Source organism: Oncorhynchus clarkii, chromosome 4 (assembly GCF_045791955.1).
Source record: "Oncorhynchus clarkii lewisi isolate Uvic-CL-2024 chromosome 4, UVic_Ocla_1.0, whole genome shotgun sequence".
In the NCBI taxonomy this organism is placed as follows: domain Eukaryota; kingdom Metazoa; phylum Chordata; class Actinopteri; order Salmoniformes; family Salmonidae; genus Oncorhynchus; species Oncorhynchus clarkii.
In genome coordinates this window covers 23,822,616-24,031,460 of record NC_092150.1, presented here as the reverse complement: position 1 = coordinate 24,031,460, position 208,845 = coordinate 23,822,616, and the positions used below count along the sequence as shown (strand labels likewise).

The following is a 208,845-nucleotide window of genomic DNA, read 5'->3' as shown; positions in this document are numbered from 1 at the left end:
CATGCTACCTATACAAACCTATTAATCTAATTTTCAGGGCAAAATGGGGCCAAGAGGGCCAAAAGGGGTACCAGGAGTCAATGGAGCACCAGTAAGGACACATTTGAGCATGATATTGTAGGTATTGAGCCACATGTCAACTCCCCTTTCTAATCTCTCTGTCTGTCATTAGGGCCAATCAGGTCAGCTAGGCCACTCGGCCCTCAGGTGAGAATTCAACTTATTGAATTGAAAGCTGAATTGACCCCACCCCTGATATTTACATCCAGATATACAGTGGGGAGAACAAGTATTTGATACACTGCCAATTTTGCAGGTTTTCCTACTTACAAAGCATGTAGAGGTCTGTCATTTTTATCATAGGTACACTTCAACTGTGAGAGACGGAATCTAATACAAAAATCCAGAAAATCACATTGTATGATTTTTAAGTAATTCATTTGCATTTTATTGCATGACTTAAGTATTTGATACATCAGAAAAGCAGAACTTAATATTTGGTACAGAAACCGTTGTTTGCAATTACAGAGATCATACGTTTCCTGTAGTTCTTGACCAGGTTTGCACACACTGCAGCAGGGATTTTGGCCCACTCCTCCATACAGACCTTCTCCAGATCCTTCAGGTTTCGGGGCTGTCGCTGGGCAATACGGACTTTCAGCTCCCTCCAAAGATTTTCTATTGGGTTCAGGTCTGGAGACTGGCTAGGCCACTCCAGGACCTTGAGATGCTTCTTACGGAGCCACTCCTTAGTTGCCCTGGCTGTGTGTTTCGGGTCGTTGTCATGCTGGAAGACCCAGCCACGACCCACCTTCAATGCTCTTACTGAGGGAAGGAGGTTGTTGGCCAAGATCTCGCGATACATGGCCACATCCATCCTCCCCTCAATACGGTGCAGTCGTCCTGTACCATTTGCAGAAAAGCATCACCAAAGAATGATGTTTCCACCTCCATACTTCACGGTTGGGATGGTGTCCTTGGGGGTTGTACTCATCCTTCTTCTTCCTCCAAACACGGCGAGTGGAGTTTAGACTAAAAAGCTATATTTTTGTCTCATCAGACCACATGACCTTCTCCCATTCCTCCTCTGGATCATCCAGATGGTCATTGGCAAACTTCAGACGGGCCTGGACATGCGCTGGCTTGAGCAGGGGGACCTTGCGTGCGCTGCAGGATTTTAATCTATGACGGCGTAGTGTGTTACTAATGGTTTTCTTTGAGACTGTGGTCACAGCTCTCTTCAGGTCATTGACCAGGTCCTGCCGTGTAGTTCTGGGCTGATCCCTCACCTTCCTCGTGATCATTGATGCCCCATGAGGTGAGATCTTGCATGGAGCCCCAGACCGGGGGTGATTGATCGTCATCTTGAACTTCTTCCATTTTCTAATAATTGCGCCAACAGTTGTTGCCTTCTCACCAAGCTGCTTGCCTATTGTCCTGTAGCCCATCCCAGCCTTGTGCAGGTCTACAATTTTATCCCTGATGTCCTTACACAGCTTTCTGGTCTTGGCCATTGTGGAGAGGTTGGAGTCTGTTTGATTGAGTGTGTGGACAGGTGTCTTTTATACAGGTAACGAGTTCAAACAGGTGCAGTTAATACAGGTAATGAGTGGAGAACAGGAGGGCTTCTTAAAGAAAAACTAAAAGGTCTGTGAGAGCCGGAATTCTTACTGGTTGGTAGGTGATCAAATACTTATGTCATGCAATAAAATGCAAATTATTTACTTAAAAATCATACAATGTGATTTTCTGGATTTTTTTATTAGATTCCGTCTCTCACAGTTGAAGTGTACCTATGATTAAAAAATTACAGACCTCTACATGCTTTGTAAGTAGGGAAAACCTGCAAAATCATCAGTGTATCAAATACTTGTTCTCCCCACTGTACAATGTATATGTACTTTTTCACAACTAATATTTTTGTTTTTTATTCCAGGGAGAGCCAGGTCCTGAAGGGATTGTTGGATTCCCTGGCATTCATGGACGACAGGCAGGATCATATAGTTTTTTCTCACTCTCATTGATTTGATCATGCTACATTTAGTCACAAGAGAATATGCCCATACATCTGTGTCAGTGATCATAGGCCATCTGAAAACCATTGTAGAAGATCAAGTCCCATTTATTCTCCAGATTTACCTCACAATGAATGTAGAGGATCAATAGGTTTTGGATGTGTCTACAGGGAAAAACAGGTGCAGATGGGTCTGCAGATCCAAAAGGGGATTGCGTAAGTATCAATTAATGCTGAAGAATGTATTTTTAAAAGCAATTGTCATTCATATTTTCATAAATTGTGCTTGTATTCTACATGAGTCAATATTACGCAATCCTTCATGTTTTTAAATAGAAGGACGCAGGTGATGAGGGGGATATTGGAGAACCAGGACTCCCTGGGCTTAATGTAAGCACACACTAAATGTACAAGTAAGATGTGAGTATTGATAATAATGTATTTTATTAAACCAATTATGCTGTAAAAGTAATTCATAAACTTGGCCTCTGTGTAACGATTTTTGTTGGTGGAAGAAGGAGTAGACCAAAGCGCAGCGTGGTACGTGTTCATGATGCCTTTAATAAACTGAACACTGAATACAACCGAACAAGATAATAAAGGAAAACCGAAACAGTCCCTCCCGTATGGTGAAAACACTGAAACGGAAAATAATCACCCACAACTCAAAATGGGAAAACAGGCTACCTAAGTATGGCTCTCAATCAGAGACAACGGTAGACAGCTGCCTCTGATTGAGAACCATACCAGGCCAAACACATAGAAAAAGAAAACCTAGACCTACAACATAGAATACCCACCCACATCACACCCTGACCAAACTAAAAATAGAAACCTACAAAGCAATCTACGGTCAGGGCATGACACTGTTTTTCCCCCTCTTATATCAGGGACCAAATGGCAACCCAGGAAAAACTAGACCTGCAGGTGACCCAGTAAGATTACATAAAGCCATTTCTATATTTTCTATTGAGTTGATATCTAAGTCTTAAGTATAAGTAATCATGTCAACACTTGTCAAACTATACTTAATAAAAATATAAACGCAACATGTAAAGTGTTGGTCCCACGTTTCGTTAGCTAAAATAAAAGATCCCAGAAATGTCCTATATGCACAAAAAGCTTATTTCTCAAAAATGTTGTGCACAAATTTGTTTACATCCCTGTAAGTGAGCATTTCTCTTTTGCCAAGATAATCTATCCAGCTGACAGGTGTTATATATCAAGAAGCTGATTAAACAGCATGATTATTACACAGGTGCACCTTGTGCTGGGGACAATAAAAGGCAACTCTAAAATGTGCAGTTTTGTCACACAACACAATGCCATAGATGTCTCAAGTTTTGAGGTGCAATTGGCATGCTGACTGCAGGAATGTCCAGCGAATCAAATCAAATCAAATTGTATTTGTCACATACACATGGTTAGCAGATGTTAATGCGAGTGTTGCGAAATGCTTGTGCTTCTAATTCCAAACAATGCAGTAATAACCAACGAGTAATCTAACCTAACAATTCCACAACTACTACCTTATACACACAAGTGTAAAGGGATAAAGTATATGTACATAAAGATATATGAATGAGTGATGGTACAGAACGGCATAGGCAAGATGCAGTAGATGGTATTGAGTACAAAATATACATATGAGATGAGTAATGTAGGGTATGTAAACATAAAAGTGGCATAGTTTAAAGTGGCTAGTGATACATGTATTACATAAAGATGGCAAGATGCAGTAGATGATAGAGTACAGTATATACATATGAGATGAGTAATGTAGGGTATGTAAACATTATATTAAGTGGCATTGTTTAAAGTGGCCAGTGATACATTTTTTACATCAATTTCCATCAATTTCCATTATTAAAGTGAGCTGGAGTTGAGTCAGTATGTTGGCAGCAGCCACTCAATGTTAGTGGTAGCTGTTTAACAGTCTGATGGCCTTGAGATAGAAGCTGTTTTTCAGTCTCTCGGTCCCTGCTTTGATGCACCTGTACTGACCTCGCTTTCTGGATGATAGCGGGTGAACAGGCAGTGGCTCGGGTGGTTGTTGTCCTTGATGATCTTTATGGCCTTCCTGTGACATCGGGTGGTGTAGGTGTCCTGGAGGGCAGGTAGTTTGCCCCCGGTGATGCATTGTGCTGACCTCACTACCCTCTGGAGAGCCTTACGGTTGTGGGCGGAGCAGTTGCCGTACCAGGCGGTGATACAGCCCAACAGGATGCTCTCGATTGTGCATCTGTAGAAGTTTGTGAGTGCTTTTGGTGACAAGCCAAATTTCTTCAGCCTCCTGAGGTTGAAGAGGCACTGCTGCGCCTTCTTCACAACGCTGTCTGTGTGGGTGGACCAATTCAGTTTGTCTGTGATGTGTACGCCGAGGAACTTAAAACTTACTACCCTCTCCACTACTGTCCCGTCGATGTGGATAGGGGGGTGCTCCCTCTGCTGTTTCCTGAAGTCCACAATCATCTCTTTTGTTTTGTTGACGTTGAGTGTGAGGTTACTTTACTGACACCACACTCCGAGGGACCTCACCTCCTCCCTGTAGGCCATCTCGTCGTTGTTGGTAATCAAGCCTACCACTGTAGTGTCGTCCTCAAACTTGATGATTGAGTTGGAGGCGTGCATGGCCACGCAGTCATGGGTGAACAAGGAGTACAGGAGAGGGCTCAGAACGCACCCTTGTGGGGCCCCAGTGTTGAGGATCAGCGGGGTGGAGATGTTGTTACCTACCCTCACCACCTGGGGGCGGCCCGTCAGGAAGTCCAGTACCCAGTTGCACAAGGCAGGGTCGAGACCCAGGGTCTCGAGCTTGATGACGAGTTTGGAGGGTACTATGGTGTTAAATGCTGAGCTGTAGTTGATGAACAGCATTCTCACATAGGTATTCCTCTTGTCCAGATGGGTTAGGGCAGTATGCAGTGTGATTGCGATTGCGTCGTCTGTGGACCTATTGGGGTGTTAAGCAAATTGGAGTGGGTCTAGGGTGTCAGGTAGGGTGGAGGTGATATGGTCCTTGACTATTCTCTCAAAGCACTTCATGATGACGGAAGTGAGTGCTACGGGGCGGTAGTCGTTTAGCTTAGTTACCATAGCTTTCTTGGGAACAGGAACAATGGTGGCCCTCTTGAAGCATGCGGGAACAGCAGACTGGGATAAGGATTGATTGAATATGTCCGTAAACACACCAGCCAGCTGGTCTGTGCATGCTCTGACGACGTGGCTGGGGATGCCGTCTGGGCCTGCAGCCTTGCGAGGGTTAACACGTTTAAATGTTTTACTCACGTCGGCTGCAGTGAAGAAGAGTCCGCAGGTTTTGGTAACGGGCCGTGTCAGTGACACTGTATTGTCCTCAAAGCAAGCAAAGAAGTTATTTAGTCTGTCTGGGAGCAAGACATCCTGGTCCGCGACGGGGCTGGTTTTCTTTTTGTAATCCGTGATTGACTGTAGACCCTGCCACATACCTCTTGTGTCTGAGCCGTTGAATTGCAATTCTACTTTGTCTCTATACTGACGCTTAGCTTGTTTGATTGCCTTGCGGAGGGAATATCTACACTGTTTGTATTCGGTCATGTTTCCGGTCACCTTGCCCTGGTTAAAAGCAGTGGTTTGCACTTTCAGTTTCGAGCGAATGCTGCCATCAATCCACGGTTTCTGGTTTGGGAATGTTTTAATAGTTGCTGTGGGTACGACATTGCCGATGCACTTTCTAATGAACTCGCTCACCGAATCAGCGTATTCGTCAATGTTGTTGTTGGACGCAATGTGGAACATATCCCAATCCACGTGATCGAAGCAGTCTTGAAGCGTGGAATCAGATTGGTCGGACCAACGTTGGACAGACCTGAGCGCGGGAGCTTCTTGTTTTAGTTTCTGTCTGTAGGCTGGAAGCAACCAAATGGAGTCGTGGGCAGCTTTTCCAGAAGGAGGGCGGGGCAGGGCCTTATATGCGTCGCGGAAGTTAGAATAACAATGATCCAGGGTTTTACCAGCCCTTGTTGCGCAATCGATATGCTGATAGAATTTAGGGAGTCTTGTTTTCAGATTAGCCTTGTTAAAATCCCCAGCTACAATGAATGCAGCCTCAGGATATGTGGTTTCCAGTTTACAAAGAGTCAAATAAAGTTTGTTCAGGGCCATCGATGTGTCTGCTTGGGGGGGAATATATACGTCTGTGATTATAATCGAAGAGAATTCCCTTGGTAGATAATGCGGTCGACATTTGATTGTGAGGAATTCTAAGTCAGGTGAACAGAAGGACTTGAGTTCCTGTATGTTGTTATGATCACACCACGTCTTGTTAATCATAAGGCATACCCCCCCGCCCCTCTTCTTACCAGAAAGATGCTTGTTTCTGTCGGCGCAATGCGTGAAGAAACCAGCTGGCTGCACCGACTCCGATAGCGTCTCTCGAGTGAGCCAAGTTTCCGTGAAGCAAAGAACGTTACAGTCTCTGATGTCTCTCTGGAAGGCAACCCTTGATCGGATTTCATCAACCTTGTTGTCAAGAGACTGGACATTGGCGAGTAGTATGGTAGGGAGTGGTGTGCGGTGTGCCCGTCTCCGGAGCCTGACCAGAAGACCGCTTTGTTTGCCCCTTTTATGGCAACGTTGTTTAGATTCGCCGGCTGGGATCCGATCCATTGTCCTGGGTGGAAGGCAAAACACAGGATCTACCTTGGGAAAGTCATATTCCTGGTCGTAATGATGGTGAGTTGACGTTGCTCTTATATTCAGTAGTTCCTCCCGACTGTATGTAATGAAACCTAAGATTACCTGGGGTACCAATGTAAGAAATACTGAAAACCTAAAAAAAAAAAAATTACATCTGAAAACCTAAAAAAAATACTGCATCGTTTCCTAGGAACTTGAAGCGAGGCGGCCATCTCTGTCGGTGCCGGAAGCAGAGCTGTTGCCAGAGAATTTTATGTTAATTTCTCTAATTTGGCGGTACCCCTAACTGGCTTCACAACCGCAGATCACGTGTAACCACAGCAGCCCAGGACCCCCACATCTGGCTTCTTCACCTGTGGAATCGTCTGAGACTAGCCACCCGGAAGGGACAGCTGATGAAACTGTGGGTTTGCGCAACCGAAGAATTTCTGCACAAGCTGTCAGAAGCCGTCTCAGGGAAGTCATCTGCGTGCTTGTCGTCCTCACCAGGGTCTTAATCTGACTGCAGTTCGGAGTCGTAACCAACTTCAGTGGGAAAATGCTCACCTTCTATGGCCACTGGCAAACTGGAGATGTGTGCTCTTTTCTGATCCACGCCCCTACCTTTTTTAAGGTATATTTGACCAACAGATGCATATCTGTATTCCCAGTCATGTGAAATCCATATATTAGGACCTAATGAAATTATTTCAATTGACAGATTTACTTAAATGAACTGTTAGTCAGTAAAATCTTTGAAATTGTTGCATGTTACGTTTATAATTTTGTTCAATGTACACTATAAGGACATGTACCTTTGTCTCACAAAGTAACAATTCCATGATACTTCATTAGCCGTTTCATCCTGACACTGAACCTTTACTAACTCTGATAAAGTTCTGGCCAGGTTTTCTAACTAATTCATATTCCCGTCCATATCAAACCATCAGTTAACCTGTAGCTGTTTGCGTGTCTGTCCATATTTACCTTCCTCCTCTAGGGGATCAAAGTATATAAGAGCGGTGACAAGGGTGACCAGGGATTTAAAGGGGACCAGGTGAGTGGACATTAGGCACATGGCTAACATTACTACATGTATTAGTTGCTTCATTTTATGTGACCCCACTCTCCTGTCAGACATGACAGTTCTGTTTATTTGCTTGCACCTGCATTTTACCTCCTTCCATCCCCTCACTGTGTATTCATTTACTTGTCCTCTCTGATGGGCAGGGAGGACCTGTGCCTCCAGGTAAAGGAGGCTTTAAAGGCAGAGGAGGGGCATCAGGGCTGCTGGGTAATGTTGGACCAGTGGGCACCCCTGGATTTCCTGGAACCAGAGTAAGTGGAACCTCTTTGATCTGGTTATACTGTAATGGGATGGGATGAAATATTATTACACCTGTTCAGATCACCATATCCTGATATAATGGTAATTTACCCATCTGTTTTAGGGTTATGATGGAATAATTGGGGAGAATGGTAAGCAAGGAAAAGATGGGCCAAAGGTGAGAGCAGTCTGGAAGTGAAGCTAGCATACTTTAGCATACTTTACCTTGTATCCTTTGTCGGGGAAATGTTCCTGTATTTACCAAATCATGAGAGCAAACCACACACAAGTCAGAGTTAGTTATCACAAAGTCCATCTTTAATTATATGAGCTCCATCACAACCCTCAGATCAATTCAGTGTCTATAAATGAATTCTCTGAGAGTCCCTTACACATTGCAACTGAGATCCTTTATAGCAAAGACACACATAGCCAGACAGCATTGGCATAATTTATCGTTCAGCTTTGTCTCCTAAACTATGTTATTTTATCAAACTCAGAACCTAAACAAATCCTCCATATCAACAGGCATATATCAAATCCATCCTATCTTGACAAGATCACAGAGACACAATGACTGGCACACAGACATTGTGGAGCCAAGAGATACACGCTTGACCTCTCCCCTCTCTCCGGCCCAAATAACTTAGTCTTGACAGAGAACAGATACTGCAACCCCGCCACAGTATTATACAAACACATTCGGATGAGAAGTAACTTACAAACATATGATGAATATAAAACATCTTACCTATGTTACCAACTAATTCTGATTATTCCCCAACACCTTGTATCCAGATTGACTCTTGTATATTCATTATCTGTCTTTGCAGGGTGATAGAGGTCCTACCGGTGGACAAAGCGTTGATAGACCTAGAGGCGATAAAGTACTGAAAATTGTTTGCGCTTACTTTTGACATTCATTTGTGGAGTCATTTTGCATATCGTACTTGTTTAGAATTGTTGTGTGAGACGTACTGATGTTTTTTGGGGGCAGGGGGGTTTCACAGGGTGGAGATGGTCGAGGGGGATTTTCTGGTTTGCCAGGCCCTTTTGTAAGTGGAAATAGTCTGTTTAATTTGATGGATCATTCTTATCTGACTGTGGCTCAATGTGTCTGCCTTGTCTACAGGGAGAGATTGGGAAATCAGGAAAGAGAGGAGTTGAAGGAGACCTGGTATTAAGGTTCCTGTGTAACTACTCTTCGTATTCTGTCTATACAGCTTCCTGCCATTGTCTCAGTATAATTTTTTTTTAAATCACCATCAATCCTATTTTTGGTGAAGAATTGACCTGATATTACAATTGAGATATCCAGACCTCCAGTTGTTTTCCAGTCAGTATGTTTGAGGTATTGTATTTTCATCTGACCCTTGGATTTGAATCACACAGGGGAGGCCAGGAATTCCAGGACTCACTGGACTGAAAGGGCTGAAGGTGAAACTTTTACTTCAGGGTGCAGTCTTGCCACACTTGCACATGCTGATATTACCACTAGAGGGCCAGAATTCAAGTGAAAACTCGAGAAAAATGGAATGGAATGGAACATGTCTTTCTTCACTTAGGGACTTCAACGCCATCTTGGGGGTAGGGGAATGGATGGAACACATGGACCCCATTGTATCCCATTGTCCTGTGCCAGAGATGGTCCTGTCTATAATATACTCAGAGGTGTCACACACATACTGTATGTGGTTTGACCATGATCCCTGTCCTCTAGGGACCCATTGGAGGAACTGCATCTGACGGGAATTCCGGATCTACCAGACTACGGGTAATATTTTACAGTTCAGATGTTTCTTTTGCTGTTATATGCCTTTTCAGGCTCTTTGGCACTCCTAACGCTTATACTTCCCACTGGGCACAGACATCAATTCAACATTCCATGTTTCAGTGTAATTTAATTGAAATTAAGTGGAAACAACATTGATTCAATTAGTGTGTGCCTAGTGGCTTGTGATATACAGTGCATTTGGAAAGTATTCAGACCCCTTGACTTTTTCCACATTTTCTTATGTTACAGCCTTATTCTCAAATGGATTAAATAGTTGTTTTTCCTCATTAATCTACACACAACACCCCATAATGACAAAGCAAAAACAGTTTATTTTTTCTTTTTACAAATGTATTAAATATATGTGTATTGGAAATATCACATTTTCATAAGTATAAGTATTCAGACCCTTTACTTTACTTTGTTGAAGCATCTTTGGCAGTGATTACAGCCTTGAGTCTTCTTGGGTATGACACTCCAAGTTTGGCATATTATTTGGGGAGAAACTCCAATTCTTCTTTGCAGATCTTCTCAAGCTCTGTCAGGTTGGATGTGGAGCATCGCTGCACAGCTATTTCCGATTGGGTTCATGTCCAGGCTCTGGCTGGGCCACTCAAGGACATTCAGAGACTTGTCCCAAAGCCACTCCTGCGTTGTCTTGGCTGTGTGCTTAGGGTCATGGTCCTGTTGAAAGGTGAACCTAAGCCCCAGTCTGAGGTCCTGAGCACTCTGGAGCAGGCTTTCATCAAGGATCTCTCTGTACTTTGCTCCGTTCATCTTTCACTCGATCCTGACTAGTCTCCCCGCCATCCATAGGGATGGTGCCAGGTGTCCTCCAGACGTGATGCTTGGCATTCAGGCCAAAGAGTTCAATCTTGGTTTCATCAGACCAGAGAATCTTTGCTTCTCATGGTCTGAGAGTCCTTTAGGTGCCTTTTGGCAAACTCCAAGCGGGCTGTCATGTGCCTTTTACTGAGGAGAGGCTTTCATCTGGCCACTCTACCATAAAGGCCTGATTGATGGAGTGCTGCAGAGATGGTTGTCTTTCTGGAAGGTTCTCCCATCTCCACAGAGAAACTCTGGAGCTCTGTCAGAGTGACCATCGGGTTCTTGGTCACCTCCCTGACCAAGGCCCTTCTCCCGCGATTGCTCAGTTTGGCCGGGCGGCTAGCTCTAGGAAGAGTCTTGGTGGTTCCAAACTTCTTCCATTTAAGAATGATGGAGGCCACTGTGTTCTTGGGGACCTTCAATGGTGCAGAAATGTTTTAGTACCCTTCCCCAGCTCTGTGCCTCGACACAATCCTGTCTCGGAGCTCTACGGACAACTCCTTTGACCTCATGGCTTGGTTTTTGCTCTGACATTCACTGTCAATTGCGGGACCTTTCCAAATGATGTGCAATCGATTGAATTTACCACAGGTGGACTCCAAGGATGATTAATGGAAAAAGGATGCACTTGAGATCAATTTTGAGGCTCATAGCAAAGGGTCTGAATACTTATGTAAATAAAGTATTTTTTAATTTATTTTTTAAACATTAGCAAAAAAAATGTAATCCATTTTAGAATAAGGCTGTAACATAACAAAATCTGGAAAAGGGGAAGGGGTCTGACTACTTTCCATATGCACTGTACTTAAATCCATATTCAACACTTGCTGATGATTACATGTCTTAGGGATTGGTGGGGAAAACTGGAGCAACAGGGATTCAAGGTCCAGTTGGGAAGAGTGTGAGTATTGTTCTGTTCTTTGCTACACACTAATATTCAGTAGTTTCTAAAATTATAAAATGGAACATATTGACTACGCATGGTGTACTTATTTTTCAACAGGGGGATTCTGGAAGTAGAGGAATCACTGGCAACCAGGAAAGCCAGGAGTCAAGGTAAGTCAAGAGGCAAACCGGTGAGTTTGATCAGTTCTTTCTTTCAATGCTTGCTGTACACTCTACCAAACCCTTTTCCCCCACCACTATTTAAGCGAATAGTTAATGGTTACATTTGAACTTTTATTATGTGCCACATTTTGGGACCGGATGGACCAGTTGGAAGATCTGGAAAGCCAGCAAGTATCCCTATAGGCCACATTGACTATGACACCCAATTACAGCTGCATGATCCTATCACGGAGATTGCAATAAACCATGTTGTGATGATGATCCTATTGATGGGACGTTGTTTATTCTATCTTTTGTTTGGGTTGTTATCACAGGGACTTGCTGGTTTGGATGGATTGTTGGGGGTTGAAGGAAACGAAGGAGATAATGTAAGCATTGTCTGGTGCCCAAGTAAAATCTTTATTCATTTGTCAACCAGTTGCCCCCAGAAATAAAACGGCACATATTATCTAAACGATCTTCCTTTGATTTGATTCGTCTCCAGGGTGATATTGGTTACAGAGGCACCCCTGAGAGGCCTGGTATGCCAGGGAAGATGGTGAGTGAAATACAGACCTAATCATAGTGTTTTGGAGACAATATAAGTATACAGTATGTTGGAATTTGATGCATCCTTACTCTAATGATTCATGTTACAGGGTCAAATTGGACGAACTGGATTGAGTGGTGGTCATGGAGCACCAGGGTCAGAGCTATTTGGCCAAAACTCTTTATTTTGCCATGGTTTACATTCAGAACCTTCCACCAATGTTTTGTCAAGGGTAATCATGGATCTAAAGGAAAACAAGCACCTGCAGGGACAATGGGGCAAAGGGTAAACCAATACATTTGAAACCTTTACATTCATGGTTGATTGTAAATCCCTGTCTATGTTCTCAGGCATTTTTCATATGCTTGATAACCAAGCTCTCTAGTATTGCTATTTTGCGTAGGGTATTCCAGGGCTTGGAGGAGAGAAGGGGACATTTGGCCAGCATGGCTCAAAGGTGCTGTATAGGTCTCAATATTCAATAACACCTATGTTATAGAGTAAAAGAACAGTATTCGTTTTCTATGGTGCCATATCATCGCTCCTTTATATCTGTTCTCCTCTCAGGGTCAGAGGCCTTCAGGGACATATTGGACCACGTGGAGTTAAAGTATGCTGGAATAAAGTTGAAAATCAATCAACAACACCTCACATTTAGGCAGCAGATTATAATTCTGTCTTCTTTTATTTAGGGGAATCCAGGACTGCAAGGGAATAAAGGGCGGTTCAAAAGGCATACAGGTTAGCTTGTGGTATCTCTTTTCTATATTAGTTGTTTTAATGGAATCATATCCTGATACATTTTGATAACAGTATCAGAACAATATTTCTTATTAGTTTATGTCAATGCATTGGTAATTTATAGGGAGACATTGGTCCGCGCAGTCCACCTGGGAAAAAGGGCTTCCCTGGTCAACCTGTATGTATTTTGTCAATATTTCACAAACCTTTTCAGTTTTTTCCAGTAAGTTTGCTACAATTATGACATTTTGAAGTCTTGTTTGGTCAATGTTTGTTTGTTTTATTTTTCAGGATCTGTTTGTAAAGAGAGTAATTAACCATTTGGCATTCTAATGTCTATTGTTGGGTATATTTCCATGGTTTCCATCTAAATCTATCATGCTCTTTGCAGGGATACAAGGTATGCCTGGAGCTAAGGGAGTGAGAGGTCAGTGTGGACTACCAGTAAGGAGGCTTATTGTGTCTTTTGATCCAAATTAGAAACAGTAACTGAATCATTTAGAATGCAGTGTACAGTATATAATGGATCTATGTAAATGCAAGGCCCCATTTATGTTACAGGGGAAATCAGGTCTTCCTGGCCGTCCAATAAATAGGCGACCTGAATCCCTTGGAAAAAAGAATACTATTTTAAAAAGTTGGTGCCCGATTTATTGTAATCTAGACCTGTTTATTTTACTGTAAGACTGAGGAATCGTACTCTGCAGTCCACACAAAATACTTCCTCAAAACTATTGCATAACCTGCACTCCATGTCTCAAGTTATTAGTAAAACCTCCTAAAGTGAGTGTTTTTGGATGGCCATTTTCCCAGCAAAACCGGACCATGACCAGGAGAACGCTTGACTCATTCCCTGACCATCACTCAAGCAGCTCCTTCAGCTGGCCTCAGGGCACCAAAGACAGCCCTGCAACCACCTGCAACAAGCTGGGGCTGATTCATCCACACCTGCAGGATGGTGAGTAGAGCTCAGCAGGTAGCAGTTAGACTGGCCACTGAGCTGATGTAGGCAACAGATCTAGTGAAGCCAACAGCTCATCCTTTTTAGAGCTAGAGAGTAATTTGTCCAATAATGTGTTAGTTTTACAAAGGTGTGATCTTTCCAGGAAACGTTTACGTGACCCTAACCAGGGCTGCCTGTTTGATGCCCTGCAAGTGTACCTGTAACTTAACTGTAGGAGGGATGACCTGTATACCTCCTGTGTTGTCACAAGTAAGTAGCTTGTCCTGAAATCGTACAACTTTGCGTATCTCTTGAGCAGAATATTGAAGGCTAGCTAGCTATTATGGCTAACATAATTTCTCACAAACAGTACAATTCAAAAGTTTGGACACACCTACTCATTCAAGGGTTTTTCTTTATTTTTACTATTTTCTACATTGTAGAATAATAGTGAAGACATCAAATCTATGAAATAATACATATGGAATCATGTAGTAACCAAAAAAAGTGATAGAGTGCTGCATCAGATGACGCACCCAACCTCAACCCAATTGAGATGGTTTGGGATGAGTTGGACCGCAGAGTGAAGGAAAAGCAGCCAAAAAGCTGGTTGAGAATGCCAAGAGTGTGCAAAGCTGTCATCTAAGCAAAGGGTGGCTACTTTAAAGAATCTCAAATACAAAATATACTGTATTTTGATTTGTTTAACACAGTTTTGGTTACTATATGATACATGTGTTATTTCATCATTTTGATGTATTCACTATTATTCTACAATGTAGAAAATAGTCAAATAAAGACAAACCCTGGGATGAGTAGAGCTGTGTTTGAATACCCATACTAACATACTATATACTATTAGTTAATTTTAGTATACTGTAAACAAATAGTATCCTTTCAGTTGAGAGTACTAGCTCTTCTCCGATCTACCGGAAGTTGATGCTGTTGCTATGCAACCTCTTGCAAGCTAGTTAGCATAACAAATTACTAGTTAGACATTTGACTACTTCGGGTGTGTTCTTAAATTCAATCTGGAGTGCTCTAAATTCAGAGTGTACTGGACGCTTGGGCCGAGGAGTAGGGTGTTCTGACTTTACAACGGCAGTCAAGCACCCAAGTTAACATTGGCTAGCTTGCTAGCTACTTCCAGACATAAATGAGAGTGACCACTTTACTCGCCCTACCAGAGCTGGTTAGGTTGTTTTCATGTTATCCAGAGCGTTGGTGACTAACTGTGCTGTTGGCAACAATTAAATTACTTTTTTTTTGCCGACGTTTACTGACACCGGCCATAATCAACCGGTGTTGAGTGCTCGTAAATGAATTATTATGCTGTTCATATAAATCATTTATTATAACTTACCGGTTTCTTGCAGTTATTTATTCTGGGAAAAGGTAGTGATTTTGGGCGGTAAATCTCGGTAACCGGTTTCCCGCCATTCAACCGTAATACACACCGAGTACATTTGCTGCTTTATGTTAACTACAAGACAAGTAATTCGACATAATCATTGTAATTCACCGCCTGGCCAGTTGATGTCAGTCAAGACTTATAAAAAAGACTACAGGGCCACAGTACAGTGTGTGAGACCAATGTTGTGTACTGTAATTACAGCCTGGTATTTTCTGCTTTTTTTCCCATGTCTGTCACTCAGGTGGAGGTACGAGTATAGGGGAGCACAGAGATCCATAGAGGGGACTTGGAGCTGTTGCCCCTCAGGGACGTTAGTGCAGAGGGAAGGGGAGATCACTGGGACACAGACCTCAGAGCTGTCCTGGGACCTTTGTGCTTTTTGTAGCCTCCATTTATCCAGAGAGAAGAAGCAAGCACTGCCCAGTGTATGGGGCAAGATCATTTGGCTGCAATTCCTCATCAGGACAAAAGAATGTTGTCTCATCATGTTGTCTGTTCGCTGTAGCGCTTATGTATAATTGCGATAATAACTAGCTGTACTGTATGATGAAATATGTATTTTGGAGAGATTGATATAATGTGTATTTTATAAAGAAAAATATATAGCTGTTGTGTTGTTTGTATCTCCTGCATATCGATTCTTTTTTTAAATTCATTTCTCAGTGATGTACTGTGTGTGCTAATATATGCTTCATATTTGATTAATGTGGATGTTTTAAGAATGTAATGTACTCATTTGTATTTTATTGTTTAAGCGTTTGTAAATATGTCTTTGCTAATATTTTATCTCTTGTTTTTTATTCTTGCAAACAAATACCAGAAAACTTGATGACCTCCCATATCTGGATGGTCTAAACTTGTTGTACATTGATATGTCACTTCAGCTTACTTTACAATCACTTTCTTTATCACACATTTTATGGTTTACAGCTATAATGCAATAAACAGCAGTACACCCTGTTGTCACAAATGGAATGAACCGAAATACAGTTGAAATCCACAAATTTCTTCTTAACTATACAAAGTATAGTTTTGGCAAGTCAGTTAGGACATCTACTTTGTGCATGACACAAGTAATTTTTCCAACAATTGTTTACAGATTATTTCACTTATCATTCAGTGTATCACAATTCCAGTGGGTCAGAAGTTTACATACACTAAGTTGACTGTGCCTTAGACAGCTTGGAAAATTACAGAAAATTATGTCATGGCTTTAGAAGCTTCTGATATGCTAATTGACATCATTTGAGTCAATTGGTGGTGTACCTGTGGATGTAATTCAAGGCCTACCTTCAAACTCAGTGCCTCTTTGCTTGAGATCATGGGAAAATCAAAAGAAATCAGCCAAGACCTCAGAAAAAAATTGTAGACCTCCACAAGTCTGGTTCATCCTTGGGAGCAATTTCCAAACGCCTGAAGGTACCACGTTCATCTGTACAACCAATAGTACGCAAGTATAAACACCGTGGGACCACACAGCCGTCATACCGGTCAGGAAGGAAACGCATTCTGTCTCCTAGAGATGAACGTGCTTTGGTGTGAAAAGTGCAAATCAATCCCAGAATAACAGAAAAGGACCTTGTGAAGATACTGGAGGAAACAGGTACAAAAGTATCTATATCCACAGTAAACCGAGTTCTATATCAACATAACCTGAAAGGCCACTCAGCAAGGAAGAAGCCACTGCTTCAAAAACGCCATAAAAAAGCCAGACTACGGTTTGCAACTGCACATGGGGACAAAGATCGTACTTTTTGGAGAAATGTCCTCTGGTCTGATGAAACAAAAATAGAACCTTTTGGCCATAATGACCATTGTTATGTTTGGAGGAAAAAGGGGGAGGCTTGCAATCCGAAAAACACCATCCCAACCGTGAAGCACGGGGGTGGCAGTATCATGTTGTTGGGGTGCTTCACAAAATAGATGGCATCATGAGGATTGAAAATGATGTGGGTATATTGAAGTAACATCTCAAGACATCAGTCAGGAAGTTAAAGCTTGGTCGCAAATGGGTCTTACAAATGGACAATGACCCCAAGCATACTTCCAAAGTTGTGACAAAATGGCTTAAGTACAACAAAGTCTAGGTATTGAAGTGGCCATCAGAATGCCCTGACCTCAATCCTATAGAACATTTGTGGGCAGAACTGAAAAAGCGTGTGCGAGCAAGGAGGCCTACAAACCTGACTCAGTTAAACCAGCTTTGTCTGGAGGAATGGGCCAAAATTCAACCAACTTATTGACCCAAGTTAAACAACTTAAAATCCAATACTACTAAATACTAATTGAGTGTATGTAAACTTCTGACTTCAACTGTAAATGCAATTAATTATAATATGAATGGCTTTTGTAGGATGATGGAAAACTGTTGTAGCAGGAAATAGCAGTATTTATTACAGAATGTGATTTGCAAGATAAACCCATGCTGGGTAGAATTGTTCCTAACTGCTGTTCATGCAGAGCATGTGCAGTAGGTTTATACACGTTCATGCATTGAGGACTAATCATTATGTGTAGAATATTTTCTCATCCTCTCCTGCTAGCATGCCTTTAGACCATATAGCTATGGCTTTAGACCTATCTATGCCAGGGCACTATTAGAAATCATCTAATATTTTGTCTGTGTAGCAATAACTGTTATAGTCTCCAGCCAAAAGCATAAAAACAGAAGTTAATCCCACACAGAATGTATTTATATCACAGCGAGTAAACCTAATCCAACGCTGGAATTACACAGATCCTCATGGTTTATATTGTCATTCATTTCAAAAATAGTTTCCTGAATATAATTTATAATCACCTCCACATAGATGGCCTATGGTTGCAATCATATTCCCTCAATGACCCATGAACTTCGTCCCTAATGGCACCACATTCACTTTATAGTGCACTACTTTTGACCAGAGCCCTATTGGCCTGTAACAATGTCAAATACATTTCTGTAACCTACCACTACAGCACTTGCACATGCATGCAAAATAAAGGTTTTAATAGAGGCCTAATTGTCTTCTCTTCTGCAGCAACAATTGAGCAGTTATTGCCCATGCTTGCACAATAAAATTCTAATTGAGATGATTCAACTTAAATAGTGTACAAGGACTGTTGTCAATGTTCTCACAAGCTCTAACCTAACTTTGATTATATTTGGCCTATGAAGGACTGTGTCCATGTGTACTCTGAGGTTTCTTACATGGACAGCTTGTCACAGAATGTAAAATGTAATTTCCCAAGTTGCTCTAACCATGTAGACCAATTGAATTCACCACACTTTAGCGTATGATGCCATTATACTGGTCTGGAGAGGGAAACAAATAGGCCTATTGACTATTCATGATTAATGATTCAATTAGGTTCCAATCCACTCCAGTGCATTTGGAAAGTATTCAGACCCCTCCCCTTTTCCACATGTTGTTAAGTTACAGTCTTATTCTAAAATGGATTAAATAAAAATAATCATCAATCTACACACAATACCCCATAATGACAAAGTGAAAACAGGTTTTTAGAATTTTTGCAGAAAAAAAAGAAATACCTTATTTACATAAGTATTCAGTCCCTTTGCTATGAGACTTGAAATTGAGCCCAGGTGCATCCTGTTTCCATTGATCATCCTTGAGATGTTTCTACAACTTGATTGGAGTCCACCTGTGGTAAATTCAATTGATTGGACATGATTTGGAAAGGCACACGCGTATCTTTATAAAGTTGACGGTGAATGTCAGAGCAAAAACCAAGCCATGAGGTCGAAGGAATTGTGCGTAGATCTCCAAAACAGGATTGTGGCGAGGCACAGATCTGGGGAAGGGTACCAAAACATTTCTGCAGCATTGAAGGTCCCCAAGAACACAGTGGCCTCCATAATTCTTAAATGGAAGAAGTTTGGAACCACCAAGACTTCCCACAGCTGGCCGCCCTGTCAAACTGAGCAATCGTTGGGAGAAGGGCCTTGGTCAGGGTGGTGACCAAGAACCCGATGGTCACTGAATGAGCTTCAGAGTTCCTCTGTGGAGATGGGAGAACCTTCCAGAAGGAAAACAATCTCTGCAGAAGGAAAACTGAAGGAAAACAGTCTCTGCAGCATTCCAGGCCTTTATGGTAGAGTGGTCAGACGGAAGCCACTCCTCAGTAGAAGGTTCATGACAGCCCGCTTGGAGTTTGCCAAAAGGCACCGAAAGGACTCTCAGACCATGAGAAACAAGAATCTCTGGTCTGATGAAACCAAGATTTAATTTGTTTGGCCTGAATGCCAAGCGTCACGTCTGGAGGAAACCTGGCACGATCCCTACGGTGAAGCATGGTGGTGGCAGCATCATGCCGTGGGAATGTTTTTCAGTGGCAGGGACTGCGAGGCTAGTCAGGATCGAGGGAAAGATGAATGGAGCAAAGTACAGAGAGATCTTTGATGAAAACCTGCTCCTGAGTGATCAGGACCTCAGACTGGGGTGAAGGTTCACCTTCCAACAGGACAACAACCCTAAGCACAAAGCAGGAGTGTTTTCGGGACAAGTCTCTGAATGTCCTTGAGTGGCCCAGCCAGAGCCCGGACTTGAACCCGATCGAACATCTCTGGAGAGACCTGAAAATAGCTATGCAGCAACGCTCCCCATCCAACCTGACAAAGCTTGAGAGGATCTGTGGAGAAGAATGGGAGAAACTCCCCAAATACAGGTGTGCCAAGCTTGTAGCATCATACCCAATAAGACTTGATGCTGTAATCGCTGCCAAAGATGCTCAACAAAGTAAAGAGTCTGAATACTTATGTAAATATGATCTGTTTTTTTTAAATAAAAAATGCAAACATTTTTTAAAAAACCATAATTTCCTGGTTAACTTCGCAACTTAGTCCTGAAGTAATTTGGGATTCATATTACTCACCGACACTGGTAGACTTTGGAACTGAATGAATATGAACGTCTGACCCATAATTTATTGCTTTGCTTTAATCACATTTTCTCAATTTATTTCAGGGAAAATGGAGGTGGAGCAACACATCAGCAAAAATCTCCAACTGAAGAGGAAAACAGAGGTCGGATTGCTATAAAACAGAGAATGTGTTCTATTGGTTCTGAGCAAGTGATTAGATGCTGATGTCGCATCCTCCTAACAATGTTGTCTGTTCTCACATCTCACCTGTCATTGATTGAGTCCCAATGATTCAACAAGGTTCTCTTTGTTCTGTCACTGTGTGTGGATGTGCCTACTATACTCAAAAAACAGTGTTGTGCCATGGCTCTGCACTGCCAAATCCCTACTGGACTGACTAAATCTCCCTTAAGCCTATATGATTTGTAATCTTGTCATTTTAAACCCTGGCAAACTGCTTTGCCTTGATTGTCTGTTTTCATATCTGGTTATTTGTGCATTATAAAAAGAGCATATAACTAACAGAGTGAGCCAAAGTGATGTAAAGGCAATACTCATCTGCATCTCTCTTCCACGTTGTAGGAGTCAACCTAAGTGACTGAGTGGCCAAATGAAAGGTTCACAGTGAATCGAGAAGTGCAAACTGAAGAGAAAAAGCCACTTAAAACATGTTTTGCTTTATGTATTGTTGAACAGTGTAATTGGCTGAACTATGACTCGTCTTATTCACGTCTTATCGCGTCATAATAGTCATGGGTGAAATGAACACATGTCCTATCTGTACTGTACACAACAAATCAAAGCAAAAACTCTAATCCTGAGAGCTCCCTTATTTGCACACAATGTAAGAGAATGAGGGCTGTTTGTTTAGTATAAAGGTCACCTGACATCTACCCTCGTCAGCTGTTACTGTGCAAACATAAAATAGACAGAACAATCGCCACGGTCTTTCTGGGCATGAGGTCATCAATTAAAACATTTTTGTTGTTGTTGAAGGGTCATTGTCTCCAGCTATAAAAATGTTGGTTACCTTAGTATCTGACTTAATGTGTCTAATATCATATTGATTTAAATCATGACTTATTTTTAATTCACAACCATCCTTTTCATTTCACTGGAGCCTGCTCCTGTCCCTGCTGTCTTCTTCCCTCCTCTGTCCGATAAGGAGAAAAGTAAGCTCAGGTACTGAGCCTCTCACTGCTCCCCCTGCCCCCCTTTTCCTTCCACCCTTCTCCATCCTGATCTGCTCTTTTACTATGTCAGAGATCGACATGACATGTGTGCCATGGTCCTGTGTGTGTTCAACTCTATCCTGCCAGGATAACTTCCGTCAACACATCCTCACTCACAGCCAGCCTGTCCCATCGGTATGACACTCTTCCTGCATCTTCATTATATTGTGTATTGCAGTGGTTCCAAACTGTGGGGTGTGCGAGGGGTCAGCAGGCGGGGTGCCCCCCCCCCCCCCCCCCCCCCCCCCCCCCCCCCCCCCCCCAAAGAAAATGTTGAAATACACTACCGTTCAAAGGTTTGGGGTCACTTAGAAATGTCCTTGTTTTTGAAAGAAAAGCAAAAAAAAATGTCCATTAAAATAACATCAAATTGATCAGAAATACAGTGTAGATATTGTTGTAAATGACTATTGTAGCTGGAAACAGCTGATTTCCCATGGAATATCTACATAGGCGTACAGAGGCCCATTATCAGCAACCATCACTCCTTGTGTTCCAAAGCCACGTTGTGTTAGCTAATCCAAGTTAATAATTTTAAAAGGCTAATTGATCATTAGAAAACCCTTTTGCAATTATGTTAGCACAGCTGAAAACTGTTGTCCTGATTAAAGAAGCAATAAAACTGGCCTCCTTTAGACTAGTTGAGTATCTGGAGCATCAGCATTTGTCAGTTCGATTACAGGCTCAAAATGGCCAGAAACAAAAAACTTTCTTCTGAAACTCGTCAGTCTATTCTTGTTCTGACAATTGAGGGCTATTCCATGCTGGAAATTGCCAAGAAACTGAAGATCTATGTAACGGTTCTCGTTGGGAGAAGGAGACCAAGGCGCAGCGTTGTAGGCGTTCATCGTATTTTTATTGATGACACCAAGTAAAATAACAAAGACAAAAAACAAAAGTGCACAGTTCTGTCAGGAAAAAAACACTAAACAGAAAACAAGATCCCACAAAACCCAAAAGGAAAATGACAACTATATGATCCCCAATCAGACAACGATAGACAGCTGCCTCTGATTGGGAACCACACACGACAAAAAACAAAGAAATAGAAAACATAGACTTTCCCACCCTGACCTAACCAAACATAGAGAATAATAAGGATCTCTAAGGTCAGGGCGGACTCCGGCCGCAAACCTGAACCCTATAGGGGAGGGTCCGGGTGGGCATCTACTCTCGGTGGAGGGTGCGGGACGGGAGACCCCGCTCCACTTGAGGCTCCCCCACTTCGGTGGCGCCTCTGGTGCAGGGATCGTCGCAGAGACCGCCGGACCGTAGATCTTCGCTGCAGGCTCTTGACTGGGGACCTTCGCTGCAGGCTCCGGACTGGGGGCAGTCGCTGGAGGCTTCGTGCCATGGATCATCGCTGCAGGCTTCGTGCCATGGATCATCAATGCAGGCTTCGTGCCATGGATCATCGCTGCAGGCTCCGGGCCATGGATCATCACTGGAGGCTTCGTGCCATGGATCATCACTGGAGGCTTCGTGCCATGGATCATCACTGGAGGCTTCGTGCCATGGATCATCGCTGGAGGCTTTGTGCCATGGATCATCGCTGGAGGCTTCATACATGGAGCCGGAACAGGTCTCACCGGACTGAGGAGACGTACTGGAAGCCTGGTACGTGGAGCTGCCACAACGCGTCCTGGCTGGATACCCACTTTAGCTCTGTGAGTGTGGAGAGCTGGCACAGGATGCACTGGGCTATGAAGGCGCACTATAGGCATAGTGCGTAGAGCCGGCTCAGGATATGCTGGGCCGTGACAACGCGTCCTGGCTGAGCACGGCAAGTGCGGGGAGCTGGCACAGGCCGCACTGGGTTGTGCTGGCGAACTGGGGATACCGTGCATAGAGCTGGCGCAGGATATCCTAGGTCGAAGAGACGCACCGGAGACCAGGAGCGCTGAGCCGGCACAATCCGTCCTGGCTGAATGCCCACTCTAGCACGGCAACTGCAGGGAGCTGGCACAGAGCGCACCGGGCATCACCGCATAACACAGTGCCTGACCGGTCACACGCTCCCCACGGTAAGCACAGGGAGTTAGCTCAGGTCTAAACCCTGACTCCGCCAATCTCCCCGTGTTCTCCCCCCCAAACATTTTTTTGGAGCTGCCTCTCGGGCTTCCGTTGTTGTTCTAACTCCTCGTATTGTCGCATTTCCGCTCTCGCTGCCTCCAAAAAACAAAGAAATAGAAAACATAGACTTTCCCACCCGAGTCAAGGATGTTGTTCCCCAATGCTGGAAGGGGGGCCTGGGTGACAAAGTTTGGGAACCCCTGGGGTACTGCATCATTCAAATGGACAATTATATTAGCTACCTCCATATTGCTAGAGCAATAGTTTAAGGAAGGAAGGAAGGAAGGAAATCATAAGTCATCTCTGTGCGTTTTCCTTTCTCTATAAGTTCTGGTTATCTTCTAAGCCTTCCTGCACTACTGGCTAAACGTATTTTCTGGTATGCTACGGTTTGCTGTCGAGATGTTTTACAAGGTACACTGGCAGACACCTTTCCTGGATCATATTACTCATTTACTCCATCACTGACCAGATCTGCAGGACACTAGTGCCAGTGCTCACTACACTGCCTCAATGACACCTCAGCAGACATGGATGGACAGAATTATCTGAATTTGGATACTTTACATAGTTTAGCTGGCCATCTTCTTTACTGTTCTTTTTTATACAGATTTTGCTTCACAGGATTGGTGGAACTCGACACCCTTTGACAATTACTACCACACCTGGAACGTGGTGGTTAATGACTGGCTGTATTACTATGTATATTGTGAATTTGAGTGAGGGTGAGTGTTGCGTTATTGTTGCACTTAGCATTAATGTTACTCTGTTTTTACAATATTTAGGAAATATCCCTCCCATTGTTTTGTAACTCTAACCTTAAACAAGTTAACCAGTTGACCAACTTTGATAAACTGAAATTGATCAAATTTTTCTCCACGCCGATTCTTAGGATTCTTTCCCCACTCCACCTCCTGACAGATGTCGAAGAAGACATTTCTGGCTGCAAGCATGTTTTTGGTCTTCACTGTGTCTGCAGAAGTGCATGAGTACATCCTGGCTATCTGCTTCGTCTTTTTCTACCCAGTCCTCTTCTGCCTCTTCATGTGCTTTCGGAAGTAAGGCACCTTCATTACAATATACCTGGCACAATATAACAAGGTTTTTCTCCGGTTGTAGCATATTTTTCACTCCATCTTAACCGCTCTCTCATAATTTTCTTTACTGTGCTGTTCTCCCCCTTTTCAACTTCTGTCTGTGATGTTCAACTTCGTTCTTCATGATCAGAGAAAAGGCCCAATTTGGACCGTGATCATGTGGACTGCTCTGTTCCTCGGTCAGGGGGTCACCATCTTCCTCTACTCCCAGGAGTGGTATGTACAGCGCTACTGCCCCCTTCAGTAGGAAAACATCACTGCAATATTGGAAAATATAAAATGTAGCCTCGTATTTTAATTTACTTTATACTTGAGTAAAGGCTCTTATCTAGGGTGACTTAGATGAGCAAGTATGGTTAAGTGTCTTGCTCAATGGCACATCGACAGATTTTTCACCGAATTAACCTTTCGGTTACTGGGGCAATGCTCTTAACCGCTAGGCTAGCTGGCACCCTTTATAGTTTTATCATTCCTTTTAGCTGGGGGAAATGACTATACTCTTTCATTTCAAATGCACTTTCAAGGCCAATATGGTAAATCGTGAAATGGCAGCTTTGCCTAAAAGTTTACCTCTTTTCAAACATGCAGTAGTATATTTAGCAAATAATCTAGTTAGAGAATGTTTGTGAATGTTTTATGTTCAGTCTCTGTATTTTCTGTCTACTGGTCCCCAGGGTGTTTTCAATCATGTTGAGGGATTATTCAACAAAATGTAGCTTTGTTTGCAATGTTATTACTGGTAGGACTACTATGAATGTTACTGTGAATGAATGTTTTGTCAGATGTGAAGCCTTATGGACATGATCAGATTAATTTAATGCTAAGAAAGAATGCATATTTATTCAAAAGCAATATTTAAAGTGATTCTATACAAATCAGTAATTCATTCCACACCTGAGCTTGAATTGGTGGAAACTGTTGTTGCAGCTGGATGTTACAATCTACCGTAAAGGCCTGATTGGTGGAATGCTGCAGAGATTGCTGTCCTTCTGGAAGGTTCTCCCATTTCCACAGAGGAACTCTGAAGCTCTGTCAGAGTGAACATCGGGTTCTTGGTCACCTCCCTGACCAAGGCCTTTTTCCCCTGATTGCTCAGTTTGGCCGGGCAGTCAGCTCCAGGAAGAGTCTTCGTGGTTCCAAACTTCTTCCATTTAAGAATGATGGAGCTGTTGTGTTCTTGGAGACCTTCAATGCTCAGATATTTGTTGGTACCCTTCCCCAGATCTGTGCCTCACCACAATCCTGTCTCGGAGCTCCACGGACAATTCCTTCGACCTCATGGCTTGGTTTTTGCTTTGACAGGCACTGTCAAAGTGGGACTGTGGGACCTTATATAGATAGGTGTGTGCCTTTCCAAATCATATCCAAAAAATATAAAAAATTACATGTCCAATCAATTTAATTTATCACAGGTGGACTCCAATCAAGTTGAAGAAACATTTCAAGAATGATCATTGGAAACAGTATGCACCTGAGCTCAATTTCGAGTCTCATAGCAAAGGATCTTAATACTTATGTAAATAAGGTATTTCTGTTTTTATTTTTAATACTTTTGCAAAAATGTATTAAAAAAAACGGTTTTGCTTTGTCATTATGGGGTATTGTGTGCAGATTGATGACGAAATTGTTTTATTTCGTTAATTTTAGAATAAGGCTGTAACGTAAAAAAAGAGGAAAAAGTCACGGAGTACGAACACTACGAATCAACTGTTTATTTTTCTCTCGGGCATTTAAGATTTTTGGAGATTTACATTTGTAATCTCATCCAGCAGATGGCGCTGAAATGTAAAATGTCAAAATTCCCACACTGACAATACATTGTCAATTGATAATCCCAAATGATCCATAATTTTCCATTTTACTCAGTAGATAAGTAATTATTTAAACTGAACCACTTACAATTGTGTGTTATCTGAGGAAAATGTACATTGATATGTATCATATTGAGAGATTTTATTGCAAGGCTACTTCAGCCTGGCTGTAATTTCAATTGGGGGACATTTCTGTGCTGTTTACTACAAATTACTATTTGTTTTACTATTTCAGTGTTTTAACATTTATTTGAGACAACCTTTGAGCTTCTCGTGATGTCTTCTGATAATTTAGAACATTATTTTTTGTTTTACTCCAGAGTGAAACTTTTGTTCAGATATCTATATTTTTTTTAACATTCCTCTATTTTTCTTGAGATCAATTTATGGAGTTATGGTGTTTAAAACATTTCTGTGAAAATGGGTGTTCTGAGATATGCTTGATGTTATTACCATTACAGTGCATTAGGTATTGTTTGTCAGGTGGTGCCCGCTTCAAAACTAAGCTATGAATCTTTGAGAAAGAGTCTATTGTTGGTCTTTGTCACAAAATCCTGGGTTAGAATTGTGACTTCTGTATTTTTCATTTCAAAAGTTTATGAAGCATAAACTGTGTCATTGTCAGGGGTGATGGCATAAACACAGTAAGAATATTGTCTGTCGCTGCCAAAAGAAAATAGCCATTGGCTGTCTTTTTAAATGTGTTTTTGTGGGATAAATAGCTATAACACAAATAACAGTAGATCAATGTTATGACAATATTTCAATACTTTATGTTAAACGTTGAACAATATACATTTCGTTTTTCCACAGGTCTTATTTCACACATACATTCACACATTATTATATGAACAATGCAATCATGCTGGGTGCCATGGTAATAGTTGGTCCAGGGAATCTCATTCTCCAATAGGGTGGAGGATCAATGATGTATATAATCATTGGTTGGTCCTCGGGCTGTCCGTCATCTAGTGGCTCTGAGGTCCTTGTAACGCTGGGGACTTGTAATGGATCAATGTGACCTGGGGAGTGTGGTGAAATCCTCTTCCTAAATAGTAAACTCTATTCTGCGGTAAAGATGGCGGCTGCAGAAGGGGCGCGCAGTGCCTGGAGCACGGCGAAACAACCCTGAAGGGTCCATATTTCGCAGAAACTCGGACGTGGGGGACTGAACATTCCTGCTTCGAGATCCCACGTACCGTTGGCAGAGAGTTTCAGTGACTTTTGCTTTATTGTTTGAGACAAGGTGGGTGGGTTTCACCGATACTAGCTATCGAGCTAACGTTAGCGAGATAAGCTAGCTAGCTAGGACGTCGGGTGGATAAAAGGGTGTCGAGGAAGACTATTCGGAACAGGCCGCTCCACAGTTGGGGGATGTGAACCAGGAGTGTGCAGGATTGGCTAGCTTCGTCCCGAACTTCTTTACACCGAACTGCGGGGATGGGACAACAGGTAGGCCGCGTCGGTGAGGGGGCTTCAACAGGACTCCAACCGCCACCACCGCAACAACACCCGGGCAAGGGGAACAGGGGAAGTGCAGGGAGGAGACCCCGGGAAGTCAGCAGTACCGGAACGGCACCAGGCAGGGTTGCTGCCGTTAACATGCCGGACCCAGCAATTAATATATTCACCCAGCATTCAGGTAGGAAAAGACACATAGTATTATTTTATCAACTGGTATGTCAAGTAATAACGGCAGCTAGTTAGTCAAACTGATTTATTTAGCGGGTGTTTGCTAGCTAGTTAGCTAATGTGCTAACTAGTTCACTGCTAGTCAACTCGGTGCCTGACTACGACATCGTAGCGGAAATACAATAACTTGCTATCATCAGTGACAGCTCTCTAGGTGTACCGTTAGTCAGCTTGTGTTTGCTAGTTTTCTTGATTTCTAGGTAAGTGTAGCTAGTCAGCGCTACTACGAACGTGGATTGTGTTTCGTTATTCTGAGACAACAGAGAGGGATGGGGGGGGGGGGGGGGGGGGGGAGAGACACACGTTTCGGTACTGCACAGCTGCAGGGAACAAAAAGGACCGTTCACGTCTATGGCGACCTGGACTCCGAGTCCGAGATGCTTGTTAAACGATGATCTCTGCCACCCGGGATGCAGTGGCAATTCCACTCCATTATGGCAGCCACAACAATGCCACATTTCAGCCTGGAGTGATTTTCAAGTATGGTCTTTTACAACATAGCCCACTCAACAGAAAATTGGTGTGCAAAGTAACTTTGAATTATGTTTGTGGAACAAACTATAATCCAACATATTCCTTGAGGATACTCTATTTCATAGATTGTAATTAAGGTACTAAAAGACTCACTGTGCTCAACCTTGTGATGTAGTAGTAGTGCCCCAGTGGCAAACTCACATTGGTGTTCAAGGAGGGTCAAACTGGATTGATATACAGTACCAGTCAAAAGTTTGGACATACTGATTCTAGCGTCTTGATTAATTTGTACTATTTTCTACATTGGAGAACAATAGTGAAGGCATCAAAACTATGAAATAACACACATGGAATCATGTAAATCCAAATATATTTTAGATTATTCAAAGTAGCCACCATTTGCCTTGACAGCTTTGCACACTCTTGGCATTCTCTAAACCAGCTTCACCTGGAATGCTTTTCCAACAGTCTTGAAGGAGTTTCCACATATGCAGAGCATTTGTTGGCTGCTTTTCCTTCACTCAGCGGTCTAACTCATCCCAAAACATCTCAATAGGATTGAGGTCAGGTGATTGTGGAGGCCAGGTCATCTGATGCAGCACTCCGTCACTCTCCTTGGGCAAATAGCCCTTACACAGCCTGAAGGTGTGTTGGGTCATTGTCCTGTTGAAAAACAAATGATAGTCCCACTAAGCGCAAACCAGATGGGATGGTGTTTCGCTTTGCAGCAATTCAACCATGAAGGCCAGATTCACGCAGTCTCCTCTGAACAGTTCATGTTGAGATGTGCCTGTTAATTGAACTCTGAAGCATTTATTTGGGCAGGGGTAATGGGCACACCTGTTAACTAAAATGCATTCCAGGTGACTACCTCATGAAGCTGGTTGAGAGAATGCCAAGAGTGTGCAAAGCTGTCATCAAGGCAAAGGGTGGCAACTTTGAAGATTCTCAAATATGAAATATATTTTGATTTGTTTAATACTTTTTTTGGTGACTACATGATTCCATATGTTATTTCGTAGTTTTGATTTCTTCACTATTATTCTACAATGTAGAAAATATAAAGATAAAACCTGTGAATTAATAGGTGTCAACTTTTGACTGGTACTGTACGTACAGTCATTATGCCTCTATCTAGGCCTGCAATGTGTCAATGGCACTCAGGATTTAGTCAAGGCTATCAGTAAGGATCTTCATATGGTGAAACTATTATTACATTTAGTCAGCGAAGTCCTGCTTTGAGCTACTGTAGAAGTAATTGCCGTTATGTATATGTTATCGAGTTCTGTAAGACCATTTAGGGATGCATTGTTACAGAAGTTGAAAATGTTATTATTCTGTGTCTGACGAAGATACTGTATATCCATCTACAATTGCAACAACTATCCAGTTTCTACTGCTTCCGTTGAGCTTTGCTTTACCCAAGGGAAGGTCAGTCAGTCTTGCATGGAATCAGATGTGATGGGAATGGCGAGAGTGTAAGGCTCGTCTAGTAGTTGTTTTTTCAGCTCTCTGCACAGGGGCAAAGCGAGACCTGTCACATCTCCACAATGAACCTCTTCAACTGGAAACGCAAACCTGCAAAGTGCACACTGTCTGTACTTTCAAATGTCCAAGTGTCCTTTTTTATAACTGGATGCATAGCCAAGTGTTGAAAGGCTATTACCTTGTAAACCCTCACAATATAATGGATGTATGAAAGCATTTGTCTGTGCAACTCTCTCCTTGACCGAGCAGGAGCAATTCTAATTTAAGCCTAGGCTATATGATGCAGTTCTATCCTTGTAGTGCTACTGTTGGGTAAAAGTATTGTCTTGTGAAACCATTGGGCCATGGGAGTAAAGTCAGCACTATCTGTCGAACATGGTTTTGTCTATTCATAGGATTTGATCCCTTCACATCTGGCTGAGTTATGTCACCATGGCTGATTCTAAGGAAGTTATTATTTTGCAACAAAGCCCATTTCCTCCTTTTCTTTAGTCCACAAGATGATTTGGCGGTTCTTCCTGGGTAATTCCATGGTGATGCTTAGACTCCAGATTTGATTTTACTTTAAAATGTAAGACAAACTGTCTTTCTGTGCTGTCATTATGTTAGCAATCTTTGCATTTCCACTGTTCTTCTAGTAAATTACCACAGAAAACAAACACATTAAGTACTCCTTGTGCATAGAGTTGTAAAGTTTAACTTTGTATTAATTCTGCATCATTCTGGTATTGTGGAATTGCCCTCCTTTTATCCATTTTGGGGTTGTTGTTGTTGAACAGTTAGTCCTTTGTATGGTTTGTCAGTTGTAAAAGGCCTAGGCCAATTGTTTCCCCAAATGAAAGTACAATGACATCATGTTCCGTTTGATACCGTGGCTACTTGAGATGGATGCCTCAATCTGTGACCCTTTTGAGGTTTGTGTGTAGTACACGTACATGTATTTTTGCCTGAAGGAAGTGATTCACTGTGGGGATGGACACAAGTTCTTCTGAATCAATGGCCTCTGCATCTCCCGTTCCCCCACAGGCAAGTTGACTCAGCTTGTCCCTGTTGGCCCACAATGCCATTTTGGTATTTCTTTATTATTTATTCATTGTCTCCGGCCCTTACAAGAAGTTTTTTTGCAGCGTTATGAAAACCAAAGCCTATGTTGCAATTTGAAGCTGAAGGTAATGGTATCTTTGTGATAGGGCAATATGAAGCTCAAGAAGGCTTTCATTCCCCCTAACCACATGACTTTAGAGTGCTCACTCAGCGTAATGCTCTTCTGATCAAGTGAACTTTTATGGCACTTGTGTGGAATATGGCCTCTTATTTGGCTTTGCTTTGGGCTCTCGCTCTTTTGCAGAATTCACAGAAGTGGTGATTTGGCTATCAAGCCCATAAACCGTTCAGCAGGTCCAGGTCGAGAGCAGGTTTCATATACTTGATTAGCAAATGGGCCACATGTACAGTGCATTTGTGAAGTATTCAGACCTCTTGACCTTTTCCACATTTTATTACTTCCAGCCTTATTCTAAAATGTATTTAGTTGTTTTTTTCCCCCTCATCAATCTACACACAATACCCCGTAATGACAAAGCGAAAACAGGTTTTTAGAATTAAGTATTCAGACCCTTTGCTATGAGACTTGAAATTGATCTCAGGTGCATCCTGTTTCCATTGATCATGCTACAACTTGATTGGAGTCCACCTGTGGTAAATTCAATTGATTGGACATGATTTGGAAAGGCACACGCCTGTCTATGTAAGGTCCCACAGTTGACAGTGCACGTCAGTGCAAAAACCAAGCCATGAGGTCGAAGGAATTGCCTGTTGAGCTCCGAGACAGGATTGTGTTGAGGCACAGATCTAGGGAATGGTACCAAAACATTTCTGCAGCATTGAAGATCCCCAAGAACACAGTGACCTCCATCATTCCTAAATGGAAGATGTTTGGAACCGCCAAGACCCTTCCTAGAGCTGGCCGCCCAGCCAAACTGCGCATTCGGGGGAGAAGAGCCTTGGTCAGGGAGGTGACCAAGAACCCGATGATCACTCTGACAGAGCGCCAGAGTTCCTCTGTGGAGACGGGAGAACCTTCCAGAAGGGCAACCATCTCTGCATCACTCTACCAATCAGGCCTTTATGGTAGAGTGGCCAGACTGAAGCCACTCCTCACTAAAAAGCACATGACAGCCCGCTTGGAGTTTGCTAAAGGGCACCTAAAGGACTCTCGGACCATGAGAAACAACATTTTGTGGTCTGATGAAACCAAGATTGAACTCTTTGTTTTTGGCCTGAATACCAAGCGTCACTTCTGGATGAAACCTGGCACCATCCCTACGGTGAAGCATGGTGGTGGCAGCCGCATGCTGTGGGGATGTTTTTCAGAGGCAGGGACTGGGAGACTAGTCAGGATCGAGGGAAGATGAACAGAGCAAAGTACAAAGATCCTTGATGAAAACCTTCTCCAGAGCGCTCAGGACCTCAGACCGTGGGCGAAGGGTCACCTTCCAACAGGACAGCGACCCCAGGCACACAGCCAAGACAAAGCAGGAGTGGCTTCGAGACAAGTCTCTGAATGTACTTGAGTGGCCCAGCCAGAGCCCAGACTTGAATCCGATTGAACATCTCTGGAGAAGCCTGGAAATAGCTGTGCAGTGACACTCCCGATCCAGAGCTACAGAGGATCTGCAGAGAATAGGAGAAACTCCCCAAATACAGGTATGCCAAGCTTGTAGCATCATACCCAAGAAGACTCGACGCTGTAATCGCTGCCAAAGGTGCTTCAACAAAGTACAGAGTCAAGGGTCTGAATAGTTTTGTAAAAGTAATATTTCAGCCCAAAAAAATTATACATTTGCAAATTCCAAAAACCTGTTTTTGCTTTGTCATTACTGGGTATTGTGTGTAGATTGGCAATTCAATCCATTTGTAAATAAAGCTGTAATTGTAACAAAACGTGGAGAAAGCCAAGGGGTCTGAATACTTTGCGAATGCACTGTATTTAACATTTAAGCTGATTTGCATTAGGGATCAAATTGGATTAGTCAAATCCACTTTTCTATATCTGCAAAGGCCCCAACAACCCAAATAAGTCACACCGTACTGAAAATAGAGTTTTGGAGGCGCCTGTGAGATTTTAACAAATTTAAACTTAATAATGTATCTTGTTGACTTTCAGTTTAATAATGAACTAGGTATCCCCTTTCCCCTTTATTTAACTAGGCAAGTTAAGAACAAATTCGCATTTTCAATGATGGCCTAGGAACAGTTGGTTAAGTGTTTTGTTCAGGGGCAGAACGACAGATTTTGACCATGTCAGCTCGGGGGTTCAATCTTGCAACCTTTCGGTTACTAGTCCAACGCTCTAACCACTAGGCTATCCGCCTCCCCCTTTATCCACCCCCTACCTTGCATGTCACCCAGAGTTGCATCCTTCAGCCACTAGAAGGAGCTCGGTCTCATAATTTTCAGTCATATAGATGCAGGGCAGTTGTGTTAATTTGCATGTTTAAGAGGGTGTGTATGCTTTTGCATTCAATAAAGCATTTTTATTATGGCAGTGGGGTGTGTGTGAATATTCTGGATTGGTTGCTTCATGAATTATTCATCCATCCTCTCTCTCTCCATGTGCTTGACTGGTGAAAGCACAAGGCTGGAGACAAAAGGCAGCATTTTAATCCTGGTTATTTTTGACTGCATTAACAATGCCCAGACCCTGTCCTTCCCAGTATATCTCATTCTGCTCTCATTAAACACAGGATTAAGCAAAGGAAAGAAAGTGATTTGAGTCGACTCATTGCTGCTGCGGTTGCAGATACTGACGAAACCTCCCACGTGCGCTCTGATACTCACACACCTACCGGTATATCATGTTACTGAGTTTGTTTACACTACAGAATGGCAAGTTATTTACTGTCTCTTCACTCGCTTGTGAAACTTAGAAAAGATTCAGATATAACATGCTGTACAGGGTGGGAAATTAACTTTTTGGTCCATTAGCCACTGGGACAGGTAGATACAAAAATCTACCAGCCACTCAGATTTTTTACCAGCCAAAATATGTTTTTGCCATTATTACACCATAAATCACAAGTAACTGATGAGCATGCCTTGTAATATTTCTAAGACAAAAAATTTATTACTAGTAAGAAGTAATTTAGCATATTGCTCAATGCTTTCATTTTTGTCACTGAAGTCTTTTAACCATGTTTAAAATAAATTATTTGAAACTAAAGTGAAACAGTTCTACAACTTGAACGTCAAGAATCAACAAAGTGCCTGCCCTGCCACAAAATGCTGAGTGATACGGCTTATTTATTATTATTAGTTCAGGACTCTAACGCTGACATTTTTTACAAGGAGTACATAAGTTATTTAGTAGCACACAAATACATTTAGGAGCACAATTCCATTTTTTGAGTCTTGTCATGATAAGAAAGGACAGTAAATTACTAAGGTTTTTGGACTGTTCTATGCTCAGTCGAGCACAATTTACCCCCAAATATTTGAGTCATTAGGTGAAACAAAAATGTTCAGCTGCCCCTTTAAGAGGTGGGCCATTACTGTAGTAACAGAACTCCTTGTATGTCAGAGATGGTCATCTCTGTCTGCGCTACCAGCAGACCGTTGCAGTAAACTCTTAACTAATATTGAAAAACAACCTAGCATGTGAACAAAACTATTTAACTAGCCAAGAAACATGAGGACAAAGTTGTACTTTGGTAGCCTTTCTGGTCAATTCGACCAACTTCTACATTTTGGCCTTTGGATAGTGTTTTGGGTCGGGCCGCGGGTGCAACACCACTGCTTATAGCTAACTAAGTTAAGTATAACTAAAAATAAATGTAATATGTGTCAAATTATATCCAGCTCAGGGCCACAGCAATGCATTTGGTTTGCTAAGTGGCTAGATGTCAAGATCATTCTTCTTGGTTACAGCAGAGACATTCAATCTCCTCCTGAATCAAGTTCACTGTTGCTTAAATTGTTTTGTGGGTCAAAACCCGCTTGGACGGTATGAAAATACCACCCAACCTTACCGCCAATGCCCAAATCTACCCGCATTTGGTGTTTGTTCAAGTGTTAATTTCCCACCCTGATTGCTGTATGAATGTAATGAGGGTACTTTTGGTTTTCCATATGGGGGACTGGTCTATTGGACTGCTGTTTAGTGTTGATTGGGTTTCAGGACTTGGCCTGTGTTGTGGCTGACTGCTCTGTCAGTGCTTATCAAGAGATCCAGGCATATGACTTGGACCCTTCTACCTCAGCAACTCTTGAGTCTTTCCACCGTCACACTCATCCAAGACTCTGTTCTCTCTGTGTCCAAAGCTCAGCTCAAATACTTCATCTTCATTCCCTCTACTTGTCTGCTTTATCTTTCTCTCTCTCGTTCTCTCTCTTTGTATCATCTTAGTGGAGTTGAAATTGAGCACTGCTTTTTCCCAGTATAATCCTCTCTGTCTTCCCTCTTCTTCCCCTCCGGTTTAATCACACACCAGAGTCAGCATTAATCTGGCACTTCGTGGCGCTGCCAGGGTCGTCTCTATGCTCTGTGTTGAGCAGCGGGGGTGAGACCAAGGAGCTCAGCCACAGAGAGGGCCCATTTCTCTCTCAATGGACTGCGATCATTTGCCCCATTCAAAGAGAATGTTGTGAGTCACAGAGGGGCTAACTCAGATGCTATCAAAAGCCTTTTTGATACTGTGCCTTGTCCTTGCGCTGGGCAGATTGGGTGGCCAAACCCTGCATATGGAAGCAATGGGAATGTAATCTCAGCGAGCTCTGTGTACCGTCACAGGAAGTCGGTGTAATCCTCCACAGCCAGGCCTGAATCCTCATGGTCATTCCAGCAGTCGCTCAGTTAACCTCTCTGGCATATGTGGGACGCTAGCGTCTCACCCCGCCAACAGCCAGTGAAAGTGCAGGGCGCCAAATTCAAAACAACAAAAATCTCATAATTAAAATTCCTCAAGCATACAAGTATTTTACACCATTTTAAAGATAAAATTCTCATTAATCCAGCCACAGTGTCTGATTTCAGAAATGCTTTACAGCGAAAGCACCATAAACGATTGATAGGTCACCACCAAGTCACAGAAAAACACAGCCATTTTTTCCCGCCAAAGAGAGGAGTCACAAAAAGCACAAATATAGATAGAATCACTCATCTTTGATCTTCATTAGATGACACTCATAGGACTTCATGTTACACAATACATGTATGTTTTGTTCGATAGTGCATATTTATATAAAAAAAATCTCTTTACATTGGCGCGTTACGTTCAGTAGTTCTAAAACATGCGATGATTGTGCAGAGCGCCACATCTATTTACAGAAATACTCATTATAAATGTTGATAAATACAACTGTTATACATGGAATTAGAGATATACTTCTCCTTAATGCAACCGCTGTCAGATTTCAAAAAAACTTTACGGAAAAGCATAATCTGAGAACAGCACTCGGAGCCCAATCCAGCCAAAGAAATATCCGCCATGTTGGAGTCAACAGAAGTTAGAAATAACACTATAAATATTCACTTGCCTTTGATCTTCATCAGAAGGCACTCACAGGAATCCCAGTTCGACAATAAATTACTGATTTGTTACATAAATTATGGACTTGATGGCCAAATAGCCACTTGTTGTTAGCGTGTTCAGCCCAGTAATCTATCTTCATGAGCCGCGAGCACTTCGTCCAGACAAACCTGAAGTTCACTTACAGGTCGTAGAAACTTGTGAAACGATGTATGGAATCAATCTTTAGGATGTTTTTAACATAAATCATCAATAAGGTTCCAACCGGAGCATTCCTATTTCTGAAGAAAAGCACTGGAACGAGAGCTAACTCTGTCGGGAGCGCGCGTCACGAGCCTGAGACACTCTGCCAGACCACTGACTCATTCAGCTCCCATTCCCCCCTCCTTTATAGCAGAAGCCTGAAACAAGTTTCTAAAGACGGTTGACATCTAGTGTAAGCCGTAGGAAGTGCAACTAGACTCCATAGACATTGTGTATTTGGTAGGCCAAGCTTTGAAAAACTACAAACCTCAGATTTCCCACTTCCTGGTTGGATTTTTCTCAGGTTTTTGCTGTAAAGCATAATTTCAAAATCTGAGATGACAGGGTGATTAACAAAAGGCTAAGCTGTGTTTCGCTATATTTCACTTGTGATATGAATATGAATTTTTTTCTAGTAATATTATTTGAGTGTTGTGCTATGCTATTCAGCGTTGCTTATGACAAATATACCGGATCCGGGATGGGTGGTTCTAAGAGGTTTAACTGCCTTGTTCAGGGGCAGAACGACAGATTTTTACCTTGTCAGCTCAGGGATTCAATCTTGCAACCTTACAGTTAATTAGTCCAACGCTCTAACCACCTGCCTCACGAGGAGCCCGCCTGTTACGCGAATGCAGAAAGAAGCCAAGGTAAGTTGCTAGCTAGCATGAAACTTAATCGATCATAATCACTAGTTATAATTACACATGGTTGATAATATTACTAGTTTATCTAGGGTGTCCTGCGTTGCATATAATCGATGCGGTGTGCATTCGCGAAAAAGGACTGTCGTTGCTCCAATGTGTACCTAACCATAAACACCAATGCCTTTCTTAAAATCAATACACAGAAGTATATCTTTTTTAAACTGCATATTTATCTAAAGGAAATCCAGGTTAGCAGGCAATATTAACCAGGTGATATTGTTTCACTTCTCTTGTGTTCATTGCACGCAGTGTCAGTGTATATGCAACAGTTTGAGCCGCCTGGCTTATTGCGAATTAATTTGCCAGAATTTTACGTAATAATGACATAACATTGAATGTTGTGGAATGTAACAAGAATATTTAGACTTAGGGATGCCACCCGTTAGATAAAATACCGAACGGTTCCGTATTTCACTGAAATAATAAACGTTTTGTTTTCGAAATGATAGTTTCCGGATTCGATCATATTAATGACCAAAGGCTCGTATTTCTGTGTGTTATTATGTTATAATTAAGTCTGATTTGATAGAGCAGTCTGACTGAGCAGCAGCAGGCCTGTAATCATTCATTCAAACAGCACTTTCATGCGTTTTGCCAGCAGCTCTTCGCAAGCACAGCGCTGTTTATGACTTCAAGCCTATCAGCCAAATGGCTGGTGTAACCAATGTGAAATGGTTAGCTGGGTGTGTGCATATACTATTTCAAACGTCACTCGCTTTTAGATTTGGGGTAGTTATTCCCCTTGCGCTGCAAGGGCCGTGGCTTTTGTGGAGCGATGGGTAACGATGCTTCGGGTGTGGCTGTTGTCGATGTGTTCCTGGTTCGATTCCAGGTAGGGGAGAGGAGGGGGACGGAAGCTATACTGTTACACTGGCAATACTATAGTGCCTATAAGAACATCCAATAGTTAAAGGTATATGAAATACAAATGGTATAGAGAAATAGTATAAATACTAACTACAACCTAAAACCTCTTACCTTGGAATATTGAAGTCTCGTGTTAAAAGGAACCACCAACTTTCATATGTTCTCATGTTCTGAGCAAGAAACTTAAACGTTAGCTTTTTTACATGGCACACATTTTTACATGGCACATATTACTTTCTTCTCCAACACTTTGTTTTTGCATTATTTAAACCAAATTGAACATGTTTCATTATTTATTTGAGGCTAAATTGATTTGATGTATTATATTAACTTAAAGTAAGTATTCATTCAGTATTGTTGTAATTGTCATTATTACAAATACATTTTAAAAATCGTCCGACTAATCGGTATCGGCTTTATTTGTCCTCCAGTTATCGGTATCGGCGTTGAAAAATCATAATCGGTCGACCTCTAGAAGGTACCACGTTCATCTGTACAAACAATAGTACGCAAGTATCAACACCATGGGACCACGCAGCCGTCATACCGCTTAGGAAGGAGACGCGTTCTGTCTCCTAGAGATGAACGTACTTTGGTGCAAATCAATACCAGAACAATAGCAAAGGACCTTGTGAAGATGCTGGAGGAAATTTTGTACTGGTTTTCTATATCCACAATAAAACAAGTAATAACCTGAATGGTCGCTCAACAAGGAAGAAGCCACTTCTCCAAAACCGCCATAAAAAAGCCAGACTACGGTTTGCGACTGCACATGGGGACAAAGATCGTACTTTTTGGAGAAATGTCCTCTGGTCTGATGAAACAAAAATAGAACCTTCTGGCCATAATGACCATTGTTATGTTTGGAGGAAAAAGAGGAAGGCTTGCAAGCCGAAAAACACCATCCCAACCGTGAAGCACGGGGGTGGCAGCATCATGTTGTGGGGGTGCTTTGCTGCAGGAGGGACTCGTGCACTTCACAAACTAGATGGCATCATGAGGCAGAAAATGATGTGGATATATTGAAGCAACATCTCAAGACATCAGTCAGGAAGTTAAAGCTTGGTCATAAATGGGTCTTCCAAATGGGCAATAATGACCCCAAGCTAACATCCAAAGTTGTGGCAAAATGGCTTAAGGACAACAAAGTCAAGTTATTGGAGTGGCCATCACAAAGCCCTGACCTCAATCCCATAGAAGATTTGTGGGCAGAACTGAAAAAGCATGTGCGAGCAAGGAGGTCTACATACCTGACTCGGTTACACCAGCTCTGTCGGGTGAATTTTGGCCCATTCCTCCTAACTTATTTTGGGAGGCTTGTGGAAGGCTACCTGAAACGTTTGACCCAAGTTAACCAATTTAAGGCAATGCCACCAAATACTAATTGAGTGTATGTAAACTTCTGACCCACTGGGAATGTGAATAAAGAAATAAAAAGCTGAAATAAATCATTCTCTCTACTATTATTCTGATATTTCACATTCTTAAAATAGAGTGGTGATCCTAACTGACCTATTATGGGGAGTTTTTACTAGGATTAAATGTCAGGAATTGTGAAAAACCGAGTTTAAATGTATTTGGCTAAGGTGTATGTAAACCTCCGACATCAACTGTATATCTCTTTTTGTGCCACAGCTCCACCAGATTGAAATAGGTTATTTGATAACATTTGGCTCCATTAAATATATTTAGTCAATGTCTTGTTTCCTCTCGTCTCTCCCATAGCTTTTTTTTGTGTCTTGTGGGGTGCTGTGATCCAGGAAAAAACTGACTGGGATAGTTTCTCAGGAACAATGATCCTCCCCCTGCAGTAATGCTGTTGAACGTTGATTATACAGGAAGAAGATCCGAAATAGAGGTCCTTTATAAAATCTGTTGAATTTATTTGCCTGATTCCATTTTCTCTTTAGTTTTTCCAGATTTCTGTTTTTCAAAAATTCAAGTTTTCATTCTCAATCACAGGGGCGGCAGGGTAGCCTAGTGGTTAGTGTTGGACTAGCAAGTTCAAACCCCCGAGCTGACAAGGTACAAATCTATTGTTCTGCCTCTGAACAGGCAGTTAACCCACTGTTCCTAGGCTGTCATTTTAAAATAAGAATTTGTTCTTAACTGACTTGCCTAGTTAAATAAAGGTAAAAAACTAATATATATATATATATATATATATAACACAGAAAAACAACGAAATTGGATGTTCTATATAAGTCCAAAACGATGCTTAAACCACTTGACCTAGCACCACATCAGAGTCACCTTATGAAGGTCCTGTTGAGCAGCTGATTTTTGACAATGTGGTGTGTTCGTACAGGGCTGCAGCAAAAGCCTGCACACCCAGTAGCTCTTCTGGACTCTCTTGGCGGATGGTCGGCCACCCTGCAACATTATTTACAACCAAGTACTTTTTATGTCTTCATAAAATAATCGACTCATTCAATGACCCAGGGATCATATGGCTAAGGTGGGCGAGGTAGGTAACTAACATGTTTTAAGGTTGAAATGTTCAGGGGAGATCTTGACAGCATTGGAGTGACTTGTCAATTAAGCTAAGAATATTTTTGAACTTGGTCAGAATTAAATTGTCAGTGTTGAATAGAGGAGTCCCAGCCAATTTTGACCGCTTGAGACACTTTTACAACCAGCACATGCACCATTGGTATCAACTGCGCACCCACAATTTTGAATTTTGTCTTGCTGCTTTTTGTTTTATGTTGCTCTGTCTGCATGATATGTCTTGCGATTGCTATGTCTTGCTTGTTCTATGCTGCTATTGTCTATATTGTAATTGTTTTTAATAACCTGCCCAGGGACTGCGGTTGAAAATTAGCCGGCTGGCTAAAACCGGCACTTTTACTGAAACGTTGATTAATGTGCACTGTCCCTGTAAAAATAAAAATAAACTCAAATAAATAAACTCAAACAACTGCATGTCAGCAGTTAATATGATGGTTGTGGTTATATTTTCACAACAAATGGCCACTGGATTGATGTAAATAATCGTATTATTCTGCCAGGTTTGGCATGAGCTACTTTGTAGTTAACATATTTATTGAGAAGGTTTTTGGAAAGCCTTTTCTTCTCCACCAGAAGCAGGTTATCATTAGCATCATCGCTAACGGCTACACAAAGTGTAGACATACGCATGCACCGCACCACACACACAGAGGGGCATTCCTGTGCCGTTTCAGAAGGTTGAAGGAAAATCCAAATCGCCAATGCATTTTGTTCATGTCATATGACAACTTGGGCAAATGAATGCCTTTTTCTAATAAGTTCAATACATTTAATGTTTAATTCCATTTAAATGCCATCTGAGTTTTGTGATTCCTTCTGCGTTTTACCGCAACACAGATTTTATTGGGCCCTAAGAATATCACCCCATCCGATTGGGCAATACCCTCCCCAACCCTACGCTCTCTGTCTGGCTGTCCTAAGCTGGGCTTCTCCTGGGATCCGCTGGATCTTGTCCTTGTGGTGGATGATGCCAATCATACCACACCCATCTGCTGCGTCACACAGCCTAGCACAACGCAACTGTAGACTACTGCCAGGCCCAGACACATACTTCAGTTTCTACAAAGTGACTGGACCAATGAGCGTCACACATGACATAATAGGGGTGCTCTTCAAGTTTTTGCGTTGAACAAAACAAGAGCAGGCACATGCCAAATGTTTTGACTTGCTTAATAATTTGCCACTTTTCATTGTTTGATTTGGACATAACACTAACTTAACATTGTGCAAGATTTCATTTAGTCTGTTGCGTTCTGATTTTGTTTACTATGGATCAGACTCAAACATCAATAGGAATGTCAGTCTGGGTATAGAATCATTTTCAGCCTCACTCAACTATCAAGTGCATCCGAAATGTTTAAAGGAAAGGTGAGGCATAGCAGAAGGCCTTCCTGTAGTCAAGTGCTTCCAATCTCCAGTCATCTGGTACCCCCAACGGCGCACATTTTTTTTGTTTTTGTTGTAGCCCCTGCCAAATTAACCTGATACAACTCATTCATCAGGTGGGCTTGTCCAGGGCTACAACAGAAATGTGTACTTTGGGGGGTACACAGGGACTGAAGTTGGGTAAACACTGCTCTAGTCCACTATAGAGAATTATGTAGACCACCACTTACTGTGTTGTGAGCAAGCCTGGGAGGATGCACTTACTCCACATTAACCAATTAAAGGGCTGTGGTGGGCAGGCGGAGGGCTAGAGGCCCATTATTAAAATGTCTGATTTACAGGGCATTGCCCAGTCTGTAATTTGTGCATGCTTAGTGGAGCATGGCTAGATGAACGATACATGGCGTTTCCCAGCACCCTGGCGTCTCATTATTTGCTCACTGACATTTATGGGACCAGGATGTAGATGGGCAGGGGGGTTGAGGAGTCCTGCCAGTAAGGCCTATTGGCGCCATTAAGGTGCTGACCAGACCGTAAGGGCTTTGGTGCTGTCCTCTTCCATTATGGTTTGCACAACCACTACCACAACTATAGCTACTCGGAGCTGTCTGGATCAAGCTTCAGCTGTTCATCCTTATCTGCCTGATTTGGGGAAAGTTGTTAATCAATTATGTCAATCTTGAGTGTATTTTTCCTGAATGTGTAGGGAAATTAAATAGTTGGGTAATCAGTGTTTAAGGAAAGTTTCATCATTACTTGCCCAGGGCAAGTGTTTTTGTTTTGGGGGACGAATAGATTAGCGATTTAAGTTGTCCGAATGGACAAGTAAAGAAGAAGAAAAACACGCAAAAAAACACGCTTACTACCGAGTTCCAAACTGCCTCTGGAAGCGACGTCGGAACAATAACTTTTAGTCTGGAGCTTCATGAAATGGGTTTCCATGGCCGAACAGCCGCACGCATACAAGCCTAAGTTCACCATGCGCAATGCCAAGCGTCGGCTGGAGTGGTGTAAAGCTTGCCGATATTGTACTCTGTAGCAGTGGAAACGCGTTCTCTGGAATCACGCTTCACCATCTGCCAGTCAGAATGACGACACTTTCTCCTGGCATCAGCCAAACCCAGATAACTGCCCGACTATGTAGTGCAAACTGTAAAGTTTGGTGGAGGAGGATTAATGCTCTGAGGCTGTTTTTCATGGTTCGGGCTTGGCCCTTTGGCTGAATGGAATCAAGTCTCCACAGCAATGTTCCAACATCTAGTGGAAAGCCATCCCAAAAGAGTGGAGGCTGTTATAGCTGTAAAGGAGGGACCAACTCCATATTAATGGCCATGATTTTGAAATTATATGTTCAACGAGCAGGTGTCCACATACTTTTGGTAATGTGGTATTTTGAATTGGCTATCTCTCAAGTTAACCATTTTGCTATTATTAGCATGTACGATGTCCTAAAATAACTTTCCACCGTCACTCGTGTATAAACGCAAATGACCAACACACCGTAGTTGATATGGGTGCAGAGTTGATGAAACCAATGGAGCATACTCCGGTTGTAAAACCATCTCTCGAGTGCTCAAAATTGGCTAGAATTCTGGCCATGTAATTCTGACAGTAACATTTTTTTCTTAGAATAGCCTAATTGACAAGTAACTCCGATGTTGTCAAGCTGTCCCCTGAACACTGAATATTTTGTCTTGCAAATAAATGAACATCTTTGGTCCATGGTTCATTTAATGAGGGAATTATTTGGTTGTGATTAATGTTGCAGGACAGCCAACCCTCCTCCCAGAGAGTCCAGGAGAGCTACTGGGTGTGCAAGGTTTTGCTCCAGCCCTACTCAAACACACACCATTGTAGAAGAAAAAATCAGCTGCTCAATAGGACCTTGATAAGCTGACTGTGTTTGAGCAGGGTTGGATAAACAGCCTGCACACCCAGTAACTTTCCAGATGGAGGGTTGACAGACCACGTGTTTATATTGTAGCCTATCAGTGCAGTATTTTACTTTGTGGAGTGTTAAGGGCCTTAGTCAAGGCCACAATGGCAGGAGATATAATGCATGGGTTCAGAGACCAGCAGCCTTCCATTGTCAATACCAGGTTATTTTGCAAAGTGGTTCCAATTTTCAGCTACCTTTTTTTGGCCTATGTTGTAAGACAATTTTGTATTTTTGAGCTTTTGGACAAGTGAAAAATCAGCCTTACTTGGCTAAAAAAGTTGATGTCAAGCCCTGATAGAATTGTCTCTCGCTTTGTTCTATACTTTAATGTCGCCCCATGTGTTATTTTGGCAGTGCTGTTGAACAATGTGACTCAACTAGAGATCGACTGATTATGATTTTTCAACGCCGATACCGATTTATTGGAGGACCAAAAAAAAGCCGATACATTTTAAAAATTATCTCGATTTTAATTGGTATTTGTAATAATGACAATTACAACAATACTAAATGAATACTTATTTGAACTTAATATAATACATCAATAGAATCAATTTAATTTCAATGTTCAATTTGGTTGAAATAATGCAAAAACAAAGTGTTGGAGAAGAAAGTAAAAGTGCAATATGTGCCATGTAAGAAAGCTAACGTCTAAGTTCCTTGCTCAGAACATGAGAATATATGAAAGCTGGTGGTTCCTTTAAACATGAGTCAATATTCCCAGGTAAGAAGTTTTAGGTTGTAGTTATTATAGGAATTATAGGACTATTTATCTCTACTATTTGTATTTCATATACCTTTTACTATTGGATGTTCTTATTAGAGGTCGAACGATTATGATTTTAAACACCGATACCGATTTATTGGAGGACCAAAAAAGCCGATACCGATTTAATCGGCCGATTTAAAAAAAACAAATTTTAAAAAAAATAATAATAATAATAATTAAAAATAATAATAATAGTAATAAAAAGAAAAATATATATATTTTTACAATTACAACAATACTGAATGAACACTGATTTTAACTTAATATAAAACATCATTTAAAATCAATTTAGCCTCATATAAATAATGAAACATGTTTAATTTGGTTTAAATAATGCAAAAACAAATTGTTGGAGAAGAAAGTAATATGTGCCATGTAAAAAAGCTCCTTGCTCAGAACATGAGAACATATGAAAGCTGGTGGTTCCTTTTAACACAAGTCTTCAATATTCCAAGGTAAGAGGTTTTAGATTGTAGTTAATATAGTATTTATACCATTTCTCTATACCATTTGTATTTCATATACCTTTGACTATTGGATGTTCTTATAGGCACTATAGTATTGCCAGTGCACCAATGTGTACCTAACCATAAACATCAATACCTTTCTTAAAATCAGTACACAGAAGTATATATTTTTTTAAAACCGGCATATTTAGTTAAATTAAATCCAGGTTAGCGGGCAATATTAAACTAGGGAAATTGTGTCACTTCTCTTGCATTCATTGCATGCAGAGTCAGGGTATATGCAACAGTTCGGGCCACGGGGCTCCATGCAAACTAATTTGCAAGAATTTTACGTAATTATGGCATGACATTGAAGGTTGTGCAATGTAACACAAATATTTAGACTTATGGATGCCACCCGTTAGATAAAATACCGAATGGTTCTGTATTTCACTGAAAGAATAAATGTTTTGTTTTCGGAATGATAGTTTCCGCATTCGGCCATATTAATGACCTAAGGCTTGTATTTCTTTGTGTTATTATGTTATAATTAAGTCTGATTTAATAGAGCAGTCCGACTGAGTGGTGGTAGGCAGCAGCAGGCTCGTAAGCATTCATTCAAACAGCACTTTCGTGCGTTTGCCAGCTTCGCTGTGCTTTAAGCATTGAGCTGTTTATGACTTCAAGCCTATCAACTCCCAATATTAGACTGGTGTAACTATTGTGAAATGGCTAGCTAGTTAGCGGGGTGCGCGCTGATAGCGTTACAATCGGTGACGTCACTCGCTCTGAGACCTTGAAGTACTTGTTCCCCTTGCTCTGCAAGGGCCGCGGCTTTTGTGGTGCAATGGGTAACTATGCTTCGAGGGTGGTTGTTGTCGATGTGTCCCTGGTTTGAGCCCAGGTAGGGGCAAGGAGAGGGACGGAAGCTTTACTGTTACACTGGCAATACTATAGTGCCTTTAAGAACATCCAATAGTCCAAGGTATATGAAATACAAATGGTATAGAGAAAAATAGTCCTATAATAACTACAACCTAAAACTTACCTGGGAATATTGAATGCTCATGTTAAAAGGAACCACCAGCTTTCATATTTTCTCATGTTCTGAGCAAGGAACTTAAACGTTAGCTTTTTTTACATGGCACATATTGCACTTTTACTTCTCGCATTATTTAAACCAAATTGAACATGTTTCATTATTTATTTGAGGCTAAATTGATTTTGATTTATTGTATTAAGTTGAAATAAGTGTTCATTCAGTATTGTTGTAATTGTCATTCTTACAAATAAATAAATCGGCCGATTTAATCGGGTTTGGCTTTTTTTGGTCCTCCAATAATCTGTATCGCCGTTGAAAAATTATAGTCGGTCGACCTCTAGTATACTTAGGGTCGTTCACCTGGTGGATGGTTAACCTTTGTCCCAGTCTGAGGTCCTGAGTGCTCTAGAGCAGGTTTTCATCAAGGATCTCTCTGTACTTTGCTCCATTCATCTTTCTCTTTATCCTGACTATTTTACCAGTCCTTACTGCTGAAAAACATCACCGCGGGATGTGGCTGCCACCATGCTTCACCGTGACCGGGTTCCTCCAGATGTGACACTTGGCATTCAGGCCAGAGTTCAATCTTGGTTTCATCAGACCAGACGGTCTTGTTTCTTATGGTCTTAGTTGATCACCTACAGACTCTATCTCAACATTTTGACTATGGGGTATTGAGTGTAGATTGATGAGGGAAAACATTTAATGTAATCAATTTTAGAACAAGGCTGTAATGTAACAAAATATGGCTAAAGTCAAGGGATCTGAATACTTTCCGAATGCACTTCATTTGTAGCATTGTGGTGATTTCAATCTATCTCTTTTGCAGAGATGAGCACAGCAGGGCTGCCGGCGAAGGTGTGGCGAGCTGACATTTGACCCAAAAGCTTTGAAAAGTGGGACACAGTACTTTTAAGACTTTTTCACCTCATTATGTTTTTGACAGGATTTAGTTTATCCTCCCTAGGACCAGGAGTAAAAAAAAATAAAAAAAATAACATGTGACCTGATTACGTTTGATCTGGTCCCATTGTAGCCCATATAAAAAAAATAATTCTGCAGTTTAATTTATTACTATGTCATACCAGGAGTTTTACCTGGTTAGGTTGTCCAGGGAACCCCCCCCCACAATTTCTTTTGTTTGAACAACTATCTCAGCATTTTGACATGCGTAGTTTGACTGATACATCTAGAAATGTATTTGCATATCTAAAAAATTGAGATAGTAGCCCTATTGACTTTTTTTATGAAAAAAATAAAATACTGTGACTGGAATGGGCTTCCATAGTTAGAAGCTGCCGCCTGCACTGAGCCTGTCACAATTTCAGAATGTAACTGCAATTTCAAGTCAACAGCCTAACTTGATTAAAAACAAGTCTCAAATATAAGGAAAATATCTACATTTTAGCTGTTTTCAAAAACATTGCTCTACTATTACCATTTATACTGTAGTAGTTTTGAGCTCAACGAGACGAGCGCTACCTCAGACACTCACCCGAGTCGTGATAGTTTAGAAAGTTTACACAACAGTATGGTCTCGAATTGATACCTCTTGAGAACCTCTCGAACATATCCCTTTGCTATCGTCAATGTGAAAACGGACTAATGCTCACTTTGCCTGGAGAGGTAACAAATTAAGGATGATGGTCCACTTTTTCCTAATCGAACAAACTGCTCGAGATGGACTCCCCACACTTGTGATGTGAATGGTGACATTGTGTGTCTCCTCATTAACAACAACAAATGGCTCCTGCCAACTCTGCCACAGCCTCTTCACTAGACTCCTTCATGGGGATCTCTGTCTGTACCACTGCCCTCTACAGATTTGAGTTGAAGTGGCAATGTCCACTGCAGTCCATGGCTGTTCAGCTAAAGGTCCGTCAGCCAGTTCTGACCCACTGTCCTCTGGCGAAAGACCTGTCTGTGTGTTCATCCCTCATTCATTTGTCTTGTGTTGTATACCTCTCATCAGTGACATTGTCTCAACTCGGTCGTGCTGCGTAATATTGCATGTGGTTTAGGTGCTGTCAGTCGTGTCTCGTTGTAATAGGCTAATTGTATTACACTGACTGAGGCCTGGTCATGTTTTGTGTTAGGTTAGGTAGTGTGACAGGGCACAGTGAAAGGATTCACATGTGGTCCTGTACAGGGATTGGGAGGGTGCAGAGGTAGCTGGTTCAGCTGCCACATGCCTGGACAGATCATACTAACAGCTGCGGGAGCGGCTGGTGCGGGATAGGGTGACCAGGGGGAGTCAGTCTTTCTCAATATGTCCATTGAGCTGAAGCAGGGCTGGATGGGCACCACTGTCTCAGCTGTCTGGGGCTGTCATGGCCAATTCCCAGAGTCCCTGCCCCCAGTCCTCAGCCGTTTTACGCACCAAAGGCACTCACCCATACTGGCACTCTGACAGGCACACGATGTACCTCATGCATGACATGCCAACTGGTGTGGATCAATCTGAAGATGTCCACCGCTTCACTGAGGAATAGTCAATAGTTGTAAAATGAGACCTGAGGCTTATGACTTGCCAAACAGTGGTTGTTGTTGGTGATTCATATTTCAGATCAGCTATTTATTTTCTATCATTCTAGTGTTGAATGAGTTTATTCAATGATTTGTGAATAAGAGTTTAGATCAATTAATCTTATCCTTAGTTGATATAGAAAATTGATTGAAATTGAATTAATACATAGACATTTGGCCATTATCTGACTGCAACTGTTTAACACTTCATTAGTTGAATTTCAAATGATCTCCAGCTCTCAGTAGAAAAGAGGATTGAGGCTGACTGTGTAAAAGTATTGCGGCCTGTACTGTGCACTCTGTAGTGTATGATAAAGTGTGATGTGCTGCAGCAGTGTTGTTCTGACATGAGGCCATCGAGGCCTTGTAGCAGTTGCAGTGCCCTCTTGCCCTCCCTTCATCCCCCCTCATCCTCAGTCTGTTCAGCCTCTCCCTGGAGGCTATGAGTGGGTCTCCGCACGTGGCACAGGGGCCCTCTCCCATAGGACCACGAGAACGGCCATCTGCTGTGGACCTCATGACTGCCCCTACCCCGCGCTTTGTTCTGTTCTTAAAGAGACCTCCACCACAACTCACTTCCCCAGTGAGCTCAGCTTTCCTCTGTCTGACAAACACAGCAAGCCCCCCTCTGTGGGATTGTGCCACGGAGAACCATGATCATGGATTTACTTCCTTGTACCAGCCCTGGAAAGTTTGACTTCTGAAAGCCACATCAAAAGCTGAGAGTGGAAGCCTCTGGGTTGAAAAGCAAACCCAGCCCAGCGGGAACCTATTAGTAGTGCTTCAGACACCCTAATTCACTCAGGGTGAATAAATCAAATGTGTGGGGGGTCTCAGTGACTCCCTCACTCACTCACTGCCTCTGTGGAGAAGTTATACCGAGAGGGAACTGGTCAGACGTCTGTGTTGTACTGGGAACGAAGTGGAACATGTACTGGGAGCTGTGGCTGAGCCAGTTGACGGCGACTGACCTGCAGCATATGCTGGTGGGGAACAAAGGTGAGAGGACATGACGCCTAGATGGGGCAGGGTCACACCTGACATTGTGGCCACTTTTGTCCTCAGGAGATGTCTTGACGGATTTAATATACTGCTTCCATGTGGTGTACTGTGTATGGACAGAGTTTGCTTGCTGAATATTTTGAATGGCGCACTGCATACTTGAGTAGTTCTATTGTTTTAGAATGGTGCTCTGTGTACTTTAGTTCAGTGTGCTTCCTGTTTTACTCCCTATTTCACACATTCCACTCATTAGGTTGGATTTGGAGATCTGGGCCATTTTTCAACTATTTGGTTCAGATGCATGACTTCATAGTTGTTGAGGCCAAGCAGGAATTCAACTTCGTCTTGCACAGTGTGTACCCTGACTTATCAGACCCTATTGTTTTTTATGTCTGTGTAGAACGTCATGGTTAAAAGGAAGTGTAATAGGAAGTAATGATGCCCTTCAGTAAATTATTTACTGGTAACCATTAGCTACTGACCACCAGACTCCCACTGATGGTTCTAGTCACTTATTGTACATGTATAACTTGGGTGTAGCCAGCCAGTCATTCTTTTGTTTTATAGGCTACATGAACGAGTAAAATTTTCACCATACATGAAAAAGTAATCTTCCGGCAAGTAGATTGCTCTCTCCATGCCCACTTTCAACTTTCTTTCATCTTCTCCCCTCTCCTCCACTGCCTTTATTTCACTCTTATCCCTCTCTCCCTGGCAGTCGGTAAGCCCCATTCAGCAGCTGCCCAGACATGTTGTGGAGGTTGTTGGCAGCTGTTGAGGAGCCCTGTGAGCGAGTGAGGCTCAGGCATGTTGTGTGGGTGGAGGCCTGCAGTATCTTTCCGACCACGCCGACAGACAGCCCCTCCCCGCAGCTCCTACACTCTTTATATACAGGCAGGGGGAAAAAAGCCAAGTAGAAAGTTCATGTTGGACCTAGTCCTCACATCTCAGATTAGTGTGTGTGGAAAGTGAAGTGAGCAGAGTGGACAGGCAGAGTATGTATTTGAGGACCCTTCAACCCAGCAGCAGTTTTGAGGAAGAGTGGGTTAGGCTGACAGGCCGGCCCTATACTGGGGCAAAGGATGTGGACGGGCCTAGACTCTCAGGTAGCTACTCTTTCAACCGGGCTCTTTGTCTATTTAGGTAGGCTCATGCTGCCTATTCACTGGACAGTTACTGATATTATGTTGGCACTGGTAAATGGCTATTTCAAATATGATTTGAGCCGATTGTTAAAGGAACAGAAGAACAGACTGTGGCAAAACATAAGTGGGCGATAGGAAAGGGATGCTGATTTTGGGGTCTCTAAAAGGCAGACTGCATTTGTTATGTAAATTTGTGTACATATGTATGTGTTACGCATATCTGTGGATATGTTTAATCATGATTTATAGTTTTTAGGCAGCTTGACCTCTCTGATCCACTCACAAACCTCTTTCTTTATCCATCTCTCCCTGTCCTCTCCCTCTTTCCAGAGGCCCTCCACCGGCCCTTCAGCCTGGACTCGGCAGCATTGACGGAGGCGGTACGCTGGAGCTCCAAGGAGAACCTGCTGGGTGCTGCCGAGAGCGATCCCAACCTCTTTGTTGCACTTTATGACTTTGTTGCCAGTGGCGACAACACGCTGAGCATCACGAAAGGTATGTACTCTGAAAGAGCTTTTTATCAATAGGCTTTCCAAACAGATCATCACAAACCACTCCTTTATCTAAAGATGACTCACTCCCAGAGATATGGGGCAGTTCTTACTGAAGAGATTTCCTCAATGTATGGTACCATTTTACCATTCAGTGAACTATTTTTTTAGTTTATTCCAATTCCTTTGTTCTACTTTCTCGTATTTGATCCGTGTCCCTGCTGATCATACTGGGTAACAAGCTTAAAATATGTGAGTGAGAGCGGGACTTTTTAAATGAACTAATATAAAATCCTATCTTAAGTCGATGTCTGCCTCCTCAAGTCACCCCAAGGCTGCTGCCTAAGATGAGGCTAATGCTTAGACTGTGAGTCACTGAGTGCCCAATGGAGAGGCGGGCAGGCCAGCCCTCCCACACCCTTGTTTGACTCCAGTGCACTTTTAATGTGGAATCCTTTCAACTGTAATAATAACAGGTGGATAAACCCAGCAGTGGGTGATCAGAGGGTCTCAGATGAATGCCATGCCTCAGACCAGTAATGTCCGCCACGAGCCGCCTGACATTCACCATTTCCACCCGGAGCCAGCTCTCTGGCTGCCCACGGTGTGTCGCAGAGGAAACTGTGTAGTGTGACTGTTTTGGCCGGCCCAATGTTGTTTTTCTGACTCCGCGGCTATCCAGTGTCAATAGAGCCTGTAGCTATGGCCTCTGTGGCACCAGAGGGTATTGAGTCTGCAGCACGCTCGGCTTAGCCCATGATGTACAGAGGGCGAGCGAGTAGGAGAAAGGGAATAAGTGGAAGAAAGCTTGGCGCAGTCCCATCTCCAGGCCGTGCCATAACATCTCACTGTCATTATCCTCTCATTGGGAGCAGCTTTGAATGGCTGCAGGGAGCTGCCGGACAGCCAGGGCGTGTTTCAATTCCACAGCCACACAGCTCCTCTACAGTACAGTGCTGCAGTCTCTCTGTCTCTCTGCAAGAGGCACTCCCTCCCATCTCCACTGCTGACCTCATAAGAGGCAGACAACGCAGCAGACCAAGTTGCTACATGCCCTGCCCTACCTCTTGGCACCGCAGTAAATGATGCATCAACGGGGGCTATTTAAAGCCTATGGAGGAGTCAAAAGCGCCAAGTTTCAATCGGTGCTAATGTCCTGAAGTGGCTCAAAAAAAAGATGTTTAAAGATGTAATTTTACCTGACTCTCTCTCTCCCTGTCCCTCTCTGCCCAGGTGAGAAGCTAAGGGTGCTCGGTTACAACCAGAATGGGGAGTGGAGCGAGGTGCGCTCGAAGAACGGCCAGGGCTGGGTGCCAAGCAACTACATTACACCTGTCAACAGCCTGGAGAAGCACAGCTGGTACCACGGGCCTGTGTCACGCAGTGCAGCAGAGTACCTGCTCAGTAGCCTCATCAACGGTAGCTTCCTGGTCCGGGAGAGCGAGAGCAGCCCAGGACAGCTGTCCATCTCCCTGCGCTACGAGGGAAGAGTCTACCACTACCGCATCAACACTGCTTCAGATGGCAAGGTAGCTAGGGGTCTGGGACCTACAGAGGGGCTGTCTTGCTTCTCTCCAACTTCTCTCTCTGTCCTCTCGTCTTCCGTCTCTTCATTTTTGTTGTGAAACTGCTCCGTTCATGCTAATGTCTCTGCTCTGTCTTTTTATTAGCCGTCTCTAGTTCCTCCCCACGGTGCTGCTGTTTCAGTCTGTACACATGTATAACCCTAACCCTCTGTCTGTCCCAAGGTGTACGTCACGGCAGAGAGCCGCTTTAGCACCCTGGCCGAGTTGGTGCACCACCACTCCACCGTGGCCGACGGCCTGGTCACCACACTCCACTACCCGGCCCCCAAGTGCAACAAGCCCACCGTCTACGGCGTGTCGCCCATCCACGACAAGTGGGAGATGGAGCGCACTGACATCACCATGAAGCACAAACTGGGTGGAGGGCAGTACGGAGAGGTGTACGTGGGAGTCTGGAAGAAATACAACCTCACCGTCGCAGTTAAAACACTGAAGGTTTGTCTATTCTATAGATTGGTGGTATGATTTGGATGTCGCCTGTAAGATCCCTTCATCTAGTGTCTCGATTTCACAAAATAGAAACAATCTATGGGATCATGGAATATGAAGGAGGCATGGTATTTAGTGGTAGTTGGTCACCACCTGATGGTGGAATGTTGTATTACACCAAAATTAAACTCAATGGCGGCAATGACTACTGTTGGAGAAATGTTTAATCACAGTTTAACTTGTTTTGTTCACCTTGGTTTCCTGGTACTAAGATATTGAATAAATCCAGTGAATATTGACCTTTTTGATTGTTTGTCTTCCAGGAGGACACCATGGAGGTGGATGAGTTCCTGAAAGAGGCAGCAGTCATGAAGGAGGTGAAACATCCCAACCTGGTGCAGCTGCTAGGTCAGTGCTGCTCACAGTACAGCTCCACTTAGTAACAGCACAAGGCATTTCTATCAGCTGTTGGGTTTCTTGGCTCTTGAGGCGTAATTACGTCTAACCTCTGTTGGCTTGCGTCTGTCCAGGTGTGTGTACTTTGGAGCCTCCCTTCTACATCGTGACAGAGTACATGCCCCATGGCAACCTGCTGGACTACCTAAGGGAGTGTGACCGGGAAGAGGTGAACGCAGTGGTGCTGCTCTACATGGCCACGCAGATCTCCTCTGCCATGGAGTACCTAGAGAAGAAGAACTTCATCCACCGGGACCTGGCGGCCAGGAACTGTCTGGTGGGGGAGAACAGCGTGGTGAAGGTGGCTGACTTTGGGCTGAGCAGGCTGATGACTGGGGACACGTACACAGCCCACGCCGGAGCCAAGTTCCCCATCAAGTGGACCGCCCCGGAAAGCCTGGCCTACAACACCTTCTCTATCAAGTCTGATGTGTGGGGTGAGTCAGAACCAGATTTTCAAGCACTCTCCTTTTCACCTTTACATGTACTAAATCAGTCAACATCAGTGTGAGCGTTCTTCTCATCCTATGACGGTCTCTCATCGCTCAGCTTTCGGTGTGCTGCTGTGGGAGATAGCGACGTACGGTATGTCTCCGTACCCAGGGATAGACCTGTCTCAGGTATACGACCTGCTGGAGAAGGGCTACCGCATGGAGCAGCCAGAGGGCTGTCCACCTAAAGTCCACGAGCTGATGAGGGCCTGTGAGTGAGAACTGCACTGAGTACACACAATGTCCCACCAACACACACTACCACTATCATCCATTCACTTATAGCTATGTAACCTATATTGACCTTTTTATTTTATTTTGAAATCAGGCTGGCAATGGAGTCCGTTGGACCGACCTTCATTTGCCGAGACCCACCAGACCTTTGAGACAATGTTCCACGATTCCAGCATCTCCGAAGGTACTTGTACGACATAGTCACATTACTACCCTTAACCTCTCTGGGCTATTCGGGACGCTAGCGTCCCACCCCCGCCAACAGCCAGTGAAAGTGCAGGGTGCCAAATTCAAAACAACAAAAATCTCATAATTAAAAATCCTCAAGCATACAAGTATTATACACCATTTTAAAGATACAATTATTGGTAATCCAGCCACAGTGTGATTTCAAAAAGGCTTTCCTGCGAAAGCACCATCAATTATTTTTAGGTCACCAAGTCACAGAAAAACACAGCCATTTTTCCAGCCAAAGAGAGGAGTCACAAAAAGCAGAAATATAGATTAAATTTATCACTAACCTTTGATCTTCATCAGATGACACTCATAGGACTTCATGTTACACAATACATGTATGTTTGGTTCGATAAAGTGCATATTTATATCCAAAAATCTAATTTTACATTGGTGTGTTATGTTCAGTAGTTCCAAAACATGCAGTGATTTTGCAGAGAGCCACATCAATTTACAGAAATACTCATCATAAACATTGATAAAAGATACAACTATTATACATGGAACTTTAGATCTCCTTAATGCAACCGCTGTGTCAGATTTCAAAAAAACTTTGCGGAAAAAGCATACCATGCAATAAAGATACTGGCTCAATCCCTTCTCATTCGCCCCAGTCTTCACAGTAGAAGCATCAAACAAGGTTCTAAAGACTGTTGACATCTAGTGGAAGCCTTAGGAAGTGCAACATGACCAATATCCCACTGTATCGTCGATAGGCTATGAGTTGAAAACCTACAAACCTCAGATTTCCCACTTCCTGGTTGGATTTTTCTCAGGTTTTTGCTATATAGGTTCTGTTATACTCACAGACATCATTCAAACCGTTTTAGAAACTTCAGTGTTTTCTATCCAAATATACTAATTATATGCATATTCTAGCTTTTATGGCTAAGTAGCAGGCAGTTTACTCTGGGCAACCTATTCATCCAAGCCACTCAATACTGCCCCCCAGTCACCAAGAAGTTAAGGCTTAAATAAGGCATTTAGCTCTGCTGCCCGACTCCATTCAATCCTGTCAGTTGTGGCACTAGAGAGCATACATTTGTGGATATTAGAGCGGGAATGGCTCTTAATGGTGCGTTAACATATCTGTAGGGCCTTTTCATAGTGGTACAGCAGGCCTGGTGCCTCAAGGAGAGATGGAAGATGATATCTGAGTGAGGAAAGGGCATGCTGAGGTGAGGAGTACAGGGAGAATTCAGGGCTTTCAGAGAAGCACTATAAACTCTAAGCATTGGTTTCTGCAGTTATTCCAGTAAATGCAGTACTACCATTTCTAGCAAGGGAATCAATGTGTATAACGATCTTATGTAAAGGTTCACTTAATTAAGCATTCCTTTCCTCTCCCGTGGCTCTCTCTTTCTCTGCAGAGGTAGCAGAGGAGCTGTGTAAGACTGCCGCCTCTGGCCATGCCCTGTCACCACACCCCTTCAGCCACGACATGCCACTGCTGCCCTCGAAATCGCGCACTCTCAAGATGCACGTGGAGAACAAGGAGAACATCGAGGGGGGTTTGGATGGCAGGCAGGAGCCCAGCACACACGGCCCCTCAGGTACCCGCCTTGCCCGCCTCCATGCCCGCAGGCTGAGGAGAATGGCTGCTGTGTACCTGGCAGACTGAACATCACTGGATCACCTTACCCATCCCCTAAACGCACCATCTTATCTCCGTGTCATTACACAATCACAACACACCTCTAGCGTCATATATAGAGCTTTCCCTCATAATTTATAAAGAATTACTGTAATGTCACTTATCTAGCCTCATGGATAATATGCAGTGGGGACTGTTGCCATATCCAACCACAACACTTAAAGGTCCAATGCAAATCATTTCTGGGTAAAAAGTAAGTACCTTACTGTGAAAAAAATGGTCAAAAGAATACAAAAATAGCTTCTTAGCAAAGAGCAATTTCTTAAGCAACAATTTTGTTAGGATTGTCTGGGAGTGGTCTGAGTGGGGAGGGGAAAACTAGCTGTTATTGTCAGAGTATTATTCAGCACTCAGTGTGGAAATTTATATAAATCACAGCTATATCATGTTTTTGACTGCACTGGGCCTTTAAAGCGTTGCCTTTGGCCAAATACCAGATGCAGGGTTTAGATGAAATGCATTCTCAATCCTCTCCCATATATAATTCACTATTGGAGGATCTGCATGACATTATAAACCACATCTCCATCAAATCTTCATCCCTGACATGATTAGACAAGGCTGGGTTGTACTCCTCTGTGTTCATGTTTGTCACTTATCTTTCATTTATATTATAATGATTGAGGGTATTGAATTCTAATCCTCTCCCTGTTGCATCCTTCACACACAACTCACATATAACACCTACAACTCTAACAATCACCAAGAATGACTGCATATGTACCAATACCTGAATTAAAATTGGCTGACCCACAAGTTATTTGTATGGTTTTTGAAATGTTGTCTGTCTTGTTTTATGTGCAATCAAGTGACAATAAAGTGTTTTATTGCATGTTGTGTTCATGTTGAAAAACCTAATGCAATCTATGTTCCCGTCAGTCCTTATACTCTCACTCCTTTCTCACACCATTTAATCCTCCCCATGATACTTCTCCACTACCAGTATGATTGATCAGTGAACACACAAAAGCAAACACTGCATAGTTTCAAGTTGTATTACTCGTATGTATGGGATACACATGGTATACACCGTCCAATGAAATGCTTAATTGCAGATTTCCTTCTCGACAATGCGTCCCTAAGATAAGTCTGGGATGAGGAAGCTTGAGTGGTGGTGACACACGGGAGGTGACTTCCTGTCATGCTGACAACACTGCGTGGCTCACTGTGGCGCTCATCTATTACACGTATAGAGCAACTTGACATCCCTAGTACAACAAGGTGGCACCACAAAGTTATTGAAGCAGGAATGGCTCTGAAGAGAGAATATGCCTGTTGTCAAAGCAAATGGCCGCCAGCCTATGAGATTCGCCGGTTGGCGCTAATGCAGATTGATGTTGAATAATGGTGTTATTATTGTTGATAAGAGACCACAGCTCTGGTACCTATTTTTAATTCCATATCCTCTGTTCTCTGCAGGTCTGGCAGCCACTCTGCTGGCAGGGGATGGCCGGTCAGGCAGCTCTCCTGCTCTGCCTCGGAAACAGAGGGACAAATCCCCCAGCAGCCTATTGGAGGACTCCCAGGAGACCATGTTCACACGGGACCGCAAGGCTGGCTTCTTCAGCTCCTTCATGAAGAAGAAGTCTCCTTCATCCCAGCTGCAGCAGAGCCTGCCCATGCCGCCCAAGAGGAGCAGCTCGTTCCGAGAGATGGAGACCCAGCCTCACAAGAAGTACGAGCCCACGGTTGGCTTCAGCGCCCCTCCTCCTCCCCTTCCCCAGGCGGACGGCCTGGGCTTCTCACCGTCCCATGGAGAGGGGAACCACGTCCAGTCACGCTGCTGTGGGGCCGCTTTTGGACAAAAGTCCTCTGCCAACCACACCTCTGGGGTCCCACCCTTGCAGGTGGGCAGTAGTAGTAGTAGCAGCAGCTGGGCAGGCTTGGCAGGTTTCTTCACCCCTCGCCTCATCAAAAAGACCTTAGGGCTACGGACTGGCAAGTCCACTGGGACCGAAGAGGGGGGTGGGGGGACCAAACCATTCCCCAGGTCCAACTCCACCTCCTCCATGACTGCAGGGCTTCCTGACCTGGAGAGGATGGCTCTGACTTTACCCAGAAACCGCAGTAAACCTCCTCTAGAGCGCACTGCCTCCACCACCTCGCAGCCTGAGAACGGGGCAGCACACACCTCTGAGACCCTTCTTCGTAAGATGGATGAGGGCACAGCTCAGATCAGGGACCGGCCTAAAGCCAAGCTGCTTCCCCGAGGGGTGGGGGGGTGCTCTGGGGGGTTGAGGGCACCTGGGGTTGGGAGTGAGGCTGATTTGGATTGTCACTCTGGGGCTCTACGGTGTAGGGAGGGTCAGGAGGCAGGAGGACAGGACCGACAGGGATGGACGTCCCCCTCCAAAACAGTGGGATCAGGCCCGTCGGCGGCTCCACACAACCACAAGGTTCCCGTGCTGATCTCGCCTACACTCAAGCATAGCCCAGCCGATGTGCACCTGGTGGGGATGGACTCTCAGGGGAACCGCTTCAAACTGCTATCGGAGCACCAGGCGGACCGGGACCGACCACGACTGGTCAAACCCAAATGTGCTCCCCCTCCCCCTCCAACACTGCGCCTCATTGGGCACTCCTACAGCGGGGATGGGGAGGAGCAGGTCGTAGGGACTGTGGAGGTCAACGGTGATGGGGTGAAAAGGCCGGGACGAGCAAGGGAAGTGGGACCCGGGAGACCATCAGTGCCACCACCACAAGTGCCTCCACCAACCTCCTTTTCCTCTGCCAACAACACTAACACTACTCCCACTAAGATGGCCAACGGCGCCACAAGCACTGCTTCTTCCACAGCCCCCTCTGGTGGCTCTAAGCCTCTGCGTCGGACTCGACAGCAGGCTGAGAGGGTTCAACCGGAGAAGATCAGTAAGGAGGCTTTGCTGGAGTGTGCTGAGTGCCTGAGAGGTGCCCTCCACAGCAGCCCTGAGCCCTCCTCCAGCAGCCAGGTCTTAGATGCTGGCCACCAGCTGCTAGACTACTGCTCAGGCTACGTGGACTGCATCCCACAGATGCGGAACAAGTTTGCCTTCCGGGAGGCCGTGGGCAAATTAGAGCTGAGTCTGCAGGAGCTTCGGGCATCGTCCTCCTCTGGAATTGGAGGGGCATTTAGTGGCCCAGGACCTAGCCCTGCTCTGGACAACTTACACATCTGCATCAAAGAAATTAGTGATGTGGTTCAGAGGTAGCCATCGGACCTGTCAAACATTTCTTTGTATTCCTTTTTTTATGTTTCTGGTTGTATTAACATTTTGGGGACAGAGAACAATCTCAGAAGTACCTCAGAAAATCACTAAATTGGATCTCTTATTGTTTACAGTTGACTCTTTCTCAAAAATGCCAGGGGAGAACACTGTTCTAACCTTTGTACATTAACATTGTTGATACCAAACTAGATATGGTTCAATGTACACCAAGTAACTGTTTTGCCCCAAGTTCAAACTTTTCCAACTGGTTTTAAGGCCTTTCTTTTAATCGAATGTGGAGTATATCAGCTATGTATTCAGTCCCAGAGTGTTGGTAAAGAACAGTCAGTTTGCGTGTGTCATAGTCATCATAGCCAAGAAAAAGTGGAGAATAATTATGGCTGAGTTACTATCTTTGATTTATGATCCTGGCAACTAAGAGTTCCTGTGACGGGAAGTCACTGTTCAAAACTATTGTCACCTGGAAAATGAAAGTGTGTTCCACTTAATCAGGTCTACCCTCTGCCATTTGATTTGGTTTGAGTATTTCAGGAAAATGCTCACTTAAAATCGGAATGGAAAATGTAAGCATTTTAATATTTATGTCCAAATTCCCTTGCACATGTATTTAAATGTTCGGAGCTAATGAGAAGTGAGGAAAGCGCAAGGTAACACATGGGAAGGTGGTTTGGGGCAGTATTCCCTGTGGCCCTTTCCCTCAGTGCCTATAGATTGTTAAATAATTGAAAATCTGTGAACACAGCCACTCCCTGACAAAATACTAATCTCAACGCAAACTGCGTTATGTCTCCAGAAAATGAGTGATTTATTTGTACATTTTTTGGTTTTAACTTTAGAATGTCTTTATGTATGAACTTGAATTTAAATTAATTATTGTTTTTTATGAAAAGCACAGACCTATTTTAAAAACGTTATATCCAGGAAACGGTCACTTTTGCTTGGATAAGTATTTGACTATGAAAAGAAACATTCGTAGGAAGTTTATTGCAGGACTGAGGCCCCCAACCCCATCTGAACATCTGCAAATTAGGTGTTTAATCTGTCAAAGTTCTCTGGTCATTTCAATACCAACATCGGTGTTCTGTTTTCGATGAGCATAAATGAGTGAAGATTACTAATATCCCTTTTTAGATGCTTTTTGATCATCTCTAAGCAAACATTTCCATTTCATATTGTTGAAGTCATTTCATCCTGTTTGTTGTATTGTGCAGAAATAGCAAGTATCACCCGTGCCTGCAATCCTTTCTCTATAATAATTTGGCTAATGAATCAAGCAATCAAAACAAAAAAAGCTTGTTTATAATAGTGTCCCTCGACTGAAAATTCCCCTAATGCCCACTTGAGATGTTGGAACCCTTGGTGTACACTGGATAAAGCCTATGAAGTAGTAGACATTGATTGCTATATTGCATTTCGTCTTAGTATAAACTCTAATAGTACCGTTTATGACACCCAATATTTTTCACAGTTCATTCCATGTCTGTTTTGGGGTACACCACCTATTTAATCCAGCAGATGAGCTTCAGTGTCTCTCTGTTCATTCAAAGGTCGTCTTGACTAATAGGATGTCATGAAACTAATTGTTTCTTTACACTGTGAGGTTCCAAATTAAATAATGAGGTATTTGTTTTTATTTTCTTGCTACTGGATACAGCAGTGTTTTTCCAATTATTCATGGTGCCTTTTGTGAAATATATTGTATGTATTGTGCACTACTAAGTCAAGAAATGGATATACAGAGATGTGTAATTGTAAATATCTTGTGCTTTGGTCTTCAGATGACACATTTCGCCATGAGATTGTGGCCAAGTATAAATATAACTACAACATACATTTATATTACTGGGAGTAAATTTAAGACTCAAACTTGAAAATAAAATGTGCAATTTGTCTCCTATATTATAATAGATGGACTGATGGTCAAATACAGCTTGTTCTTGGTCTGATTGATAGTGGTCCATACTTGTGATCCCACATAATTCTGTCTCTGACAGTTGCACAAAAAGTGTTTCATTTCCAACAAACTACACAAACATGAGTCTCTCTGGTGCACTTCCCCAAAGCTGCTCTGTAGTATTAAGGATCTGAACTATTAAACTCTCTGCATCCTCCACTTGCTGTCTGTGAAATTCTTAATGACTGATTACCAATTTGGCCTTCCATTATTTTGCCTTTCACCCTTGCTTATTTATGCTTCAATCATCTTTGTTCTGCTTTACTGCCAAACTGTACTAGAAACGAGTATCCCATAGACTTGTGATTATCTCTAATTTATTGTTGGATTAAGAGTGTAATGAACAAGGCTTGTCACGCTAGGAAAATTAGTTTGCAATGATTGCAATTTTGCAAAAAAAATATTTCATTTTGTTTTAAATGCTCTTCAATTAATTTCTGCCCAGTTTGTCTTTATGATCAAGCTGTATGTCCTTTATTTATTGTTGCTGTATTTATTTTGTAAATAATGTTTTGGATCCTGCAACTTTTCTGTTTGATCTGGACAGTGCTGAAGAAATTGTATTTGCACATCGTATACCAAAGGCCACTTCCTCTTCAGTTATATGAGTGCAATGAGAATGGAATACACTTCATTTTGAAAATGTGAATTTAACAGGGATAAAAATGGCAGAGGTTAATATTAACTTTTTGTTTTTGATTTAAAGCTCACATAGTATATAACTGTGAAGTTCTCCCTAGCAGTGTTAAATTTGATGTAAATAAAACGTTGAACATTTCTAAGGTCCATTTATCTTTTTGATTTGGGGAAATTCTAAAGATAAATCAAGAGCGCAACCTCAAGTCACCAGCTCAAACCTTGCCTTGTGTTAATCAGATTAAATAAATCGAATTGACCTGTGATTCCTTTACTGTAAATAGAATGTAATTGATGGGAGGAAAATAATGATATTGATTGAAACACGATGATAGCCTAGGGGCAGTTGCATAATTTTGTGATGTGATACAAACCTTTCTTAATTTAAGACACATCCTGACCCAGGCATTAGATTACATCACATCTGCTCCTGGAACTGTCATCTGAAATGTTTTAATGCAACCTTCATCCTTTACATTTTTTATTTAATTTAACCTTTATTTGATTAGGCAAGTCAGTTAAGAACAAATTCTTATTTATAATGACAGCCTACATATCTTTCTAATTTTGCTTCAATAAACAGTGTATTATGCTATCACTAATCATCTTACTGGAGGAAGGGTGTCTGTTTTGAGTATTTAAACATGGCCATTTAACTCAAAGGCATACAACGGATGTGTTCTGAACCGGGATACTACATGCTAAATACTTGCAAACTGTGAGTATGAACTTTATACTAATCTTAAATATTTCAAATATACTACTGTATTTGGTATAGTTAAAAAAAAAAAAATGTAAACTCTGTTAGCCCCACCCATTTTGCGAACGTGTTCTTCTGGAATATAAAATAAAATCTGGAAAGATTTTAAGATGATGAACAGATACTGATCAAATTTTCCAGCAACTGTATTATGACATCTTGTTTCTTCAAGCATGCTACCCCATATACTTAATGCTAGGGGCCCACGAGGCCATGCACATACTCATTATATGGTACTTACTAAATAGTATGAGAGCTCTGCCATTTTGAACATGTCCAATGTATTTGAAATCATAAGTGCACTGCAACCTGGCATAATGGCCCAAAAGAAGAGATAGGCCTATAGTGTCATAACCATGTGCACCTATGGAACAACAAATGAGAAAGCAAAAGTATAACTTCAAATGTTTGACAATCTGTCAGCTGTTAAGGATGCTGTCAAATCTTGCTATCCCGTGACGTATTTTTTCTCCATGCTGACTCCTCCCCTAGAATCTTGGCCAATTGTAAAGATGGCGTCCATCATGGAGGGACCGCTGAGCAAATGGACTAACGTCATGAAAGGTTGGCAGTATCGCTGGTTTGTTTTGGACTACAATGCGGGTTTACTGTCATACTACACGGTGCGTATTTTATTGTACTTCATAATGAATAAGCCGATAACCTCCCGGGTCCGTATTATTATTTGCTAAAGCCTGTCAAAACCGAGTAGGGACAGCGGCCTCCCTGTTGGTGCTTTCAAGACAACTGGGAACTCGGGGGGGGGGCGAGGTCAAATCATGACGTCCGTGATCTTCAGGTCGGAACTGTAGAAAGATGCCCGAGTTTTCGACTTGGAATTCCGAGTTCGGTGACGGTTCAAAACCATTTTTCTCATTCGGAACTCTTTTTTTCCAGAGGTTCCAGTTGTCTAGAACGCACTGAATTCGGAGTTTTCCGAGTTCCCAGTTGTTTTGAACGCGTGATGTGTGCCGGGAGTTGGGAATCTCAGCTGTCAGAAAAGGGCGAGGACTTTGCGGACATATCCGTTATTGACCAATCCTATCCATGCTGGAGGAGAAACTAGCAAATGAAATGCCAGCATTTTCTATACTTCCTGGAATGATGCGGCTGTGTTCTTTCCTCGTTGTTTCTCTTCAAAATGTTCTATCTATCTAGGTAGCTGTCTTTTTCATGTCCATGTTCTGCTGTCAGTTAGCGCTGTAGATTTTTTTCGAGACATTTAAAGCAACGTAGCAGGAACAATTATAACCTTGTCTCCTTCCTTTGCTGACATGGTTATCTAGCTAACAAACGTTAGTCAGTTCATTGAGTTAACGTTAACTAGCTAGTCAAGTGAACGCATTTTTTCCCCCTGCTTAGTCTGCCTGTGTAACAATAATGTATAGTAGACTTCACCGTTTTGGTTTGCTGTCACCAGAGGAAAATAGTTAAAGTTTACAGACATAGAATCACGTTTTATTGGTCGCATACACACATTTTACTGATATTATTGCAGATGCAGTGAAATGCGTGTTTTTAGCTCCCAACAGTGCAGTAATATTGAAAAATACAAAACAATACACAAATCCCCAAAATCAATAAATATCAGAGTAAACAATGCCATATGTTATACAGTGCCATATGTTATATCAGTCAAAGTTTGGACACACCTACTAATTCCATGGTTTTTCTTTATTGTTACTATTTTCTACATTGTAGAATAATAGTGAAGACATCGAAACTATGAAATAACACATATGGAATCATGTAGTAACCCAAAAAGTGTTAAACAAATCTAAATATATTTGAGATTCTTCAAAGTAGCCACTCTTTGCCTTGATGACAGCTTTGCACACTCTTGGCATTCTCTCAACCAGCTTCATGAGGGAGTCACCAGGAATTCATTTCAATTAACAGGTGTGCCTTGTTAATTTGTGTAATTTCTTTCCTTCTTAATGCATTTGAGCCAATCAGTTGTGTTGTGACAAGGTAGGGGGGGAATGAAGGTCAGTAATCTGGAAAATTTCAAGTGCAGTTGCAAAAACCATCAAGCGCTATGATGAAACTGGCTCTCATGAGGACCGCCACAGGAATGGAAGACCCAGAGGATACGTTCATTATCGTTACCAGTTTCAGAAATTGCAGCCCAAATAAATGCTTCAGAGTACAAGTAACCGACACATCTCAACATCAACTGTTCAGAGGAGACTGAGTGAATCTGGCCTTCATGGTCGAATTGCTGCAAAGAAACCACTACTAAAGGACACCAATAAGAAGAGACTTGCTAGGACCAAGAAACACGAGCAATGTACATTAGACCGATGGAATTCTGTCCTTTTGGTCTGATGAGTCCAAATTTAAAGATTTTTAGTTCCAACTGTTGTGTCTTAACCAGCATGTCTTCCACAGCATTCTGCAGTTATACGCCGTCCCATCTGGTTTGGGCTTAGTGGGACTATCATTTGTTTTTCAACAGGACAATGACCCAACTCACCTCCAGGCTGCGTAAGGGCCATTCGACCAAGAAGAAGAGTGATGGAGTGCTGCATCAGATGACCTGGCCTCCACAATCACCCGACCTCAACCTAATTGAGAAGGTTTGGGAGGAGTTGGACCGCAGAGTGAAGGAAAAGCAGCCAACAAGTGCTCAGGAACTCCTTCAAGACTGTTGGAAAAGCATTCCAGGTGAAGCTGGTTGAGAGAATGCCAAGAGTGTGCAAAGCTGTCATCGAGGCAAAGGGTGGCTACTTTGAAGAATCTCAAAGATAAAATATATTTGGATTTGTTTAACACTTTTTTGGTTACTACATGATTCCTTATGTGTTATTTCATAGTTATGTCTTCACTATTATTCTACAATGTGGAAAATAGTACAAATGAAGAAAAACCCTTGAATGAGAAGCTGTGTCCAAACATTTGACTGGTACAGTATATAGACAGTATATGAATAGAAAAGTGTGTGCAGCAGTAGTTATATAGTATGTGGGTAAAACCGTATGTAAACATTTATTGAAGTGACCAGTGTTGAATGGTTAGCAGTCTCTAAAGTGCAGAGTAGAGTACCGGGTGGTAGTCGGCTAGTAACATTGCCACCCCTCTTGTTGTTGTTGTTTTTTTTAGCTACCTTGTATCATTGATTGCACCCTTCATAAAGCTACATAGCCCATCGAAGTTGGCGCTATTATTTATTTTTCCTTGGTGACAACCTAAAGCCATTTTGTTCTACTATTTTCAACAGCCTGACCCTGCCACTTTGATGGGTAAACCTAAGGGATGGGACAGGAGAAATGTCGCCACTGTCAAATTAATAGAGGATCCATACCAGAGGCACGTTGGTTGGAAATTGTGGGCAGGTGATTATTTGCGCTGTGAGTTTCCTGCTGATGGTGGGCTCCCGCCTATCTATGTCACAATGGAACGCCAGACTATCGCTCCTCAACGTCTGTAGACTATGATTCATGCTTTAGGCATTATAACTAAGTCAATAATCTTTGGTCATACACACTCAATGGCCAGTTTGTTATGTACACTACCCTGTTCATAAAAATGGTTAGCTCCTACAGACAGCGAGTCACATGGCCATGTCTTGCTATATAAAGCAGGCATCGAGGCATTCAGTTGCTGCTCGATTAAACAGTAGAATGAGCAAAACGAGTGACCTAAGCGTCTTTGAACGTGGTACCGTCGTTGGTGCCAGGCGCACCGGTTGCAGTATCTCAGAAACGGCTGGCCTCCTGGGCTTTTCAGGCACGACATTGTCTAGGGCTCACCAAGAATGGTGCAACAAACAAAAAGCATCCAGTCAGCAGCAGTGCTGTGGGCGAAAACAGCTTGTTGATGAAAGAAGAAGAATAGCAAGAATCGTGCACGCTAATAGGTGGAGCACAAACAGGAACATAACGGTGCAGTACAATGCACAACTCGTCAGTCCTTGTCACGGATGGGCTATTGCAGCAGAGGTCCACACTGCTTTCCACTTCTATAAGCTAAAATCAAGAAGAAGCGGCTCCAGTGGGCACGCAATCACCAGCATTGGACAATTGAAGAGTGGAAAAATGTTGTCTGGTCCTACGAATCCTGGTTCCTGTTGCATCATGCTGATTGATGGCAGTCAGGATTTGTAGTAAGCAGCATGAGTCCATAGCCCCATCCTGCCTTGTGTCAACGGTACAGGCTGGTGGAGTAATGGTGTGGAGAATGTTTTCCTGGCACGTTAGGTCCCTTGATACTAATTTAAGCAATGTTTCCATGCCCCAAAGAAGAATGCAGGCTGTTCTTTAAGCAAAGGGGGGTCCGACCCAGTACTAGATGGGTGTAGCTAATAAACTGGCCATTAGGTGTGTGTATACGACCATTGAACAGAAGGAAAATCATGAAAATAATATGCTCCACTGTGTCACATCAAACTATCTCACAGGTAGCCACAAATATGCCCCTTTTACAGTCATTCACAAAGACGGGAAGGTTTCACGATACAGATAAATCCAGTATCCCAATCGCATGAAAGTCTAACTACAGGTAACTGCCAAAATAAAGGAAACACAAACATTGCGTCTTGAAGGTTGAGTAAGTAAGAATTTTGTCCACAAATGTACCCACATTTCTATTAGGCCTATATGTAAATAGTTTATAATTAGTCAATGCCATAATGTAGTTATTTTGTTAAATACTTCTCCTTATTAGTTGAAATATGTTTTTTTCCAAAGCTATATTTAGCTGTTGCGCTAGCTGTTCTGTTGGAACAGATTCTCAAATCATGGGGATTTGTCGCGCTATACAGACGATGCAGGTGTTGCTAGGCAACCCCCTGACTTGCCGGGGCAAGCCTGCGCCCTCTGTGGCAAAAGCCAGTGTGAGAAACGGGCTAAAAAAGGTTTGTGCTTTGAAACAAAATAAATACTGCACTCTGACCTACAAAACTTATTTGCTAGGTTCTTGATCGTGTTGTTAGACAAAGCAAGGAAAGAGAACTTCAAAACATGATGTAGTTTTATCTGAATTTGCAGCCGTTGTTAGTAAATAATGAATCTGCTAGCTTCTGATGTGACTGGGCCACAACATGCCACCAGAACAGCTTCAATGCGCCTTGGTTTAGATTCTACAAATGCCTGAAACTATTGGAGGGATGCGACACCATTCTTCCACGATAAATTCCATAATTTGGTAATAGACTGTTCCCTCTACTACCGCACGGCAAGCGGTACCGACGCACCAAGACTGGAACCAACAAGACTCTGAACAGCTTCTACCTCCAAGCCATAAGAAAATAGTTATACCGGGAAGCTTTTGGTTAACTATTTAACTACCTGCATTGACCCTTTTTGCTCTAACTCTTTTGACTGATCACATACGCTGCTGGTACCCAATGTATATAGCCAAGTTATCTTCATTTTTATTTATTTTTTACCTTTATTTAACTAGGCAAGTCAGTTAAGAACAAATTCTTATTTTCAATGACGACCTAGGAACAGTGGGTTAACTGCCTGTTCAGGGGCAGAACGACAGTTCATTGTGTTTATTTTTCGTGTTATTTTCTATTTTTTTTTTTTTTTCTGCATTGTCGGGAAGGGCAGTAAGTAAGCGTTTCACCGTTAGGCTACACCTGTTGTTTATGAAGCATGGGACATACAATTTTATTTCGATTTTTGTTGATGGTGGTGGAAAACGTTCTCAGGCGCCGCTCCAGAATCTCCCATAAGTGTTTAATTGGGTTGAGATCTGGTGACTGAGGGGCATACACACACACCCTATAAACCCCATGTGTTCCTTTGAGACCCCTCTTTCAAATTCACCGAAATCTCTTCTAGTCATGGTTGACTAAATAATGGGCAACTGGCCATTTTTATGAACTGAAAATAAATGTAAATGCAACATGCAACAATTTCAAAGACTTTCCTGAGTTACAGTAACATCTATAAAATGCAATTGTGTTTGTTGTCCATAGTTTATGCCTGCCCATACCATAACCCCACTGACACCACGGTGCACTCTGTTTGCAACATTGACATCAGCAAACTGCTCGCCCACATAACAGTGGTGAGGCCGGTTGGACGTATTTCCAAGTTCTCTAAAATGACGTTGGAGTCGGCTTATGGTAGGGAAATTAACGTTCAATTCTCTGGCAACGGCTCTGGTGGACATTCCTGCAGTCAGCATGCCAATTGCACACTCCCTCAACTTGAGACATCTGTGGCAGTGTTGTGTGACAACTGCACATTTTAGTGGCATTTTATTGTCCCCCGCACAAGGTGCACCTGTGTAATGATCGTGCTGCTTAAACAGCTTCTTGATATGCCACACCTGTCAGGTGGATGGATTGTCTTGGCAAAGGAGAAATGCACACTTATAGGGATGTTAACATGTGTGTGTGCGCACAGAATTTGAGAGAAATAAGCTTTCTGTGCGTATAGAACATTTCTGGGATCTTTTATTTTAGCTCATGAAACATGGGACCACACTTTACATGTTGTATTTATATTTTTGTTCAGTGTTCATGACCCTAAGCATGATGGGATGTTTTAATTTCTTAACTCAGGAACCACAATTGTGTGGAAGCGCCTGCTTTCAATATATTTTATCCTTCATAATGAAGTGTTTTCTTTATTTTGGGAGTTAGCTGTATCTGCTGGTACTAAACAAATTCAATGTGACCCTACACTGAACAACAGTAGTAGGGGCACTTTTGGTTACAGTGTATGTAATTTATAGCCGGAGTGCCAGTCTTTGTGCTATCATGTCAACTCATCAATCATTGTTATACCAAACATTTGGCTTGACAATGGACTTGGCAAGAGCACAAACAGATCTGGGACCAGTCTCAAACTGCGGCTGTGTCATACTTGCAGATGAGATGCTATACTAGAGCACTCACAACTGCCTTGCAGGGATTTTTACCAGAGAATCTTAGCTTGCTATCTACATGTATGATGTTCCAGGAACTTTTCACTGGTGAACTTGATAATGAGTAAACTTAGAGTGGAAATGTGTGTGAACGGAGTTTGCTGGGGGGGGGGGTGTGTGTGTGATTGAAACCTATTTTGTTCTTGTTCATTTTCAGTCCAAGGACAAGATGATGCGTGGCTCTAGAAGAGGATGTGTGCGTCTCCGGGTAAGGAACTGGTTTGGGTTGTTGATCATGCTCATTAGCCTATGTGCTAAGAGGGACAATTTTCACCTGCTGAACAAGTAGATATTTTCCTATCTAGCCTAATACTGTTCTGTTGTAGTTCTTTGGCTATACAATACAAGGCTATTTAATATCAGCACTTTCCAGAAGTTTGTGAAACTATTGCCACTAGATGGCAGCATTTGATTTATTAGTTATACCTGCAATAGACACTAACAAAATATGATTTTTTGTTTCCTAAAATGGATCCTAGCTGGCCCATTGACTTGCCCTTTGTTTTTTCTATCCTCAAGGAACTAACTATACATAATTTAGTAGCATAGCATTCAGAGATCTACTTTGAACTTCAGCTCAAACAGAGGTTTTACTTTTTAAACAAATAGTTTTATATATTGGAATGTCTTGGGGGAAACAACCTGTTTGGTATATTTTTTTTAATCAAGACTAGATGAAGTAGGATTTGAATTCTTTATTCTAATACTTTTATGAGTAGAGGTGAGAATTGGGCAAACATACCATCTTGAATTCAGTACCCACAATTGAAAAACACATACGTTTTGAATAGCCCATTTTTTAGGGTAAGAGTACAACGTGTGAGTATCGTCATGTGCGTAGTTGTCTTTGTTTTGTTTTTTGAACTTAAGTTTTGGCAATCATTTGTGAAGGACAACTCACTGTCAGAATTTGTTTATTTTTGCCAAGAGACAATGTTCACATTTCACATTTATGCAAAAATACCTTTCATAGACATCACACACTCTGCTGCAATTCACAGCTTTGAGAAAACAACAGTTGGATAGATTCTCAAGCTTGTGAAATTGATACCCCTCTTTCTTGTTGGTTGGTCAGATGATCAATAATGGAATTGTGAAAACAATATTTCTCATGACTTTCATCTGTTTTGTGCTGATTTTGAAGGTATTTGAGCATTCTCATGTTAGTGTTGTCATGTAAAGCGAACATATCTTACTCTCAGCAGCATTTTCCTAGATTCATATATGTGTACAAAGTCTGACTTTACGTAGAGTGTTGTGTTTTGTAATGTCTCTACTATTAAAAAGTGTCAAGCATAAAATTATTGACTTGCAGGCATAACCTGGTTGAATATGGAATTGTGCTATACATTGATTGATTACTAGCCCAGTTGAGTATATTTCCTCCTAGTACAAGCTTTAGACAGTTGGGACAGTACAGTGGATTTACTTATGACGTGATGGAATTTTCTTCTTGTCCTCAGAAACACACAAGGGCTAAACGCACACCACATGTATAAACACCTAGGTTACATTATTTCTAGCCTAATTACACTCATGGCTAGTTGAACGCGCGTTCCTCATTTTGTACCAGTGCCTTTGTCTCTCTGTGTGAAGCCAGCTGCCAGGGCATTGTCTTTTAATGAGTCATCATATACTGTAGTGGTTCTCTGTGATAATGGACGCCTACACCTCACCCTCGGTACATGGAAAGTCTTAATGCATCTTTATGGGTAATTATATCAGAAATGTTTTACTTAATTTAATGAAAATATAAGCATATGCCCTTTTTTTCCCCCAAGGTTGGTTTTGACAAGCAAGCAGGTTTGAGATATACTGTTGCTAGGTGCCATGCCACAAACAGTTCTGCAGAGATTTTATTTCCTTCCATGCAGCTGGTCCCCAATGTCTGTCTGTTCGATACCTGTTCCTGCATCTCTCCCTCCACCCAGGCACCCCCTCCTCTTTCCCTCATTCTCCCATGCCTCGGTGGGTTTTTGATAGTGAGCAGGAGAGGGGGATGGTGACGTCTCACTGCCTCCTCTTCCTTTTTGGTTTCCCAGGGAGCTGTAATAGGAATCGATGACGAGGACGACAGCACATTCACCATCACTGTGGACCAGAAGACTTTCCATTTTCAAGGTGAGTCTCTTGTTTTTTTTTCTCCTCCCCTCTCCCTCACCTCCCACTCTGCTGACTCCCATGTTGTTTGGAGTAAATCTGTCAATGCTGCATACGGCCGTCCGCTCGCGTGTAGGCTCTCTTTGTAGCTTGTTTTTTTTTTTCTCTCTCTCTCTCTCTCTCTCATACGCTCTTTCCTGCCTTTTTTAAAAGGAGGATTATTATATCGGTGCGTCGTCTCTGTGGAACCTTCCTCTTTCATCAGCAGCATCTGGCAGCTTTGCAAAGTAGAAGTGAAATGGGTAGGGGCTAAAGCAAGATTTATTCCACACCAAGATTCTTCTGTAATGAAAAGAAGCGAAGGAGGCTCTTTTTTTAGGAAGATTACTTGCATTTTTTACCGCCTCTGGGAATAAAACGAATACCGCTGAGCTAAAAGCCGAGCTATCTGCACTGCCGCTCCCCACCCTGAACACCGCCACTTCACAGAGACAGGACTGGCCCCTCTCCCAGACACCCCTCACCCCACCCCTTTTCCCCGGACAGCAGCTACACCGTCCGTCCACCAAGCGGACCTCTCTCCTCCAGGTCTCTAACCTCCTCCACCTTGTCACAACCCCATCCTCACGCCCTCCCCCCCACCCACCCACAGCCACCACTACCGCCACCAGCACGTTATCCATGGGGGGCCCACCTCCACCTCCTCCATGCCATCTCCCATTGCTATGTTCCGAAACTGTATGCTGTGGTTCTACAAAAGGAAGGGTAAGGAGATGTATGCATGCTGGCCTCGGTTAGCAGGCCGAAGAGCATGATTCAGTGAAGCAGCGGTAGTAGCCGTTTCCTACGTATTTGTGTTGGTGGTTTTGTAGCTTACCGTTTTCTTTGAAATACTGTGTTTTCTATAGCGGTTGTTTAACGTGGAAGACGTTTCATGAACTTTTAGAAAATATGTTTAAAAGGCTTGATGGTTTAAAGAAACAGTATTATGGAAGATTGTTTCTTAGAGGTGCATTGTCAGGTCATCTGTTTATTAAGACTGTCGGCTGAGGTCATAATTCTATGATATTGTTATGTCTGATTCAATTTGAAATTCATATGTCAAGTTGTTTGAGTTCTAATTCCTATTTCTATGGTCATAACTAAGCCAGTTTTCATTTTGTCTTTTGGTCTACTATTATGCGCATCTCCAAATGTCATCTGAGTTCACCCTTTAAAAAATGCATCCTTGAAAGAATTTTGGATTCCTAGCTCTGGGGAGTGAAATAAGGATGCTCCTCCAGATGATGCCTCCAAGTTGAAAAGCTATTCTACGATTACGTGGAGAAGATGGGAACTTCACGGCCATTTCACAACCCAAGCCTATGGGAATTATTTTCTATCACAAGGAAATACTCATTTCCACTTGAAAAGGACACAAAGGATATATGCGCTACTCCTCCAGATGTTTCCTGTTGGAGATGCGTTACTCGGGATCCAGCTGATGTTACACACGTTTGTTCTGGTGTGGTGCTGCGGCAGGCAGGCGGGCTGTGTCAGAAGAGGAAGAGGACTGGAGCGGAGCATGGGTGAGGTATGGGGCGGCCACAGATGACGGCTGCAGAGAGAGAGGCTCTGTATTTCTATTTCGAGGATCATCCATAATTCATCAGGCTCTTTTTCTGGCGGAGCATCAGATCCCTTCAACTCCCACTTTACACAGCACACCCTGGTGTGCTAAAGAGCTCTTTACCCGGCCCCCATACAGACAAAAATGTTTAGCCTGGGAAACTGCTGAATGCAATGGCCAAGCCCATGACGAGCAGGTTGCCTGTTGTAGAGAGGAGGTCTAGTGGTTCTGCGCAGTATATGGATTATAGACCTGTGTACATGCAAAGTGATGTATGACCAGGTATTTAGCTTATCTTGGGGGATAGCTGACCTGTATGTGACCTGGGGGGATGACTCCGGTAAATGTGTGTTAGAAAGGGTCTGTGACTAGAATGGAGCTGTGATGCCTTGTCATCTTACCTGTTCTGCAAGGGGCTCCTACCTCAGCACAGTGACCGCACAGAGCAGTCTGCTTCAGCATAGTCTGTAGCTAGGAAATAACATTTACTCTGTTTCCTCCCTAAAAATAACATGCCGTCATTGGCACATACAGAGATTTACTCCAAACGCCTCTCTCTCAATCATCATACTACTTTATGGTGTTTACCAAACACTGCTGTGCATCATACCATCTACATTCCATTCATTCAGCCAAATAGGGGAGGCAGAAGAAGAGGTGAACAATATATGATTCACATCCTTTGGAGGAAGGCAGCAGAGCAGTTTTGATTGGTGTGTTTTAGGAATGTGATAATGCGTAACCAGAGAGGAAATGGAATAATCTGCTTGTTAGGCACTAGCAGTGTGTCTGTCAGACTGCTGTCACCTTGCTGAAGACTCTCCAGTCTCTCCACCGCCCCCCGCCTCTTTATCTCTCTGGGCCTGGCTGTCAGTAATAAGCCGTGCTCTGGAGAATGCCCTCTTTGTGCACTAATGGCCCAGGAGTTAATAATAATACACTTTGCTTTCATCCAGAGGAGCCACCTACCTTCTGGGGGAGAGGGGAAGCATTAGGTCCTAATTGGGTTGTGAGTGTGTGCCCTGTCATGGCCTGTTTGGGCTCTGTGTTGAACTCTGGGGGACTGCACAAGTTTATGACTTGCCTAGGCTTCAAGCCACCATTATTATTCATGTAAAACAGTCACACCAAGAGTTCATATTATATAAATGAAGAAAATTGGAACCACTAGACGTGCTGTACAGAACCATTTGTTTAATTGGTCTCCAAGTTCTGTAAGTGTTCAATATCTTCTACTGTTGTTCATTTTCTGTTGCTATCACTTCATCAGCAATGTCTGTAGCCTATATCATGCTCAAGACTGACCCCAGTAATGATGGTTGGTGTTATGACAGACTTTGCATTCCCTCTGCTGGCTAGGAGTGGCCATGTTTGTCATGCACAGTAAATATCACACAGGGATGGTACAGTGTTTGCTTGCAAGTCACAGATAGGTGTAGAACTGACCAAACAGTGCACCCTCACTGTCACACAAAGGGCTTTAGGTAGAAGGGAGATTCTTCATTAGCTCTTTACATGCCATGCAACCAGGTATAAAGTAGTGCTCTTTCAATCTAATAATCAAGCAAGCATCTTTGTTTTCTCTCTTCTTTTTTTTGTTGGACACTGATGTGACACCAACATACAGTATTTCACACAATTTTTCTTACAATACAGGATGTTTGTTTTGCGCCATTCTCACGGCAGATTGACCCTATTGCTATTATGGGGTAGACGCGCATCTATAGAAAGGTTTTGTAAAGCAAAGTGCGCCTCAATTAAATTAGCACAGACATTGAGGTGAGAGGGTGTTGAGGCAACGGGGTGAGGGCCTGGCATGAGCCCTGGCTGCTTCTAATGTCTTTAAAAGCTTTGGGCTTTCATCCTGAGCTCCTATCCATCAATCATCTGGGTACACTGTATTTTACATCTCCTCTATTAAACTTCCCCAGGCCACCAGTCACCTGTGATGAAATATTGGATTGCCCATTATGATTGTTGTTTTTGTCCTTTAAAAAATAATATTGTATTCCATGTTTTCGCAATGCTGTTTGCTTAATTGCGATCAGAAAACGAACAATTCTCAAATGTTTATGTTGATAACGTTTCTTTGTTTATGAAATGCAGCAAACATTTATGAAAATGTGTCAATGTTCCCTTTCAGATTTTGGACTGTTTAACTTTAACTCGATAGGCATATTTAGATGGATTAACCCACAGACCCATAACGTCTCCCTCAAGCTCCTGTTCAATTCCCACAGCCATCAATCAGAATAATAGGATGACTCAGAAAAATTAATGAAAACATTAGTAGCCTCAACTAGTCTAAAGAAGGCCAGTTTTATTGCTTCTTTAATCAGAACAACCGTTTTCATCTGTGCTAACATAATTGCAAAAGGGTTTTCTAATGATCAATTAGTCTTTTTAAAATGATAAACCTGGATTAGCTAACACATGCCGTTGAAACGCCTATGTAGATATTCCATAAAAAATCTGCCGTTTCTTCTATCTACAATGGTCATTTATAATATTAACAATGTCTACACTCTATTTCTAATCAATTTGATGTTATTTTAATGGACAAAAACATGTGCTTTTCTTTAAAAAAAAACAAGGTCATTTCTAAGACCCCAAACTTTTGAACCGTAGTGTATACATGTTGTTCAATCATTGCACCCACACTGCTCGCGGGTGTCTGCATAGCTGGGCGCTAAAATATAACTTATTTCTATTTGTGACGCTCAACGTGCTGCAAGTTCTGTGAACTGATGTCCACACTCCAGTCAGTTGTACTAATGCACCGTGAAGTTGGTTGCCAACCACCATATAAAGTCCAAAGAAGAAAAAGAAGCCTGAAGGAAGAGAGATGACGAGAAACAAATTTGGTTTACCGTTTTATCTGTGGATTAATTGGAGGAGTAGAGGACCTTGTGCATTTCAGGTCAAATAACAACCCAATGTTTATATCCCAGAACAAATTAGCTAGCAACAGCAAGCTAGCTATCTAAATTTCTATAAATGTTTAATGTTTTTCAACCTGTCCCCAAATAAATACAGTTGGTTCAGAGTTTGTTGTGATATTTCAACCTGTGTGTCCTGATCTCATCTGGTGTGGGGGGACAAAATCAACTTGCGTGTGATGGTGCGTGCGGTCTGGTCAGCATGTGAGGCGGCATTGGCCCGCACTCTTATGCCTCATGTCCAGCTGCATCAAACTTTTTGCGTTCTGGGGGAAGTCAATACAATTGGTGCATTGAATGACTTCTGGATGCCGCGCAAGGCTGAGGTGTGTACCGCATGCTTTCAATATTTCCAACTGGTGTGTTGCTTTACCGTGCTGTGGTACGAAGGAAAGTACACACACACACAGACTCCAACTGGCTAGGTTTTTTTGAAGAGCAAAATAATCCACTTGTTAAATAAAGGTTTTTTTAAAACTAGGTTTAACTATGCAAGTCAGTTAAGAACAAATTCTTATTTACAATGACGGCCTACCAGGGAACAGTGGGTTAACTGCCTTGTTCAGGGGCAGAACGACAGATATCAGTGCGGGGATTTGATCTAACAACCTTTCGGTTACTGGCACAATGCTTTAACCACTAGGCTACCTGCCGCCCCCAAACTAGTTTTAACAAGTGGATTACTTTTGCTCTTCACACGCAGTTGCTTAGTAGCCCAGGCCCACTTCTGACCAGAAGCCTGTGACTTCACTGACTTGTCTGATAATCAATCAATCAATGTGATTTTGTTTCACTGAATCTCTGTCTGTGTAGGCTATTTGGGTAATTGGTTTCTGGCTGGGCAAATAAGTGGAGGTGGCATAGCTAATCGTTGTTTACTCATCTATCACCGATCAGAAACGTTAACCATGCAATAATGTAGCCTAAATGAAGTGTAGGACTATTATGTTGCCCCATCACGTATAGCCTACTCCAAAAGTCCAGAGGTTGTGAAATATGAACACCAGACCTGTATTTCAAATAGGATCGGTATTATTATGAAAGTCCACTCAATCTAATGCCTGCTCCCTAACGAAGTGGAGAGAGGGTCAAAAAGAGATTAAACGTGGATGGGCTTGGGCTATGTTTCAAAATATCACTGTAATCGGGGTAGGTGTGTCTTGTCGGTTTTAATTAACAAAATAATGAACTATTGATTTCATTAATTTGGACGAAACATAAATAAACTCAAAATATGCCATTCAATTGTTTTTGAAGTTACGTTTAATTAGTCTTATGTTTATTAGGACCTGCCTAAACAAATTAATAATGGATTTATTTTGATGGTGTATATTCAATGGTTTATTAAAATTGACGCCCAACCACATCTGCACACCACCACTACCACTCGTCACCAGCAAGGCGAATGCAGGCAAGAATGTGTTAAAAATGCAAAAATACTGAGTATAGAGGTTCCATGGACTCTGGGCTCGTAAGTGTAAATATTAGAGGCTTTATTTGCTCTGTTTATTTGCTATGAGGGTGCAGCCGTGCCTGGCAACAGGCTGTGTGTCTCGTCAGAAGACCTGCCTTCCTACGCTCTTGCCCAGCGACTCACCAGAAGGGTTGCAAGAACCCCCCCAGCAACTGCATGGCACAGCACAATGAGCACATAGCTAACTAGTTGGGCAAGATGTGCACAGATGAGGTGCTCTAGTCCTTGTTGTAGCTACTAGGTTATGCACTCTGTTGCTGTTGTAATAATTCCCATCTGTACTATGGCTGATCTGGTGTGTTTTGTGCGCTTTCCCTCTCAGCTCGAGATGCAGACGAACGGGAGAAGTGGATCCATGCCTTAGAGGGGACTATTCTCCGCCACACCCTTCAACTGCGGGTAAGTCACTCACTCACTGATCTGTTCAGACTAGCTTCACACTAGTGATACTGGCTGTACTAGTGCTTTGCCCCTGAGTTCAGCTTGAGAGGAAAGAGGTTTTGCTCAACATATTTACATGGGAATAACTTTGGCTGTTGTGTATAGTTTTTCATTTTTATTGTGTGTGTGTGTGTGTGTGTGTTTTAACCTTCAAAGAAAGACCATAATGTAGTATTTCTTAAATCTGCTTTTTTGATTACTTAAGACCACAGGAAATGATAGAGGAACTGTTGAGAACATTAGGCAATAGCAGTTCATGTTTAACCTTTTGAAGCGTATTTGTGGAGGTCTTTTGGATGCAGGAAGTTGGTATACAGAATGAATATAATGTCTCTGTCAGCCTCATCTAAGCTAGTAGCACTGGGACACCGCTGACAGGCTCAGGCATTCTGGTCTAGAGGTCGACCGATTAATCGGAATGGCCGATTTAATTAGGGCCATTTCAAGTTTTCATAACAATCGGAAATCGGTATTTTGGGGCGCCGATTTGCATTTTTTTATTTTTTTATTTTTTTTTATACCTTTATTTAATCTTTATTTAACTAGGCAAGTCAGTTAAGAACACATTCTTATTTTCAATGACGGCCTAGTGGGTTAACTGCCTTGTTCAGGGGCAGAACGACAGATTTTCACCTTGTCAGCTCGGGGGTTCAATCTTGCAACCTTACAGTTAACTAGTCCAACGCAATAACGACCTGCCTCTCTCTCGTTGCACTCCACAAGGAGACTGCCTGTTACGTGAATGCCGTAAGCCAAGGTAAGTTGCTAGCTAGCATTAAACTTATCTTATAAAAAACAATCACAATCACAATAATAAACAGTCACAATCACAATAATCACCTAGTTAACTACACATGGTTGATGATATTACTAGATATTATCTAGCGTGTCCTGCGTTGCATAAAATCTGACTGAGCATACTTCTGCCTACCATCGCTCAGTCAGATACTTAAGTACTGAGCGGTGGTAGGCAGAAGCAGGCGCGTAAACATTCATTCACATTCGCACGAAAGTGCTGTTTGCCAGCAGCATTTCGTTGTGCGTCAAGCATTGCGCTGTTTGACTTCAAGCCTATCAACTCCCAAGATTAGGCTTGTGTAACCGATGTGAAATGGCTAGCTAGTTAGTCACTCGCTCTGAGCCTTCTAGTAGTTGTTTCCCTTTCTTTGCATGGGTAACGCTGCTTCGATGGTGGCTGTCGTTGTGTTGCTGGTTCGAGCCCAGGGAGGAGCGAGGAGAGGGACTGTTACACTGGCAATACTAAAGTGCCTAAAAGAACATCCGATAGTCAAGGGCCTCCCGGGTGGCGCAGTGGTTAAGGGCGCTGTACTGCTGCGCCAACTGTGCCACCAGAGACTCTGGGTTCGCGCCCAGGCTCTGCCGCAACCGGGAGGTCCGTGGGGCGACGCACAATTGGCCTAGCGTCGTCCGGGTTAGGCACCAGCGACTCCTGTGGTGGGCCGTGCAGTGCACGCTAACCAAGGTTGCACGGTGTTTCCTCCGACACATTGGTGCGGCTGGCTTCCGGGTTGGATGCGCGCTGTGTTAAGAAGCAGTGCAGCTTGGTATCGGTATCGGCTTTTTTGTTCCTCCAATAATCTATTGGCGTTGAAAAATCATAATCGGTCGATTATCCTTCTATTATTCTTATTATTCTTATTATTATTATTATTATTATCCTTCTACTATTATTATATATATTACTCTATTCTGGTCCTCATCAGACCAGCAATTTTTTTTAGACCTTTATTTAATCTTTAAGGTTAAGGAGTCATCTGAGAATAGAAGGAATTAGTGCAATCTCTTTTTGATCTCGTCTCCTTAGCTCCTTCTGTGCAGTGTGCACTGCCACCTTCCCATTTACACACACACACCAGGCACCTGCCACTCACAACAACAAAGATGAGGTCACATCTTCCTCTCTGACAAGCCGTTTTAACTCTCTATATTTGCATATGAGGTTTGGTCCAACAGAATCAGTCATGGACACCGAAACACATTGAGACATTATTTTACATGTAATAGAAGAGAAGTTAACCTTGTCTCAACTCCTCATAGCGCACAGAGCAGACTACTAAAACAGAGATATTAAGGAACATTGAGTATGTTTACATGTACACTAATAATTCGATGTTAAACTGATTATGGCAGTAGGCAGAGTTATTCTGATTATCTTAATCAGCCCAAGGTCATCATCAAAGTAAGCAAATGCCAATTAAAACACCTGGTTTTCTCAACAATCTTTTGAGTTATTAGGGCATGTAAACATTTGCTAGCACAAGCAGCGCAAGCTTCCTTTTGCGCGAGTGAAGTGAGTTCAGGAAAATCTTAACCATTTCTAATATTAATACTTTTTCACATATAATCTGTATGTCCAAACTTTTAATCAAATAGGTTTCACAAAAATAACATGGTCGCTGTGGTATAACTTTTATTTCGATTTTCTGCATTTATCAGTCCCATCGGGTAACCAGATTTCAGATGTCTCCATGTAACAGGATTATTAAGGAAATTGGTCTTCTTGCAAAGCATGTAACCGTTGAAATCAAACTATTTTAATCTATTCACAGTAATCATATTATTGTGTGCACTCATTGATTCTGGAAAATTAATGCTCAGTTTGTGGTGTGCGGTATTGCGTTACGTTGTACCGCTAGCAGCATTTTAGCCAAAGACTGGCTGTCTAGTCTGTTTTATAAATGTACAATAAGCATAAAACACTATGTAAGGAATTGGTAACTCGTTCTCATTCTGAGAAATAAGGTAGATCACTTGATTTCATCATCTGAACAAAGTGGACAGGCTAGCATGCTGTTCAAACAGTTGGAGATGGGCAGAAGGGTGTGTTCATCTGTTCTACCTTGTTAGCTAGCAAATAGATCCAAGTTGGCTAAATTTTAAATATAAAGATTAGCTGGCTACTCACTAGCACATAGGCCGGTGCGTGAGAGATTGTTTATGAGGTCTGTATTCATTTTCTATAATACCTGCTACAAGAAGTTTGTCATTATTAGTGAATGTGCATTATGCATAGTTCTGATTTTAAATTTGTAACAAAAAGGCATTTTCATAGGCCACCCTGAATGTATTAGATTATTGCTGACTGTTTTAAATGCAGTGTATTTGACCTTTAATTGTACAACAAAGCTTATTTGGAGAAAACATAGAAAAAATTGAGATAGGATTTTTAGGCCATATCTCCCAGCCCAAAAGCGTGTCTGTCCCTGTGTGGTTAGGTGCACCAGGAGCGTAGTTGGGCTGTTGGTTGGTGATGGGCAAGCCATAAAGAGAGTGCTGTGTATTAGTCGCTCTATGAACTGCCAATTTCCAGCTATTAATTTAGTCTGTGCTTTTTGATTGGCTCATAAATATACTTTCTCTCACCTCCCTTCATTCTACCATAAGTTGTTTATTTATGTTCTGTTCCGCTTTCCTTTTCTAACCCACTCCTCTCGTCCCCGCCCCCTGTGTAAAAAAAATAATAATACAAAAAACGTTGCTGACTGGGTGTATCTGCCTGCTTGCAGACACTGTGGAAGCATGCAGTCATAGTGACATCATTTGACCTGGAACCAATCAGAGCCCTGCTTACTCTCAGCCAGACTTCTGCCTTCAGCTTTATCCAACCAGGGCAGCTGTTGTTGCTTGTCACATAGGCTTGTGCTGCCTTTCTTTTTTTTTTTGTAAGAACGTCTGTACTTCCTGTAAGAGAGAGAAGGATCCTGGATGAACTTTTCCTGTGTATGCTGCTGCTCAGCTGATGTAGAACATACCAGACAGGTTTGGTGTGGTTTCTGCTGGCAGTCAGGAAGAGTGGAGAGCACAAGAACAGCCGTGTGTTTGAGTAGCGGAGGAGAGAGGGGCTTTGGGGTCAGCTTTGGCCTATGCAGTCTGACGAGGCATGTCCCTCACAGCTCGGTGTCCTGTGAGTACCACATTGGGGGGAAACGGTTGGTGGCTGTGCGATGATGCAGTCCTTAACTGGGGCATGCTGTGTGGAAAGCAAAATGGGTGGGTTTCCAGTGTCTGGTAGGTTTCCAGTCTCTGGTGGGTTTCCAGTGTCTGGTGTGTTTCCAGTGTCTGGTGGGTGTGGGCAGGTATTGTCTGGTTAGAGGAAGCCACAGATTTAGTGAACATGGCAAAGCTGCAGTCTCTAGCCTACATGACTGTCCTCTGGGTTTATAAGATGCTCTTGTCAAGCAGAAAGATCCCCTCCATCATTGTAATATGAACTTGTGTAGAAATAACAGAAATAACGAGCAAGAGCGATTCTCTTTTTCCCTGGTTTGTTTTTTAGTGCCAAAGGCTTTGTCCCTTGTGATTGAGGTCATTGTCATTGATAGTATTTTATCGAACCTAAAGTACAACAGACCCACTCAAGTGTTTGATATATAAATACTGTATGGTAAAGTTCCCTGTGAAATATGAGCTGGAATGGTTTTTGATCACTTGGAGTGGTTTTTGATCAATATTAATTGTAATATTGAAAGGTCAAAATGCTGTGGTTAAGAATTAGTTTCTAGGTCTTTTTGAGGAAGTTGCTACGCATTTCATTTCTGTATTTTGGCCTTGTTGTGTTCCAGAAAAAAATGGGGGTCATGTTAAAAGTAACTGCATAAAGTTACTATGAAACCAAGGTAAATAAGGGGAAGCAGGTAGCCTAGTGGTTAGAGCGTTGGGCCAGTAAGCTGACAATGTACAAATCTGTCCTTCTGCCCCTGAAAAAGGCAGCTACTTACTTACTGACTTTATTGTCCCCATGGGGACATTTTGTTGCAGTGTCATGTACACATTTAAAGTGACATTTAAATACAAAACAAAATTCACAATACAACTTTCATAACAGTTACATACCAATAAAACATTTTAAATAATAAAATAAAAATAATAAAGACAAGCCTGCTGGCCTTACTGAGTCGATAGGAACATTAGCCTGAGCTATTTAGGAGGGATATCACACCTGGCACAAATTATTGTCTAGTTCTGTTTTCCCTGCTGAGGGGTGTCCTATACCTGCGCCCAGAGAGGAGTATTTCAAAGTCCGGGTAGCTTGGGTCTGAAATGATTTTGTGAGCTTTGTGGAGTGCCCTGACCTTAAAGATCTCATCCAGGCCTGTCTGTTTGACTCCAAGTACCTTGCTTGCTGTGGTGATCCTTCTCAGCATATTTCTCTGGCTGACAGTGGCATTGCCAAACCAACAAACAATACAAAAAGTTAATAATATCAATGAAGGATTTGTAAAAACAGAGTCAGTATAGTACAGTCTACATTAAAAGATCCCAGCTTTTTGAGAAAGTACAGTCTCTGTTGACTTTTTGTAGATCTGGTCTGTAACATTTACTCCACTGAAGCTTATTGTCCAAGAGGACACCCAGGTATTTGTATTTCTCTACAATCTCTATATTCTGACCTCTGATAGATGTTGCAGAGGTATGTGTTGTACACTTCCTGAAGTCTAACCCACTGTTCCCCGGTAGCCCGTCATTGTAAATAAGAATATCTTCTTAACTGACTTGCCTAGTTAAATATATATATATATTTTTTTAAAGTAATTTTTCTCAGTTACACACCATGATCAGTTAGTGCCTTTTTGCTTGGTAGGGCAGGTCAGTCGGGCATCTGGTCAGTCGGGCATCTGGTCAGTCGGGCATCTGGTCACCTGTTCAGCAAATAATTACTACCACCTAATGGATATTATGCAAGGAAATGATCTCTGTCAGTCTGTGGTTAATGATGGGAACCTAAGGGCTTGAAAGGTGATTGACACTCGGCCAGACTCCCCAACCTCCTCTTGCACATACTCAAACACATACTCCGAGTCATGTAGATAGGCTAGTATTCTCTCTAAAACGTTTACAACTTAATTCCATTTGCCATGGGTTTCTTGATGCAATTATGCTGATGCCATAAAATGTGTTCAACTAAGTAGGCAGGCAGGCAGGCAGGCAAAGTATTTTTTAAACAATGCTAGTTGAACTATTCCTATCACTCCACTTACAGTACAATGCTGGAAGCTTCTCCCAAACTGTTGCTGTTTTTGTGCTGCTACAACCTGTTTTTTTTCAAAGCCCCACTTGGGAATTTAAGTACTTTTTTTTTCATCCGCCTACAAGCTTTCAAAGTATAGGCAATGGCAGAGTAAAATTCTTAGTCCAAAATAGGTTACCAGATGGGAGCAGAAAACTGTCATAAAGTTAGACTAAGAATGTTCTGCTGTTTTTTTCTTTTCTATTTTAGGAGGCAGAGACAGGATTTGTTCCAAGTGTCCAAGACTTCGATAAGAAACTTGCAGAGGCTGACGCATACCTACAAATTCTAATTGATCAGTTAAAGGTGAGGCTTCTCCACATTTGGGTGACTATGTATGACCGTGACTCTAATAAAACCTTGTGATCTATGAATGTTTTTTTAATTCGGCTCCTGATTTGCATGTATCCTCTTCAGCTCAGATTGATTGCATCTCCACTCTCTTCCAGCTCTTCGATGAGAAAATCAAAGATGGCAATGAAGAGTCATGCAGAGTGAGTGACGTCTCTGTTTCATCTCTTGTCAACAGAACGATGCCTGATAATTAATGACTCAAATATAATATTTTATAACACTTTATTTTAATAAACCATTTATAAGGCATTTATAAATTGTGTTCACCATTGATGAAGCATTACTCCCACATTAATCAACCATTTACTAATCATTAGCAATCTTTTTTCAGTCCCTAATCTAAATTGTGTGCTATTTATACTTTCTAAATGTTTTGAGTGACCAGTGTAATTTCTCACAAGAAGATGGGCATGCCATTTATGCAGTACCTGGTAAAAGAATAAGCACACAACTGAGCATGTTTAAGAAAATGTATATAAAATACATGTGAATAACTAGTTTACTAACATTTACAAATGTGGGAGTAATGAGTTAATTAATAGTGAGCAAACAGGTTGTAAATGCCTTAGCTGTGATTCACTTCCTTATTGAGATCCTGAGTTTTGTTTTTGGTCAGTTTGTAACATTTAAACTCTGTAGCTTATTTAATATGGTGAGGACAATGACCTATTATGTAGTGATTAATATAGAACACAGCTATAGATGGAATGTCATCATTGCTCGTCCTGTCTAATTCCATGGTTGTGGAAGAGTTTGAACAAAGCTGGTTTCCGTGTTGGTTTCACTTTGCCGATCTTTCTCAATCCATGGTTTACCTAACTTTCAGTCATGATTTCCAAGTCTCGTCAGGTGGTGAAACAGCCATTTGTAAATGTGATTCTCCCCCTTTTTTTTGTCTAGAAAATTGAACATTTGAAGGAAACTACATGTGTAAGTAAAACCCCATTTGTAAATGTCCTTATTTTCAGAATCATCTCCTGTTGGAGGTTGAGTGCTGTGTTTTATTGTCTGATGTTTTTCATTTCAGAGTATGGTAGAGTCCATCAAGCACTGTATTGTATTGCTGCAGATTGCCAAGGTAAAAAGGGTTCATTCCTTTGACTGTTGCACAGGGGTAGGCAATATTTTTGGCTTGAGGGCCACATCAGGATTTCAAAGTTCAGCGGAAGGCTGCAGAGATTTTTTTTGTAACTGATTTGTTCGTTAAGAGCGAGCCAAGAAAAGGGCAGTTATTTGAAAACGTATAGATCCTTTATAATTTCAACATACTTTCTAACTAGTTTTAGATGTTCAAGAGTGGCCTGGAGTGTTTTTTATTTTATTTAACCCAAATGAAAAAACACTAAAACCCGCGGGCCAGATCAAATGAGCAACCAACCGGCAAGCCGTATGTTGCCCACCCCTGGTGTTGGGACTCTCATTGCATTACTGTCATGTCATTGTTGTGAGAACATCACGGTGCACTGCTTGTTTTAGCCATGCCAGTAGTTTTCCACTTGACTACAGCTTAGGTTGTAGTTTATTGTGGGCAGTTTGCTACATTCCATTAGGTTCCATTTTGAGATTTTGGAGAGGTGATCCTCTCACACTCGATCATCCTTGAGCTCATAATGCTTTTCTTGTGTTATGTTGGCATGAAGAATGCTGACTTTCTAAATGACTTAACTGGTTTCTTGAAAGAGAAGCTCTTAACAAACTCATATCATCATTACATACAAACAATTGAGCCATCATAAGTAACGTTTTCTTTTCAAAATTTTAAGGATCAAAGTAACGAACAGCAACACGCAAACGGACTGATAGTAAGTGTTGACGTTCTCTGTCCATAAGAAAAATCTAGATCAACCAAACCTCTATTCTTCTTTTCCACTTAATTCACTCTGAACTATAGAAAAGAAGACAAATCAGATCTGGAACAATGCATGCCATTTGATAAATGGCTTTATCTGGTATATTGCTCTTTCCTTTGCCACTCCCCTTTTCCAGCTGAATGTCCTTAGCTTTTCTGTTGCTGATAATAGTTGGGTACTTTTCTCTTTACCCCTCATTTTAGACACAACATCATTCTGCTTATTTTATGACGTGCGTGTTTACGAGTGTGTGAGTGCGCTTATACCCTCCCCCCAACTCGCCATCGATTTCTCCTTACTGTGCATGCCTATTGAACCATCAAGGACTAATAGATGTCAACCCATCAAGGGCTGTTTACTGGCTTTACTCTCTTCCCATAGATGTTTTTAAGTCCGAATCCCATAGGATCAGCCCGCCAGGCTCGTCTTGTGAGAGTAGTCTCTCTGGCCATTAGCGTTACACATGTAGACCCTCTTCTAACCATGGCTTAAGCACTATATAGCTCTAACCCCTTTCTTCTACCTGCACTAGAGGCATCCTTCGCTTTTGATTTAATCTCTAGTTAGCGAGGCCACACTGGTTTGATTTGGTGTCACCACGATGGAGTGACAACATTTCTGTAATTGGCTATAATTAGGAGTGACTGCCTTACTTTCCAGAAGAAATCCTCTCCCAAATCTCACTCTGACCCCAGATCTAAAGGGCAGAGAGGACTTACTTTAATTCACTGCATGCCTTCATTTTTCTTGGCTAGTTTCATATTTCCACTTTCCTGGCTCTCTCAGCAGAGTAGTGTGACATCTTCCATTCTGCTCGGTGCCCACACTGAGCGTCAGACCACTCTCTTCTTCACCCTGTCTGTCAACCCTCAGCATGCTGCTCCCACCACACTGTTGTGTTCTGCGATTGTGGAGGTCCTGATGAATTCTGGCCTCTCCTCTAGTTTTTGCTGTTGACATAAAGCTATGGCAGTAGTGCGCTTGGTATAGTGTGTACATTACAGAGATATCGGCCATAGAGAAATGTAGCTTGAGCATGTGGTTTTCACTTCACAGGATCATTTCAATAGGGGACATTATGCCATCACATTCTGTAGTTAACTGGAATGTGTTTTGTCCGATTTTGCAGGGCTGCAACTATGCTGGATAGTATTAGGTTACAGTAAGTGTTGTGATATAAGTAGGTAGATATTGATTAGGTAGAACTTAATTAACCAATATTTCCCGGAAGCAGAGTGAAAGGTAATTGATCTTTCCAGTCATTAGCAGTGTGTATTTTATTTTTTCATGATAGTCTTCTCCGTGTTGTTGCATGACGTATCGCTACAGGTTGCGTTCTAGAGCGACGTGAGTTGCAAATGTATCTCATGTTTTAAGACTGGCACCGTTTTGTCTCGCCCTGTACAGAGCACCATCAACCCAGTGGATGGGATATTTCCGCCTCTGGACGCTTCTTTAGTCAATTTAGCCATGCCAACACAGACCACCCTCCCCACAGGTACAGTATACAGAGAGCCAGAAACACAATCTCATCTACAGTCCTATCAGAAAGAATAATAATACTCCTTTTGAGTCCACAAACTGATATTGCAGACATGGGGCGTTTTTATAATTTTTTAAAACAAAAATGTTATTTCATGGACATAGAATAGTCTTGGATTGAATACTTTCAGATTTCTGTACCTGATGAATGTTTATTTCCTGAAACCACGTCTACAGTGCCACCTGGTGTGCTTGAATCTCTGATTCATCATGTCTACTTGGCCATGAACTTTTCCCAATGTAGAGCAAACAAAATTGGACACACACATCCGATTCCAAATCTTGACCCCATGTTGCCACAGTCTGGTGACATTTTCATTCTCACAGTCACAGGTTTATATTAGTCTGACTGCTTGGCAGTTTTTGTGTGATTTGAAAAGCTTTCTCCCACCAGGTCTGTAATGACATTGTATCTGTTGCATCATAAAGCAGTGTTCTAAAGCCAGAGCGTTCTCCTTTTTCTCTCATCGTCTTTCTTTCTGTAGATGGCTCTCAGATGTGTAAAGGAGAACAGCGGCCCTCCACTTTACCGGTGGGGGCTGTTGTCACGGTGATGGGCAGTCTGCAGACTCCGACCCCCAACAGCACAGGTCAGATGTCACCTCACTTTAGTGGTCAGGTCATCAACACTAGTAGCAGCGGTACCGGACAAACATTGTGCTATGTACCGAACACTTGTATTTAGGGACTTGATTATCATGTCACAGTCACTGGTGTAGTGAAGGGTAAACCCAGTTTTTTTCCCCCCCAACTGTTTTCCCACCTTTTGCGGTAAAATGCATTAGAGGAATAGGAAATGTTACTTTTTTCACCGTGATCAGAGTTAACCAACCTATTTTTTTTGTACACTTTATTCCCTGGTCACAATCACCACACAAAAAAACTGCATTGATTTTGTGTACATTTGTGAAACTCATCGGAGTACACAGACATTATGACATTTTCAATGGCATTTTTTTATTTACTCATATTTTCTAAAATGGGTTATTTTGGAGGGTCTTGCCTGTTTTCAATCCCGCTGATGCTGCTAAATAAATCCTATGCTGTGTACTAAGGAAGAAGCATGGGAACACACATGGCACTGCAGGGGAGATTATGCAAGGAACAAACTCCTCATGGGAGTGTGGGAACGATGTGAGCAGACAAAGGGTGCCCATATGATCACTGACAAGAAAGACGTGACATGGAGCCTCTGTATTGTTGAGTTTAATGCAGTTATAATTGTTTATGTACAATAGTAAATAAACTCAACCCCCACGTCTGTCTGTTTGTTTGTTTGTCTGTCTGTTTGGTTCAGGGAGTGGCCCCTCGGACCCCAGCAGCAGCGGTGCCTCTCCCAGTCACATGACCATCCCCTCCCACTCGGTCCCTGACTTCTCCTACTCCAGCAGCGAAGATGAGTTCTACGACGCTGACGAGTTCTACCAGAACAGCACGTCTCCCAAGCACCTTCTAGAGTGAGTGTGTATACAGTCTTTATCATAAACCATCCATACCACAGTTACTGGGGTTTACAGGGACCAAGGACGGGGAGGGAGGTTGTCCACCTCACCACATACTCGCTCTTTACTTCATTATCATATAAGCTGATTGTGTTTTGCTGGAGGTGTGTTTATATCCTGGGCCTTTTTATATATTTCCTGTCAGGTAATCAGTTCTTTCTTTTCATCTCTCCCTCCATCCTCTTCTCTGTCAGTTCTTCTCGGCCTCCTGCTGCCTTGCCTCACAGCAATGACGGAACAGTGCTGAAACGACCAGACACTAACGAGTCCCTCAACTCCTCCATGTCTAACGGCACCACTGATGCAGGTGATTCACACATGAACGCACACAAATCCACACACTCACATTGCCCTACTTATCCACGCACGTGTCTACCCCAAACAAGAAGCTATTTTTATAGAACAACAACATCACACATTCTGTTCCTGTTCTATTTTGGTGGATGTTTTATTTAGTAACAGAAAGGAGGACATCAGGATGTCCTGTATCAGTTGTGTTTCGCCGACTGTAGGTGTTTTAAACTCTGCCTACCGTCTGCTCTGGTCAGATCAATTTGACAGCCATGATGACGAGGCGGAGGATCAGGGGGAGTCTGTGGAGGAGCACAAGAGTGTCATCATGCACCTGCTGTCCCAGGTGCGGCTGGGCATGGACCTCACCAAGGTAAAAGCTTTCCGTCTGTCCGTCCGTCTCTCGTCGTCTCTCTCTTGCTGATTGTTTTCTTTATTTTCTTTCTCTCAGGTGGTCCTGCCCACATTTATCTTGGAGAGGAGGTCTTTGCTGGAGATGTACGCTGACTTCTTTGCACATCCGGATTTGTTTGTCAGGTACACCACTTCAAACAGTCCCCCAAAATACCAAACAACATTGCTTTTCAGAATCTCCCCATCATTTCCATTGAGGGCATTCTGCACAGATGTGTTCAGATGGAGCCACAACTTTTCCATCCAGTGGTGTGACGGCTGATGTTTTCATCCCCAGTATCGCAGATCAGCTGGAGCCCAAAGAGCGCATGGTGCAGGTGGTGAAGTGGTACATGTCAGCCTTCCATGCGGGAAGGAAAAGCTCAGTGGCCAAGAAGCCATACAACCCCATCCTGGGAGAGGTCTTCTTCTGCCACTGGGACCTGCCTTCAGAGAGCGAGGAGCCCGCCGCAATGGTGAGCGTTGTACCACAGTAAAGGCTGACAACTTATATTCATTTGATTTATATGCTGGTTTTTAGTAATACTATAATTAAGAAATAAGGCACGAGGAGTGGGTGTGGTATATGGCCAATATACCACAGCTAAGGGCTGTTCTTAGGCATGGTGCAGCGGAGTGCCTGGATGCAGCCCTTAGTCGTGGTATATTTGCCATATACCACAAACCCCCGAGGTGCCTTATTGCTATTATAAACTGGTTACCAACGTAATTAGAGCAGTACAATTAAATGTTTTATCACACCTGTGGTATACGGTCTGATATACCACGGCTGTCAGCCAATCAGCATTCAAGGCTCGAACCACCCAGTATATAATCAATGTTATGTTTTGTGATACTGAGGCAAGTGTTTTTAATTGTTTCTTCAAACCTTTACCAATAAATGAATGTTTACCCCCGACTCCTCCTCCCACTCCTCAGGAGCCATCGTCAGAGGGTCCGGTGCCATGGTCTTCAGCCAACAGTGTGTCTTTTGTAGCAGAGCAGGTCTCTCATCACCCCCCCAGTGAGTTCCCCCCCCCCCCCCCCCCCCCCCCCCCCTTCCCCCCATTCAATATTTTACCCAGCTGTCAGAGTACCAAAGCCATACATGTTAACTGTACTGTTGCTTTTCCTCTTCCTTGTAGTTTCTGCATTCTACGCAGAGTGTCTCAGAAAAAAGATTCAGTTCAACGCCCACATTTGGACAAAGTCAAAGTTCTTAGGAATGTCAATTGGAGTGCACAATATTGGCCAGGGTAAGACATTGCTTCAAGCACTTAGGCTTTCTGTTAACTTCAAATATTTACCAACTACTATACATGGGAATACTTCTTTAGCTCACATAGTCCAAAACATTTCTCCTAATAAGATACAAAAAAATACCACACGCTTCCTCATCTCTCCTCCAGGATGTGTGTCCTGTCTGGAACATGACGAGCACTACATACTCACCTTTCCCAATGGATATGGCAGGTAGGGTCATGCTTGAAGAGTAATTATAAGCTGGGTAGTTCGAGCCCTGAATGCTGATTGGCTGACAGCCATGGTTTATCAGACCGTATACAACGGGTATGACAAAACATGCATTTTTACTGCTCTAATTACGTTGCTAACCAGTTTATAATAGCAATAAGGCACCTCAGAGGTTTGTGGCATCCAGGCACTCTGTGTTGCGTTGTGCATAAGAACAGCCTTTACCTGTGGTATATTGGCCACATACCACACCCCCCCGGGCCTTATTGCTTAAATAACACACAGTGTCTCAAGTTTGTGGTACTGGAAATAAAAGACCCATTTCAAATCCCAATAAAACAGAATTACAGCACAGCACACACAATTTACTGTTTATGTAAAGTGAGTGTGTATAAATGGGTATAAGTTGCTATCTGGATTCCCTGACCTGACATGTAGTGAGGTGCTCCTTCTCTCTTCAGGTCGATCCTGACTGTCCCATGGGTGGAGTTGGGTGGAGAGTGTAACATCAACTGCTCCAAAACGGGCTACAGTGCCAGCATTGTGTTTCACACTAAGCCCTTCTACGGTGGCAAGAAGCACAGGATCACCGCTGAGATCTTGTAAGGGGATTTTGTTATTTGTAATCATCCACATAGTGTTAGCCTATTCTTGCTTTATTAACTGTGCTCACAGCAGTATATATTTTTGGGGGTTGTGATGTTAGTTAAATATTATAAATGTGTTTGTTTGCAGTCCTCCCAATGACAAGAAATCATTCTGCTCCATTGAAGGAGAGTGGAATGGAGTGATGTACGCTAAGTGGGCATCTGGGGTGAGTTCAGTTAAAACATTAGATCTCTGCTGGATATCAATGTGTTAATAAGTGATTCAGGAAAGGATTGTTGTTTTAAGAAAATTACTATGTTCCATGTTTTTAATCCCTGACCTCAACATGTTCTCACTGAAGGTTGACCTCGTACATAAAAAGCAATATAGAAAGTGTTACAATTTAATACACTTTCAACCCAAACTTTTTATCTCTTGAATTTGAATCCAGGAAAACTCCTTGTTCATTGACACAAAGAAAATGGGCTGTATCAAGAAGAAGGTGAGGAAGTTGGAGGACCAGCTGGAGTACGAGTCCCGCAGGTGAGAACGAAGTCTCTCTATTCGTTTTATTATGAGCAGTAATAAGTGGCTGTTTTGTGTTCTGTCCATTCACCTTTCTGTGGGCTTGGGGGTCGTAGCTCCTGCCATGGCATCCAGTTTAATGTGACTATCAATCCAGCTCGGCACAAAATTATCAGATTTAGCCATATTTAGTTTGGTCCGGAACCTCAAGTCACTGTTTGTCTTTGACCCTCAGCCTTTGGAAGGATGTGACGGTCAGTCTGAAGTCGAGAGACATCGATGCAGCAACGGAAGCCAAGCACAGGCTGGAGGAGAAGCAAAGGGGCGAGGCCAGGGAGAGGAAGGAGAATGAAATGCAGTGGGAAACTAGGGTGAGTGTGCCTTTTCTTATTACACATCTCCAGAGCCCTGACAGCAATATTAACAGCCACCCAGTCCATATCAAGGTTAATAGTTCACGGTCATGATGATTGTATTTATTTTGATGGAAAGTTTATGACTCATAGGGTGGCTCGCTTGCTTGGAAAAATAGTTGTTAATATGCAAATGTGCCTTCAGAATGTATTCACACCCCTTGACTTTCTCCACATTTTGTTGTGTTAAAAAGTGGGATTACAATGTATATAATTGTAATTTGTCAACGATCTACACAAAATCCTCTGTCAAAGTAGGAGATCATTTCTAATGTCTTGATTTAGTTAAGTATTCAACCCCCTGAGTCAATACATGTTAGAATCACCTTTGGCAGCGATTCCAGCTGTCAGTCTTTCTGGGTACATTTTTAAGAGCTTCCGCACCTGGATTGTGAAACATTTGCCCATTTACTCCTTTAAAAATACTTCAAGCTCTGTCAAATTGGTTGTTGATCATTGCTATACAACCATTTTCATGTCTTGCAATAGATTTTCAAGCAGATTTAAGTCAAAACTGTAACTTGATCACTCAGGAACATTCCCTGTCCTCTTGGTAAGCAACTCCAGTGTAGATTTGGACTTGTGTTTTAGGTAATTGTCTTGCTGAAAGGTGAAATTATCTCCCTGTGTCTGGTGGAAAGCAGACTGAACCAGGTTTTCCTCTAGGATTCTGCGTAGCTCCGTTCCATTTCTTTTTTACCCTGAAAAGCTCCACAGTCCTTAAAGATTACAAGTATACCCATAACATAATGCAGCCACTATGCTTGAAAATATGTAGAGTGGTACTAATGTGTTGTATTGGATTTGCCCCAAACATAACACAAAAGTTTAATGCTTTGCCACATTTTTTTATAGGATTATCTTAATGCGTTGTTGCAAACAGGATGCATGTTTTGGAATAGTTTTTTAATTCTGTACAGGCTTCATTTTTTCACTCTGTCAATTAGGTTAGTATTGTGGAGTAACTACACTTTTTTTTCACCTTTTTATTTAACCAGGTAAGCTAGTTGAGAACAAGTTCTCATTTACAACTGCAACCTGGCCAAGATAAAGCAAAGGAGTGCGACAGAAACAACAACAGAGTTACACATGGAATAAACAATCAGTCAATAACACAACAGAAAAAAAAGAAAGTCTATATACAGTGTGTGCAAATGGCATGATGAGGTAAGGCAATAAATAGGCCATAGTAGCAAAGTAATTTTCAATTTAGCAGGTTAACAATGGAGTGATAGATGAGCAGATGATGGTGTGTAAGTAGTGATACTGGTGTGCAAAAGAGCAGCAAAGTAAATAAAAACAATATGGGGGATGAGGTAGGTAGATTGGGTGGGCTATTTACAGATGGACTATGTACGTCTGCAGCGATCAGTTGGCTGCTCAGATAGCTGATGTTTAAAATTAGTGAGGGAAATTGAAGTCTCCAGCTTCAGCGATTTTTGCCATTCGTTCTTGTCACTGGCAGCAGAGAACTGGAAGGAAAGGCGGCCAAAGAAGGTGTTGTTGATCCATCCTCAGTTTTCTCCAATCACAGCCATTAATCTCTAACTATTTTAAAGTCACCATTGGCCTCCTGCTGAAATCCCTGAGCGGTTTTCTTCCTCTATGGCAACTAAGTTAGGGAGGACGCCTGTATCTTTGTAGTGCCTGGGTGTATTGATACACCATCCAAAGTGTAATTAATAACTTCACCATGCTCAAAGGTATATTTAATGTCAGGTAAAAAAAACAATCTACCAATGGGTAGGTGCCCTTCTTTGCGTGGCATTGAAAACCTCCCTGGTTCTTTATGGTTGAATCTGTGTTTGAAATTCACTGCTTGACTGAGGGACCTTACAATTATCTGTATGTGTGGGGTACAGAGAGGAGGAAGTCATTTAAAAATTGTTATTGCACACACAGTGAGCCCATGCAACTCACATTTTTACTCCTGAACTTATTTAGGGTTGCCATAACAAAGGGGTTGAATACGTATTGACTCAAGACATTTCAGCTATTCATTTGTAATTAATTTGGAAAAACATCATTCCACTTTGACATTATGCGGTGTTGTGTGTAGGCCAGTGATGGAAAAAGAAAAATCACAATTAAATCAATTTTAAATTCAGGCTGTAACACAACAAATGGTGGAGAAGTCAAGGGGTGTGAGTACTTTCTGAAGGCGCTGTGACTTTTGGATTTTTATAAGCACTATTGTGGTTCCCTTCTGATTGTCTCCATGCTTCCTCCCTGTAGTTGTTCCATGAGGATGGGGAGTGCTGGGTCTACGATGAGCCTCTACTGAAAAGAACTGGATCACAGAGGCACTGAGGCCAAAGATGCAGATCTTGGAGTCTTAATAAGAACTCTTTTGCAAACCACTTCTTATCCAAGCCTTGGAATGACTGATGATTGAACATGATCACAGCTTTGCATTTTCAAAGTTAAAATTTAATGAAATTAAGAAGAAACATCTACAATGTAAAAAATAATAACCGTTGTTTTGCCAACCCCACATCCTCCACCTCCATCCCCTGAAAGACTAAAAAAAGCATGACAAAAACAGTACCAATGCCCTTCGGCTACACAAACAAGTCCTCACAATCTTGCAGGAGGATCCCTCCAGGGTCTGTTATTTTCCTCGAGGGGGCGGGTGTTTTGATCGAACAAACCTTGAAAAACAGCGTTCTGTATCTCAGGGAAGCTGGTGACTGAGGAATGAATGGTGTACTTCCAGGAGTTAGACAGCCTTATGGTGGAATCACAAGGGGGATAACTTGGCTTGCCAACAACTAGCTACAGCTGTTTATATATAGATACTTATGATGAATGTATATATATATTCTCTTTTTTTTAAATTGTATTTCTCTTTCTTTCTGGCAGTAGTAAATATTTTAGGATATGAACTCTATGGCAATACATCAGGAATCATTCCTTTTCCTTTCTACATTCGTGCCCTCTCAAGTTCGTTGACATTCTCTCCCCATGTACTAACTCCATCTAGTGCAGTGGTGTCAAACTCATTTTGCCCCGGGGGTCGCATTATGTCTTCAACGAGGTCCAGAGGGCCGCATTGAAAATGTGTTATTTCCTCACCGTCATTTTTTAAATTTTAATTTCTGATGCTCCCTGACTGTCTGGCTTTAATTTTGGTGATTTATTAGCGAGCTGGACACAGTCAAGAAACTGTGAATGTAGGTCCATTATCATTTCAACACGGTTTAGATTTTATTTTAGTCATTTTAAAGTCTAATCCGGGCCGGATTGGACTCCCACGCGGGCCAGATGTTTGACACCCCTGGATTAGTGTATGTTTATCTGCTCAAGATGACCAGAAGAGGCACCCAAGAAGTCTGCATTTGCAAGATAGACAAAGGTGGAGTCGAGGAAGAGGACTTGTCAACATGTTTATTATTTTCCCTTGTGGCATTTATGAACAAATGTATGTCTTTTGATTTGTTTTTCAGGTGATTGGGTAACATGCTAAGGCGCTTTAATGAGCGGTTTTATTGAGTGCTAAATTTGGTTGAGGGTACAAACTTTAATACCAGGTTAGATTATGTCCAGTGGTGGTGTTACATATGAGAGAATAATTGTCTTGTTTCTGCCTTTAATCGAAAGGTTCATTCCCCATTCAGTGCCACATCATTTAAAACTAAATAAGCAGATGTTTGGATAAGTACCTAAAAGAAAATCTCGATCTTTCACTTGAGCATATGAATCATATGACTGTGGATATTCTTCAGCGAACCCATTATGTGAAATATTGTGAGCTAAAGACTATTCCTTTTCCCCTCAGAAGGCTTTTTATCAGTAAGCAAGGCCAGGTAATACAGTACATGAATTGACATTTTGGTTATTGGAAAGGAATTGTGACCAAAACCATTTGTAGCGATAGAACACATTCCTGCTGAATACACGCACGCAATGATTGCCTGTGGTGAAAAACTCAACAAGTTCACTTAACTGAAATGTAAAGGTGGAGTATCATCCTTATCTCTAAAGTAGATAAATACAGTATCTTCTAATATAATAGAATTTAGAGGTTACAAACTCAAGCCATTTTTCTTTTCATGTTATGTCTTTGTAAATTAATATTGAATCAAGGCCTTGCATACATTTCAGTATCGCTTCAAAAGAGCAATCGGAACAAAATGTATTTTTTATTTCCTTTGAATCATAACCATTGATTGTATTAGATTTTCATGTTTATTGATGCATAATATTAAATCTCCATGAGTTTACCGCTGTGGTGTTTGACATCCTTCATTGAAAAAGCTTGTGGCTGAAGCAGTACAAGTACATAAGTATACATTATAGTAATGAAACTCAAATGGCATATCTGATATGATAGAAAGTAAATTATACTCAAAGTATTTGAGTATCTATTCAGATTATAAGTGATATGAAATTAGCTGTTCTGTGACTAAAGCCTTGTTCACACTGCAGGCCTTAATGCTCAAATCAGTTTTGTTTTCTAATACTGACTGTCCAAACAGCAAGTTACAAGTGACCAAATTGGATTGGTGTGTTCAGACAGCAGTCATTTGCTGACATGGCTACGCTAGTTGTCATAGTAAGGATGGGTGTTTGCACTGTGGTGTAGGCTGATTGGTGGTGCTCGTGCTTCCTATCACTCAGATGTTATGTAGCAAGCTGAGGTGACAACAATACCTGCCATGGATATTTCCCAGTTGCCTTGAATGTTCAAAATCATAGTGTAAGAACACTTTTTTTAAAGCCTCAATGGATAAGAAGATCCAACTTAATTTTTGTCTAGCCACAACAGTCGACTAGCTAGCTTGGTAGCTGTTTAGCTTTATAGCACATTCACTGATTTGTTTGTAAACAATTAAGCTAGTTAGCTACCACATGTTATTGTCAAACTGTCAACAGAGTAGCTAGCAAGCAACAAGATATGCCAAATAATAGTCCAAAAACCACTTGCAGGCAAATAAATCAGATTTGACCATTCGGACACGTCACAGGAATCAGATTTATATCTGACTTCAAACCACCTACGAAGGTGGTTTGAAATGTGGCTTGAAATATCCTGTTGCTTTTTGGCTGTTCAGACTGCAGGAAAAAGACCCGATTTGAAACAGAAATGCAAATAAATAGGATTTGAGTCATTTCAAACTGCCAATGTGAACACGAATTAGTCTACAATGAGCTCAAAATGTAGCGCATACCAAAGGTGAATCTCAAAAGTGGCTTTTTCTCTCGCCTCCATCTTCACTAATTGAAAAAAATGAACCGCTGTAAGAAATATAGTGAATCCTTTTTGCTTTCACCTGTCCTTTTTGCTTTCACATCAGTGCAGGTGGAGGAAATAAGGAGAAGAATCCACTGTACCATTGAAATGCACCCAGGTGTGGAAAAAAATGCAGGTGTGTCATAGCCACTTTATAGAGCACATTATTTATAGAGCATATTAAATATTCTTTGCTTGTATCCATCGCAATTTGTGGACGTGGTTTGGTCTTGATCATACTAAAATGCAACAGAGATTGTATTTTTGGTCAGAAAATAAATGTTGGCTAAACTTCTCAAGTGTTTTCTGGTTCTGCTTTAATTTACCACATTTTTACTGCAACCCATTTTTGTGCAACCCATACCTCATTGGTGCGACCCAGTAGCCAATGAGAATAGAGATAAATAGTAACGCGTCTTTTTGTAGGCACTAACTCCGCCATGGTTCGTTTTTGGATAAACGCCGAAAATAAGGTCTGCGGTAAACACAGGTTTAGGAGATCTTATACGTTTTGTCCTGTAAGATCATTTTCATTAGTTAACGTCAATTTTTGTAAAATTTGAATAATTCATGTAATTTTTTTAAATGCACGTAAATTCTTCATAATTCATAAAGTTCAAGTTAACTGACTGCTATTATATCATAGAACAAAACGTATAAGATCTAATAAGCCTGTGTTCACCTAAGACCTTATGTTCTTTGTTATTCCAAAACATTATTTCCGCATTCATTTTTCCAATAGCTGAACGAAACACGGGTAACTCGTTTCCGTGTTTTAGGACTACAAGCTGACGAGCTCTTGTGCTAAAACAGATCACACGTTTTCATTGGTTGAGGTGCATTCCACCACGCTCGACACAAGACAGAGGAAGAGGCGAAGAAAGAGCGATAACTCGCCCCAAAATCAGTCTTTTCCAACAGGTGGCGTTTTTTCCAGCTCACCCAAGCGAGTAGTTTTTGTGTGGAGGTCAATACTGTGTCTGATTTGGTCAACAAAGTAATGGCTTATTTGCATCGTGAGGTTTATTTAATCGAATATATGTTTTGTAATGCTTAGGTTGTTACGAGTGTACTGATTTAAGGACACGTGACATCCCGGAAATGTTGAGAAAAAAAACACTTTATATCGAAGTTGTGCCTGTTAGTGCTATCCGGAATCATTGGGACGTCCCTACCCTAACCATAACCCTTAAACAACATGTACCTTTACCATTTTAAACGTCAACGTCAGTGGGGGTAGGGACGCCCCAATAACCGTTATTTAACTAGGAGAAGCCCATTGAGCCCAGTCTATTTTTCAAGGGAGACCTGGCCAAGAGGGCAGCAACAATCAAATACATTACGGAATTAAAACATAGAACAATACAATACAACAACATGATCCAGCCTAAAAAAGCATTTTACACTCCTTAGTAACAGAGTCTCCCATCAAAAATGTAAATTCATTCAGTGGCACTAACATATCTAGATGAATCAAGGATTGCAGACTATTCCATGCATCTGGTGCACAGGACCTAGCAGACCGGGTATGGTAACTGTTGCTGGTGAAGGAGACCAGACTACAGAGGTAAAGAGGGAGTTTACCCAAAAAGGCTTCGTAGATGAACACATAAATGTAGGCCAAAAATACGAAGATAACCTGCCTAAATAACGTTGGTAGTCATGAAGTGCTTTGAACGGTTGGTCATGGCTCACATCAACACTATCAACCCGGAAACCCTAGAGTAGACCCACTTGGTCCCCTAGCCGTGGGTTTACGAACACCGCATTGACTGTTTGGAAAGCCTGCGCGCAAATGAAAAAGTGTGGTGGGTGGGTTCGACCCGCCCCCAGCTAACCGTTCCGTGTGCCGCCGCGAGGGGCTTCCCCCCAAAATCGTGTTTGGCCAATCACAGAAGAAGATACTGACTTTTCCCATAAACCAATGCGAATACATTCCATATAAATTCAGCCTCCACCCTTTCATCGGTCTCCTTCTCCTCTCCGATCCTGAAGAAAGGTACGATGTTTGTCTTGTAGTTTCTACTCCAAGGTTATGTATTTAATGCAGATGCTTTCAGTCATGTATCAATTTGTATTTACCGTCATAGTTTAGTTATGTCTAGTAAATTTGTCATAATCTTGCGACATAACTTTGCTAGTTCGTGTTGCGCTCGCTAGCTTTAGCTAGTAGGCTTAACTCCACCACGTGTGGTGAACAAGTTGTCTCCCTTCACTCGAGCACAACTATCTTATATGACAGGGCTACCTTACTCCAGTCCTAAAGTACTCTGTTGGCGGGTACTCGAGGATCGAGTTAACTCACTTTTAAATGTTTAATATCGGGAGCCGACCATTAACTACAACGCAGTCAACGAGTACCCCGGCAAGCTGGGCCTCCCTTTCTTACATGATGAAATAAGTGTTGGTAGGGACATCTGAGTTGCATTGAGGAAACGCCAACCATTCTGATTTGGATCATACTTAATTACCTAGTGTCACTATTACTGCACTGTCCTAGTTATTCAATTTACTGTCTTATCAAAGGACAGTTTTTGCAGATCTGATCGTGTTTCGCAGGTATTGCTGAGAAGCAAAGCACAAGTTGGAAGATTCAAAATGAGGTATGCATGGCTATTTGTATTACCCTACATCCACTTGTCAAATCGAAGAATTTGAGCCCTGTGCCACTGATGATTCCATTTGCTACTCTTGATCTGTCTGGATGATGAATCTGCAACCACCAATTGCATGTTCTGAGGCACAGCACGTTGTTTGCTTTACCTGTGAAGATATTTTGAAGTATAATTTTACATTTATTCCTTTACAGCTGCAGACAAGTTGTGGCATTGGGTATGTTTCATGTATTTCATAGGAGTTGCAGTGCCTTGTACTGTAAATGATGATTGTTTAAAAATATAACATTGGGAATCTCTCTGAAAAATAATGAAAGAAATGTTTTTACTGATGCAGTGCAGCTGCTTTCAAAGAAGCCAGTCCGGTCTCCTGAGATATAAATTATGGCTTTATTTCTTAACTGCAGATGGTGTACTCTGGGAATGCCAATATCTGAAACTGTTGCCGTGGTAAGCTACTACATTTTGCACTCCAACAGGAGCAATGGTATTTTACCTTTTTAACTGGGCAAGTCGTTTAAGAACAAATGCTTATTATCAATGACTGCCTAGGAACAGTGGGCTAACTGCCTCTTCAGGGGCAGAACGCTAGATTTGTACATTGTCAGCTCGTTGCAACCTTTGGGTTACTAGTCCAATGCTCGAACCACTAGGCTACCCATGTGATACAATGAATGCGTATGTCAGCAGATGCACCATGAAGAATAAGCAGCGTTGCTGGTCGCTCCTATCTGTTTTAGTAGGTTCAACTCACTGCATGAAGTTCATGTGACCTTTCCTTTTTCAGAAGCCAATGGAAATTAGTCATGTGACTGAAACTTTGACAAAGGTAGGTTGTTTTGTTTAATTAAGGCTTAATACTTGATACAATGATGACAGCATAGTTCAGCTGATACTCTATGATGAATACTCAGCATTGTCTTTCGCTCCTATCTGATGTATCCTTGATTTCAAAGCACATGTATCATTTTTTTGCCTATACAACCCTGACAGTATATCTTTGCAGAACTCAAGTTTCTGACCATGCTGTGATGGGATCCTGGAGTCTCAAGTCTAGTTTGGCTGTTAATTTAGGGTAAGCTACAAAGTGTCCAAATAAAATGAAGAGTAACAGCAGTGCAATCTGAAAGGATGACATTGAATCAGGTCTCTGATCTCTTTGAGGACAATATTGTTACACACTCTGATTAGATTGAGGTTCTTTGATTTTCTTGGTTTGGAAACCTTGAGCAGTTTGGTAAAACTCTGATCTCTATTCAGACCCGGTAGATGCAGAGACAGGATTTGGTGTTGCAAGAAGGCGGACTGAAGTGAGTTACACATGTGCTTTTTTGCTTTTACAACTAAAGGATGACTTTGACATGTCTCTGGTTCAGTACATTGTTACACTCAGTTCAACATTTGATGCCCTTTCCCATTGCATTTTGAGTTTGTCATTGTGATAATTTTTCACTTCTTTGCAGGGGCAGTGGATACTGGGCATAAAGGATTGGATGTAGAGCTGTCCCTGTCAGGTTGGTATACATAGATTTGGGTAATCCACTTAACTGGTTTCGGTGATGCTTACAAATGTCTGACCTGAATTGTTATGTGGACATTACCAAAACTGAGGAACCTGGAACTTTATTGCATTGCCCATGATTGTAATTTTGTCTCAATTAACTTAATCTCTCTCTAGGTGGCCAGTGAATTTACAACTGCCAGTGTAGTTAAGAATGAGGTAAGATTAAGACATGTGCAGTTGCCTGTTATTCTCAACCTATGATGAAGAGATTCTGCCAAATGATTTTTCTGATTATACCATACCGTTCCATTTATATCTGAGGTTGTTAAATGGTGTTACTGGGTGTGTTTGTGAATGCATTTTGCTTAGTTCTCTGCCATTCTTCCAGAAATGATGATGCTATCAAGAGATGCAGTGGGAGACATCCATGATTTCAGACTACATTTATCCTGGGCGGTTACTGATTTCCACCATCAATAAAGTGTGTGCACTTATCCGTGTCTTGACCTTAATGTGTTAATTTAAGACTTTTTTTATTAGCTGGCTTAGTGAGTTTAATAAACCACTCAAATAAAGTCATTTGATTCCAGATCAAACTTCAGATTTGAAAAAATACATTCAAAAATTTCATGTAGCTAACGTAAACTTAAATGAAAGCACTTTGTACTTAAAGACTAAGTAAAAACGAATGAAAGTTGTGCCAATGCGCAAACGTCTTCCAAGTAATGTGTTAGGGGTGGCGTCTTGGCAACTAGCTGTAACTTGACTAGCTACAGCTGATTTGCTAGCATACAGTGGGCGTAAATTGAAGACATGCGATTGACTGAAACATAAGCATCCGCGCTACCGATGGCTTAACACGTCCAAGAGTCCATTGACTGACGTGTTGGAGTTGCGTGAATTTGGTATCAGGATAAATATAATTAGTCACAGACTAAAAAAAAAAAACGTATGTAATACATGGCAAATGCAACGGTCGTGTATACGGGCTCACTAATACCACGCAGAACAGAACGTATGTAAACAGTTACACTGTGGACATGTTCCAACCCGTCATTTGGCCTTTCAGAGGCTGGGCGTGGTTTAAATTTGCTCAGCCTAATCGCAGGCGAGTCTCCGTCGTGTAGATTCCTACTGTTCTGGTATCGCAGCCTAGTTATAACAGTTGCCCAGTTTCGGCTATTGTGGTGTTCAGTATTTTTCCATCTCAGTTAAACCTCAATGACCACTCCTCCCTATGCCTGCTTAACCACAACTTTGTAAGATACAGCAAGTCACCATGTGCTCAATGTTACGTACAAACACAAGGACAAAACATCTGCTGGGCTGTTAGCTACAGTTTTGCAACACGCCGGTCACACCATGTTACACACACAGGCAAGCAGTTTAATCTCATGATGCACAAATGCAGATACTTCACACAGCCAATTTCGGATAATATTTAATCATATGGTAATAGTTCATGTAAAATACAGAATCCCACAAGAGAGGGTGGTTAACTTGCAGCCTTAGTAAAATACAACTGGGGTAACCGTATCTAACCCATTACAATTTACATGGGCGTGAGTAGCTAGCTCATTTACATACTGCAGATTTTCCCGCAAAATGGCGGTTAGCTTGCTGCAATGTGTTTGGGCTCCCTAGTGGCTGTTTAAGGCACTGTAACTGCATCGTTGCTAGAGGCGTCACTACACACCAATGATCGGTTCCAGGCTGTATCTCAACTGGCCATTATTGGGAGTCCATAGAGCGGCGCACAATTGGCCCAGCGTTAGGGATTGACCGGAGTAGGCCGTCATTGTAAATTTAAAAAAAGATTGACTTCCCTGGTTAAAATACAAATTGAGCAATAAAGATTATGCACGTGCCATAAATAGTAGCTAGTTTAGCTAATCACTCAATACCGCACATCAGATCACAGGACATTTGTTTACTCGATGAGCAGACTAATAGCCTTCGCATTAATTAATGTACTGCGTTTTACTTAACGCTAGAACCGAAATTACTTGACAATCGTGTTGAACAGACCCATTACCAGGCTGACATTGCCATTATATTGAGTGACGGGACAATGCAGGGTTGAATTTGGCCCATGGGTGGCACTAACAGCCGGCCAAAGTGTTCTGAGCCCCCCCCCCCCCTCTTTTTATTGTTAAATAATTATATTTTATATTTTCCATTTAATAATCTTTGAATCTACCTTTATCCCATGACGCTTGAAGTTGTTCCACACTGATTTTAACAAGTTTTGAACATCAAAGATGATGGGGAGTTTGTGGTCTTCAACTGTGATGCAGTGTGCACCATCGGTGTGTTCCTCAGCATTTAGACTTGCCCCAAGGAGTTTCATAGACTTCATATTACAGGGTGACTGGTCACACACAACATTGATGACCTGTCGCATTTAAAGTAATTACTGTAAATTCCAAATATATAGGAGGGATGAAACTGGACTATTGTGTATAGACATTGTTACTTAGTCAGTCCTATGATTTTTAGTCTCTTTATTGCCTCAGCCACAATATCAGCAGTCTCTTGGGCTGGCGTTGCCGATTTAGCCAGGAAATAGCCAAATGCCTGCGTGGGAGATGTCAACAAGGCAGGGGTAAGTAAATGAAGTGTCTTGAGAGTGGAATTTTAGGAATGTTAAACTGTAGTCATGTATTGTCTGACAGCTCAGTCACATAATTACCTGTTTCCATTTCGAAGTGACACTCCTAACCATAACAACCATTGCCTGATTGGCAACATCTCACTTGATGGTTAAGCTGTCAATGACGTCAATCACAGAGAACCTCCGCCCTTTCTTATTTCTCTGCACACTGCACTGTAGTTTGAAGAAGTCCTTTTAGATGTGGAGGTAGCGACTCCATGGCCTCCAACATTGGATCCTGTTTTGTTCTACAAATTTATAAAGAGGATAAATGCATGATGAAATCACCCTAATTGTATAACCAATCCTAATGCTGTCTATTAGAAGTCAACATGTGTTATTCCAGTCTATAAGACGACGGTATACTTGGTTTTGATGGCTTTTAGTCTTGCGGATTTTGACAGCTTATTTTCCAGGAGCCGTATTCTCTTAAAAACGAAACATCTGTTTTGTTATTTTTGTTTCAATGTGTGAACAATTAATCACTGTGGGTGTATTATTATTATTATTATTATTATTATTATACTATAGACTTCCTTCAATTGGATGATGGCCTCCTCCTGCATGGCATCTGTGTTACACGCTGCTTGCTTTGACACCTGAGCTTCCTGTATGCTCATAAGGACGCCTTCTTCTGTCACCTGAGCCGCCTCCTGTATGCTTGTGAGGATGCCTCCTGCCACCTCTGTCACCTAACAGACCACCTCCTGCAGACCACCTGAACTAAATTCAGCATCTGCTGCTTCCTCTGCTGGAGCTGGGTCTACGCTCTCCTTCGCTCTCCTTCACTCTCTTGTTCTCTCGGTCTGTCTCACCTAAAACTCCTACATCTGCTTCCCTGTCCTCTCCTTCAAAAATAGAACATTCAAGACTTTAAACCTGTTGTATTAATATAAAACAATAATGATGCATCTTTAATCGCTACGTATTTTGTAGTTGGCTCACTTCTATTTCTACAACGCTGTGCATCTGTTGCAGATTGAGGGGGTGGATTCATGCAATTTATTCTGGTAGGTACTGTCTCGGAGGACAGCGTCTTCTGTGAACCTTGTTGAAAGAGACATTTTTACCAGAAAAGGATTTACTGAAATGTATTTTTATTGACAAAGTTAGTAGCTGTCCCTTAATCAGAATAAAACTCTTCAAAGTGCTCCTCTCACACAGAACAACCCCCTTTCTTCACGTCCTCAAAGGACTTCTGCAGACGGATGTCCCTACGCCTGATGTTTCTCAGCCATCTCTTCCACCTGAGTAATTGCAAAAGTGTTTAAGGTTTAATCTCACATTTTATGAATTCAAATTCTTTTGGAATGACAGGCTTTACTTTACTGACTGTATTGTCCCCATGGGGGCATTTTGTTGCAGTGTCATGTACATGTTTAAATACAAAACAAATTGACAATGCAACTTTCATAAGAGTTACATACCAATAAAAAGAGACTAACCTGCTGGCCCTACTGAGTCGATAGGAACATTAGCCTGAGCTATTTAGGAGGTATATCACACCTGGCACAAATTATTGTCTAGTTCTGTTTTTCCTGCTGAGGGGTGTCCTATACCTGTGCCCAGAGGGGAGTATTTCAAATTCTGGGTACATGGGGTAGCTTGGGTCTAAAATGATTTTGTGAGCCTTGTGGGTGTTGGTTTTGGGGATGACCAGTGAAATATACCTGCTGGAGCGCATGCTACGGGTGGGTGTTGCTATGGTGACCAGTGAGCTGAGATAAGGCGGGGCTTTACCTAGCAAAGACTTATAGAAGACCTTGAGCTAGTGGGTTTGGCGATGAATATGAAGCGAGGGCCAGCCAACGAGAGCATAAAGGTCACAGTGGTGGGTAGTATATGGGGCTTTGGTGACAAAACGGACGGCACTGCAATAGACTGCATCCAATTTGCTGAGTAGTGTTGGAGGCTATTTTGTAAATGACATCGCCGAAGTCGAGGATCGGCAGGGGTAGGATAGTCAGTACTATACTGACAGAGTATAGTACAGTCAACATTAAAAGTGTTTTGAGAAAGTACAGTCTCTGTTGACTTTTTGTAGATCTGGTCTGTACATTTACTCCACTGAAGCTTATTGTCCAAGAGGACACCCAGGTATTTGTATTTCTCTACAATCTCTGATAGATGTTGCAGAGGTAGGTGTTGTACACTTCCTGAAGTCTATGCACATTACTTTGGTCTTGTTGGTATTGAGAACCAAGTGTGATTTGTCACGCCACTCTACAAAGTCATGTAGGACAGGGCCATGGTGTTCCTCGTCATCATGCAACAGGCTAATCAAGGCAGTGTCAACAGCGAACTTAATGAGGTGTGTCAGGATGGGAACTAGTACAACTATTAGTGTACAGGACTGGGGACAGAACACATCCCTGAGGAGAGTCTGTGTTGGTGGTGCGTATGTCCGATAAGTGGGGACCTATTTTGACCCGTTGTGACCGCTGGCTCAGGAAGTCCAACAGCCACAAAACCAGCCCCCAATTTAAGGAGAAGTCCCGAATGAGTCTCTGTGCCAGAATGTAAGGCTGGATTGTGTTGAAGGCAGAAGAAAAGTCAACAAACAAAACCCTGACATGCACCCTGTAGATATCTAGACCATGTTGAGAGTAAGAATGGCATCATCAACTCCTCTGCTGGGCTGATGGGAAAACTGAAACGGTTCAAGGAGCTTCTGGGTGGTGCTGAGAAGATGACTTTTCTCAAGGCATTTCATTACGAAGGATGTCAAGGCTACAGGGCAGTAGTCATTCAGCACAGAGGGATTATATGCTTTAGGAATGGTATAATTATTGAGGTTTTCCACAATACTGGCACGTGTTGCTGGTCGAGTGAGAATTGGAAAATGTCTGTAAAAAAACAGCCAATTGTTCAGCACAGTGCTTTAACACATGTCCACTTTTGTCTGGGCCTGGGCTTGTGTGCGTTACACCCCCTGAACTACTTCAAAACATCAGCCTGTTTAACAACAAACATTTGTAATGATGCTTCTATTTGTTTTACTTCCGACACAAAGTTGTCTGATTTCAAATCTTGAGAAAACATTCAGTTCAGTTGCCATGTTCTGGCCCTCATGTCTCCCAAGGTCAGCACTGGTTTTTCCCCTGCCTATATGGGGGGCACTAGCTATGGATGTAATCCCTTGCCAGGCCACCCTTGAGTTTCCTGAGGAGAGGCTCCTCTCCACCCTTTGCTTGTATGCCTCCTTGTCCACCAGTAGCTGTCTTTTGATCTCACGTTAGACAGGCTTTAAAAGATGTACAACACCCTCAGCATAAACTGCCTTCCTATTAAGTAGTGATTTTAGATTTTTTTTGATACCCAAGGATTATTGTTAGGGAAGATTTTATAGGTTTTAGTAGGCACAACAGACTCAACACAGACATTTACATAGTCTGAAACAACATCTGAGTTCATCAAGATCAGAGCTGCTGTCCTCAAATACCTCCCACACAGTACAGTCAAAACACCCCTGGAGAAGAGTGATACTGTTGTCCTTAAAGATCTGGACAGTTTTAACTGTGGGTTTCTCCCTCTCCTGGAGCCGATAGTAGGTTGGCCTGAGGTAGACAACATTGTGGTCTAATGTCCCCAGGGGAGGTCTGGTGGTGGCAGAGAATGCATTTGCTATTGTCCCGTAGCACAGATCAAGTCTATTTTTCCTAGTGTGAAATTTGACAGCTTGACCAGCTTGACCAGCTTTCCCCCTCAGTGACTGGGCATTGATCAGCAAGGTGGTAGGTAAGGGGAGTTGGTTCTTCAATTTTTAAAATCTGTCTGATTCCCCAGCATTTGGGTTTGTAATCCACTCGCAGACAATTGGGGATTAGATGGGCCATTGGGATATCCATCGCGTTTGTGTTTAAATTGCATTATAGTACCAACTCCCTACTGTATTGGATTCCGCTGCCAGCAGCATTTTCATAATTTCGTCCCTTTGTAGCGGGTACAGTGAGGGGGGAAAGTATTTGATCCCCTGCTGATTTTGTACGTTTGCCCACTGACAAAGAAATGATCCGTTTAATTGAATGGTAGGTGTATTTGAACAGTGAGAGAGAAGAACAACAAAAAAATCCAGAAAAGCGCATGTCAAAAATGTTAAATTGATTTGCATTTTAATGATCACTGTATGTACACAATCAACAAGATCAGTCCAACACCCCACCACTGTAAATCCATCGTTGGCAGATTGTTTGTAAAGTAAGTGTACAAAACTTAGTTTTGTGTGTTTAAACATAAAAGAATGCCACACCAAACATCTCACACATTGCGGGATGCAACAGAGCCACGCCCCCTGGTTTGTTTTCCATTTTATGAAAATATGACAGATTCTTCTCTGGAGCCTTGCAAGAGTAGCTTCTACCCTTTCAAGGAGCAGAAGAGGCCTTAGCAGTTTCTGGGAATCTACAACATCAGTTGTGTTTTAACCTCTTATCTGGGACTCCCAGCCATTAATCTTAATGTTTGTACAGTCGGCGTTACTCTGGACCTTTATCTCTTTTGACGAACATATCAAGACTGTTTCAAGGACAGCTTTTTTCCATCTACGCAACATTGCAAAAATCAGAAACTTTCTGTCCAAAAATTATGCAGAAAAATTGGGACAAAAGGCCACTCTAAAATGTGTAGTTTTGTCACAGCACAATGTCACTGTCTTAAATTGAGGGAGAGTGCAATTGGCATGCTGACTGCAGGAATGCCCACTGAGCTGTTGCCAGATAAATGTAATGTTAATTTCTCTTACACAAACTGCTTCCAAAGTCGTTCTCGAGACCCAATTGGTCTCACCACCGCAGACGACATGTGGGCCAGCGGTTTGCAGATAATTTAAAGTGCCCCACTTTGGTGGTATGGGCAGGCATAAGCTATGAACGCAATTGCATTTGATCGATGGCAATTTGATTGAACAGATACCGTGACAAGTTCGATGCCTTATCTATTTTTATCTATATGTGTGTGTAACAGTATTACTTTAGACCGTCCCCTCGCCCGAACCAGGGACCCCTCGCCCGAACCAGGCACACATCAACAACAATCACCCACGAAGCATCGTTACCCATCGCTCCACAAAAGCTGCGGCCCTTGCAGAGCAAGGGGAACCACTACTTCAAGGTCTCAGAGCAAGTGACGTCACCGATTGCTGACTAGCTAGCGGTTTCACATCTGTTACATGTGAATCTGACCAACAGGTGCATGTGTTTTCCCAGTCATGTGAAATCAATAGATCAGAACATAATGCATTTATTTCAATTTACGTTCCTAATATTAACTCAGTAAAATCTTTGAAATTGTTGCGTTCATATTTTTGGTTCAGTATACCCCATGAGCTTCAACCCAATCAGAAACTCAATATCCTTGGTTTAGTCGTTTGTACATGTAAATAATTGCCTCAAAGGTTAACACTATAATTTTTACCATGGATGATCCATCCTTGCATGGCTCAGTCTATGAATTTGAGTGTTTATATTTTTACAGCCCCATCCCTCAATTTAACGGGACGGTTGAGTTATCAAATGTATGGGAGGGCTGTGAACATGCATAGTATATATTAACACATGATGATACTTGTACAATATATATAAACATGCATTACTGTACTGTCTTTGCATTGTACAATTGTTTTGGACTGACTGGAGCGTGCATGGCTTATCAGGGTGAATCTTCGTGACTCACAATTTGTAAGGATATGACGTCGCAATCTGGAGAGCGTTTCCTGTGTTTTACCATGAATACATTTTTCAGGACTGCCTGCTTGCATCGTAGGCCGGTGGAGAGGTAGAATCAAAGATCGCCGCTTTCTGATAACCGCAAATATACGAATATCACTGATGTTCCTCTACCAACTGTTGCCCTTCCTTTGGGCTGTGTCTGCAAATGCAGATTTCTTTCAATTTGACACTATTTCAAATGCATCTACGTATTATTTCAATTATATTTATTGTAATATATGGGAAGGGGAGTGTCAACCTAATCAAGATGATACGACTCTGCAAGGTGAGGTATTTTTTATTTCCCTGAAAGGTGTTTTTTTTTTCTTTTCATTAGAAATATTAACATTGGGAGACAGTTCTCTCGACAGTCTGGGGTGTAGTTAGGATCAGAAACACCTGCACTGGAGCTTGTAGTTATCACTGTCCACATTTTCGCGTGGTATAAATTCGTTTTTACATAGGTCTATTTCTATTACAATGTAGAGACGGTGAGCAACAATGATTAGAAAATGCAGAGGAAAAAGCTTATTTATTTATGAACCAGTGATTTATGAGCCAGCTTTTTCCTTGCACAACTTGTATTGAGCAGAAATGATAGTGTTGTTAAATTTATTGCAACAGCTATGTGTATAACTGTATTCACTGAATTACATTTGTGTGCTCTTTTCAGTACCTACGAGGGACCTGTGGGCAGGATTTCCTCAGGACTACATCAGTTTGCTGTCACAGTGGTATTGCAGCCTGGGACAGTGCTGTGAATCAGGGGATTGTCGGATAACAAATAATATTACAGGTATGAAGTCATATTGAGCAGATATTATCATTCATGTATATTCCACCAGCATGTCATTTTTGTGTAGTCCTCATTATCTCTGGATTTGATGTTATTTCCACCAGGTTTGGCTAGTGATCTACAGCTAAAGCTTCACGGGCAGCACCTTGCCCAATCAGTGGTTTTGAAGGCTGTGCAGGGCTTCGTCAGTAACCCTGAATCCAATAAGCCATTGACCCTCTCCTTTCATGGCTGGTCTGGCACCGGCAAGAACTTTGTGGCCCGGATTGTAGCTGACAACATGTACCGGGATGGAGTGAAGAGCGAGTGTGTGCGTCTTTTCATTGCCCCATTCCACTTCCCCCATGCCAGACTGGTGGACACGTACAAGGTGAGCCTAGCTGGCACAGACTTGACTCCTCTCTGCCAGGAACATGTGCAGAACAGAACTACTTTATGTTGTCAATATCACTGTCACTATTTGAAAATGATAATGCCACAATTGATTCGATGACACAACTTGATCTAGACCAGAGTAGGAGTTTAAAAATATAAGTCGAAATTCAGCAAATTATAATAACATGTAGAGGAATACATGTGCATTTTAATATCTTGAATATATTGCACACCAAATATGGGAGAGAGAGGAGATATTTTTGTGCTCACCATAGAGCTCTTTTTCCAGGGCCAGCTCAGAGAAGCTATCCGGGACATGGTGCTTCGTTGCCCACAAACACTTTTCATCTTTGATGAGGCTGAGAAACTGCATCCGGGCCTTATAGATGCCATCAAGCCCTATATGGACCATTATGACAATGTGGATGGGGTCAGCTACAGGAGAGCTGTCTTCTTATTCCTCAGGTTAGCCATACATACCTTACCAATTCTTGCAAGGACTTTTCCACTAACTCATGTAAGGAAACTTAACTGTCCAGGTCATGGCTAAATGTCTCTGAGATTTTCCTATCACTAAGATGTTTTGTAATATTTCCTTTAGTAATATTGGTGGGACAACCATCAACGATGTGGCCTTGGACTTTTGGCACTCAGGGCAGAACAGAGAGGACATTGGGATGGAGGACTTGGAACACCGGCTTCGTGCTGAAGCTATGGAATCTCAAGGTAGTGGCTTTACAGCAGTGGCTTTACAATCACTCACACAAATTTCAGCATATACTGTATGTTTTCACAGGCAAGATTGAAGATGCTACACTACACTGTGAACACACAAGCTCCGTTTTCAAACAGACAGATTAGAAACGGCTTAATATTTTGAATTCCGTAACATTTAAGTGCAACATGTTCAATTGTGGATTTACCTATTTGTCTGCTTTCCAGGAGGCTTTGCACAGAGTGAGCTGATGTCAGGCCATCTTATTGACTTCTTTGTGCCCTTCCTACCTCTGGAGTACCGTCATGTCAAGCTCTGTGCCCGTGATGCCTATGCAGCGCGGGGTCTGGAGCCAGACGAGGGAACGCTGGACGAAGTGGCAAAGGCCATGCTATATGTACCCAAGGAGGAGAGGCTGTTCTCTGCCCAAGGCTGCAAATCCATACCACAGAGGATCAATTTCTTCCTCCCCTAAACAGACTAATGCAACCCAGAAAACACACAGTATTTTAGCAAAAACAAAAAAGTATGATGACATATTGAACATTGTTGCAGTGTGGTGTTTCCACGCCTCACCCTACACTGCCAAGAATGCAAGCATAGGGCATCTGTCTCTTGTAAGATTATATCTGATCCAAATAAGAGATTTTACTAGTGTTCATTTTCCACTTTGATTTTTCCCTGCTCATTAGACTACTTATGCACTGATTTTTAGGTCAAGCTCAGGTCAACTCTGTAGTATTAGTATTTGCATGTTTATATTTATAGTGCATTCGGAAAGTATTCAGACCCCTTGACTTTTTCCACATTTTGTTACAGCCTTATTCTAAAATTTATTAAATTGCCCCCCCCCCATTAATCAACACACAATACAACATAATAACAAAGCAAAATGTTTTTATTTTAGCAAAAAAATTAACTGAAATTACATTTACGTAAGTATTCAGACCCTTTACTCAGTACTTTGTTGAAGCACCTTTGGCAGCGATTACAGCCTTGAGTCTTCTTGGGTATGATGCTACAAGCTTGGCACATCTGTATTTGGGGAGCTTCTCCCATTCTTCTCTTTAGATCCTCTCAAGCTCTGTCAGGTTGGATGGGGAGCGTCGCTGCACAGCTATTTTCAGGTCTCCAGAGATGTTCGATCGGGTTCTAGTCCAGGCTCTGGCTGGGCCACTCAAGGACATTCAGAGACCTGTCCCGAAGCCACTCCTGCGTTGTCTTGGCTGTGTGCTTAGGGTCGTTGTCCTGTTGGAAGGTGAACCTTTGCCCCAGTCTAAGATTCTTCGCGCTCTGGAGCAGGTTTTCATCAAGGATCTCTCTGTACTTTGCTCCGTTCATCATTCCCTAAATCCTGACAAGTCTCCCAGTCCCTGCCGCTGAAAAACATCCCCACAGCATGATGCTGCCACCACCATGCTTCACCGTAGGGATGGTGCCAGGTTTCCTCCAGATGTGACGCTTTGCATTCAGGCCAAAGAGTTCAATCTTGGTTTTATCCGACCAGAGAATCTAGTTTCTCATGGTCTGAGAGTCTTTTAGGCAAACTCCAAGCGGGCTGTCATGTGACTTTTATTGATGAGTGGCTTCTGTCTGGCAACTCTACCATAAAGGCCTGATTGGTGGAGTGCTGCAGAGATGGTTGTCCTACTGGAAGGTACTCCCATCTCCAGAGAGAAACTCAGGAGCGTTGTCAGAGTGAGGTTTTTGCTTTGACATGCACTGTCAACTGTGGGACCTGATATAGACCGGTGTGTGTGTGCCTGTCCAAATCATGTCCAATCAATTGAATTTACCACAGGTGGACTCCAAGCAAGTTGTAGAAACAGCTCAAGGATGATCAATGGAAATAGGATGCACCTGAGCTCAATTTCGAGTCTCAGCAAAGGTTGAGTACTTATGTAAATCCATTTTTTAAAATTACACTTTATATCTAATAATACATTTGCAAACATTTCTAAAAACGGTTTCCCCTTTGTTATTATGGGGTATTGTGTGTGGATTGATGAGGAATAATTTTTTTTTTTTTAAATACATTTTAGAATAAGGCTGTAACGTAACAAAATGTGGAGAAAGGGAAGGGGTCTGAATACTTTCCGAATACACTGTATGTTTAGTTGGCACTGAGGAAAAATGACAACTATCTGCTTAAGCAGTGGCTGGCACTTCCAATGCAAAGGAGGGAATACTGTATATTACAGTAAACTAGGTCAAATATAATTCATACATTTTCTTAGGGGCATTTTTAATGATTATTCTGGAATTGTTTATAGATTACTTGTTTTACATGTGGACTAAATATTTCCAGGTTTGATTTTATTAATTTCACCTTTTATTTAACCAGGTAGGCCAGTTGAGAACAAGTTCTCATTTACAACTGCGACCTGACCAAGATAAAGCATAGCAGTGCGACACAAACAACACAGAGTTACATATAAACAAACAGTCAATAACACAAAGGAAAATAAAATATGTACATTGTGTGCAAATGTAGAAAATATATACGAAGAAAGAAACTATATATACAAGGGACGGGACAAGCAAAACATCCCATTGCTACGCCATTACAAACAGTATGACATCATTTTAAATAATTTGGAACCTACTGAATAACTACAATTCAGGTTAGAAGAAAGTAGTATAAGTGTGCAGGAGTACAGGCAGTCACTTATGTTGTTGAAATGTTTACTGAACTAAATGGTCTTGAGTATTCCAAACATTTTCCCCCTACAATTATCTTTATCTTGAATTATTGAATGTTGCATTTCCTTAAGTTTAGTATTCCAATAATGCTTTGAAATGTTTTTTTGTTGTCCAATGGAATGTGTTATAAAAATAGCCCATTGTGAAGATTAAAATGAGCAAGTATGTATTCTGAACAAAAATATAATGCAACAATTTCAACAATTTTACTGAGTTACAGTTCATATAAGGAAATCACTTGGAAGCCAGGCCCACTCACTTGGGAGGCCTACCCAATCAGAATTCGTTTTTCCCTGCAAAAGGGCTTTATTACAGACATAAATAATCCTCAATTTCATCAGCTGTCCTGGTGGCTCTTCTCAGATGAACCCACAGGTGAAGAAGCCAGGTGTGGAGGTCCTGGGCTGGCGTGTTTACATGTGATCTGTGGTTGTCAGGCCAGTTAGACTTATTACCAAATACTATTATGGTAGAGAAATTAACATTAAATTCTCTGGCAACAGCTCTGGTTGACATTCCTGCAGTAATCATGCCAATTGCGCTCTTTTAAAACTTGAGACATCTGTGGCATTGTATTGTGGGACAAAACTGCACATTTTAGAGTGGCCTTTTAATGTCCCAGCACAAGGTTTCATCTGCTTCCTGATATGCTACACCTGTCAGGTGGATGGATTATCTTGGCAAAGGAGAAATGCTCACTGACAGGGATGTAAACAGATTTATGCACAAATTTGACAGAAATAAGCTTTTTGTGCATATGAAACATTTCGAGGATCTTTTATTTCAGGTCATGAAACATGGGACCAACACTTTAAATGTTCTGTTTATATTTTTGTTCAGTATACATATCAACAAGTCTTTATAAATGTTTGATTGTCTGTGCTTTGCTGTGTTATGACATCTGCCTGTTTTCCATCAATGTAAAAATGTATTATTAGCATATTCACTGCACAGCTTTTGTTTCATAAGGAACTGTGAGGCTGCATTCTGAATATATTCTGTCTATGATATGGCTTATAATGTTTTGCCCGTCTCCATACGTTTTTGCTGTTTAATGACCCCTGTCCATATCATTGTGTGCAATAACAAAGGTATTATGGTCAGTGTCCTAGTGTCACTCAGACCAGGCAATCAGGAAAATGGCTGCTGAAGAAAGGGAATGTGTGCTGTCCCAGAGGAATGGAATTTATGTCATTTTAGACAAATAAAACATCCTTGATAAATGTGTCTATTTTACTGTTCAGTGTAAAAACCTGCATAATCAGTTTATTATTTCAGTTCAGTTGGTTACCTAATATATGGACCACTATTACGGAACAAAAATATAAGCGCATCATGGAACAATTTAAATGATTTTACTGAGTTAAAGTTCATATAAGTAAATCAGTCAATTGAAATACATTCATTAGGCCCTAATCTATGGATTTCACATGAATGGGCAGGGGCGCAGCCATTGGTGGATAGGTTTACCCACTTGGGATTCAGTGTAACAAAGCTGCACGTTTAAGAGTGGGCTTTTATTGCACCCAGCTCAAGGTTCACCTGTGTAATGATTGTGCTGTTTAATCAACTTCTTGATATGCCATACTTGTCAGTTGGATGGATTATCTTGGCAAATGAGAAACACTCACTTTTTATTTCAACTTTATTTAACTAGGCAAGTCAATTAAGAACATTCTTTTTTACAATGATTGCCTACCCCCGCTGGGCCAATTGTGCACCGCCCTATGGGACACCCATTCAGTTGTGATACAGCCCTGAATCGAACCAGGGTCTGTAGTGACACATCTAGCACTGATATGCACTGCCTTTGACGTTGTGCCAATTGGGAGACCATTTTCTGAGATCACTAACAGGAATATAAACAACATTTGAGCGAAATATGCTTTTTGTGTATGGAACATTTCTGGGATATTTTATTTCAGCTCATGAAACATGGAACCAACACTTTACATGTTGCGTTTATATTTTTCTTCTTATGGAATGACATTAGGTGCACTTGATTAATTTCATCTGTTGGGCCGGGTAAGTGGACTCATTCTACTGCATTAGTGCAAACTCCGCTCGCCAATCGGTGCGCGTGCGAGCAATATCATGGGTGCGTAATCTTTCGACGACTCTGGGGCGTGAGTCAAAGAAACGCGTGGTCAGCTGGCATTGGCTGAAAACGATTTGTCCTATGCTTTTTTTTCAATAAATTCGATTGGTTAGACGTGGTTACGCGTTCCCTCGAGCAACCTGCTATCCAATGAAAACCAGACATCTGTTCTGAACGGAGAGAAGCGATTCCGCTGCATATAGCGGCATTTCAAGCTTCTCAGTTCAGCTTTTTAACAATATAACGTGTAACTAGCTATTTGTACTGCTACATGCAGTGTATGTAATTAATTGTATTTAAATATTACTAATTGTATTTACAATTTTAGAGTATATTAAGCAAGCTGAAATGACAACCATGTTGATGCTTTTGATGCCCGTATTGGTCGCATCAATTTTTGGCGAGTCCTCCGTTTATTTCCGAGAAGAATTTGAGGATGGAGGTAAGTTATGCATAAATAAATACCTAACATATACATTTTCTTTAATTGTTTTTGGACATTTTAAATGTGATTAGACAACATTTTGTGTTGGATGAGTGTCGCAGACACAACTTCATAGTCTGCTCACTTTATGCAAAATCAACTTGACATGCTCAGTCATTCACATTTAGATGACATGTTCTGATTTAGTGATTATTCGTCCAAAATACCGTCAATGGATTCCACGTACTGCCCCCTATAATTTTCCCAGAACAACTACTTAGCTGCTTAGCCCTTGTCAAGTGACTCTGTGCTCAGGTGATTTACTCCTGATTTTGTATGACCATTTTGCAGATGCATGGAAAAGCCGATGGGTGGAATCCAAACACAAGTCAGATTATGGGAAGTTTGTTCATACTGCTGGGAAATTCTATGGTGATGTAGAGAGAAACAAAGGTGAGATGAGATCAAAGGTGCCTCTGTCTTAAATCCATTTTAGGATCCAGCAAAAAGATCTAGTGCATCTAGCTGTTTCTCAATGGGTCATTTGAGCTGAGTTGCTCTTGGGTTGATTTGAGCTTTTGTTTAGTATTTCTTATATATTTAAAACAATTCAGGTCTGCAAACCAGCCAGGATGCTCGCTTTTACTCTGCATCCTCCCGCTTTGAGTCCGTCAGCAACAAAGACCAGGCACTGGTAATCCAGTTCACTGTGAAACATGAGCAGAACATTGACTGTGGTGGAGGATACATCAAGCTGTTCCCAGCTGATCTCAACCAGGAGGAAATGCATGGAGATTCCACATACAACATCATGTTTGGTGAGTCTACAGTATGCTATTTGTAAGTGGAAACATTGGTGATTAACCTACATATATGTAATGGTGGAATGGACCATTTGTCACATTCTATATTGCGAGTCCCCTAGATATTATCAGTTGCCTGTACTTTATACCACATGCTATTGGCTGTGTGAATTTAAGTTCCTGTGGTTGTTTTGTCTGGCTTAGGTCCTGACATCTGTGGTCCAGGTACTAAGAAAGTTCATGTGATCTTCAACTACAAAGGCAAGAATCACTTAATCAACAAAGACATAAGATGCAAGGTGAGAGAAGCACTGTTGTAGTTATGCTCTATTTTCTATTCAGTGCTAGCACTTGTATTCATCTATCAGCTTCACCATCTGTTATCTGACGTAACACTTCTGCTGTTCCACCTTTTTTCTCAGTAAAAAGTTAAGCGTCAGCCTTACATTTATTATTTTGTTGCAGTTTCTAAATGCGTTTAGTTTTGTGGCTAAAACTGCCACCTTTAACAGTTATGCGTGTTTTCCCTAGGATGATGAATATACCCACCTGTACACACTGATAGTCAATCCGGGTAACACCTACGAGGTGAAAATCGACAACAAGAAAGTTGAGTCTGGAAGCCTAGAGGAGGACTGGGACTTCCTTCCCCCCAAGAAGATAAAGGACCCTGATGCTGAGAAGCCAGATGACTGGGATGAGAAGGAGAACATTGATGATCCTGAAGACAAGAAACCAGATGTACGTTTTAGGAGAAACTAAAGAATGCATCAGAACACAATCTAGGTCTCTGTAGAAAATGCAGATGTAAAGGACATTATTAAGCCACTTTTCTTTTAGGATTGGGATGTTGCTGAGAACATCCCTGACCCTGATGCCAAGAAGCCTGATGACTGGGATGATGAGATGGATGGTGAGTGGGAGCCTCCCATGGTCACGAACCCGGACTATAAGGTAAGCCTCCATGGTCGTTTGAACTGATGGCCACAAGAATCAGGTGTGCTTGTACTACACTAGGCGAGATGTCCTCTTGCCATTTTGACTAAGCTGTTTCTCGCAACTTGCTTAGGTACTTGGTGTGAATTTAAAAATAAATGCATAGGGAACTAACTACTTACTGACATTGTTTTACCCAGGGGGAGTGGAAACCCAAACAGATTGACAATCCTGCCTACAAGGGGAAATGGGTGCACCCTGAAATTGACAACCCAGAATACACTGCTGACCCTGAAATCTACCAATATGCCAGCATGGGGGTGATTGGATTGGATTTGTGGCAGGTAAAGTGACTGACTCTGATCCTTGATTAATATGTGACGCTGTATGATTAACATTTACTAATCTTTTGAGAATGTAAAGTTGATACTACTTTCCGTTCTTTGAGTCTTAACCAATTACCTTTTCATTAATTTTCAGGTTAAGTCAGGCACTATTTTTGACAATTTCCTCATCACCAATGACCCAAAACTTGCAGAAGAAGTGGGGAACGAGACATGGGGTGCAACAAAGGTTAGTCGATAGTGTCTTATTTACCTCCATTTCCTGTTATTAGATTGAGTTGTCACCTTTTAGAAAAGCTACAGTATGGTGTGTGCAGTATCTCCTACCCTGTCAATAACTGAGCTTTTTTCTGTCTACACAGGACCCTGAAAAGAAGATGAAGGACAGTCTGGAAGAGGAGGAGAGAAAGAAACGTGATGCAGAAGAGGTGAATATAAAGGAGGAAGATGAAGATAAAGAGGAGAGGGATGAGGAAGAAGATTACGAGGAAGAAGAGGAGGGAGAAACAGACTCTAAACTCAAGGATGAGTTATAAACTCAAACAGGAACTTCTGAAAAGGAACCCTGTCTACTATGAGCCATTGGTGCAAGGCTGGAGATTCTGTTCGTCATTGAAGCTGCACATTTATGTTTTGGTGTGAAGCTATTGTTTTAATTACATGACAAGGGAATGGGTACAAACTGACTAAGGACAGCAATTATATTGTCTGTTGCTATGGGAGTTCAGATTTGTCAAGGTTGGAGATGTTAAAGATTTTTTTATCTTTAGATTTGAGACAAGTGTTGTCTGGCAGTGATGTTACGCCAGCAATTGTTTTTGAGAAGTGAACTCTCTCCTCTGTAAACAAAGCTCTACTGCTAACCTTAAATAGTTTTCTTACTTAAGGATAATGACCATCTACAATTTCCTGACTAATCTTTACAGCAAATAGTGTATTGTTGGTCTTAATCGGACACATTTTTGTGCCTGGGGGGGGGGGGGGTGAAGATGGCATCTCTCTTGTGTATTGGATATGGCGTGAAAGTCTAATGCTTTTCCTTTTCTGCATACGATTTTCAACAGTGCTGAGCGATTACCAGAAATGTTGACTTTTTCGGTTTTCAAACAACTAAGGGACTGACGAATTCAATTTATTTTCCCAATGGGCACATTGGAGAAACTTCAAAGATAAATCTGATCCTGCCTGCACTGTGCGATGTTGTAGTTCCCAACATTCTACTACTTAGTTTTAAAATAAAAATATGTAAACTACAATGACCCATTGCGCATCTACCTGTCGGGTCTGTTTCTTTTACGCCTGCTACGGAAGAGGCAGAAAAATGCGAGCTCGTGAGGGGTTATAGAGAGCACCTGTTGCTCTGCGAGGTGTCTCTACCTGACAATACATGATCTAAGTGATCGTCATAAATATGTCTTTACTTTGAACTACATTTTAAATGTTTAGATGGCATATGCAGCCGCTATGTAGACATGCGAGAAAGTCATAAAATATATGTACACTGAAATATTGTAACGTGAAATTATGGTTAACTGATAAGCAGTAACGAACAGTCACTACCATCATCATACTTCTATTAATTGTTTCATTCTGTTACAGCATTCAACACAAATAATCGAAATAGAAAACCATGGTTACTGTTTAATAAACAAACCGATATCCATCCGCCATATCAAAAAGCACTAATCGTTCAGCACAGAGGTGTGCTTGATTTAGGGTAACTGTACTAATTTTTTCACGAATGGAACTGCTCAAGCACACTCAAGCTACCGTAAATCAAATTTTATGAAAAATAACAAATCAGATTGCATGTATAAAGACGTTCAGATATTCTAAAACACGAAGCAGGAGGGAGTGATGTCAGTCTCTTGATATGTTTATTTGGGGGGCAATGTCAATTTATGTTGTGATATTACCCGTTTGGTTTTTAATGCCAACGTTTCTGCACTGCTGTACCCTCGAGACTTGTCCCAAGCTGATTGGATCTTGACCCTTTTGTAAAACATATTTTGTACTGGGGAGGATATGGATGGATCATTTAATTGTGCAAGAAAGAAATTCTGATACACATATTACTGTCCAATAATAAAACATAAAGGAAGTGAGTGTGACTCAATTATTGTTGCTTTCTCACAGTCCTCATTATTGTATACTGCTCCCCAATTGATTGTGTGTGTGTGTCGCGTAATTTGAGGCGGGTAAACTGATATTGAAGAATAGATCATCTGGCGAATTTCATTTTTTCCGGTGGATAGTTTTGCAGCGTTGCAGGCAGCCATTCTTTGACGGACAAGAATTCGTTAATCTCATCCACATCAGCAGGCGCACTGCTGCAGTGCCATCTGACGTAGCTGGGTGAACAACCCATTCCAGTACAATAACTCCAGCTCCGGGTTTTAAAGCCACCTCGAAACTATCGCAACCATACAGTGATCGCACCGCAGAATGAAGTAGTTAGTGGGAATAGAAACACTATGGCTGACAGTCTCTCTCTGACTCAGGTAACCAAACGGTGATTAGTGTGTAGTTGCCTTGTTGTGTCAATTTATTTGAGGACTGTTGGTGGATTTGGACATATTAAAACGGGTGTGCCCCGCGGTCTCTTTAATTCTTTGGAAGCTCTCCCCAAGCTAGTTAGCTATGCCTGGGAAAAGTTTTGCCTCTCTTGGGGACTGCTAAGTAAGGGCGTAGTTAGCTAGCTAGGCGCACAGTAGCTACTTGTGAAGTGTCAATTTTGGAATGGTTGGATAAGTAGTTAGCTATACATTTTGTGTACAGTAAATTCGTTTTCTTTTGAGTATATTAACTTAATTGCTTTACTTTGCTGCATCTTGAAGTAATGGTAACGTTACTGTCCATAAGATAAAAAAAAGTGCATTTGCTGTTCCCGATGTGTCTTGTTCGACTGTCAAAATTGCTTTGCAATAGCAACGTTAGCTAGCGTAGCTAATTATACCAGTTTTCCCTCACAGTAGAATGCTGTGTGAATCAGTCAGCTAGTTTAACAAAGCTAGCTAAGTTAGTCTGTTAGCAACATAACGTTAGTTGGCTAGATAGCTGCAACCCACTTTAACTACTCGCTGGATTAGTTAACGTTATTGTATTAGGTAGGGGATATAACGTCTGCGTTATGTAGCTAACTAGCTATCCAGTTGTAATAGTTTGCAATGCCAGTGAAAATTAACTTTGTTAGCTTGCTTTCATCACAGCTAGCTACTGAGAAGAGGAACTAGCCGTTTGATAAGCCTCAGCATATAGGATGGATTGAATGGTTTATACATTTTGAGTGTGGAAATTATTTGCCAGGGCTGTATTGCAATTGACTAAACTAGTAAGTTTGGCTAACATTCTGACTACGGTCAAGGACTGTCATCTGATGATGTTATTCTCAGCTAGCTACATATTTTGACTGAATCATGCTTGCTTTAGCTATACATGTTACTAACTAACGTTAGCTATCTAATAATGCAATGATTAATGTCTTTGTCTTATAGATTTGACAATTTCTCACTTTTTGCAGTGGCATGTTCTTTACCTGGGCTAAGCTATAGCTGTCCAAAATATATAAGACTAAACTACACTACAGTTTAGTCAGGTAGCCAAAAGACTGGGGCTTTTAGCTACAGTTTGTGCCATTTCTTGGCAGCTTGTTTATTTTAACGCCTGCTATGTTTGGTTACTTGACAACAGGGCTGTGCATTGGAAGATAAAGGATTGGACAATAAAGTACTTTAGACACACCAGCATAGTATCTGTTGCAGTTTTGTGAAGGGAATGATTGGGAGTGTACACTGCTGTGCAATTAGTCACACAAAGACTGTTTAGGCTACCAACAGTTCCAGGCACAATTATTTGCAAATGAAAATGGGGAGGGCGTGGGGAAAATATAGTGAATAATGATCAGATTATGAATTGACTATTAAAGTAACAGTCAATTAAAACAGCTTTTCAATGAGATAACTCATATGTTTTATAAAGTATTTCTGAATCAGCATATGCCATTGTAAATTTGCACTTTGTTAAAATTGTACGTTAGCATTTTGTAAAAATACAAAGGAGAAGGTCACATCCAATATTTAGCCTATTCACAGAGAAAGCTTTTAGTGGTAGAACACTCCTATTGTGGATGCACCATCAGGAGCCACAGAAAATGAATGTCAGGAAGTCCAGCTCATGTTTCTTTTTCCAGAAACCAGCATAATATACCCCCCACCCATCCCTTTATTACATTATTTGAGACATTTTGTACTTGAACAGAAAATATGCTATAGTGCCTGTCTTTCATATTATCATAGGCAGATAACTGTCTCCTCCTGATCTGATTGTATACGTAGACTAGGCTTAGGCTATTTGTTTTATTCATTGTGTAAAATATGTGTTAGTGTAGGCTACTTCGTTTAGCCTGTTGGTTGGACGAAGCTTTCTACCTTTCAAACAACTTGGTTTCCAGAGGCACGAACACACAGTACTGAAATACACATTGCCAGTCTGTTGATGTATTAGCCTAAATGGCATGCAAACACTGTCTTGGAATTTCATGAAAGAGTAACTGGAAAAGATGCACTGATTAATAACTATTAAGATGAACATGATGCAAAATGCTCAGAGTAAATATATTGATTTCCTTGAAAGTTAATAGGCCTATTCCCATCTTTAATGTATTAGTCTTGATTTTTGGCAGCTGCCATGGCAATGGACTACAGCCTTGGCCAGAAGTCAAACAACTTTTAGCAAGTTGGTCTACTGTGAGTGTCCTGTGTTCGAGACAGGGGTCTGGTTATTTAACTAGCTGATGCTTGCACAGACTGAGATGTAGGCTTAGGCCTAGCTTTATTTCATATTTTCTTATCCTATGCTTTCTACCTTTTGCTGTTTGGTTGATGTAGGCAGTTTTTTTTTTATGATCAGAAAATGTATGTAGTGTTTTATGTCTCTCCACAGCTCTCAAGTGGAAATCCTGTCTATGAAAAATACTATAAACAGGTAAGGTGTCATTTCAAAAGGTATTTTTATGATTTGTTATCGTGAAAAGCCTATGTGTAGATTCCATGATTGTCTTAATGCAGGTAGTACCTAGGTTTATAAGCTGAGTAAAAGAGAAGATATCCTTTCGATGGTCTGTCAGGGCTGTTCAGATTAGGGCTCCAGATAGAATTGGAAATGCTGTGCTGCATTAGCTAGCAACTGGCAGAGCTGCACTGAACATGTCTCCAGGCTTTTCTCCACTCTGTGATCTACTCTGTGGAAGAGGAAGCTTCTTTATGAATTTATTATAACTCTTTGCTAATCCTGTCAGTGCAGGCTCAAAGAGGGCTATGTAAAATGGTTAGACACTGCAATGGGAAAATGTTATGGATTAAGGCCTCCCATGATCTCAAAATATTAGCCTATACTCAAGCGTCCCTGTTTGTTCAATGGAATGTGATCTTAAAATTGGCTGGAGATCTGGTGCTTTTACTGGCTAGTTCTTCTTTCTAGTGTTGATTTGTTTTGCCCGGTGGTGTAGGTTGACCCGTCTGGTAGTGGACAGGTGGCAGCTGCTGATGCAGCCTTGTTCCTGAAGAGATCAGGCCTAGCAGACCTTGTCCTGGGCAAGGTAAGATAAGAGGAGACAGCTCATGGCCAGACACCAAGCCATGGAACTTAACCAGTATGCTAGTTTGTGGGAATCTCTGTGAATTATGTCTTTAAAATGTTTTCTTAGGTCTGGGATTTGGCAGATTCAGAACGCAAGGGGTGCCTTAACAAACAGGTAGGCCAACTTTTAGGTAGTAGTTTTTCAATGTCTTGTTAGAAGTATTAAAAGATTCCTTGACTGTAGTAAGGTTCATGACAATACACTTCTGGCTGGTGGGAGCGTTGAGCCAGTAACCGAAAGGTTGCTGGATCGAATCCCCGAGCTCACAATGTAAAAACCCCACTGTTCCTTGGAAGCCCCCCCACCTCTCTGATTCAGATGGGTTGGGTGAAATGCGGAAGACACATTTCAGTTGAATGCATTCAGTTGTCCAACTGACTAGGTATCCCACTTTCCCTTTCCCTTCTTGTCTCTGCTCCCATCAGCAATTCTTCATTGCTCTCCGGTTGGTGGCCTGTGCCCAAAATGGACTGGAGGTGGCACTCAAGAGTCTAAATTTGGCAGTTTCTCTTCCAAAGTTTGTGAGTACAATCATCGCTGATGCCAAGACGAAAACCTGTCAACTTTAGCATGCTGACAACTTTCTACCGCATTTTCTTTATATCTGAAAGGTATTGCCGGTAACAAAGCCTGTACTTTAATTTCCACCAACTGAGATAGTCATGATTGCGGTATTATGTTTCAAAGTCTTGCCAATGCCTCGGTATGAAACATTGCCTTTCATCTTACCAGCTTTTGCACTCATTAAATCTTGAACATTCTATTATTGTCCGACATCAAACTTGTCCTCGTTAATCACAAAGCTTCACAGAAATGCTTTTAATGCATTTATTCTCTCAATTTAAGTGTGTGTGTATACAGTACCAGTCAAAAGTTTGGACACCTACTCATTCAAGGGGTTGTCTTTATTTTTACTATTTTCAACATTGGAGTAACCCAAAAAATGTTAAACAAATCAAAATATATTTTAAAATAGCCACCCTTTGCTGTGATGACAGCTTTTCACACTCTTGGCATTCTCTCAACCAGCTTCATGAGGTAGTCACCTGGAATGCACTTTAATTAATGTTTATTTTATTTTTTATTTCACCTTTATTTCACCAGGTAGCCTAGTTGAGAACAAGTTCTCATTTGCAACTGCGACCTGGCCAAGATAAAGCAAAGCAGTTCGACACATACAACAACAGAGTTGCACATGGAATAAACAAACATGCAATCAATAATACAGTAGAAAAATCTATATACAGCATGTGCAAATGAGGTAAGGCAATAAATTGGCCATGGTCTTGAAGTAATTACAATATAGCAATTAAACACTGGAATGGTAGAATGTGCAGACAATGAATGTTCAAGTAGAGCTACTGGGGTGCAAAGGAGCAAAATAAAGAAATACAGCATGGGGATGAGGTAGATTGGATAGCTTATCTGTAAATAACCTATGTACAGGTGCAGTGATCTGTGAGCTCCTCTGATAGCTGGTGCTTATAGCTAGTGAGGGAGTTAAGCCTCCAACTTTGGTGATTTTTGCAGTTCGTTCCAGTTATTAGCAGCAGAGAACTGGAAGGAGAGGCGGCCAAAGGAAGATTTGGCTTTGGGGGTGACCAGTGAAATATACCTGCTGGAGCGTGTGCTACCGGTAGGTGCTGCTGTGGTGACCAGTGAGCTGAGATAAGGCAGGGCTTTACCTAGCAGAGACTTGTAGATGACCTGGAGCCAGTCGGTTTGGCGACGAGTATGAAGCGAGGGCCAGCCAACGAGAGCGTACAGGTTGCAGTGGTGGGTAGTGTATGGGGCTTTGGTGACAAAACGGATGGCACTGTGATAGAATGCTTCCAATTTACTGAGTATGGTATTGGAGGCTTTTTTTGTAAATGACATCGCCGAAGTCGAGGATCGGTAGAATGGTCAGTTTTACAAGGGTATGTTTGGCAGCATGAGTGAAGGATGCTTTGTTGTGAAATAGGAAACCGATTCTAGATTTAATTTTGGATTGGAGATGTTTAATGTGAGTCTGGAAGGAGAGTTTAGTCTAACCAGACACCTAGGTATTTGTAGTTTTCCACATATTCTAAGTCAGAACCGTCCAGAGTAGTGATGCTGGACGGGTGAGCAGGTGCAGGCAGCGATCGGTTGAAGAGCATGCATTTAGTTTTACTTGCATTTAAGAGCAGTTGGAGGCCACGGAAGGAGTGTTGTATGGCATTGAAGCTTGTTTGGAGGTTAGAACACAGTGTCCAAAGAAGGGCCAGAGGAATACAGAATGGTGTCGTCTGCATAGAGGTGGATCAAAGAATCACCCGCAGCAAGAGCGACATCATTGAGAAAAGAGTCGGCCCGAGAATTGAACCCTGTGGTACCCCCATAGAGACTGCCAGAGGTCAGGACAACAGGCCCTCCGATTTGACACACTGAACTCTGCCTCGCCTGGTTCACCAATTACTTCTCAATCATTTGAGAAATCAACGCTGTTGAGTCTGCCAATAAGAATGTTGTAATTGGCAGTCGAACGCCTTAGCCAAGTTGATGAATACGGCTGCACAGTATTGTCTCTTATCGATGGTGGTTATGATATCGTTTCGGACCTTGAGCATGGCTGAGGTGCACCCATGACCAGCTCTGAAACCAGATTGCATAGCAGAGAAGGTACAGTGTGATTCAAAATGGTCGGTAATCTGTTAACTTGGCTTTCGAAGACCTTAGAAAGGCAGGGTAGAATAGCTATAGGTCTGTAGCAGTTTGGTTCTAGAGTGTCTCCCCCTTTGAAGAGGGGAGGACCGCGGCAGCTTTCCAATCTATGGGAGTCTCAGACGATACGAGAAGTTGAACAGGCTAGTAATAGGGGTTGCAAAAATTTTGGCAGATCATTTTAGAAAGAGAGGGTCCGGATTGTCTAGCCCGGCTGATTTGTAGGGGTCCAGATTTTGCAGCTCTTTCATAACATCAGCTATCTGGATTTGGGTGAAGGAGAAGTGGGGGGGGGTTTGGGCGAGTTGCTGTGGGGAGCGCAGGGCTGTTGACCGGGGTAGAGGTGGAAAGCATGGCCAGCCGTAGATAAATGCTTATTGAAATTCTCAATTATAATGGGTTTATTGGTGGTGACAGGTGTGCATTGTTAAAAGTTAATTTGTGGGATTTCTTTGAGCCAATCAGTTGTTGTGACAAAGTAGGGTTGGTAAACAGAAGATAGCCCTATTTGGTAAAAGACCAAGTCCATATTATGGCAGTAACAGCTCAAACGAAGAGAAACGACAGTCCATTACATTACTTTATGACATGGTCAGTCAATCTGGAAAATTTCAAGGACTTTCAAAGTTTCTTCAAGTGCATGAGGACCGCCACAGGAAAGGAAGACCCAGAGTAAAATTTCATTAGTTACCAGGCCCATTGAAATTGCAGCTCAAATAAATGCTTCTTTGTTCAAGTAACAGACACATCGCAACATCAGCTGTTCAGAGGAGACTGCGTAATTCAGGCCTTCATGGTCAAATTGCTGCAAAGAATCCACTGCTAAAGGACACTAATAAGAAGAAGAGACTTGCTTGGACCAAGAAACACAATGGACATTAGACCGGTGGAAATCTGTCCTTTGGTCTGATGAGTCAAAATGAGAGATTTTTGGTTCCAACCGCCATGTCTTTGTGAGATGCAGAGTCGGTGAACGGAGGATATCCGCATTTGTGGTTCCCACCATGAAGCATGGAGGAGGAAGTGTGATGGTGCTTTGCTGGTGACACAAGGGCTATTTGACCAAGAAGGAGAGTGACGGTGCTGCATCAGATGACCTGGCCTCCACAATCACCTGATCTCAACCCAATTCAGATGGTTTGGGTTGAGTCGGATCACAGAGGGACGGAAAAGCTGCCAACAAGTGTTCCGCATATGTGGGAACTCCTTCAAGACTGTTTGAAAAGCATTCCAGATAAAGCTGGTTGAGAGAATGCCAAGAGTGTGCAAAGCTGTCATCGAGGCAAAGGGTGGCTACTTTGAAGAATCTCATATAACATTTTCATTTGTTTGACACTTTTTTTTTGGGGGGGGGGGTTACTGCATGATTCCGTATGTGATATTTTATAGTTGTGATGTCTTCCCTATTATTCTACAATGTAGAAAATAGTAAAAAAAATAAAGAAAAACCCTTGAATGAGTAGGTGTGTCCAAATTTTTGACTGGTACTGTATACTGAACAAAAATATTACCGCAACATGTAAAGTGTTGGTCCTATGTTTCATGACCTGAAATAAAAGATCCCAGAAATTTTCCATACACACAAAAAGCGTATTTCTCTCACATGTTGTGCACAAATTTGTTTACATCCCTGTTAGTGAGCATTTCTCCTTTGCCAAGATAATCCATCCACCTGACAGGTGTGGCATATCAAGAAGCTGATTAAACAGCATGATCATTACGACAGGTGAACCTTGTGCTGGGAACAAACATGAAAATGTATGCACTCACTACTGTAAGTCACTCTGGTTAGAGCGTCTGCTAAATTACTAAAATGTAAAAATGCGACAATAATAGACCACTCTAAAATGTGCAGTTTTGTCACACAACACAATGCCACAGATGTCTCAAGTTTTGAGGGAGCGCAATTGGCATGCTGACTGCAGGAATGTCCACCAGAGCTGTTGCCAGAGAATTGAATGTTCATTTCCCTACCATAAGCCACCTCCAACATTGTTTTAGAGTATTTGGCACTATGTCCAACCAGCATCACCACCGCAGACCACATGTAACTATGCCAGCCCAGGACCTCCACATCTGACTTCTTCACCTGTGGGGGATCGTCTGAGACCAGCCACCCGGACAGCTGATGAAGATGTGTGTTTGCACAACCAAAGAATTTATGCACAAACTGTCTCGGGGAATTATCCTTACTATAAAATATGTTGGCTGTGATCAGGTCATGGGAATGTAAATGTAGTGTCTCTTTTAATGAACAAAATGAAACACAATTGATTTAATTTGCATGGCACATCCATGTACCCTACAGGCTGACCAGACCAGTAACATAATTAAACTCAAAATATGCTATTCTATTATTTAGAAAATAAATGTTCGTAGCTTAATGTTTCTTAAGACCTGCCTAAACACATTCCTAATGGCGTTTGTGTGTGTGTAATATATCATGTTTTTCATTCAAGTGATTTATCAAAATAGACACCCACCCACATTGGCACAACCCTACTCCCACTCCTCACCGGTGGCAGCATGTGCATGGGATGTATAAAATACTACTATAATGATGCAAGAATGTTGTAAAAAATCAGACTGTTTTTAAAGGGGATCATGTAAACATTGCCTGAATTTTTTTACATTTTATTCTTATTGTTTTTTAAAAATACACATATACAAAAAATCCTGTCTTCTCCCTTAAACAAATGTTTGGTTTAGAAGCTAATTTTATACGTTTATGTGCTTTGAGCTGAAAAGGGAACCTTTGTTGATGATGCAACTTTTCTCCTCAGCAGGACACAAGCAGCCCACTTCTACTTGGGGGAGTGTCCATTGACAGCCCTTGGGTGGTCACGGTGAGGGGAACTTATTACTATTTCTTTAAAAAATGTAGCCTGGTCATTTTGTCCTGATCTCTTTATAACAAAAGCAGAAGCAAAGCGCATCAATGGATGCCACATTTATTTGAATGTTTACTTCATTCAAATCCATTTTTCAAAGCCATGTAAGGGAGTTCTCAACTTTGCAAAATACACCTGATTAATTTTATCTGAAGTAGAAATTGCTTCAATCATGCACCTATATGTCTATCTTTCCAGACGGAAGAGAAGCTGAAATTTGATGCAGTCTTCGTCAGCCTCTCCCCCGTTAGTGGCATGCTCTCTGGGGAGAAGGTCAAACCAGTGTTGCTGAACTCTAAACTTCCAGTGGATGTACTGGGAAGGGTAAGCAGCATAGCATGTCTACAGGGCTCATAAATAATTAGTTTTGATGGCCGTCAGAGTAAATGCGTATGCCCAATTGCCCACTGGAGGGTGGTCTTGTGTTTTTAAACATAGCCGCTGCTATTTAAAGGCTTGACTGTGTTGTAATTTGTGACATAACATTGATCTGCTTGAAGTCCACGACTGGTCTATTTTACCGACTAGATACATATTATTTTAATTTTTTTGACTTGCTGAATGGACTGAATTCCCTAAATGTTGCAGGTATGGGAACTGAGTGACCTAGACAGAGATGGTATGCTTGACCGAGATGAATTTGCTGTGGTAAGGAATAGATTTATCATTAAAGTGGAAGGAGATGAGGACATTCCTGCAGAAGAAATGTAGCCTGTCACTAACAGTCAAATTATTATTATTTTTTACTCTGCCCTTGAGCCCATTTTCTGCATAGCCTTCTCCAGCTTTTATTTATATTTCATCGATATTTGTTTGCACTAATGTACGCTTGGCTTCAAGGCATCCTTGCTTTCTATCAAGGATCCTGTATCTCAAAATGGAGCACTTTTTGAATCAGGGTTGTGCTATATTTGAAGTTCTCACATTTTAATGAACTCATGCACTTATGTAATGGCCAGATGCTTGCTGTCAAATCTTTATTATGTGCAAGGAGGAAATGTGGACTGCTGTAGGATTTAGTGTGTGCTTCTCGAATAAAATGAGTTGTTTGTAAATATTGGACTTCCCCGATCTTATATTGAAATGACATGATAGGCAGATTTATAGATGTGTGTCTGTTCTCTTTTATTAGGCCATGTACCTTGTCTACAGAGCTCTGGAGGGGGAGCCCGTGCCCATGTCTCTACCTGCTCCTCTAGTTCCCCCCTCCAAGAGGAAAAAGCCCCCTGTCTCTGCACCCCCAGTGATGCCCCTTATACCCTCGCCCCCCTCCATCAAAGAGAGCCGCTCCTCCCTTTCAGGGTCCAAAACCCTGCCCTCCAAACCAGCCGTGACCCCAGTCACAGTGAGTATAGTATTCATCCCAGCATGAAAGTGGGGCGGCAAGACCTAATCCATATCTATATAGCCATCCTGTCCCCTCTGTCTCTTTTCAGTGGGCTGTATCTCCTCCAGACAAATCCAAGTACGACGAGGTGTTTGCAAAGACCGATCTTGACATGGATGGGATGGTGTCTGGGCCTGAAGTCAGAGATATCTTCTTAAAGACTGGCTTGCCCTCTGCCACACTAGCACACATCTGGTATGATTCAGGGAACAATCTCTTAGATAACATGGGGTGCCTGGCTCTCTGCACTTGAATGTACTAATGAAACAAGGACATTGGTCATACAGGGCTGCTTTCTGGATGCAGAGTAAGCCAATTCTTGGACTAAAAAAACTTGACTTGTTTTTCCATTTAGCAGGACTAGGCTTAATGTGGGTCTGTGAAACCGGCCTGTAGTTTTAGTCAATATTATGCCCATTGCCGGAAGGGTAAATGGATCTTTCTGTTGTGTGATGTGGTAATCTGTGTTCCACAGGGAGCTCTGTGACATTGGGGACATGGGGAAGCTTACCAGGGAACAGTTTGCACTAGCTCTGCATCTAATTAACCAGAAACTGACCACAGGTGTGGACCCACCCCAGAACCTCTCTCCTGAAATGATCCCTCCCTCTGACAGACTGAGCCTAGCAACCAAGCAGGTAACACATTTCTATCATCCTGTACCATTTCATGCCCTCTTAGACATCCAATAATCACAAACTGTGAATATCTTGTTTGAATTGTGTGTATTTCTCTATAAAAGGACTAGGAGTTGTGTATTTTGCTGAATAGGCTACTTGATGGTGATGCAAATTTGAAAACTTGTATTTCCTGACGTTTTACTAATCGTTTCCTTCCCTTCTCCTGTGGTGTGTGGGTTTTTGTGTTCTAGCTTGCTGCTGTGTGTCTCTCTGACCCAGTCTGTGTATGCTGTCTCTTTGCTTTCTTCCTCATGAGTCATGCATTGTACACAAGGTGGGCTCTCCCTCTAGCTGGGGACTCTCCTGAGTGTTAGCTTCACTGTGTCTCCCCCTTAGCTCCTGGCAGTGTCACCCACCCATGTACCCACCTCCTAATATTCCCTACCTACCCTTTTGTTTTTCTCCTAGTTTAATTAGTCATTTTAGTGCCCTCCTTATCCATTTGTGTTTGCATGTAGATGTGCCTTCAGTGTTAATGCATTTCTTAAAAATCTCCCATCTTGTATGGGTCATTTTGGGATTCTTTCATATTCAGTAAAATGGGTTTGATTATATGGCAACCTTAAATTAGTTGGAGGCTCATATTTACGTTATTCAACATTGTTTGCCATTCCGTCGATTTAATGTTTAGACGTTGTGTATATGTTGTAGTGTACGTACAGTATGGTCAGTGACGCGTGTGAATGTAAACAAATCGTTTGCTTTGAATGATTTCTCCCCACCAGAGCAACGCAGCAAATCTGGCAGCAGACTTTTCTGCCATCAAGGAACTGGACTCACTCAGCAATGAGATTGTTGACCTACAAAGGTGAGTGTCAATCATCAGAGTTGCAAAGCTCTATGATGACCAGGGCTCTGTCCACATGTGCGCCTAAGTTGAAAAATGTAGGTGTACACACAAATGTTGAAGCACAATGAAATATATTTGAGGTAATAAAGCTGGAATCCCACATTTTTTTTTCTAGGCCCACTGGTGCTCCTAAATAAAATTTGAGGTTGCACAGCAAAATATTTTGACTCATATTAGAGTCAAATGGTCTCTCTGTAGAGCACTAAGTTGTATTCGTCCATGTACCAAGTGTATTTGAGAGATGGGTTAGTTCCGGCTTTTTGTTTGGGATGAGTTTGTTAGCGTGTTGGAGCATATAACTACCCCTCTCGAAAGTAGGGCTCGCTTTGTCTCACCACATTGGACCATTTCAGGGAATATACACAGTACAGTTGTAATGGTGTCGGTGGAATCTTGTTTAAAGACACCCACACACTTGTTCCCGTTGAAGTGTGTTTTGCTGTTTGATGCCAGAGCACATGGAGGCTGAATAAGGAAGGAGAAGAGAGGAGAGGAGGGAAGGAGCCTTTTAGCAGGGTCTCCAGAGGTACGTTCTCTGGCTCTCTGGCTCGTTCGCTCTCTGGCTCTCTGGCTCGTTCGCTCTCTGGCTCTCTGGCTCGTTCGCTCTCTGGCTCGTTCGCTCTCTGGCTCTCTGGCTCGTTCGCTCTCTGGCTCGTTCGCTCTCTGGCTCGTTCGCTCTCTGGCTCGTTCGCTCTCTGCCTCGTTCGCTCTGCCTCGCCCGGTTCGCTCTGCCTCGCCCGGTTCGCTCGCTCTCTACCTCGCCCGGTTCGCTATGCCTCGTTCGTTCGCTCGCTCGCTCGCTCTCTGGCTCGCCCGGTTCGCTATGCTACGTTCGTTCGCTCTCTGGCTCGCCCGGTTCGCTATGCCTCGTTCGTTCGCTCTCTGGCTCACCCGGTTCGCTATGCCTCGTTCGTTCGCTCTCTGGCTCGCCCGGTTCGCTATGCCTCGTTTGTTCGCTCTCTGGCTCGCCCGGTTCGCTATGCCTCGTTCGCTCTCTGGCTCGCCCGGTTCGCTATGCCTCGTTCGCTCGCTCGCTCGCTCTGTCTGGCTGGCTCGCTCTGGCCCTTTTAACTAGGCAAGTCAGTTTAGAACAAGTTCTTATTTACAATGGTGGCTTTTCCCTCTCTGTTTTGAATTGAGGAAGTACAGACCATATTTTATCACTTGCTTACACATCACATATCTGCCCCACTACAGTCATAACAGCTACATCACAGGGGAAATGAATTTGTTTGTTGTTGTATAACGTCCCTTTTCTGGTAAGTAAAAAGTGAGAAAAGATGTCTGAAAGTAGTAGTCTTCATCAGTGTCTGGATAGCAGGTGTAAGTTTTGAACTCTATTATTAGGCTTTAGGCATCAGATTGAGGATAATGTACGGCAAGCTGCAAAGGTGTGTTTTGGGGGATTGCTGTAAGTGTCCACGACAAGGTGCTGCTGTAAACCTGCGCTTACCTTTTGGAGTGGCCGTGGATGAAGCAATGTATTCTTCAGCTTAGAGTAGGAGGGGTGAGGTGGTCTTTTGATTTAGACTTGCTGTCTGAAACCAGAATTCTGTAATTTTGGGCTGTTAAATTGGGAGAGCTGCTCCTAGGACCATGTAATGACAACAGCTGTCATTTCTGGATACTTGCCAGCCAGGGCATCTAAATTATACAGTCAGTGAAGTCGGTACTCCTGACTCGCACGTCTCCTACCTCACTTCAGCTTCTCTCTGCGCTGGTTCTACTCTCTCTCTCTACATGCGTGGCTGTTGGTTGAAACGAAAGGCGGACAGGTTCATTCTTCATGTTGATCAAAATAACATTATTCATTATATTTGATAATATGAACTGTGGAAATATGAAGGGAAAAAGATAATTGGCATTTTTTCATTCCGTTTAAATTAATTATTTTTTACATTTACTATTTATTCTATTGGCCAGCCTTTTGGCATATTTGTTCTACTTTGCTAAATGAATGGCTTTGTTATTGTCATTTGATAAGATCCAGGAGAAAGATTTGGACTTGGTAGGAGAGCTGATAACCGAAGCCCCGCCTATTGTGCAAATGTTTCCACTTATCCCCGTCTTCTGCTCCCTCTCCTCTACCTTGTCATCTGACCAGGAAAGGGTTGGGAGGGGTGGATGGGAGGATGAACAGACAGGGAAATGAACAATGGGAGGTATAGAGCTTCATCCCGCCCTTCTCTTCGCTGAATCACTGACACTTCCTCCAGGCAGCCACACACAGTCCTACCCCCCTCTCTCGCCTCATCTGCCAGAACACACGACACACACGCACAGACCCCCTCAAGGCAGTTGTTGCAGGCGTTGGTTGGTCGGTCGGTGTGGTCTGCTACAGTAGGATCGGGATGGTGGTGCAGGGAGTGGAGCTGTCGGCTGGGCAAGATTGTAGAGGTGGTGGTGGGGTGGTAGCCTGGCTGGGGGTGCCCTCGGTCTCCACGGTGATTAAATACTCATGTCTGCTGTGCTGGTCTTCCAGGGAGAAGAGCAATGTGGAACAGGAAATTAAAGAGCAGGAGAAGAGCATCAGAGAAAGGACCAGTGAAGTCCAGGTACAGTGAACGTGCTGCCTGCATGCCTCCCCTGAGCTCTCTCACTGCCCTTATTGTTTCACTTCATTTCATCCACTTGATGACTCTGTACATTTCGATTTTCTACTGGTTTTATAAATACATTTTCTCATGTCAAATCAGTCTACTGGTCAGCTGCTCTTGTTGCATAGAGGTAGCTCTTGTTGTTAGAGGTAGCCCCTTCTTGAGTCTGTTAGGCTATGAAGCTATGGCTGAGCAGCAGAGCCAGAGCCGCCTCTATAGAGTCAGAGCCGCCTCTATAGTGCACCATGATGATATTTTGATGTTGACGATCTCGATTGCGTGAACTGAACTGTAGCCTGAAGCTGTTTAGTTCTTGCTTCAGTGATACATTTCGACAGAGTTACCTCTTTTAATATCAAGCATATGAATTGATTTATTAATATAACCTATTTGGAGGACGTACGTACATTATTTACCATTCATTTATATATGGCACAAAAAAATCTGAAACAGCAAATGCATCCAACAAGTTTGTGGAATCACAAGCTTGATGTAATTATTGCGTGCTAGGAATATCAGGCCAAATACTGAACCTTTTGGCTACTTGATTATACCTAATAAGTGAAAAATCTGTCCATGTGGCCTTGAGCAAGGCACTTAACCCTAATTGCTCCTGTAAATCACTCTGGATAATTGCATCTGCTAAATGACAAATTGAAATTCGCCCCAATATGGGGGGACTATGAATAAAAAGTGCTGTAATTTCTAAATAATTCACCCGCTATGGATGACAATGCTCTCAAGTTGAAGCTGACAGTCTTCACTTTAACCTCCATAGTCATTGTATCATTTCAAGAAATGTCACTGTCCCTATACTTTGAGCTCACTGTATATTAAATTATACTTTAATACCCTGTAATCTGGGTCTGTACATATGTTATTTAATGCATTTTTAGGAAAATTTCAAGTGTTCTTGAATAAGCCAATGCCATAGTAGAGGGGTATCAGCTGTAAGCCCGATGCCAGTGTGTGACTATAATCTTGTCTTTATAATCTTCTCTGTCAGGTTTAATTATCCCATCCTCTCAGGTCCTGTTCACTATTGACCCACTCTCTCTGGGAGGACTAAATTAACATTTAACATTTATATTGCCACTTCTCGGCCGCACTTGAACCCTAGTGATCGAACTATATAGGAATATGGCAATATTACCCTGCGTTGAACATTAGTTATTTTCTGCTTTGTATTTGTGAAAGGCTGCTCTTCCTCTGGTATTGTACGCCAATGGCGTGAAAGGCTGTCATTAGACCGACAGCACTGTTTCCTTACCCCAGGGTTCCCCTCAGCAATGCCCAGTCACTGCCAATTAGCCATTATAAATATATATCAATAATGGGAAAACTAGTCTGTTTTTCAATAGGTATATGAGCAACTGTCTTTCATTATATTCTGGCAGTCAATGGATTGATTGAGTCCTTTCTTCAGAGTACTCAGTCAAACGCTACTCCCGCGTAGGTGCTTCTGCTCCTTTTCTCACATCTTTCTCTGGATGCTGTGACTTATCCCTGCCCTCCTCAGGACCTGCAGAATCAGGTGCAGAAGGAAAGCGGCGAGCTGCAGCGGCTGCAGTCTCAGCGCCAGGAGGTCCAGGATACTTTGGAGGAGCTGGACCAGCAGAAGACCACTCTGGAGGAGCAGCTTCGTCACATCTGCCAGCAGTGCAGCCATGAGAACCAGCTGGTGAGACTACAGAACCTATCAACCAACCACCATCTCCCACAGCACCTGAATCACCTTCAGAGAGGATCTAGTCAATAGCAACTACATATGATGGTCAAATGTACATCTAGTCACAGTCAGATTGTCCACCATTTTGTTTGAACTATTTTCTCACATCTTGCTTCGCTTTCTGTGGTTGGTGGGTGTGTGTGTTAGATCTTGTCACTAGAGGCGGAACACACGGCGCAGGAGCAGAGGATAGAGGAGTACGAGGAGCAGCTGGTGCAGGCCAGAGAGGAGCTGCTGCGACTGCAGGAGGAGAGCCAGCAGCTGGAAGAGAAGGTGCAGGCAGCGCGGGAGCAGTTCACCCCCTTGCAGGAATCTGTCAAGGACTCCTTCTCTCAGGTATCTCAGGTGAGTCTACTATGACTCACCACCATTACTATTACGGTGGTGGCAAAGATTGTAAATGGAGAGAACAAAATATGATTGACGGGAAAGAATGTATCAAATCAAAGTTTGTCACGTGCGCCGAATACAACAGGTGTAGGGCTCTAACCAATAGTGCGGGAAAAAAATGTGTGTGTATGTGTGGGTAAGTAAAGAAATTAAACAGTAGTAAAAAGACATTTGAAAATAAAAAAAACACAAAAATAACGGTAGTAGGATGACATGCGATTTATTGGTGAGTGAATGTTTAGGTTTTATAAATTACATGTCATCCTTACCAAGCAATCTATCTCATCAATCATGTTTTGTTCTCTCCAACCCGTGTGTGTGTGTGTGTGTGTGTGTGTGTGTGTGTGTGTGTGTGTGTGTATATATCTCTATCAGTTCCAGTCAAATGTTTTTTTACTACTTTCTACATTGTAGAATAATAGTGAAGACATCAAAACTATGGAATCATGTAGTCACCAAAAAAGTGTTTGACAAATCAAAATATATTTGAGATTCTTTAAAGTAGCCACCCTTTTCCTTGATGACAGCTTTGCACACTCTTGGCATTTTCTCAGCCAGCTTTACCTGGAATGCTTTTCCAAGAGTCTTGAAGGAGTTCCCACATATATGCTTAGCAATTGTTGGCTTCTTTTCCTTCACTCTGTGATCCGACTCATCCCAAACTATCTCAATTGGGTTGAGGTTGTCGTGGAAATATTTGGTCAATCATATTTCACAAATACCGGAGCATGTGAGTTCAAATAGACTTTTTAATACTTCATAATAAAAGCCGAGCTGCATCATGAATACAACTGCCTTCCAATCTTGGTACAAACTACTTAAACATTTGTCCTCCTTACGTCATACTCATAGTAACTCCTCTTAATGGCTTATCACCTCTGGCATTTAGCCACCGTTATCATGTTAGGACATGCAATCTGCACAGTCACAAATAGTTTCATGCATGTAGGACCATAGCAACAGACCATGGCACTCTACAGGATTAACCAATACATGACATCCTGCTGACTCCATTGAAAGATGAACCCCTGTTCTGGAAAAAACCCAAGAGCTATAACCATAGTTGGCCATAACAGTTACAAGAATAACCATGTGCATGTCTAATGGTGTCCAATGACCTAGAGCACATAGAGTGCAGTAGTTTTGCTGGCTCCTTCTGAAATATATAATTGCCACATATGTACTGAAAAAATCACAATAAGGTCGGGTGATTGTAGAGGCCAGGTCATCTGATGCAGCACTCCATCACTCTCCTATGTCAAATGACCCTTACACCAGCCTGGAGGTGTGTTTTGCGTCATTGTCCTGTTGAAAAACAAATGATAGTCCCACTAAGCAGAAACCAGATGGAATGGCGTATCGCTGCAGAATGCTGTGGTAGCCATGCTGGTTAAGTGCGCTTTGAAATCCAAATAAATCACGACAGTGTCACCAGCAAAGCACCATCACACCTCCAAGCATTTCGCTACACTCGCATTAACATCTGCTAACCATGTGTATGTGACAAATAAAATTTGATTTGATTTGACTTCACAGTGGGAACCACACATGGTAATCCGTTCACCTACTCTGCGTCTAATCAGACCAAAGGACAGATTTCCACCAGTCTAATGTTCATTGCTCGTGTTTCTTGGCCCAAGCAAGTCTCTTTTTCTTATTGGTGTCCTTTTACAGTGGTTTCTTTGCAGCACTTTGACCACAAAGGCCTGTTTCATGCAGTCTCTCCTCTGATGTTGAGATGTCTGTTACTTGAACTCTGAAGCATTTATTTGGGTTGCGTGGGTCTTCCTTTCCTGTGGCGGTCCTCATGAGAGCCAGTTTCATCATAGCGCTTGATGGTTTTTGCGACTACACTTGAAGAAACTTTCAAAGTTCTTGAAATTTTCCCGCATTGGCTGATGTCTTAAAGTAATGGTGGACGATCATTTCTCTTTGCTTATTTGACCTGTTCTTACCTTAATATGGACTTGGTCTTTTACCAAATAGAGCAAACTTCTGTATACCACCCCTTCCTTCTCACCACAACTGATTGGCTCAAATGCATTAGAAAGGAAAGACATTCCACAAATGAACTTTTAACAAGGCACACCTGTTAATTGAAATGCATTCCAGGTGACTACCTCATGAAGCTGGTTGAGAGAATGACAAGGGAAAGTGTGGCTACTTTGAAGAATCTGAAATGTAAAATATATTTTGATTTGAACTTTTTTTGTTTACTACATGATTCTATATGCGTGTTATTTCATAGTTTTGATGTCTTCACTATTATTATACAATGAAGACAATAGTCAAAATAAAAACCATTGAATGAGTAGGTGTCAACGTTTGACTGGTACTGTGTGTATCTATATCCATCACTCTGCGCTCTCTCTCCCTTATCCCTGTGCTCTCTGTACCTCTGTTTGTATGGAGGGCAGGTGCACCAGAAGCAAAGTGATCTACAGATTGAGGAGCGGCTGGTCACGGCCCAGCTCAGCTGTAAGAATTCCCTAGAGGAGGATCCAGTGCTGGTGAATGGCTCAGCGAAGGAGCAGCATCAGGAAGACCAGCCTGAGGAGCTGAGAGTGGAGCCTCCAGCCAGCCAGCCACAGATGGAGCCTGCTGAACCGATGGAAGAAGTAGATGAGGAGGATCGGCCTAAGACCCCAGAGGAACCAGAGCCCAAGTCTGATGCCTTCGAAGACCTCTATAACAGCCTATCTTCCACTGTCTGGCCAGTACCACAGGACAACCTTGTGAAGGCAATATATTGTACTCTGAAATATCTGGGTCATTTATTATTTGTTCATAAGTCTGAGTGATAGTTGTACGTGTTGTTATGCCATCATGGTGTCTGAAGTTGCTATTTTTCCTTCTATTTTCTCAGGAGCACATTAGTCCCATTGCTTTCACCCTTCAGGAGCACAGCAGTCCTACTGCTGAAGTTGAAGCAGAGGTCAAAGATATAGAAAAAGAAGATGAGGAGTTGTCGTTTAAAGCTAGCACTCCCAAGGTACAATCTGGTCCAATATGGCCGCTTCATCTTTAGCCATGGGATTCCCCCCTGGAATCCAGATCTGGGTTCAGGTCATTTATTTAAATATTTTCTATGAATGAGTATTTTTAAATAATGTGGCCCTATTCAGCTACTTCTATGAGAAGTATTTAAAACATTTTCCTATAAATTGCCTACTCTTTGATATTATTGGCATTATTTCAAATACCAGACTGACCTAGTTTAAATGCATGGGAGTATTTTATTATTTTGTAAATATTTTCCAAATGCATTTCCAAAAACAATTACTACTTGTCTTTAAAGAGGAAATACTTTGCTTTCGGAAAGTATTTATACCCCTTGACATTTCCAAAAGTTTGTTAGGTTACAGCCTTATTCTAAAATGTATTTTAATTGTTTTTTCCCCTCATCATTCGACACACAATACCCATAATGGGAAAGCAAAAACAGGATTTTAGAGATGTTTGCTAATTTATAAAAAATGTACTTGAATATTACATTTACAAAAGTACTCAGACCCTTTACTCAGTACTTTGTTGCAGCACCTTTGACCGCAATTACAGCCTCAAGTCTTCTTGGGTATGACGCTACAAGCTTGGCACACCTGATCCTTTCAAGCTCTGTCATGTTGGATGGGGAGCATTGCTCCACAGCTATTTTCTGGTCTCTCCAGAGAGCCTGTTGGAAAAGCATTCGAAGTGATCTTCTGTATACCAACCCTACCTTGTCACAACACAACTGATTGGCTCAAATGCATTAAGAAGGAAAGACATTCCACAAATTAACTTTTAACAAGGCACACCTGTTAATTGAGGTACATTCCACGTGACTACCTCGTGAAGCTGGTTGAGAGAATGACAAGTGTGCCAAGCTGTCATCAAAATATATATTGATCTGTTTCACACTTTTTTGGTTACTACATGATTCCATATGTGTTATTTTATAGTTTTGATGTCTTCGCTATTATTCTACAATGTAGAAAATAGTAAAAATACAATTTTAACTTGAATGAGTAGGTGTCAACTTTTGACTGGTACTGTATATCTCCCCAAATACTTAATTCCAATGTAATAGAAAATAATTGAAATACTCTAAATATTGTTTGAACCCAGGTCTGCTGGACTGTGCTGTATTTACTTAGCAGGTGGACTCTCCAGAGCCAGAACCGAGACCAGAGTCAACTGAGCCTCCCCATGCTACCCTGCCTGTGCTGCCTCCTCAGACCACTTCCCATCCACTCCCTGATTTGGACTTCTTCCAGTCAGACCCCTTCACTGACCGTGAGTTACCCCTCCACGTCTCAGATAGTTTATTGTACTAACAGGAGCAATTTCAAACTTGACAAACCTACTGTATGTATGAATGTTCAGTGCATTTGGAAAGTATTCAGACCCCTTGACAATTTCCACATTTTGTTACGTTACAGCCTTTAACAATTTTAGAATAAAAAAAATGTTTCCCTCATCAATCTACACATAATACCTCATAATGAAAAAGACAGGTTTTTAGAAATGTTTGCTTATTTATTAAAAATAATAACCAGAAATACCTTATTGACATAAGCATTCAGACTCTTTGCTATGAGATTTGAAATTGAGCTCTGGTGCATCCTGTTTCCATTGATCATCCTTGATGTTTCTACAATGTGATTGTAGTCCACTTGTGGTAAATTCAATTGATTGGACATGATTTGGGCAGGCACATACATGCCTAATATAAGGTCCCGCAGTTGACAGTGCATGTCAGAGCAAAAACCAAGCCATGAGGTCGAAGGAATTCTCCGTAGAGCTCCATGACAGGATTGTGTTGAGGCACAGATCTGGGGAAGGATACCACAAAATGTCTGCAGCATTGAAGGTTCCAAGAACATCATTCTTAAATGGAAGAAGTTTGGAATGACCAAGATTTTTCCTGGAGCTGTCCACCTGGCCAAAGTGAGCAATCGGCGGTGAAGGGCCCGACGGTCACTCTGACAGAGCTCTAAAGTTCCTCTGTGGAGATGGGAGAACCTTCGAGAAGGACAACCATCTCTGCAGCATTCCACTAGCCAGGCCTTTATGGTAGTGGCCAGACAGAAGCCTCTCCTCAGTAGAAGACACATGACAGCCCACTTGGAGTTTGCCAAAAGGTACCTAAAGTACTCTGACCATGAGAAACAAGAATCTCTGGTCTGATGAAACCAAGATTGAACACTTTGGCCTGTTTTCCAAGCGTCACGTCTGGAGGAAACCTGGCACCATCCCTACGGTGAAGCATGGTGGCAGCATCGTGCTGTGGGGATATTTTTCAGTGGCAGGGACTGGGAGACTTGTCAGGATCAAGGGAAGATGAACAGAGCAAAGTACCAGAGAACCTTGATTAAAACTTTCTTCAGAGTGCTCAGGACCTCAGACTGGGGAAAAGGTTTACCTCCCAACAGGACAATGACCCTAAGCACACAACCAAGACAATGCAGGAGTGGTTTCGGGACATGTCTCTGAATGTCCTTGAGTGGCCCAGCCAGAGCCTGGACTCGAACCCGATCGAACATCTCTGGAGAGACCTGAAAAAAGCTGTGCAGCGACGCTCCGCATCCAACCTGACAGAGCTTGAGAGGATCTGCAGAGAAGAACGGGAGATACTCCCTAAAAACAGGTGTGCCGAGCTATAAATGTGATATTTCAGTTTTTTTTTTTAATTCTTCAAGGCAAAGGGTGGCTACTTTGAAGAATCTCAAATATAAAATATATTTTGATTTTATTACACTTTTTTGGTTACATGATTCTATAGGTGTTATTCTGTAGTTTTGATGTCTAACCTATTATTATTCTACAAAGTAAAAATAAAGAAAAACCAGTGTGTGTGTGTGTGTGTGTGTGTGTGTGTGTGTGTGTGTGGATATATATATATCGATATATCGATATATATATATATATATATATATATAGATAGATGGATAGATGGATGGATGGATGGATGGATGGATGAACTCGGAAGTTTACATACTTAGGTTGGAGTCATTAACTTATTTTTCAACACCTCCACAAATGTCTTGTTAACAAACTATAGTTTTGGCAAGTCGGTTAGGACATCTACCTTGTGCATGACACAAGTCATTTTTCCAACAATTGTTTACAGACAGATTATTTCACTTATAATTCACTGTATCACAATTCCAGTGGGTCAGAAGTTTACATACACTAAGTTGACTGTGCCTTTAAACAGCTTGGAAAATTCCAGAAAATTGTCATGGCTTTAGAAATTTCTGATAAGCTAATCATTTGTTTCAATTGGATGTGTCCCTTCAGATGTATTTCATGGCCTACCTTCAAACTCATTGCCTCTTTGCTTGACATCATGGGAAAATCAAAAGAAATCAGCCAAGACCTCAGATAAAAAATTGTAGACCTCCACAAGTCTGGTTCATCCTTGGGAGCAATTTCCAAACGCCTGAAGGTACCACGTTAATCTGTACAAACAATAGTACGCAAGTATAAACACTGTGGGACCACGCAGCCGTCATACCACTCAGGAAGGAGACGCATTCTGTCTTCTAGAGATGAACGTACTTTGGTGCTAAAAGTGCAAATCAATCCCAGAACAACACAAAGGACCTTGTGAAGATGCTCGAGGAAACAGGTACAAAGTATCTATATCCACAGTAAAACGGACAAGGACAACAAAGTCAAGGTATTGGAGTGGCCATCACAAAGCCCTGACCTCAATCCTATAGAAAATGTGTGGGCAGAACTGAAAAAGCGTGTGTGAGCAAGGAGGCATACAAACCGGACTCAGTTACACCAGCTCTGTCAAGAGGAATGGGCCAAAATTCACCAATTTGTTGTGGGAAGCTTGTGGAAGGCTACCTGAGTCGTTTGATCCAAGTTAAACAATTTAAAGGCAATACTACCAAATACTAATTGAGTATATGTAAACTTCTGGGAATGTGTTGAAAGAAATAAAAGCTGAAATAAATTATTCTCTCTACTATTATTCTGACATTTCACATTCTTAAAATAAAGTGGTGATCCTAACTGACCTAAGACAGTAAAAATTCCCTAGGATTAAATGTCAAGAATTGTGAAAACTGAGTTTAAATGTATTTGGCCAAGGTGTGTGTATGTATGTAATAAAAATGAGTCCCAGCTGATTCTGTTGTCTGTCTGTGCAGAGGATCCATTTAAAGATGATCTGTTTGGAAAGGCAGATGTTTCCGGTGAGTGTTGTTTACTCCGTATGAGCTCAAACAATGCAGCTATACATTGGAGCCACAAAATCAGAAATATTTTTATATTAGCCTGTATTTTGAATGTGAACCTGTAACGTAGCTGTTCTTCAACAGATCCATTTGGAGGGGACCCATTCAAGGGTACAGATCCCTTTTCTGCTGAATCCTTTTTCAAGCAGTCTTCGGCCTCCTCCTTCCCCTCTGCTGACCCCTTCAGTGGCAGCGCCAGCCTAGTGGAGCCTGACCTGTTTCCAGCTCCTCTTAACAACGCTGCAGGGCTGGACCCCTTCAGCTCCAAAGCCAACAACAAGGCAGCCAGGGACCCCTTCAGCGCCAAGGTCAACAACGTGGATGCGGATCCGTTTGGATCCAAAATGGACTCCCTGGCAGAGGCAGACCCGTTTGGCTCCCAGTGTACTACAGGCCCGGATCCCTTCAGCTGCTCCCAGCCAGGCTCTGAGCTCCCCACTGTGAGTGGTGCCACCGTGCTGAACTGTCCATATGCCTCAGGGATATTCACTCAGGCAGCTACCCAATTTACCCCACCAAAAAACCCTCCTCCTGCACCAGCACATTGTGTTAATTATGCTCCCAGATATATTCCGTCTGTGCATGGTAATGAAGAATGACTGTGCACTTCTGTCCTTAATTATTCTAGCTAGGTGTGCGCTGTCTGTCGGGTTTTAGTTTATAACTGACATTGTATGTGTTTCCCAAAAGGATCTCATTGCAGCAACCAATGACCCTTTTGCACCTGGAGGCACTGCTGGAAATACTGGCTCTGACCCAGGTAAGACGAGGATGGAGCCTCCCTCTTGGGAGTGGGTGGTAGTGCAAATGGTAGTACTCTGTCTGGCTAAACTGTGTGTTGTTGAAGAATATTTACATGTGTGTGCTTCAGATCCATTTGCTGCTGTGTTTGGCAACGAATCATTTGGAGTGGGATTTGCAGACTTCAGTGCCTTGGCCAAGGTAAAGTCATGATTGGGTTCTCAAGTTGTCCTTGGTGTGTACCATCATGGCTGTGATGTGAGGAAAACTAAGGATCACTAGCTATTAGTGATTGTTAGGGACATTTTTGTGATCCCGCTAACCGCATGAATAATGGGGGGAATGTGATGAGGTGGTGTTGATGTAAACATGAACACCAGGGAGAGATGTCAGTCATGCTCTTCTGGATCTCTGGTTGTTTTCAAGTCAAACGGTGCCGACCCCTTCGCCTCATCCAACTCCTCCAACAACAAGAACCTGTTCAAGGAGGACAGCCAGCCTAGCAGCCTTGATGTTCCCCCAGCCTTGCCCCCCAAGACAGGAACGCCCACCAGACCTCCCCCACCACCCCCAGGTCAGTCCTTCTGGAAAGCACATTTTCTTTCATTCTGTTTCTAGACTGTTTGTCCATGCTTTTCTGCTGCCATTTGCAAGTAACAGAATGGCATTGGTATTGAAAACATGGAGATTTGGTACCTTGTGGGATTTTGAAGTCATTGTTGCACTTTTGCTAGGACTTCTTCCCTGGGCCTCTCATTACTTACTGACCTGAGTGCTCTTGGGTGGTGGTGTGTGTCAGGGTTTCTGTGGGTTTTGGCCAAAACATAAATAAATGAAAAGCCGATAAGTTAAACTGTTGTCAGCCAAAATGACCGGGAGAAAAAATATATATGATTTTATTTCTTCCTGTATATACAGGTGTAATTATAATTGACACATTTATTTCACGATTGGACCCACCGCTTTGCCATTTCTCTCCATTTCATAGCAACTTTCTTTTGTTGTCCTGAAAGGCACAATCCTAGTCATATTAACAAGTTATCCTAGTTGTATCTTTTAGATTCCCCCCTCTTAAGATATTCATCTGTCACATGTGGAATATCTATCAGGTGCTCTGTTTTAGAATGGTGTTTTCCTACGAATTGCATTTTGGAAAATGATTTGATTGTTTTATTGGCTGTATCATTACATGAGATGCATGTTCTGTTAAGATGCATTACCATAATCAAAATGTGATTTCTGTCATTCTGAGCACCATGGTTAGACACCCCAATGAGTTATGCATATGGGTCCGGTAAATGTTTCAAATGGCCGGTAAATTCAAATCTTCCCCGTCACGTTGTCTGGCGCCACATTTTCCTAACAGAAACTCTGGTGTGTTTTTGAATGCAGGTAAGAGAGCCGATATCTCCAGGTCCGAGACGTCGGACTCGTTCCACAGAAGGGGGCCATTTCTGTCCCAGGGCCCAGGAGACCCCTCTTTCTCCCAACCTGCCAAGGATGCTGCCCAAGACCCCTTTGCCCCATCCTCACCCCGCCAGCCCGCACGGGACCCAGACCGATTTGCCAGCTTTGACAAAGTGAGAACCTCCCCAGCCCCCTCTCCTCATGACACCGTCTAGGTTGTCCTCCCCTGTTTCCTCGCTCACAAGCCATCCACCAAACGGCAGTCTCAGCCTCCCCTCCGTCCATAGCTAAACTCTCAAACTACCAACCTACCTAAGGAGCATTTATAAGTCCTTAAGGAAATATAGTTGTATTTTATTTGTATTTTGTTTTTCTAATGAGATATATAATGTTTTATATATTCCTTATGTATCGCATATTACTTTGTCAATGTTATGTTTCTTTATGTGAAGTTTATTAAAGCATTAAGGCACGAGGGGGTGTGGTATAAGGCCTATATACACCACGGCTAAGGGCTGTTCTTATGCACAACGCATCAGAGTGCCTGTGGTATATTGGCCATATACTACAAACCCATAAGGTGCCTTATTGCTATTATAAACTGGTTACCAACATAATTAGAGCAGTAAACATAAAAAATGTGTCATACCCGTGGTATACAGTCTGATATACCATGGCTGTCAGACAATCAGCATTCAGGGCTAAAACCATCCAGTTTATAAATATAATTCTAGAAAACTGGGTGGATCTAGCCCTGAATGCTAATTGGGTGACACCTGTGGTGTATCAGACTGTATGCCTTGGGTATGACAAAACATTTAATTGTAGTGCTCTAATTACATTGGTAACCAGTTTATAATAGCAATAATACCTCCGGGTTTGTAGTTTATGGCCAATATACCACATCTCCTTGGACCTTATTGCTTATCTTTAATTACATTTTTGTTTATTTCTAAGTTGAAGTTCAGACTTGTAATTGATGTTCCCTCAAATAACTTTACTCCTTTAATAGTGTAGCCATAGGTGTATATATATTAATAAACATATTCTAGTATATTTTAAATGGGTAACATTTTCACTGAGTGAACTTAGTCACCACTAGTGGGACTTCGGGCACACACCAAATCTTCCTCTTCCTGATGCATAGCCCTCAGGAGCCCCTGGTTGGCTGTGGATGGAAAGGCTAGGCTGCTTGCTTTGGCTCTTGTGGTTGAATGTATTTAGAACACCCACAGAAACGATAAATGGCTTGACTGAGCTCCTATTCCTCCTGCTCCCTCTGACTGCCTCCACTCTGCATGACCTGCACCCTGCCCTGCACGCGCTGTCCTTGTGTCTGATTTGCGGGCTCCCGGTGATCCTCTACAGATTCCCCTCACTTCCTCCACCATCTCACTCTGACTGGAATCACTCCTCCTTCTGCTTCCCACCATTCATCCTGTTATCACCACTCCCGCCACCAATCTGCACTGTGGAAAAAATATTTCTGCTCTCTCTGGGTCTTTACTCTCATCTCTTCCTCAGTCAAATGAGCTCAATAAAACATCTTATGAAGGGTACTATCTCCATCTCTGGACTCCATGTGTATCCATATCCACCAGGTTGATTTAGTACAGATAGCTACTGTTTGCAAATTTTTTTACATTCTGCTATGATGCATGAATTCTGGCGTATTCAAATCCCGGATTGAATTAAGGCTTGAGGTGTAAAAAAATAAACTATCGATTTGGTCCGAATTCCAAAAACTATTTTTACTGGTCTTGTATAAGCATTTCTGGATGTTGGTTAGATTTACAGAATTTTGATATACTTTGAAGTTACTTTGCCATTTTTCCTCTATCATGTTACATCCATCACCAACCATTTATATCCCATGTGAATAACTGCATTTAGACAAAGCTGGAACATCCTACAGGGACTGTACCATCCAATTCACACATCTATTCCCACAAGTATGTTGTTCATAAGTTGGTATACTTTTTCTGAGACGTTTACGCCATCTGCAGTATATTTGGTCCAGGTTGTAAATCCATTAATATTCACTCCTGCTGTGCTGTCAGACTGTACCTCGTGAGTGATTTAATGGGTCACAAACTGTTGAAGTCCCACACCTCATTATGAACTATGTGACTCAGTACCTGCTTTCTCTCTCAGTACCAACCACATATCTCTTTTTGATTTCATTGACATTAACTTTAGTGCTAAGAAATACAGATTGGCAATCTCCGAGCCAATCGTCAGTATATTGCAGCACTATACTGTATTCATTTGTGGTCACCGGTATATATGGAACACTGCAGAACCAGGCATGCTTCCCGTGTGTGTGTGTGTGTGTGTGTGTGTGTGTGTGTGTGAACTAAACACTTATAAACTGGGTGGTTTGAGCACAGAATGTTGATTGGCTGGCACCTGTGGTATATCTGACAGCTATACCACAGCTATGACTTAACATTTTATTTTTACTGCCCTAATTACATTGGTAACCAGTTTATAATGACAGCTCGATGTTTGTGGTATGTGGCTGGTATACCACTGCTAAGGGCTGTATCCAGGGACTTTGCGTTGAGGGTAAGAACAGCCTTTAGCCGTTGTATATTGGCCATAAACTACCCCCCCGATCCTTATTGCTTAAATATACCATATTTTATCATCCCACTGTCTAAAATGTGCATGATGTGTCTGTTGCTGTGTGAAATTCACCTGTGAAGGCTGTCACATGCATACATGCTTTACAGCCATACAGGGATTTCAGCCACTCAACTGCCCCCCTATCACTGATCTGGAGCTAATACATGTATTTATAAGAGGAAATTGCAATCGTTTGCTTTTGGAACATACAAGAAGCTCTATTGAAATGCTGAGAATGGTGCAGCTTACCATAAACAATAAGATGTCAAGGGGATCAGTATGCTGCTGCGAAATAGCTTAATACAGGACAGTTCACAACTTACTGTGTCACTTTAAAAAAAATGGGTGTCAAGATGGGGGAGGTTGAGTGCAGTGGCACCATCAGGGAGGGGATGTAGAATATGCTGCTTCTAAGGTGTTCTGATGTGTGTGTGTGTGTGTGTTTCTATGTGGTGTGAAGCAGCAGTACCATACTGAGGAGGACATGATTGAGTGGGCGAAGAGGGAGAGTGAGCGGGAGGAGAAGGAGCGCTTGGCCAGACAGGCACAACAGGAGCAAGAGGATCTGGAGCTGGCCATTGCCCTGAGCAAGTCAGAGTTTTCCTGAAAGACTCCCGGTTGCCCTGTGTGACCCAGCACTAACCAAAGGAAGGAGGGAGGGGTGGGAGAACTGAACTAAATGGCCTACTTGGACTCAATGAAGAGATGTTGAGTATTGGCTCTTCCTCCCACCCATTAACACCTTTAATTTTCTCCTACCCTCTCATTTTGTTTCACTCATCTATGGCATTTTCAGTGTGTCTTCAATGGTGTTTGGCCAGGTGGTGGGTATAGGAACTGTGATGTTCTCTGTTAGACTTCAATATCTCTCCTGATACAGTAAATAGACATGGATATTGTAAAGTATATGTATACAGACCTAATTGTTAATAACTAACTGCAAAAGTTATGCCCCTGTTAGCAATGCTAGAAGCCTGCTCATACCCAGACCACCAGATAGTATTGAGCACTTATGGTAACCATTTCTCCCTGAGATTGAATGTAAGAGTGGCTAACACAACATGCCTTTTTCCTGTCTTCCCACTTGTTTTTTTCTTTTTGAAATGATGAACTTTACAATATGATTAACTCTAACAAGATAATAAGAGTCATGTTCCTCTAATTAATCTGGGTGTAAACCAATGTCAAATTGTAATCCATATTTGATTCATTTGGCTGTATACCAGACATGTAAAAAATAGTGAATTGGATTTAATGTCTGAGCTGAGGTTTTGCTAGTGCTTGTGTAAAAACGCATCTTAGAGATGACCTGACGTATGTCCTTACGAGAGTAGCCATTTTATGTATAGAGTAGTCAAACGATGCAGAGGGTTGGAAGGGAAAAGAGGAGATCCCGCTTCAGATACACACGGGTGGTTGTCACGACTACTTTGACTACACTTAACTTGAATTGAATTTGTGCATATATTTCTGATCACCCTACTTACTATAGGTTGTTCACCTTTCTCTCAACTCTTCCTCTCAACGTATCCTTAAATGTATCTTTATATGCCAAACACCAGGCAGTGAATAAGTCTCACATGCTCATTATCTGTTTGGAAAGTAATAATGATCTTGTAAACAGTGTAACTCCCAGGTCACTCACTCCGTTGTCCTCAGTGTCGTCCTCCTAATAGTCTCTTCATTCTGAAAGGTTTACAGCTGTACTAAGGGTTGTACATTTGCAAAAAATAAGTAAACCTGTAAAACAACTTTTATGTTCAGTTATGTCCAGACCTCTGCATGTAAGACGCTTTTTCTTAGCGTGAAATGTAATCTACCCCACCCAACACTACCCACCAATAGTCAAGAGTCAAAACTATTGACCACAAACAATTATTGTGGTTCATGAAGTGACATTTGAACAAATGAGATGTCAAGATTTTGGAAAGTAGGTTGGTTGTACAGGAAGATGTTTTTAAATGTATTTTAAGTGGAAAAATATATAATTATTATAATTGTTAACTAGAAACCGGATACAGGCTGAGTGTAATACGCACAAGAAGAGTAGCTGCTGCCTTGGCAACCGCTAATGGGCATCCCTAATAAATACAAATGCAAATGATCCCTATTAGAATAGCTGTCTTCTGTAAATTGTCTGATTCTGTCACCAAAATCCACAACACGTGACACCCTGTCTCACCTATTTAGGGATACAGTCGTTTAGCCATGTCTTCTGATTCAGGGAGTTATGTACCCTTGTTATAACCAATAGGTTATAGTTTATAACTATGCCCAATTTTCCTGCTCAGGAAAACTCCTGACCCAATACAGTGGAGAATTTGCCATATATAGGCTCAACATGTATAATACCTAGCTTCAGTTGAATACAGCCATCAGCAGGGGGTTCAGTTATAAAGAAAGTGGGTGCGGCACATGTTAGTATTCTGAACCATCTTGTTTTTTTTTTGTGTTTCACTGAGTTTTGTGTTTCACTGAGGTGATCCAACAGTGATTTGACCTCATTTTAAAAACTGCCTGATAAAAGTATCCATTGCCTTTTTGTACAAAGGCTGTTCTTCTGTCTGTGAACTTCAGTCATCTGAGGGTTTTACTTAAAAAGCCTTTTTGTGTTGGTGAGGAGAGACAGAATTGGAGTGGGGGGGGGGGGGGGTAAATGTAACTGTAAGGCATCTTAAAGCATACCGTTGTTATTTTTGTTTCCAGATTAAATGAGAATAATTGTGTCACTAATCAAGAGGGGTATAATGTGAAAGTACACCGTTGACAAGGGAATGGCGTGGCTCAAGTCATTTGGGATATTTTGTTTTCTGACCAATGTACAACTCATGGACCCTTCTCCTGCTTTTCATCCAGGTTTTTAGGTTCATCAGTAGAGACCATTCTGTAAATGAGCACCGTGGTCAGTTAGGACCCCCTAGTGTTGTTCATTCAACAAATGTTTCTGTTTGTAAATACAATGGCGTTGTAAATTCTCCAGAGACAGCTGTGTTCCTTTTACACCATCTGGTATTTTAAAGGCTATCGGATACTATTGATCATCATGTCATTTGTATAGACTTATTTTATTTTGAAATAAAAAAACACTTGTTCTAAGCCATCTATCTATAGGCTTTTAAAAACGGGTTTATCGTAGGCTTTTTTGAGTTATCATTTTTTTTAACAAAGGTCAGAATATACTAAGTGAAACATTTAATTGAAAACAGAATAATAAATATAAACCTTTCGAACAACACTGGACTTTGTTTTGTGTGGGGATGGGTGTCAATCTAGCTTGGTCTCATAAACTAGATGGTAAATTTAAATCTGTGATACTCTAAACATACAGTGGGGCAAAAAAGTATTTAGTCAGCCACCGTTTGTGCAAGTTCTCCCACTTAAAAAGATGAGGCCTGTCATTTTCATCATAGGTACACTTCAACTATGACAGACAAAAAATCACATTGTAGGATTTTTTATGAATTTATTTGCAAATGATGGTGGAAAATAAGTATTTGGTCAATAACAAAAGTTTATCTCAATACTTTGTTATATACCCTTTGTTGGCAATGACAGAAGTCTTCACGAGGTTTTCACACACTCTTGCTGTTATTTTGGCCCATTCCTCCATGCAGATCTCCTCTAGAGCAGTGATGTTTTGGGGCTGTTGCTGGGCAACACAGACTTTCAACTTCCTCCAAAGATCTTCTATGGGGTTGAGATCTGGAGACTGGCTAGGCCACTCCAGGATCTTGAAATGCTTCTTACGAAGCCACTTCTTCGTTGCCCGGGCGGTGTGTTTGGGATCATTGTCATGCTGAAAGACCCAGCCACGTTTCATCTTCAATGCCCTTGCTGATGGAAGGAGGTTTTCACTCAAATTCTCACGATACATGGCCCCAATTATTCTTTCCTTTACACGGATCAGTCGTCCTGGTCCCTTTGCAGAAAAACAGCCCCAAAGCATGATGTTTCCACCCCCATGCTTCACAGTAGGTATGGTGTTCTTTGGATGAAACTCTGCATTCTTTGTCCTCCAAACACAACGAGTTGAGTTTTTACCAAAAAGTTATATTTTGGTTTCATCTGACCATATGACATTCTCCCAATCTTCTCCTGGATCATCCAAATGCTCTCTAGCAAACTTCAGACGGGACTGGACTTGTACTGGCTTAAGCAGGGGGACACGTCTGGCACTGCAGGATCTGAGTCCCTGGCGGCGTAGTGTGTTACTGATGGTAGGCTTTGTTACTTTGGTCCCAGCTCTCTGCAGGTCACTAGGTCCCCTGTGTGGTTCTGGGATTTTTGCTCACCGTTCTTGTGATAATTTTGACCCCACGGGGTGAGATCCTGTGTGGAGCCCCAGATCGAGGGAGATTATCAGTGGTCTTGTATGTCTTCCATTTCCTAATAATTGCTCCCACAGTTGATTTCTTCAAACCAAGCTGCTTACCTATTGCAGATGCAGTCTTCCCAGCCTGGTGCAGGTCTACAATTTTGTTTCTGGTGTCCTTTGACAGCTCTTTGGTCTTGGCCATAGTGGAGTTTGTAGTGTGACTGTTTGATGTTGTGAACTGGTCTTTTATACTGATAACAAGTTCAAACAGGTGCCATTAATACAGGTAACGAGTGGAGGACAGAGGAGCCTCTTAAGGAAGAAGTTACAGGTCTGAGAGCCAGAAATCTTGCTTGTTTGTATGTGACCAAATACTTATTTTCCACCATAATTTGCAAATAAATTCATAAATTCTACAATGTGATTTTATGGATTTTTTCTCATTTTGTCTGTCATAGTTGAAGTGTACCTATGATGAAAATTACAGGGCTCATCTTTTTAAGTGGGAGAACTTTCACAATTCGTGGCTGACTAAATACTTTTTTGCCCCGCTGTATGTATGTATGTTTGGTATGGTTACTCTTTGCAAAAACAAAAGGTTGGTGGTTGGTCGGTCGGGGTTGATGGGTGGGTGTATAAAGCAAATGTCTAACAACCCAAACGTTGAGTGTTTGAAGCTCATCACAGACAACTAGCATTTGAGCGAATTTGCAACTTTTCAACGACTTGCTACTTTGCAACTATTTAGCATGTTAGCCAACTCTTCCCCGAACTTTAACACTTTTAGCTAACCCTAACCCTTTAACCTAACTCCTAAACTTAACCCTAACCCATAGCGCAGTTAATGTCAGCATTAGCCACCAAGCTAACATTAGCCACAACAAATTGGAATATGTTATACGTTTTGCAAAATGTTAACATATGCATTTTCTGAATTGTAACTTAATGTACATTATTCTCAATGCTAACATATACGAAATGGATGATAGACATCCACAAAGTAATATACATACCGTAAGAAATGTAACATTTAATTGAGTCTGATTTACATACTGAATTTATTTTTTATTTTTTTCACCTTTATTTAACCAGGTAGGCTAGTTGAGAACAAGTTCTCATTTACAACTGCGACCTGGCCAAGATAAAGCACAGCAGTTCGACACATACAACAACAGAGCTACACATGGAATAAATAAACATACAGTAGAAAAGTAAATCTATATACTGAGTGCAAATGAGGTAAGATAAGGGAGGTAAGGCATTAAATAGGACATGGTGGCAAAGTAATTACAATATAGCAATTAAACACTGGAATGGTAGATGTGCAGAAGATGAATGTGCAATTAGAGATACTCGGGTGCAAAATAGCAAGATAAATAAATACAGTATGGGGATGAGGTAATTGGATGGGTTGTTTACAGATGGGCTATGTGCAGTGATCTGTGAGCTGCTCTGACAGCTGGTGCTTAAAGCTAGTGAGGGAGATATGAGTCTCCAGCTTCAGTGATTTTTGCAGTTCGTTCCAGTCATTGGCAGCAGAGAACTGTAAGGAAAGGCGGCCAAAGGAGGAATTGGCTTTGGGGGTGACTTGTGAGATATACCTGCTGGAGCATGTGCTACGGGTGGGGGCTGCTATGTTGACCTGGGATAAGGCAGGGCTTTACCTAGCAGAGACTTGTAGATGACCTGGAGCCAGTGGGTTTAATACTAAATGCTCTGAGACCAGGTTGGGTCAATAAAAACAGATGTGTAGTAACTAACATGTATTACCACTCTATTTTTTTATGTAACCTTTATTTAACGAGGCAAGTCAGTTAAGGACAAATTCTTATTTTACAATGATGGCCTGCCCCGGCCAAACCCTCCCCTAACCCGGACGACGCTGGACCAATTGTTTGCCGCCCTATGGGACTTTTACAATGATAAAATAAATACTGCATGCCATCATGATGAAAAGCCAAATGACTGCCAATCACCATTTGTAGACAAGCAGTATACTGAGCATCATCATGTAAGTTGACTGTATTCCAACCAGTGGGCGTTCAATTGTCACCGCCAGCCAAATATCCCCTGGAATTTGGTGAGCAATAAATCCTAGTAGCAACACTTGGGCCACATTCGTTGCACTTTAAACACGATCGGATTGATAGTAATGACAACATCCACACCTTTTAAAAATAAATCAGGAAGGAGGAAGGTAGAGTTCTCACAAATACACATGTAGCCTACTGTACTTTTTTCATACTTTATAAAACACTCGCCGTTAACGGTCATCACCTGCGCACAGGTAAAACCCAATGTCCATGTAAGGATAATTGGGCCCTGCACTTTTTCTGGATATTCTGCACGTTTGCAGTATTTCAGTCCATTGGAATGAGTTTTATCAATGGTTGGAGACGCAGCGTGAAGAAAAATGACTGCAAAGGGTGAGTCGCACAATCCACGTAACTAGGCTAGTTGCAGTAGTCCTCGTTTCTCCCGAAGAAACCCAGCGATCTTTTATTAACAAAAAATATATACAGCAGCCCAAACAAGTTGTATTTGTCGTCACAACAGTGATTGGTTTATGTAGTGAGAAATGTATGTAATTTAGTGAAATAATCTGTAGCTAGATGGATTTGATTAACATTGAATGGTTGTGTAACCATTCTGATACAAGATACACCAACTTTTGTATTTGTTATATATTATAACGTTATTGCCAGGTTATTTTAGAAATAAGATTTAGACCGCATGAAGTGGAAATGTAATAGATTTATACAAAAATGTGCACACACACACACAAGAAAATGAAGCTAATTTATGGCTGTTTCTACCTATCAAATCAGTACACTTGAAAACGTTCAAACCTAGGAATAGCTTCTCTTAATGTATAGTCTAGGAATAATTTCTCAAGTATAATTTAGGGAAAGAAGATTTGTAATCACAGTACCACCATGTTGCTCTTTAACATGACAGGGCATCACTAGTGATTTAGGCCTACATCTGGAGATGAATATACAATAAAGAAAGTTCATGAAGTTAGGGTAAAATTAGGCTAAATTAGTTATTTTGTAATAACAATACACCAAATATGTATAGGCAGCTACTGAATTTCTACCACTGTTTTCCTAGTACTTTCATTTCGTATTTTCTAAGTGCCCAAACTGCTTATTAACTATAGGCTACTAACTAACTAGGTTGCTAAAGTTGTGTGGGCACGGGCCCACCCACTCATTTTATTTTGTATTTTAAATGGGACATTATTTGTCTTATTACCTAAACATGCAAACACCATCCGATAGAATTCGTAGCTAGCGTTGCACTGGAATGACATTCACTCGAATGGGATTGGTGGCCAATAATAACTAACTGAAAGCCACACCCCCAATAAGCCACGGATATGGCCAAAATGTGATCTGTTTTGTTACTGAATTTCTGGCTATGCTTGTTATGAAATAATTACAAGTTGTTCTACTGGTATTTATTCTGGAGTGAGGCCTATGTAAAAATATGGCACCACCACTCCCTCTCAGGTGATGTGCTTTGATAAGGAAAAATACAGTGCTGAATATAAAGCTATACTGAACAAAAATGTAAATGCAACTTGTAAAGTGTTGGTCCCATTTTTAATTAGCTGAAATAAAAGATCCCAGAAATTATCAGTTTGCACAAAAAGCTTAATTCTCTGATTTTGTGCACAAATGTGTTTACATCCCTGTTTGTATTTCTCTTTTGCCAAGATAATCCATCCACTTGATAGGTGTGGCATATCAATATTTATATTTTTAATTTTTTAATTTCACCTTTATTTAACCAGGTAGGCTAGTTGAGAACAAGTTCTCATTTGCAACTGCGACCTGGCCAAGATAAAGCAAAGCAGTTTGACACTGACAACACAGAGTTACACATGGAGTAAACAATAAACAAGCCAATAACACAAACAAGTCAATGACACAGTAGAGAAAAGAAAGTCTACATACAGTGTGTGCAAAAGGCATAAGCTGATTAAACAGCATGATCCTTACACAGGTGCACCTTGTGCTGGGTTCAATAAAAGGCCACTGTAAAATGTGCAGTTTTGTCACACAACACAATTCCACAGATGTCTAATGTTTTGAGGGAGTGTGCAATTGGCAGGCTGACTGTAGGAATGTTTACCATAGCTGTTGCCATATATTTGACTGTTAATTTCTCTACCATAAGCCACTTCCAATGTCATTTTCGAGAATTTGCCAGTACGTCCAACCTGCCTCACAACCGCAGGCCACATGTAACTACGCCAGCCCAGGACATTCATATCTGGCTTCTTCACCTGAAGGATCATCTGAGGCCAGCCATCCTGACAGCTAATGAAACAGTGGGATTTCACAACTGAAGAATTTCTGCACAAACAGTCAGAAACAGTCTCAGGGAAGCTCATCTGCATGCTTGTCGTCCTCACCATGGTCTTGACCAGACTGCAGTTTGGCGTCGTACCGTATTCTGTGAGCAAATGTCACTTTTGATGACCACTGGCACGCTGGTTTGCTGATGTCAACGTTGTGAACAGAGTGCCCCACGATACCATGACGAGATCCTGAGGCCCATTGTCATGCCATTCACCCGTCGCCATCACTTCATGTTTCAGCACGATAATGCACGGCCCCATATCACAAGGATCTGTACACAACTCCTAGAGGCAGAACATGTCCCCACTTCTTCCACTGCCCACATACTTACCAGACATGTCACCCGTTGAGCATGTTTGGGATGCTCTGGATGTGTACGACAGCATGTTCTAGTTCCCACCAATATCCAGCAACTACGCACAACCATTGAAGAGGAGTGGGACAACATTCTACAGGCCACAATCAACACCATGATCAACACAATGCGAAGGAGATCTTTCACGCCGCATGAGGCAAATAGTGGTCACACCAGATCCACAGCCCTACCTTTTTTAAGCTATCTGTGACCAACGGATGCATATCTGTATTCCCAGTCATGTGAAATCCATAGATTAGGGCCTAATTAATTTATTTCAATTGACTAATTTCCTCATATGAACACCAACTCAGTAAAATTGTTGCATGTTCTGTTTAATTTTATCCAGTGTACATAGGGAAATAGTGAACTATAATTGTAAATGAGAGCAAAGATTAGCATCTACAGGAGAGGAATTAGATTACAATTGGAGATCTCGGCATTGTTAAATGAGACGCATCTGCTAGTGCTTACTGTATGTTCTGTCTGGTATACTGTGACCCTAGGAACACCATGCAGGCTGAAGAAATCTCAGCCAACCCCAATGTCCCCCCAACACTTAGTTTACTGTACATGGGAAACATGCAACAGTTTCTGTGAAATATATATTTCTCATGTCAAGGCATTGAATGGGATCTGATTCATTTAGTCATTCATAACAGCATGATTTTGCTTCTAGGTTGTCCGTCATACACAGTGCCGAACTTGACCCCATGCACACAGATTTCAAGGAAGTTTTCCCTTCTGTCAATTTCTGTCCCCTGGGCATGTTTGACAACATATTTCTGTTCATAGACTTTCTTTGGGCATATTACGTTTTGGTTCATCTACCCCTGCACTGAAAATATTTTTCAGTCAGGATTTCTATGGGTTGCAATATTATATTACTCACACAATAGTCCCTATTGAAATAGTTTCCATCCCTTCCAGCTCACCTTTTTTTCTAAATGGCCTCCATTTTGCCCCCCTGTTTCAGGTTACAGATACCAGGCAACAAAGATTTACTCAACTCTACAGAACCATTGAACACGTAAGTCTGAGCCAATGGCTGATGGCCTGGTGATATACAGGGTTGAGTAGTTAGGGAAAGGTTATTGAAAATCAGCAGTAAGCGTGAGGGCAATGACATCGCTCCTTCCTGCTGTTCAACATATTAATAATTCAGAGAAGTACGCCATTAATGCTGGCTATAATATCTGCTCAGGTCCAGGCAGGGTGGGATCAAGAGGAATCCCAGCCTATGTTCTCAACCATAGAGACACCATTTGATTTCAATGCCTCTCCACCCTGAAGAGAAAGAGAGGATGGCCGTATTGCCGTACAGGTGTAGAGAGGAAGATGAGATGTGATTGGTTCTACCTTTGGCACAGTGTGTCATTGGGTTCCTTAGGTTATGTCACCAGTATTTCCTTGTGCTACACCACCTCTGGTCTTTATCTGTTCCATTTGTTTTAAAACAAGTGCATTTGGTGTGTCTGAATTGTTCGGTGGCTGTATGACATCGATATTTGATCATTCCCAAAGTCTTAAACAAGCAAAGAGACTTTACTTAGACCTTAACACAAATGCAGACACACCATTTTTATCTCATGTCTTTGAGGAAATAACTGCTTAATTATGGATTTTGTGGAAGGTGGAGCTGTACATTAAATTAATTGCTTTCCCATGATAATTTATAACAGAAAGCAATGTAAATTCCCTAAATCAAAAAGAGCAGGAGCCTGAATTGAACCCCTAGATGCTGTCCTAGTGCTCATATATTTCAACACTTCAACTGATTCAGATCTGCAGATCAGAGAGCAAGATAACGGAACACTGTACATGTACATTTGAATCTACTGTCTTCACAATGTCTCTGTGCCCTGTTGAAATTAACCACCTACTAGAGGAGAGTGTGGGCCACTTTTTTCAGGCAAGGCTTTGCATCCAGAGGCAAGATGTTCATTGTGTAACATAAATGTTATCATACATCAAAGAAGACAATCCACCCACACATGCCCCTGGTGTGTACTGTTGGTCAACTCCAGCATCGCTCAATGAATAAAATACAAGGACAGGTTTCTTGTGTGCCCTATGGCTGTCAGAGGGGTGGAGATGCAGTGAGGTGACGTATAATGGGAGCAATGATACGCTGGTCTGATGTGTCCCTGCTGCACTATCTGCTGAATAATGTTCCCCAGAGGAAACTAACTAACCTTGACTGAGGCAAAGCTGACCTCTTTGCACGTGTCTTGAGATTCACAGATTTACCATGTTGTGGATCACTCTTCCTCTATGACCTAAATTTAGACAGCTGTCTGAGTGCTCATTCTGATAAGTGACTGGCTATTTCCATGGGTCATTCACTTTCAGAGCGTTTGGCTGTAGTGTAATTGCTGGATCTCAGTGGTACTCATCTCTCTCTCGCTACGCAGTGTTCTACTGGCTCTCTAATAGGGGGCACCCGGGGCAGTGCGTCTGTGCTGCTGCTGCAGTAGTCAGCCTGAGTCACTGCAGTAAAGGCTTCCTCCTTAGCAGGAATCTTCCTCTCACCGGCATCAAGTCATTCTACATCTCTGTCTGGAATTTTGCAGAGAGATTTTGACATTTTCCATTCAAGATATTCAGGGATCTGAATGAGTTCTGCTGGGGTGTTTTTGCGGTCATCTGAGTGCAGTAGCCTATTGTCTTTGGTTGATGTTATACTCAGGGTATCACCTTTCTGTGGTGCATAGTGAATTTTTTGGCTTATGTTTTTTGTTGTTTATCATTTGACTTGAGTCCTGTGCAACTAGGCCAGCCCTGCTACTGCATCAGCCTATCAGAGAAGAAACTGCAGTGTGTAGCGTGAGTGTGATGATGGGAGGAGGTGGGACAGGAGGAGGAGAGTTAAGGAACTGTGTGTGTTTGTGGAGGCGGAGTGTTGGGGGGTGGAAGATGTTTAGTTTCTCTGTGTGATAGTCATCCCAATCTTATTAAGGGCTGCGTTCTTCCTCCCCTCTCCTGCCTGCTTGCCTGCTGCTGCTGTTGCCAGAGGTAGAGACTGTGTCGCGCTGCGCCGCTGGAAAGGCCTGAGCAGATAGTCAATTCTCTTCTGCGTTTGCTGTCTCTCTACCTCCCTCTAGTACTCTGTCTGCCAGATGAAAATGTCAGGGGAAGCAGAAACTCTATCAAACGGGTAAGAGATATGTTGAGGCTGCGTGGTGAAGTGATAGGTACTGACAGTGTGTTGAAGTAAACCGAGAGATGCTGCATTTGTGGTTTTGTGTGTGAATGTGATAGTCATTTCTACTGGGATTGAAACCAGAAGGTTCTCAACTTAGCTGTATCCAGAAAAACTGAACAGGTTTGTTTTTTAAGATCCACCTCTTCTCTTTTGTCTGATGATTTCATTGTGTTTAGAAGCAGCTTGTTTTACTGCAGTATTACTTTGTTGGCATTTCTTAACTTACTAGTACTTTAATTCAATGTAAATTAACACCGGTGAAAGCTTTCAGGAGGAATCCAGATAAAGCAATGTTTTATCACTCTGTGTGTGTGTGTGTGTGTGTGTGTGTGTGTGTGTGTGTGTGTGTACATTCGTCTGAGTGAGAGTGTTGTGCATATTTGATTACCTCTCAGAGCAATGGTCTCTATTGTGCAAGTTTCCCTCCAGAGAATTCAGCATCACGAAGTTGCTAACTTCAATTAATTAATTATCTGGACAATGTATGCTATGCACAACCTTTCAGGAAACAATAGCTGCCATTGTGTGTACATTATCATGCCATTTCTCAGACCCATCTATGCCCCTATTGAGTTTATGGTTAAGTCTTTATAACTGTGCAATGCTAAGCTACCGGGCACTGCAAGCTAGGCTGAAAAGACAGGCTACACGGCCTTCTCTTCCTAGTGGCTAATGTCCAATCGCTGGAAAATACATTTTGTGAACTCAGAGCAAGGCTTCAGTTGCAGAAGGACATCAGAGAATGCCGTGTCTTTTGTTTTTACAGAGACCTGGCTTACGGACAATACACTTGACTCTGCTATTCAACCAGACAGCTTTTCCATTTTCTGTATGAGTCAAACGGCGGCTTCTAGTAAGAGTAGGGGGCGGTGTATGCTTCCTCATCAACAATTTCTGCTGTACCGAAGTTGAAAACATCTCAAGCTCCTGTTCACCTGACTTGGACGTTCTGATGCTAAAATGCCTACCTCACTATATGCCGAGTGAATTAATGTGGTTTTTTTTAACACAGCTGTGTACATACCGCCAAATGCAAACATCAAGGCGACACTCAGCGAACTGTACAAGAACATTAGCCAGCAAGAATCCTCTCACCCGGAAGCAGTCTTAATTGTCACTGTTGATTTTAAACAAGCACATTTAAAAAATATATATACATTCCAAAATATCACCAACATGTATCCTGTCCCACGAGAGGAATCAACGTGCTGGAAAATGTAAATACAAACATCCTTGACTCGTACAAAGCCATCCCTCGCCCCCACTTCGGCCAATCAGAACACATCTCTGTTCCTACTCCCTGCCTACAAGAAGCAAGTCAACAGGGAGCCACCTTCACAGAGAATAAATAGGTGCTGGACAGAGGAGGCAGATTCAATGCTGAAGGAGTGTTTTGATAATATTGATTTGGAATCTGTGTAAAGATTCATCCACCCAGGACTCATCCATTAACATTAAGGAATATACATTGTCACTCAACAGGCTTTATTAGGAAATGTGTTGATGATGATGTACCCACAATAACAATCTGGACATACCCCAACCAAAAACCCTGGATGAACGGAGATATCTGTACCATGCTGATAGCCCGTACAGCAGCATTCAGTATCAGCAGAATGAACCCTGGCAACTTGGTGGCGCGTACAAGGCAAGCAGATACGAGCTCTGCAAATCCAATATGGAAGCAAAAAGACAATACAGACTCAAACTTGAATTGATGTTTGACAACTCAGACTCACGACGCATGTGGCAAGGACTACAGACTATCACAGACTACAAAGGCAAATCCAGCTGTGTGGTGCCCACCAAAGCCTCCCTCCCAGAGGAGCTTAACATATTCTATGCTCGCTTCGAGGCAGACAATACTGAGTCATCCAGGAAGACTCGCTGCTCCAGACGACCTGGTGCTTTTGCTCTCCGAGGCTGACGTGAGAAACTCTCAAAAGAACATCCCTGGCCATGTCTTCAATGTGTGCTGACCAGTTGGCGGGCATCTTCTCTGACATCTTCAACCTGTCCCTGTCCCAAGCTGTAGTCCCCACCTGCTTCAAGGAGACTACCATCATCCCAGTGCCCAAGAAAAACAAGGTGATATGCTCAAATGACTTGCACTCACCCCAGAGTCTGGTATGGCCCACATCAAGGCCAGCATGCCAGGCACACTGGACCCACTCCAATGTGCCTACTGCTCCAACAGATCCACAGAAAATGTCATTTCCATCACTTTTCACACGGCCCTAACACATCTGAACAAGAGGAACACCAGTCAAAAGTTTGGACACACATACTCATTCAAGGGTTTTTCTTTATTTTTACTATTTTCTACATTGTAGAATAATAGTGAAGACATCAAATCTATGAAATAACACATATGGAATCATGTAGTAACCAAAAAAGTGTTAAATAACATCAAAATATATTTTATATTTGAGATTCTTCAAAGTAGCCACCCTTTTACTTGATGACAGCTTTGCACAGTGTTTGTATTCTCTCCACCAGCTTCATGAGGTAGTCACCTGGAATGCATTTCAATTAACAGGTGTGCCTTGTTAAACGGCGTGAGCGACGTCATCTAAGAAATGTCTGCTCTAAATTCTTCAGGAAGCTTCATTTACCCTCACTGTTTTTTTTGTGACTTCACAAAAAGCCAAATTTGAAGACACCAATGGTAACGTCATATTCTCTTACCTATTTTAAATAATACCGGTAGAATTCGTGTTCGCAGATGGGCGTGGTTTACATAGCTAGGTAGTTAGTCTACTGGTGCCAAAATTGTACTGCAGTTTGTCAGCTAAGAGGTTTTCCATATTCATCTAAGGCAAATATACTTATAGGTTTCTGCTTTCATCTGTGTCTGGTGTTAGCTAGTTACTGGCTAGCTAGGTATTCAGCCAGCATGGAATAAACGCGGGGGAAGGGTTGCCCAAAACTCGGATGCAGTTGTCATGTCATTACATCAAGAGACATGCAGAACGGGAGATTCATACAAAATTCTTGACATCATTGATAGTCATGATATATGAACATTGCCGGGCAGTCAATATATGTAATGTACCTAGACCTCAACCTGTTTCAACAAAAATTGTCTAAGATGGACTAGCTAGCTAGCTAGTGCTGACAATTCCTTTTGGGCTAGCTAAATTATATAGCCAACATTTCGTCTATGTTGATGCTTTTACAATAACCAAACAGTAATTTGTGAAACAATGACAGGATTGGATGTTGTATGCAATATCTATGTTTGAGTTGCTTTGTCTCAGCAAGTTTTCTTGACATAATCTCACTGCAACACTGCATCATAAGCATTTTCAAAGAACTGTCTTTCATGGTGAGCTCCCCGCCCACTTAGTCTGTCTTTTCAGTCTTCCTGGTAGTTATCGGGATGAAATATTGTGGGTGATGCTTTAGTCATTCAAAGGGCTAATTTACATAGGAATCAGAATGACTGACTGTTAGGGACTTTTTAAAGGCGTTTGCTGATTGTATCAACTGATTAGAAACTGGGCCTTATGGAGACTGTGTGGTGACCCCTAGACTGTCTGTGTTGCGCTGACATTCATGACTGTGTGTTGTAGTGAGCAGGAAGTGAATGACCTATAGCTGCTCATATGGTGGACGGATGGTATGGTCATCCCCATGTCATTAGCTTGTGAAGGGGAGGAAATAAAGGCCTGTTTTTCAATATGGAACCTAATGGATTCATTATAGTTTGAGAGAGTTCAAGCATGGTCCAGCATAAAGAGGTCCTCTGTATCACTGATCTTCAGGAATGCAAAAGGATGGCTGTCAGTTAGTCACCCTCATTGTAGAGATTCTCCTCAGTTGTGTAGGCCAGCCTCCATTGTTTGGCTTAATACATTGTGTCCATGAACCCAATTTGCTGAAAATACATTTTGTCATCTTTGGGATGGTTAAACATGGGGTGGTTTTGGAATGAAAATAGTGTGACACAGGACTATCGGGATTTTCAGCCTGTTGAACAGCCTGCTCTTGTTTTTAATCGTAGGGAGCCTTGACATCAATATTTGTTTGTTTGGGATGAAGATTACTCTATATTAAAATATTTGATGAACCCCCACTTATCAATCAATTTTTTTAATGCCAATGACTGAGAAAGCTGCTCACTGAAGAAACTGTGGTAAAAATCCAATGATCTTGTCAGATGAGAAAAATTTAGCTTTAAGCTGATCGCAGTAAAATAACTGTCGATGATAGAACCGCAGAGAAAACGATGCGAAAGCCTGCTCAGATCAGGTGGGAGAGTGGGAAAATATCATGACCTGCGCTCCTTACAGAATGTTTTGGAGGTGTTTTGTGTTCATCTTGCCCTACCACTAAAAACAGAACAGGGGCACTGCAGCAGAGTTGCCTGGGAGAGAAAAATAAGTGACGTGGCTCTTTTTAAAGATATCTGTTACTGTAGATAGACAGTGAATTACTCCTTTGTAGTTAATGCTGTTTCATGCTACTCTATAGACTGAGCTCATAGACATTTCACCTAGTTCTTGACATGAACAAACAAGATTTTGTCCTGGGGTTCATTCATAAAAGAATAGAACACATTTAGGTCCACTGGGAAGCTGGCAGCAATAAGCTTCTTTCATTTGACAATGTAAACCTCATTTATCTCAGAGGCAAGATTTACTTGTTTGAGGGGAAGTCAAAAATAGAATGTGTTATTTTAACATGTAGGTTCTCCACTGAGGACCAATGGTAGGTATTGGCCAAGACCGTCATTATGTGTTAAAGTAACATACTTAATTCACCTAACCTTCATCTGTCTCTTTCCCCTTTCCTGTATCTCAGGTCCCAGAAGTCAGACCTGTCTGTGGCCCTGGAGGACTGCATGGCAGCATTGGACCTGTTCCTGAGGAATGACTTTGAGGAGGCCCTGTCCAGGCTTCACTGCAGGTGAGAGACCGGGACCCTGATTGTGTGGGTCGACACAAGTGACTGGTGGTAATACTGTGTGCTAGTTTCACAAACACCAAATAGCACTGGCAAGTGGTATGGCTTCCTGATCAGTTTGTGCTTCGCCAACTCCTTTCTTGTTCGTTGTCACCTGGCGACCGGGCTAGGCTGGTGCTACAGTAAAGTGTACACTCTGTGCTAGTTTAATAAACACCATCTCTCCTATTGGACACCCCTTCAGCATTGTGTTCCAAAACACAATTGTCAAGTTTCCTATTACTCTGTGAATTCTATCTTTCATTATCATGACATTCTCAACAAATAATCTTTTCTCTTCTTTGGCCACTCCCAAATCACAGTTTCTCTCCAGCCCTCCCTAGTGTGTATCCTTTCTCATCCCCTCAGTGTTACACAACTCAGTGGATATACAGTACCTATCTAATCCCTTCCAGTTTCCATGTTGATCTCCTCTTTTAGTTCTGAAATGTACATGGTAGTCTAGTATGAGCATGAAATTAAGGAAATATTTACCCCAAAGAGTAATCTTGGCAAACCTGCCATTGCCCAACCCTCTTGCTCTTACCACGCAAGGCTTGGCATATTCTGTCAGCTGTCACCCTGGGGCTAGGCAATGGGAGTGATGGTAGACCGAGTTCTGTAGGCAGAGCAAAGGGATAGGCATTTAAACTGCCCTCTGGCTTCCTTTGTTTGCTACCGGTGTTCAAAGAAAACCTTTGTGGGAAAAGCCTCCACGTCATCAACATCCTAGTGTGTAATATCAACTAAAGCGTTGCTGAGCTTATGTTTAACACAGTATTGTGTGGGAGAACAGTAATAAGAGACCATCTATCAAATAAAATAAATAACCCATAGAGAAAGCCAGTGGTGCTGAAATAGCAGTGTGTATCTCTTTCTCTCTCTCGTTCTCCCTCCTTTCCTTTCCTCTCCTCTGTTCAGGCTGATGTACTGTACTGACACAGTAAGCTGGGCCAGGTATAGTTTAGAAGCTCTGCAGCACAGCACACACAGTGGCAGGCTTTCTCTCATGTACTAAACATCTATAATAATGCAGAGTATGTTTATACTGTGGTTTGTATTTTCATATCACAGAATGCTAAACTCAGCTATATATATTTGCTGAAATATACGTTTGATCAAACAGCAAGGTCATCATAAGCTACTGCATGTTCATAGTGAAAGAGACAAAGGCTTGCAGTTCGATCTGGACGAAGACACTGCAATGACATCAAAACAGACAGCCAGCCTCATGCTTTTAAGCACAACTTTATATTCGGATTAGACAGTAAGATTCTGCATTGCCTGCTTCTCTCTGAAGCTACTAGCTAGCTGTTCAAACATGCGGACTGGGCAGGAACAGCAGCAGGCCTTATGTAATTGTCCTGTCCCAGTCTCAAGTACTTGGTTGTCCCCCCCCTCATTCCTAATGAGTGCTTTCCACTAGGTGTGGAAGTGTTGATCTAGTATACATTGTAAAAGGTTGGGGAGGGGCTGCTATACTGTACAACATGTACAAATAGAAAACATGTTCAGACAGAGGTTGTAGCGTCACCACCTACTGTAGAATGGTTTCGTCTCATTGGCTGGCCAAGATTCAGGCAAAAAGGCAGAGGCACAATGGATAGCAACTTGCACTACAAATCTTACTACTCTGAAGACTAGAGTAACCAGCTTAACAGAGCTCACTACATTGGTGCTCTCCCCCATTCGAATGCTTTATTCTTAGGAGCTGTGTCAGAGCAATTTGACCACACAAACAACTAAAGTTGCCTCAACGTGAGCGCTGTCAGGTTCTGTAATTCACACTGAAATGTGCACGATGAGACGGAGAACCTCCCTCCTGCTGGCTGGCTCTTTTTAAGTTGGTGTTGTTTTTTTTTTGCAGAACATTAGATTAGGTTTACCCATGACGGTGAATAAGCTTCAAGAGTCAGGAGTGCAGGCCCCACAGTCATCATCGGCCCTTGTCCATCTCTGTTTCCACAACAGTCAACAACAGTAGACAGAAGGCAGCAGGCACAAACATTCCAATTCATGGCCTGTTTTTACCATGCTGCTTTTTTTCCTGACGAAATGTCTCCTGATTTGAATCCCTTTTGAAAAACGACACTATATATACAAAAGTATGTGCACACCCCTTCAAATGAGTGGATTTGGCTATTTCAGCCACACCCATTGCTGACAAGTGTATCAAATCGAACACACAGCCATGCTATCTCTATAGACAAACATTGGCAGTAGAATGGCCTTACTGAAGAGCTCAGTGACTTTCATGGTGGCACCGTCATAGGATGCCACCTTTCCAACAAGTCCGTTTGTCACATTTCTGCCCTGCTAGAGCTTCCCCGGTCAACTGTAAGTGCTGTTATTGTGATGTGGAAATGTCTAGGAGCAACAAAGGACTGTGAAATGCCAGGCATGCAGACATGTGACATTACAGTGAAGAAACTCACCAGCATTATCCTGCCACTGTGACTATGGTGGAACCTGCTGGGAACAAGTCAGACCAGCGCTCCTGGTTGTGGAATGTTAGTGTCACAGTGTGACATTCAGGGAATTCACATGGGCCTGTATCCAAGAAAACATATTGTAACTTAAAGGAGCTGGGCTTTTTAAATAGTTTTTGGTCAGAAAATACATTAAATATACTAAACTCAGTAACGTCTTTTTTTCAGGACCCTGTCTTTTAAAGATAATTCGTAAAAATCCAAATAACTTCACAGATCTTCATTGTAAAGGGTTTAAAACACTGTATCCCATGCTTGTTCAATGAACCATAAACAATTAATGAACATGCACCTGTGGAACGGTCGTTAAGACACTAACAGCTTACAGACGGTAGGCAATTAAGGTCACAGTTATAAGAACTTAGGACACTAAAAAGGCCTTTCTTCCTTTGGTGAAAAACACCAAAGGAAAGCTGCCCAGGGTCCCTGCTCATCTGCGTGAACGTGCCTTAGGCATGTTGCAAGGAGGCATGAGGACTGCAGATGTGGCCAGGGCAATAAATTGCAATGTCCGTACTGTGAGACGCCTAACATGCTGACCGGATACATCGCTTGCGCGAGCCTTGCAAAATACATTTTGAAATCCATGTTATTAAATTATTGCACCCACACTGCTCGCGCGTGCCAATGAGCGTCTGCGTTGCCAAGGGCTAAAATAGAAGTCATTCCTATTTCTGACGCAGATCGCGCTGCAAGTCCTGCCTCTCCCATCTCCCCATTGGTTTATGGAAGCAGGTACCCACGTGCCATCTCCTCATTGGTTATACACACGTGGGTGGTTGAAAGACGAACTGTTTTGCCGGTCGTCGTGGTAATACTATGAAAGTGTAGATGCCAATCACCATATAAGTTCAAAGATTAAAAAGTCTGGAAGGAGGAGAGATGACTAGAAACGGTTCGGTTGACCGTTTTATGTGTGGATTGATTGTCGGAGTAGAGGACCTTGTGCTTTTCAGGTAAAATAACAAATCAATGTTTATATCCCAGGACAAATTAGCTAGCAACAGCAAGCTAGCTAAATAGGACAAATTAGCTAGCAAGTGCAAGCTAACTAGCTAAATTGCCATACATGTTTAATGGTTTTCGACCTGTCCCCAAATTAATGTCACTGGTTCAGATTTTGTTTTGATATTTTAACCTGCGTGTTGTGATCGCGTTTGGTGTGGTAGGACAAAATAAATGTATGCACGATGGCACATGCGCGCGGACAGCTGATCGTTCTCACAGTGGTAGACCACGTGTAACAACACCTGCACAGGATCGGTACACCCGAACATCACATCTGCGGGACAGGTACAGGATGGCAACAACAACTGCCAGAGTTACACCAGGAATGCACAATCCCTCCATCAGTGCTCAGACTGTTCGCAATAGGCTGAGAGAGGCTGGACTGAGGGCTTGTAGGCCTGTTGTTAGGCAGGTCCTCACCCAGACATCACCGGCAACAACGTCGCCTATGGGCACAAACCCACCATCGCTGAACCAGACAGGACTGGCAAAAAGTGCTCTCCACTGACGAGTCGCGGTTTTGTCTCACCAGGGGTGATGGTCGGATTTGCGTTTATCATCGAAGAAATTAGCGTTACAGCGAGGCCTGTACTCTGGAGCGGGATCGATTTGGAGGTGGAGGGTCCGTTATGGTCAGGGGTGGTGTGTCACAGCATCATCGGACTGAGCTTGTTGTCACTGCAGGCGATCTCAACGCTGCGCTTTACAGGGAAGACATCCTCCTCCCTCATGTGGTACCCTTCCTGCAGGCTCATCCTGACATGACCCTCCAGCATGACAATGCCACCAGTCATACTGCTCGTTCTGTGCGTGATTTCATGCAAGACAGGAATGTCAGTGTTCTGCCATGGCCAGCGAAGAGTCCGGATCTCAATCTCATTGAGCACGTCTGGGACCTGTTTGATCGGAGGGTGAGGGCTAGGGCCATTCCCCCCAGAAATGTCCGGGAACTTGCAGGTGCCTTGGTGGAAGAGTGGGGTAACATCTCACAACAAGAACTGGCAAATCTGGTGCAGTCCATGAGGAGGAGACGCACTGCAGTACTTAGTATCTGGAGTGGCCACCAGCTGCATTGACTGTTACTTTTGATTTTGCCCCCCCCCCCCCTTGTTCAGGGAGAAATGATTCAATTTCTGTTAGTCACATGTCTGTGTAACTTACTCAGTTTATGTCTCAGTTGTTTAATCTTGTTATGTTCATACAAATATTTACACATGTTAAGTTTTCTGAAAGTATATACGCAGTTGACAGTGAGAGGACTTTTTTTGTGAGAGTTTACATATTGAATGTCAATGATTATATACTTATACTTTTACAGTAAGAACATCCATACATGTGCTCCTCTTCATTTGTGTCGAAGGCATACAAAGTAATCTTTTTTTGTTGAGACTGCATTTTGAGAAGGCAACAAACGCTGCTAAAAATATAGCTCAATATTTCTGTTTCTCTTTTTCTTCCTTCACAGAATCAAAGACAGCATGTACCATGCGCTCACATACGCCACCATACTGGAGATGCAGGCCATGATGACCTTTGACCCAGAACACATCCTGGCAGCTGGTAACACCATGAAGGAGGCTCAGGCAGTATGTCAGCGGTAAGTCTCATTTGTAATGGTCTACATTCTAAAACGAGGTCTTCAAAGTTCTTGTATGCTATTTATTTCCTTTAGAGGCAACAAAAGCAAAAACAAATGTTTTGGCTCAGTGATTTTTGGCTCAGCTATTCAATCATGAAGATAGGAACCACATGATCTGATCAAGTGAAACCACTGTGAATTTTGTAATATGTGTTTGTGACAAAACAAGACATATTTACCTCAAACTGCTATTATGAAGAACAACCATATACAGGCAAAATATATTTTGCTCTGGATGAACCCGGCCATTCCAGTGGGGAGAACCTCTGGCTGTTTTGGGAGATGTTCATCCTGGTCTGTGGTGGCTGGTTAGCTGTTCTGACATAATCACAGAGAGCAAATATCACCCAGGTCCTATCAGATCTCACTGGCTGGTGGAATTTCAGAGCGGCCTGTAACAGTGACTGTGTGAAAATGTGCTATATGGATACGCCTCTCCAAATGGTGGGACACACACACACACACACACACACACACACACACACACTCCCAGACTGGGCCTGCCACACCGCCTGAGAATCTTGGGGGGGGTCAGGGGAACCCCATGACCGTGGACCCTGTGCTATTCTAAGAGCCGCTCTACATCTTATCTACACAAGCCATAAAATGTGTCTGGGCCACACTGATTTGCATGAAGAGTAGATATCTACGCAAATTCAACTTTTACAGAAGGTTTAACATTATCCCACGGATCACTGATCAGCAGTGGTTACAGTAAACCACTCATTATATGCTTGTATCTCCCTTAATCCATATCATGTAAATCCCAATACTGAAACCTGATCTGAGTTCGCTATACTGTTGGTCAATGTCTGTTAATGAATGTAGTTACCACATGTCACCGTTTTTTGATATCCAAGCACAAGAATGTGTTGAATTCCAAGTTTCTTAGCTCACACATCCACAGACTGGTGTTGAATTGTTGTGAACCAACTCTGCTATGTCTGTCTCATCGAACACTGTATTGTAATGTTGGATTCCGTGTGTAATAGTGTAATTAAGTTCTGTGTGTAATCTCTCCCAGGTTCCGCAAGAAGTCAACCTTTAGCAACAGAAACTTCACAGAAGGTTAGAACATACTTACTTCAGTACATTCTAACTTCACGACACACTGTTTTACCACAAGCCTCGTATCTTATCATCACTAGTGTGAATTGAACAATTGTTTTCATTGCTAGTATTCCTAAATAAATAAATAACCTGCTACTGTGAAATATACTCTGTTTTTGATGTTTTCATTTAATACATTTACTTTTTAGCACTTCCGGCGCCGACAGAGATGGCCGCCTCGCTTCACGTTCCTAGGAAACTATGCAGTTTTTTGTTTTTTTACGTGTTATTTCTTACATTAGTACCCCAGGTCATCTTAGGTTTCATTACATACAGTCGAGAAGAACTACTGAATATAAGATCAGCGTCAACTCACCATCAGTACGACCAAGAATATGTTTTTCGCGACGCGGACCCTGTGTTCTGCCTTACAAACAGGACAACGGAGTGGATCCTATGCAGCGACCCAAAAAAACGACTCCGAAAGAGAGGGAAACGAGGCGGTCTTCTGGTCAGACTCCGGAGACGGGCACACCGTGCACCACTCCCTAGCATTCTTCTTGCCAATGTCCAGTCTCTTGACAACAAGGTTGATGAAATCCGAGCAAGGGTAGCATTCCAGAGGGACATCAGAGACTGTAATGTCCTTTGCTTCACTGAAACATGGCTCACTGGAGAGACTCTATCCGAAGCGGTGCAGCCAACGTGTTTCTCCACGCATCGCGCTGACAGAAACAAACATCTTTCTGGTAAGAAGAGGGGCAGGGGCGCATGCCTCATGGCCAACGTGACATGGTGTGATGAAAGAAACATACAGGAACTCAAATCCTTCTGTTCACCTGATTTAGAATTCCTCACAATCAAATGTAGACCGCATTATCTACCAAGAGAATTCTCTTCGATTATAATCACAGCCGTATATATCCCCCCCCAAGCAGACACATCGATGGCTCTGAACGAACTTTATTTAACTCTCTGCAAACTGGAAACGATTTATCCGGAGGCTGCATTCATTGTAGCTGGGGATTTTAACAAGGCTAATCTGAAAACAAGACTCCCTAAATTTTATCAGCATATCGATTGCGCAACCAGGGGTGGAAAGACCTTGGATCATTGTTACTCTAACTTCCGCGACGCATATAAGGCCCTGCCCCGCCCCCCTTTCGGAAAAGCTGACCACGACTCCATTTTGTTGATCCCTGCCTACAGACAGAAACTAAAACAAGAGGCTCCCACGCTGAGGTCTGTCCAACGCTGGTCCGACCAAGCTGACTCTACACTCCAAGACTGCTTCCATCACGTGGACTGGGAGATGTTTCGTATTGCGTCAGATAACAACATTGACAAATACGCTGATTCGGTGTGCGAGTTCATTAGAACGTGCGTTGAATATGTCGTTCCCATAGCAACGATTAAAACATTCCCTAACCAGAAACGGTGGATTGATGGCAGCATTCGTGTGAAACTGAAAGCGCGAACCACTGCTTTTAATCAGGGCAAGGTGTCTGGTAACATGACCGAATACAAACAGTGCAGCTATTCCCTCCGCAAGGCTATCAAACAAGCTAAGCGCCAGTACAGAGACAAAGTAGAATCTCAATTCAACGGCTCAGACACAAGAGGCATGTGGCAGGGTCTACAGTCAATCACGGACTACAGGAAGAAATCCAGCCCAGTCACTGACCAGGATGTCTTGCTCCCAGGCAGACTAAATAACTTTTTTGCCCGCTTTGAGGACAATACAGTGCCACTGACACGGCCTGCAACGAAAACATGCGGTCTCTCCTTCACTGCAGCCGAGGTGAGTAAGACATTTAAACGTGTTAACCCTCGCAAGGCTGCAGGCCCAGACGGCATCCCCAGCCGCGCCCTCAGAGCATGCGCAGACCAGCTGGCCGGTGTGTTTACGGACATATTCAATCAATCCCTATACCAGTCTGCTGTTCCCACATGCTTCAAGAGGGCCACCATTGTTCCTGTTCCCAAGAAAGCTAAGGTAACTGAGCTAAACGACTACCGCCCCGTAGCACTCACATCCGTCATCATGAAGTGCTTTGAGAGACTAGTCAAGGACCATATCACCTCCACCCTACCTGACACCCTAGACCCACTCCAATTTGCTTACCGCCCAAATAGGTCCACAGACGATGCAATCTCAACCACACTGCACACTGCCCTAACCCATCTGGACAAGAGGAATACCTATGTGAGAATGCTGTTCATCGACTACAGCTCGGCATTCAACACCATAGTACCCTCCAAGCTCGTCATCAAGCTCGAGACCCTGGGTCTCGACCCCGCCCTGTGCAACTGGGTACTGGACTTCCTGACGGGCCGCCCCCAGGTGGTGAGGGTAGGCAACAACATCTCCTCCCCGCTGATCCTCAACACTGGGGCCCCACAAGGGTGCGTTCTGAGCCCTCTCCTGTACTCCCTGTTCACCCACGACTGCGTGGCCACGCACGCCTCCAACTCAATCATCAAGTTTGCGGACGACACAACAGTGGTAGGCTTGATTACCAACAACGACGAGACGGCCTACAGGGAGGAGGTGAGGGCCCTCGGAGTGTGGTGTCAGGAAAATAACCTCACACTCAACGTCAACAAAACTAAGGAGATGATTGTGGACTTCAGGAAACAGCAGAGGGAACACCCCCCTATCCACATCGATGGAACAGTAGTGGAGAGGGTAGCAAGTTTTAAGTTCCTCGGCAAACACATCACAGACAAACTGAATTGGTCCACTCACACAGACAGCATCGTGAAGAAGGCGCAGCAGCGCCTCTTCAACCTCAGGAGGCTGAAGAAATTCGGCTTGTCACCAAAGGCACTCACAAACTTCTACAGATGCACAATCGAGAGCATCCTGGCGGGCTGTATCACCACCTGGTATGGCAACTGCACCGCCCTCAACCGTAAGGCTCTCCAGAGGGTAGTGAGGTCTGCACAACGCATCACCGGGGGCAAACTACCTGCCCTCCAGGACACCTACACCACCCGATGTCACAGGAAGGCCATAAAGATCATCAAGGACATCAACCACCCGAGCCACTGCCTGTTCACCCCGCTATCATCCAGAAGGCGAGGTCAGTACAGGTGCATCAAAGCTGGGACCGAGAGACTGAAAAACAGCTTCTATCTCAAGGCCATCAGACTGTTAAACAGCCACCACTAACACTGAGTGGCTGCTGCCAACACACTGACACTGACTCAACTCCAGCCACTTTAATAATGGGAATTGATGGGAAATGATGTAAATATATCACTAGCCACTTTAAACAATGCTACCTTATATAATGTTACTTACCCTACATTATTCATCACATATGCATACGTATATACTGTACTCTATATCATCGACTGTATCCTTATGTAATACATGTATCACTAGCCACTTTAAACTATGCCACTTTGTTTACATACTCATCTCATTTGTACATACTGTACTCGATACCATCTACTGTATCTTGCCTATGCTGCTCTGTACCATCACTCATTCATATATCCTTATGTACATATTCTTTATCCCCTTACACTGTGTACAAGACAGTAGTTTTGGAATTGTTAGTTAGATTACTTGTTATTACTGCATTGTCGGAACTAGAAGCACAAGCATTTCGCTACACTCGCATTAACATCTGCTAACCATGTGTATGTGACAAATAAAATTTGATTTGATTTGATTTTAGCAGACGCTCTTATCCAGAGCGACTATGGGTTAAGTACCTTGCACAGGGGAACATCATCAGATTCATTTTTTTCTCACCTCGTAAACTCGGGGATTCAAACTAGTGACTTTTCAGTTACTGGTTCAACGCTCTTAACCATTAGGCTACCTGCCAACCTATTAGTTAGCTATCCTTGATGGTTGTTCAGTACTTGAGAATACAGTTTAAAATGTGTTTCTTGTCTGTGGGTTTACTGTGCAGCCTCCTGCTGATGTAATGGTTTGAGGATGTCAGAAGATAATTGTGCTGTCATTTTCACCTCAGAGGAACTCCACGCTGAAGTGTGCTATGCAGAATGTCTCCTGCAGAGGGCAGCACTCACCTTCCTTCAGGTAACCTGCTGCTACCACATCACCCACTGACACTCACTATCTCTTTGCAGCACTGATACAGATGTTCAAGTTTATTGTGCATTTATGATATTGAAATTGTTCTTTACCCCTGTTTCTGTAGGATGAAAGCATGATCAGTTTCATCAAGGGTGGAATCAAAGTGAGGAATAGCTACCAGACGTATAAGTAAGCACTCTTGATGTAGTGTATGGCCTTTATAGTGCATTTCCCTAATGTCTCAACTTGTGCTATTTTTTTACCCCCTTTTCGTGACATCTAATTGGTAGTTATGATGTTGTCTCATCGCTGCAACACCCCAACGAGCTCGAAGGTCGAGTCTGGCGAAGGTCAAGTCATGCGTCCTCTGAAACTTTATCCACCAAGCCACGCTGCTTCTTATCACGCCTGCTCGCCTAACCCGGAAGCCAGCCACACCAATGTGTGGGAGGAAACACCGTTCAACTGACAACTAAAGTCAGGCGCACAGCCTGCCACAAGGAGTCGCTAGAGCGCGATGAGCCAATCGTGCGCCGCCTATAGGGCTCCTGGTCACAGCCGGCTGTGACACAGCCTGGGATTGAAGGCGCCACTCGGGAGGCCCCTATCAACTCGTAAAGAATGCACATCTGTATTTCAGAGAGCTTCATACGGTCCTCCAGTCCTCTACCTACGTCCATGGTGACAATCATGGGCATTTTGAAGGCGGGGTCAAGCTTGGAGTAGGAGCCTTCAACTTGGTGAGGGAACTGCTTCATGTCGATAATGTTTGTGGTCCAGTTTTCTGGACTGGTAGATTGTATAGAAGGACCTTTTTGGTGTGAGGGTTATATAACTCAGTGTAACTCAACGCATTGCCCTGATTGGTACAATGTATAATTGTGTCTGTCTCATCTCTCACTTTTTCACTCCTGTGTTCTTGGGTTGTGTACAGATGATCTCCATGCTGCCCACACGGACACTCAGGTTGCTGGAGTTTGTGGGTTTCTCTGGAAATAAGGTACGTTTCCTACTGTTAACCTGGTGTGAGATGCTGAGCTGGACTGAACTGGGCTGGATGGACTGTGCTAAGTCCGCAGTGTCCTGTGTTGTGTGTGTCTGCAGGAGTTTGGCTTGCAGCAGCTGACGGAGGGCTCTGCAGGGCAGACTTTCAGGTCCTTCCTGTGTAACATGCTGCTTCTCTGCTACCACACCTTCATGAGCTTCATCTTGGGTGAGAGACAGGTTGATGTTACCACACATTAAACGTCACCGCACTGACCTTTTCATCTCCCAAAACAAGCCTTATAGGAGTGGGCAAACTTTTTGGCTCGAGGACCACATCACGATTTTTTGGGGGACCAATTGTTTGTTAATATCAATTTCGCGGGGACCTCCCGAGTAGCGCAGCGGTCTAAGGCACTGCATAGTAGTATTTGAGGCATCACTACAGACCCGGGTTTGATCCCAGGCTGTGTCACAGCTGGCCGTGACAGGGAGACCCATGAGGCAGCGTACAATTGGCCTAGCGTCGTCCGGGTTAGGAGAGGGTTTGGCAGGCTGAGATTTCCTTCTCCCATCGCGCTCTAGCAACTCCTGTGCCGGGCCAGGCGCATGCATGCTGACACGGTCGCCAGGTGTACAGTGTTTCCTCCAACACATTGGTGTAGCTGGCTTCCAGGTTAAGCGAGCATTGTGTCAAGAAGCTGTGTGGCTTGGTTAGGTTGTGTTTCTCGGGACACACGTCTCTCGTCCTTAGCCTCTCCCGAGTCCGTACAGGAGTTGCAGCGATGGGACAAGACTGTAACTACCAATTGTTTTCCATGAAATTGGGGAGAAAAAAGGGGTAAAAAATAAATATTTCACTAAAAATAAATACTTGAAAAATATAAATAATGTTTGTCTCGTGGGCCAGATTGAAGTGCCCGGACAGACCAAACTAACATTAAATAACATTGTATTTTTCTCCTCACGGCTTGCAGGCACAGGGGAGGGGGATGTGGAGGACGCTGAGAAACTGCTTCAGCCCTATCTCAAACAGTATCCTAAGGTCAGTGAGGACATTTGTATAATTTATAGCAGTAAAGTACAATTATTTTCCAATTGTATTGGTTTTGTGAAATATTGTGAATTATTTGGTGAATAGGCCTGTACACACACTCATTCCAATCAAAACAGTTTATAGTGAAACAGTGTGTTCTATACCTCTGTTGTTTTAAGGGATCTATCTTCTTGTTCTTCGCTGGTCGAATAGAGGTTATCAAAGGAAACCTGGATGCTGTGAGTGTAGATCAATAATTTTGACTACTACCAAAATGATTTTGTTTAGACTACAAACCATCCCTTTTCATGTGTTGTATTTGTGTGTACCAGGCTATAGAGCGCTTTGAGGAGTGCTGTGAAGCTCAGCAACAATGGAAGCAGTTCCATCACATGTGCTACTGGGAGCTGATGTGGTGTTTCACATACAAGAGACATTGGAAGATGGCCTACTTCTACGCTGATCTGCTCAGCAAAGAGAATGCATGGTCCAAGGTGGGACATTCTGCAGTGATTGTATTTTGCATATCAGTACTATATAGTCAAGTATGAAGGACATAACATCTGTTTCAGTACGGTAATGGTTGCATTATCTCGAAGGCACATGCGGCACAGTCTTAACAGAATATGGATTAGCTTGTTTTACAGCTTTTAATGTATTCCACTTAGTCTCTAGAGGGCCAAATTGATGATGATGCCTAAAGTGTAGTAGTAGTTTCAGTAGTAATACATGCACATTTCCCTCCAGGCAACATATGCCTATATGAAAGGTGCCTACCTCAGCATGCTGACCAGGGAGGAATGCCAACCATTCCAGGAGAACGAGGTAGCGCTGTTCAGGTAGGTCACTGCAATATACAAACCCCTGTGTCACCATAATGCTTTGTACTCTATTTATTTCATTCTACCCACGGTTCTTGTATAATCAAGTCATTCTATCCAAATGAATCAATATGTTACATGTATCCATTTTCTATCCACTCCAGGCAGGTACATGGGCTTAAGCAGAAAATAGCTGGAAAGTCTTTGCCAACTGAGAAGTTTGCCATCCGAAAAGCCCGTCGTTACCTGACTGAGAACCCGATAACGCTCCCTGCACCTCCTCTGGTCAGTACTGCATGGTTTGACAGCATGTTCCCTATTACATTGTAATTATAGTGTAACAAAATACTACTATTATCTATGTGTGGATTACTGTGACACCCGGTGGCCTTGTCTGTCCTCTGCAGGAGATGATGTACATCTGGAACGGCTACACAGTCATCGGTAAACACAAAGACCTCACGGAGGGCATGCTGAAAACACTGGACGAGGCACAGGCAAAACTCGACAATAGCCAAAGTAAGTAACACAAACGTATGTCACCCTGGAGAGTTGATACTGCCTCTACACATTCATTTAGGAACAGCATTAATGATTGGATTCAGACAACTCCTTTCTTATCTCGTTATTATCATGTTTAGCAACACTGTTTAGTAGAGTTTTGTGATGGGGCTTGATTGTTGTACTTTGTGTTCCGAAGGGACAGAGTTCTCCATAGACGACCAGTGTTTGGTGAGCCTGCTTAAGGGTCTGTGTCTGAAGCACCTGGGACACCAGGAGGAGGCTGAGGCCTACTTCACCTTGGTCCTTTGCAAGTGAGCGTCACACACACACACTCACTTGCACACACACACACAAAGTCGCGCACACTCATCCTTTCACAATATGATAGTGGAAGAGACCTACTCTTTTACTAGTCATTACAAGTTTATTTCATTTCTTGTTTCATTCCTGATCTCTGTTGTATTTCTCTTGTCAGTGAAACACAGATCAAGTTTGATCACTACTTGGTTCCCAATGCACTGCTTGAGCATGGGCTGCTGTGCCTGGAACAAGGGAGGAAGGAGGAGGGCATCAAACTACTGGAGACGGCCAAGTGAGTGTCTTGGTCCTTACACAACATAATTATCTCTACCCATCTCAATACAATAGTTAATTGAAATTCTGAAACCTGTCTTTTTTAGAAGAATTCTATTAGTATGTAAAGTAAAATCATCTGGCCAGGCCTTCTCATTGTTCCTCTATATTTACAGGCAAAATTACAAAAACTACTCCATGGAATCGCGGACACATTTCCGAATCCAAGCTGCTTTGCACAAGGCCAAGGCCACAGGAGAAAATGGGATTCACACCATGCCCTCCAGCCCGTAGCTGGTGTGGGAAAAACAGGGCCAATGTCCAGCCATCCCACAGTGCATAAGCCCAATGCCGCAGGGATGAGGCAGAGTACCAAACCACCCACTACCAGCAACAAGCATATGACTGGCCAGCCACCGAGCTCTTAGAAAGACTCGCAACACTACACAAGCATAATGTACACTGAAAGGTCAAAAGCATACAGACAATAGTATTTACTCAGACAAAGAAAATATACGCAATATATAGAAAATACCACACTGCTGGATGTAGATGTACCGGGTTTCATCAGTCTATTGCAAAAACCTATGGTTAGATACCCATCCCTGAATGTTCACCCTCCAGCATAAATACATACATTCACTGGTAAACATGTATTTTCACACCTGTCACAGGGGTTTTTGCAACATATTTGAGTGGTTAAAGGTATTCTCATAGCTTTTTCCCTCTGCTCGGAGCTAATGACTAAAAGCACTGTGGCCAATCTTGGACAATGTCTGTCTTGTTGACCGTGATCTATTGCAGATAACCTCTGCCCTAATGCCTTTATCTCTGTGCTTCTATGACTGGTTTTATTTGTGTATTTCAATTTTCACCCTGAACAGCTCAAGGGAAGTTTTGGCACATTGGATCAACTGAACCACTTTCTGGGAAGGAATGCATGACCAGTCTAACTGAATTTTTGTGGATATAGTGCCCACTGACATCTGCACAAGGTTAAATCATCCAGCCACACAAACACATTGCAGGAATGCACGTGTGATGGTAGGGGGTTATTTTGTCTGTTTATTTATTAACTGCAATGGCAGCTTTTACAAAATGGTCCTGTTTTAAGTGGACCGATGAATGTGTCTTTTTAGAAAAGCAGGCTCCTTGCTTGTTCTCTACATGTGGACACAATCCAACAGTACTTGAGCTCAAACAAACAAGTCTTTCAGATTGACACAGGAAAGCCAGGCTGCCAGTTTCATCTGTAGTGAGTGAAGTGTTGACAACCACAAGAGCCTTCCATATATAAATATGCAGGTCCGACATCAACATAGACAATAATGGCTTACAAGGAGTTGTTGCACATTAACAGTAGTGGAAAAAGTACAAGTGACAATACCTTGATAGAAAATAACTCAAGTGAAAGTCAGCAAAATACTACTTGAGTATAAAAGCCTAAAAGTAATTGGTTTAAAATTGACCTAAGTACAGTGGTGGATAAAGTACTCAATTGTCATTCTTGAGTAAAAGTAAATGCTATACATCAAGTAACTTGTATTACGCAAACCAGATGACACAATTTTCTTGTTTTTTTTACGGACAGCCAGGGGCACACTCCCAACAGTCAGACATAATTTACAAACGCAGTATTTGTGTTTAGTGATTCCGCCAGTAGGGATGACAATGGGTTATATTGATAGATGCGTGAATTGGACCATATTGCTGTCCTGCCTGAGCATTCAAAATGTAATGAGTACTTTTGGGTGTCAGGGACAATGTGTGAAGTAAAAAGTATATAATTTATTTAGGAATATAGTGGAGTAAACGCTGTCAAAAATATAAATATTCAAGTACGTACACCCCAAAAAGTAGTTATTCAAAATATTTTTACTTAGTTACTTTACACCACTGTAAATGAAATAGTTACGTTCTTGTGTAATAAATTATCTAATAAACTGTATATGATATTTGTGATTAGAAAAAGGGTTACCTTTTTTCATGTTCTATGATTATTTAATCTCTATTTACAACAAAATAAGTATCCAAACCCAGGCATTAGAGTGGTGTCTTGAGTTTAAATGTTGGAATTAGAGCTGATTTAGCTGTTCATTCTTAGAATAAGGTTTGGTGTAAAAGCAATTTACATATCTCTAAAGGGTGAAGGAAATGTATAAATAGATTTTTTTCAAATATAGAGGTTATCTTAGTTTGGGATGTTCTAATGATTCGATCTGACATTTTCTTGTTTTGTTCCATTGTTTTCTTTGTGTGTACTATTTATGTCAGTAAATTCAATCTTATTGGCTCTGTGATGAGGTCAGAATATGATATGGGGCATGGCTACTGAGCAGATTGACATTCCTGGACCTGTACATACTAAATGTTTGTTTTGTAATTTAAGATTAAATTATGAAATAAGTAACTCAAATTGGGTCTGGTTAGTTTTTTTTACTCTTGTACGACCCATTTTCTTTTGGATAACTGGATGAACTGCACTGCACAATGTACCATTGTTTGTGATAGTCCATCATTTTGTCTTTCGTGTAATGGTATCAAGTCAAAACTGCCATACCAGGCAGCCACGAACCAACCCCCCCTCCTCAACAAAAAAAACATAATATAGGCCTTTTATACCACTATTACTACTACTACTACTATTACTACTATGCAGTTCAGTTGAATGTGGCTTGTACAGCACATGTCGTGGTTGGTTCCTGGCTGCCTGGTTTCTTCATCCTTGATACTGTTACATTGCAGACGCAGTTATGCTGAAGAAAACTGCCATCAAACAACTATCTGTAATTAGCTACATACGTGTCAAATTGTAATTCAAACCAATTTTAACAACACACAGTAATATTATTTTAACAACCATCTGATTGGTGGGATGGTGGAGTAGCCTGCTTACTATAGATCGCAGTTGATTGGTCCATGAATCAAGGGGCGGTGTTTCATGTTCTGTGGGCTGGAAGCCCCTTTCAGAGGGTCTTCAAATCTTAAAAGGAAATGTTGTTTGTAGAACATGAATGATTAAGTTTGTTCAACTTGAGCATAGGCGTTGTGAGAGTTCTAGCTAATGAATAGCCTAACTTAGCAGGCGTAAAATAAACAATCTTAATCATATGTAGATGGTCGTCCGCGCCAGGGTATCAATCAGCTAGCCTGGCTCTTTGTGTGCGCATGTTTTGTTTGTGTTGAACAAGGACATGTTCTCGTGGCTTGTTAGATGATTTGCAATGTGTTAATGTCAGTAAGATTGCATAGTGCATACGGTGCTTATTTTTATGAAAGGTTAGGGAAAGTGGCCTGTAGACGTTGCAAAGTGACAAATACATAAGGAGTTTGAAGAGGAGATGGGAAATTGTCTAAAATCTCCAACCTCGGATGACATTTCCTTGCTTCATGAATCACAATCGGATAGAGCTAGTTATGGTGACGGGGCAGATACAGACCAGGAACCACCGCCACCATACCAGGTATGTCACCCGAATTAGCCAGCGACGTTAGCTAATAATGTAACGTTAGCTACAGTACTGGTTTGCTTGCTTGCTAGCTAGCGCAGCTATTTTTTCAAGGTTCGACATGCAAAGGAACGTGGCGCTTGCAGCTGGCTACCGAAGTAAATACAAATAGCATGCTATAGCTTGCCAGCCAGTTATGTTTTTCAGATGTTCATGTAAACAAACAGTCATAATCAGCTGACTTTGGGAGATATGGCAGGTATATACAGCTTTACATTGTTTATCAATGCTGCACACAGCCATCAACTAGCTGTCCTATTGCACTGTCATCGTTGTTCATGTTATATTTCTACAAGGATAGAGTGTCATAAATTGACTGTTGCTGCAGCCTTTATTTTTATCAGACCATGTCGTCCTCCATTAGAGAGCGTCATCGTGATCCCATAGTACTGACCCAAAGGGACTCATGCAATGCAAAGTTATCTAGTAGTGAATTGTATGAAAACAGGATAGTATTCATACACTACAGCAAAAAGAGACTGGAACTGCTCATACTGCTGGAATGCAGTTTGTGTTGAGGGAGAGAAGACAAAGGCAGGCTTTTTTTTTGTATATCTTTTGTTGTTGCTCAAAGGAGAGTAATAATATACCAGATATAGACCTAGACCAAAAACTACTGAAGCTCCCACCTTTGTTTTTGGCACAATGTAAGAAAGATGAAATTAAAAGTAGAATGATCCTCAGAACCTGTAAGCTTCCTGGTACAGGCAATGACAACAGCCTACATTGGAGAACACAGATCGAACTATTATGCCAATGAGAAAACAGCAGAGTCTTGGTGCTCCCTCATTTCTTTGTGACAATATTTTCCATACCCAAATCTTGATTCCTTTTCTGTAATTCGGACCTGTTATGTTAGACTTTAGCTGGGAAGGAATGAGTGTCAGCAGGTTAATGCCCCCATCTCAAATGAGAAGATAAACAGGTTATGCACAGAACTGGAGGCCCCCCTGCCTGAACCCTTCCAGTAAAGTGTCTGAGCCCAAAAGTTGACTTCCTATGTCAACGTTATAAGGGAGGACAGAACCTAATAAAAAATTACTTCTTTATGTCGCCAAAATGCAAAGACCTACAATAACCATGAGACAACTTAAAAGCCAGGGAATACAGCTTCTTAACCAGTGGCATCTGTCCAGATTAGATTTTATAATAATACAATAGTAAACAAGCAAAATAAATTACACTACGTAGCACAGAAATGCAGATTTACACAAACCCCAGATCCTGTGTTTTTCTGATGGAAACCACCAGCAGCCACTCTCTTTTTCTCAGGATTTCTGTGTTTACTTGAGTCCCTTGGGTCCAGGATCAGGAATTAATGAAAAGGGGCTGGAATTCAACAGTCTGGATCTGTTTTCCTGTAACAGATTGGCAGGCAGTGTTGTGCAATATCCTGGTTATATAGCTGAGGCACTTGTTGGATTCTTCAAAATTAAGAAGCTTGTTTGAACCTAGGGTTGGGCGATATCTCAATTGTTTATTTAAATTATGGGCGATACACAATATCAAAAAATAAATAAAATATTTTCGAATTAAGCTTGGTTGACAAATTAAGGTCAAATGCACTGCATTTCAAACAGTCAGCAATAATTGAATGAATTCAGGGTTTGTGAATTCATACCTAGGCTAAATATAAGCCTTCCACAACTGAGACCCATTCATAATTTAATCATTTTATCAAAAATAGTTTAACCTGTTTTTTTTTGCTATAATCACTCTATGAAAATGCCGTTTTGTTACAAATTTAACCATGCATAATGCACATTCACTAATAATGACAAACTTATTCTAGCAGGTATTATAGAAAATGAACACAGATCTCATAAACAATCTCTCACACACCGGCCTATGTGCTAGTAAGTAGCCAGCTAATCTTTATATTTAAAGTTTAACCAACTTGGATCTATTTGCTAGCAAACAAGAACAGTTGAATTGTTATGAACACACCCTTCTGCCCATCTCCAACTGTTTGAACAGCATGCTAGTCTGTCCACTTTGTTCAGATGATGAAATCAAGTGATCTACCTTATTTCTCAGAATGAGAACGAGTTGCCAATTCCTTACATAGTGTTTTATGCTTATTGTACATTTATAAAAGACCAGTATAAGTCTTTGTCGAAAATGCTGCTAGCGGTACATGATACCTCAATACCACGTGAGACAAACTGAACATTCATTTTCGAGATTCAATGTTCATTGATACTCCCCTTTTAGTAGTGTCTGCTCTGCGTGCAATTTGAGGAGTTGAAACATAACCTTTCTAACTATTCATTTTAACTTCTCTATTACAGTAAAATAATGTCTCAATGTCTTTTGGTGTTTATATGACCGATTCTGTTGGACCAAATCTCAAATGCAAATAGCGAGTTGAAACCGCTTGTCGGAGAGGAAGTATTGATCTCTCATCTTTGTTGTTGTGAGTGGCAGAGGGAGGGGCTTGAGGGGTGTGTGTGAATGGAAAGGTGCACATAGCCAGAGAGGAATAGGCGAAGCGAGAGGTTTCACTCTCGCCAAAATCTGTCCAAAATAACCTCAATGCATTTCAGTGGACCTAAGCTTATTTTGGACCTAAGCTTGTTGCCTGTGTTCCCGCCGTTGGGACAACAACTCCCATTGTTAGGGCGTAGACATGAGTGTCTCGTTATTATATACTGATCTCTGGTGTAAATGGGAAGGTGCACACAGCACAGAAGGGGCAAAGGAGATGAGACGACATAAGAACAAGTGGACATGTTTATAAACATTAAAAAAAAAAATAGATTCTTGCTATATAGGTTTTTGTAATATCGCGCAAAAACATACATTTGAATATTTTCTATATATCATCCAGCCCTATTTGAACCACGGCTCGAACAAAGGATGGCCAGAGACCTTCTTTAGAGCATGCATCATTTCCAATCTAGACGCTTGCCTTGGGTGCTCGCCGGACATATTCAATCTCTCCCTATCCCAGTCTGCTGTCCCCACATGCTTCAAGATGGCCACCATTGTTCCTGTACCCAAGAATGCAAAGGTAACTGTACTAAATGACTAACTAGCATTCACTTCTGTCATCATGAAGTGCTTTGAGAGACTAGTCAAGGATCATATCACCTATCACCTACCTGTCACCCTAGACCCACTTCAATTTGCTTACAGCCCCAATAGGTCCACAGACGATGCAATCGCCATCACACTGCGCACTGTCATATCCCATCTGGACAAGAGGAATATGGCAGGTAGCCTAGTGGTTAGAGCGTTGGGCCAGTAACCGAAAGGTTGCTAGACCGAGTCCCTGAGCTGACAAGGTAAAAATCTGTTGTTCTGCCCTGAACAAGGCAGTTAACCCACTGTTCCTAGGCCGAAGTTGTAAATAAGAATTTGTTCTTAACTGACTTGCTTAGTTAAATAAATTAAAATAAAAAATAATACCTAATATAAGAATGCTGTTCATTGATGATAGCTCAGCATTCAACACCATAGTTCCCTCCAAGCACATCATTAAGCTTGAGGCCTTGGATCTCAACCCCGCCCTGTCCAATTGGGTTCTGGACTTCCTGACGGACCAACCCCAGGTGGGGATGGTAGGAAACAACACCTCCACTTCGCTGATCCTCAACACTGGGGCCCCACAAGGGTGTGTGCTCAGCCCCCTCCTGTACTCCCTGTTCATTCATGACTGCGTCGCCAAGCACGCCTCCAACTCAATCATCAAGTTTGCAGACGACACAACAGTAGTAGGCTTCGTTACCAACAACGATGAGACCGCCTACAGGGAGGAGGTGAGGGCACTCGGACTGTGGTGTCAGGAAAGTAACCTCTCACTCAACGTCAACAAAACAAAGGAGATGATCATGGACTTCAGGAAACTGCAGAGGGAACACCCCCCTATCTACATCAACGGGACAGCAGTGAAGGTGGAAAGCTTCAAGTTCCTCGGTGTACACATCACAGACAAACTGAAATGGTCCACCCACACAGACAGTGTGGTGAAGAAGGCGCAACAGCGCCTCTTCAACCCCAGGAGGCTGAAGAAATTTGCCGTGTCACCAAAAACATTCACAAACTTTTACAGATGCACAATTGAGAATATCCTGTCGGGCTGTATCACCGCCTGGTACAGCAACTGCACCGCCCACAACCGCAGGGCTCTCCAGAGGGTGGTGCAGTCTGCAAAACGCATCACCCTGGGGAACTACCTACCCTCCATAACACGTACAACACCCGATGTCACAGTAAGGCCAAAAAGATAATCAAGGACAACAACCACCCAAGCCACTGCCTGTTCACCCCACTACCATCCAGAAGGCGAGGTCAGTGCAGGTGCATCAAATCTGGGACCGAGAGTCTGAAAAACAGCTTCTATCAAAAGGCCATCAGACTGTTACAGACATCACTAGCACAGCGAGGCTGCTGCCTACATACAGACTTGAAATCACTTTAATAAATGCAACTCTAGTCACTTTAATAATATTTACATATCTTGCATTACTCATCTCATATGTATATACTGCATTCTATACTATCTATTGCATCTTAGCCTATGCCACTCGGCCATTGCTCATCCATATATTTATATTCTTATTCCATTCCTTTACTTAGATTTGTGTGTATTAGGTATTTGTCGTGGAATTGTTAGATATTACTTGTTAAATAATGCTGCACTGTCACAACTAGAAGCACAAGCATTTCGTTACACTCGCAATAACATCTGCTGGCCATGTGTATGTGATCAATGAGATTTGATTGTAAGCATTTTCGATAGATTGTTCTTCTCTTAAACAGAGACCTGTCCATGCTTGGTATGTTTGGACAGCCTTGGAGCTGCACGTCTCTTGGCTATTTTCATTAAACTACTGCACAATTTCTCTACGTTACAAATGAGCCTTAACAACATTTTTGCCTACAATAATCTCAGGCAGAAATGACTTATTTAGGGAATAAATACCATTTGACGCCTACAGTTCTCAGCCCAGAAGTGAGGCTGTTAACACCAAAAACAGTTGTATTTTCTTTGTGGTGAATAATACTGCTATAAACAAGACTGACACATCCACCTTGAATACTAGCTCAAATGAAATATTTATTGAGAAATTGTGGTTCTGTAATCACCCTCCACTTCATCGTGCGCTGAGGAGGAAGGCTCCCCTGCTATGTGCTATGTTACTCTGCGGTCTGTTGTGGGAGGGAGGGAGGGGTGTGCAAAGTGAGTGGTAATTTGGAAAGCAGCTGGCGAGTGTGCTGACTCATCGCTGTCTGACTCGGCCAGTGGAGAGGGTGATAGGATTGGGCCAGAGTGAAAAGCAGGTCCCGTCACTGTAGCTACATTCATCAGGTTCCCTGGCATGACTAATCCGTGGTGTTTTTACCCTCATCCAATGACAGAGCAGAGGCCCTGTTTTATTAATCATATTCAGTCTAGCACAAAGGCCATTATCCTGTTGTCAGTGTTTTATGGTCAGACCTCATTGGCTCGAACATCTTGCAGACATTATAAGGCTGCCTGCCTGTCCCTGGCTGTGCATGCCAGGGCTGGAGGCAAGAGAATGATCTAAGACTCACCAGCAGGGTGTGCTGCCCTGGACTGAGAACTAACACTAAATCTCCCCTCAAAGGTGTCATGAGGCCTGGAGGGAACGCAGGAAAAAGGAGGAGAGAACATGTATCACACACTTCTCTGGTGATTGGAAGTCTTCTCAGAGTTTGCTTTGAGCCGGCGAACTCAGTTCGGACTGTGAAGAGGAAGTTTGCTTTGAGCCGGCGAACTCAGTTCGGACTGTGAAGAGGAAGTTTGCTTTGAGCCGGCAAACTCAGTTCGGACTGTGAAGAGGAAGTTTGCTTTGAGCCGGCGAACTCAGTTCGGACTGTGAAGAGGAAGTTTGCTTTGAGCCGGCAAACTCAGTTCGGACTGTGAAGAGGAAGTTTGCTTTGAGCCGGCGAACTCAGTTCGGACTGTGAAGAGGAAGTTTGCTTTGAGCCGGCGAACTCAGTTCGGACTGTGAAGAGGAAGTTTGCTTTGAGCCGGCGAACTCAGTTCGGACTGTGAAGAGGAAGTTTGCTTTGGAGGGGCCTTCTAATGAGCTGTCAGACCTGCTGCATGAGGGAGAGAAAGGTGTGAGAGTTAGGGAAGAGGGAATAGAAAAGAAAGGAATGAAAATAACAAAAACAAAGCTTTGAGCGGGATAGATACTGACTTCACAATGTAAGGTGCTCACCTTCACACAAATGTTACAAGGGTGAAAAGAAAATGTACAATTTATGATTTAAAATGCATACCCAAGGTCATAATTCCTTACCAGTGAATTCCCCAGATGTGTTTTTGTGCTGCACTGCTCTGTTGTGGCGCCGGAGGGGATGGCTGCTGTTTTACGGGCTCCTAACCAACTCTGCTAAAATTTTATTTATTATTATAATTTATTTTGCATTGTTTGTAACTTATGTTGTTCATAATGTTGCTGCTACCATCACTTTTGACCGAACAGAGCTTCTGGACATCAGAACAGTGACTACTCGAACTGGAGCTGGACAAAGATTTTTCTTTAACGAGTCCGACTTGCAGGATATACTGCTTTCTCGAGACCAGGCCCATATTCCCGTAATTTGCGTGAAGAAAAGACAGAGAAAAGGGGGGCGGAGGTCGGGGTGCCTTGTGAGAATTGGTAGGCGAGTGAGTAAACCTCCACTACCATCCGTACTACGTCAAGTTTATTTTCCAATGATTGCACGATTGAGACTATCCTACCAACGGGACATTAAAAACGGTAATATTTTATGTTTCATCGAGTAGTCACTGAACGACGACACATATAATATAAGACGAGGGGGGTGTCTATTTGTCAATAACAGCTGATGCGCGATGTCCAGGACCTATACACTAGGCGGTGTCAGAGGAAGGCCCAAAAAATTGTCATAGTCATAGACTGTTCTCTGCTACTGCACGGCAAGCCGTACCGGAGCGCTAAGTCTAGGACCAAAAGGCTCCTTAACAGCTTTTACCCACAAGCCATAAGACTGCTGAACAATTAATCAAATGGCCACCCGGACTATATACATTGATTTTCTACCAGTGGAAATACTAAATTATATGATTCATGCTTCAAGAGAAACAACCCTCAAATGATACTGTAAAGGCAAAATGTTCTTATCATTCTCCAAGTATGAACACAATGTGGGACATGTTCCCTCAAAAATATGAGTCATTGTGGCATAAACAAAATATTTAACTGTGATGTTCTTTTTTACTGTGTACATTTTTCAAAGTAGTCATAGAGATGTGTGGTTGGGTAAACTTTGAAATCAATATTTTTTGTTTGGCATACATTTTAAAGTGAAAAATCGGAGTCTCAGCATAATTCTATAAACGTGGAGTTGCCCACAAACAAGATGTTGTCAGCAAGGCCAGGCTCGACCAACATGGGGCCAGCCAGTGGATTGTGTTTACTGTTCCTGTTTGAGAGATCCCCAGAGCCCTATACTACAAATCAGGTTTGAGGAGTTAGCGAGGTTACTTTGGTCAACTCAGGATAACCAGTGCCACAAAGGTGGCTCACCTTTTAGCCAGGTACATTTCTATAGCAACGAATCCTTCAGAACTAACCTGCTCCGTAGCAGGCTAACTCTATTTATCCACAATGAAGTGTCTCAGCCACGAGTTGAGGACCAATGAAATCAGATACCCTCCCTCTCAGAATGGTTTTAAGAAGATGACGGATTACCTTCTTTATGTTTTATAACAAATAAAAACGAAGTATTTTGTTAAAATGCCTATCACATTACACATTTAGTAATGACAGGCTTTGATTGGCTGTTACATCTACACTTGCTTGTTTACCGAGAACCCACTGTTTCCCCCTTCATATCCCCAGATTCTGTAAGTGCTAATGATCCAATAATATGACATGACTCATCTGACAGTTACAGGTTTTCCTATGAGAAAATGTAACACAACATCCAGTGATGTTTTTGTCCCGTTGTGTCCCCATACGCTACTAGGGTGTAGAGTACATTTAGTGTTTTTAAGTTCATCCTCAGGAACCTCCTGAAGATTTGTTTGTTGTGAAAGCAGCATCTTTGCATCACTGATGGCATTGCTGTTTGAAAACTGTCTGAAGAACAATCTGTGTAATTAGGCTTTCTCTTTATCAAAAGAGTCTTGGATGGCTGCGCTCCAGAATTTTATCTGTGGAGCATGAAGCGTGTGTGTGTGTCACTGTTGCTGTGCATCTCCCGGGCTTTGCTTCAGTGCCAGCCTCTCAGACAAGGCTCAACGGTGCAGCCAGTAGAGCCTGCCATTGTTTATTCCCTGGAGGAAGCCACTGTGGGAGTGGCAGGGTCCCCGTGGTTACTGGTCTGTGTGGATGTTATGGGCACAGGCCTGGAATTCAGACTGCAGGTTGAGAGAACGCATCTATCTGTATGCCGGTTTGGTTTTGTTTTTTTCCTATCTCGCTTTCTCTATCGCTTTATCTCCAGTGAGTTTGTGGGGGAAGGCTGGCAGCCGGTATTGTCTGCTGAGTGCCTGGCTGCCCGGGGCTTGGCAGTGCACATAGAGCTGCTCTGTGGCTCAGCTCTCTTTTTCTCTCTCTCTCTATGAGCGCCCTGTCTATCTGCTGTTCCTCTTTTCCTCATGCTAACACTTATCTTCAGCTCACCCATTATTACCCTTAAAGGAAAACACCACCCAAAAACTATATTTTGGTATTTGTCCATTGTTGATATAGTCCCTAAATGTTTTGCATGTCAGTAATCAAGTTTTCAAGATGTAATTTTCAAAATACAGAAATCTGGCCCGTATGAGGCAAAGCAAACTTATCGCTTACTCTCTTAAAAGACCTTCAATTGAAAAATGTGATATTTGTTTTACTGTTTGTCCATCTTGAGACGGCGTAACAATTTGATTACTGCCCTGGTTTTTAATATCGCCAAGTGCCATGATCACTCTGTCTCATTTTAGTCTTGAGGCACTAAATCGGATAATACTGACAAGCTTTCTGATTAGGTAATTGAAGGGTGTCCATTCTAGTGACTTTGAGTGAAACTGGACAACAGGGATGCCCCAGGACAAAGAGACAGCCGACCGCTGCACTGTTACCCCTGGGTCCACCGCAACACCCCCAGCCAATCACACAACTCCCACTGCCTTTCCCTAGTCTTCTGAAAAAGGTATTCTGACACAATTCGGTCTGCCTGTTTTTGTCACACACAAGTGGAGAGGGACTAGAGAATTCAGGGCTGAAAATTCTGATGTCCTGGTCATTTTGTTTGTTAAATGCTGACTCAGCTTTTTTTTAAAGCACAGAGTGACGGTATAAGGGAATGAGGGACTGTGACTGAAATCCCACAGGAACCTTAATCACTCATGTTTCACTTTTGCTTTACACTTCAGTGCCCAGTGCAAATAATGCACGATATAAATTTTTTTGCCTTTACGTTTATTAAAACAAAGATTTAGTTGATCCATTCACATTTGCATACTTGATATGTTTCTGACATTTAGTAAATGTGTGTACAAAGAAAAATCACTTATTTTACACCCAGAGACTCTTTCATTTTACTGACTGTGATCCAATTTGAGGTGAGCTCGGATGACTACTGTGAGGAAGGTTTCCATGAGACAGCACTAGTCCCTGAAGCCCATTGGTCTGCTGTGATGTCATCTCGGTGTGACTGAGGCAGAGTGGAGATGGCAGGCGTGTTCTGACATGTATTTTCAGCGGTCTCGGCACTGAGGCCACCTGATGAAAGGGCTTAAGCAGATTCCAAGAGGGTTTCATTCTGAGGGCTGAACCTGTTTTGTTGTTTTAAGTACAGCTTTCACCCTGCACTCATTTTTTTGCCAAAGAAAGGTGCTTATTTATTTTTGTCATCCAGGTTTTGCTATAAGCCCACAAAGAGTCGAGACTCCCTCCCATCTTTGGTTACATACAGTACTGTGCATGTCCTCACTACTTCATTGCCTCACTTGTATTATTTGAGGCTCAGTTTTGGTTTTGAGTTAGTCTGTAACCTACTTGTAGCTTCCTGTAAATAGGTGTGGCAGGCAGTTGTGTGAGCTAAACATCTGACCTGACTGAGACCGTGAATTGGTCTGAACTCCTGTCTCACAGCCAGACTGACAGAAATAACCCCCGGAGAGGACGGATTGGGAAGCACAGGACTCTACAGACCATGTACTCTCTCTCTCTTCATGCAGACACACCACAGAGACATACCACATATCATGTACATTATAGCCACTCACATTGAGAAGATTCCCAGATCATACATTTGCTAGGCCTATAGCTTTGACGGGTTTTTGTGAACTCCTGACAAATGGACACCATAGAAACCTTGATTCCTATTAAGTAGTTCTTAAATGCCCCACTTATTTTCAATTAGCGGAACAAACTAAATGGAATGGTATTTGGAAATTAATATAATGTCTCCCAATACTATTGGGAATAGTTTTATTTTATTTTTTTGCTTATTAGGCCTATTACTATGCTGATTATCAGAGGAGATATTGTCACTTTGAAGAACATTTAGGTCTGACTGCAGAGATTAATTTACTGGCTATGCTTATCTGCAAATGCATGAAATTGAGGTCTTTGACATGCTCGCCATGCCTCTATGAAAAGTTCTGCTGTAACACGGTGTGTCCAAATAAAAAGATCAGTCCGTATTTCTAATGGCTAAGCGGAAAAGGAGATTTCATAACAAGTGTAAGCACTGTGTTTGTAATATTACATGGTATGTAGGATGAGAACTGGTGAAGTTATGGTTGATTTAGGGAAAAGTACACCAAGTTTCTGTCAGGATTTTATTATCTAAATAGGGTAATGAACCGTAAGCCCTTTTTTTCTACTTACCCAGATCCCGATGAACTGATGAGTACCATTATGATGAGCACCATGATTATGTATGTCTCTGCATGTTGTTTTGAAAGAAGGTTGAAGGATGTTTCTGGAGCTGTTGCTAACTAGCTTTAGCACAATGACTGGAAGTCTACAGCAACACTAGCATGCTTGCTGGTAAGCATAAAAAGGGCTTGATTGCCAAAATGATCCAGTATCCCTTTTACAAAATATACTGCAATATCAAATAGATCATTTAAATGTAAACACTCGTAGCTCAGTGGAGGATGACGTGACAACTTTTTAATATCCAGCACAGAATGCGCAACCAGTGAAAAATGTCTGGACATTTCTATCCATCAGCTTTCTCTTGAGGTCTCCTCATTATGATTGTGGTGTTGAGCGTTGTCTCTAACATATTTTAGACTCCATGTGAAAAAACTTTGAGTTTCTCAACCATCCGCCAACCACAACACAAAGGTGGAACAGAACAGAGGTGAGAAATGTTAATGAAAATGCGGTCTGAATTTTCTCTTCTGTATGAATCATGCAGGCTTTGTGGGTCTGACACAGCCAGCTATTTGACTGCATTCTGTCATCTAAATTGTATCAGTGTTGGATATGAGACTATCTTTGACTGCGGGAATGTATGCAAGTGTGCTTTACTCTGCTTCTAGTGATTGTAACCCTCACATGGGCTTACGACATTCAGTCTGCATGCTCTAATAGCTTACCTGCTGCCAATCACTTCTTTCAATGGTAACTGATTTCAATAGAATGCTTTGTCTATTGCATTTTCTCAATTACAGCAATTTGAACTGAAAACACCCATGTTCCCTTTTTGTGAAAGTGCTCTGACTTGGGAAATATTGCCACCTACTGGATCTGTCATTTCTAACCTCTGATATACTTGTTCTAGTTATATTACAGTGATACTCTGACTTCATATTATCACTTTTAACTTGGTTGTTTGAATGCAAAACAGTGTAATGGCATTGTAATTTATATTTCCAATAAACAAGCTGCTGCTGTTCCAGTAAACCCATTGATGGTGATAACTGTTGTTTTTTTGTGTGTTTTTTTTTCTCTTCAATGTCTGGGGTTTCAGTAATTACCAAGGTCTATTCTCAGGCCTACGTCTGGGAATTTCCACACAACTGTTTTGTCGTTCTCCACGTAAGCTCTAATGCCTTCTACATATTACTTGGATGTTGTGGTTGGAAAACACCGTCTATTCCACGAGTTATGTATGAGGTCTGAGTTGTGTCTCTCTCTGTTTCTAAGTGCATGTTTCTGTGTGTCTTTGTGGCCATGCAGCAGGAGCTGCCAGTGTACCACCCCACGCCCAGTCAGGCCCGCATGGCCAGCCACCTGACTGAGGAGGAGCAGGTCCGCATTGCCCAGCGCATTGGCCTCATCCACCACCTCCCCAAGGGAGTGTACGATGCTGGCAGGGACGGCTCCGAAAAGAAAATTAGAGAGTAAGTACCACCGGCACCAGCACTCAAACACAACAAAACATCTCCAAGAATTAAGACACTTTTTTTTTTTTTATTCCCCCCCATTTTTTTCCACAATTTCGTCATATCCAGTTGCGATCCAATTACGATCTTGTCTCATCGCTGCAACTCCCCAACGGGCTCGTATCAGAGGCGAAGGTCGAGTCATGCATCCCCTGAAAAATGACCTGCCAAACCGCACCTCTTAACACCCACCCAAAGACAAAAGTGTTATCATGTTGTATGAATGTGCCTCGTACTGTATGACAATTGGCATCTGTGTTATCTATATGCACATTCATATCACTTACTGGTGCAGAATGTCAATTTGTACTAAATAAATACAAATACTGCATAATATACTATTTATTTCCCAATCCCACATGATACACATTCTGTTGTCTCATCTGTGCAGGTGTGTGATTTGCATGACGGACTTTGTGTATGGGGATCCCATCCGATTCCTGCCATGCATGCACATCTACCACATGGACTGTATAGATGACTGGCTGATGCGCTCCTTCACCTGCCCCTCCTGCATGGAGCCAGTGGATGCTGCGCTGCTCTCCTCCTACGAGACCAACTGAGACACAACACCACCCCCCTCACCACCACCCCTACTCGCTGTTCTGACTTACTCCCTTACTCCACCCATGCTTCCATCTCCAGCACCCCCACAACCAGCAGACAGCACTTCCAACAGCCTGGAGAACCAGGGTCTCTGGGGGCAGGTGAGGGCTGTGTGGTGGTGATGAAGGGTGCTGTAGAGGGTTGGTGGAGGCCATGGATGGAGAGGGGTCCTTTGCTCTGAGCTGGCCAGGTCTGCTGGACAGGAAAGCCCCGACTGGGGAAGGACGTTGGATTCTGGTGATCAAGATAAGACCGTCTCGTGTCACCATCCATCCACACCCAGAATTCCCCTCTCTCTCACTACCACACTGTTGTAGTAAATGCCCTAGAAGGGAGGGGAAGGAAAGCAACAGCTCAAAACTCTCTCTAGAAATACTGATATCTGTAAATATTTTCTCTCCTCGTTGTTTTCAACTCAACATCTGTTCCAGAAGTGGTCTTAAGGGCTCAGTGGATTACATTTACTAACACAAATAAGCAAACGATTAATGCACATGTACACAAGTCAGAGGAACTTGCACTTCAATTTTAGTCTCAGTGGAAGAGTTCAGCATATGCTTACAATTATTATGCTTACATTATTTGGTATCTGCAACATGAAATGTTTTTTTCAAGCCATTGTAATTGTTTCAGCCCAATGGTAAGGTCTGTTTTCCTGAAGTTGACATTTTATCCTTAATTGGTGAGTTTCTTAGACTAATGATGGATCAGTAAAAAAGTTTTCCTTTTGGATGAAGAGGTTTGGGGTCTGCACTCGATTATTACAAAGGATTAGGCCTGTTAGGGTTTGGTCAAAAGGTGTTATCGATCATAATGCTCCTTAACTGCTCTTGCTTAGCACAGTTCTTAAATTGCACATCAGAAATACTCAACGTTTACGGCACCCAATTCAGCACAAGTGTCTTAATCGTATTACCAAGAACGCCATATGATTTATCATAATGCATACACACTAGAGTCATTTAATTAATTTACATGAATTTAGTCACATAACCTAGAGCAGTGGTCACCAACCTGACTATCGACATCGACTGGTCGATCTCCAAGCATTCCCAGTCAATCACCAAACATTTCTGTAAAAAACCCAATGATAAAGTCTTGTGTTCCTAATTTTTTTATTTGTTTCGCGCTGTTGGTGGTAGGTGCACTTGATTCAGTAGCCCGGGAAGGCAAAGTGTTCCCCTTTTGAACCATTTCATGTGTCTGATGGTAGAACTCTGCCTACCCGGCAGGCCCATAGAGCAAATCAACAGTGCACCTATAAGCCTAACGCTGGCCAATCAAATGGCTCAGATAACCGTGTCTGCACAGTTTCCTCGACCATAGACTGTTAAAGGACGTATCGAACGCACAGCAAAGTCAATACTGTGAGATTTCAAAACGTTTAAAACCATGACCTAGAGAGAGACTCAATGAATACAGCAAAGAGCTGCAGTTTTTATGAGTAAGTTCATGTTTAAGGTGTTATTATCAACACGATGTTCAACACTTTTATAAGCCATAAAATGCACATTCTACCTACTTCCACTCAAGCTACACCCAGCACTGCAGCTGCAATGAATGAGTGTAGCAAAGTGATCCAATAAGCTTGCGTTGTTATTATTAGCGGCTTGTCTTTTTTAATATCAAGGAGTATTTCACTTTCTCTGGTCATTGGAGTAACAACATTAATTTGTGCATGAGGCAGAAGTAATGCAGTGCGACTTGAGTTTCGCCATCAGCTGGAAGACTGTCCCCTTTTCTAAGCGGGGGGATGGTTAGTCAGGTGTGAGGCAGCATCACCGCTGCGCCCTCTTTTTCCCTCATACTGACCAAACTGATCAGTCCAGTAAAAAAATCAATAAAGAAAAAAAAGCTGTGCCTCACAAGTAATACAACAAATGATCTATTACCAGTGCGATCATATACCAACATGTTTAAAAAATATATTATTTCTAAATGGTCTGAGAAGAACAACATTGGCAATTTAAGCATAGCCAATATGCAGTGGTAATATATTGGGCCTATAGGCTACTGCACAAACCTCATTGCTACAGAACTGTTTTTAATTGGTTAATGTTGATTAGGTTTTTTAAGTCATGTAAAAAAAAGAAATATGGGCGGTAGATCTTGGCTTGCATTTTGACTCTGTGATCTTGACTCAGAAAAGGTTGGTGGCCACACTGCCCTAGGGTTTATTTCTTAGTTCAGCATATGAGCCATCACATTGTTGTGCAAGGGGTTTGGATGTGAGGGTGCTAACCACCCCAGCTTCTTAGATTTTTGTAGGTAGTCATCTGAGCATGTGCATTTTTTTTTATCCTACTTTTAAATCATGTTTTCATAATTAAAAATAGAAAATATCCCTTGTGTATTATCATAACAATTGTTCAATCAGCACAGTTGGCTGTAGCAAAAAGTTCAAATATTGGGTATGGTTTTGGTCATAATTATGTTGCTGTATTTTGACTGGCAAAAATGTAATTGAATGTATATTGGGGAAAAATAGTGTAAGTTTTTCCAAAATGGGGGCAGGTAGCTCTCGTGAAGTGATCATTAAGATTTAATCCGAAAGTATTTAAGATGTACTTTGTTAAAGACTACCCCGAAAAAGCAACTTCTTGTTTTGAAAATGGCCTATGTGATATGAGTTAGACACATTTATTCTAGTGTTAAAATTGATTACAAAGTGTAAATAGGATAATTCTGGTCATAAAGTTGGTCTCGTCCAAAAACTGAGATTTTTGAGATGATAGGAAAAAATGGTATGTCATAGATTGAAGGGTATCTATCGTAACCTTTTTCCATGGGTTGGGTTTATTTTTAAGCCTGTCCACAGCTGGCCACACCAAAGTAATCATAATTTCTGAGTGCATCTACATGCAAGAGGAAGTTGCCGCCACTATTTTGACATAGTTTCCTGTCCTAGAAAGGAAATGCACATTTAGGTTCCACAGCTATTTATACCTATTCACAAATTGGGTCTGGGAATTTCCACAGAGTTGATAAACGTCAAAAAATGAGGCACTGACAGTGTAGGTAGCTAGCATGCTAACCTTATCTAGCTAGCTAGCTATCTTGCAAACCTTATCTAGCTAGCTAATGTTATTTGTTGCTGTTTTTGTTTTACTACATGGTATTCAAAAGAGCTGAATTTGTCATTGGCATTGATTTAGGGAAAACAAAAGCCTCAGATGGAAACCACTGGCCTATCTTTGACTTTGCCATCTATTGTTATCTCTGTTTGGGCATTTTCCATCAATTGTGGCCTCGAATTTGGGATAGAAATATTTAGAGTAAGATGAAGCTTTGTTAATATGGATAACTATTGAAATATGATATGCTTTTTTTTTTTACATTGTAATGGACACGGTGCAACCTTTGGTAGGAAGATTGCTGGAATTCTTCAGCTGCAATACAGCAAAGCCAAGTCAGCCCGTGCTCATGGTTCTCACAGTGGAAGTGAAATGATAGACTACAATGACTATGATCATGCACGCCTCAAATGACATGTAATTATAGTAGTGAAGCCATTCATCTTGGGGAGACTGGGGCAGCGGGTTTTCAAAATGCTTTTATACCATTTATAAAATGGTCAGATATATATATTTTTTTAAGACAGACAGTCTAAAAAAAATAAGTGAAAATTTACAAATTATCCAATGGATTATGATCATTTCCTGGTCAAAAAAGGGGAGGCGCAAAAATATACGTTTGCACCCACTATTTTAATTTGCTCCATGTCTCAGGCTCTTTGGCTCATCTCAGTTGCGAAGAGAAATAACTTTGCAGCTGTTTCTGATTAATAAACAATGCCATACTGGTGGGTTGTAACATTCAAATAGAACCCAGTGCTGAAATAATTTGTATGTCATATCAGAGGGAAAGACACTGCATTCACAGATTTGCACATAGTGGGCAGTTTGGATTTGTCACTTCAAGCCCAAATGTATTGTACTTTGACTAAAACAATTACTTAATGGCTTAGATTGTTGTGCAACATAATGGGTAAGCTCTGGCTTTAAAAAGTGGATTTCTACTGGTGTGGGCATTTTAAAATCAGCTATACATTTTAGAAATGTATATAAATATTGAAAGAGTTTGAGACAACTAAAAGATGTGCAACATGAAAATATTGTCCCATTTACATTGTGTTATTGATCGACAGTTCCTAACTGTCCACCGAGATAGGCTATCCAAAGTCAAACCAACTTTGCCAGAGTCACACACCAGCCGGCTGAAGCTAAATGATTTGGCTAACTCTTCCTACCTGCGAACACACACGAGATACCCATATCAAACCGAACCCGAAACTAACTCGCGTTTGAGTTCACTCGTGGTCGCTAGCATTTCCTAATGAACCAAATCTCAAACGAGGCCAAATCAGGAAGTGCAGTTGTCTTTTAAATTGAAACCTCTTAAAACTTTATATTTTCTCATAGTTGGGGGCAAAATATGCCCATTTCCACTATCTTCTTAATCACAGGTAGTATTTTGAAAAGGGGTACATTATATATTTCACAGAGGAAGTAGTAACTTGTTATCACTGTTTTCCCCTCATCTCAGACAATAAGGGAGTTCTATTAACCTAAACTGCGGAGCACCGGTCTATGGCCTGTGACAAGAACGGGTGAAAGCGGTGAGGGAGGAGCTCCCATCTCAAATCGAACAGTAATCTGCACTGTTCGGTCATGATGTCAACAAGGCACCATGGTGCAGCGTCCAGAAATGTACATCTCTTTTCCATAAAATATATAACTTCTTCGTCTTATCTGCCTTCATTCGGAAGGTAGATAAAGCATTTTTATCAACAGCAATCACTTTTGCATGTGAATAGACAAGAGTCCTACTCATTGCGCCACGTGCTTAATCTAGCCTAGGCTACGGCGCTTTTGTTTTGAGCCGACTTCGCCGTTGGCTTTGAAAGGGGTCACTTGGCTCGCCCCAGGACGTAGCCCGGTTCAAAAACAAATGCAATCACTTTTCAGCCGGTGCAAACTCCTCCCTCTGGGACAACCCAGGCCAGATAATCAAATCCCCTCATTAAACTCACCCCTGCCAGCTCTCATTGGCATTAAAAAGTGTTAGTCACATTCGTAAGGTATACCCTTTGCACGTAAGGCAACATAATGATACAGATGAAAACATGCCTTGAGTGATCATAATGGTTGTGGGTGTATGTGGAGCTCCATTACCTTAGATCTTATGAGAGAGTTATTGACTGGCTCCCAGGCTGGCATGGGACCAACACTAGCTGAAAAAGATGAGATGCCTGAAAATGGAGCCCAGACATAGCATAGCCTGGTTGCTGCCCATGAGTTTTGAGGATGCTAGAGATGACACAACAATGTGATATTGTACTTCAAATTATCCACTGCCCCCAACAGCATAAATTACAGGAATGCACTGCAAGACTGGGCAGATAAATGTATGGTATGTGTGTTTGTATGGGTGCCTGTAAGAATTGTCTTTGTACAGGATGCATATGATATGTACTACAGGCAAATAATAAATAGAAACTATGCTATGGAACATGTTTGCATATGTGATTTATTTAATGGTGTCTTAATGCTACCGGCAGGCCAATTCTGATATTTCTTCCACTAATTGGTCTTTTGATTTTGGTTTGCAAACACAAGCAATTTGTGTTGTTTATACAAATGTTCTCCTTGCATTTCTGTAACTAACCATCCAACAGTTGCACATTTTGAACTTGTAATTGAAAGTATGTCCAGTAGAGGGAAGTCACATTAATAATAAACTTGCCTCCATGGTCAGAACACATTGTATATCCAACAGAGTATAATAATCAATCTGCAGAATAGAAAAACAACATTCACAATTGCTTTACACATAAGCCTATAACCCAGAAATGTATCTCGCTTTTGCACATAGACAGCCAAGTAATAATCCTAGAGTAGTATTCAAGTAGAAAAACCATACTCCAATTTGGTCTACACAACCTGATCTGCCCTGCAGCGAACATGCCACACTGAAGGCCTGTGGAAGGAAGCTGCCTTTTATGAATGCTCTCATGTCACTCTCCCTAATCAGAATACACTGCAGAAAGAAATATCTATGATAAAGGTAACCAATTCAAGTCCCAGTGTAGATAGAGGTCATGTTCCAACAGTTGGGCATGACACAGAGGTCAAAGGCTCTCTGGATTCTCTATTCTTGTCGAAGTCGTTTTTAGTACCCTACTCCGCTGGGTGTACTGAGACCAGAAGTTGCACCAACAGTGTTAGCGGTGTGTAGATGTTGATCAACACTGAATGCAGTGGGCCACAGGGCAACTTAGGGAGACAAATACAGTAACAGAGGATGAGTTCATATTCAAGCTCAGTAATTGCATTTATACACAATTTAAAAAATAAAATGCTATTTGGAAAACAGCAAAAGAAAGAAAAAAAAGCACTCCCCTCCACAAAGTAAAACATATTTTCACATGACTCTACTCTTGTATTGTAAAATAAATTGAACACCCTCCCCACTCATAGAATTAACTCAAAATAATGTTTACGACCACAAATAACAATAACTATCGCAACCCTGTGTTTATTAACATGGATATCGTTTTTGACACTTCAGTATGCTTTTGTGGCACAATCGATTCCACGCAGGGCTACATGCCAGAAGGTTTAGGGTTCACCAGACTTGGTGCATCGGTACTACAGACAATGATCAGCTAGCTGGAAATCCAATTTTTTATTTGTCAGTTAAAAAAATACAGCTACTCATTCAAGGGTTTTGAATGAGTAGGTGTGTCAGAACTTTTGACTGGTACTGTATTTACACAAATATTTTTTAACAGTGATCAGGATTAAAGTCGGGGACTTTTTCCATTGTGGTACCTCTTTTTTTAAACTTTCTTTTACATAAATACATTAATGCAGACACATTACAGAGCTATAGACAGTATGTGGGGGGAGTTTAAGTACAATTCTAACAAGTTTTTTTGTCTGGGAGCTTATTCTTTAGATGTTTTGGGCTGCTGGTGAACCATGATGTGCAGGCATAATCAAAGGACTAGCGCACTTGGCAGAGTATTTAGGGTGTCTATAGCTAGGTTTCCATACAATTGGCGACAGATTTTCATGTGAATATTTTAAAATCTTCATAAAAACAATATGCTATTTCAGAGTTTGTTTTCGGATTTACACACAGAATAATACAAAATGCTCTGAGACCAGGTTGCAGCCAGACAGACGTCTGCAGTGGCTGTACAACATTACTATGATATGGCCTCTGCAGAAGTCAGGGCATTCATACTTCTTGAGCTTCGCAGAGCAGAGGTATTCTGAAGGAATATGAGTTTATACAGGACCTCCTGCCACCACCTACTGTCAACCAATCATGTCAATGCAGAACTATACAGAGCTATAGAGTTCCACAGTATGAGTCATAATAGCCATAATAGCCATAATTCCTATTTAGTAGTCTTATGGCTTGGGAGAAGAAGCTGTTCAGGGTCCTGTTGGTTCCAGACTTGGTGCATCGGTACTGCTTGCCATGCAGTAGCAGAGAGAACTGTCTATGCCAAGCAGGATGTTGGATGCCAAGCAGTTGCCATACTAAGCGGTGATACAGCAAGTCAAGAGAGGCTGCCCACCAAAACTCACTCTCAAAGGTGCAGCTGCGGGCCCAGGACAAATCTTGTCAGCCTCCTGTGGAGTAACAGGCGTTGTTGTGCCCTCTTTACGACTGTGTTGGTGTGTGTGGACCATGATAGATGCTCAGTAATGTGGACACATAGGAACTTGAAGCTCTCAACCCACTCCAACAGCCCCATCGATGTGAATGGAGGTGTGCTCGGTCCTCCGTTTGTCTTGCTGAAGTTGACCACACTGCCAGGTCTCTAACCTCCTCCCTATAAGCTGTCTCAATGTCGTCAGTGCTCAGGCCTACCACCGTTGTGTCATCAGCAAACTTAATAAAAAATGTAAAAAAAAATATTTCACCTTAATTTAACCAGGTAGGCCAGGTGCGACAGAAACAACAACACAGAGTTACACATGGAATAAACAAGCGTACAGTCAATAACACAATAGAAAAAAAGAATGTCTATATACAGTGTGTGCAAATGGAGTGAGGAGGTAGGCAATACATAGGCCATAGTAGCAAGGTAATTACAATTTAGCAGATTAACACTGGAGTGATAATTGAGCAGATGATGATGTGCAAGTAGAGATACTGGTGTGCAAAAGAGCAGAAAAGTAAATAAAAACAATGTGGGGATGAGGTAGGTAGATTGGGTGGGCTATTTACAGATGGACTACGTACAGCTGCAGCGATCAGTTAGCTGCTCAGATGGCTGATGTTTAAAGTTGGTGAGGGAAATATAAGTCTCCAGCTTCAGCGATTTTTGCAATTCATTCCAGTCACTGGAGGCAGAGAACTGGAAGGAAAAGCGTCCAAAGGAGGTGTTGGCTTTGGGGATGACCAGTGAGATATACCTGCTGGAGCGCGTGCTACAGGTGGGTATTGTTATCGTGGCCAGTGAGCCGAGATAAGGCAGAGCTTTACCTAGCATAGATTTATAGATGACCTGGAGCCAGTGGGTCTGGCGACGAATATGTAGCGAGGGCCAGCTGACTAGAGCATACAGGTTGCAGTGGTGGGTGGTATAACGGGCTTTGGTAACAAAACAGATGGGACTGTGATAGACTGCATCCAGTTTGCTGAGTAGAGTATTGGAAGCTATTTTGTAGATGACATCGCTGAAGTCGAGGATTGGTAGGATATTCAGTTTTACTATGGTAAGTTTGGCGGCGTGAGTGAAGGAGGCTTTGTTGCGAAATAGAAAGCCGATTCTAGATTGGATTGGAGATGTTTAATATGAGTCTGGAAGAAGAGTTTACAGTATAGCCAGACACCTAGGTATTTGTAGTTGTCCACATATTCTAGGTTAGAACCATCCAGTGTGCCAGCAGCGAACGGTTGAAAAGCGTGCATTTGGTTTTTACTAGCGTTTAAGAGCAGTTGGAGGCCACGGAAGGAGTGTTGTATGGCATTGAAGCTCATTTAGAGGTTAGTTAACACAGTGTCCAAATGATGGTGTTGGAGTTGTGCTCGGCCAGGGAGTACATGAGGGGACTAAGCACGCACCCCTGAGGAGTTCCCTTGTTGAGAATCAGCGTGGCGGATGTGTTGTTGCCTACCCTCACCACCTGGAGCGGCCCGTCAGGAAGTCTAGGATCCAGTTGCAGAGGGAGGTTTTCAGTGTCAGGGTCCTTAGCTTAGTGATGAGCTTCTAGGGCACTATGGTGTTGAACACTGAGCTGTAGTCAATGAACAGCATTCTAAACATATAGGTGTACCTCTTGTCCATGTGGGAGAGGGCAGTGTAAAGTGCAATAGAGATTGAGTGACCTGTTGGGGCGGTATGGAAATTGGAGTGGGTCCAGTGTGTCTAGGATAATGGTGATGATGTGAGCCATGACCATACTTTTTTTAGTATTTCATGGCTACAGATGTGAGTGCATTAGTAATTTAGACAGGTTACCTTGGGCACGGACTATGGTGGTCTGCTTGAAACATGTAGGTATTACAGACTGAGTCAGGGAGAGTTTGAAAAGCTGGTCAGCACATGCTCTGAGAAATCATCCTGGTAATCCGTCTGGCCCTGCGGCCTTG

The 208,845-nt window shown here is 42.2% G+C and overlaps 7 protein-coding genes, 1 long non-coding RNA gene and 4 other non-coding genes across 31 annotated transcripts; all 12 read left to right on the top strand.

The window, feature by feature from the left end:
- Positions 1 to 27,340: 27,340 nt before the first annotated feature.
- On the top strand, positions 27,341 to 62,026 carry LOC139406622 (tyrosine-protein kinase ABL2-like). Of its 3 annotated transcripts, none has more exons than XM_071149421.1 (10): positions 27,341 to 28,012; positions 51,465 to 51,629; positions 52,859 to 53,154; positions 53,374 to 53,646; positions 53,964 to 54,048; positions 54,171 to 54,533; positions 54,646 to 54,798; positions 54,916 to 55,005; positions 56,426 to 56,608; positions 58,129 to 62,026. In XM_071149421.1, exons 1-10 carry the CDS (start codon positions 27,811 to 27,813, stop codon positions 59,895 to 59,897), a joined length of 3,579 nt encoding a protein of 1,192 aa, XP_071005522.1. In that variant the 5' UTR covers positions 27,341 to 27,810; the 3' UTR covers positions 59,898 to 62,026. The 3 variants fall into 3 exon arrangements, with proteins under 3 accessions (XP_071005522.1, XP_071005521.1, XP_071005520.1); XM_071149420.1 differs by lacking the exon at positions 27,341 to 28,012 and adding an exon at positions 49,685 to 49,986; XM_071149419.1 differs by lacking the exon at positions 27,341 to 28,012 and adding an exon at positions 50,916 to 51,095.
- Positions 62,027 to 63,770: 1,744 nt separating this feature from the next.
- On the top strand, positions 63,771 to 99,197 carry LOC139406621 (oxysterol-binding protein-related protein 9-like). 4 transcript variants are annotated; one of them, XM_071149415.1, is made up of 24 exons: positions 63,771 to 63,888; positions 70,305 to 70,355; positions 72,190 to 72,268; positions 78,592 to 78,668; positions 84,949 to 85,044; positions 85,188 to 85,232; positions 85,993 to 86,022; positions 86,120 to 86,170; positions 86,856 to 86,894; positions 88,350 to 88,440; positions 88,970 to 89,074; positions 89,782 to 89,941; positions 90,181 to 90,293; positions 90,535 to 90,650; positions 90,729 to 90,814; positions 90,969 to 91,146; positions 91,610 to 91,694; positions 91,816 to 91,926; positions 92,080 to 92,143; positions 92,605 to 92,745; positions 92,879 to 92,957; positions 93,183 to 93,274; positions 93,492 to 93,627; positions 95,905 to 99,197. In XM_071149415.1, exons 1-24 carry the CDS (start codon positions 63,778 to 63,780, stop codon positions 95,977 to 95,979), a joined length of 2,211 nt encoding a protein of 736 aa, XP_071005516.1. In that variant the 5' UTR covers positions 63,771 to 63,777; the 3' UTR covers positions 95,980 to 99,197. The 4 variants fall into 4 exon arrangements, with proteins under 4 accessions (XP_071005516.1, XP_071005517.1, XP_071005518.1 ...); XM_071149416.1 differs by lacking the exon at positions 86,856 to 86,894; XM_071149417.1 differs by lacking the exons at positions 63,771 to 63,888; positions 70,305 to 70,355; positions 72,190 to 72,268; positions 78,592 to 78,668 and adding an exon at positions 82,379 to 82,635.
- A 1,675-nt stretch (positions 99,198 to 100,872) lies between these two features.
- Positions 100,873 to 103,516, top strand: LOC139407630 (uncharacterized). Its single transcript, XR_011634111.1, has 9 exons — positions 100,873 to 101,505; positions 101,712 to 101,734; positions 101,925 to 101,967; positions 102,305 to 102,346; positions 102,524 to 102,592; positions 102,778 to 102,827; positions 102,981 to 103,031; positions 103,196 to 103,237; positions 103,410 to 103,516. It is a non-coding gene; the product is annotated as an uncharacterized lncRNA (long non-coding RNA).
- LOC139408164 (small nucleolar RNA SNORD74) lies at positions 101,284 to 101,360 on the top strand. The gene has a single exon (XR_011634219.1). It is a non-coding gene; the product is annotated as a small nucleolar RNA SNORD74 (small nucleolar RNA).
- LOC139408146 (small nucleolar RNA SNORD79) lies at positions 101,773 to 101,856 on the top strand. The gene has a single exon (XR_011634202.1). It is a non-coding gene; the product is annotated as a small nucleolar RNA SNORD79 (small nucleolar RNA).
- LOC139408165 (small nucleolar RNA snR60/Z15/Z230/Z193/J17) lies at positions 102,379 to 102,462 on the top strand. The gene has a single exon (XR_011634220.1). It is a non-coding gene; the product is annotated as a small nucleolar RNA snR60/Z15/Z230/Z193/J17 (small nucleolar RNA).
- LOC139408163 (small nucleolar RNA SNORD47) lies at positions 103,274 to 103,345 on the top strand. Its single transcript, XR_011634218.1, has one exon. It is a non-coding gene; the product is annotated as a small nucleolar RNA SNORD47 (small nucleolar RNA).
- A 7,858-nt stretch (positions 103,517 to 111,374) lies between the features above and the next one.
- On the top strand, positions 111,375 to 117,191 carry LOC139406620 (torsin-1A-like). Its single transcript, XM_071149414.1, has 6 exons — positions 111,375 to 111,665; positions 112,053 to 112,175; positions 112,280 to 112,545; positions 112,840 to 113,015; positions 113,152 to 113,276; positions 113,493 to 117,191. Exons 1-6 carry the CDS (start codon positions 111,500 to 111,502, stop codon positions 113,738 to 113,740), a joined length of 1,104 nt encoding a protein of 367 aa, XP_071005515.1. The 5' UTR covers positions 111,375 to 111,499; the 3' UTR covers positions 113,741 to 117,191.
- A 1,020-nt stretch (positions 117,192 to 118,211) lies between these two features.
- On the top strand, positions 118,212 to 122,723 carry LOC139406619 (calreticulin). The gene is made up of 9 exons (XM_071149413.1): positions 118,212 to 118,508; positions 118,842 to 118,943; positions 119,105 to 119,308; positions 119,498 to 119,592; positions 119,825 to 120,034; positions 120,134 to 120,247; positions 120,430 to 120,573; positions 120,710 to 120,802; positions 120,936 to 122,723. Exons 1-9 carry the CDS (start codon positions 118,415 to 118,417, stop codon positions 121,107 to 121,109), a joined length of 1,230 nt encoding a protein of 409 aa, XP_071005514.1. The 5' UTR covers positions 118,212 to 118,414; the 3' UTR covers positions 121,110 to 122,723.
- Positions 122,724 to 122,970: 247 nt separating this feature from the next.
- Positions 122,971 to 154,663, top strand: LOC139406618 (epidermal growth factor receptor substrate 15-like). 14 transcript variants are annotated; one of them, XM_071149404.1, is made up of 25 exons: positions 122,971 to 123,074; positions 125,515 to 125,556; positions 126,080 to 126,169; positions 126,278 to 126,325; positions 126,637 to 126,732; positions 131,683 to 131,742; positions 131,986 to 132,111; positions 132,376 to 132,435; positions 132,920 to 133,132; positions 133,224 to 133,369; positions 133,650 to 133,812; positions 134,580 to 134,662; positions 137,187 to 137,259; positions 138,821 to 138,982; positions 139,178 to 139,366; positions 141,838 to 142,161; positions 142,287 to 142,412; positions 143,557 to 143,695; positions 146,566 to 146,610; positions 146,737 to 147,092; positions 147,343 to 147,412; positions 147,524 to 147,594; positions 147,820 to 147,967; positions 148,786 to 148,973; positions 151,892 to 154,663. In XM_071149404.1, the coding sequence occupies exons 1-25, from the start codon at positions 123,048 to 123,050 to the stop codon at positions 152,033 to 152,035; spliced, it is 3,189 nt and encodes a 1,062-aa protein (XP_071005505.1). In that variant the 5' UTR covers positions 122,971 to 123,047; the 3' UTR covers positions 152,036 to 154,663. The 14 variants fall into 14 exon arrangements, with proteins under 14 accessions (XP_071005505.1, XP_071005501.1, XP_071005503.1 ...); XM_071149400.1 differs by having other exon boundaries at positions 122,984 to 123,074; positions 139,178 to 139,375; XM_071149402.1 differs by having other exon boundaries at positions 122,993 to 123,074; positions 131,680 to 131,742.
- Positions 154,664 to 161,476: 6,813 nt separating this feature from the next.
- LOC139406617 (tetratricopeptide repeat protein 39A-like) lies at positions 161,477 to 185,197 on the top strand. 2 transcript variants are annotated; one of them, XM_071149396.1, is made up of 18 exons: positions 161,477 to 161,498; positions 168,480 to 168,584; positions 173,583 to 173,714; positions 174,781 to 174,824; positions 178,799 to 178,866; positions 178,988 to 179,052; positions 179,504 to 179,603; positions 179,798 to 179,863; positions 179,968 to 180,076; positions 180,825 to 180,892; positions 181,063 to 181,122; positions 181,216 to 181,377; positions 181,631 to 181,722; positions 181,869 to 181,989; positions 182,112 to 182,223; positions 182,405 to 182,519; positions 182,684 to 182,800; positions 182,958 to 183,189. In XM_071149396.1, the coding sequence occupies exons 2-18, from the start codon at positions 168,520 to 168,522 to the stop codon at positions 183,073 to 183,075; spliced, it is 1,614 nt and encodes a 537-aa protein (XP_071005497.1). In that variant the 5' UTR covers positions 161,477 to 161,498; positions 168,480 to 168,519; the 3' UTR covers positions 183,076 to 183,189. The 2 variants fall into 2 exon arrangements, with proteins under 2 accessions (XP_071005497.1, XP_071005496.1); XM_071149395.1 differs by lacking the exon at positions 161,477 to 161,498 and adding an exon at positions 163,320 to 163,625 and having other exon boundaries at positions 182,958 to 185,197.
- Positions 185,198 to 185,704: 507 nt separating this feature from the next.
- Positions 185,705 to 199,970, top strand: LOC139406615 (RING finger protein 11-like). The gene is made up of 3 exons (XM_071149394.1): positions 185,705 to 186,245; positions 198,419 to 198,582; positions 199,016 to 199,970. The coding sequence occupies exons 1-3, from the start codon at positions 186,123 to 186,125 to the stop codon at positions 199,185 to 199,187; spliced, it is 459 nt and encodes a 152-aa protein (XP_071005495.1). The 5' UTR covers positions 185,705 to 186,122; the 3' UTR covers positions 199,188 to 199,970.
- The last annotated feature ends 8,875 nt before the right edge of the window (positions 199,971 to 208,845 follow it).

What these genes read in the sequence shown, in the direction of transcription:
- LOC139406622 (XM_071149421.1), top strand. Translation starts at nt 27,811, where the DNA reads ATGGGACAACAGGTAGGCCGCGTCGGTGAGGGGGCTTCAACAGGACTC. An exon ending in TATCAAGTCTGATGTGTGGG is followed by an intron (nt 54,534 to 54,645) that starts GTGAGTCAGAAC and finishes CTCATCGCTCAG; the next exon opens with CTTTCGGTGTGCTGCTGTGG. An exon ending in CGATTCCAGCATCTCCGAAG is followed by an intron (nt 55,006 to 56,425) that starts GTACTTGTACGA and finishes CTTTCTCTGCAG; the next exon opens with AGGTAGCAGAGGAGCTGTGT.
- LOC139406621 (XM_071149415.1), top strand. Translation starts at nt 63,778, where the DNA reads ATGGCGTCCATCATGGAGGGACCGCTGAGCAAATGGACTAACGTCATG. An exon ending in AACACGCAAACGGACTGATA is followed by an intron (nt 86,895 to 88,349) that starts GTAAGTGTTGAC and finishes CGCCCTGTACAG; the next exon opens with AGCACCATCAACCCAGTGGA. An exon ending in GGTCTCTCATCACCCCCCCA is followed by an intron (nt 91,695 to 91,815) that starts GTGAGTTCCCCC and finishes TCTTCCTTGTAG; the next exon opens with TTTCTGCATTCTACGCAGAG.
- LOC139406620 (XM_071149414.1), top strand. Translation starts at nt 111,500, where the DNA reads ATGTTCCTCTACCAACTGTTGCCCTTCCTTTGGGCTGTGTCTGCAAAT. An exon ending in GATAACAAATAATATTACAG is followed by an intron (nt 112,176 to 112,279) that starts GTATGAAGTCAT and finishes TATTTCCACCAG; the next exon opens with GTTTGGCTAGTGATCTACAG. An exon ending in TGAAGCTATGGAATCTCAAG is followed by an intron (nt 113,277 to 113,492) that starts GTAGTGGCTTTA and finishes TCTGCTTTCCAG; the next exon opens with GAGGCTTTGCACAGAGTGAG.
- LOC139406619 (XM_071149413.1), top strand. Translation starts at nt 118,415, where the DNA reads ATGACAACCATGTTGATGCTTTTGATGCCCGTATTGGTCGCATCAATT. An exon ending in CTGAAGACAAGAAACCAGAT is followed by an intron (nt 120,035 to 120,133) that starts GTACGTTTTAGG and finishes CTTTTCTTTTAG; the next exon opens with GATTGGGATGTTGCTGAGAA. An exon ending in AGACATGGGGTGCAACAAAG is followed by an intron (nt 120,803 to 120,935) that starts GTTAGTCGATAG and finishes CTGTCTACACAG; the next exon opens with GACCCTGAAAAGAAGATGAA.
- LOC139406618 (XM_071149412.1), top strand. Translation starts at nt 123,048, where the DNA reads ATGGCTGACAGTCTCTCTCTGACTCAG. An exon ending in CAGCCGTGACCCCAGTCACA is followed by an intron (nt 133,133 to 133,223) that starts GTGAGTATAGTA and finishes GTCTCTTTTCAG; the next exon opens with TGGGCTGTATCTCCTCCAGA. An exon ending in GTCAGACCCCTTCACTGACC is followed by an intron (nt 143,696 to 146,565) that starts GTGAGTTACCCC and finishes CTGTCTGTGCAG; the next exon opens with AGGATCCATTTAAAGATGAT.
- LOC139406617 (XM_071149395.1), top strand. Translation starts at nt 163,588, where the DNA reads ATGAAAATGTCAGGGGAAGCAGAAACTCTATCAAACGG. An exon ending in AAGAGAATGCATGGTCCAAG is followed by an intron (nt 181,378 to 181,630) that starts GTGGGACATTCT and finishes ATTTCCCTCCAG; the next exon opens with GCAACATATGCCTATATGAA. An exon ending in AACGAGGTAGCGCTGTTCAG is followed by an intron (nt 181,723 to 181,868) that starts GTAGGTCACTGC and finishes TATCCACTCCAG; the next exon opens with GCAGGTACATGGGCTTAAGC.
- LOC139406615 (XM_071149394.1), top strand. Translation starts at nt 186,123, where the DNA reads ATGGGAAATTGTCTAAAATCTCCAACCTCGGATGACATTTCCTTGCTT. An exon ending in AACCACCGCCACCATACCAG is followed by an intron (nt 186,246 to 198,418) that starts GTATGTCACCCG and finishes GTGGCCATGCAG; the next exon opens with CAGGAGCTGCCAGTGTACCA. An exon ending in TCCGAAAAGAAAATTAGAGA is followed by an intron (nt 198,583 to 199,015) that starts GTAAGTACCACC and finishes TCATCTGTGCAG; the next exon opens with GTGTGTGATTTGCATGACGG.